Source organism: Leiobunum rupestre, chromosome 2, assembly GCF_980474605.1.
Source record: "Leiobunum rupestre chromosome 2, qqLeiRupe1.1.hap1, whole genome shotgun sequence".
In the NCBI taxonomy this organism is placed as follows: Eukaryota; Metazoa; Arthropoda; class Arachnida; order Opiliones; family Sclerosomatidae; genus Leiobunum; species Leiobunum rupestre.
In genome coordinates, this window is record NC_143385.1 from 56,417,765 (window position 1) to 56,706,122 (window position 288,358).

At 35.3% G+C, this 288,358-nt stretch overlaps 9 protein-coding genes, 4 long non-coding RNA genes and 1 pseudogene across 15 annotated transcripts; 5 read left to right on the top strand and 9 right to left on the bottom strand.

Moving 5' to 3' along the window:
* Nucleotides 1-19,297: 19,297 nt before the first annotated feature.
* LOC149958488 (ATP-binding cassette sub-family C member 1-like) lies at nucleotides 19,298-149,158 on the bottom strand. 2 transcript variants are annotated; one of them, XM_090165893.1, is made up of 26 exons: nucleotides 149,086-149,158; nucleotides 145,298-145,474; nucleotides 138,367-138,480; nucleotides 137,667-137,804; nucleotides 114,179-114,319; nucleotides 113,434-113,495; nucleotides 112,833-112,973; nucleotides 109,326-109,475; nucleotides 95,011-95,185; nucleotides 93,368-93,622; nucleotides 89,810-90,013; nucleotides 83,968-84,114; nucleotides 83,807-83,903; nucleotides 83,133-83,320; nucleotides 81,281-81,457; nucleotides 77,781-77,948; nucleotides 76,755-76,981; nucleotides 70,757-70,835; nucleotides 67,545-68,078; nucleotides 61,867-62,066; nucleotides 60,912-61,038; nucleotides 45,098-45,199; nucleotides 43,440-43,586; nucleotides 25,678-26,003; nucleotides 21,447-21,641; nucleotides 19,298-19,732 (listed from the first exon to the last, which is right to left on the bottom strand). In XM_090165893.1, exons 1-26 carry the CDS (start codon nucleotides 149,131-149,133, stop codon nucleotides 19,618-19,620), a joined length of 4,434 nt encoding a protein of 1,477 aa, XP_090022019.1. In that variant the 5' UTR covers nucleotides 149,134-149,158; the 3' UTR covers nucleotides 19,298-19,617. The 2 variants fall into 2 exon arrangements, with proteins under 2 accessions (XP_090022019.1, XP_090022021.1); XM_090165895.1 differs by lacking the exons at nucleotides 95,011-95,185; nucleotides 109,326-109,475; nucleotides 112,833-112,973; nucleotides 113,434-113,495; nucleotides 114,179-114,319.
* Nucleotides 35,217-36,063, bottom strand: LOC149958489 (uncharacterized). The gene is made up of 2 exons (XM_090165906.1): nucleotides 35,941-36,063; nucleotides 35,217-35,877 (listed from the first exon to the last, which is right to left on the bottom strand). The coding sequence occupies exons 1-2, from the start codon at nucleotides 35,954-35,956 to the stop codon at nucleotides 35,468-35,470; spliced, it is 426 nt and encodes a 141-aa protein (XP_090022032.1). The 5' UTR covers nucleotides 35,957-36,063; the 3' UTR covers nucleotides 35,217-35,467.
* On the top strand, nucleotides 38,556-40,541 carry LOC149958490 (uncharacterized; annotated as a pseudogene).
* Nucleotides 48,074-50,065, bottom strand: LOC149958491 (uncharacterized). Its single transcript, XM_090165255.1, has 4 exons — nucleotides 49,923-50,065; nucleotides 48,624-49,856; nucleotides 48,308-48,510; nucleotides 48,074-48,259 (listed from the first exon to the last, which is right to left on the bottom strand). Exons 1-4 carry the CDS (start codon nucleotides 50,008-50,010, stop codon nucleotides 48,074-48,076), a joined length of 1,710 nt encoding a protein of 569 aa, XP_090021381.1. The 5' UTR covers nucleotides 50,011-50,065.
* An 8,291-nt stretch (nucleotides 149,159-157,449) lies between the features above and the next one.
* Nucleotides 157,450-161,921, top strand: LOC149958492 (uncharacterized). The gene is made up of 3 exons (XM_090167198.1): nucleotides 157,450-158,982; nucleotides 159,041-160,492; nucleotides 160,542-161,921. The coding sequence occupies exons 1-3, from the start codon at nucleotides 157,450-157,452 to the stop codon at nucleotides 161,919-161,921; spliced, it is 4,365 nt and encodes a 1,454-aa protein (XP_090023324.1).
* A 96-nt stretch (nucleotides 161,922-162,017) lies between these two features.
* On the top strand, nucleotides 162,018-162,785 carry LOC149958493 (uncharacterized). The gene has a single exon (XM_090167199.1). The coding sequence runs from the start codon at nucleotides 162,018-162,020 to the stop codon at nucleotides 162,783-162,785; it is 768 nt and encodes a 255-aa protein (XP_090023325.1).
* A 33,407-nt stretch (nucleotides 162,786-196,192) lies between these two features.
* LOC149958494 (uncharacterized) lies at nucleotides 196,193-197,552 on the bottom strand. Its single transcript, XM_090167200.1, has 6 exons — nucleotides 197,537-197,552; nucleotides 197,361-197,472; nucleotides 197,048-197,298; nucleotides 196,818-196,989; nucleotides 196,603-196,758; nucleotides 196,193-196,319 (listed from the first exon to the last, which is right to left on the bottom strand). The coding sequence occupies exons 1-6, from the start codon at nucleotides 197,550-197,552 to the stop codon at nucleotides 196,193-196,195; spliced, it is 834 nt and encodes a 277-aa protein (XP_090023326.1).
* Nucleotides 197,553-213,836: 16,284 nt separating this feature from the next.
* LOC149958495 (uncharacterized) lies at nucleotides 213,837-214,602 on the top strand. The gene is made up of 3 exons (XM_090167201.1): nucleotides 213,837-213,943; nucleotides 214,021-214,371; nucleotides 214,425-214,602. The coding sequence occupies exons 1-3, from the start codon at nucleotides 213,837-213,839 to the stop codon at nucleotides 214,600-214,602; spliced, it is 636 nt and encodes a 211-aa protein (XP_090023327.1).
* Nucleotides 214,603-225,824: 11,222 nt separating this feature from the next.
* LOC149958496 (uncharacterized) lies at nucleotides 225,825-226,438 on the top strand. Its single transcript, XR_016478513.1, has 2 exons — nucleotides 225,825-225,874; nucleotides 225,943-226,438. It is a non-coding gene; the product is annotated as an uncharacterized LOC149958496 (long non-coding RNA).
* Nucleotides 226,439-249,008: 22,570 nt separating this feature from the next.
* LOC149958497 (uncharacterized) lies at nucleotides 249,009-249,882 on the bottom strand. Its single transcript, XM_090167202.1, has 3 exons — nucleotides 249,706-249,882; nucleotides 249,381-249,546; nucleotides 249,009-249,313 (listed from the first exon to the last, which is right to left on the bottom strand). Exons 1-3 carry the CDS (start codon nucleotides 249,880-249,882, stop codon nucleotides 249,009-249,011), a joined length of 648 nt encoding a protein of 215 aa, XP_090023328.1.
* LOC149958498 (uncharacterized) lies at nucleotides 249,830-254,011 on the bottom strand. The gene is made up of 6 exons (XM_090165901.1): nucleotides 251,100-254,011; nucleotides 250,988-251,037; nucleotides 250,736-250,930; nucleotides 250,558-250,639; nucleotides 250,067-250,283; nucleotides 249,830-249,912 (listed from the first exon to the last, which is right to left on the bottom strand). The coding sequence occupies exons 1-5, from the start codon at nucleotides 251,211-251,213 to the stop codon at nucleotides 250,134-250,136; spliced, it is 591 nt and encodes a 196-aa protein (XP_090022027.1). The 5' UTR covers nucleotides 251,214-254,011; the 3' UTR covers nucleotides 249,830-249,912; nucleotides 250,067-250,133.
* Nucleotides 254,012-257,473: 3,462 nt separating this feature from the next.
* LOC149958499 (uncharacterized) lies at nucleotides 257,474-260,323 on the bottom strand. Of its 2 annotated transcripts, none has more exons than XR_016478511.1 (3): nucleotides 258,019-260,323; nucleotides 257,867-257,941; nucleotides 257,474-257,807 (listed from the first exon to the last, which is right to left on the bottom strand). It is a non-coding gene; the product is annotated as an uncharacterized LOC149958499 (long non-coding RNA). The 2 variants fall into 2 exon arrangements; XR_016478510.1 differs by lacking the exon at nucleotides 257,474-257,807 and having other exon boundaries at nucleotides 258,019-258,071; nucleotides 258,257-260,323.
* A 12,220-nt stretch (nucleotides 260,324-272,543) lies between these two features.
* LOC149958500 (uncharacterized) lies at nucleotides 272,544-273,061 on the bottom strand. The gene is made up of 3 exons (XR_016478514.1): nucleotides 272,901-273,061; nucleotides 272,667-272,839; nucleotides 272,544-272,608 (listed from the first exon to the last, which is right to left on the bottom strand). It is a non-coding gene; the product is annotated as an uncharacterized LOC149958500 (long non-coding RNA).
* A 177-nt stretch (nucleotides 273,062-273,238) lies between these two features.
* LOC149958501 (uncharacterized) lies at nucleotides 273,239-273,556 on the bottom strand. Its single transcript, XR_016478515.1, has 3 exons — nucleotides 273,530-273,556; nucleotides 273,388-273,475; nucleotides 273,239-273,326 (listed from the first exon to the last, which is right to left on the bottom strand). It is a non-coding gene; the product is annotated as an uncharacterized LOC149958501 (long non-coding RNA).
* Between the last annotated feature and the right edge of the window lie 14,802 nt (nucleotides 273,557-288,358).

Consider the following 288,358-nt stretch of genomic DNA (forward strand, 5'->3'; position numbering starts at 1 on the left):
CCATCACTTAAAAACCACTTTGCCCAAGTCTGATAAGCTGAGTTTACTCGCTTCTTCAAATGTATTGAAATCCATATCGTTATAAATAATAAAACATAATTAATATAAAAAGTTCAGAAATGCTTATTTTATTTCGTTTAACAGCTTTCATTTTTAAAAATGTTATTGCTTGACTTAAATAAAGCGTGAAAAAACAATTGCTAAGACTAAATTTCTAACTCTAATAACTTGTAAATCAATTATACAATTATCTATTCATAAGTGTTAGAGACTTTATTACAGTGAAATAAAAACATGTAGAAATGTATATGAAATAAATTTAAGAAAACTCAAACATTTGACAGACATAACTTTTCTGTTTTAAATCAACAATTTTATTATTCTTTCTTTTCATTTTTTTATACAACCATTTGTTTTTATATAGCTAACCTGAGGACGGCTATTATATGAACATATACCAAAAAAATCGGGAATTAAACACAAACAACCTTAAGTTTACTATTTTTATATTCACACGTCCTCAATTATGCAAATTTTATATTAACATTTCTACTATACATATTTCATAATTAATATTTACATAAATAATTATTTTTTATATAAAATCGTACAATTCTATCAGAACTTAAACCGTAAGATTCAGGCATATAATTTCCAAACACACAAACTACATTTGGAGTACTAATTACACAATTATATTTCGTACTAACAATTTCACCATCTTTTAAACTTTCAAATACTGCCAAGTGTTCGTCGCATATTTTTATACTTCTCAAGGTGTTAATGAAAAAGTGGTTCACACCAGAGCAAACTTTTTTCGATTGAAAAAGCATTTCACTCCCCGAAACTGTCACTTGCTGACAACGCACAAAGTCGGGCTTACGGGATTTCAAGTAATTTAACATCCACGATTTTCCTTCATTTCCATCTTTTCCTATTACAAATATTATTTTTCTGTCTGAGAGAATTAAATGTTCCAATAAACTTTTCTGCCATGGTCTAAGTTCTATATCTTTGTTTATTCGTTTAGGGGTTTTCATTTGTTCCACCCAAGCACTTGTCAAATTTCCAAAAAGATGCGATGGTAGTCCCGATCGAGCAACGGCTTCTGCGCGGACTCGTTGTTTATCAATTTCCGCTTCTACTTTACCTAAGTTTACTTTGTGAGGGCTTAGACTGCACCGTCTAATATGCCGACTCAGTTGTGATTTAAACGATTTATCGCATGTTGTACACGATGTACGTTTACATTTATGGGTTCTTAATCTATAGCCACGAATTCGTTTCTCGCAACTTGGACACTGAATATATTTGTTTCGACCCATTTGGATTATATTCGAAAAAGACAAACACATACGTTTTACTCGAACCGAGTCTATTCATAAACTGTTCTCGATTTTTGAAGGATCTCCGTATATAAAGTATGAAATGTGGGTTCTGAGGGTAGAAATAATATCAGACCTATTTTGATTTTCTTCCAAGTTAAGTGTTTCAGATAACGTTTACTTATTCAGCACCTTCATTTGATATAACCCTGTATCTTCCAACAATTCAGTTTTATGTTATGTATAATTCCCTTATTCATTACATCATTCCAAATTTAGCCCAATTCATTCACTGACGTTGGTCTTCTGAAATGGATATTCCAATAAAAACCTTTTCTTATATCTTCGCTTCTGTTTAATCTGAATGTTGTCAATATAAAAAACATCATATGCTTTATTTAAATATAAAGAATAAACACTGGTTGGGTTAAGGCTAGAGTGAAATGGAATAATTAAGTAAATAAACAGAAATTTTAGATCGCCTTTCCTCCAAAATATCTAATAGCGCTAGTACATTCACGATAAATATACAAGTTCTTGTGAATAAGAGACGTTTTTTATCAAATAATCATAGACAAAAAACTTTGCTCAACGAAAAAACTAAATAACGATAAATAATGTACAATTAATTTATTAAATAACGAGAAAATGTCTTAAGGTAATAAAAAAATAAAACAAGCGATTAATTAGTCATTAAATATATAATATTATCAATTTGATGATTGTTTAAGGATATCGATTATGATCAATGTTTGTACTACAGTGATCATAGCCAAAATGAGGTTAAATGAAATAATTAAGTAAACAAGTATAAATTTTAGATCGCCTTTCATCCAAAATATCTAATAGCTCTAGTACATTCTAGATAATTATACAAGTTCTTGGAAATAAGAGACTTTTTTTCAAAGATAAGCAAATTTTAAAGCTTATTGTCATTGGTTCCATAACAAAAACCGCATTGTAACGTATTAATGGTTACATCTATCTGTAAACTTATCAAGATAAGAAATGGTATATCACTATGTAACGATCATTGATAATAAATTTCTAATCGTAAAACGCTAAACAAGGTTATTTTTTTTACTGTTTTGGTATTTATATTGTCAATACACACCATCAAATTTGCTATATTATATTTATGGTATGTACTTGAGCCAATAATGGTATATAAAATAGCTTAATATAGAAGTAAACGCATTACGTAAAGCATATAAAGCATAATTATTTATATATCTTATTAATTAACTATTAATAAGGTTATTTTTTTACTTTATAAAAATTAATTATGCAGAGAGTTCTTAGTTAAAGAAGATTCGAATGCGACTGTGGGGTTGTGGTGGGGGTGGGAAGTTTCTGTCCCTCGTATGTCAGACGATACTGCGGCTAGACCCTACAAATACGTGAGTTAGAAATTTTAATTAAATTATTTATACAAGTTGCAGAAGTTAGTTCGTTTCAACCCTTTAAAATGTCGAATTAATTACAATTATATAGATAAATTACGATTTAAACGGATTATATATCTAATCGGATTAGTCGTAATCATGTAAACAAAAGTTCTAAATTAAATTTAAATAACTTGTCCTTATTAATTATATTCTAGGGTTCGCCAGCGATAAATAAATTATAGTAATAAATTTAAGGAGTTTAGGGATGGGTGGAACAAATTACGGCTCTTCGTTTTTCCAACTGCAATTCGCATGTACCCAAAAATGGACCCAAATGGACCAAATGTACCCTAAAAACGATCAAAGTCACCATTTTCGCCCCTATGTACCCCATTTCGGACCAAATGTACCCCAAACTGGACCTTTTAGCTTTATTGTAATGTTAAACGCCCATAGAGATCCCCCTAAAAAGAATAATAAACTGGCGGTCCAATTTTGGGTACATTAATTATTTCGGAGATATAAAACTAATTCTGGCAAACTGAATGGGAAAAAAAGCCAATTTCTAGCGATTGGGAGCAATAATAAAACCCCATAATTTGTATACACTCGGCTCTTTTTTTTTACCCAACACTTTTAGCGAAGACGCCCGCTGTGGCTATTTTACAGGCAAGCTACCCTTTACCCCTTAGGGCCGTAAGACATGTTGTCAGAATTTATAGCCCGCTGTACCGGTAAAATCAAGAAACCACACCAGCGGAGGCCTATCATCAGAATGCCCTACGCCAGCGTCCACAAACCAGGACAGGTGACAAAACCAGCATGGGTAGCAGAACCCCACTACTGATGGTCGCACCCTCGACGCAAGCCGCTCAACCCAGCAGAAGGTGCAACAATGGAACGACCAACCCGCCACTTCGCACACAGCAGTGGGATAGAGAACGGATGCTCTAGCAACTCCGGCCGACACCCCACCTACAAAGGCCGGGAGCCAAGCCCTTTGAAGAGAGCGCCTAAAGGGGAACGGCAGGCACGCAGCAGCCCGCATAACCCGGCACAGCTGGCACCGGAGATCCCGGTGTGATCCAAAAGGCCGGGAGATGGGTCCGCCGCGCCCTCATACGGAGGCCCGCCGCCCCACAGCAGGCAACCCAATCCGCCGAGGCGGCCAGTTTGCCGGCCCCTCTCCATTAGCCTGGGCCGAAGCCCAGTATCCAGCCCACACCTGACCGAAGTCGGAGGTAGGAGATAGGACCATTTGGACGGAGCTAACATCTCCCAGTGCGCCACCGCCCTTACGGGTTACAAGAGCCGGACCCCGACTCCCCGGTAAAGCCACCAGTTATTGCACACTCCGACCCCTTGAGGGCCGGGCCGTAAGACATCAGATTGTTGTATTTATATACCCCGTGCACCGCCAAAGCATTACACTTTTAACGATGACCGCCCGCTATTTTACGGTACCCTTTTACAACCCTTACGGGCCGTAAGACAGCGAAAGTGTTTGAAAATAATGGGGAAAGTGTTTGTTGGCGAAAACCCAATCGAAATATTTATTACCGCCACGCGCACGAAAAGTGTTTGACAGATGCCCTAGGGGGGACAGCTTAAAAGGCGTATTTTCAATGTAAATCGTATTATACAACCTGTACTTGAAAAATATCTTAATAAAACCATATAATCTGTATACACTCGGCTCGTTTTTTCCAAAACACTTTTAGCGATGACCGGCCGCTATATTTGAAAGTGTTTGTCGGCGGAAACCCTTTGAACTATTTATTACCCACTCGAAAGACAGGTGCCCTAGGCCAGACATTCACTATGACGGATAGGTTTTGACGGACCTATTTAACGGTTTATAGCTGTTTGCATAACATTGTGTCAGTCCACACCACCTGCCGAATAGCGACATCATCTAACCTATTGACCTAAAATGGGGGGGGGTTACCACCTAGGTTTTATGAGGGGTTATAACATCGTAAATCAGCTAACCTTTTGACCCCGCCGAAAAGGTACGCAAAATGGGGGGAATGCTTACCCCCACAGGGGCCTGTTTCACCCCCGTTTCCCCCTTCGTAGGGACCCCTATCGGTACACGCACTCACTTTTCTCTAGCGTGAAAAATAACAAATCGTCGGCAAACAAGTTAACCGCCTGAGCTAGCAGAGCGTGGTTTCGATCCACGGACCTCTGGGTTATGGGCTCAGCACGCTCCTACTGCGCCACTCTGCTTGACGGATGCCATGTTTAAGAAGTTTCATTAACGAAAAATAACAAATCGTTGGCAAACAATTAATTCGCCAAAGCTAGTAGGACTCGGTTTCGATCCACGGACCTCTGGGTTATGGGATCAGCATCCTCCCACTGCGCCACCCTGCTTGACGGATGCCATGTTTAAGAAGTTTTATTTATGAAAAATAACAAATTGTCAGCAAACAAGTAATCTGCCTGAGCTAGCAGAGCGTGGTTTCGATCCACGGACCTCTGGGTTACGGGTCCAGCACGCTCCCACTACGCCACTTAGCTTGACGGATGCCAATTTTAAGAAGTTTCATTTCTGAAAAAAAAATCCTCGGCAAAGAAGGGATCCGCTGGAGCTAGCAGAACGTGGTTTCGATCCACGGACCTATGGGTTAGGGGCCCAGCACGCTCCCATTGCGCCACTCTGCTTGATGGATGCCACGTTTAAGAAGTTTCATTTAAGAAAAAAATATCCTCGGAAAACAAGTAATCCGCCTGAGCTAGCAGAGCGTGTATTCGATCCACGGACTTCTGGGTTATGTGCCTAGCACGGTCCTACCGCGCCACTTTGCTTTACGGAAGCCATGTTTAAGAAGTTACATCATTGGCAAACCAGTAATGCACCTAAGCTAACAGAGCGTGGTTTCAATCCACGGACCTCTGGGTTATGGGCCCAGCACACTCCCACTGCGCCACTCTGCTTTAGAGATGCCATGTTTAAGAAGTTTCATTTATGAAAATAAAAAATTCTGGGAAAACAAGAATATCGCTTTAGTTAGCAGAGCGAGGTTTCGGACAATGGACTTGTGGGCTATGGGTTCAGCTCGCTCGCACTGCGACATTCTGCTTGACGGGTGCCATGTTTAAGAAGTTTCGTTTATAACATATAAAAAATCCTCTGCAAACAAGTAACCTGTCTTAGCTAGCAGAACGTGGTTTCGATACACGGACCTCTGGGTTGTGCAACTAAGGAATGATTCCCAATGTTTGACGTCATAATTTTGCCCACTTGAATATTTAGGGGGAAAAACCCACGGTTTGACGTCATTAATAGATATTTACATCAAATTCCGATTAAAAATTTTAAATTATTCAAATGCTATAGTTAGAGTGCAAAAAATACGCAAATATAAAAGAACAATTTTGAGGTAACAAAATTTTCAAAATATAGAAACATTTACTGTAAGAAGGAAATTGTAAAAAATATTATATCTAATTTTTAATGGTTGTTTAAGGATAGAGTGAAATGGTAAATTTTCGTAAATAATCATAAATGTTAGTGCGGCTTACCACCAATAGATCTAATTGCGCTAGCACATTCTCGAAAAATAAACCAGTTCTTGGGAATAAGAGACGTTTTTTTATCAAAGATAAGCCAAGTTTATAGTTTATTGTAATTGGAACCATAACAAAAACCACGTTGTAACGTGATATTTTTTGGTGCTATGAAATTCTGTGTCTGGTCTTGACTTACAGAAATTTTAAATACCGTGAAACGTAAACTTATCAAGGTAAAAAAGGGTAGATAATGATATTGTATTACTAGTAGATAAAGTTCATTGATTATAAAATCCTAATCCTAAACCTTTATACTTGTAAATCTTACAAATATTTTTTCCTTATAATAAAAAATATTTAAGAAACACTAGTATCAATTCCATGACAAACTCTTTCAGTTTCTTTTATTTTATTTTTAATTACAAAATAGTTTATTAGATAATGTTTCAATTTATTTCAAGTGAAAGGGCAGTTAAACTTAATACGCATTTCCTTAACACGTAAGTTGGTGCAAAGACGATTGATAGTTTCACTTATTTTTTCTCTATTTTCCATAATGAGCTATATCAATTTAATATAATTTATGTTAAATTCTTTATTTTTAATAGAAAGATTGTTAATTCTAGTCAGGTTGAGGTAGATTATATAAATTTTACTTCTTAAAAAGCACGCGAGACTCTTTGGCGACGTGAATAATGTGACAAAGTGAGCTCTGTTAATGAGATTGTTATTCCTATTAAAGCAATTCTTTGACACTTATTAAATTTTTCGAGGAAGATAGTTTTCATAGCGTAGGGATTTTTTTATTCGTAAGTCCGTCGGAGAATCGTTATTTTATTATCTGAGATCCAGCTCTCGAGATTAAACAGATTAAATTATTATAATAATAATGCAATGATAAATCGTTCGTAGCTTTCCGATTCGTCTCTTGTGTTAACCATGTTGACAAGGAATACAAAAATTCAACGAATCATTATCTCTATTTTATATACATTTAATTAAGATTTACATTTTTGAACTTCAAATATAAACAATCTTAAAAATCATATTTTTATTAACTATAGGATGAAATGTTTTTTAACTAAATCTAAGCGAATTATTTTTTCGGAATTAAATGGTTAGTTAAAATACAAATTTTATCCGTAGTACAAAACTTGTCCGTGAATAATCCGGAATTAGAAACTGGTAATTAATAAAAAATGAATTTGTATATTTAAGGCAAAATGGGAATTTAAAATACTGTGAAAACTAGGCTTATCATGCTCGATAAGAGAGAGGGTAGAAACTCAACTTTACTACAAGGAGATAACGATCATGGAAATAAATTTTATTGTGGGGATATTTTTCCCCCAAAGTGCGTTTATGTTACCAGTCCTAAAGACTACCGTACAAGTTATCCAATGATATCTAAAAATCCCCACAAATTAGAAACCTATTAATATTATTGAATTATTAGGAACCTTCTCACCTTATAGAATTATTTGACACCTTATAAGTAAACTTTTTCAAACAAAAAAATTCAAACAAATTTTAAGTAGGTTATTTTCCCCCCATTATAAATGAACGGTTAGCATAGAGGCTTCAGCAAAAGAGAGCGACGACACATTAAATTGAGAAAGTAGTTTCAAACTTAAACTATGTTCTTTAAATATACGTAAACTTTCTTTATCTATAAATGGATCTAACCAGTATATTTTACCCGGCGAAGAATTGTATATTAACTCATATACAAATAAAGACGCTAAACAAAATAACAATTTGTAAATATTGTAAATTTTTTAAGACAATAAAGAAATTATTAGATGTTTTAATTAAAATCCCTTTTATTTTCTACAATAGTCACCTTTTATTACTATAAATATTTCAATATTAAAATTTATATAAATTATTATTTTTAATCAAAATCGCACAATTTAAAATGGACTAAATTTTTTCAAATTATTAAGGATATATTTAATCATAGACTAAAAACTTGATAGAAATGTTTGTTCATTTAATACAAAAAATATTTGGCCTTTTATCAAATTTTTTCTTAATTAATTATGATCTTTTAATTTTAGTTGGTCAACTATTATGTAATGATAAACTTATATTTTTCTTAAAAATATTGGAAATTTATTTAATATTAAATTATTATCAATATCACATATAGCGTAAAATTTAACTTGTTTTATTTTGCAAATTCATCAAACATATTATAATTTCTAGAAGCATACAATTTTTAAATTCATATATAAGAAAAACCATTTAAAATGTAAAGTATCATAAATGAAAGGTTAATTAAGCTTAAAAGGTTGCGGTAATGACACGTAGAAACATTTATTTATTTATTTATTTATGTATTTATATAATAAAGAAATCGGTCACTAAGCTAGTGTTAGCTTATATGTGGCCGTACAGTATATCAAAATAGTTACAGGTGATTAATTAAACAACAAAACTTACAATGCAAATAAAAGGGGTGCAATAAGGTACAACGAGTTAAAAGGGTCATTTGAGACTAGAGTAAAACAGAAGTCACAGATAATAGTATAAATGGTATAGTTGGGGAAAAGGTAAAAGGGGAGTAAAATAAAAGTTAAAAATAAAAGTTAAGCCAGTTGGTCAAGTTTAGGACGCACAATCTCGCGAACAGAGCGTCGGAGAGCAGAACGAGTGCCACAAGAGAGAACATCAGCTGGTAAAGAATTCCATAGATCAATTGTTCGGTGGGAGAAATGCCATTGGCGCAGGGATGTTCTAGTTCTAGGTTTAAAGATTTTTGCGTCGTGTCTTATTCTTGTACTAACCTGAGAATTATATGAAGAGTTCCACCCAGAAGTAAATTTCAACAAGAAGAGAGCTCCGTTAGTGAGAGAGAGAGGGAGTTCCTCTCACGAAAAAGACTAAGAAATAGTACGAGCTTAAGACCCCAAGTTCACTTCCTGTTATACCCTATCTATAGTTGATTCCATTTTTGGGTTCACTTACTGCATCTCGCAAACAAGAATACACTCAACACTGTTATCAATACTATAATTAGGGGGTTTTTTTATAGTTAAATCCCAAAAGTGCTTGCTATTAGTTTATCGAATAATCTCACAAGTACATAAATAAATTTCCAATGTTTTTAAGAAAAATATAAGTTTATCATTACATAATAGTTGACCAACTAAAATTAAAAGATCATAATTAATTAAGAAAAAATTTGATAAAAGGCCAAATATTTTTTGTATTAAATGAACAAACATTTCTATCAAGTTTTTAGTCTATGATTAAATATATCCTTAATAATTTGAAAAAATTTAGTCCATTTTAAATTGTGCGATTTTGATTAAAAATAATAATTTATATAAATTTTAATATTGAAATATTTATAGTAATAAAAGGTGACTATTGTAGAAAATAAAAGGGATTTTAATTAAAACATCTAATAATTTCTTTATTGTCTTAAAAAATTTACAATATTTACAAATTGTTATTTTGTTTAGCGTCTTTATTTGTATATGAGTTAATATACAATTCTTCGCCGGGTAAAATATACTGGTTAGATCCATTTATAGATAAAGAAAGTTTACGTATATTTAAAGAACATAGTTTAAGTTTGAAACTACTTTCTCAATTTAATGTGTCGTCGCTCTCTTTTGCTGAAGCCTCTATGCTAACCGTTCATTTATAATGGGGGGAAAATAACCTACTTAAAATTTGTTTGAATTTTTTTGTTTGAAAAAGTTTACTTATAAGGTGTCAAATAATTCTATAAGGTGAGAAGGTTTCTAATAATTCAATAATATTAATAGGTTTCTAATTTGTGGGGATTTTTAGATATCATTGGATAACTTGTACGGTAGTCTTTAGGACTGGTAACATAAACGCACTTTGGGGGAAAAATATCCCCACAATAAAGTTTATTTCCATGATCGTTATCTCCTTATAGTATAGTCTTAGTTTCTACCCTCTCTCTTATCGAGCATGATAAGCCTACTTTTCACAGTATTTTAAATTCCCATTTTGCCTTAAATATACAAATTCAATTTTTTATTAATTACCAGTTTCGAAATCCAGATTATTCACGGACAAGTTTTGTACTACGGATAAGTTTGGTATTTTAACTATAACCATTTAATTCCGAAAAAATAATTAGCTTAGATTTAGTTAAAAAACATTTCATCCTTTAGTTAATAAAAAATAATTTTTAAGATTGTTTATATTTGAAGTTCAAAAATGTAAATCTTAATTAAATGTATATAAAATAGAGATATTGTTTCGTTGAATTTTTGTATTCCTTGTCAACATGGTTAACACAAGAGACGAATCGGAATGCTACGAACGATTTATCATTGCATTATTATTATAATAATTTAATCTGTTTAATCTCGAGAGCTGGATCACAGATAATAAGATAACGATTCTCCGACGGACATACGAATAAAAAAATCCCTACGCTATGAAAACTCTCTCGAAAAATTTATAAGTGTCAAAGAATTGCTTTAATAAGAATAACAATCTCATTAACAGAGCTCACTTTGTCACATTATTCACGTCGCCAAAGAGTCTCGCGTGCTTTTTAAGAAGTAAAATTTATATAATCTACCTCAACCTGACAAGAATTAACAATCTTTCTATTAAAAATAAAGAATTTAACATAAATTATATTAAATTGATATAGCTCATTATTGAAAGTAGAGATAAAATAAGTGAAACTATCAATCGTCTTTGCACCAACTTACGTGTTAAGGAAATGCGTGGTAAGTTTAACTACCTTTTCACTTGAAATAAATTTAAACATTATCTAATAAACTATTTTGTAATTTAAAATAAAAGAAAAGAAACTGAAAGAGTTTGTCATGGAATTGATACTAGTGTTTAACAAAAAATAGCATGTTTCTTAAATATTTTTATTACTAGGAAAAAATATTTGTAAGATTTACAGGTATAAAGTTTTAGGATTAGGATTTTATAATCCTTTTTTATCTTGATAAGTTTACGTTTCACGGTATTTAAAATTTCTGTAAGTCAAGACCAGACACTGAATTTCATAGCACCAAAATTTACCACTTTACAACGGGGTTTTGTTATGGTTCCAATTACAATAAACTATAAACTAGGCTTATCTTTGATAAAAAAACGTCTCTTATTCCCAAGAACTGGTTTATTTTTCGAGAATGTGCTAGCGCAATTAGATCTATTGGTGGTAAGCCGCACTAACATTTATGATTATTTACGAAAATTTACCATTTCACTCTATCCTTAAACAACCATTAAAAATTAGTTATAATGTTTATTACAATTTCCTTCTTATAGTAAATGTTTCTGTATTTTGAAAATGTTGTTACCTCAAAATTGTTCTTTTATATTTGCGTATTTTTTTGATAACGAGACGGTCAAGTGTGCAGACAACCAATATAATTTGAGGTTATGATCACGGAATATATTAATCTCGACCAATAGGAAACAACCTTCAGTTCCTGTTTAAGACTAGTTGATCTCAAGAGCCTTATCTTCACGTCATATAGCGTTCTTTCAGTACTAGGGAATTATCGTGGAAGGTCACGCAGCTTTTTGCTCCGCTTTTATAGTCAGGTCGCAAATTGTAAGATTTTAATGAAATCGTGCGTTTAGTGATAAAAGCATGAACATTTGTATACATACATTTTTTTATATGCTAAATCGATTTAAGACGGAGGCCATCCGTAACTATTACGTAACGGCCGTAAAAAGCGATTAAGACGCGACGTAAAGTGCAATCGTCCTACTCTAACGACCCCCGAAAAAGCGCCTGTCCACGTGACCCGTTCTTATGAGAGGGAGAGGGTTTTGTTTAAGGGGGCATATGTAAAAGAAATTTCTTATATTTTCTCTACTTGGTCGGTTATTAGTATAACACACGTAAAGTAAAACGTATATTTATAATTCTATTTTTCAAATCGGAAATAAAACAAAATTGCAAAGAAGAATATATATTCTTAAATTATCGAACCTTTATACATTATTTATCGAGGTTAGAAATTTCTCAATTATCATAAATTTTTACGTAATTTACGTTATATATTTCAATTCCAGATATTTGTATATGCTACATATTAATCTAAAAATTATCTTTAGGGTGGCTCGATTTGCTCTGACCAGGCTTTTTGATCAAAAACTAATTGAGATATAATTTTGAAATTTTCAGGGTGTGCGTATTTAGTTAATAAGGAACGCTTTGAATTGCAAATCGCAGAAAACTCGAATACGTTTTCACGTTTTCTTTTTATTTATTTTTTGACCGCTAGGTGCTAGGAAACAATTTTCAACGATAAAGTTGTAAAACATAGTTGAAAACCCACAAATAACGTTTGTTCGATGACAAACGAACAATTTTTCCCTTAGATAATGAGGTCAGCAAAATATCAAGTACGTTATAGCAGGCCAAAAGGTTGTTTTACAAAGCTTAGTTAAATTAATTGTTTTTGAGAATAAAATGTCAATGTACGTAAGTTAACCATTTATTTGGTACAAACAAGTGAGAGAAAGATAAACAAGTACTTTCCAATCAACCTAAAGAAAACATTTTAAATCGACGTAACGAAAGGGTGTCAGAATTTATAGCCTGGTGTACCGGTAAGATTTAAACCACACCACCGGAGGTCTATCATCATAATGCCCTACTCCAGCGTCCACAAGCCCGGACAGGTGACAAAATCGAACATGGGTAGTATAACCCTACTACCGATAGTCTCACCTCAGACGCAAGCCACTCAACCCAGCAGAAGGTGCAACAATGGGACAGCCAACCCCTCACTTCACACACAGCAGTGGGAATAAGAGCGGATGCTCTAGCAACTCCAGCCGACACCCTACCTACATAGGGAACGACAGGCACACAGCGGTCCGCATAACCTCGCCCTGGACTCCAAAAGACCGGGAAACGGGACCACTGCGCTTCATACGGAGACACGCCGTCCCCACAGCAGGCTACCCAATTCTCCGAAGCGGCCAGTTTGCCTGGAACCTCTCCGTTAGCCTGTACCGAAGCTCAGTTTCCAGCCCAAACCTGACCGAAGTCGGAGGTGGAGATAGGACCATTTGATCAGAGCTAACATCTCCCAGTGCACCACCGCCCTTATAGGTTACAAGAGCTGGACCCCAACTCACCAGTTAAGCCACCAGTTATTGCACACTCTAACCCATTTAGGGCCAGTAACGAAAGGGTTGCGACGTTAACGGTATGGTTCGATGATTGCTCCGTCTGACGCGATACATGTTTTTGCGCGATGAAGCATACTTTGGAATGCACGCTGGATCATGTCGGGAGTGACCAATTGAAAAGCATCGATGATACGCTAACTTAATTCGACCAGGCTCGTAACAGGCGTCACATAGACATGATCTTTAATGAAACCCCACAGTAAGAAGTACGTCGGTGTGAGTTCAGGTGACCTTGGAGGTCTTTGGATTGCTCAATTTCATCCTATCCATCATTGTTGTAATTCAGCGTAAAGGTGAGCTACTACAGCTCGAGGTTGATGTGGAGCCGCACCGTCATGTTGGTACCAGAGTCGTCCGTAGTTGGCAAGAGGAGTTTCTTCTAATGCGCTCACGACTTCATTCTGTTACAAAGATATAACTTTGTCGATTTAGACGGTTTGGCAGGAAAAAATGAGCTATGACCCCATCTCCGACCGAACCCACTCAAACGTTTAACGAATATTGTTGTTGTTGGTGGTGGTGGGGAAATCCCCATCGTGGATTCACATCACTCCACATGCGATTGTTTTGAGGTTAAATGGTCACCAAGAGCAGATCTCCCCCCCAAACCCTTTTACGAGGCTAATCAAAATACCCAAGCCCAAACAACCTTCACAAACAACAACAAAAAGATATAAAAAGAGGACTAAGCTATCTAACAATATGTAACCAACTCTATTGACACCTAGAAGATAACCACTTAATATTAGAAACTCCAATCTTAAAATTATGGATAACAGGTGGGAACGGCTTAAGACCAAGCTTATAAAACCCCCCAAAAAAACTAAGTAAACAAAAAAATTGAGATTTTCCATAATTCTGCTTTAGTAGTTTATTAAAAACACTGGTATTGTAAACCAAAATAGGAAATTGGCCCTTTAGCTAAACTCAGAAAAATCTAAAATTACTTCAATCCCCAAAACTGATATTATAAATTAACTATTTTCTGGTTTTAATTACCCTCCTTATCACCTTTACCCTACTATTAATTACGTTTTAAAACCATCCTATTACACTAATTGTGGCATTAATTCTTAACCAGTTACAAAGTCAAACCCACGAACGATATCTCCGTCATGGAGAGCTTAATAAAGTGTTGCTCGATAAGGATGGAAATTGTGCTCGTAAAGAATACTCCAAAAACAGATTCTGGGCAAACCCAATTTTACGTTTGCCCTTCGAATGCTTGCTTTAGGAAATGCCACGAAGTACGCTAAAAGTAGCTCTTCTTCGTCGATGTTTTGACAACCAGCTCCTCAGTATCTTGGATTGACATCTCCATGGTTCTGGAAATCTCGAACAGCTCCGAGAACGGTGTTGTGACTGCGAAATCTGTCAGGATACCGCATTCTGAAAAGTTGACATACCCTACGAGCGTTTCGATGGGCTGCACCAAAACTAATTCGATCATTTAAGTACGCTGTTCAGCGGACTGCACAGGCATAGTTGAACTTGCAAGACTCAGACTGCGCTACATTTTCGGTTATTTTGGTTTAAATACTAAAACTAAATTAAACCTTTGTACAAATCAACTAAGAAAAAACAAACTTAGTAAGTCTAATTAGACCAGCTTATCTTTATCTCACTTGTTTGTTGACGTATTATTCTCAAAAACAATTAATTTAACTAACCTTTGTAAAACTACCCTTTGGCTTGCTATATGGCGTACTTGATATTTTGCTGACCTCATTATCTAAGGGAAAAATTGTACGTTTGTGATCGAACAAACGTTATTGGTAGGTTTTCAAGTATGTTCTACAACTTTATCGTTGAAAATTGTTACCGAGCACCAAGCGGTCAAAAAATAAAAAAACGTGAAAACGTATTCGAGTTTTCTGCGATTTTCAATTCAAAGCGTTCCTAACTAAATACGCACACCCTGAAAATTTCAAAATTATATCTCAATTAATTTTTGATCAAAAATCCAGGTCAGAGCAAATCGAGCCACCATAAAGATATTTTTTAGATTAATATGTAGCATATACAAATATCTGGAATTCAAATATATAAAGTAATTTAAGCAATAACTGTTATATTTGTGAAATTTCTAACCTCCATAAATAATGTATAAAGGTTCGATAATTTAAGAATATATATTCTTCTTTCCAATTTTGATTTATTTCCGATTTGAAAAATTGAATTATAAATTTACGTTTAACTTTACTACGTGTTTTATACTAAAAACCGACCAAGTAAAGAAAATGTAAGAAATTTCTTTTACGGATGCCCCCTTAAACAAACCCCTCTCCCTCTCATACGAACGAGTCACGTGGACAGGCGCTTTTTCGGGGGTCGTTACGATTGCACTTTACGGCGCGTTTTAATCGCTTTTTACGGCCGTTACGTAATAGTTACGGATGGCCTCCGGCTTAAATCGATTTAGCATAAAAAAATGTATGTATACAAATTTTCATGCTTTTATCACAAAACGCATGATTTTTTCAACTTGCGAACTGACTATTAGCCGTTCGTCGACTCTATTTTACGGCATAAGCTTAAGGATTTCCGACCGTAGAAGAGAAAAAGTAAGTACAAAAACGTCCCATTGGCAAGCTCTTCTTTAATATTTTTTACTAATTTTATATTTTAGGTAGTCTATAGCGTATCCAACCGCAAGGCGCAAGAAAGACGTATCAATATAAAATCACACTAGGAGACACAGTGGACATCTCTTTCGGTTTCGACGGATTTTTTCCATTTACAGGATTAATATATTAATCAGCTAGGCTTATATCCAAGGCACCACCTTAGGCCCACGTCATCTAGCGATTTATAAAGCCTTAAACATTGCGTAGGAGGGTGGTGGCAAGTCCTTCGTGCCACGCGAGCCAACAGCTCCCTACACTAACTATTACCGTTAACCTCTACAAGCTATTGAGGGAAGATGAATTCAAAGAACTCGGGAGAAAACCCCTATAGCCAGTAGGGAGATAACTTGTAAACTCTACGCAGGAGTGGATATAATAATGATAATCAGCTAGGCTTATACCCAAGGCACCACCTTAGGCCTAAGTGATCAAGTGACTTTTGAAGCCAATAATTCAGGTGGCCGGGTTACAATGCGTAGGAGGGTGGTGGCAAGCCCTGCATGCCACGCGAGCCAAAAGCTCCCTACACTGACTATTACCTTTAGCCTCAACAAGTTCTTATGGAAGGGGAATCCGAAGAGCTCAGAGGAAAACCCCTTAAACCAGTGTGGAGAGAACTTGCAAACTCTACGCAGAAGGAGTGGTTCCGAGTTTTCACACAGTGCAACAACCTGGAATCGAACCCGGCTCCCCTTGCTGCGACGTGAAAGTGCCAACCACTCCTCCACCCCACCTAGAGTAGTCTTACGAATGGAAATACAGAACACGATCACAGTTTATGGCTATGTCTGTCGTCTAATAAGATAAAATATAACTTATTTAATTAAATACAAGTATTACAGTTAATTTATATGATTAAATTAAGATGTCAAATATATTTTATGGTATATTTTAAACGTTCTTACCAAAGCTCGCTATGCGTGTTAATCGGGCTAAGGAGGGTGCTGTTAAAAATAGTGTTGACGGTATTTGATAATTGGAACTTAAAACGTTCCATTTCCCGCTGATAAATGTGTTAATATCACCAAGGTTCCGTTCTCTTAAGAACGTCTTTAAGGTCGCCTATTTTGTACATTAAAGCGTGCTTCGCCGTTTTTCTTCGAACAATCTTACGAGTGAAAATATTGAACAAGATCAAAGTCGATGGTGTTATTTTACAATCAAACTTGTAGAAGTTTTAGAATACCCAGAGATATTCTTAGATGAACAGAGACAAGTTCGAATTGAACGAGCTGTTCTGCATAGAACATTTAGAACCTCTGAGAACAATTGGTTGATCTAGGATTGCGTATTTCGATAACTACCTGAGCAGGGGTGGCGGAGTGGTTGTTAAGAAACTGTTAAAACTATCATCTATGTGGAATGTTAAAAATAAGAATTAAAAGTTTCAAAACTAAATGTCAAAAAGATAAAAATTAAAGGTTTTCTTAAAAAGTATTTTGTATTTTTAAACTTGTCTTTCTGTCGTTAATGATATATTCGTACACGTGTTCGAGTTCGACTAGCCCTTGTAATAGCTGCCAGATGGGACCGGGGACCCCCGCATTGTTCGCGGATGCTCCTTTTCTAGAAGGCCCAAGACACGTGGTAAGTGTCATCTCTTGGGGGGAGCGGAAAGCGAACGAACGGGGCTTAAACGGTATCTTCTGGCATTCAGTGAAAAAGAACCACTGTAAATCGGAGAAAACTAAAGCATTGACTTTTCGGACGCCAAAGCGTTCACCTTGTAAAAAATAAAAGTCCTAAAAAATAAAGCGATATTTCTCGGTTTTAAATAGACTCTGTTTCACTAGTTATTTCACCAATTCGATCAAACGATAGTTTAGTGGATTGTTTCAGTCCGATTCGCTAAAATCAAACGCTCTCCTAAATGAAAATTGTTACGGGAAGAAATAAACCGAAATTTTTCAGTGGTTAGCACTTTCTCCTTGTGGCACTAGGGTGAAAACTCCGAACAACTCCTTCCGCGTTGCAAGTTCTCTCCTCAATGGTTTTAGGGGTTTTCCCCCGACCTCTTCGGTTTCCTCTTCCATAAAAACTTGTTGAGGTTAACGGTAATAGTTAGTGTAGGGAGCGGTTGGCTCGATCGTGTGGCATGCAGGGCTTGCCACCACCCTCCTACGCAAGGTAACCCGGCCACCTGAATTAAAGGCTTCAAAAGTCGCTTGATGACTTAGGCCTCAGGTGGTGCCTTGGATATTAGCTAGAGATTAGTCTTGGGCCCGCTAAAGGCGGGCTTACCCGACCCGACCCGAGCCCCCCTTAGGGCGGGCCGGGTTTTGGATATTGAAGTTTTTGGCGGGTCGGGTCGGGTCGGGTTTCATTTTATATATTTTTTTTCGGGCCGGGCCGGGTCGGTCTTTTTTTTAACGGGTCTGGTCGGGTCGGGCTTTTTACATGAAATTGAGTAGGTCGGGTCGATCTTTTATATATTAATGATCGGGCCTTCCGAGTTTCTATTCTATTCGCAACCGCTAATCTCTTCATGCAGAAAGCGAATTATTTCATTATTGCTTGTTAACAAAAGCGACATGATAAGACTCAAAAACGTTTAAACGCTAGCTTTGCCATCACAATTTTTTTTACTGAGAGCTAGACAGCTAGTTTCACAACAGAGTACAGACTACATAGTCTATTAATTGGAAAAAATACCTAATATTTGGTCTATATACCCTGGCGCCTTTTCACTCTTAGATTTACTCGCCCGTAGAGAGACATACGCCTCACTGGGCGGCGCTGAAGTGGACCAACATTTTAATTTTCTTTAGTATGATTCCCTCCTCTCCCGATTCTCCCACGTGACTCTATCTTTTCACTTCGTGACAAGCGTTGTTGTTTGAAACTGAGAGGTTCACAGTTCATGCGGTATTCAAATTTCTGACTTCAAGTTCATCGGGTCGGGTCGGGTTTCAATTTTATCGGGCCTTGGCGGGTCGGGTTTAAAATTTTACAAATTTTATCGGGCCGGCCGGGTCGGTTTGAGTTTCAGTTTTAAAGAATTTTGGCGGGTCGGGGCGGGTCATGTTTTCGAAATAAATAATTTTGGCGGGTCGGGTCGGGTTTCAGTGTTAATGTATTTTGGCGGGTCGGGTCGGGTCAAGTCGGGTCGGGTCACGTTTTAGAAATAGCTGGCCCGACTCATCTCTAGTATTAGCCTAGCTGATCTCACACAAAAAGAGCTGATATCCAAAGGAATATATCTCTATACATGTAACTTTTTATTTTTGTTAACCAATTTTTATATTAATAACAATAAAATATGCCCTACTAATAATTTTATTTGATTTTAAAAATGCATACATAAGCATTATACAGAATTTTGAAATGAATATTCTTCGTTAGAATCTAAGGTAGTTGTTAAGAATACTTTAGAAGGTATCATGGATTAATGTTTAAGATAAAAGACTCAACTGATATTTTAAATTGATTCTTACGATGATACATATTTCAAGAAGTGTTTTATAGAGGTTTCGATGATTTTTTTAAATTAGAAAAATAACATAATCCAAAACACCCAATTATTAATCATTGGGCTTTAGTTATTGATATTCGAAGTATTAATGATAGAATTATACAGTTTTATAGACTTTAGCTTTGAAGTGCCGCATGTTTTGATAGTTCAGAAAACCACGACTTGCTATCTCTTTTAAGATCACGAGGAGCGCCGAATTCTACGATTTTCCCTTGAGAGAGAACCAACACCCTGAAAATAAATTCATATCTAAATCAAAGATTAAAATATAAATGGAATACATCAAAATGTCTTAAATGTCGAGTTGACTGGTTCTGAACCTTTTTTAAACAGATAGTGGTTTCGGTTTTTGGAATAATTTTTTTGCCCCAACTCTACCTCCAGCAGAAACTAAAACCTAAATATTTTCAAAAAGAAAAGCGGCAGTTATATCAAATAATACATTTGATCTAAAAAAAATGCACGATTCAACTGTAAAATATAATTCTAACAGTCAAATAGTCAGATATTATAACATAACCATCTGATTTGGTTTTGTATTTTTTTTTCATATTGGCTCACTATTCACGGAGGAAGCGGGTGAAATTAATTCACATGGAAATATCATGTAACTGCAATAATTGCCCTACTTGACATTTGGTATTTTATTATTATTTATTTTGGCCTTTAATTAGTGAAAATTAAAATTACTTAAACGTGCTTGGTTTCAAAACCTTGTCGATGTATTTTGCAGTTCATGTGATTAATATGTTTGAATGGGTAATTTTGGAGGTAAAGGAGACAAAGTCTAAAAACCTTTAAATTAAATTTTCAATAACCATTTATTGAATATATCATTTCTAACCCATTCAAACTTAAAATTTTTAATTTCATAGACTATAAAAATACTTCCACTTGGAAGAGACATATGAAAATACATTAATTTTTCTCTGAAAAATCACAAATTAAAACCTTAAAATTTCGATATACTTAATATCTGAAACCCCTCAAAAAATGAAATCGGCCCTTTTGGGGTAAGTAGCCAGCACTTAGCTAGGTGACGCAAAATTGAAAAGCTATCGGCGATAGTCGCAGTTCAAACCATTATATCGCATTTGGCGCTGGGAGAAAAGCTCCTTTCTATAATAGTTTCATTTAGAAATGTGGTAATTTATTTTTTAAAGACTGTCTCCAAGCTACTCCAGAAAATTGATTTGATTTGGCAAATTGTGAAAATACTGAAAGCGCGTTGAACTGTGGAAATACTTTTGCCTTCTCTCAGAATGCGGCTGAACTGCAGGTTTTGGAAATGCAGAATGTCATTAAGAAGTGGGTTCCTCAAACCGCCGAAAAACTTTCGCTCTGGTATCAGTATCGCCAGCACCAGAAAGATTTAGCTAGGGCCGTGCTTTAACTGGAGCCGCTTGACGACGCCGAGCATTCCGCGAACCAATATCGGCATTTAGTTCACCTGACCAACTAAGATAACGGCGATAAACGCTTCTAGGTGACTTTGGCCCAGAGTGGTGGCTCGAATAGTTATCAAGCTGATGATGATGATTATTATTCATAATAGTTAGGGTGGTTGGTTTGGCGATATGATAAATTAATTTTTACCTTATAGGCGGAGAGGAATGTCGTTTTTATGAAACGTTAATTTACGGCTTTTAAAATTCAATTTGCGCGTGAAAATACCTCTACATGTTATGTCAAAAAAGCACGCCAAGAAGGCTGTGCCCAAGACATGTACCTGTAGTGTCGCGCGCTAAAACGTCATTTTAAAATCCGTCAATTTTGCTAATTGTGGAGCCTTGCCCCTTATCCCCGTTCATTCTCTGGAGGTGCTGTGAGATCCCTTTTGCTGATTCAAGAAATCTTTGAGATTGTATTTTTTTAAATAAAGTGTATGTCTTTGTTTTAAGGATAATCAAGAACATATTAATAAGACAATTGCGTGTATTTTTACCTGTCGTAGTCCATGATAGTGTTAATTCTATGCGCAATAGTGATAATTGTGCAAGATTTAAATTGGTCGCGTATTGTGGCTTGAATTAAATCGTCCGTTTCCATGTCCACAGAAGCCGTCGCTTCATCCATCACCAAAATCTTCGTCTTCCTTACAAGCGCTCTTGCCAAACAGACCAGTTGACGCTGGCCAACGCTAAACAAACAAATAAAACTATCCTTATTAATAAGAACTATTTCGATGTTCCCAATATAGCTAAAACATTCTTCATACAAGTCATTATTAATTCATGACGTGATGCATCATGTGACAAACGATTTCATAAAATGAGAAACAGAAGAGTTTATCATGATTTTTTTAATTTAATTAAATATTTGAAAGTTTATGTTCTTCAGAAAAGTAGCTTTATGTTAAAATAAAATGAAGACATTAAGACGAAACTCAATGAAACGGAACAAAATGCTTTATTTGAAAAAAGCGTTCTTGTAACGAATCGAAACGCAGTCTCGGTTTCCCTAGGTGCCGCGGGCCAATCTGTCTAAAGCCGAGCCGACTCAGTAACGAATCGAAACGCAGTCTCGGTTTCCCTCGGTGCCGCGGGCCAATCTGTCTAAAGCCGAGCCGACTCAGTAACGAATCGAAACGCAGTCTCGGTTTCCCTCGGTGCTGCGGGCCAATCTGTCTAAAGCCGAGCCGACTCAGTAACGAATCGAAACGCAGTCTTTGTTTCCCTCGGTGCCGCGGGCCAATCTGTCTAAAGCCGAGCCGACTCAGTAACGAATCGAAACGCAGTCTCGGTTTCCCTCGGTGCCGCGGGCCAATCTGTCTAAAGCCGAGCCGACTCAGTAACGAATCGAAACGCAGTCTCTGTTTCCCTCGGTGCCGCGGGCCAATCTGTCTAAAGCCGAGCCGACTCAGTAACGAATCGAAACGCAGTCTCGGTTTCCCTCGGTGCCGCGGGCCAATCTGTCTACAGCCGAGCCGACTCAGTAACGAATCGAAACGCAGTCTCGGTTTCCCTCGGGGCCGCGGGCCAATCTGTCTAAAGCCGAGCCGACTCAGTAACGAAGCGAAACGCAGTCTCGGTTTCCCTCGGGGCCGCGGGCCAATCTGTCTAAAGCCGAGCCGACTCAGTAACGAAGCGAAAGGCAGTCTCGGTCCTGCGGGCCACGTTGTCTAAAGCCGAGCCACCTTATTAACGAAGCGAAAGGCAGACTCGTTTTCCTTCTGTCCGCGTTGTCGTTGTCGGCTCGTTCCGTTGGCTGTGTTTTCGCTATTTCTCCCCCTCTTCCAAATTTCTCTGCAAAACTACCCCGTCTTTCCAACACCCCCGGTATGTATTTTTACGGTACGGGGGTATATAAATCCATTAATCTATGTCCCTATGTCCGTGTACCACGCAAATCCTAAGTGGACACGGTAAATTCCCACTTTACCTGTTCAACTTGGGTCATATTGCATCGCCCAAATGCATATGCGGTGCTCTGGAAGCAGACTCAGAGCACTATGTTCGTAATTGTCCTAGAACGAACCATTTGTTAAAGAGACCAATCCGCGAGAATGGTCTCCACAATCTGGATAACGAAACGATCAACGATCTTGAACGCGTAATGCGTTATATCGTTGTGAATTTTGACGAACTCACGAGTGAGTCGTGAGTAGGAGTTTCAGGTATACGGGTGTATACCTTTGTGTGTATGTGATTTAGGAAGCATTTCCTATCTTTGTATACAGGTCGACGGCTCGACCGGGACAGATGATGAGTGACCCCTGTAATGCTTTGGCGGTGCACGGGGTATATAAATACAACAATCTGATGTCAGTGTACCACGCTCTCTAAAGCCGAGAGGGCCACTTCTCTTTGCCGCCTCATTTTCGGCTTCCTTTCTGCCTAAAATCAAGCTGGAACGAACGACCAACGTAACAAGCGCTCCTTATTATGAAGATAATTTAAATTAACTGTGTATCATCAAGGACAATAGACGACTTCAGACATAGCCACACCAACTAAGCCTCTTGAGCCAAATTCTATTTTTACCTCTCCGAGGGGACATAGTCCCCTAGGAGGGGTATAACAATCACCGTGTCTGTCGGTGGGTGTGTCTATGGGTGTGTATGTGGGTGTGTGTGTGTGGGTGTGGGTGTGTCTGTCTGTGGGTGTGGGTGTGGGTGTCTGTGGGTGTGTCTGTCTGTCTGGGCTGCGAATGCGTTCGCATTTTCGGAGCAAAATGTAATCGCTGCGTACGCAGTTTCTTAGAATTAGGGAAAAGGTTTTTCCAAAAGCGCCCTCTTTTTGTCATTTGGGTGAATTATAATTTTCTTTTGCGAATTGCGATTGCAAGTGAAGAATCTTCGACGTTTGGGATGGACGTCCAAATGGCAGGGTTTCCACCAAATGTTCACGGTGTACGTCTTTTAATCATTTTACGATCGCATCGGGCGGGTTTCGAAACCGAGCCCTCCTGCATGTCAGGCGAGTGTTCTACCACAGAACCACCGATACATGTTACACTTCACTAAAATTATAAACTCAGCTCAAACGGAAGAGTATATTAATAGTTTTTAAAGTCTTACATTTTTTACGTAATAAATTATAAAGGTCAAATCTTGTTTTAGCGCAGTCAGCAGAGATAAGGGGGTTAAAGGGTAGGACCTGTGGGTGGTTCACTTACAAGGAGACATCCCGAAGTGTAACCCACCGATTTTGTTCAAACTCAAGGGATTGGTAGACCTTCATATATCATGAAAAATCCTAAAGGGAATTTATTCAATGGGAAACCGTTTTCCCATAGCAACGAAAAATGTTTTTGACAACACAAAATATTAAATTTTCCCATTGAAAATAACATGGGATTTTGACCTCAAATTGATCAAAAGTTGATCAATTATGATGTTTTTTGTCAATTTTTATCTATTTGTTCTATTTTTGGCATGTTCGAAATTTTGAAATTTGTTAAAATTTTTCACAATGGGAAAATTTCCATTTGTTGTTGTCAAAAACATTTTTAGTTGCCACGGCAAAACGGTTGCCCATTATGGGGCGCCAAACCGGAAAAAACTAAACAAGATAGTTCTAGATATATTTCAGTTTTCTAGGAATATTTCAAGCGTTCTAGACACATTTCAAGCGTTCTAGACCTATTTCAGTTTTCTAGACCCATTTCAGTTTTCTAGACACATTTCAGTTTTCTAGACCTATTTCAGTTTTCTAGACCCATTTCAGTTTTCTAGACCCATTTCAGTTTTATAGCCCCATTTCAGTTTTCTAGACCTATTTCAGTTTTCTAGACCTATTTCAGTTTTCTAGACCCATTTCAGTTTTCTAGACACATTTCAGTTTTCTAGACCTATTTCAGTTTTCTAGACCCATTTCAGTTTTCTAGACCCATTTCAGTTTTATAGCCCCATTTCAGTTTTCTAGACCTATTTCAGTTTTCTAGACCCATTTCAGTTTTCTAGACCCATTTCAGTTTTATAGCCCCATTTCAGTTTTCTAGACCCATTTCAGTTTTCTAGACCCATTTCAGTTTTCTAGACCCATTTCAGTTTTCTAGACCCATTTCGGTTTTCTAGACTCATTTCGGTTTTCTAGACACATTTCAGTTTTCTAGACACATTTCAGTTTTCTAGACCTATTTCAGTTTTCTAGACCCATTTCAGTTTTCTAGACCCATTTCAGTTTTATAGCCCCATTTCAGTTTTCTAGACCTATTTCAGTTTTCTAGACCCATTTCAGTTTTCTAGACCCATTTCAGTTTTATAGCCCCATTTCAGTTTTCTAGACCCATTTCAGTTTTCTAGACCCATTTCAGTTTTCTAGACCCATTTCAGTTTTCTAGACCCATTTCGGTTTTCTAGACTCATTTCGGTTTTCTAGACACATTTCAGTTTTCTAGACCTATTTCAGTTTTATAGACCCAGTTCAGTTTTATAGACCCATTTCAGTTTTCTAGACCCATTTCAGTTTTCTAGACCCATTTCAGTTTTATAGACCCATTTCGGTTTTCTAGATACATTTCAGTTTTCTAGAACTGTACATTGTGGTTGTCAGAACGAAACAAAGCATTAAAAGAATACAATAATAAAATTAATATAATTTCTGGTAAGATTTAGTGAAATTTCGCTGGATGAGTTCCAACGCCGTAATACCCTTTTTTAAAAGGATTCCAAAACTGCAGACCCGTACAGAAATTGAAATTCACACAATTTATAAATCTTAATAAAATCTGACCTTAAGTTCTGTCCACCTTCCATCATTTCGTGATTTAACCCATTTTTGTACGTCTTCACGAGAGTTTTTAAATGAGCTAATTCTAGAGCTGTCCAAAGTTCGTCGTCACTGTTTAAGTTGAAAGGGTCCAAGTTGAATCTGAGGGTTCCGGAGTAGAGAACAGGATCCTGCGGAATGATGGTGATCCTGGATCTCAGATCGTGTAGACCCAATTGGCTGATGTCTTGTCCGTCGATAATGATTTCTCCGTTTGCTGGCTCAATCATCCGAAACAGAGCCAATGCCAAAGAAGATTTTCCGGCACCTGTTCTACCTACCACACCAACCTATATAATTAAAATATCAATTACTTTTCCTATCTTGAAAATGCTTACCATCTTTGTAATTTATATAACAAAGACGACAACAAAGTAAACAAGACGCACGACGGTCAGAATACGCACAATCCTTGTAATGTGTTAAGTTTGTTTGAGCTAGTCAAAGCAACCTGAAACGCCGGTATCACAATCAATATATATCCACGGCCACACATAATTGTGTTTACACTCATTTGTTACTTCTAGTCATACTTTGAAAGAATCGAAGATTCCTTCGATCAGTGTCACTCTTATTTTTTGCTTCTGATCACACTTTTTGGTTACTACTAGTCAGCCGTTGAGTGTCACACATATTTCTTCTGGTTATACGACAAAGACTGGTTCGATCGGTTTCATACTTATTTGTTACTTCTGATCACATTTATTTGTTACGTTGAGTGTCACACTTATTACTTCTGGTCATACGCCGAAGACTAGATCAGTGTCATACTTAATTGTTACTTCTGGTCGTACGTCGAAAGCGCGGCGCACTCTGAACTAGAGACAAGTCGGGCCCACTTTTTTTTTTAATTTTGCCCGACCCGACCCGACCCGAACTAATTAAAATAAAATTTTGCCCGACCCGACCCGAAATTTTTAAAATTAAATTTTGCCCGACCTGACCCGACCCGACCCGTAAAAAATTAAAAAATTGATTTTGCCCGGCCCGGAAACCCGATAAGACCCGAAGAACCGCCGCAACCCATAGAATGAAGCTCTTTTATTTTATTATATAGTGTAGATGCGAGGGGCAGGTCACTTCCTTGATTAACGACGCACCCCTCAAAAGATTAAATCTGATTTAATCGTAATTATTTTGATTACATTCAATTTAATCACGTTTAATCATGATTAAAATGATTAAATCTAATTAAAATGATTAAATCTAATTAATATGATTAAATCTAATTAAAATGATTAAATCTAATTAAAATGATTAAATCTAATTAATATGATTAAATCTAATTAAAATGATTAAATCTAATTAAAATGATTAAAACTAATTAAAATGGTTAAATCTAATTAAAATGATTAAATCTAATTAAAATGATTAAATCTAATTAAAATGATTAAATCTAATTAAAATGATTAAATCTAATTAAAATGATTAAATCTAATTAAAATGATTAAATCTAATTAAAACGATTAAATCTAATTAAAATGATTAAATCTAATTAAAACGATTAAATCTAATTAAAACGATTAAATCTAATTAAAATGATTAAATCTAATTAAAACGATTAAATCTAATTAAAATGATTAAATCTAATTAAAATGATTAAATCTAATTAAAATGATTAAATCTAATTAAAATGATTAAATCTAATTAAAATGATTAAATATAATTAAAATGATTAAATATAATTAAAATGATTAAATATAATTAAAATGATTAAATCTAATTAAAATGATTAAATGTAATTAAAATGATTAAATCTAATTAAAATGATTAAATCTAATTAAAATGATTAAATCTAATTAAAATGATTAAATCTAATTAAAATGATTAAATCTAATTAAAATGATTAAATCTAATTAAAATGATTAAATCTAATTAAAATGGTCAAATCATGATTAAAATGATTAAATCTAATTAAAATGGTCAAATCATGATTAGAATTATTAAATTTCGTTTAAATCGTGATTAGATTTTTTAATCTTGATTACCCTGATTTCATAACGATTACCCTGATTTATTCATTTTACTATGATTAAGACGCACCCAAAATGGAAGTGACCTGCCCCTCGTGTAGATGTAGATATGCAATACAAAATATAACAAGAGGCATTTATTTATTTAAACAATTTTTGTAAAGAACAGTTAGTTGCGAAAGAGTTGAACCTTTTAAGTTCGTTCTTCGAGGACCAAGTGTCAGTCTCGTGCTGGAAAATATACGTTCGTCACTCGTTAGTCGTTTGTTACGCGGGAATATCTAGAATTATTTTAGCTATATTTTTTCGAAGTACGCCGAGACACAATTTAACCCCGTGAAATCGAAAGTAAAACCAAAACGAAACGTAAGAGAAGTTTAGGCGAATCGGACGACTGAGACGATCTTGAAATAGACGCTAGTCGCGCTGCTCGCAGAACTCTTTACGTCTATCTCTCTCCCACCCCCTCTTTCTTCGTACAACACCCGAAGGGCCGAAACATTTCACACGACCTACGCAGTACGCAGTCGCGGGTAAGGGTCGGGTCGGGTCACGTCAGGTCGGGTCGGGTCGGGTCAGGTCGGGTCGGGTCGGGTCGGGTCGGGTCGGGTCTTTTTTAAAAGCCCGGCCCTTTTGAAAATTGGCCCGGCCGACCCGGTCCATTTAGTTTAAAAGTATAAAAACCCGGCCCGACCCGGACCCGATTGAAAATTAGCCCGACCCGGCCCGACCCGAAATTTTAAAAAATTAAATTTGCCCGACCCGACCCGTAAAAATTAAAAAAAAAATTCTGCCCGACGCGGCCCGAAGCGGGCTCGGACCGGGTCGGGCATAAAAAGCCCGACTCGTCTCTATTCTGAACGACCTTGAAAAACGATAGAGGGAAACCGGCGTGTAGCTATAAACACACGGATTTACAATGTTGGAAATTGCGGGGGCCCGTATACGCTGCCCAAAAAACCTTACTTAGAATTAAAATTAAGGAACGTATTTGCAAATCTAGGTTATATGTAAACCACAGCTATTAAAAAATATTACTTTCATGAAAATCGGACTTATAATAAGGAACAGTATGTAGATTTTTAGGCGAAAATTTAAAACCACGAAAATTGGGTTCCCGTAAATTACCCTGAAAACTATACATAAATTTAATATTTACTGATATAACCGAAGTTGTAGGTCCGCTGAATCCTAACCTATCCAATATTATTTTTTTAACGTTATCGGACTTAATTTTAAATAAAATATCTACCACACAAAAAGCGAAACCACCGAAAATAGTAACTTTTCTAATTTGAAAACTTTAAAAAAGGTTATCAATGGCGATGTATGTACAGTCTTTTAAATAAGTCTTCGGCCGTTGAGAATTTTGCAGTTTTTTCAAAATATCTCGAAACCTTTTAGAGCCAAATAGATGAGACCATTGGCGAATGTTATTCTTTTACCAATCTCTATCCTATGTGATGGTTACCTTTAACCGAAATTCCTAGGTTTCACCGGAAATGGCAAAAATCATTTTTAACAAGTTTTCAAACACGGGTGCTACGCCACTGCGACTTGCATTTTCGGATTCACCATGGTCGATTCATATTTAGAAAGTGTCAATTTTATCTCTCTACGACCAATCGTTGAGGAGATAGCGCCTTTCAAACGTTCCAGCTGAATTCGGCTGATGCTAAAATGCAATCCACATTTGATTCCACATCGTTCGAACAACCATCAACATTAACTATAGTAAGAGCGGGATACAGAGGGATTAGATAAATTCATGAAACGAATTTAATGGTCCACTCTTTAAAGGCCGTTATAGGTCAGTTCAATATTTGGAGCCTCTCTAAGCTATACCACCCATGGGAATATTATCTTTATCGGGCTCCATTAGCTCTATGTGAACCTAGGCTTAAATCCTACTTACAACTGTTAGTGTAGTAGTTATTCCACCTCTGAATTATCTTTATTCGCGACCGAAAACTACAGACGACCTCTTTAAGCGGCAGACAAAAATAGTAAAAAGCCGCGCATTAGCAGACGATACTGACAATCAAAGTTTTAAAGCCGACGCGGAAATGCATGAAACGTAATTTTTCCCTTTAGAAGTTACTTGCTTTATTATTACAATGCAACACGGAACAGGATTGACTACGAGATTTGCGCATATTCAATTCTAGCAGACGCTACAAACGCAAGAAGTGGCGTTAAACATTCGGCGCCGTTGCGCCACCTAGAACCCTTTCGGTCGCGAATAAACGCAATATTTCGCTTTAGGATGGTTTACATTTTGTAGAAAGGGAAAAGGAAAGTTTTAACGCCAAATTATCTGTTAGGCCTAGACATAAGTATGAGCACAGAGCAATTCAATGTCAAAACATTTGTAATAGCCACGGTTGTTGCTAGATTAACCTGCGGCATTATAAAATTGAACAGTCGGAACATTTTAATCCTAGCGAACTTGATATTGGGCTAAAACTGAAGACTAATCACTTTCACCCAGATGGCTAATATACTACTCAGCTCAGTTTAAACGTATTTGCTGAAGCAGGGATATAATGTCAATATCGACTAAAGGCGTTGCCTGAAAATACGCATTTTAACATCAATTGGACAATGTCATACTTATATTATTATGTTACTTATGGCCAGAAGTATAATTTTTCTTTAATGCGCTCTCCTTCGAACATTTATTAACCAGCCTTAATGAGTCGGATTAAGCCTATAGCGATCGGTTGTCTTACCTGATACGAATTTTTAGAGCCAATTCTATCTGCGAGTTCGTTTGAAACGTTTCCTAACGTGTGTTAACTGAAGATTTTCCTTTCAGTGTCCACTATAGTTTAGCCATTAGTAATGGTAAAAAGCTTAGCTACACAGTGGCGTAGTCCCGAGCTTTAAGGCGCCCCACTAACCTTAAAAATTTAACAAAGGGGGCGCCATTGAGAATTGGTTGCGGGAGGGGGCTCTGAGTTGTCTGCTACGTCACTGTCGCTACATAAGGCGCGAGAATGATCAACGAAAATAATTCGTAGTAGTACTGAGCAGTTAGACGTCCTACTATCGGTCGCAAAATCCCAGTTTCCCCATCTCCTAGGCAACACCAAACATTGACAGAAAATCTGCCACTCCTACGAGTTCGAGTCATAAATCGTGAGTAGTTCCTTTGTCGGCACGGTAACTCTAACCCCTTCTAGACCCCACCAATCCTTTAAATTGTTCAATATCTGGAGCCAAATACCGATATGCGCAGTTTCTTCGACACGGCACGATCAGGGTAATCAATATAAAAAATCAAATTTGTGTTTTTAATGTCTTTGGTAAAGAATAAACGTTAGTCGTATTTGTAATTATAATAAAACTATTTTTAATTAGAATCTTCCCAGAAGTGGTCGTCCGAGAACGACAACCCCAGCGCAAGATAAACACCTCTTTAGGGAACCCGTCGCAAACCTTCGTAATTTAAAGGATCGGTGGGGTCTAGAAGCGGTTAGAGTTACCGTGCCGGCGGTGTGGGCGAGGGTGAAAAAGCACGGATTACGACGCCGTCGTTCGCTGTGTAAGCCACTACTAACACCGCGTCACAGACGACTACGTCTTCAATTTTGTCGGCAACTACTAAGATGGCCCAGAGACGTTCTTTCGCGTCTTATTTTGTGGTCGGACGAAAAGGTTAAATTTGTTGTAATACGTCTTGAAATAGCGTGTATAATGGTGTTTCTTGGTTTTAGTGTTTTCAGAGCTCGGCTAGCTCACCGGCCGTGTGGGTCACCAGGCGAAGGAGACAAAGGAATTACTCACGATTTATGACTCGCCGTATTCCCCATACTTGAATCCCATGGAAAACCTTTGGGCCAAGATCGTTTTTAATATGGAAAGACGAATTCCAAATACTTCGCTAGAATTAAAAGACATGGTGGTGACCGCATTTCATAGTTTGACTGCAAGATTCAAACGAAACTTGACGAATTCTTTTCGTCAAAGACTTAGGGAATGCATACTAAGAAGGAGAGACGCTACACCCTATTAGAATTAGCTGTTTGCTTTCCTAGCTATTAACATGTTTCATTTGGCAATAAAAGTAATTATTGTTAACTCCTTTCGCAACTACTGCCCTTTTTGCTATAAGACTGTTTACAGATTTTGGTATACTTGAGGTTTTCGTTAAGAAAAGTTAGAAAAGTTTATAATGCTAAGCAAATTATAGTTGAAGAATAAAATAACGTCCAAGATACTAAACGCATTAGCTTTGAGTTATACTAGTTAATTAATTCGTAGGGAAAACATGGTTGCACCTATGTCCAAACGGTATGCTAGACAGGGAGACGCACTGGGTTACTCGCGAGACTCAATTATTCGGTTTTCAAGCAAATACACGAAACGTCAGTTACGTGGTTTAGCTTTTAGTAAGTGATTAATGTTCCTCGATATAATCCTATAACTGCGGCGAAACCGGTAATATTTTACCTAGCACTATACGTTAAATAATAGCCTTGAAGTGTGCCGCTTCGTAAATTCTCGAAGCCAATCTCTAATTATAAATGTTTCTCCAATAACTATATAATCTATTATAACAAAAACAGTTCTTCGAACTGAAAAAAACAGTTTAGAGCTCGTTAAATGTGCAGCCTTAAAGGGACATATATTATTTTTTATTGTTGATTAATATGTCAAATTCATTTGAAGTATTAAAAAATATTCCTGTGAACAACAGAATGACGTCATTCCGCCTTTCAAATCACAGTCCACTGCTCCTCCAATTTTTAACACAAAATCTTTGATCCAATTTTGCCCACAAAGGTATCCATATGTATATTTATTTTCTTCCCTACACATTTAACATAAAAATTTAAAAATTTATTCTTATTATTATTTTATTTTTGTTGCAGATTATTGCAATAAATAAATAATAAATAATAATAAATTTTAAAATTTTTATATTAAATGTGTAGGGAAGAAAATAAATATAAATATGGATACCTTTGTGGGCAAAATTGGATCAAAGATTTTGTGCTAAAAATTGGAGGAGCAGTGGACTGTGATTTGAAAGGCGGAATGACGTCATTCTGTTGTTCACAGGAATATTTTTTAATACTTCAAATGAATTTGACATATAAATCAACAATAAAAAATAATATATGTCCCTTTAAGGCTGCACATTTAACGAGCTCTAAACTGTTTTTTTCAGTTCGAAGAACTGTTTTTGTTATAATATATGCCCATTTATGAGACGTGGTGCTTTACAAGAATTACATCCCAATTTTATAATTTGTTAAAAAATTAGTGCTTTCTAAAATTAAAAATTAAATGTTTGTAGTGTCTCTTATAAAAGTGCCGAACTAAGGCCTGCATAGAAAAATAATTTAAAACTCAAAAAATATTCTTATATTAGTTCAACCACATAAAACTCAGCAAATACTCAGCCCGTCGTGTTGCCTCCTTGGCATTTCAAATTTTAAAGCTCGAAAATTATTAGTTGTCAAACTTAACAGCCGTCAAAAAATTGAACATTCAAAAATACTGATAGTTTAGTTCAACCAAAGATAATACGTATCCTGTATTCGATATCTCGGTGCTTTTACATTGACTATAGAGATATTTCAGTTGGGGAAAGGGGACGGAACTTTTGTCGACTGCTTATTGAAACCAAGGAGAATACCATAATAGATAGTATAGTCTCTGGTATTCATCCTTCTTGTTAAAAAAATACTCTTTCTCGGTCGCCATTTTGTGAGGGTTTTTATTTAGCTTAGGCTATTCGTTAGCATACTCTTTAAACATCATGGCTAAGTCCTTAAATTATTTTGAAAATTTTACGGAAAAAAATGTTAAAGAGCGGTATAAAGAAAAGATTGGGGCAATTAATAACGTTAATCCGTACCTTTTAAAATCAAAAGACTTCCAAAACGTTGATCCAACAGAATTGAAAACGTTTGAAGTACTACCACCAACGTCTTTCCCAGATATATATATCATGGACTAATTAATTAGTCCATGTATATATGTACCTTGTCGAGGGTATTTCACCTTTTACAAAAGAAAACTTCAAAAACTACAAGTGCATGTACTCATATAACATATTTGTGTGCGGCTTTGTTAGAGACGTGTTAGTGAAAACAATTGGACTTAAAATTCTCGTTTTAGCCACTGTAAGTACTAAGTAATTTACAATAATTAAATTTGGTTAAATAGTCTAATATTCAAATTCTCATAGGTAATGCATTCGCAGAGACTAAGGGAAACCCCCCTTAAACCATGGATTAATGCAAATGATGATGGCTCAATTGTTTCTGCGCATTGCATATACATGGCTGGCCTTGCGGAGTCATGCTCACATGTAGGTGCGTAACTTTTTTACATTGAGTATGCTGTTCGCTTTAGAGAAGTGAAAACTGTCACTGGTATTGCAGCATACTGGTCTGTGCCTGTGACAAAACAAGTTTCATATTCTGAAATTTCCAAAATGAACCTCAGTGCTGCGTCCGTAAAAAAAAACCAACTAGATGGCATATTAGAAGATGCCATTAATGTTCCTAAAAATTCATGCGTGTTACAATATATTTTATTGCCTGTCAAACAGGTTTGCCATACAGACAATTTATATCACCGGAAATGGTGCTACTGCGAAGGAGATGAAGATGGGGAAATGATTTTTTGTGAAGGGGAAAATTGCAGAATTGGTTTCACACGAGTGTTTGAAAATTAAAAGAATCCCAAAAGGGAGATGGTTTTGCCCAGACTGTGCCAAAATTAACAGAGAAGTGAAAAGAAAAAACTAAAAACTGCACCAAAAACTTAAACGACTTAGATTTTAATGACAATTTTTATTACTAAGAACTCACGAGACAAATAAAAAAAATTCTGGAATAGTAATTGACTCTCATAATTATTCTATACATTTAGTACTAAAAAAATAATTTATCAGCTAGTGGGTATTTGATATTAGTTAAGTAACAAAAATTGAATAAAACAATCTAATCAAAAGGAACAACTGATGGGGTGAGATTTGTCAGGGCAGCGCAGACTACGGCAATTTTGTCAAGAGTAGCCATTTCTTCTTCTGGGGCTACGTGTAGTAAATCAATTGGAAGTTTGGTAAACAATATTGTGTATTTCTGGCGGAGATGACCTATTACCCTCTCAACATGAATTCTGACGTTGGCAAGTTTTCTAGTAGATTCGACATCTTGCGTGGATAACTGGCTCTTTCCTTTCGTAAAGGTTGGGTATTTTATAGTCGCATAATAGAAGCCTACAGAATCATCAATGTTAAATCCCCTATCAGCTAAAACAAGGTCCCCAGGTAACAACTTATTTAAAAGCCCAGAATTTTCTGTTAGATGCTTGTCACTAACTCTTCCTCCCCATCCTTTAGAAATGAAGCTTATCGATCCTTGCGGAGTTACACCAAAGAGGAATTTTACTGTGTTAGAACTTTTATAGTTGGAGTAAGTTTCAGCCCGACATTTAACGTTAAAATGACTTGCTGAAAATTGGTCAACTTTGAATTTTGAAATAAGTATGGTGAAACTTCTTTAACTAAAACCAGTAAAACTTCCAATGTCTCAAGGCCAGTGAAGTACTTTACTTTTAAATTACCTCTATCTCCTCTAAAATAAAATTCAGTGTATTTATGTTGGCCTAACTCGTCTTCTAGTGTGCCAAGCTCGGATACCAATTGCTTTATGTTTTCACTACAAGAGTAAAGCAAACTATTGGCTTCTTCTAATTTGACCAGAAGTTTCGAAACTTCTTCGGAAGATTCTCTATTTTTAATTTCTGCACATTCTAGCTCAAACCTTTCGCAAACCCGCTTGAGTAGAGCTGTGTATCATTTCTTTATTTATTTTATTAATAATTTCGGTTAAAGCCTTTTGGTCTAATTCAGTTTGTGTACTAATTTCCCCATATTCTGGGCCTATTTGGGTGCTTTTATCTATAGAACTAGAAAATGTTTGCATGGCGACGCTGATTTTCAAATTTTCACCTTTGGGAACTGAACTGCTGTAGTTTTTTGGGGAGTCTAATGAACCTATGCCTTCATCGGAAATTAACACAGAGTCAAGTGTAGAGGTAGCACCTTCCCAAATTAACGAATCTCCAACTTCATCAGAGATAGAAGAAATACCAACTTCTTGGGAAATTTGAAAATCTGTAGCTTCTTCTGAGAATGTGGATGTGGATTTTGAAATGGTGCTATGATCTAAGAAAAATCAAATAATTGAATCTACGAGACTAGGGAGTTTATAAGCAAAGGCGTCCTTACTAAGTGAGTCCTCCATTTGAAGCACACGCGCTAAGGGTGTTGATATGGCATTTGGATTAAATAATGGTAGCTTTTGTTTGGAAGAAACTGGTGTTACGCATTGAAAACGATTAATTCTTCTATTGTGCCTCTGAAGTTTTGCATTCCTATCCGCAACATCGTTGTATGATTGATTGAGTTTATAACCCAAATTCAAGTTTGGTACCCAATCTGGATGGATTTTATCATATAGCTTTGAGGGTTTACCTACAATCAATATATATATGTATTTCTAGGATCAAAAATTATAATTTTTGAAGAATATAGTTAACATACCTGAGTAAAAATGTCTTGAACATATTTTCACTTGGTCCAAATCTTTAATAGAGTTAAGCCTTAGCTTTCTCAACCACACGCTTTGTCTATTAGCAGACAATTCTTCCGTTTGTACACCCTGGTTTTTTATAATGGCTGGTATTTTAAAAAAACCCTACATATTCTTCTTTTCCTTATATTTGTTTTCCCCCTTGACAACTAGCCACATAACAACGACGATGAGTTTTACCCATTTCCTATGATCTAAGATACAAAAATTCCTCACAAAATGGCGAACTAACAACTGAGAAAAAAGTAGCGTAGATTTTTGACCCCCCCCACCAAGTGTGACGTTTCAAAAATCCGCGTTGAAATATCTCTATACGCCATGAAGCTGTTATCGAATTCCAGCCGAAATTCTGAAAAGTCGGGCTGCTAAATTATGGCAGTGATAATACCCAAGGCCCAAAATTTTAACCTAACTTTTATTTAAATCGATTTAGAATTACCAAAGTGACAAAACTTAGGTTGAAATGAAAGCCAACTATATTATTTACCTTTTATCATCGAAGATTTGTTCGTTTTAAATCATTATGTTTAAACATGTTAGAATATGAAAATTAACATTTCACGCGGGCAGCCGGGCACGCGGCATTAAAACCGCCGTCAAAACGAAGCCGTGTCGGCAAGTTGGCAATTTTTTCCGTCTTCCACCTGTTCCCGTTGCGCATGCGCGCCAATCTGAAACTTAAGAGGGAAAATGGATGCCTCGAAACCGTAATTTCCTGGCTTCAAAAACGTATAATTTCTCGGCGTTATTGATTAAATTATAAATCGTGAAAAGACGGGCCTATGAAGTGAAACACGCTGATTTTAAATCCGTTTACAGAATTAAAATACGAGAAGTGGTTTTAATTGTGCATATATTTAATTATAGATATTCCATGTTAAGCAAAGTAATTTTTTTTTAAGTTTTGATTACTTGTAATATGAAACAATTCTAAAATATTCCAGTTTCTGTACCTTTTATGCATTCTAATCTGATGTATTTGGAAAATTACAGGTTTAATTAGATCAAAATGGTAAAATGTATCGTGCCAACCTGTAATGAAAATAACAGGAAGAAGAAAAAAAGAGCTTTTAATGAAGATGGTTACGTTAGTTTCCACTCTTTTCCTAAAAAAAATAAGTTGAGAGAAAGGTGGATTTGTTCAATTTTTGGAATAACGTTGAAAGATGATATAGGGTTTTACGAGGACCAAATAGTTGATAATGAAACAAGAATCTGCAGCAAACGTTTTAACAGCACAGATTTCAGTGTATCTTGCTCCAATATCAAGAGGCTATTACCGTTTGCCATTCCTGTTATTTTGAATGAAAATGAAGGATCTCCAGCCTTGACAGGGAAGAAACAAAATATTATTCACTCAACACCATTATCACCAATTGAAAATGCACAATTGAATTATGCTAGGAGAAATTTAACTAAATCTCTGATGATAAATTCTAAGAATGAAATACCTCCAAAACCTCAGAGGCAATCTGAAATTTCTAACCCTTTTACCATGTTCTCTACTCGTGCTCGTATTAGATTATTTGGAAGTCCTAGCCAAGATGATAGCGTACCTAGTAGAAATGAGAGCGTACCTAGTCGAAATGAGAGCGTGCCTAGTCGAAATGAGAGCGTGCCTAGTCGAAATGAGAGCGTACCTAGTCGAGATGAGAGCGTACCTAGTCGAGATGAGAGCATACCTAGTGAGAACGTACCTAGTCAAGATAAAAGCGTTTGTAGTCAAGATCAAAGCGTTTGTAGTCAAGATCAAAGCGTTTGTAGTCAAGATCAAAGCGTTTGTAGTCAAGATCAAAGCGTTTGTAGTCAAGATCAAAGCGTTTGTAGTCAAGATCAAAGCGTTTGTATATAGTCAAGATAAAAGCGTTTGTAGTCAAACTTGGACCTACAGTGAAAATAATTCAAGTAATTTTAAAGACTTATCTACCACTAAGTCTTATACAGATGCATCCACCCAAGCAAGTCCTTGTGTTAGAGTAAGACCCTGTAAGATATCTGTTCGGAAGGTAGGGAAAACAAATTACAAACTCCGGAAAAAAATAGAAGCCTTAGAGAAGAAGTTGGAAAATCTCAATGTGGCAATAAAGATATATAAGAAAGAGCAGCATGAGAAAGAATTTATGCCGTTTAAAAAAGTCAAAGAAGCATGCTATTCCAAAGATAATACTCGTGCCAATTTTTTGATGGAACAGATTCTGGCATATGGAAAAAAAAGCCTTCCCTATGAAGAATCTACGCTTGATTCTTTTAAAAATCACCAAGTGCTTATTGCTTTATGAGAGAACTTGATATATTGCATTTGCCACATCGTGTAACTTTAAAGAGATTTCTCGGCCATGCCACAGGTGAAGAGGGAATAACGTCGTTGGTCAAGGAGATACTTTTGGCTGAAGCAGCTAAGCTAAAGAATGATCATGAGCGTCTAGGCTCGTTTATTCCAGATGAAATGGCTATAAAAGCAAAACTAGTTTACGACAAAACACTTGGCGAAACTACACTAACTGCGAATGAAGGCATTGGTTCAAAATTGGCCACCCATCTACTTTTCTTTGTATTTCAAGGATTATCTACAAGTTTCAAGTTACCGGTTGCATATTTTTTTCACTGCTAACCTGGATGGAGATCAGCTGTACCAAATTACACTTAAGGTAATTCAAACCGTAGAGGAATGTGGGTTTAAAGTTTTGAGGATAGTTTCAGACAATGCCAAAACAAACACTAAAGCTTTTGTTAAATTTGGGAATTGACAACTTTCTCACGAGATTCCTCATCCACTATAGATTCTAATAGGAAAATGTTTCTGGCATTTGATCAGAGCCATGAAGCTAAAAATATAAGAAGCCAATTTTTATCAAGGGAGTTTGTGTATTGTGGAATGGTAATCAGCTCTATTTACATCAAGAAACTGTATGATATGCAAAAATGTCGTTTCCAACCAACTTTGAGAAAATGAATGTGTTCCGTGCCATTGTGATTTTCTCATTGCCAGTTACAGCTGCTCTAAGCACTTTGTTGCGACTTAACATGGTAGACAAAGAAGACAAAGAAAATTTGGAATGCACTATCTATTTTTTTTAGAAATGGTGGGAAATCCACGATATTTGTAATACCACACATGGAATCTACTCTAGAAATCAGAATAAACTGCCTTTCTATGACATGAATGACGAACGTTTAAATTGGTTAACTGAGGACTTTATCCCTTTTCTTGAAACAATGCAAATAAATGCAACATTGAAAAATGAAAAACTAACAGATGAAACATTTGAAGCTGTTAAACTAACTTATAAATCAACTGTGGCTTTGGTGAAATATTTGCTTGATGGAGGATTTCATTTTGTTCTAACCCGTAAACTCTCAAGTGACGCGGTAGAGCAATCATTTGCCCACATTAGAGGATCTTCTGGATTTAATGACCAAATGGATGTGCGCTCCTGTGTATTAAACATTGAGCATACTTTAAAAATTGGTATTCTTAAAGCTTCGAGCGCTTCGAATTGCAACAGGGGACCAGACTCTTCTGAAAAATCAACTATAACTGGACATATAGTATCGAAAATAGCCAGCAAACCAATTTCACCAACTGGCTCTTTGTTTGATCCCACAAGCGTCAATCTTTCACCTTGTCTGCGGTCATTATTAACTCAAATGGAAAGGCTGATGCCAAATGTTAATATTGATTTTTTTTGCCAAAAAATTGTTACTAAACTAATATTTTTATTTATTAAATTTCAGACCACACCGCTGTGTCAGTTAAAAATTTAAGTGTTGCTCAAGTCGGAGGATATATCTTGAAGTTGCAGAAGAAAATACCCAATGCTCTGATTGCCTCGAAAAAATTAGTGGAACTTTATCTAACTCACCAATATACAGTTTGGTAAAAGCTCAAGACCGAATTGGACTAAAGTATCCCAATCGTTATTTCATAAATTTATTAGCATTAGTGTTAGATTTTATCAGTGCAGCGCTTCATCTTATTCCTAGGGCTAAACCGTTAAATACGTTTATGTCTTTAATACTTCCACATTTCAAAATTGCACTATCTTGCAAATGTGGTGATATTGCGTTACCTGAAATTATGTTGACTAAATTTATACGTCCTCTCCTAACTAATCAGGCCAGTGACGCAACTGACCAAAATCAAAAAAGAAAATTTTTAAACAAAAAACCTTTATCGAGAAAAGTCCTTAAACTTAAGTTTTCTTTTCAAATATTTCAGGTTATGATAGTTTTCTAATTCCATAATATTTGTGATATATTGTGATAATATTCTAAACTAAATGATAGTTTGTCATTGCGATAATATTCTAAACTAAATGATAGTTTGTCATTGTGATAATATTCTAAACTAAATGATAGTTGGTCATTGTGATAATATTCTAAACTAAATGATAGTTTGTCATTGTGATAATATTCTAAACTAAATGATAGTTTGTTATTGTGATAATATTTTATACTAAATGATAGTTTGTTATTGTGGTAATATTCAATTTAGTATTTTATATGATAGTGATATTGTAATATTACATAAAAATGTAAGGTAACGAATGAAAATGTTTTTTTTTTAGATTTTTATTTGCTTCTGACTTTCAAACTTCGGCGCGTTACTTTTTATATTTGAAAAAAACCAATGCATAGGAAAGCGCCATCTATCACCGTTTTTGTGCGAAAACAAGCTGGCCAAAATGTCAAATGTCCCCGGGTATGAAGGTAGCGTGCACAGGCCTTCTAAAAATAACGTAGGCACCGGTTGAGGTTAGAGCGCGACCCAAAAAAGGCCTAAAAGTAACTCAAGCTGAGTTGACGTCTTCCACGATCAAACCGGTAAATTGCCAATATACGCGCAGCAGAGGCGGAAATGGGGAAAAAAGCTGAGCTCTAAATATACTTCGCGGCCGCGGAGTATAATACGATCGGCACCCCTGCCGAGGTGGTTCATATTATTACGTGTCACTGATACTAACATCTTGTTTCGGTAGTCTTAGAGAAAAACTCTGTGTTGCCATTCAGTGATTTCGTAACAGTTTCCAATATGTATCTTGACAAGGACTTGGTAGGGCGCACCGTTGAATTATTTTCGTTGATCATTCTCGTGCCTCATGTGGCGACAGTGACGTAGCAGACAACTCAGAGCCCCCCCCCCGCAACCAATTCTCAATGGCGCCCCCTTTGTTACATTTTTAAGGTTAGTGGGGCCCCTTAAAGCTCGGGACTACGCCACTGTGTAGCTAAGCTTTTTACCATTACTAATGGCTAAACTATAGTGGACACTGAAAGGAAAATCTTCAGTTAACACACGTTAGGAAACGTTTCAAACGAACTCGCAGATAGAATTGGCTCTAAAAATTCGTATCAGGTAAGACAACCGATCGCTATAGGCCTAATCCGACTCATTAAGGCTGGTTAATAAATGTTAGAAGGAGAGCGCATTAAAGAAAAATTATACTTCTGGCCATAAGTAACATAATAATATAAGTATGACATTGTCCAATTGATGTTAAAATGCTTATTTTCAGGCAACGCCTTTAGTCGATATTGACATTTTATCCCTGCTTCAGCAAAGACGTTTAAACTGAGCTGAGTAGTATATTAGCCATCTGGGTGAAAGTGATTAGTCTTCAGTTTTAGCCCAATATCAAGTTCGCTAGGATTAAAATGTTCCGACTGTTCAATTTTATAATGCCGCAGGTTAATCTAGCAACAACCGTGGCTATTACAATGTTTTGACATTGAATTGCTCTGTGCTCATACTTATGTCTAGGCCTAACAGATAATTTGGCGTTAAAACTTTCCTTTTCCCTTTCTACAAAATGTAAACCATCCTAAAGCGAAATATTGCGTTTATTCGCGACCGAAAGGGTTCTAGGTGGCGCAACGGCGCCGAATGATTAACGCCACTTCTTGCGTTTGTAGCGTCTGCTTGAATGGAATATGCGCAAATCTCGTAGTCAATCCTGTTCCGTGTTGCATTGTAATAATAAAGCAAGTAACTTCTAAAGGGAAAAATTACGTTTCATGCATTTCCGCGTCGGCTTTAAAACTTTGATTGTCAGTATCGTCTCCTAATGCGCGGCTTCTTACTATTTTTGTCTGCCGCTTAAAGAGGTCGTCTGTAGTTTTCGGTCGCGAATAAAGATAATTCAGAGGTGGAATAACTACTACACTAACAGTTGTAAGTAGGATTTAAGCCTAGGTTCACATAGAGCTAATGGAGCCCGATAAAGATAATATTCCCATGGGTGGTATAGCTTAGAGAGGCTCCAAATATTGAACTGACCTATAACGGCCTTTAAAGAGTGGACCATTAAATTCGTTTCATGAATTTATCTAATCCCTCTGTATCCCGCTCTTACTATAGTTAATGTTGATGGTTGTTCGAACGATGTGGAATCAAATGTGGATTGCTTTTTAGCATCAGCCGAATTCAGCTGGAACTTTTGAAAGGCGCTATCTCCTCAACGATTGGTCGTAGAGAGATAAAATTGACACTTTCTAAATATGAATCGACCATGGTGAATCCGAAAATGCAAGTCGCAGTGGCGTAGCACCCGTGTTTGAAAACTTGTTAAAAATGATTTTTGCCATTTCCGGTGAAACCTAGGAATTTCGGTTAAAGGTAACCATCACATAGGATAGAGATTGGTAAAAGAATAACATTCGCCAATGGTCTCATCTATCTGGCTCTAAAAGGTTTCGAGAAAAAACTGCAAAATTCTCAACGGCCGAAGAGTTATTTAAAAGAGTGTACACTCGAATGAGATATCATTGACTCTTCTAGCCCTAACCGTTGAAGAGATATGCGCGACACGGCGGCATCGGCTACACTGTACGTGAGACTAATACACCCAAATCCTTAGGATTGTGTGTAAAAACAAATATGAAATTATACAGCAAAATCAACCATTTATATTTCAAAAATTTTGGGTTAACTATAACTTTATATTTATAGTTGTGTAAGGTTATAATTAGCAACTTCATAAAAAAGGACCGAAGACAGTTATTTTTGAAAGTTTGACGGAATATGTAAATTGTTTGTTTCAACAAAAATTAATTCCAACATTACCGGCTTTCAGTGGTTCTGTAGACCATGAATATTAAAACGAAAATATATTTATAAAACTACATAAATTCTTACTTTTTCCATTGGATTTACAACGAAAGATATGTTATTTAAAACCAGGTCCAATCCTTCCCGGTAGCGAGTTGAATAATTCCGAAATATAATTTGACCCTTTTCAGGCCATTGCTTCGGCAGATGTGCTTCTGGTCTATTCCAATCTGCCTGTTTGGGAGCAAAATGTTCATTTATTGATACAGGCATTAATACACTTTGTGCGCAAGATTTATTCTTTTTTAGTACTAAACTTCTTGTTTTCTAACGAACAAATTTTTCCTTTCAAATCACGCGCATTTTTAACATTAGTGATGAACCATCAAAATGTACAATTTGTTTGATGTGCTAGTACGAAATTTTTCCCAGGCCTTTCAATTGTTGTTAATAGAGATAAACATAAAACCAATTCGAAATACAATACCCTGAACAGTTTTCGCATTAAATATAAAAAGAAATGGAGTGCTCCTTGCTTAAGTATTTTGCCCACTGTTCAAGAGTTCGGTTACCTTATCCAAAGATGAAAAACTTTGTGCTTTTTTTAATTTAAGAGACCAATTATGCGGATTAATAAGGGAGCATTTCCATTAATGTAAATAAAAAACGATTAATTTCTTGAAGACGATGACCACCTTTTTACAGTTCGAATTATTATAGAGTAAAATTTCACGAGTAAATATTATCTAGTCTGTATTTATTTTATGAAATGAAAATAAATGATCAAGAGACTGCAATTGCTATTTTTTATCAGTTGGCCAATTAAATTAAATACCAATTACCTTCGTTACACACCCTAGTCTAAATTTAGCATCGATACAGACCGTTTTCTTCATTTGGTGTTGTTACCCGTTCTAATCATTATCTAGCACCATTACATCTAATTCCGTTGCGGGCCCGAGTAACATCTAATTTGGTTAGGAACCCTAAAACAAATGAAGCTAGCAAAGGGCCACTCGAATTATAAAGAATCGTACCGGGCCCTAGACATCATCTTATTCCGTTACGGAGCTAAAAAACTATCAAATCGTCTCATTGCTCTAGACAACATTGAACTCGGAATTTCGCGGGTGTCTGAGCCATCGTGAAGTTTAGTTTGTCATTCTTGGTCGTCACAAGGTGATCAAAAATTTTAGGCCCATCAAAAGTGCGAATCCTTCGATTTTTATTTACGGTACAGGCACCAATAACGGTTTGCCTTGAAGCAAAGTCTCTTTTCGGGAGAGTGAATTTATTTTAAAATAATAAGATTGATTATTTTCCGAAACAAAATCTCTTAGATTTATACGTTTTTTTTAAATAATCAGCTAGGCTAACTAGGTTTAGCTCGTATTTTCAGAAACATAAAAAACAACATGGGCTAATTCATTTAATGATTAACTTCAGTTCTCTTCACATTTGAAAAATATTTTAGCCGCATAGCTTAATTTCCAGTTTATTTCAGAAACTACTTAAAGTCGATGTATTTTTCAGAGTGCTGGATTTTTTAGGAATTTTTTTTGAAGTATAATCAATCGAGGTAAATTTGTAAATTAAAATATATACAAAATTTATAAACCGTACAATATTAACATAGCATCAAAATTAACTTTAAATCATTCGTTTAAGTAAAGGAGCTCAAAATAAATAACGTTGAATTATAATTTAAAAAAAATGAAAAATGTGTCGATTTAAACTTAGCTCACTTCTGGATTTAGATTAAAGTATTCAAATATCCTCTCCAGACTCACGAAAGAAGCCTCAACAAGTGTTCCGTTAAATAATATGAGCCACACAAAAGGTGCAATCTGCAAAAGTTGGAAAAATGAACGATTACAAAAAATAACATTTGAAGTTTTACATTAAAAGTCATTGAGATCTTAAATTCAAGATTGATCGATATAAACTCGCGAAAAACGAACAATGGCGCAGAAAAAACAGATTATTGTAATTGTGGTACTTAATTATAATCGTTATATTTAATTATGATCGTGATATTTAATGATATTCGTGATATTTAATTATAATAGACTTATATAATTATAATCGTCATATTTAATTATAATTTTCATATTTAATTATAATCGATATATTTAATTATGATCGAGATGTTTAATTATAATGGTCGTATTTCATTATACTTGTGATACTTAATTTTATTCGAGATATTTAATTATAATCGTCATATTAAATTATATTCGTTATATTTAATTATAATCGTCATATTAAATTATATTCGTTATATTTAATTATAATCGTCATATTAAATTATATTCGTTATATTTAATTATAATCGTCATATCTAATTATAATGCTAATAATTAATTAAAATAGTGATATTTAATATTATCTATTATCTATTATTTATTTTCCATCTTGATATTTCATTAAAATCGTGATATTTAATATTATCTATTATCTATTATTTATTTTCCATCGTGATATTTCATTAAAATCGTGATATTTAAAAACAATCATGATATTAAATTATGTCAGTAATAAACATACTGCGCACACTGCTCGCGCACTAGCCACGAGTTTCATCACTGATAAACTACGCCATGTCGACGAAAACGCGTAAATGGACGAACTCTTATCTATACTAGGGCGTCAAAAAACCCCAACGGGTATTTTTGACAAAAACTTGAGCGGAGCAGCAAGCTAGCGACAATACATAAATGAGAGAATGGGGCCGGAATTTACAGGGCGCCATATTGAAGTTTTAAGCGACTTCCGATTTTAGAAATTTGTCTGGCAAACCTGACATCCGGTCAAATTGAAGATGGCGACGCACGGGTCCACGAACGTTAGCTGCATTTCTAATGGCAAAGGCTTAAATGTTTTAAATGAAATATCACCATCTAAAGATAATAGGTTAATTTTTCCTATTGTTGGATATACTAATTCGTTAGAAAATATACCCAAAATTAGCCATGAAAATATTTTAGAATATTATCAAAAAAACTCTAAAGCTAAAAGGCAGTTTGAACGTAGTTACAAGTTCACTTTAGAAAACTACATAAACAGTGGAACTATCCAAACCTCATTCAACAGGTGTGTATTTGTTTTATAGAACTCAGTTTATTGTTTGTCTTTAAATTTAATGGTGTTTTATTATTTTAAGTGGAACGAGAGTTGTATATGTCAAAGGAAAGTGTTTCCGAAGCCAGCGGAAAACACTAGAGCCATATACTCCCTTGGTTGCCATTACAACAACGCAGCCAATTAGAATAACTGATGGACACTGTGAGTGCAAAGCAGGGAAAAAAGGGACATATAATCATGTTATAGCGTTGTTAAGGCTTTTATGTCTTTTAAAAGAAAACAACTATAACTATGCACCACCAACTCTTGCATGTACCGAGTTGCCGCAGAAATGGAACCGCCCGAGAGGGAAAAGTGTAAAACCACTGAAACTGCATGATATTAACTGGGGAGCTCCGAAAGAAAACGGCTCTACTCCTAATGTAACAAGTAGGCTATACGAAGCTCGTAGGTATGGAGAACGCACCGAGTCGGAGTTAAATGAAGCTGTGAAAAAGCTCCAAGCTGATTTACGCTCAACTGGAGATGGGTCGTTTGCTGACATTTTAGAGCAAATTATACGAATATAGAATGGGGGAAAACACAGTTTGGTCGAGCTCCTAACTCTTCCACTCTAAATTTGCAAATTCCATTAGTAGAATATGATTTTCTTTTAAGTTCTCAGTAGATGTTAATCCTAATTTATATGAAAGAAAGGTCAATTTTAACATTCCTAGTCGGACAAATAGTTCAGATTGGGATCTGTTAAGCTGTTACCTGCCACTACCAGAAGAGCAATACAAAATATTAAAGGTAATATTTTAATTTTGTGAAAAAGTTAAAATGTTATACATACTTTCTATTATTTTAGATAAATCAAGTAAATGGAGTTCAGGCTGCCTCCATTGAAAGGGACACAAGAAGCCAAAGTGCATGTCACTTGTGGAAAAAGGAAAGACTTACTAGGTTAAGCGCGTCCAAATTTGGATTAGTGTATAAGCGTGTGCAGGCATGGACGGAGAAAAGTGTTGCTAATATAGTGGAAAGTAAGAACTTAAGTAAAATAGCGAGTGTGAAATATGGACTAACTAATGAACCCATAGCAGTGGATAAATATATAAGTTGTATGAAAAACATTGGACATGATGTAGAAGTGACCTCTTGTGGGTTTATTATTAACCCAAGCTTTCCACATCTTGGAGCGTAGCCAGATAGAATTGTTTACGATCCTTCCGAAACTCCAAGTGTAGGTATAATATAAGTAAAATGTGCATACTCTTTTAAAGATGGAACTGTAGAGCAAGCTCTTGTTGATAAAGATTTTTACATGGAAGAAATTGATGGATAACCAAGTCTTAAAAAAACCATATGCATTACAGTCAAGTGCTCGGACAGTTGGCTGCGGCAAATATGCAGTGGTGCGATTTTGTGGTATATCTGCCAAATGGCCTAATAGTAGAAAGAATTCGTTTTAACAAATTAGCGTGGAATGAATTGAGATTTAAATTAGATAGGTTTTATTTTGAACAAATGCTTCCTTATATCGCAAAAAAAATTAGCTTTTAATAAAAAATTATTTCATACTGGAAAATAATTATTGAATAGTCCTAAACTACTTCAGGTACCATAATAATTATTATACATCTGGCAGCACTGAATCAGAAATCACACTCTTCTAAGCTACTATAACTAATGTCATTTTCAACCTCCGATACAATTTCATCAAAAGAACCTGACGAATCTTCATATTTTACAGATATTTCGAGCGGAGCTACTACTTCTTCTAAATCATTTTCAGGCGACAAATGGCTACAATTATTGCTATTACTTTTTACTAAGGGTCCCTGAAAATTTGTTAAAATTGTGCATACAGTCCATATTTCATTAATTACCGGAGACAATGTATGCGGTATGGCCCGGTCAAAAATATGGTAACCTTTAATTCTTTTTATCCTCCTCTCAACATGAATCCTTAATGAGGCTATTTTTTGCGTCTCTTCAAGTTCATTTTCATCGAGTTGATCTTTATTGCGAAGAAATGCGGGAAGATTAAGATTTATGCCTTTTTCTTTTAACATGTCCTGTATGGTGAAACCTGAAAATAATTATGCAATATATTTCATTTGCTGTGGATAAAATTTAGTGAAGCTCAGCTTCAGAAGGGGTAGCCGGAACATGTTCCGTTCCCCGTTTGTAATTTTATTATACCTTTATCTGCCATAATGACATCTGATGGGTCGAATTGTAATTTAAGCAGCCCACTTCTCGCTGTAAGTTCCCTATCCGAAATACAACCAGTGTATAGTGCTGAGACAAAAGTTACTAAACCATCTGGACTTATTCCGATCAATCCTTTGAAAGTAGTTGTAGATTTATAGTTTGAGTAGGTCCCTGATTGTAAATACAAAGATTTTGACGTTTCACACTTGATTTCCGTCGCATCGAGGATCAATCTAGTATTTGGATAATACATTTTAAAATCTTCCGGCATATTGCGCTGAATAACTTCTTTAGTAGGCCAAATACTTAGTTGGCCCAGCTGTAGGTACATATAACTTATCCATGTTATGGTTATCCTTGATACGGTGTTGGCAGAAATACCAAAACGGTGAGAAAGGTCTCTGGTAAACAAACCGAGTCTTAGTCTCATTAAAACTAAAAATAACTGATTTTCAGGGGATAATTTCCGGGGTCTCCCGAGACCACTATCAGTGGGTTGGTTTCTCTTTTTAGCATACCATAGTGTAATGTTATCCCCATTTTCACCAGGATTCAGAAATGTAAACAAGCTTTCAAAACGACCGTAGTTTGGCAAACCGGTATAAAAATTAATATCTTGGTCACTATTTTTTATGGACTCGATGCTTAAAACTTTACTATTTAGTTCTTCAGAGAGCTGTTGGTTTCTCGCCTGCTCCTTTTTAAAGGTTTCTAGAATGGTACTTATCTCTTCTTGCTTTAATCTTAATTGTTCTTCGAGGTAATTATTTTTAATTATAAGAGTTTCTATTTTCTCTTCGAGAGATTGACATTTAGAGCAGTTTGTAGTTTCTGTACCGGAATTCAAGTGTCTTTTCCCAGGAAACCTAGTTACTAACTTCAATGTTGTAATTGGTGTTGATGTTATTTTATAGCTTTTATCACCATTTAAATTGTCGTTGCTAGTTGTATTTAAACCTAAATCAAGTTGATCTTCATTATCAATAATAATGTCACTTGTTTCATTGGAAACATTTGTGGCTGGAATAGTAGAGATGTTTGCGGGGGGATCTGATTCCCAAGATTCAAAACTGGTACCTAGATTAGATATATGAGGCTGAAAACTACGGTTTGAGGATTGATCACATTTAGAAGGCTCTGAACTAGATGACAAACTAACAGAACTATCCCAATCAAAAACTGTTGGAATAGCCTTCGGTTTCAAACGTGGTCTTTCACTGTCTAATGATATAAAATCAGAGGTTTTAAAATGCCTTGAACAAACTTTTGTAGATTTAGTTATTTTACAATATTTCAAATCGCGGTGAATATTTATCAGCCACTTCGCTCTTATGTTCTCTTCTCTGGGTAAACTATGAAACGTGACCTGAAACATTACCAAGGGTTAAGTCAAAATATGAATTTTTATAATGCAAATTTATATTATTTTTACCAAAAGACTTACTTTTTGACCATTATCATAAAAACTGGATTTCTGTTGACAACGCGCTACAAAACACGCTCTTGACATTTTCTTTAAAAGATTTAATGAATATGGTAAACAACAGACCGAAATAAAAATGCGAAAATGTTTCTTAGGTTAGGTTGCCGCCAAAATAAACCAAAGACCAAGAAATACACTACGGATTGGTAAATTATGTATACCGGAAATACCAGCCGGAAGCACGTTCAAACTTTAATACGGCTCCGATACTTCATGCCCCCCCTAAATCTCATTCGTGTATATAAATAATTCAAATATTGATCACACATTTACAGAAATTAAGTAGTATCATAGTAGTTTCAGCCTCTCCAGTTCTTTTTTTTAAGCTAGTCGGGTCGTACCATATATATATATATATATATATATATATATATATATATATATATATATATATTTTAATATTTCCATTATAAAATTTCCGTTTGCCATAATAAAATTTCCATCATAAAATTACGTTTGTCATTATAAAATTTCCATCATAAAATTACGTTTGTCATTATAAAATTCCCATCATAAAACGGACAAAATTTCCACCAGCTCTCGCTCTGTCTCTCTTCTGCTAACGCTATACGTTGGCCTCTGACACCTACTCTAGCGCCCCCTACCATCCCCCTCCACTTCTCTACAAAACGTTTCCGTACAACTCGCTCCTATCCCCGTCTAGCACCCCCCTACCCTCTCACTCTCACTCTCTCTCTCTCTCTCTCTCTCTCTCTCTCGCAACTTGTGCCTCATACCATTCCTCTTTCTCCTACCGTCTTACGCCCCCTCCTTTGAAACTTACTTACTAACGGACGGACGGACAAAACTTCCCATAAAACTGCTGAAAATCTTTCGCCCCTGAGAGTTGGGCCGTGTTTGTACCAACACGCAATACACCCGATATATTCTCTTTCCGCCTCGAATTTTGGAAGGGCTGGGGGTGGGGGATCGCATGGGGTACTTTCAGAAGGCCTGTGAGTTTCGGAAACGGGGAGGTGGGAGGGGATGGGGGTTTCGGGGTCCTTCCGATTTGAAAGTCCCGTGGCTTTCTCCTTTCTCGGCGTACGTTAGTCCCGTTGCCTTTATGCATCAGCAATTGGATACAGGGGTTTTGAAAGGGTACAGGGAGGTTTGGTACGACTGCGAGTTTGAGTTATTATTGCGGGGAGAAGGGTACCACGGAAATTCTCGCATTGGAAAGGGGGAGGGGAGTACTACGGAAATTATCACATGGGGAAAGGGGGAGGGGTACCATGGTAATTATCACATGGGGAAAAGGGGGAGGAAGGCCTTACTGGGGTGGTTCTACTATAGGGAAAAGGGTACCACGGTAATTACACATGGGAAAAAGGTGGAGGAACGGTAATTATCACATGGGAAAAATGAGGAGGGGGTACCCCGGTAATTATCACATGGGGAAAAGGGGGAGGAAGGGCCTTACTGGGGGTACCCCGGTGATTATCAAATGGGAAAAAAGGGGAGGAAGGCCTTACTGAGGTGGTTCGACTAAGGGGTAAAGGGTGCCACGGAAATTATCCCATGGGAAAAAGGGGTTAGGGGCGTACTGGGGTGGAGTGCCTCGAAACACACAACTAGCCTCACAGGCGCGCTTCTCGGCTAGTGCTACCAAAGCGTTACTAAGCTAACGCCACGTTACTGGCGCGAAAGCTATGCTCCAAAGAATACAATTAGTTGGAGCACCTCTAAAGTTTTCAGCGGTGAAGTTTGCATTTTCAAAATGTCCTTCCCTTCTTTTCTTTCAAGGTTAAAACCGTTTGGAGAAGTCGATAGCTTAATATAACTTAGGTTTGAAGGTCCGTACAAAACTCAAATTAATTGAGTATAAAAAGGCCATAATAATAATAATCAGCTAGGCTAATACCCAAGGCACCACCTTAGGCCTAAGTCATCAAGCGTCTTTTGAAGCCATTAATTCAGGTGGCCGGGTTACAATGCGTAGGAGGGTGGTGGCAAGCCCTGCATGCCACGCGATCGAGCCAACAGCTCCCTACACTAACTATTACCGTTAACCTCAACAAGTTTTTATGGAAGGGGAAACCGAAGAGCTCGGGGGAAAACCCCTTAAACCAGTGGGGAGAGAACTTGCAAACTCAACGCAGAAGGAGTTGTTCCGAGTTTTCACCCAGTGCCACAAGCTGGGATCGAACCCGGCTCCTCTTGCTGCGAGGCGAAAGTGCTAACCACTCCGCCACCCCACCATGTACACTGTGGTTTACATCATTGTGGTAATTAGCGTTAAAATAATTCCACAATATTATACCAGAGCAGATCGTACGCAACTTATTGCTTTTTACTACGGAGAAGGTGGAAGAAATCTTAGACGAGTGAGTGAGATCTTCGAACAACGACACCCGGATAGAAGACCGTCTATAAATACAGTGAGGCGAGCTGTGAATGACTTTCGGCAGTATGGTAATGTAGAAAATGTGGGAAATATTACGTATACATAAGTACCATCCTTTAAGAGCAACACTTCACCAAGGTTTAGTAGATGGAGACGCTGACAGACGGCTGAACTTCCGCGACTGGCTGCTGAATTCGGTGGCTGAGGACCCTCAAATTATCCGCAACGTGCTATTCTCGAATGAATCTTCCTTTTCTAGAGACGGGCCTAAGAATTACTTTTCGCCAGACGAAAACCCACACTGGGGTTTTGATCACCGCCACCGATTTCAATTTGGGCGCTTAAACGTATGGATTGGTCTCGTAGGAAACCGTCTAATTAGGCCAGTATTTTTCGCTTAAAATCAGAATGGCCAGAATTATTTAGATTTCTTGCGAAAAGAACTGGCAGATCAACTTTACGAACTGCCGTTAGTCAACGAGCCAGACTGTGGTTTCATGAAGACTGTGCCCCGCCTCATTACCACAGCGACGTCCAAATTATCGTGGACAATGAATTTCCACAGCGATGGCTAGGGATAAACTATCCGGTACACTGGCCACCAAGGTGACTAGATCTGACGCCGTTGGACCTTTTTCTTTGGGGCTTCATTAAAGACAGAGTATCAGCAACTCCCGTTGAAAAACTCTAAGAACTTCGTCAACGAATTCTTAACGCTTGCCGGGAAGTAACCCCGGAAAAGGTTCAACGTGCTTTCAACATTACTGTTCGCGCCCAAGACAGCATCGCAGTCGGTGGTGGGGTTTTCAATTTTGTTTGTAATAAGTTAAATAAAAGTTGGCGTTTTCATGAAAATTCTGATATTTTTCTAACATACAGAATTTAAATCATGTTAGCTTAATACCTTCTTTCGCCATTGTCTCCTCGATTTTACCGTGGTGTCACAAAGTTTTCCTATTTTACTTATGGAAATTGAGAAAACTCATTTTAACTTATAGTGGAGCTAATTTTGGTCATGGTGGAGATAAATGTATAGAAGAATTTAATAAAATTAGGGAATACTCATGATGAATTGAAAAATGTATTAAAATTTTTTTTACAATTAAAAATTTAAGCCTAGACACAACGTTTCAAACCTGATGAGGTTCTTTGTCAAGTGTTGAATATATTATTTTAATTCGTCATGAGTATTCCTTAATTTTATTAAATTCTTCTATACATTCATTATAGCTTGCTAAACTTGTCACTTTTTCGAGTCGTGTTTTTTCGGTGAAAAATTCGTATTGTTTTCGTGCCAACGATATTTCTACGTTTATGATGACGTTCTACAAGTTTATAATTGACAATTTTAATGTTAAACCTAGTGTTAAAAAATAAAATTAAAAAAATGGGTAAACGTTTTACGGTTTCTATGCAATTTTCGCTAACGAGTGTCCCCCGGTATGGATAACGTTCACTAAAATTTTCTATATTTTAGATAACATAGAATTGAAAACAAACCACTTTTCCGAGCTAAAAACCACCCTATATATAAACAAAGCTGTTGGAAATCAGATACATTTATAAATTAGATGACTGGTGGTGCTTTGGGTATTAGCCTAGCTGATAATTACTTTATTTTTTAAAAATTTCGCTCAATATAAAATACCTTAAATGCTACTGGTTCTAATGCTAAAATATGGGAAATTTTCAAGATCATTGCCCTACCCCGCAATTTTTATCAATTTACCCCAAATGACTTATGAATTATGTATTGATACATTGGAACAAACTTAGACGGTATGGCATCAACATTAAAGAAGTAATTAAATAAGGACTACCTCAATAATTTTCGACTAAATGTTTTTGGATTTTTTAACGTATTCATTGACTGCCTGCACATTTCAGACAATAAAATAATTAAATAAAATATGTGTATATCATGGATTAAACACTAAAGGATGTTCCACAAGCTAGCATCTCAGTGCAAAGCTTGCGTTGGGTCGATGTAATTTATTTTTCATTTCCCCACTCCTTCTACCCCCTCTCTAGCCAGGGGCAACCGGATATGAGCGCCATCTATTTTTGGTTCAAATTATCTACCGCCTTTTGTCGTATTCGTCTGTTGTTTTAGATAAAAGCTACATGTGCTAGTGATGCTACGCAGCATTTAATGAATCTTTCGCGATTGTATTTAAAATTAATTACTTCAAAATAATTACAAATATTAAACAATAGTTTGATTCTTCCAAGTTCCAATTGCTAAACAACATAGGTAAGTGTCTTAAGTTATTTTCCGTTGAATTTGAAATTCTGGGAAATGCAGATTGAAGTTAATAAAATTAAGTTATGATATTATATTTTTTAAGAGCCTAAAACCGGAAAATGGGGAAGAAGTATTGCATATTTAAAGGCTGTAAAAGCGATTCACGCTATAGTTACAAGGAATACATGGAAAATATAAGATTCATACCATTTCCAAAGCCAACAAGACATTTAGAGAAGTGCCAAAGATGGCTACAGTTGCTTGCAAGAGACGATTATCCTATTGAGAGAGTGAATACATCCACCTATTTATGTTCAAAACACATTGTGGGTGGAAATGGGCCTACGGAGCTATACCCAGATCCGATAAATAGTCAAAAAGTAAGCAAATATGGATATGTTTCTGTTTCCGTTGTTACAATATATTTTATTTACTCAGGAATATGTGTCAATTTTGAAACCAAAAGTTAAAGGTCTTCCGCTACATGACGTTTCGAATAACATCGAGCAAGAACAGACAACAATTGAATCAAATACTGACAATTTTATGGAAATGGTAAATCACGTTAGATAATTTGATTATATTATTCTATAACAATACATATTAAATTAGGATTGTAGAAATGATGACTTAGCGTTGCAATTTGAAGAGTATCTTGACAAGTCCATGGAAATTCCCAACACTCAAGACAATCTACCTGAATTGGCAACGAACTTCAACTGCCTAAATGAAAATCTAAAAGTACAGAAGTGCCAAGATTTTACTGCTAATAATTCCATTGGAAGCTCAACCCATATTGAGATGTTACCTAAGCCTCCTGAGAATTCCCCTGAAATGCCATCTAACTTGAATGTAATGGAAATTTGCCAAAAGACTAATGAAAATCTAAAAGTGCAGGAGTGCCAAGATTTTACTGCTAATAATTCCATTGGAAGCTCAACCCATATTGAGATGTTACCTAAGCCTCCTGAGAATTCCCCTGAAATGCCAATGTAACAATGCATTCAGACTCTTTCAAAGTTAGACTGTTAGAGGAAGAAACAGGGGTCGTACTTTTAGGTGTAAGCGTTTAAAATAATGGTAAAGCCGAATACAGCGAGTATAGTCGTATAATAAGCGACTCTATAGTACTGTCCAAATTCCCAATACTTATTAGCACTCATCAAGAGCACAGCGACGCTGTGCAAATGTTGTTACATATGAAGGTTTGTTCGGGAAATACAGAGGAACAATATGTAAATATTTTCAAACACAGCATCAAACCATCTTTATTTTTAAGCTCCTGGGGGCAGTCCATGCTGAGAGGTGTATCCTTTTTCTGCTGGATAAGACTAAAACAAGATGTTTTTATTGCTTAAAGTTAAGAGGGAATCTAAGAGTTGCCTGACATAGAAAGAAGCGATAAAACAAAACAAGTTTGTCCCCATTTAAAAAGCTATCAAGAACGCAACTAGTAGAGCGACTGAGAAATTCAAAGAATACAGAATAAAAAATAAATGCCAAAATTAGAAGGCTTAGAAGGAAATGTGAAAAAATAATTAGTAAAAAGGGAACTTCTTTGCATGACGAGAACCATCACAATTTTTTCCTAGACATTCTAGAAAGAAATGTTGTCAAAGACCATAGGACTGAATTCAGCACACCAACAACCAATGTAGGAGAGTCACGGAATAAAAATAATCAAGATTTTGGGCATTTATTTTTAACAACTCAACTAAAAATGTTGGAAAAAAAACCGGGAAGAATAGACGTTGGCACCCATTGGTTATTCAATGGTGCCTATTCATGTACGAAAAATCACCAGCGTTATATTATGTGCTTGAAGAATCTGGTGTGTTGCAATTACCGTCAAGATCAACTTTACGCAGGCATGCTTCTAATATTGGTGAAAAGCCTGGCTTCGACCCAGATGTCTTTAGGAAAATGAAGGATGACTTTAAAAAAATCAGAAAATTCAATCACAATGATTACTTCGGTTTAGTTTTAGATGAAATTAAAATACAAGAAGATCTTGTGTATCGTCAGGAGAGTGGAGACATTATTATATATGTCGAGCCGTCTAATGTCGATGAGAAAATATCTCAACTTAATAACGGCCTGTATGTGCTACAGTTCATGTTGAGAGGTTTAACTTCTGGATACAAAATGCCTTTTGCATATTTTCCGACAAATGCATTAACAGCGGAGAAGTTGGATAAACTGCTATGGGAAGGGATTCGCAAACTGGAACTATGTGGCTTTAAAATTATCTGTGTGGTAGGTGATGGGGCGGCCACAAATAGGAAGTGTTTCAATATGAATGCTGGTGAATTTTCATATAATTGCAAAAATTCCTTCTCTGGTACAGAGGAACGCTCTGTATACTTTTTATTTGATGTACCGCACTTGCTAAAACAGTTCGAAGTTGCTTAGGAAATAGCAGCGCAAATAGTACATGCCGTCGAATGGAGATTAATGGTGAAAAACTGGTGTGGGACACAATTAAAAAACTTTACCAGGCTGAGCAGAAGAAGATTGGTAACTTAAAGAAGTTATACAAATTGACGGACGACCATATTTCTTTGCGAAATCGAATGAAGGTGAAATACGCCGCACAAGTTTTGTCCCAGAGTGTTGCAAATGCATTAAAAACCGAATCTGTTGGTAAATGTCAAGAACTGGTGCGATTTATTGAAACGTTTAATAAATGGTTCGATTTAATGAACGTGGGAAATTGTGTGGATGGGTCCCACAAAAGAAATCCAAATCTTAAACCATTTCGATTCCAGAATGATTCTCGTTTCAAGTTAATTTTTAACTAAATCTACCCTGACGAATAGGTATAATTTTCTTCACATGTTTACTTGCAGTGGCTTGAAGAAGTATTTTCGGCCTACCTGGATGAGTGGGAAACCTACGCTCTATCCCAACCAGGCAAGCTCTCAGACCAGAAAAAAAATTATGCTTAGCCAAGAGACTTTGTCCGGCTTGCGCCAAACTAGTAAGAACTATTTTAACATTTGAAAGGAGTATTATTTGAAATGTTTTTTTTGGTTGGAATTAGCAAAGTGTATCTTGGAATTGATCCCGTTTTTGCTGGAAAAAGAAGCCAAATTCGTATTAAGCGACCACTTCAATCAGGATCCTCTGGAACAACTATTCTCGAGGCATCGACAAGCATGTATGGCTGGCTCAAATACGAACTTAAACCAGTATGCTAGAAATAGTAGGAAATTAAAGCGATTAGAAGAGGGAAAAATAAAACTTAAAATAACGGGTGGCAACACTAACTCAAAGTAACGTGCAAAAATATTCCATTGGTAATTTTTTTAATAAAATTTGAGTATAGTACAATCACAAACGCTTTCTCACTAAATAGATGATTTGATATTAATCATTAATATTAAATCATTAATTTGCATTGCTTTATTATTTCTTGCGTGACTGCTTCCTTCAATTTAAGTTTTTTCTTCTCTTCTGTCTTTGTCTTAGTGGCCATTTGTTTTACTCTTTCATTCATTTTGAAATTATTTCTTAATTTGTTTGTGTGTCCTTTTCCCACAGTATTTAAATATTTCCTCAATATGATGTTCAAAACCATATTTACAGACTTCCATTACGCCAGCACCGGAACACATGCCTTTCCATTTGTTTTGCCTCAACTGCTTCAATGGCCTTTATTTTCTTATTTTTAACCAACGTTGGGCCGTAGAACATTCCAACATGGTTTTGAATTAAAAGAAATAGTTCCATGGCTTCTCTTGTAGGGTACTTTAAGGCTCCCCTGTCTTGTAAATCAGTCCATTTTTAAAACCATTGGGAACATTTGCCAAATTTGTTTCAGAGAGAAACTTTCCTAGTTCGTTGTAGCTTGTGTTTTTATGAATTTGCAACTTATGCAGTATATATCCTACGACATAGTACATGGTTTCATTATCTTCAATAGTTGGCTGAACAGTATTGCTATTTAGTAATATTTCTTCTGTGTAATTGGTTCCGCAGGTAAAAAGTTCAGGTAGCAGGTAATTCAACCCCAGAACCACTTCATCTTGGGATATTGCTTCATTCTAAAACATAATGATATATAATTGAATACACTTTCTTAACTACTTTAATATTTCTTTATAGTCATTAGGCTTACTTTCGTGAGTAGCAATATTTGTTTGAAGTCCTGTGCAGCTAAAGTTTTTAATTTAGAAGTCCATTCAACGCTTTTAATCAAGTTTTCTTTACATGGAAATTCTATAACTTTTGCCAGAAGGGAGGTTGCCATGTTCCAAGTGCTTTCAAAGATACTATCATAGTCTTTTAATTAATCAACACAATAAAAGTTAATTTCATTCTCAGATATTTATAAATAAACTATTTTACCTTCAGAAACTATTCCTTTAACCTTTCCCAATGGACGTTTTTTAATTTCTTTTTATGTAGACTAGTCTTGCAAATATTCCTGGGGGTTTGAAATCGTTGATTAGAATTACTTATTGAACACTTTATTTCAAATTGATACTTAGAGATCAGAAGTAGTTCGTAACGATAGTACAGGCTTGCGAACATTGTGGAATGCTGGAGCTCTATCTATTTCAAAATAATGATCCAAATCACTACCACGGTTTTCGTCTAAAACATCTTCCTTTCTCTGATCATCCTCTATTTAAACATAAAATTAATTAATCCAAAAAAAACCATAAAAGCAGTAACTAAAGAGACCAGTTTTACTAAGCCTTAGTAAAATTTCCAATTGTTAAATAAAGCACTCACCAGAAGAAAACGATATCAGCTTTGGATAATTGGAAAAGCTTGGTTCAGATATTCCCAATGTCTCATATGTTTGAGAAGAAAATGCCGAATTCATTATTAATATATCGAAGTAATTTAAATACTGCGTGGGAGTTTCACAAGCACGCCGGTTTGTTTGGCCCCGAATAGGACTGAAAAAAAAAACTTCCGGTTTGCAAGTAGAGGCCGCCAGATGGCTACTTTACTAGTTATTTTTGTGTTTTTTTCGCGAATGCAACATCCTCTACTATTTAATCCATGTGTATATTAAGTACCAGGTTTTCCCTCAATGCCACCCCCTCCAACCCACTGAACCCGTAGTACAAATTTGCCTAAGGAACCCCAAAAACCGACCCTATATTTTTACAACCCCCCATATTTCCTAGCTGTTACTTAAATAAAAACAATTGTTGTACTTTTGTCGAATAATTCGTGTCGCATCACAACTTGAAAGCGACTACTTGGGGAAGACTGGTCCAAAAATATGATTTTGGTACATTTGTTCGAATTTCATTCGTCCGAACGGTGGTACAAATGTCCGAATGATCATTTGTCCGAATGCCGGATAACAGGATCGTATATCCGAAAACGTATTTCATTTGACCGAAAAATATATCACAACGTTTGTTGGTGATTTAGTCGTTCAATTTATGTTAACTTTACTGGCGAATTTCATATGTTCGAATAATCGTTTGTCCGTTTTTTCGAACATTAGGAATTGGTGTTTTTTTAAATATTGTTAATATAAGAAAATAGTAACATTAACGTGAACCTAACTTTACTTAACCTAACCTAAAATATCCACAACATCAACGCAATTCCCACAAAAAACAGCAATATGAAATACTAATTTAGCGACAGAATTTGGACAAGTGATGCTACCGATTCGGAAGAATGAAACAAACAAGATGTCCAATTTGAACAATTGAAACATTTGTTATTTCGGCGGTTCGGACGATTGAAATTCGATCAAATGTACATACCCCAAAAATATATGGTAATTTAAAAAATGTTAAAGCTTAAAGAAAATGTCAGGAAAATTTGGCATCGACAGAAATATTTTACATAAAGTTCAGACATTTGGTCCTATTTTGCATAAATATCACTTTAGAATATATTGCTTGGATTAATATTAATTTTTTCATATTTCCTAATTTACTATTTTTATTTGTCACGTTTTGAACATATCTGTAATTGATATATCTGAACTAAAAATTGTCTTGCGTAATTGTAATAGGTTCCATGAGGAATAAATTAACTAAAGTAACATTGAGTAAAGTCATATTGAGTGAAGTCCCATGTTCTTAGGAATTTTCTATGTGGTCATGTTCTTAAATGTATTCAATCCTTTTCCATATAATTACTGATAAAACATTTCTTAAGGCGCGAGGGTAAAAATGAACTTGGCTCGTTTTACTGAGGTGATAATTAAATACAACAAACCGTGTTCAAGTTGTTAAGAATGTATCCAACTATTCCAGGTGAGAGGAAATCTTTTGACAGTATTGTCCAAAGATATGCGATGAGTAACAGCACACTAAGTAACAAATTTACGCGGAAGGACATCCATCTGGAAATAAAGTTAATTTAGTTTCGGAGTCTTTACTAAACAGATTAATTGTTATCTCTAAAACTTATATGGGATACTTGTGGAAATGTATGAATATTTATGGTGTACGATCTACTCTCCTAGAAGAGGGGTGTAAGCTATCCCAGCCCTATTAATACGTTTGATGTAAAAGATGCATTAGTAATAAAAGCTATATAAAGGAAAAACTAAGATTTATTAGTAAAAGTTACTTTTTATCCAATTAATGTACTTGGAAATTTTTGCAATCATGAAACATTAACGGAATTTCCATTTAAATACGAAATATCTTTGATTAATTAAAAAAAAAATAATTATACATTATTATTATAGCGAGGAAAAAAGTATTTAAAATATAACTAGAAAATAAGTATATCAGTGTTTTGAAATGTACCGGATTTCACAAAACAATGATATCTAACTAATATCAACCTGGATATTTTGTCTTGAAAACAATTTCGTATTTGTGTTTCCTGGTTCAATAACTGTAGAAAGGAACATCTTTATTATCGGTATCGTTACAACATAAATTGAAACGCAAAAGCTTTAAACTAGCATGAGCAACTTCGCTGGGCATTACGCAAAACACGACATTAATTTTAATAATATACTTTTATGTTTCCGAATTCAAGCGCCAAAAAAAGAAAATTAAAATTATTGAACGCACCCAGAACATTTCTAATAAAAAAAATCGTAAAGAGGCTTAAAGTTAAATATAATTGAGATAAGTAAAATAAATAAAACGTATTGTAAACTACTCGCGATAATTTCGATAACACTTTGTTTAATTAAATAATGACAGTTTCTAACCTCACACTCATTGACCATGAATAATATTTCGCCTCGTTATCCTCAATGAGCGAAAATGCTTTCTCGGTGAATATGTCTGTAGCTTTCAGGGATCTGATGACGCTGGCACCGCACAAAGAATCAGAGAAGTGAGTGAACAGAGGAGAGTTTGATTTGACGTAAAGGTTCTTCAACTGTCGATGAGCTTTCGAGTAAAACACCTAAAAGCATTAAGTTTCCTCGAAGTTTAGTTTTACAATAAAATATATTTTAAAATAAGAGTTTCAGATTGAACACAGATAATTTGTCTGAGTAATATCCGTATTCATATTCTTTATAATTCTACGATGTATCAAGAATTAAATAATAATAAGCTAGGTTTATACCCAAGGCACCACCCAAGGCCCAAGTCATCTAGCGACTTTTAATGCCTTTATCCCAGGTGAACGGGAAGGTGCTGGAAACACCCAAAAGTTCTTACGCACCGCTTTCTTGATAACTTTGCTTTTTAATATGCAAAGACGATAGAACTTTTATCCCAAATATAATATTGTTGGTGTATATTCTTTATAGGTTATGCTAAACAATATAAATATCATCTAGAATAGCACCAACCTAGCCATTTTTGATTCAGGCTTTCAACTTGAATAACATTTTATTCTCAAAGTCCTATAGGTCCGAGAATTTCATAAGTTTTATGATTACTTTAAATTTGTTAGGGCTTAGCTTTTTTGCCCTTCTTATTATGGACTTTTTCACCTTTCCACGTAAGCTAACATAGAAGGGGTTGTATTCATTTACCACCTGAAAACCTTAATCAAGTAACTTGAACTTTTCTGTGGCCTTCAATATATAATTAAAGAATTCTGATATCAGTGGTGGACAAACTAGTCGGTTATCTCAAATATTCGGAAAGATATCAATTTTCTATAATGCAAGTGCTTAAACTATCCTATACTCTTTTAAAAATTTAAAACAATATTTCCAATACAACCGCAAAAATGTTAAATGGGCTTCGTTAATCGACGATATCGAACAGGTGTTTCTGTAAATTAAAATAATTAAAAATTAAAAGTATAAAATGTTTTTATTCGAGTCACGCAAGTTATTTACGGGCTATACTTGCATGTAAGTTTAGAACGTGGTTTTCAGATTCCGAAGAATCTCGCGACTTCAAAAGCTAAGTGACGTTGACAACACATTTTCACATGACCTCCATTATTGAATAGAAACACCTTTTGTAAAAAATTGAGTTTCGTTTAACAGCCGGGACTGCGGGAGCTCGAGTTATAATCAGACCTTTCCTTTGTTTGGACTTAATTAAATTATTATTTTGTCCTCGATCAATTTTGAAACCGTACGTAGTCTGCAGTTTCTTGACGAATAGTTATTTTTATAAAGTTACGTGACCTTCTTGTTTAAATGTGACTCTTACTGTTACTAGACTATGAGCGCGCACTACTGACGACGTGAGTGCAAATCGCTCGTGAGAAAAATGTACTAATTAAGTTGTGTCATGTGACGTAAGAGCAACATTTTATCAAGTTTGGCAAGACCACTTTTTTATTTGATAAAATAAATTATATCTGGCTACACGCTATACTGATCAAATTGCTTCTTTTGTTTGAAGCTGAAGGGTAAAAGAACTTTCGAGTTGGTCCAAAAACGAAATAGACTCGTTTTTCCCAGAATACTGAGAGGCCCATCTAGCTGGTTTAGAAAACCAAGTTTGTTTTACTTAGTTAGGCCTAGGAGCAACAAACACAAGGAGAACGCAGCTAGCCTTTAAACACGCTAACGAAGGGTTGTGTACGAATTTCATTGGACGAGCGTCAGGAGCCTTTACGCTGAACGTTTTACGGGCGGGGAGAAGACAATTTCCGAATTTTTCCTTTCCGACGGCAGCAGGCGCTAAAGCGTCTAGCCAATGAAAAACGTATACAAGAAAATCCACGACTTTTGACGGGTTGCGTTCTCCTTGTGTGGGGTGTTGTGTTTGTTGCTCCTAGGTTAGGCCATGTTTAAAAAGTATAAACCTAAAAAAATTAGCAAATATATAGAACTGGGGGTTGGGAGACAACGATGTAGATATAACAATAAGTTATTTGAGCACTCCATCAATTTAAATATCAATCGAAAATAAGTAATTTTTTAAATTCCATGGAAAATCAATTTAAATTCCAAATTAAATGTAATTGCTAAAATAGCCAAATTATAAAAATATTTTCAATTTTTTTCCTGCCTAACACCCAAACGGAAAAATAATCTTCATTTTGTATTCTAAAAACCAATGATACCGTAGAAAAAGACCACCCGAGGTGTTTCTCACTGATGTGTATTCAACTCAAGGATTGAGTAGACCTTAACGTATAATCCACTGCATTTCAGTAAGTGCGAATTTATACATAAAATTAAGTTAACAGTTTAAAGTTAAAAAACTTGGGTATAGATCGAATGAGGGGCGGAAAATAAAGTTATTTAGAAAAATTATAATAAAATTTAATTTTAATTAGAAATTAATTGGATAAAAAGTTTGAATCTTAATTTTGATTTCTGCGAAATTATACACATGCTAAAAATTCAAATGATTAATTACCATGGTATAATATAAATATAAAAATGAAACTGGAGAAACTCTCATGGTATAAACAATTTTTTGTTACTGGAGACGTTCCGAGCCGAAACCCTATATCAATCCATTGTTTTATGACTACTAATATAAGGTTAAAAGCACGATACAGTGTATGCGTCAATAAGGGAAACAAAACCAAACAAAGGTATTCATTATAAAAGCTTAACGTTCCGATTTTCACGCACATGTCTCTCGCGACATAATTTGAAATCTCGTGCTTTTAAATTTACGTAAGAAGTCTTAAAAAAACGGTATGATAACTGGCGTCACCTTGAAATAGGGTTAATGATTATATAATTTGCAAATAAGGCTAAACCCTAAACAAATTAATAGCTCGTACCGATAGGTCTTCGAGCGAACAAAAAGACGTGAAACTCGGACCAAATACATCTTCGTGTGAAAATATTAATTACTTTAAATATAATAGCCAGAAATTCCAACGGTAGATCAGTTTCGTCCTATTTGGTACTCGTCAGTACCGTGCGGGAAATCTGGCTTGCGACGATAACACCGAATAGAGAAACTAAGCCTAAATATTAAAAATATCAAAACGAGTAATTATATAATATATAATATATAATATATAATATATAATATATAATATATAATATATAATATATAATATATAATATATAATATATAATATATAATATATAATATATAATATATAATATATAATATATAATATATAATATATAATATATAATATATAATATATAATATATAATATATAATATATAATATATAATATATAAGTAATCGGCAAGCGAAGCACCAGGGGGGAACGAGTTTAGAACTGATTCTGCGTTCCCTCTTTGAACCACAATAGCAATTCTTTGCGTGAGAAATTCCACCGATCGCGGCTCGCCGGTAACCTCACGAATTCGACGCCCGATGGCATGTATCAACGCCAAACCGTCCCGACCGAAGGAGCCGAGGGTTTCGATGGCGACGGCCTTAAACATGTATCGACTCTCGAGGCCCTCGTATTTGACTTTCTTTTTTTGTTCAGCCTGGGTAGCAGCCCAGAGGGGGGCTGAGAAAGAAGAGGCCAAATAAGAGGACGCTAGAGGGTCGTTACAGGTGAATGTTATTTTGGGACAAGTTTTAAGACGTAAAGATAACGTATGACCCTTCACAAAATCATTAACATTTATAGAAAAATAAGAATTTATCAACTGATTCTATTTAAATTTATAATTTAACACTACTATATATATATATATATATAAGTTACATTTTTATAGATAAATTGTCCTTGTAAAGTTAACTCGATATAACGTATCACCTAAAACATTTTTGATAAACGAAGGATTTAAAATATATTATAAACTGATTAAAATAAAAACTTAAATATTACAGAGGGTTACTAGATTATATATTTCACTGTTCAGCTCCAATTAAACCTAATTTTTTTCGATTGTACCCTAATGTAACTCCTGAAATTGGATACATTTGTAAAAAAGGTGGTAAGAACTTGTCTTCAATTTCTTCAGCCAGATTGACGTATAACCAGGAATTCTCACCACAACTATGGGGAGTCTCCTGTTTAAAACTAAAGCCGGCTGCTCACATTAAGCTCGCAAGCGAATTTTGAGCGCGGGCGCAGGCAAACCGTGTACGAAATTAGGATTTTTAAAATTTCGCGTCACTTCACTCTCTCGGGGTTTCATTGGTGCAGCCGGCTTAAAGGCCGATTCAAAGAAAAACAATTTAAGTTTAAAACGTTTTCGTAAATAAATATATCCCATTTTACTGGACTCAAATTATGCACCCTTACTAGCTTTTTTAATCTTACTTAAAGTAACTAAAATTAAATAACTTTACTCAAATAAAACGCTATTTTTATAAATTAACCTTATTTTATTAATCCCTACCTTATTAAACACATGTTAACCTAAATTACTTAACTTCACCCATTTTTTCACCAAATGAAATATATTTAACTTTAACTAGTTAACTTCATTTTTAACTATTTAAATTCACAGTAACTCAAATGCATTGGCAATAACCAATTTTTTGCCTGTAACTTATTTCGCTTCTATTTACGAAACTTTATTTGATACTACCTTAGTTTTCTCGAATTTATTTCCATTAACTCTTATTAATCTTACATTAGCAGGGGTACCCAGTATCTCCCGGATAACTATGCCTATTTGTATTACCAAGGACAAAGTACCAGTGACGAAACTCCGTCACATCCAACACGAAACTAGAACGCTGCAATAGGTGTCTCCACGCATGACACCGTACCCAATATAACCAACTGCTTAATGACAATATTAACCAATTATACGTTGATTACATGCCTTTTATTATACGGCCTTCTTCTATAGACTCTAGGCCGTTTTATAAATTTTAATTAACTTAGTCCAATTTAGTAAAATTTACCTCAATGAACTTATATGTATATAATTTTAATTTTTGCACCTTTACTCGAGCTTACCTTAATTTGCTCGTATTTACCAAAAATTAGGGGAATCCACCCAAAAAAGTCTAGAAAAGAAATATTTCCATTTATTTCTATTTTTTCCCGTTTAAGTCACTGATTTCCCATTTTAAATCACAAGTTTGTGTTTGTGTGTTTTAAAAATACTGTCCGTTCTCATTTGGGCATTTTTAAATTATATTAAGATAAATTGAATCCTTGAGTTTTTTCTCCAATCGGTGAGAAACACCTCGACTCGTCGTATGGTCTGGGTTTGGCATTTAACTTTAAAAAAACGTTCACCAAAATTCAGTCTTTGGTCAGCAGATGTCGTTACGTTATTCTAACTGTCATTGTAAGTACTAAGAAGTAACAATGATGATGATTTAATAAAGATTATTTTCCCAAGAAGCGCTGAGCAAAATTAGGTAGACATTCTATTACATCCGACATCATCTATTATTAAAATGAACCATTTAAAAGCAACCTTATTATAACTAAAGAACTGGTTTAGAAAATGAACTATTATGCCTCAAAACTACTTTTCTTGTAATATTCATGGCCAAAAACTACTCTTATAATGGGGTGAAGGTTACGGGTCAAATTTTTGGTATTAATTAGATTTAAATTGGTTCTTACTTTAATAAGCATAAAAGGCACTAGGCAAAACACAATGGCCAACGCAAAGAATGGAATTTCAGCCATTACAGCTATTAATAAAGATACTGTCTGAAATACAAATGCGATACTCATCAGCAAATTCATGTTCATTCCTTGATCGGCTTCCTGGATGTCAGATGTAAAGCGATTGAGGATACGTCCAACTGGAGTGGTGTCGAAGAAGGCTAACGGTGATCGAAGAACTGACTCTAGTAGTTTTCGATTCATTTTAACGGCGGCGTTTAACATAAAAATCAGTAAAAAGATTCCTGATACTAAGGTCATACTAATATGCCCCAGATTAATTGCTCCAAATATTGAGAGTCTCTTAATTTTGGACATAGTGGCATTGCTCTGATCCGCATTTGAAGACTGACTGTCTGCAGTCCAAAGCACCAACCAGTAATTTGAAACCACAGATAAAGTATAAGCGCAAGAAAAACCAAAGAAAATGGCCAAACAGCTCTTTAAACCAATGAGTTGAAAATATTGCCATGCCACCGAAAATAATCCCTGAAAAACAATAGGAAAAAATAATTTATACCTGAAAACGTTGAGATAAAGTCGATTATTTTGTGTTTTTAAACATAGGACACATTTGATATCTGTAAGATGAAAAGAAAAAGCACTGATGCACCGTTGAAAACTTTATTTACAACGCTACGTACGTGTTTACCGATCACGCGTTTGAGTTTAAACGTTCAAATCCTTGTAAATAACGATTTAACTTGCAACGGTGGTCTTACTTACATCTAATTTATCTATATGCAAAATTTTCGGCAAAATTCTATTTATGGATATACTAAATTTTTAATACTATAATATATTTTAGTTATTTGTACCAAGAATTTATTTATTTATACTCAGGGAGAATGAATATGTCGAGATTATTTTTAGCGTTTCTCCAATTCCACCCGTTGGGGCCCCCCCGTATGCTCCTCCGCTTCAATAAAAACAAATAATACTGCAATCTCATTGGTTCTTAAAAATGACGTTTTTCGACGCGATTACGCTGCTGCGAGGACGCAAAAAATAAGACCTCCTCCTCCCCCCCCCCCCTTAGCGGGACGGGGTTAGGGGCTCAACGTGTCCGCCGATAGTCTCGACATATTCATTCTCCCTAAGTATAAATAAATACATTCTTGTTTGTACACATTAAAAATAATACAAAATGCTAGTGTAGGCAAGTAACTTTAGACTGCTAGAGATTAAAAAGCAGATGAATAAAATTTTGAAAGATCCACTTGGTTTTTGTTACCGTTACGACCAGAAAATTTACTGACTTTGTAATCAATCGTTTTCGTTATAAAAATGTGCGAACGCCGGTTTACACACGTCTTTCACAACCCCAAAATCAAAAATATCTATTCTTGCGCAACGTTGAACCCCATTTAAAGGAAAATTACACCCTAATTTAATGTTAGGTTCCTTGAAAAGGCCGTTCAAATAGCAATATACTAGTATATTCGAAAAAAATTATAAATCATTCATAATTTTAAAATTAATTATTTTCGAATCGAAAATTGAGAACTAGGGTAGCGCCATTTTTTGAAAGCGCTCGTAGCTTCATGCGTGCTGACGGACGGACGTTATGGCGACGCCATCTCATGGCTAAGAGAGAGACTCGTGAGAGAGGAATATTTTTTAGTTGAAATTTATTTACGTGAGACGTAGATGATGGAAGAGCGGGGGTCGCTTGACCTCCGCTAGTAGTGTCAGGCAAAGTTTTTTTATATCGCAGTCGGCTCTCTGAGCAGACGAACCTTCAAATGTAAACAGCCAGAGACGTGCATGATACTTGTTGGAAATGAACTGCGCTCGAGTAATAGTTCGAACCAGAATACTCCCAGGCCGAATTAAATAATAGGCAAGTTGATCAAACTAATCGTTTAGAAATAAATTTGGATGTTGACGATTTAAAAAGGCACTGTAACTGCAACAATTGTGTAGCGCCGTGGCTAAGCCTCGGCTTAGAAGCAGAAGAATTAAGGGGCCTAATTGTTCAAAATGACTTAGAATCTTGTCTTGTTTGTTGTCAAACTATACGTTTTAGTGTTTGTTTATATTAAATGTAATGTTGTTTACTACACTAAATTTCAGAACAAAAAAGTTATAATTTCAAATATTCCTATACTGTAGATCTCCCAAAACGTTTGGCTCGAATTTCTTAAAAATTTTAAATTTTGGCTTGGCAAACAGCGCAATCTACCATTATAAAATTACGGGTAAGGGGGGGATGTGTCGCCTGCTACCGAGAAAGCGCGCATCGGCCTCTATAAATAACGTAGGCATTGGTTGATCCTGTGTTTCTAATTTGTGTATTAACCGAAAAACGTTTATAGGAATTCCTTTAGCTCCAATATGACGCTCGCTAATAGCAATAAAAAACGTCCACATCTTTAGCTGCTGTTTACGAGCATGAATATATTATTTCCAACTAGAACTGTAGCAGTGAATTTCTAATTTAGCGTGTATGCCAAGAGGATTCTGAAAATATTGGTTTAAAACTTATCGACAAAGAAAATAGCAACTTCAGCAACAGAAGCAGAATATTAGTATTTTTACCGAGTTATCAGTAAAGGAGATTTAATAAATAAAACCTCACCCAGTCAAAATAAAAATTATATTCCCTTCTGTATTTAGGATACACAGATACAAAACCCGCTCCTTTAATAGTTTCTATTCCTGAGCTCCGAAATTGTGCCATAAATCAAAGGTAATATAGACATCGTACCCTAAATAAGAAATTACTGCCTTGAGCGAGGTCAACAGCATTTACCCACTTCCAACCGGAATTCCGAAAACTTTAGCTCCATAGTTACCATTTTCACCATCCTTTGAACGCGCACTACAGCAACCGATGGAGCCCGGATTTTCGGAGGTCTCATGCCGGAAGTGGATAATGGCTTTGTTAGTAAAAAACCATTCCAAAGAAAACTGTTTTTGAAGCTAGATGACCAGTTCTTTTTTCTTTTCAGATTTTAAAGATTGGTGAATTGATCTGCACAGAAGGCTATCAAGTTTGTTGTTTCAAAAGAGGTTTAGCGATTGGCTTAACTAACCTAATTGATAGTCATCATTAGACAATCATTCTGCTCAAATACGTTTCAAGATTATTTAAATGTAGTAGGAAACTTCCGAAGAGACAGAAGAGATAAATAATGGATGAATAATGTTTACTAAATACTTACCCTACTTTGAGTATTTTTTTCCTCTGAAATTAACTTTTTTCCAACGATTTCCTCACCATTTTTTCCAAAAGATTCTTCCCTGAATTTTCCAATAATTTTTATTTTTTAAAATCAGGTTAGTATAAAATATATATAAAGCAATCAAAATTATATGTCCGAGTGGACATCAACGTGTTGCGGTCTACGGATCAATGTCCTTGATTAACCCTATTTATCACTCTACCAGTTACCTTTTGTTTTTATTGTTTCTTAGTAACAATAGCGACTAATAAGCCAGTTCATATCCACACAAATCATCTAAATCACGCTGATAGAAAATCTAAGCAATTATCTTTAAGATAAATTGCAAAATTAAGATTGTGAGACAACGAAAATTATGAATCTAAAATGAAAATGTTTCTTAACATTTGTGATACATAACAACAATTGTACTGTTTTAAAAAATACGTAAAAAAACGCGACAGTAGGGTCTTTGTGCCGGACCCAGTCAGCGCAGTGGAATCCCACACCTCGTGGTGCTGAAGGGTGAACTGCAAAGGCTCCACCACTGGGTGAAGATCGAGTGGCCGGTCCCAGCCAGCGCAGTGGAAGTCCACCACCCGGTAGTAAACTACCAAGCTACACCACCGGGTCGTGCTGGGTGGTGAACATACAAAGCTAGATCTCCACTGGTGGTAAATTTATACGCTTGTAGAAAGCAGCCGCCTTTCTATGTATGAATGGTTGACTGTTGACTTTTTCCACCTGCAGAATAATCCTGATTGACAGTCCCCGCTTTTCGTTGGGTGGTGAACTAGCAAAGCTAAACCATCACTGGTGGTGAACGTATTAAGTTAGTGGTGAAAAGATACAAACGGTAATCCGCTCAATGAAAGGCTTATCGAAGGCAGCAGCCTTTCTCCGTATTAATGATATGTCAGTTTTTCCCTTACCTGCAGAAATGAAAAGTTATAACCCTGATTGACAGTCCCAGCTTTATCCTAATCTGCTGTACACGTTATACCGTACGAAGACCGTGTAAATTACGAATTAAGAAATGAACAACATTGTAATATGCAAATTAGATTTAAATTTGAAGCACTGATTTCCCTGGTATTATTTAAGTGGCGAATAGGGAGGACAATGTTACAGCGATGGGGCAAAAACCGTGCGTCAGGGATTTACGTCATACACCAAACTGTAAGCATGCGTGAAAAAGGCTACCCGAGGCTACGAAAACGTTTTTGTAAAGGAAAGGAGAAAGGTATATTTTTATTGGCACTTTTACAACGCGAAGTTATTGACTTAAATGGAGTGGGATGCCCCTAAACGGCTGAACTAGATGACGATGGACCCATGTTTTCGTTCCTTATACCGCATATGTGCCGAGTGGTTATATAACAATATCAATCTTGTAAATGCACAATTGAATGAATAAAGAGCAATGTTTAGAATATTCAAATTATTTTTTCATTCAAAGGCGATAGAATAACGTACAAGTGCTTGGAGCGGACGGTCGCGGACATGAAACCGATTGTCAGTAATAAACATATTGTGACAAATGTGCGTCAGATCAAATTGTGTTAACCCTTGCGATGACAAACGTAATATTTTCGACGCTCGCCCATGAGCATTATCGTAATAAAGCAAAATAATTTTTTTAGACAAATTTATTGAATATTTTTATACATGAATTCGGATATCATACAGTCGTTTACATTTTGGTTATCAGAAAATCTTTCCAATATTATAAACAATTTTATCCTCCAACACAATTTAAAAGCAAAATATACGCAATAGCCACCGCAAGTCTTACTAGAATTTCCTTGCAATTGAACATAAATATACGACACAGTTAAGCTGTTTCGCTCTATAAGATAATTAAATTTAAACAAACCAGGCTAGTTCCCGAAACTTTCGAAGAATGTACAATGGAAGATAAATCATACACTAATGTACTCCTTCCCCTTTGGACGTATTAGTGTACACGATGTAAACCGTAGGATACGTTTTCACATTATTTGGAAGTTTATTCGCAGATATTTTGTGTACGGGTCGTTCTTGGATATTTTTACAAGCTGCTGTGAGTCCATTAAAAGCTGTGATCGAATAAAACTGCTTGCATCTGGTCGATTTCAACCAAAGATTGGTATTTGGAATAGTAAATCACGCTAATTGTAGACGGCAATGATGCTCCGAATATTTTATTCGAGACGAACGCTCCCGTTCTTTTCACAATTCGCAAGGTCCTCTGTCCAACACTATGTCCTAATGTCTCAGCCCAGGAACGTAGTGAAATCAAACCATGGACAAGGTCTAACATTAGAAAAATGGAGTAGTTCTATATGGGCCTGTTCATAACACTCTTGGTAAAGAAAAGACCGCATATCACGCTACTTGGCATCAAATACGCTAGACCTTGCGTGGCTTTTTTTTAATGATTTGCAAGATCTATTTTAATAATGAGAAAAAAAGGTGGTCGCCAATTTTTATGCAAATCGGATAAGTCGTTTTTGCTGTAGAGCGGTGTGCAAGAAGAAGAAAGTAGAAGAAGAAGACGATGAAATTGTTTTTGACATTTTGTCTATCTTTGAACTACGTCGCATTATTAGCATAACAACCCTAGATTTTTAGTTTTATTGTATGTTTGTCGTATGCGCCTGGTCGTTCCAATGGTATATTGCTTGTCTCGTTACTCTGAGTGGTTGAGGAGATACAAGGGGCTGAAATCAGCCCTTAGTCAAGAGTTTGAATCATGCTCTTGTAAGGGTACTGTTGAGGACATGACGTAACTGATGGGTCACCTTATGATACTTGGATTTTGCTAAAGAGACTGGTTAATAATAAGTTTTCTTTAGCATATTTTGTCATGAATATTGGGTTTTGGTAAAGTCCCATCTAGTTTCAAAATTTGCACTTGAACTTGAAGTAGGGTGCTTTTAAGATCAATGTACCTGAGTTTTCGGTGATAAAGGAGATAATGGCTTGGTTTTCATTGATGTTCGATGTTGGATTATTATACCAGTTTGAGTGTAAGGTTCCAAGCTGATGCTATTCTGCGAACTGGGATGACTTCGAGAATATATCAGACTCTAGCAGATAATGTATTTTCTTCTTCCTCGTTCGAACTTAACTCATGATGGGAGACTTTTTACGTTTCCTTTTACAACCATTTCCAGTCAGCTAAGTCACTGCTTCAGCAGCTCTTCTTAATGTTTCTTTCGCCGCTTCTTTTCCCCGAGATTTTAACGCGTCTTTAATGGACACACCACTCGAAACGTCGGAAGCAATTTTAGCTCCGGTATTTAAAACTATTTAACCAAGGAATGTGGCTCATTTTTTTAGTAAAGGCACGGTAGACCGAAATGCCTAGGTCAATATATTTTAAAGACCGTATCTTCTTTGCACCGCTACACTGTTAATGAAAAAGGTTTAAAATAAAGTCTTTTGAGGTTCAAACTTACGCATCCCATTAATGACCTTATTTGGTTCTAATATGAACCATTACAAATGGTTTTACTTTGAACAGTTTCAAATGGTGCAATATTGAACCTTTTCAAATTGTGCAATATTGAACCTTTTCAAATTGTGCAATATTGAACCTTTTCAAATTGTGCAATATTGAACCTTTTCAAATTGTGCAATATTGAACCTTATCAAATTGTGCAATATGGAACCTTTTCAAATGGTGCAATATGGAACCTTTTCAAATGGTGCAATATGGAACCTTTTCAAATGGTGCAATATGGGACCTTTTCCAATGGTGCAATATTGAATCTTTTCAAATGGTGCAACATGGAACCTTTTCAAATTGTGCAATATGGAACCTTTTCAAATGGTGCAATATGAGACCTTTTGGTTAAATTTAGAACCAATAAAAATGGGTTCAAAAGCTAACCTGCTATGTTTCAAGAAGGGACCGTAAAGGAGTTCAATGCTGTACCTGCGAAAGGTAAAAACCCATGCCGCGAGTGAACCCACTGCCACTTCCTTAACTATTTTCTACGGTCTCTCATCTTTCGTCTGCCAGTCAAAGAATTCAAAATAAACGACTCTCGATTTCTTATACCTGTAATTCAAAAGTAAAATAAATACATTGTCCCCAGAGAAAAAGGACTAGAAAACTAAACAGGGATTATTCTTACAAAGTTCCTGTTGGGTTATTCTTTTTGACTTGAATCTTCTTCGAATTCGAATGGTTATCCACTGTTGTCGCTCGGCCATTGCATTTTACGTCACCACAGCACTGTACGTTCAAACTGGGTAAAAGCAGGGTTTTGCATCACCGCTCTAACATCTCACAACCCCACTTTATAATACCGGGGAAATCAGTGGTTTAAATTTAAGTCTAATTTGCATATTAAAACGATGTGTTTTTCTTATTTCTTAATCGATTCAGTCTTTTTACGGTATAAGGAGTACATAAGTACGCATTGTAACCCGGCCACCTGAATTAAAGGCTTTAAAAGTCGCTCTATGACTAAGGCCTAGGGTGGTGCCTTGGGTATTAGGCTAGTTGATTATTATAAGTATCGGAGAAGCGTACGCGTTTCGAGCAGGTAGTGAATAAGCGGTGATTGTCAATCAGGATTATAATTCCTTATTTCTGCAGGTGGTGGGGAAAAGCTGAATTTATATCATTAATGCAAAGAAAGGCTGCTGCCTTCCATAAGCCTTTAATTAAGGGGATTATAGTTTGTATCTTGTCACCACTAACTTAACACGTTTTCCACCAGTGATGGCCTAGCTTTGATAGTTCACCACCCAACGAAAAGCGGGGACTGTCAGAAAGGATTATTCTGCAGGTGGGAAAGAGTTGACTGCCAAACATTAATACACAAAAAGACTGCTGCCTTCTACAAGTCTTTAAATTCACCAGCAGAAGTGGTCCAGCTTTGAGAATTCCCCACTCTGCATGCCTGCACCAGCCTTGATAGCTCACTACCGGGTGGTGGCCTTCAAATGCGCTTGCTTGGACCGGCTACTCGTTCACCACCCGGTGGGGCAGTCTTGGCAGTTCACCATCCAGCACCAAATGGTGGTGTCACCTTGGTAGCTAGCATGTCGGGCTGTGGCCTTCTACTTCGCTGGCTGGGACCTGCACGGAGACCCTACTAAGTCGGCCCAACAACACGAAAGAGTCAGGTCAAAGATCCATTGGACATTCAAGATCGGTCAACCGAATAGTTCACCCTTGGCCCTTATTTGCTGCAGGGGACGAGGTCAACGACCATTTTCTTAGTTTTTTTTTAATTAGAAAATGTGTTTAATCGATAACAAAGTTGGTAAAATCAGTTTTTGAAAAAAATTATCAGTATTAGGTAAATTGTCAGTTTACAAAAAAATGTCTAGATGCTTCCCTGAGCTAGCAAGGGCATCACCTGACCTTTATCCCTATAAACCTTCAAAAGGAATGACAATCGTTCATCTGGTATCACCTCAGAATTTTGAATCATTCATATGTTAAACCTTTACTTTATGAACAGTGTATGTTTTAAAATGTTTTTACTTTTAACTAAAAGAATATAGGTTATTTAATGACTATAGGATTAGATTCATAGTCTAACCGAATTCTTTAAGAAAGTTCAATTTCGTGTCAACATATTTAAACATTAAATAGCATTAACATTTCATTCGTGTTTATCTTATTAATATTAAAAAACTTAACTTTGAATTGGACTGATCAGTGTCCAATCAAATTAAATTAAGTTTAAATACTTTATTTAGTTATCTATTTATTTTGTAAGAATTAAAAATCTTCTTACTTACTAGCATTAAAGCGCTTAAACGAGGGTAAAAACGTAATGGAGTTTTTCTTTGCTGTAGCATAGTATTTCAAACCAATTGATATCGGGTCTGTGCGTTTCTTGATCATCTATGCTTTGTTCGGTGTTTCTAACAGTATTGAAGCAAATAATTCATTGAAAAATGTAGCAGAACGCCTACTTTTAAGGAAGTTGCTGGAAAACGTTGACGCTCGCCGTAGTCTTTTAAGAACAGAAAAGAACATTGGAATTACCTTTTCGACGTATATTTAGTTATGTCTGCTTTCGATTTTTCTTTCTGAAGTACCCCTTGGTTTTTAATTCCTTCTTTCTTTAACTCGTTTAAGAGATCTTTGAATGGACCCTCTTTCTCGAGCAATTCTTCGTATGTCCCTTTGCCTACAATTTTACCATTTTCCATCACGTACACAACATCGAAATGTGGAAGAAGTGACAAATTGTGGGTTACGACTATTCTCGTCTGAAACCAGTTTTAAAATTAAGTTATTCCATGAAAGCTTAAGCACTCTTGTTATCATAATGAAATTTTACACAAAAATTGTCGTTTTACTTTGGTGCTATTTTTTTATTGTTGCACATAAATACACTTATGTTATTTGACCCAAATAAGAAAACTTGTATATGGTCGTATCGTTATTGGAAAAAAATCAAATCAAACCTTTATGACGAAACAATCATATAACATATAAAGAAAAAAAGAAGTGAAATACAATACTAGTTCCCTATCAGTTATCAAACAACCAATTTTTAACATTGTCTTGTATATTTTCAATACAGGTTCATTTCTGACGGTGTCTATTAACTTATTATACAAATATATACCTTGTGAAAATGCGTGATTGCGTGCGTGACAACTTGCCACTTTTGGTGGAATTATTTTATTCCCAAATTTAAAACGTGTTGAATAATTATGACCACTATTTCTGTAACTATTCTTATTTTTAAAAACATATAAAAGGCTAGCTTTATTCTAAATCTTGCTCAGTTTCGGGTACTTAGAAATTACCCCTCTCGTATGAGGTCTTCGACTATAGGCATTATTCTAAGCTTTAAATCATTTTCTGGGCTTGGGCTAATTTGATGAAAATATTAATTGTAAAGTTGCTTTTCACTTTGACAAAAACAGTGTGCGTGAAAATAGTTTTAGTTAAACATTTTTGCCCTCAGGTGTATCCGGGATTAAAACTAATTGAATGCATAAACGGTGTCTGCAATATGAATCTAAACGTAGCATCATAACTGAAAAATGTGTAACCTACTTTATTTTTAAGTAGTCCATTGGATCCAATCACCTTCTCGAATAAATGGTTTGCGGTGTTTGTGTCTACCGCGCCCAAAGGATCATCCAACAAGTAGATGCCTCGATCCAAGTAAACGGCTCTGGCTAAGCTCACTCGTTGCTTTTGCCCCCCACTTAGGTTAATTCCCTGCAGAAATATTTAAAGGTTAACAATCATTTTAAGCGATTTCTGTAGAGTTAGGCTGTAAGGTTTTGAACCATGTTATTATAAAGATATTACCAAAATTCACATACTTTAAATTAAAGATATTTTGCCGATATTATTAGTACAGTTAATTATATAATTGATTTTGATAAGCTTCAAATTTTGCATTTAAATTAACAGAATATTTTAAAAAAGTCAATACAAAATTTTTCTGCACATAATTTTAAAGGATTTGGCGGTCGCTGTAAATTAAAAGGCTATACTTTGCTCCTTTTAACGTTCAACTTAATAGATTCCTTTCGTAACAAAGATATATATTTATACATATATACGATTTCATTTTGAACCTACCAATTCAAAATTTACACCCTATAATGATTCAAATTCGCACGTTTCATCTACGATATTAGCAAAACATTTATTGATGTCATTGACGTTAACGCCATTTATTAGAATGGAGCAAATATATACAAATTGCTTATGTTATACGGTTCTATTCAAAGGCCGTGGTCAAAATTGTTTTACACAGAAACTGTCAGATATCATTGAACGTTATTTCAACTTTCTCCAAATTTCGATTTCGGAAATTTCTCTTGTTTACTTTAAACAATTCAGTAACCTCAAAAACTTACTTAGACCTTTTTGTATTTTCGAAAAATAATCCATTTATGTATAAAATTTCCCTAAACATAACATGATCAAAACATTTGCCATGATGTAATATTTTGAATAAACTCTGAAATCTAAACCTTTATGATAAAAATTATATTATAAAAACAATTTTACACTATTTTTAAAGTCTTAATGCATAATTAATGGAGTTGTTTTTTAATCACAGTTTTATGTACACTATTAAATTGTTTTTTGTTATTTTACTATACAGGGTGTAGCAAACTTCCTGATTACCCCTAATGAACTAAAAGGTAACCAGCCTAGTGAAGTTCGCTGACGGTTTTCTAACTAAGTTAATTGCTAAAAGTATGGGAATTGATAACGAAGGATTTCGATAAACATATTCAAATACATTTAATACACTGGTTGTTAAAAATATACAAGGTAAAATACGAGTTATACTAATTAAATGGATAGGCCTGAAGAGTTAAAGCTAAATTACTGTTTGATAATTGGGCCTAAATCTATAAATGGTATTACAACCCTACGGTTACGTAACCTTAATCTGTTACCTAGAGCTCTGGTTCGCTAAATTATAAAATTGAGTTACAGAGAGTAAGATGGTTTATTGATTAATTAAATAATGTCCTAATTTATCCTTAATCGTACGAAACGATATTGTTTCAGTATATACGATACCGACGGAACCCACCGCACTTAGTGAGACTATAATGCACCTTAGCGGAACGAATCCGTGCTTCTCTCGCGAGTGGGTTTTAATTAATTTAAGTACTTATCTCATGACTTGTTGACGTTGCGACGGGTCGAGGCAATCACGGCACGGGTCTGGTTCTCTCGGCATGTTGGCGCTGCAGTCGCGTACACAAGTCCGCACTATTATATTCCGGACCAACCGATAGCACTTAATTATTAGCATAGCCCATGACTGTGGGCAACCGCTTATATCGTTTAGTTTAAGTTGTTAACATAACTTCGCGGTCAGCACTTTGAGCTGAGATGAGTTGCTCTCTCTCGATCAGGAACAATCACTGTTTTTCAAGAGTCTCGAGTTTCTTGGTTTTGAACACACCGGATATTAGTTAGCGTACGTCACTGGTTTTTACCATCTGTACAATCTGTATCGGACACATGGAAAGTTTTCGGGGAAACACGCGAGTTTTCAAATATGCCTACGAATACAATAGGGTACACTTGTACCCAAGAAAACCTAACCTTCGAGATCCTTCGACGATAATATTTACAATGGGGATTACAAATTGGGAAAGCCCGAGTGGCGACCACTAGGCTGGTGACAATTTCCATCGAAATAAACAAATTGGCCTAGACCCAAAGCTAACTACACTATCATTCTAATAATGTATATGAATGTATTATTTATTTCGTCACAAGGGTGTTAACTTTAAAGAGGACCAGGGCTATGATCTCAAAATGTGTTTTAGCTACGATTTTGATATTTTATGGTGTTATAGAGCGCTCAGGGGGTCAACCGACTATGCAAATTTTAATTTCCTTGAACCATGTCTTCAATTTCATTCAAAAATTATCTTGAGAACCGTAAGAGTTACGAAGTTGGTTCCCATTCGCAAAGTATTCCCCGTCACATTTTATGGCTGACAAGCTTTGATCCGATCTGATTTGCGAAATAGGAAGTCGAGATCAAAGACAAATAGCCCTAAAATGAAATGCGTCAGAGACCAGGTGGAAATAAACTAAATGATTTTGCGTTTTCGATGCTTACGTACAATTTCCATTAAATAGAATTGATCGTAGAAATTTTTATTTTTAACTATTTTATTTTTTTAAATAAGTTAGATACAAAACGAACGCATTGAAATAAATAATTTGAAATTAAAAAAGTGCTTCAAGATCATTTTAAAAACTGTTCAAAAACTCCACCGTCGGCCACTACGCAAACTTGAGCTCTTGTAACTATCGACTTCATTGTGTTATCCAACATTTCTACAGTCAGCTCGCGAATTGCACGTTCTTTTTTTTCACGTAGAATCGCAACGTTATGTGCTGGATTGTAGTAAACTTTGTCCGTTATAAAACCTCCCAAAAAAAAATCTAAAGAAGTTAAATCCGGTCGATATCGTCATTTTGGCCACCCTGGTTACGTTCTTCAATGTTTCCATTGACATTTCCGGTTAGTTGAAATAGCTTAACAACTCTTAAATTTTTTGCGTGATTTGGTCGAAGTTTTGGATGACGTAGCTGAAACGTTCTTGCAGCAACTCATGCCTTATTACCATTCTCGTAATAATGTCGAACCATTTCAACCTTTTCTTGGGAGAATACATTTCTGAATATTGCGAATACCTAACCTAATTGGTTTTTAACAACTATTCAACATAAAAACTAATGCCGTTAGGACTAAGTGAATTTTAGATTTTACCAAATCGTAACTCTAACGGTTACCAAGATAATTTTCGAATGACCTTGAAGAAATGGATCAATTTCATTGAAATTTTCATAGTCGGTTGGACCCTGAGCGCCCTTTAAAACCCTTAAATTGCAAAATCTTAGCTAAAACACATTTTGAGATATTCGCCCTGGTCCATTTTTTTAGTTAGCACCCTGTATAATTATTTATTATTATTATTTTATTATTATGGTTAAATTAAATTGCTCAATGCAATGTTGAAAATAATTTTTAATGAACCCAAATGGAATTAAATTACTTTTTCGCCAATTTCTGTTTCGTCGAAAGCTGGAAGAATGTTAATGTCTTCTTCTAAAGCGCACGCCTCAAGAATTGTCTCGTACTTTTCTCGGTCCATTTCGCGGTGAAACAAAATGTTGTTCTTCAAAGATGCATTCTGAATCCAAGCTTGTTGAGGACAATATGCCACAGTTCCCTTCGGTGAATAAATTCAACCAGTAATTATACAATGGAAAGTGAAACCTAAGACCATTTACACCTGGACTGCAATGAAGGTAGGCGTTGTTGTTAGGCTAGTGTCGCCGCTACCCCAACGCCACCATCGTTATTTAGAGGCAACTCTAGTCCACAAGGGAATTCGGGCTGAAAAAAACGCGTTCAATTCGCCCTCCTCTCCCGACATTTTACTCGGTCGCCCCGTGAGTCGTGACCAATTTTCGCCCGTTACTTACGGCGTCAAGGCTTAAGTGGAAACCACATGGCCAAGTTTATTGAAATTCCACGTAAAACGTTTTGGAAACTTGTTGAAGGTATGTTTAATTATGAATTTTCTAATTTTTTAAGGAAATATTTTTAATAATTTTTATCATGGTGTAAGATACTCGTCCACCCGCTAGAAATGAAGAGGAGCCCCGAGTCCGAGAAAAACTGCGGAAGAGAGCGCAAACCGTTTAGAGGTCGGGGACGATTAATCATTATCCATGATTAAATGATTTTTTTTCGGTAAAAAATGTAACAAAGAAATTAACAGGGTTAATATTTCGGAAAATGATTAAAAAACATGTATTATTCGTAAAATGTTAGCTTTTTATCGAAAAAAAAACGTCGTTTTTCCGATTAATTTTACAAATTTATCAAAACATTAATCGGCTAATGCAGAAATATAAATTACTTGATCAAAACGTTTTACGAATAATTTTGAGAGCTTTATCTATTGAATAAAAGTTAACCATCCCCGACCTCTAGAACCGTTCGCCTCCTAAAGAAGGGGGATAAAAAGGGGGGGGGGGTTGCTGCATGTTTGTGGATTACTTTCGCGGATTTTCTCCACTTGGTGGTGTTTTGTAGCGGACACTCTGAAATCGGAGTTATAACGTTGGCATTGTAGTCCAGGTGTAAATGGTCTTAGGTGAAAACTAGTATAATCACCAATTTTCACTATTTTAAAACATTTCTATAATATAATATAATATAATATAATATAAATAAAAAAGGTGACTGGAAACTCTACGTGATGAGTTAAAGGACTGAATTAAAATAGCCTATGGATTAACCATTTAACTGTTTCCGTTCGGGAGCTGCACACAAAGTGGTTTAACTTAAATAGCTTAATAACTAAGCCTTCGTCGTGGTTAACCAGCATATGAACCTTAATTTGATTTCAGCTCTATTATATATTGCAAAGATTTTGTTTAAATAGACCTAATTACCGAAAGAGAGTCTATATTATTTCAACAAAATTAGACGTAGTGATGGTGCCAAAATTTAAAGTTATTTTTTTAAGATATCTCGTGTATACCGCTTGTAGACTCTCTTTAATTTTATTAAAGGTAAATTGCCTTGTCTCCCCAAAAATTAAGAAACTCTTTTACAGGATTTCTAAGGAAAACAAAACGTAGCAATGTTGCATTAGTATATTTCTGTTAACTGGCATGATGCCACTTTGGGACACACTGAAGTAGCTAGTCCATAGCCGGAAAATAAATGGTCGTGATCAAATTGCGCTGTTGATAGAGGCGTTCGAATAAGGAAAGACGCGTCATAGAATAAAACAATTCTCAATAAAATCTAATGAGATTGGGGTGACCCTGTGCGGTATTCTGTCCGGGAATGACCATAAGGTAAAAAAGAATTGAATTTTTGAATCTTACGTTCACTGTGATCTCTCCGCGCCATTTTTCCGTTTCACCGAGAACAGACGACAACAGAGAGGATTTCCCAGATCCCACTTTTCCCACAACAGCAGCCAAAATTCCTTTTTCAATTTTCAGACTTATTCCGTGGACAACGGGCTCGTACGAAGAATCCCAAGTGAAATATCCGTCAATAAATTCGATTGCTTCAAAAGAAAACACAAACCATTCATATTAAAAAAAACCCATACACCAAGTTGCATAGAATTTTGTATTTTTTAAAAGAATAAATCTTTATTATTGCCTTGTTATTGGTTTCGCCGTAAAATTACAAAAAAGTTATATTTATCAAAACAATAAAATAACCGCGTTAGGTTTTATCAAGAACATACGATATGATTATTTTTTTTCATTTTTAACAGTTTACAAATTATGGTATAATTTCAATAGGGCCACCTCCTTGCTTTTTCAAATATTATTTGATTGAATTACTTTAATTAACAAATTTACTAATTATGACAAACCACACATCTCAAATTTAGATTTTTGGCCTTAGTAAGGTTTTACCACTGGGCAACTGTATCTAGTATTACCGTTTGTAACATAACATATTATCTCACTATTTTCTGTAACCACGCTAGAATCTCTAGAAAGAAAAGCAATTATTAACGGAAAAATAAAAATGATCTTACCAGTGCTCTTTTTAAGTTTCGAATGGCCAGTTTGAACGTATGAATTTATTTCGCTGCTGTTCAGAATTCCGTTAATCCGTTTGAATGAAACTCTTAACTAAAAAGGAAGCAAATAAATTAATATTTTAAACATAATAAAATTACTCTAGAATTAGGTTTACCATTGATAGATCATTTATAAAACTTGGAAAACCAAAAGAATTTGCAGAGACTGCTCCTAATATCTGCAAAGTTGTAAACGCAATTGAAGGTGACAATACATTATCATTATCCAACAAAACGAACATCGTAAAAGATAGAAACGCTCCCTGCAAAATATGTTGTTTACAATTAGACAAAAATATAACTTTGTAAATAGTTTAATCGTTTTCATTCAAAGTTACTTTGGTCATAGATTAAATAACCTTACAGGGATAGTTCTCTAATACATTTTACTATACTACGAGTTGAAGATGTTTGTTTCAAACGAGGCTGCCAGATATTTTTACCGTCCCCTCCATTTTACCCCCTTTACCGATACAAATAAGGATCAAGATTTCTTGACACGTCGCCATCTCGCGGCGGCTTTTGGCGAATTTAATATTTCTCCAACGGTTTGTTTTAATACATTTGAAATTGAAATATTCAATCGTGGTCAGTGCCTCAGTGGCTCTTGAGCTTCCTGGTTAAATGTGGGAAATAATAAGTACCGTAAGCGACCTTTTTCATATTGGTTTTTAGCCATTTATGTATATCACCTAATTTTTCGTTAAATTGTTTATAGGCTTTCAAAATGTAAACAAGTTTTCAATAGATAGGCCTTGGCCTACAAAAATAATAATTTCATCAATCGCGATTGCACCCCCTTTGCAATTTTTCCCCCGTGTATCGGTAAAATCGCGACTTCCGGTCGTTGACAATTCTGGCCACCAGGGTACGTCTGGAGCAAATATTGTACCCCAGAGAACTATCCCTGTAAGGATATTTAATCCATGCTTTGGTACATCAATAAACATTTGTTGACGCATTTTTAGCTTCAACTCTCGATTAAAACTTAACTGTAGTACAAAAGGCCATCCGGGGTGTTATCTTTCAAGCATGCTGTTTTTTAAATATTGATTTAAAATTACCTATATTAACTTAACCGATAATTAACAAAGCTCACAAAATTAAATAATGTTGCTTAATGTTGGGGTTACAAACTTGTAAACTGATAAATTCATTAATTTCTTATTCATAGTATATTAAAAATTCACTTTTAGTTTTATGTTTTTCAACTATTGTGTTATAAACTTATCTTAACTTTGATCGATATCGTTTTTTTACCTTATACATGTTTGTATTTAAGGAGATATTAATTAATCTTATCGATAGTGTGTGTTTATTCAAGGTGGTTTGTTTCATACTTATTTCGATGCACCCATAGCTAAATTTGTATTAAACTTTGGGGGTCTATAAATTCTGGAATTGCGGCTAGATTTGAACATTTATGAGTTATATTATATCTGGTAAAAAACTTTTAGCTTAAAATTCGCAAGGTCCAACGCATTAAAACAAAAATGTGTCGTCCACCCAATAGCAACGTCTTAAATGAGAACGGCCAAGCTTTTCCAAATATGGCCTTATTTCCGTATCAAAAGATTAACAAGACGTTCAATATACTAACACGTACCTTTTTTTGAAAATTGAAACGAAAAGTAACGCGAGGTGTTTGGGTTTGAATTTTCGCCGCCATCTTAGGGGCAGCTGCCAGCGCCCCTAATCCCGTATGAGCGATTTGCGAACTATCCTAACTTTTAAAATTGTGCAATTTAGGCTTAGGTCTCTTATAACTGGAACGCGCCGCGCGTGCAAAACATATTTTTTGCGTCTCCAGCAGCGCGCGCTTTTACGTTGTTTTTCTGTCTCACTGTCTAAGTGTTTAAAGCTTGACCGTTCCCCTTTAATTTAGAAAAAAAAAACTTCAACAAACCAACTCAAAACAATATACTTTTTGATAATTTACCATATGTTAATAAACATTTTGCGTTTGTAAGTGTGACATCATTAGTAAATTGTTGAAAAACACAATCCAAACAAGTTTTTCAAGGTTGTAATGTAGTGGATAAATTCTACACGTGACGATAATTAAGGGGTGGGTTATAAAATCGGTTCTACAAGGTTGTAATGCAATGGAATGTTGAACCAGCTCTATCCTAGAGGTAATTATAATTTATGAAATTTAAGATATATTGACAATTATTTTTTCACGGTGTGTTTGATAAAAAATAGCTCACAAATCCGGCAAAATGTCATAGACCGTGTCTTCTACGATTGCTTTGCCTGTTTCTGGTAATTATCTTGCCCGATCGTATCCAAACTTGTCTGACTGATAGTCTTAGGGGTTGTGGTCAGGGGTCAACCATCAAGGTCAAAGGTCATCTTCAAGGTCAAATTTGAGATCAAACCAAAATATGTTTTTTGACCTTTTCCAAGGCTGTGGGTGGTTTTTGGAGATTTGTTTACGACATTTTGGCGGCCATTTTGGCGGCTATCTTGGAAAAAATCGGTTTAAATAGGATACATCTCTACTTATGTCCCTGTTTGTTTATTTTTAAAAATATGATGAAGCATGTTTTTCTTTAGAGACGACCCATACTTCCATATAAGCCATATAAGCCGACGCTACGAGCAGCCACAAATTAAAAAAAATATATATTTGTAAAAAACTGAAAAAATTTCCGTAATATGAAAGCGTATTTCTGCAATTTATTATTAAACTACAGGCCCGACTTTCGACGGAAAATAGCCGTGGCCGCGCGATTGAGACTATTTACCCCCGACTTTCGGTGGCAAATAGCATTGGCCGCACGGTGGCGCTATTTACCGCCGATTTTCGGTGGTAAATAGATATAGGCTATTTACCACCGAAAATAGGGGGTAAATAGACATGGCGATTGACTAGTGCTCGGTGATTTGAATAATGCATAATTATCCGAAGTCTATCACCTTATTTGTTTCAGTTTTTCTATTTGGATAAACAATTAAGTACGGTTAACCGATACATATTATTATCCGAATAAATAAATCTGTCAAATAATATTTTTTTATGTACCATAAATGTTCTTTGGTAACAAAGATATTTGAAAAAGAAAAATCAGCGATTATTTCATTTAATGAATAAAAAACATTCTTTATTCTCGCAAAAAAAAAGATATTTTTAAAGAATAAATTTTTGTATTTGTTGGTACGATTAATTTAAAGAGCAGCTAACCGATGAAGATTGTTCGTTTGTTTTAAATATACTTTTTCCTGAAATAATATTATTCGAAAAAAACATATTAGAAAAATAATATTTGCCGTAAATCTTTTACGAAAAATAATTAAATTGATTTGCTAATCTAAAAAAATTAGTATTTTTTAAAACAAAATAAATAACTTATATTCGGTTAATCTTTTCTCTAAAATATGTCATTAACCGAGCGAAAATTATCCTGTTAGGTATTACCCGGGAGTATAAATTTTTAAACTTATATAACATATAATATTGCCGACCACTAGCAACAATTAATATTGCATTGGAATATTGACATTTTTTATATGTTACATCGAAAAAATATTAAAAATCTTTCCAAATATATAAAAGGGATCTAAGTTTTTACATGACGAGTAAGCGAACAAAGCACAATTTAGAAAATTTAAGGCAGAAGTGTCGCCACCTACTGGCCGAGTTTGAAAATAACTATGTGAATGCAATACTACGATGTTATACGGAAAATTCAAAAGTCGTCTGCCAAATTCATAAGAATAGTTAACACAACTGAATGTAGAAGGCGCTTTCTTTTCTAAGCTTGAATTCTTCTTGTAAACCGTCTAATTTGCGGTTCTTATTCTGTTATATGGGAATTGGGTCGAATGATAGATAACACTCGTTACTGTCGTAATTGCTTAAATTATGAGCAACAATATAATTAGCCGATCACTTTATTATGGAAAAAAAAAGAACCGCATTGTAGATTAATAAGCGATGAATTTAAATTCTAACAAGTGTATTACTTCATGTTAACGTAACTTACATAAAATAAGTTTATTATGACTATTGAATTTATCCTAGTTTGCCCGTTTAGGGATTTTCTAAACTTAAATACATTTTTGAAAAAGAAATTGGAAAAACGAAAACTACTTTTATATTTATAGATAATTTATCAGAACTAATGATTTTTGAAACTTGCTTTTCAATAGATTGTCTTTTCTTAGTGAAAAATATATAATGGAAGAATAAAAATAACGTTTTTTTTTCAGTTATAATAGCTATTTTATAAGATCAATTTATTTTTAAAAGTTTATCTCTCAAAAACTATCTTTCCTTATTTCAAAAAATGAATAAAACGAAAAAAATAATTGATGGCTTTGCGTAACTAACTTATTTTATTCAATCAATTCTTATTTAAAGAATATCTGATATAAATTATCAATTGTAAAAAATAACAGGTAAACATTACTTAAAGATAAACGTCTTTTCGTCGTTTTCCTATAATTTATCTGACCCGCTTAATTTCTTAGCTTACGTTCAAATAAAATATATTTTCTATCTAAGTAAGCTAAAGTAATTAAAACAATATTTATAAATTTTTTTAGATTTAAAGTTATTTTAACGGATTTCATTTGTTTTTTGACTTTTCTGAATTAAATTATCTTTAGAATTAACTAGAAGCAGAAAAACGGATAAAAATAGCCGATTTTGGCGGTTATTTGAAAAATAACCGAAATTTCCTCGGATAATGGCTGGATAAAGCCAACCACTAGTATTGACTACACGAGTTCCAATTAGAGTTAAACGAGAAGCCGAAACAAGATTGAGTTATATACTCGATGCAGTTCAGGCTCGGGTTGGTCAAGTTGATACTATAATATACACGTTGGAAACGTTTTTGGCCAGATTATTTATTATTTGTAGTTCCAGAACTAGTAGCTGAATACTCGATAAAAGAGACTTTAATGAAATGGGGTATGTCAATTCGAAAAACAGCATTTAGTCACCACTCATTTGTAATGTCAAAACGAAGTGTAAGGATAGATTATAGATATATTTTTTTAAACATAAAATTTAACATTAATTAATAGTTTGGTTAGCAGTGCTATATGCGTAGTTAAATTGTAGGTTAAAATAAAAACTTCGTTATATTTGCATATATTTAAAACTTTGACTACTTCCCATTATTAGCATAATTAACCAAGAGTGAAAGATTCAAGTAATATTTACATTTGCGTGTGGCCTATTCAGTGGTATCAAATACGCGAATTTGTATGGTCAAGTAAAAATTTCCAATCACTTTTTCCTTTTTTTATTTAGTAGGCTTTTGACATACTTATCAACTCAGTCGTTCTCAAAAGCATGTAATAATTTGAATACAGATTATACAATCGTATAGACGAAAAAATGGTTGATTGAAACTTTTGTTTTTCAGTAAGATCATCGGAATGCCTCGTAAAAGCATCAATTAAAAAGGGAATGCTCAGTGATTAATAAATTCCAAACTTTGAATTTGGGTGAAATTGGTTATTGCTTCAAAATTGTAAATTTAGTTTGATTTAATTTAATTTGAGCGGAGATTTTGATAATAAATGTCTTGATGTAAAGAGAATGCTCACCAATAGCTATACAATAAGAGTATTGTATTATTGTTAATCTCCGTAAAATGTGAACGTTTTTTTTAACATTAGGTAGGAAAATTTCAAACTTAGAACGCAATGATGGAATTTGATCGACTGCCAGAAAAAGTGATTAAAATGTGTTATTTTGATCCTGGCTCATCTCAGCACGTGATATGCTAGTTACATGAACCAATCTTGTAAACGGTTTTACTTAGGTTAGGGATGTATGCGATCACGTGGATTGAAAGGCTTGCCACCAGCCTCCTACGCATTGTAACCCTGCCACTGGATTTAGACGCGATAAAAGTCGCTATGTGACTTGAGCCCAAGATGGTGTTTCAGGTATTCGCCTAGTTGATTATTGTTATCGTTAAGTCAAAATGTACTTACCAAGTAGGGAGTTATTAGAATAACGTGTAGACTTATAGCTTGTAAAATGGCTGCCTTTTTCATAAGTCTCACTTCTTGATCCCTGAGCGCATCAACTTTCGCCTGAAACGACTTCTCCCAAGCGTACATCTTCAGAACACGAGCTCCGTTCAAAATCTCGCTCATCAGTTTTATTCGTTTGTCTTTGCAATTTAGTACATGGCGCTAAACATAGAATAACCAAGGTTATTTGTATCTTTAATTATAACGTTCTTTTCTAAACTGTTCTAATAATTTCCATATTTCATATCTGCTTATTTTTTACCTTAATAACATCTTTTTTGTTCTCACTTATTACCTCTCCGAGAGTACTATGTAACTTAGGAGGGGTTTTACAATTACCGTGTCTGTGTGTCTGTCTGTCTGTATGTATGTGTGTCCTGCGAACGCGTACGCATTATCTCGAAATCCGCGTTCGCAATTGCTTGGAATTAGGGAACGAAGTCAAAAGGTTGGCAAAACCACCGCGTGACGGTGAGCGTTAATGGATGAATTTGCGGTTGGGTGTGGCTTTTGCTTTTCGTTAACGCGCATCGTCGCAGCGGGTTTAACTCAGTTTGATTAGATATTTTTTGTAATTTTTATGTGTTGGGTGGGAATGTTGAGTTTGTGTTATGACGGTTGTGTGTTGTGTTTTTCGTGTTTTTGTTTTGTATGTATGTATGTATGCGCGTTTTCTCTCCAACGTCTTCTTATTCTTGACCTTTGGGACGGATCGAATGCTGAGTGTTATGGCAACCTCTCAACATCCAATGGCAGGGTTTCCACCAATTTTTCACGATGTTTGTCTTAGTGTCAATTTGCGATCGTATCGAGCGGGATTTGAACCCAAAACCTCCTGTATGACAGGCGGACGTTCTACCGCAGAACCACTTATTACGCTTCTTCGGAAATTAGACTTTCAGATTTATCGGAAGTGTATATTACTAATTAATAGAGAATTAAATTTCGGTGTTTATTTATACAGAACGAAATTTCGTGTTCGATTTAAATTTTTGCATCGAAGATATTTTAATGTAGTGTCTTCTCTGTTGATTAAAAACGAATGCGCCGCCCAGGTTTCGAACCCGGGCCGTTCTGCTTGACAAGTAAATGCTTTACCACAGAACCACTGACAAGTACCAAACTAGTTAATTTTTTTAAAAACAGCTTTGGTGAAAGTCCGTTCTTTTTTACGCTATTATGAGTTAATTGATGTCAAATATTTCCATAATGTTGTTAACATGTATTCAATAACAGCTTTATCGAAAGTCTTTTAAGCAGTTTTAAAGTTGTTATCGTCAATTTATCCTGTACAATTTTATTTTTTAGATATGTATAAAATTTTCAAATGTGAAAATAAATTAATTTGAAGTTAAATTATTTTCAAATGTGAAAATAAAATAATATGAAGTTGAATTATTTTCAAATGTGAAAATAAATTAATTTAAGTTAAATTATTTTCAAATGTGAAAATAAATTAATTTGAAGTTAAATTATTTTCAAATGTGAAAATAAATTAATTTGAAGTTAAACCCGGGCCACATTGTTAAGACGCGGACGTTTTACCGATGAGCCATTGACATCTAATTCCCTAAATTTGAAATACCAGTAAAACCGAGATAAAAATAAATGTAATATTTGTTTGGGTGGGAAGATTATAAACACCCTACGAAGATGTTAATTTTGTTTTTTTATCTGATACTTTAATGTTTGACATTGCATTGGGTGTATTATAACGTTACTTCTGCGTATTTGAATGTGTGTGACGTTGAATATTTGTAACGGCCCGGGCGCTAATGGTTCCGTTACCTATTTTTAATTTTTATTATTCTTGGTTTTATGTGTCGGGAATTAAACCGAGATCGCGGTACGTGGACTTTGATATTCTGCGGTCAAGGCGTTGTTTCTTGTGAGACTGTTTACAAAAATCTCCATTATTTTAATAACTTTTTAATCATCAATATTTGAATTTGTTTTTCTAATAAGCTAATGTTTAAGTTGTTTAATTCAGGCAAAGGAAGGGACTTTTTGTACTTTTGTTGACCTTTGTTTAATGATCGAGATAACGATATGATTTATTTTCTATTCATGTTATTTGGTTTTGCACCCGTATATTTTAATCTATTAATTATTTTAATTTTGTTTCTTCCGCGAAATAGTTCATTTGTGAAGGCTGAAGGACCAGCTCAATTGTGTACGTCTTTAATTACCGGTTTTTGGTTTTTTTATCTATTGTTTCTTTAGCGCATTTACGTTTTAAGCGTAGTGGTTCAGTTATGAAGAAAGTTTTGAGCTGTATACGTGTTTGTTGGTCTGCGTAATTTATGTTAAACGTTTCCGTGACGGATTAAGATGTTTAATGCAGTTCATCAATTGGGTTTGTTTGTTTTTATTTATGAAGAACCCTAACTATTCCGTCTAGGGTCATTTATTGTAGGTTGTAAGCCGTGTATTGCTAACGGTAAGGTGTTTTTCGATTTTCTTTGCACATAAATTTTTCAACGTTCGTTGTTTAGGTATATTTATTTCTGATAACAAAGTATTTGAATTAATTTATTGCTTGACTGCTTAATAATATGTTTCAATGAGTTAATTTGATTGTGAAGTCTGATTGATTGGGATAGTATTATATATTTTTCTATTGGTTGTTATTGCTCTGAAGCCTGATCGATTGGGTTATTATTATATATTTTTCTATTGGTTATTTTTTCTTTGAAGCCTGATCGATTGGGTTATTATTATATATTTTTCTATTGGTTGTTATTGCTCTGAAGCCTGATCGATTGGGTTATTATTATATATTTTTCTATTGGTTATTTTTGCTTTGAAGCCTGATAGATTGGGTTGTTATTATATATTTTTCTATTGGTCGTTTTGGCTCCAAAGTTTGGTCGATTGGGTTTTTGTATTTTAATTTTTTGATTGTGTTGAGCTTTTGGGCGGTATTGTTGGCTTTTATTTATCATTTTTTCGTGTGAAGTGGTTTAAAGAAGGTTTTTGTGTTGTTATTTCGTAAGCGAGAAAAATACAAATAGCCTCTGTAGATATTTCTTTCATTAAAATTTGCTTCGTAATACATTTAACTGATAAACTTGTTCTGTAAATAGGGTTAAATTCAATTGTGCGTTGTTCTAGTTCGTCCAACTCACTGTTGTAATTATTTAATTTATAATATTCTGAATAAATTGAACTCGGTTGTTTCGTCTTAATATTTTAATTATAATTAAATGGTATACCGTGCGGGATTGAACCGGGATTACGTTTTTAATAAATAACTCTGAATTGCGGAGATATATCTTTAAGGGTTATCTCGAGAGATTAATACCACTAGGGACAATTCTTCCGAGGAGAGGTATATTTTGGCTTGCCAACTTGTAGTTTTAACTCGTCTTACGAAGGCATCACAGTTCGTAATACATAAAATAATTGTACACATTTGGTCAATAAAACAAATTAATTGGTAAACTTAGTAAGATTAATAGCTAATTCAATCGCTGATCTGAGTATTGTAGTGAAATTTATAGCCTATTTGATTACCTGGTATTCTTTGGAAGTATTCGCTAATAGTTGAAGGAATGGCAAAGATAAAATGACACTCATGATCCCTACTAACGCTGAAATTCCCAATAACGTCCACAGAAGATAGGTAGCGATTGCAATTGTAACGGGAAAACTGAGTATTAGATGGGAAGAAATAGCCATATACTGAAATCGTGCTGAGTCGACTGCCATGCAGTTAAGTATGGTACCACTGGCAAAATCATTTCGACCTTTATGAGACAGTCGCAGACACTATATATAAAAAAAAATAATAATAAAATTTCAATAGTGCTCCATTTTATTTAAATTGAATTTAATTATCCAAAAATCTAGTAATTAATTTCTGTTTAAAAAACCGTAAATATGCTGTAGGCGTACAGGCATTGTAAGTAAAGTAAAACTGTTGGCGATTTCTCAAAACTTGCGTTGATTAACATCGCATGAAAATGAAAATTTAACGTTGCAAAGTTTCTTGTTGCATAGTGTAATTGACTAGAGTTATTTATGAAACAAATAAATATCGTTTGCTGACTAGTTAGAGCTAAAACAACATATCATTGTCTCAACAATAAATTTCTCGATTTTTTCGGGACAAAAATGCTTTCAAAGATTTTTTATTCTGTGGGTTTTTATGCAACTTAATGTCCGAAGCATTTCCTGTTATGTTGACGGATGTGGTTTGTTAAATTTGAAATAATTGAATTACTTTCTTCACACTTAAATAAAACAAATTTGGAGTTTCATTGGTTAGCCTAAGAAGATTCAAACTAGGTGATAATGAAATCGGAACTGATTACAGTTTAATTTTGTCACCTTCTTGATTTTTCAATAAGAACTTGCGGAAGTTGAGAGAAATTAGAAATAAGGGAAAGTGATTACATCTACCCCAGGAAATGCACTAAAGTGGTGGTTGAAATGGTTTTCTATATTAAAAAAAATTATACTCTCAGTGGTTGGTTTGTTTCGGATATTCATTAAGATCGAATCTTAGGCGTAAAATTTCGGAATTTTTATAGATATAAAGCATCGTTTTTGGGTAAGTACAAGCAGAACCGACTTTGTTTTTTACGTCTGCTAGGTTTTCTTAGTCGCATGGAATTAACAGTTCTATGATTTAATGCTTCACAGTATGTTACTTGTTCTGTAGATATCCATTTTCGTCGTGGTTAATATAGTCTGCTAGATATTTTCAATAATTAACGAAATCTTGTTGTAATCGGCTCGATTTGGTTTCACATAAAGTAATTGTAATACCGCCAATGTGCCAGTCCAAAACATATTCCATGAAAATAGCAAAGCATTTAAAGTGTGGAAGAAGCGTAATCGAAAACTTTTCTAGTTTGGGTTTAGACCAATAGTTTCCCCTAAAAATCTCGCATTAAGTCGAAGCTTAATCTATCACATCGCCAGTTTGTTGGTAGAGCGCAATTTTTGGTATCGTCTTAAATAGGCTCATTAAGAACGGAAAATATATTTTTGGTTCGATGTTTTAGCAAATTTCCAAAACCAGGTCTGAGAAAGCCAGACAGTTGAGATCCTCCGTTAAGGCGCGTATTTGGTAAGTGCCTCTTTCTTTTCTGCCTCCCCCATTTGCTACCGCGGGCCGGTGCTTTTGGCTGCAAGGTGTAGGTTTGGCTTACCTTTTTATATAAACAACTGACAGTAGAAGATCGTAATGCGGATGATAATGTATTAGCAAGTTTCAATCTATATTCGGAGATTATAATTTTAATAAAAGATAAAACAGTAAGAAGAATGACGAAGAGTATCCCATGCCACATAGGCGAATCAGATGAGGCGAATTCAATGAGCCACCTAAAACATAAAACAATCTTATCATTTTCTTAAAATTTGCTCATAAAATATTTTGCATAAAAAATTAAAAATACCACAACAAGGAAAACTTTACCATGGTAGTTAGTGTTCAGAATATTTATTTTGCACTTAGAAGGAGACGACCCGAGGTGTAACCCACCGATTTTGCTGAAACTCGGTGAATTAGTTGACCTTAACGTAACTTCAAAATTCCAAAAGGGAAAAGTTACGCTTGGCTTTTGTTTTGCCATGACAAACGAAAAGGATTTTGTCAACACCAAATCCAAATTTTCTCTATGTGAAATAACATGGGAAAATCACATCCTTCAAGGGTCCCCCCCCCTTATGAAAAAACAAAGAAATTGCAAAAAAAAATAAAAAAAAATATGTAAATTGGGAATTTTTTTTGGGTAACACAGACTATTTTTGGGTGAATTGGTACGTCGTTGGGTAAAAGCGAGCGAGGTAGGGTAAATTGAGGTGAGTTCAAATATATGTTAATAATTGCTAATTAAATTAACAAAATAGAAATTTATTGAGATAAATTCGACTAAATTGGACCAATTTAAAAAAATTGGGTAAACCCGAAAAACACAATAAAATTTGATATATTTATGTTAAATACGATAAATATTCGGCAATATAAGTAATAACGTGTAAATTTTAATTCATTTGAGTGAATTTGTCTGTATTGGACCAAGTCGATTAAATTGGTTAAATACTGATAATTTAAGGTAATGTTAATTTATTACGGAAAATACGAGTTAAATTTGGAAAGAGATAGTCAAGTTCGGTAAGTTACGACTAATTTAAATAAATTTGTCTAAATTGGACAAAGACGATTAAATTGGGATAAGACTATGAAATTAAAAAATTTACTTTAGGTAAATGCGAGTTAAATACGATCAGATGAATAACTAAAAATATATAAATTGGGAACATTTTCGAATTTTTGGGTGAATAATTCTGTAGTTGGGTAAATGCGAGCGTGCTAGGGTAAATGCTCATAAATTGAGGTAAGTTGAAGTATTTGTGAATAAATGAACAAAATATAAGTTAATTCAGATATATTTGACTAAATTGAATCATTTCCAATAAATTGGGTGAAACCGAAATTTTTCGTAAAATTTTGTAATGTTGAGTGAAATACGATAAATATTCGACAATATAAGTAATAAAGAGTAAATTTTAATTAATTTGGTTTAAATCGTCTAAATTGGACAAAGTCAATTAATTTGGGTAAATACTGATAATTTAAGGTAAATTTTAATATATTACGGAAAATACGAGTGAAATTCGGTAAGATAAAGTAAAGTTCGGTAAGTTACGACTAATTTGAGTAAATTCATCTTAATTGAACCAAGTTGATTAAATTGGGTAAGTACTAATAAATTAAAAGAAATAATGTAAGTAAATGCAAGTTAAATACGATAAGATGAAATCCTAAGAATAAATAATTTGGGAATATTTTACTATTTTTGGGAGAATTCTTCTGTCATTGGGTAAATGCGAGGAATTTTCGCAAATACGAATAAAGTAAGGAAAATATTTAAACCTAAGATAAATGCAGGCAACATAGGAAAGACCAAGTAAAGTTGGGTGAAAGCTACCTAATTTGGGCACTTTACTAGTAGATCTGGATTATTGCGAATTATTTTTTGGAAAATTCATTGCATTTCAGAGCTGCCAATTTATAAAGATTAAATCTAATAATATGGTTAAAGTTTAATAATATGGGTAAATTTAAGTAATTTTGAGAAATGATTATTAAATATGGTAAGTAAGTGCTATATATAATTTTGGACCAAGGTATTGCGCGTTTCTTTGGGTATTAGTTTTTTTACATAAATGTAATTTTGCCGTCTGTTTAGTTTTAAATCTTGTAGATATTGTAATAAAATTTGTTTCGTTATTATTGCTTACTGGTGATTTATTTTTGAAATTGTTTTACAATATAATTTTATAAAATAAATACTTTAAAGGCAATACACTTAGTTCATCATATAAACGAGTAGTTAGGTAATGCCAAGGTTTTTTAAACATAGTTTTATCCATCGGTTTTGTAATACTTTTAAAATTTCTAGGGGGGAATCATATGCTCCACCCCAGCATATTAACCCGTAATTGATAATAGACTAAACTAAACTTAAGTAAACAGTTCGCGCATAATGGTAGTTTCTAGAAAATCTCGTAGTAAACGTAAGCGATTAAACTCGGAAGGTTTACGTCTGGCCAGTTTTTCGTATTTATTAATGCTACAGTGTGAACAGATATTTCACTATTGAGTAAATCATTTATATAATAGAGAATAATATAGGTCTTAATACCGTGCCCTGGGGTACACCAAATTTGTAAACTTCTTTATTACTACTTAACTGGTTATTAATTTTAACTCTAGCATTTCTATTCTTCAGATAGCTCTTAAACCACTGTCGAGTGGTACCATTTATACCAAAGTGGTCTAATTTTTCAAATAGTCTTCGGTGACATACTGTATCGAATGCCTTAGCGAGATCAAAGAATATGGTGAGAACTTTAGAATTTCTGTCGAGTGAGTTTACTATAAAATTAGTCGTAATTACCGAACTTTACTTTATCTTACCGAATTTCTCTCGTATTTTCCGTAAAATATTAGCATTTACTTTAATGTATCAGTATTTACCCAAATTAATCGACTTTGTCCAATACAGACGAATTAACTCAAATGAATTAAAATTTACTTATATTGCCTAAAATTTCTCGTATTTAACATAAATATACCAAATTTTATTGTGTTTTTCGGGTTTACCCAATTTTTTGAAATTGATCCAATTTAGTCGAGTTTATCTAAATAAATTTCTATTTTGTTAATTTAATTAGCAATTATTCACAAATATTTGAACTCACCTCAATTTACCCTACCTCGCTCGCTTTTACCCAACGACGTACCAATTCACCCAAAAATAGTCTCTGTTACCCAAAAATACAAAATATTTCCCAATAGGTCTTTCTATAAAATGTTCAACGATCGGTCTCCTGTTTTTTCGACGTCACGCAACGCCAACTTCACTAATAATTTTTTATTTTCTCTTGGCAGCCACATCCAGTAAAGAGCAAACTTTACGAGTTATTGTTAGGCCTAACAAGTGCAGACGGTGGATTAAGGTTTATTTTATCTTATAAAAATTTAATAAGGTAAGCTTTTCATGAAAACTTATAGGTAAATATATTTATTTTGTTGATTTCAATGCCTATTCTAAATATAGGCTTATCTGATACGTTTCTGTTATGTAACATTGATTCCTAGCATATACTTGTCAGGGCTTACTTAATGTGTCAAATTTAAATGAATGTAAAGCTAAGTATGACTTAAAAATATATTGGTTTTAGAAATTCATAACGGAACGAAACAGAAGACTGGTGGACGTAGGTGTTGTGTTCCGGGGTGCAAATCATCTACCTACAGAAACAGGAAGTTCTCATTTAGTCCATTTCCCCAAGATAAAACATTACGTGATGAATGGATTAACATCATAAACGCTAATGCCAAGGATGACGATCCGAGTAGAAAACCTTGGCACACACCATTGCGTAGAGTTATGGGGTCTAAACACCAATCAGTTTGTGGCTACCACTTCAACGTCACAGGACGTAAATCAAAAGGAGACAAGGTGCCTCGTTTTTTTGGCTCATTGTTTAATGAGACTTTTTGCGATGTTGCAAGCAACATTGTGATAGAGGAAATAGTTTATCATTATCAAGACGATTAGGCTACTTCACAACCTGTTAGTTGTCATGAGTCCTAATCATCGAGTGAATGCCAAGAAAATAAAACTGGTGATAAAATAGATCACTGCTACAGTTTAGATCAAAACTTTCAACATTTGTCTAGTAGAATAATATCACAACAAAAAACAATTCGTGTCCTAATATGTAGGGTGGAGAACTTAACGACTCTAACACTAGAAAGGAAAAGTTAAAATTAAAGAATGAAAGTTTTTATTTCCACTAATCCATATTGCTCAACAGTCTTGTCAAAAACCAGTCTATCGGGTGAGGTACCTAACATCGGCAATGCTGAATTTATGCATAGTCCACATTAAAAGGTTTTCAAATCTCCTTTTATTTCCTCGTATTTTATTACAGCTGTGTCCTCATTTACCAATCCTTCATTGCAATACTTATTTTTAGATAGGTCTGAACTTTGGACAAGTCTACTTAAAAAAATTTCATTGACCTCCTTTATTCTCTTGCATATATTTCCAAAAATGGATGCAGTTAATCGACCTTTCCGTTCGTTTTTCCACAGCTCGCAGTTAGATTGCGCTTTTGTTTCCAATTCCAAAGTTTGAGCTACATCTAATGTCATTTTTAAATGCGGAGGGGTTACAGACATTGCTTTTTCAATTATTTAAACTACAGTTACGAGCTACACGGTAGAGTTTCAAAAATCGAAATGGGTAAAGAGATTCTTTTTCCTTCTTGCGCTGGTTCTAAAGTTGCATCGTTTACAGCTTTAATGGTTTCACTGATAAAATTCCTTTCAAGAAGTATTTTAGATAAAAATAACCTTTTGGAAATAGCTTTACATCTATTATGAAGTTTCTCAAGCCTATTTCTCATATTATCATCATCTTCTTGTGAGCCACGGTTCTTAAGAGCAGAATATTTTTTCACTTTGTCTGCTTTTGGTATTAGGGCTTCACTCGATTTTGAAGGCTTATGTTTCATGAAATATTGATTTGAAAATTTGTTGGTTGAAATATTTCTTTTGGTTTTTGGTATACCCAGCCTCTGCTCTTTGAAGTTACAGCGGTGTCTTCGGGCAAAAATGTCTTGCCTTCTCGGACACAATCCAAGACATACCATAAAAGGGCAGCCACATGAATACACACACCGCCCCTTCCTGCTTTACACTCACATATGCCAGATAATACTTCTCCAGATATTTTTTTTAATTTTCACTGAGGTCAGATATTTCCGAGCCAAAGTAAAAAAAGCTAGAACTTTGCTTTTTAAATAGATGGAGTCAGGTGTGTTTTCATTTCCAATACTGAGTAAAACGTTACTCACTTTTCCAGACTTGAACATTCTGTATCCATTTTTTAAAGATTTGGTTGCCCTATCTTTTGTGAAATAGTCTTTTATGTGGTTTTCATTGTAATCCCTTGATAAATGCTTACTGGTAATGTAAATCTAACTGGTTCGACTCTGTCAAAATAAAATTAATAATAAATCATGAATTTGCTATTTTCATAGTATAAACAATAAATATATACCTGTTTGACGAAATAGTTGCCATTGTTTCAGAAGAAACATGCAGCCTTGGCGCACTTCAAAACATTTGTCTAAAAAATAATAAGCAGACGAAACAAGGAGAACAGCAGCGAGAGTAAAACCCAAGGAGAATAAATATCAAGGTTAAAGTAAATCATCCTTGAAAAAACAGTTTTATTTCTAAACAAGAAGGCCAATGTTAATTTATGGAAAGACCTATTAACATATTTTTTTTTATTTTACTTAATATGTGATTTTCCCATGTTATATCACATAGAGAAATTTGGATTTAGTGTTGTCAAAAACCTTTTCGGTTGCCATGGCAAAACGAAAGCCCAGCGTAACTTTCCCCTTTGGGAATTTACGTTAAGGTCTACTAATTCACCGAGTTTAAGCAAAATCGGTGGGTTACACCTCGGGTCGTCTCCTTGTTAGTTAGGGCGAATAAAAACCTTTGCATAATCTCGATATTCATATTCAATTGTAGTTTTAATATTATTTCATTACTTACGTTTTTCAAAATTGTTTTTAAATAACAATTGAATACTGAAATCAGAGTGGAAAAGAAAATATACTATAGATATATAATATAAGTCAACCTAATTGTTCAGAATTTGGAAATTTTCTCAGTAATTTACGATGACGGTAGGATTATTTAGCTTATTAAGTTTATTTAAAATTAAAATTAAAGTTTTAATCCTTCATTTTAGGATGGTATTTTATATATCTAACGATAGGTAATCACATGACCTCAACCGCTTTTGTATTGGTTTGCCCACCGGCGTATCCTGATGGTGGGCGGCATTCACTCTTTAACTTAGGATGGCAATTTATATATCAAACGATAGGAAATCACATGGCCTCAATAGCCATATTAGTTTGCCTACCTGTGTCTACTAAGGGTGTATGGGTTTGCCCACCCGAATACGCCGATGTGGAACTAATATTACGGCCTGGGCCGACTTGTTGTCAACCTGAAACGCTTTCAAGGTGGATAAAAGCTGTGAACAGTGATGATTAGCATCCAAACAACACTGACTTTGTTTGTAGTGATCATTTTTTGGCCGAAAATATTCAGATTTTAAATGGCAAACATAAAACTTTTACAAGACACCATTCCAACTCATAATTTTGTTTATGAAATTGAAATAAGTGACACATTCTTTGGTCACAAAACTGTTCGTTTAGTTTTAAGCGTGTTTTTTAAACTATGTAAGCACTAAATTCCGTAGTAGAATCTCATGGTTCTATAGGAGATTTTTTGGTTTCGACCACGTAATCAATAGCATCATCATTTTATACGCAAGCGTAAACTCTCAGTTGGGGATAGTAACCAACGAGAAATAACGTGTAGTCAATGACGTCAATTACCATGCTAAAATTTGAAAACAATTTGGCGTTCTACTAATTATTTCCAATTTACTACTAAACAGAAAGTAACGAAACCTTATATTTGGGTATTTTAAACGTAAACGCTTCATTTAATAACAAAATCAAGGCGGTAACAAAAAATTTGCAATTTACTCTTTAAGAAGGCATGGAACTAGAAAAATGGTGTGAGCTTCAATGTTGCCATGGCAACCGAGAACGCTTTTGTTAATTCATAACTAACATTTCTTTCATTTTAAGGATCCCAATTTTCATATACGAAATTTCATTCTATTAACCAAAATATACCTAAACTTACCCATTGTTAGATTTTGTTTGAAATATTATAAATTTATCAGTATTTTGAAAAGTAAAATAACATTTTTTGTGTTTATTTATAAGGTAAACGTGTTCGGTTTCCACAGCAAAAAATTAAACTCATGGCAACATTTCCCTTAATCCCTTTAGGAATTTGAAAGTGCCATAAATATTTTCTTAACTCACGAGTTTAAAGATATTTTGTGAAAATATTTCCGGGATGTCTCCTTTTGAGATTTTTATTTAGAAAGTTATACTTTAAATCATCGTTTGAACATTAAATACGATAGACAGGTTTTAGAAATCGAAGCCCCTAGTGACGAAGCTTTGTCTCCTTCTCATAAATAAATGATAATGAATTTGTATTTGTCACGTCTAACCAGGTCCTATGAAATTGGAGAAGCACAAATTTCGAACTCCTCTGATATTATTTAAGAAATTTCGAACTGGATATTTACAATGAGAACTATTATATATTGTTTTCGAATTTCATTAATTAATTGTAAGGCCTTCTATTGATTCACTTTCCGATCCAATTGTGTCATTTTCGGATCCACAAGAGTCACTTTCGGATCCACTAGAGTCACTTTCGGATCCACTAGAGTCACTTTCGGATCCACTAGAGTCACTTTCAGGTCCACTAGAGTCACTTTCGGATCCTCTAGAGTTACTTTCGGGTCCACTAGAGTCACTTTCGGATCCTCTAGAGTTACTTTCGGGTCCACTAGAGTCACTTTCGGATCCACTAGAGTCACTTACGTTTCTGCTGGGCTCTTCCTGTGTATCCACTCCGCAGGAATCGCTTTCGAATGAAGAACTACGACTTTCCGTTTCATTTTGACTATCAATGAAGTTACCGTTTGTATGAAAGCTTTCTAGCGTATCACTGGAATCTTCTTTACTCTAATTGTTTCGGAAATTTCTATTTATTTAACTATCATTAGAACCGCTGTTACTACGCTTATCATTGGATGAACGTTTAGCGGAAACATGAACTCTTGAATAAAATCCCTTTTTTCCAATTTTCCTGTCCATACTTAAATCGCGTCCAAATTTTTAATGCACGTTTTCAAAATTAATTAATCGAGCAGCGCCAGAAAATTGAGTAACTTATTTCAGGGAAAAAGTATTTCTAAAAAAATCATTATACTTAAGCAGCTACATTAAGAAAATGGACACTCCTAGCATTTCGCGATGTAAAAAATGTATCCCCCTTATAAGCTATAGCAACGCTTTAAACGGCAGGTGGTGAAACTTCCAGCTTTTATCTCCACGGCCAATTTTAATATTTTCTTCTCTTTTTATGGGATGCCGGTTGTTTTTAATGTTGAAAAGTTAAATACGTTGTTTTCCTGATGGAGGATCGAGGGACGCCACCACCTCAGAGGATGTCACCATCGTGGAAAAGAGTGATGGTATTGATAGAAGCTACCTCAAAAAGCAAGCCACTATTGGAGAATCCACTGCCGAATGTACCCGATGTCAGTTTTTGGACAAAGGTAAATAAAAAAATACGGGGTTATTTACAAATTACGTAATGCAAAAAAAAAATCGCTTTTGCTAAACACCCTTCCCGGTCCACCCTTCGCAACGAAGAGTGAAAATTGAAAAAATCTTATCCCTTAAATTACGTAACAAACGTAACCCCCGTTTCCGTGTTACGTCACTTGTGAACTGCCTCCAAATAATAATTTTTGTTTAAAGTACAAGAAGCTGAATATTTATATTTCAGTAAACATGGAAACCCTATCAGAATTTAAAGATCTTTTAGATATGATTGATGATAGCAGTGAAACAAAATGGTTTCATGATTCGATGCGCAAAACTAACCGAAGTCAATGTACAGCAGATTGTTATCGAATCGACCACTATACGTAACCTAGAAATATACAACGGAAGAATTAAGCGCGTTAAATGCCAGGGGCCGTCAAGGGGCCAAAGGAGTGTCCCCAGTTATAAGATATACATGTACCATTAATAGTTAATTAATAAAAATCAAAATATCAAGGGTAAACATTTATGGTTATCGTATTACAATAATACACAAGATATTTTTAAAAAAAATTAAAAGCTTAAAAATCGTAAATGTTTTGCCTATCATACTAGAAACATTTGTTATTTTATTATATTTTTATTTACAGTTTACCTTGAGAAATATTTTACATAACCAAGGTTATCAACAATAAAATAACAGTAGCAAAACGCGAGATGAAGAGAAAAGCCAGCGAGGTGAGAGTTCTCAAAACCGGCGAACGTTTAAGCAATAAAACATCCACGGTAAGCGATTAGTAAATTTAAAACGGTATTAAATTTGTAATATTATCGGAAAATTTATGTTCTCAGTCTTTCAATAAAAATATAGTTTTTAAAATTGGAATTTTGTTTATTTATAAATATAATCATTGCAGCATGTCGTTTAGTTTCCATATAGTTTTTTGGGGTTTCTCTGTCAGGCATTTTGCCCCATTAAAACGCTTTTCGCCGCTCGACCGTCCGGTCACTCCTTCGTTGCCCTGCCATTCGGTCGCTCTTTCGTCTCCGACCATTCGGTCACTCTTTCGTCGCCCTGCCATACGGTCACTCTTTCGTCGCCCTGCCATACGGTTGCTCTTTCCTTGACTGACCATTCGGTCGCTCTTTCGTCACCCGGCCATCCGGTTGCTCTTTTCTTGACCGGCCATTCGGTCGCTCTTTCGTCGCCCGACCATCCGGTTGCTCTTTCGTCGCCCGACCATTCGGTCGCTCTTTCGTCACCCAACCATCCGCCTGCTCTTTCCTTGACCGGCCATTCGGTCGCTCTTTCGTCACCCGGCCATCTGGTTGCTCTTTTCTTGACCGGCCATTAAAATATTTTCGCTGGTCAAAATACAAGTTTTGGGTATTGAAACGGTACTTTCATCGCTTTGTCATTCGGTTTCTCTTTCCTTGACTGACAATTCGGTCGCTTTTTCGTCGCCCAACAATCGGGTTGCTCTTTCCTTGACTGACAATTCGGTCGCTTTTTCGTCGCCCGACAATCCGGTTGCTCTTTCGTCACCCGACCATCCGGTCGCTCTTACGTCGCCTTGTCATTCGGTTTCTCTTTCCTTGACTGACAATTCGGTCGCTCTTTCGTTGCCCGACAATCCGGTTGCTCTTTCGTCGCCCTGCCATTCGGTCGCTCTTTCGTCTCCGACCATTCGGTCGCTCTTTCGTCGCCCTGCCATACGGTTGCTCTTTCCTTGACTGACCATTCGGTCGCTCTTTCGTCTCCGACCATAGGGTTGCTCTTTCCTTGACTGACCATTCAGTCGGTCTTTCGTCACCCGACCACCCGGTTGCTCTTTCCTTGACCGGCCATTCGGTCGCTCTTTCGTCGCCCTGCCATTCGGTCGCTCTTTCGTCACCCGACCATCCGGTTGCTCTTTCGTTACCTGACCATCCGGTTGCTCTTTCCTTGACCGGCCATACGGTTGCTCTTTTCTTGACTGACCATTCGGTCGCTCTTTCGTCGCCCTGCCAAACGGTTGCTCTTTCCTTGACTGACAATTCGGTCGCTCTTTCGTCGCCTGACAATCCGGTTGCTCTTTCGTCACCCGACCATCTGGTCGCTCTTACGTCGCCTTGTCATTCGGTTTCTCTTTCATCACCGGCCAATTGGTTGCTCTTTCGTCGCCCTGCCATTCAGAAGTTCTTTTTTCTCTTGACATAAAAGTTGTTATTAAGTTAAGCAACTTTAAGTCTTCCGATCATCTGTTCGTTGTTTATTTGTTTGTTTTTCATTGGCAAAGCAATGATTTCTCTTAAATTGAACAGTTATTGATCTCATAAAAATTTATTTTAATATCAATCTATGAGCTACCGATTTTGCGGTAAGTGTAGAAAAATCTTAAAATATCCAACAACAATTTCGATTTGGGCCCATAAAACAACTGGTAAACAGTGTTTAAAAGAACTTTATTACCGTATTTTTTCTAATTACTTACGTTACTAAGGACTACCCAATGCAAATGAACAAATCGCTATTATTTTTGCTAACTATTAATTGATTAAATAAAATAAAATTAAATAAATTAACATTTAATTTGATCTCATTTTTGACAAATGTATGTAAATATATATTTATTCATTTGAAAGTTTGATAATATTTCAAATTTCATTCAAACTAGTTCAATGATAATGTTAGGTTCACAAAAAGGTTTTGAAGTTATTTATTGATAAAATCCCAAAATATTTTCGCTGGTCAAAATACAAGTTTTGGGTATTGAAACTGTACTTTATATTGCTGTATAAGTGTTTCTCGAAATTGTTCAGCATTTTCACAAACCCTTTTCAATTAATCTCAGATTTTAATTAACGTTTTTAAAAATGTTAAAACGTGATAGTGGCTTGCAAATTAAAATAAATTGTACTAACTAAAACTAGAACTTTAAGTTCAAAACAATTTATAATGAATATATTACATGGTGATTGAATATTAACAAACTGCTATTATGAATATGCTTTTGACTTGGAATATATACCCGGATTTTTAAGAAACGCCATAGCGTTAAAGCAAATAAATGAACATAATAAATTCCATTGAAATTTTAAAACATACAGGTTCGAAAAGGTCAGACCAACACTTAATTTGATTAAATCTCAAAATTGTGTATCTAAAAACATGTTGACGGAATAGTTCGATATACGAAACTACAATGTTATGTAAATCGATGTTTAATAAGAAATGAGCAAGATGCGTTTTTATTTCACTAATAGTTATTAATTATCATCTAATTGGATAATGTATAATTAGTGATAAGACCAAAGTTTCAATAAGGGGACAACTCTTTAATGTCACAAAATTTGTGCTGCTCGGAACGTAGGCCTTTTGTAAATAACAACCTTCGGTTAGAGGAAACATCAGCGTAAATGCTGAATGTGTCTACCTTCTTCGTGTCGGAACGGTTCAAGCTGACTTTAGATTTCTTGGCGTACAGTTTGAAGCATTCGAAGAGCTATTCTGGTCACGGTGGTTTGAATTCTGTCCTTCAAGTCATTTAAATATAACAGTTTCGTCTCGTTAGCCACGCTCTTCACAATAATTCACATAGCCCGGTACGAAAAAATCGATTGCGGTAAGATCAGGAGATTCCATGACGTACCATCGACAACATTTTCATCGACAGAATCTTCCTCGACGCCACGTGATCGACATGACCATTTCATCGACAACCATTACATTGACCCCCTTTCAACGACCAGGCATTTTCATCGACGACCATTTAATCGAATCGACAGCAAGACAAATAAATATACATATATAAAATCAAAATTTATGGATTAAATATAATTATAAATGGTCCATTTAATCAAAACCACTCTTCAAAATATATAATATATAATTAGAAATCGCCCATTTAATGCTATTGAATATCAAAACGGTGGGCAAGTCATGATTAAATACCCATTTCAATTATTTTTTAATTTTAAAATCTGTATTTAGTTCATATTTATTTCGTATATTTTTGAATTTTATTTTTAATTTTTTTATTTATTTTATTAGTATTTGCTGTAGCGTTTCATGAATAAATACCCATTTCATTTATTTTTATTTTTTAAATCTGTATTTATTTAATATTTAATATTTTGTTAGTTTATTTTTATTAAATTTATGTCGATTAAATGGTCGTCGATGAAAATAGCTTGTCGTTAAAAGGGTTGTTGATGTAATGGTTATCGATCAAATGTCCATGTCAATCAAGTGGCGTCAATGAATAGTCCGTCAATGAAATGGGTGTCGATGAAGTGACCTACTACCGATCAGGAGACCTTGGCAGCTACGGAATAGGTTGGCCATTAAAGATCCAGCACTTAGGATATTGGTGGTTGAGCCATTCACGAACATTGACTACAAGCGGAAGCACTTTATGCAAAACATTTCCCAGGCAGTAGGCATACAATTCGATACGTCATCTTATTGAAAACGACCAATTATTTTTAAGCCAGTTACCTTTCCTGACGAGGCTACATTTCCAAGGGATGGTACTGTAAACCGTCACCATTAACATACTGGTCCCAGCACGAATCCCATTGGTTAAGGCATAATTACCTTCAAAAAGGATACAGGACAAATATTATGGTTGGAATTATTGGAAACAGAATTATTGGACCTTTTTTCTTCGATTAAGCTGGACTATCTGAGTGACGCCTTTAGTGACGCCATAGAATAATTAATATTTTCAGTGGTTAGATATTGAATTTTCATCGAATTTGATGAAGGTTTCATTTTTAATGAGATGACGTATGTTACGACAGAAGTCTTGCGATCTAAAAAACCTTCATCGTTTAATGCCTGATAGAGGTGGATGTGGTAGTGGTGATATTGGTGCCGATGTTAATTGGTAAGAAAAGTCGAATGGCTTACTTCCAACTCTTCAGCAACCTATCTACCGCTCGAGTGAGGATTAGCTTTAAAATGTGCTAGAACAAGTAGGTTGTCTTTTTTGCCAGTGCTTCGAACTGTATGCCTACTGCCTGGGAACCGTTCGGCATAAAGCATTGCCGCTTGTAGTCAATGTTCGTGAATAGCTCAATCACCAATATCCTAAGCGCTGGATTGGTAGAGACCAACCAATTCCGCAGCTGCCAAGGTCTCCTGATCTTACCCCACTCGATTTTTCCTACAGGGCTATGAGAAGGGCGAGGCTTACGAGACGGAAGTTTTGCATTTAGATGACTTGAAGGACAGAATTCAAACCGCCATTGCCAGAATAGCTTCTCGAATGCCTCAAACTGTACGCCCAGAAATGGAAAGTCGACTTGAACCGTGCCGACACGAAGATGGTAGACACATTCAGCATTTACGCTGATGTTTCCTCTAACCGAAGGTTGTTTATTTACGTAAGGCCAAGTTTCTAGAAACACATAGTTTGTAACATTAAAGCGTTGTCCCCTTATTGATTTTTACGTCCTATCTCTAATTACTCCTTATCCAATTAGATGCTTCTTAATAACTACTAATTAGAGAAATCAAAAGACGTCTTTCTTATTTCTAATTTTATACCATGTTACATAAGTCTGTAGTTTCGTATACCGCTTTATTCCGTCGCCAGTTTTGAGATACACAATTTTGAGATTTTTAGTCAAATAAAGTGTAAATCTTATCTTTTCCACCCTGTTTAATGTTAATAAATTTATATAATAAAATATTATGTAATATAATAAAACGAAAACCTACTTGATAATTAATGGTAAGATGAAAGAAAGAATGTTAGCGCATATTTGTACCAAAGCAGTAAATATCAACGATGGCCCATATGCTTTCAATAGAGCGCTTTCTATATTGAAAGTTGATGTATTATTTTTTAATTCTTCTGTTTCATTTGCACTGTTAAAATAAAAAGCATTATCAGTCAAGCAGTTTTTAAAATATATTATTACGTTTCAATGCATATATAAATTTGACTGTGACCAGTTACCGTAATATTAAACGCGTTATCATAATTAAGTTATTCTAAGTTCCATAGAAAAAGCAGCCAGAAGTTGTGCAATTGATTTATTTCCCTTTAGGTGTGTCACCATAGTCTGATCGCAACAGCGATTAGATCAGATGATACATACAGGGTCTTTTTTTTTGCTCGGAAAAGTGTTTTTTTTCAAAAACTATTTATAGTACCGATTTCAAATTTGGAAGGTCAATTCTCTATACCGGGGGACATCAGTTTGAGAAATTTGAGCGTTTTCGGTAATGTTTTTCACCAATTTTGAAAAATTATTTTTCGACCACTAGGTGCGAGATAAAAAATTTCTATTATAAAGTTGTAGGCCGTCATCGAAAACCCTTAAAAATTGTTCACTCGACGAAAAACAACTTATTTATCAGTGAAAATTCGAGCTTGAAAAATTTACAAGTTGGTGAAGCCAAATTACGATTGTTTGAAACGATAATTGAAAAGGGAACAAGTCTAATACAAACGTAGTAGAGTTTTCACACTTGAAAAAATGTACACGTTTGGTTTTTAAATGCAGATATTTTATTCACATAAATTTTTACAAAACATTTTCAATAATATCACCATTGGCTGCAACACAGGTTTGTGCGCGGACAATTAAGTTCTCAAACGCTTTCTCTACCATTTCTGGTGTGACGTCTCAGCAAGCACTGATTATTCGTCTAATGAGTTCCTCCCTAGTTTCAATGGGCGTGGCGTATACCTTTGCTTTAACGAATCCCCAGAGAAAATAATCCAGCGGTGTTAGGTCAGGTGACCTTGCTGGCCAATGCACTGGACCATTTCTCCCTATCCACCTTTCAGGAAACTCGTTGTTGAGGTGCTCAGTTACTTGCCGGGAAAAATGCGGAGGGGCGCCATCTTGCTGAAACCACAACTGACGTCTTTCAGCCAATGGAAGGTCGTCGATTGCGTCACTCAGTTCGTTCTGTAGAAAATGTAAATACCTTTGGCCGTTGAGGTTCGTCGGCAGGAAAAAGGGACCAATCAAACGGTTTCCAACAAGTCCAACCCAAACATTGACCCGTTCAAATTGAACCTGGTGATGATATTCAAAACCCCAATGTGGGTTGATGTCAGACCAAAGATGGCTGTTTTGATGATTAAAGGGCCCATCTCTAGAAAATGACGCTTCGTCGGAGAACAAAACATGGCGCAAAAATTGTCTATCTTCTTGGACAGCATTTAGTAACCAGTTGCTAAATTCATAACGTCTTTGATGGTCTCCGTCAATTAGTCCTTGGTGGAGCGTAGCTCTGTATGGGTGATAGCGATTCTTATGAAGAATTTTCCACACACGATTTGCAGAACAACCCAAATCAGCAACGGCGTTAGCGCAACTGTGACGAGGATATGCCACAAAGTACGCGAGTACATTGTTCTCGAAGTCTAAATCCGGTTGACCCAATCCGCGAAACCTAGGTTGCAAGTTACCAAATTGATTGAAATCGTGAATTGCTCGTCTTACTGTATTTACAGATGGTGCTCCATTTGGATGTCTTTCTGCGAAGATTTCAGTCACTCTTCTAAGGTTTTGCGCTGCTTCTCCATAGTAAATGGCAACTATCTCGGTACGCTCAGCTACTGAATAACGAGGCATAGTTCGAAATATTATCAAACACTGATAATAATCTCCCAAAGTTTTCCTTTAAATACCCAATGCATGTTTAGGATTGACCTATAGCCTCGTGTTTTTTAAATCCGGTCGTTTTTTTAACCAAAGTTTCAACTGGATTAGGTAATTCGGTTTCAATTATCGTTTCAAACAATCGTAATTTGGCTTCACCAACTTGTAAATTTTTCAAGCTCGAATTTTCACTGATAAAAAAATTGTTTTTCGTCGTGTGAACAATTTTTAAGGGTTTTCGATGACGGCCTACAACTTTATAATAGAAATTTTTTATCTCGCACCTAGTGGTCGAAAAATAATTTTTCAAAATTGGTGAAAAACATTACCGAAAACGCTCAAATTTCTCAAACTGATGTCCCCCGGTATAGAGAATTGACCTTCCAAATTTGAAATCGGTACTATAAATAGTGTTTGAAAAAAAACACTTTTCCGAGCAAAAAAAAAGACCCTGTATACCCAGGAATAGGCATGGCGTCCAGGGGATGAAATACTTTCAATTGGATGGGTTAGTCGTATAAACAGTGTTAAGCTAGGTTTAGTATACCCAAGGTTGATTTTGAATATGATGTTATAACTGTTTAATTTCAAGGGTTATTATATAATAAATTCACGATGATGATCCGAGGCACAAAGTGATTTCTTTGTAAGCAACACGCGAGACCGTCTTTTTTCACTTTCAGTCTGTAGTTGATATAGTTCCAAGATTATATGTGCTATAGAAAATGAGGTGAATTATCGTACGCGAAAAAAACATATGTCAAACGCATCAGTCTTTTAACATTTCAAAATCCTTTTGCGGCAATAACAACGACCGCGTGACTTTTTTAGTGGCAACTGTTTCAAATAATTTAATTATTTTTCAAATAAAATTAAATTGATGGAAAACAGCGGGTTATTTCGCTTTTTTGAACAAACAAGAGCACTTTGCTGTATCTTCGGATAAAAATTGTCTAGATTATATAGCCATAAGGTCTTGTAACATTGTAAACTTCTACTTCATGATTAAACAATAAAATAAAAATTTTATTACGTCACAAAGCTAGATTTTTGTTAAACTTCTAGAATTTTCTATCATCAATGCAAACAGGGCCGGATTAACCAATAGGCCGAATAGGCCTGGGCCTAGGACAGCAAGCCTACAAGGGGCACCAAGAGGGTTCGAAAAAAGTAAAAGTACAAAACTTTAATCATTTGCTTTCCACAAAATATTTTCCGGAGTTATTTTAGTAAATGCGTCCACCCCTATGAACCAAAAACGTTTGATTGTCACATTCTCTGACGGACTGCCGTCTAGCCCATGACGTCTGACGACATACTAAATCTGGCACCAAAATGAATTTTCCTTCCATTTCTCAATTATAAATTGAGGAAGCGCCTAACTCGCTTCGCTCGCTATTGAAAGGGGGGCACCAAAATTAACTTGGGCCTAGGGCCCCATTAAGTCTTAATCCGGCCCTGAATGCAAACCGTTACGGCAAAACGATGAGTAGTCCAGTTGTGATCGTCCAAAAAGTATTAATCTTAGATGTGCGTAAATATAAAGCATAAACAAGGAACACTTTTCCGAATGAAATAATGGGAAAATGACATTAGTTGCTCTTACTTTTTTGTTTCTTTGCAAATGAGCGAATGCTTGGACATATGTTTCTCCAGTTGAAAATTGGTGTTCTTCACCTTTAGATTTCGTTGCAATCTGGGTATGTCGGAGCTTTTAATTTCTCTTCTATATCCGATATATATTAAACTAAATGGAAAATAATAAATTACTACTAAAGGGTTTCGCAAAAGGCAATATCTCCTTTAATTTCAAAATAGAAAATTTTGATTGATGTGCGATAAAAAAGTATTTCATGAACTTCGCTGAATTAAACTATTTATTTTATGGTAGGGTTTAATGGAAACATTTTGTGCTTGCTATTTTAATTTAATCATTACCAAGTTAAGAAATACAATTTGTTTATCAATTTTTATTTCTACCTAAAGATATGACATTTTATATAGCAATTTGGAGTCCAACACTAGCGATGTTTTTAAAATTTGACCTCGCTGATATAGGTTAAAAACCTCGCTTTTCGGAATGTATAGAACTATATTTAAATTATCACTACCAGTGGTCATCTCAAGCTCCTCACAGAAGTTATAAGCCTGCGGTTGGTATAAGAAAGCCTACTAGGTCTCTGCTAACTCAAAAACGGCACACATACTTGCTCATCCATGAAAAAGTCAACTGTGAAATTAATGAAGCGTGCTCTTCGGGTGATTCAGTCTGTTCCAAATAAATGAACCATTTTAATGACCTTGCTTTATATAAATCATTAAAAAATACAAACAAAACACCACACACAAAACCTTAAATAGTTCAATCACGAAGGTTTACTTGAAGCATCTGTTTATCCAATTGAATATAAGGCGTGCATTACGGAAACTTATGCGTTTTCGAAATTTATGAAATCGCTTTGCCCTTTATATGGATCGAAACTCTAAGGGGATTCTCTATGGCGATTTTGGACTCTCGAGGCTTGGCCTACATCGGAAGGCTTGTTTTAAACATTCTGTTCAACTAAGAAATATAACTTACTTAGAAATGGAAAAAGGAACCTATGTCCTCTTAGGTGTGACACGCATTTAAGATTTATATACTCCCGTACCGTAAATAAATACATACCTATATATTTTTACACGGACTAGGCTTTATTAAAAAAATATCTATTAAATTCTGTTTATATAATTGGGATAAGAGATGTGTATTTTATAACCATAACTTAACATTTAATGTTCAATGAAGTTACTGTCAACGCTTAAGCCCACAAAGTCCAAAAGACAGATCGTAGAGATTTTTAATAAGAGAATCGCCACAATTTTCATACGTATTTGAAGTAATGCGATGGCAGGAGTTGGTAAATGGAAAACAGCACAACATAAATCTATTACGAAGATTATTATACCTACCTCATCAGGAAGAAAGTCGGTGTTTGGCGTTTTTTCGTATTTAGGTTTTGCATCTAACAATGAAGACAGAAAAAATAGCAACGCTACGGAAGAAACTTCGCCAATAATTAGTGAAAATGTTATAACATTCTCTATATGCCCCTAAAAATAAACCAAATTCCAAATTAGGTTAAAGTGTCATTTACTTGGATATACACGTAATAATTAAAAAATTAAATATCTTTTTATGAAATAAAAATCTATAAGAAATTTAATTACAGTTATGTTTCTTCTTGCTCTTTTAAAGTTAGTTACTTCTTTAAATATATTTAAAACATTTAATTTTGGGAAATATTATCAGATTTAGCAATATTTAAAGTTAATTGAAGTGTACCCAAACAATTAAAATGTATGAATGAGGTCATAATAATAACATTAATACTAATCAGCTAAGCTAATACCTCAGGAACCACTACGATTAGAGACAAAAAATTATCGTTAAATAACGAGAAAGGGGCCTTATCTCGTAGAATAACGAGAGCTCTGGACTCTCGTAAACGCGTTCAAAAGCGAAAAGGTTAATATTTTGGGAAAACGGCGGCGGAGTTTCTTCGAGTTAACGTGATGAACCAAGGTGTAAACAATATCCAAACAATTGTCTCGCTAAAAATAATGTATCGTGAGTAAACCAATACTATGAATTGACTGAAAAAAGATTTGTAGCACTACTAATCTAACATTAACGGTAAACCGCGTTTAATGTGCTACGCAGGTAAAAATTCGTTTAGACTTACTATTACCTAATAATAAAACGAAAAGAAGAACGAAGATAGAAGGATCTTTTCGTTTTGATATATTTAAAATGTCCCTTTTGGAGCAATTGTTTTATAAAGTAATCCTATTGCAGATCCTTGAAATCATATACTGTATTTGTTTCGGAAAAAACGACGAAATATTATCGACAAAGAACTGTCAAGTTTAGTCAAATAATTTTTTGTATTATGTGCTCCACTATAATAAAAATTATGTAAATTCCTAAAATAGAAATATTTATTTATTATTATAGTTATCATTTAAAGAAAATGGGGGACTGTCTTCCTTTTGACCTGATACCAAATGATAAAAAACCTCCAAATATCTTTAATGCCATGTTTAGTGAACCCCAAACTGCTTTTATGGGTAAAACATTAATCACCTTTGAAAAATATCAAAATTAAATTAAAATTTACCACCAAACTGATATTAGGAGAAAAACAAGCATAAAGATGTAGACAGCTCCGTTGGAAAAAAATAAAAACTTTGTTCAACTGACAATATTAAAGAAATAGTTTCTGTTGTGGGAAGTTTTTACATCTGAAAGCTAGAGAAAAGGTAATTTGAAATACCCATTATATTTATTTTAAAGGAGTAGATATACTACCGGTAAATGTTCTTATGTTTCAGGGTTATTATTTATTCGCTGATAGAGGGAAGATCACGAAAAAAAATATTTCATTGTCCTTTTCAGCCCGAACAGGAGAGCTGTGTATGGCCACCAGAATTTTATTCGTTTTGTTCAAATGACTCGAAAAGACGAGATAAAATTGCGCATTTTGTTCTTTATGGGCTTCCATTTCGTTGAGAATAATTTCAAAAAGCCCATTCATGATAATTTACTACACAAAGGTCATAACTATAGTAGCAATAGGTTCGGAGGTCACAGGTTATGTATGATGTTTTCAATGGCTTCTTTTATCACCAAATAATTTTTTATATGTATATTTATGTCAATCTGTTTTTGAGGGAATCTAGCGAAAGAGCAACATTAACAATAGTGCTTTTGAATTTTTCTTCTACCTTGGGCCCCGGCGTAATTGAGCTTTATCTACTAAAAAGTAGTATATTTAAACCGAGTCTTACTAAATATAATATAATTGCATTTACAATATATTGCATTGTAAATCTTGGTTTTTTGGCCATTGTTTTGTCATCAATATGGGAAGCTAAACTAAGTTTTGATTAAATAATTTCACCCTCTTCTTCCTAGAAATAATTAACCATTACTCTTTTTAGCCAAATTAAGAGTGGAGTACTAATATGTAGAAGGTACGTGGTTTAGTTTATATATATTTGAAAATTCAAATTTTATATTTGAAGTAAATGAAGTACAGTTTGATGTATTTGGTTCTTCATTGCTCTAGTATCAATGCGATTGTCAACACCTGCTATACCCAGAATCACAGTTTCACTAATCAGCTTCACCACCCTAACCTCAAGTGGTGATAGCTCATCCTAAGTGACTGGATCATCCCCAGTCAATTTTTTAGACCTAATATTTTTTAAAGCCTTATTTGGTTCTTAGTTGATTGAGGGGCTGTTCTCATCCTTCGCAATTTCGTCCGAAGCTTTCGTTACGTCTTCGTAGCTCTCATATTTTTTTCCTTTCCCCTTTTCCCAGTTAACTAACCCTGATCTTGTCTTTAGTCCTGCTACAAGAGGTGAAGAGCTTCTATTTCCCTACCACTGAATTTATTTTGTCATTGCTCACTTTCTTGCCCAGCTTTACTTTTATTTCCCACCATTGTAAATAAGTCAATGTAAAAATTATATAAAAAATATATAATGTAATGTAATGGAAAATATGAAATATAATATAAAATATAAAATAACAAATATCAAATTTAATATATAATATAAAAAAACATATATAATTGAAAACTCGCTTTACATCGAAAATGTTAAACATGTTTCGCTCTGAAAATCAACTGCCAACTGCTTTCGACCACGAAAAGTTGAAATAACGAGAGCGGGAAATGACGAAGTCTCTTTAAAATCTATCTGGAACCCGTTTTGCTAACCCTAGGCTAGGTCTTATTAAATCAGTCTCGTTAAAATCGAGACTTTTGAAAATGTCTCTGGAACGAGCCTTAAGTAACTATATAGTGACTTGTGAAGCCAGTTACCGGTGGCCGTGTGAAATTGCCTATGAGGGTGGTGGCAAGCCCCCAAGACTAACCGCATTATTTTATGCATTTTACCGTGTAAAGTTTTTAGTGCAGTTTGCCGAATTAAAATGAGCAGTTTTAAGGAAGTTAAAGCAAACATTTTTCAAAAAAATCGAAGCCCAGATATGCTTTAAAGCTAATAAGAATAATTATCATCAGCTAGGCAAATACCCAAGGCAAAAACACGAGAACCACCAATGGTCTAGAGAGTGAGGAGTAAAAACGCGAACAAGTAAAGAGACCAAGAAGTGGGGGAGAAAACTAAGCTTTATTGGGGGAAAATATGCGGTACTTCGGCCGATAGGCCTTCAATTCGAAAAACTTTATTAGGACTAAATACCCAAGGCACCACCTTAGGCCCAAGTAATGGAGCTACTCTAAATGCCTTTATCCTAGGAGGCTGGGTTACAATGTGTAGGTGACATACCATTCTTCCCACGCGAGACAACAGCTCCCTTCACTTACTATTAATCTCAGACAGTTTTTATGGAAAGAGCAAAACCAAAGAGCTCGGTGGAAAACCTCTCTTACCAGCAGGGAGAGAACTTACAAACTCAAAGCAGAAGTAGTGGTTATTGTAATGTTTGGTGGTGGTGATTAACAACCCCAATTAGCAATTAATAATAAACTTTACAATTGCTGAATACAATTCAATAACATCCTGCCACTAACCAACGTATCTATCTAATAAAATACTCGCACGTGAGACTTAGCGGGCGGTACATTTTACATTATGAAAATAGTATAAACACGACATTTCCCTTTTCTTTAAGAAAATTTCTTCAGGTAAGGTACTAAATATTTATCACATAACAAAACCCTTTAAAATTTAACGATACAATTAAATAGTCTTTCATTGACGAGTCTGTGGAGTTACAGCAAGACATGGAATACAGGATCGGACTAATTGATCGACTCGAACATCCATATTTGGAAACCAAACTTTGGTTCGCGAAAGTTGCTCAGTTTTCACTAGGCCTAAGTGACATTCATGGGCTATTGCGATCACTTTGTCCTGTAGAGACGTAGGAACGTAAAATCGGTGCTCACGTACCAGAATTCCATCCATGACGGAAAGTTCATAATTGAAGTTTTCAAATCGTTGGAGAATATCTCTGCTTATGCTGGAGTCTGGAAGTTGCCTACGATTTGTTTGAAGACACTTAACTACTGATTTGACAATCTTTTCATTTACCGAAGCTTCCTTAACTTCTTCATAAGTAACTGCTTTTGGTATAGCATAGTGCACGATCATATTGACATGACTCTCAGTTTGCCGGAGATAAGCAACGCAGACGTTCGGTGATTTTATTCGGATGTCTGAATAGATAATCAGCTGGGTTCCATTTTCCAGGCTGATATACAAGCTTTAGGTCATATGGTGCTAATCGAAGGTTCCATCTCTCGATGCGAGCAGAGGTTTTCGCCTTCGGGTTTCTGAGCAAGGTTAATAGTGGAAGGTGATCAGTTACCACTGTAAACTAAGATCCATAAATATAAAGGTGAAAATGTTCACAACTACAAACTACTCTTCAGCTTCACTTTCAGTCTGAGAATAGCGAGTTAAAGCTTAACTGGCAAATGAGATAATCTCGATTTTGTCATTGGAGCCCTTTGAGTCAAAAATGCACCAAGTCCAGTAGGGCTGGAATCTACGTAGTTAATTGTAGTTATAGACGGATTAAAGTGAGATAGAAGGTGAGATTTTAGCGTTTGAAGAGCTGATTCATGATCCTTTCTTGGTTAAACTCCTCAATGGTAACATGAGGTCAAATTTTTTATGAAACGCGAACAATACGTAGACAGACCCAAAAAAACGTCTAATCTGATCAAGAGTGTTTGGTTGTTCGATGTTTTGCAATGCTTTGATTTTTGTTTGGTTAACAGATAGACCTGCTTTTCCAAACACATGTCCGAAAAACTTTAATTTCAGAACTTGTGTAAGGCTGTATTGTGGTCCACCATATCCTCTCCGAAGACTAAAATGTAGTCAGAAATATTAAGCGCATTCGAAATATCTTGTATAATTCAATTGATGGTGTGGTGAAAAATCTCAGCTGCTGAACTAATTCCAAAACTATGTAGCTTATATTGATAGAGACCTCGATGAGTGCTGAAGGTCGTAATTGCTCTTGACGATTCGTTCAGCTCAAGCTGGTGATATCCTTTATTAAGGTCTCGTTTCGAAAAAACGGTAGCTCCATTGAGCTTCTGAATTACGTAGATATAACGTGACGGATTCTAATTATAGCAGTGTTGGGAATTCTCATGTCTACACATAAACGAATTTTCTTCATTTCGTCAGTTAAAAGAACATCTTCAGGATTGATTATTGTATCATGTGAAGTTGAAATGTCCCGATAAGTAATTTTTCTTTATTATCTCCGATGAAAACATCCAGTAGGGGTAATTTACTAGATAGTTGATCAGAACAATGTGAGATGGTAATAAACAACTCAGACTCGTCATCCTTTACTGATGTATGAGCAGATTTAATAGCGTTGATTCGACCCTTTGATCGTGAAGTACCAGAGTGATTATTCGGTAATGATGGTTTATTATTATTGAAAGGCAAGGAAGTACTTGAACGGGAAACGTTACTGAAATGATTTTGCTTTCCACAACGTCGACATGTTTTGCCTTTCTCTGGGCACGGAGAGTTAGATGGATGTGGGTACGTACCCGCACACAGGCCACAGGTTTTGCGTGAAACTGTAGAAGCTTGTCGGTTTATGTCACGGGAATGTTGTGATTGATGAAATCTACTTGGTTTGTTTCTTAGATGGTTGGCAAATCCTTGAGTTGGAGTTCCGTTATGAGTGATTTTCTAAATTCTGGTTGTCTGTTTTTCTGACATCTCCATTAGACGTGCCTTTTGAAGTAATTCATCCAGAGTTAAAGATTGATTTTCCAAAGCTTCGTAGCTTCTTAGATTTGCTGGTTTACACGATATGTCGTTTTAGCCTAGCTGATTATTATTATTATTATTATTATTATTATTATTATTATTATTATTATTCATTCTAAATCCAGATCCGTAAAAGCGCAAAACGTTGCTAACGCTCTTAAACGAACGTGATTGTCATCCACATATTCATAATCGGTTTGTGTAGATTCTCAAAATTTTAATAATTCAAAATCTTCATTTTTTTCCGGCGCAATATGTTTAGTTAAAAGAGCCTTGGCTTCTGTGTAGTTGGCGGTTGCTTTATTTCCTGGGAAAGCGTCAAAAATATCTTGAACTTTATCTCCAGCGCAATGTAGCAAAAGTGCTTTCTGGCGAACGACGTCTTTTATATAAGATGCTAATAAATAATTTTCGAACTTGTTAGTACATCTTGTCCATGCCGCATTCAAATTCGCTGAATCGGTGTGAACATCAAAAAGTAGATCAGATGGTAGATACAGCACCATTGTTTTTAAAACAGAAAAATGTCAAAATCGCGTGACGTTTTTTTAAAAAGCGGACGTGGCAAAAAAACTAAGCCTCGATTTGTTAATATTTGATTATTACGGTTGTATTTGATATGATTGTTTCCCCCGAAGATTCGAACACTGCTCCGTCGCCAATGTAATGTTTGGTGGTGGTGATTAACTACTCCAATTAGCAATTAATAATAGTAGTATTTTAAATGAGAGAACGATTTATGGGGCACCTAATAAGGCCCCGGGCACCGGGCCCCATAGAATTAACATGGGGCACTATTTGACGGTGTCTAGAAAAAAGTACCGGCTCAACATCGATGCGTTTGCCAACCGTAAATGTACCCCGAGAACGTTCTATGGGGCACCAGACACCGTGCCCCATTGAATTAACCTGGGGTATTATTTTAACGGTATCCCACGGGCACCATTCCGCATAGAATTAACATGGGGAATTATATTGATGGTATTTGATGCGTTCACCGGTCGTAATTGTACTGCGAGAGAGCTGTGAGTACCGTATCTCATAGAAAATACATGGAGACGAGGATTTGAATATTGATCGTAAATTGTTTAAACACGTATTGCGTGGATATACCCTTAATTTACAAAGCCTGCTTAATCCGCTGTTTCGAACGTGGTGGTATAATCCTAATTGTTTAAGGCGTGGTACAAAGTGCAACAAATGAAAGCCAGAATTTTCCTTTAAAATATCATTCTGAATTAGGATCCCAGAGTCCCTTGCAAATTGGAATTCGAATTCTAATACGATGTAAGTATGGATGTAGCTAGTTATATAAACGGTTTCTAAAAATTATAAAACGTTTGAGGGAATCGTTTCTTACATTTTATAAATTAAAGGTTGGAAGAAAATTCGTGTATTATTGAAGTCAACTTTATGAGGTCCAACGATGAGTACGTCGTTAAAGAACTAGCGTTCTTGGTTGTGGAAACTGGGGATAATGCGGTTTACTCATGTAAACCACCTTTTCCTTACAACGAGCTAAGCGTGAAAGACAGGAGACTGTGCGGTTGGTCCTCTAGACATATTTGTGGGATGCTTTGGGACGAGGGTCAACATGAACTGGACCAGTTGGATGGGATAGTTACCAACATAAAATCCAAAGTAGCAACCTTTTACACAAAGGGGTTGGAAAAAGAATTGTACCTTTTCGAACTTTTTGGAAAAAGATTGGTGAACGTCGAAGATTTAGGGTGCCCTAATTACCAAGAACTTTCCAATACCTGTCCAATAGTGTGTAAATATCATTCTAATAATTTAAATTGCGCATTGTTCAAAGCGCAGAAAATAAAATTATGGAATATGTAATATTGTCATGAAAATAAAATATTTTGATTCAAACCATTTTACCATTTCTTAACTCAATAACAATAATTTAATTCAAACGCCTGTAGGATAAGTTAGTTTAAGCATCGTCTAAATCAATATGATATAAGAATATTTAATTTTCTTTTTAATCTGCTTTTTTCAGCGTAGTTTTTATTTTCTTAAAATTTGATTTAACATTTTTTCTAATGACTGTAAATGGGAAAAATATGTAGTTTTGGAAGCTGAATAGTTTGAAGGTACTGTATTTTCCGATTTCATTATCCCTTTAAAAAAATTCACTTAACGACGAAAAAAATTATCATAACGGTGATTTTGAAACTTTGCTGGCTATAGAAGAAGTCACAAAGCAAACTCTTGGAGAAGAGTTTCAAAATTTATAATTTTGAAAATAAATAAATACAAAAAAACAATGTTTTTTCTTACATATAAAAGACATATTATATTTTAGTTCTGAATAGATGTACCACTGAATAGTAATGGATATGTCGGTGAACACGAATGAAAAAAATTCAAAATAATACTGGAAATATTGGTTAACGTTATCATATTACAAAATCTACAGTGGGATACATAGAGAGTTTTTATAAATAAAAATATCTCACATATATGAAGTTCAGGGTCTAACACATATCAGATTTTAGGCATGAAAGCGGAGGGTATAAAAGTTCGGGTCAGTCCTCCGCTCTTTACTAGTTGCGATAAACAGCTAGACCATACAAATGTTTCCGTGTACAGTATGCGCGAAACAGTTTTCTAAAAAGTCAATTTTAAATCGCCACGTACGAGAACAACACGAAAATGTGAAATACGTTTGTTCAACCTGTAACATTAGTTTTGCGCGAAGATACAAATTAATTCAACATTCGCGAGTTCATCAGAGTAGCCCACTTTCCGCCACTCCAGACCACCGATATCAAGACAACCCCCAACCGCTTCAAGATCTCCTAAACGTCGGCGTATCCGAGCAATCGGCTGACGACTTTCTTCAAAACATCGAAGAAGTCTCCGTTCTTGAGGACGCTATCGTCAGTTCGCGGTATACTCCGAAAACGACCCAAACAGACTCCGAAATATTAATTTTAACATTAAAACCAGCATTAATGAAATATTTAAAAATCACTTAAATAAGAAGTGGGACGTAAAGTGAAACATTTTTATTCAAGTGAGATACGTACGCGAATTTCCGCATTTCAGGTGCAAAACTTTTACCAGATGTAATAACAGCACAAATAGACTCGTATGTGAAGCTTATAACACGCGATTGAGGAATTCCAAGATATGGGCAGTTTCTGAACCATAGACCGTATCTCGATTTTTCAAATCGATAATATAGCGTACATACCGCTGGTCGGGGGTACGTTTATAAATCTCCCCCCTGAGCTCAATAATACCGGCAAAGGAGTATTAAATATTAAAACCAAAGACCAAAAGTGTTTCTTGTGGTGTATCCTCGCTAAAATTAATCCACAACCTCCAAATTCCCATCGCAGTAATCAGAATAAATACGTGATGTTTGAAAAAGAATTAGACTGCAGTGACATTTCCTTTCCTTTCGAATTAAATCATTTTAAACTAAAAAAAAATAAAAAAAAATCTGTCTATCAACGTTTTCCGTTACGAAAAAGTAGTTTTTCCTCTTCGTGTAAGCGAAAACAGAGCCCCCGAAGATCGGCAAATAGATCTGCTTTATCTCAAGTCAAAAGGAAACCAACATTTTTGACTAATTACGGATATTAGTCGACTATTAAGTCATTTCACAAACCATAACGGGAAAATTCACGTGTGTTGTTATTGCTTACATCGCTTTTCAGGACAAAATAGTGCACAAAACCATACTGAACACGTGAAAAACTGCAACGTTCACGACCCCCACTTGTCAAAATGCCACACAAAAATCCCGTTTCAAAATTCGAAAAAATTGATTGGCTTCAAAAGGTAAGAAATAATTACGGAAATTCATGAATTAACGTGCTTAACACATTTATTTTTAGGTCCCCTATGTCATTTACGCGGATTTTGAATCTATAATTGACAGAATCCAGTCTTGTTTACCCGATTCTTCATTATAATCAACAACGAAACTTTCGGAGCACGTAGCTTGTGGTTTTAGTTACGTCGTAATAGGACCCGACGGTATTTATATTTGGTTTCATTAAAAAGTGTTTTTTCGCTACGACGTTTATCATTTTACAGGAAAGCCAAATGCCCCTGTTACGTATAGGGGAACCGACGCTATCGACATTTTTCTTGAAAGTTTGTTGATGGAACGGATCACCATCACCAAATTATTGAAGGAAAATATTCCAATTAATCTCACACCAGTCGAAGAAGAATTGTGCCGTACCGCGACACAATGTTACGTGTGTCAGAAAATTCTTACGCAAGATGATCCGGCAGTCAGAGATCATTGTCATTATACCGGTACGACTTACGTATTTGATTATTTTAGATATAAATAAGTTAACACGTAATTATAATTATTAGGACGTTTCCGGGGAGTCGCGCATAATTCTTGTAATCTAAAGCTGCGAGTGGGAAAGTTCACACCGGTCATCATGCATAATTTATCACGGTATTGTATTTTTTTAATTCCAATATTTATAAAATATAACGTGTTTATACAAAATTCCAGATACGATGCCCATCTTATCATGCAAAGGATTGGGTTGATAAAAAGGGTAAACATTTCCTGTATTCCATCTAACGCCGAAACGTATATCAGCTTCACTTTCGGTCGCCTCCGTTTCACCGACTCTATTCGCTTTATGCCCGCTAGTCTCGAAACTTTAATTTCAAATTTAGCCACTGGAGGTCAAGATAAATTCCCCATCTTGAGCTCTTTCTATCCAACTCATCAAATCTCGTATTTGCTCAAAATGTTAACGTATCCCTAAGACTACATGAGTGACGTAGACAAGTTTGAAGAGACAGCACTACCACCCAAAGAGACATTCTTCAACACCCTCACTGGCGAACATTTAACGGATGAGAGTTACGAAAATGTCCGCCAAGTGTGGAAAATTTTTTACATACATAATCTAGGTATTATTTATATTCTATTACTAAATTTAATAGTGATAGTGATAAAATTCTTCAACAGGTGAACTACACGATTTGTACGTACAGGCGGATACCCTCCAACTCGCTGACGTCTTCTAGTTTCCACGCTATGTGTGTAGAATACTACGGTCTAGATTGCGGGCACGCGTACACTGGACCTGGGTTCGCCTGTGAGTCAGCCCTCCACATGACCAAAGTGAAGTTGGAGCTACTCCTCGATATTGACATGCACTTGTTTATTGAACGTGGCATTCGGGGAGGAGTTTCGATGATTAGTCACCGCTACGCCGAAGCCAATAACCCATACATCACCGAAAGCTACGACCCCAATCAAGAGTGTAATTACATCATGTACCTCGACAAAAATAGTCTCTATGGATTCGCCATGGTGGATTACCTACCCACGAGTAGGTTCGCTTGGGTTCCCGTCGAAGACCTACTCGACTACACCCATAAACATGTGCTTACTTTATCGCAAGAGTCTCCCTGTGGCTTCATTTTGGAGGTCGACTTGGAATACCCCGCTTAGCTGCATCGTGAACACAACTGCTACCCCTCGCACCCAAAATCTCAAAGAATAACTACGGACCAATTTTCTTCCTATTACAAACTGATGCTTCAAAGATTAAACCTCCCCGCGAAAGACACTCTGCCTAAGCTCGTCCATAATCACAACAACAAAGAGCGATACGTAGTTCACTATCGTAATTTAAAATACTACGTATCGAAGGGACTTAAACTCACGAAAGTTCACAGAATACTCTCTTTCGATCAATCTCCCTTGGCTTCGCCCATTCATAAATTTTTCAATGCCGAAAAGAGGAAACTTGCCAGAAACAGTTTTGAAAAATATTTTTTCAAACTTTTAAACAACTCCTGTTTTGGTACGTTATTAATCAAAGTAAATGAAAAATAAGTATATAATTTTTTTACCAACGGTATTTATTGTGCGAAATAAATTCTTTCGGTTTAATAAATGTAATTTAATTTATACGCAAGTACCGACTTATAAAATTTATCGGTATAAAAAGTACTAATCTCATTTCGTTTCAATAATAGGTGAAACAATGGGGAACTTGAGAAATCGGGTAGATTTTCATATCGTATAAACACCTGAGCGGGCTATTAAGAGAGCGTCTTCTCCGGCATTTGAAAAATTAACGATTTTCCATAACGAACTCGTGGGTATTCATATGAAGAAGTCACTTACTTTGAATAGACCAATTTACACCGGTTTCACCGTTTTCATTACGAGTACACTCTGTTAAATAAGTCTTCAAAAACTATAAATGATAGCAAGTTGAAACCAATTTGATTTTTAATATTTTACTAATATCTTTCATGTCTTGATTCAAATGTAGCATTTTCATATCCGCCGGAAACGCCAAATATCGTTTTTGACAAATTTTTTAATAATGATGTTACGGCCCTGGAACCCGCATTTTTGGAATCAGAAGGGTCGATTCATACTAAGAAAAAGCCATTGTTATCCGGCTACGTCGAACGGCTGCTAAGATATGGCCTATCGAAAATTCGGGTCTCATTCGGAAAATTCTGATTTACTTGATATTTTTAATTTATCGTAAAAATGTAACTAACTTTGTAAATTTTAACTTTGATGTAATGTAGACTTTGGAGGTCACCAAAAAAACCCACTGGTGTTATTTTGAATGTAAAATGTAAATGAAAGACGTTTTACGAAGTTGTTAAAAATTTATTGAATACCTTGAATACATAAATTCTTTTATCATTTTATCATTTATATTTTTATTTTTAGAAAATCTAGTCACAATATCGAACATTTTTACACCCCTACATCTATTAAGAGCAAAATACACGCAAAAACCACCACACGGCACGCTTCTATTTCCTTGAAGTTGTAAAGAGTTAAATGTCACAGTTTTACTATTTCTTTCGACAAAGTCATTAAAGCGAAACATATCTGGTGGGTTACCGTAGGAGTCAAACATCTCGGTATATGTATTATTCTTCGAGAAATACAAAACTATCCAGTGCTGACCATCGTCATTCGACGTATCCGTGTTCACGATATACAGAGACGGAAACGTCGTCACGAACTTTGGTAGTTGGTCCGCGGCAAAATCACCTCTAATTAAGTCTCCGGTGAAATTATCTTTCTCCAAAATTATCGTTAGCTGCATTGTGTCCATTCTAGTCAAAGATTACGGTTCGGTTCTTAACAATTTCAATCAAACTCTGGAATTCAGCGTAAGCAACTACGACAATCGTTTTGGGTAACGCGGAAGCGAATTTCATTTCCAGCCTCAAATTGCCGTTTTTAACAAGATGAAAATGAGAGGCATTGTTCATTAAATCGGCGGTCAAATCGTAGACGAAAAGGCAATTTCTACCGGCATAATCTTCGCGACTTATTTGGTTTCCCTCGTCAATGTTCCACTGACCCGTTTGAAGAAGTAAATTGGTGTACGCTTGGATGTAGCTATGCTCCCCGAAGTTAGGTGTTAGGGCTTCATGTGGAACGCTACTGCCGTCGACCAACAAACCAATGTGGTTTAAATTGAAATGCTGGAAATTATATGGCGACGATTTAAGCTAACCCAGAAACGCGTTTTGCTCAAGCATCCCGATCAAGACTTTACTCGGAATTTGTCCGGTAAATAAATGATCTTGCACGACGCTCATGTTGCCTCTCGGAATCAAAAACGACATCACTTCCGTGCGGAAAATCGGGTACTTCGCTCTCGACATTTGTAACACTTTGGCGTGTGATAATGGGATTTCGGGAATTAACTTGACATTCCTCAAATACAACGAAGCCGATTTAATGTCCAATTTACATTTTACGTCAGAGTGTAAACAGAATTGGGTATTTGGTTTCCCAAAAACAAATATTCAATCCACCAAGTTCAAAAGGAAGCGTGGCTGTTGACAAATATCTAAATGAAGAGCGCCGATCATATCTATAGTTCCCTTTTGACCGAAGTTGGCTCTTTGTAAGAAACCTTTATTATTCACGAAATCGTTGAACTCGTACGCCGTGTCGCGATAGCATAGGCCGCTGGTAAGATGACTCGTTTTAGCAGAGTCTCCAAAGGTTAACATAGTTTGAATCATACTTTTGTACGGGTATTTCTGAGCGAAAGGAGTAACTAGTTTTTCGTTTAAAAATAAATGGACTTCTGGAAATTGGCTGTGCAAAAACAAATTGATGGAAGCTACATTATCCGCTGGGGTCGTAACCACCCCCGCCGGAGTAAGAACGGTTGCTTTAGGGTAAGATCCGTTTTCCATTTTTACATCCACCTGAACGCGAAGGAGAGTTTGTGATAGGTCTATGTACGCTTCGGAATTCCCACAAATGCAAAACGTTAACTTAACGCTGAATTGTTGCTAATGCTGGAAATGGGGTTGTATTCGACCCATTCGCCACCGATAATCCCCGTTTGCGTTAACGGGACTTCGAAAATGTCCAATTCGGAATTCACGCAACCACTAAAGTTCGGATGTATCAACGTCATTCTAAGACTTTATGAAAATATATCGGAGTAAGAACGGCACGATGCTTCCTTCTTGGTTTTAGCTCGAGTGACTTTGCGCTTTGCTCTACACCACTTTTTAATTCCAGATCTTGTCATTTGCGTAACGGCTTCCGCGGCTGATAACAATATATCTTTGCCAGCGCTCTTAGATCTCTTCGCTAGCGATGATTTAATTGGGACACCACTAGCGACGTCAGACACGACTTTCACCCCAGTATCGAGAAATGTTCTTCCTAGAAACTGGGCTCCGCGCTTCAAAAACGGCATGGCACGACGAAATGCCGAAGCGAGTATGTTACCCAATCCATAGCCTCTCTGGACACCCACACCACGATACACGGGGATTGATCCGTATCCAGCCTGATTTAAATATATTTAAATCAGCGATTACGAGAGGTACTATAGTACCTCTCGTAATCGCTTACGGAGAAAATGTATTGCTGACGTCTCATGATATTCGTCATTCGTTACTTTTCATTAAACTGAGGGATACTTATTCCCGACACTAGCTATTATAGAGTGAGCCAGGCCCTCCGTGGTCTAAAATCAAGAGAAACGTGCACCTTTCCGCGTTCAAATTGCTAGGAGTTCCCCAAGTCGTCCATAATATTAATTACGATAGTTCGTATGTTGGAAGAAGCGGCGGGTAGGTAATGTGAACGAGAAAATTCAGTATTCACAGTTCCCCCGTCTTTTCCTTTCACGTTAATAATTCTTAAAAGAGGGACGTTCCTGTCCCCCACGATCGTATTTTCAACGATGTCAGAATAGACAAACAATGAATGTATTCCTACGTCCATATCTAGGGTATAAGGGGCTAATTTTAGAAACCGATTCAATAATACATGAATTTTATTCCGACCTTTACTTTATAAAATGTAAGAAACGATTCCCTCAAACGTTTTATAATTTTTAGAAACCGATTATATAACTAGCTACATTTATACTTACATCGGTGCCTCCGAAATACATAAAGGCCAGCGCGCGCTTTTCAACCAAAATTATTCCCGGTCATTTTAGTACGCCACGGTCTGTCGTTAGAGGCGCTGCTTTCTGGATTCTGATTTTGAAATCGCCACTTTCGCGCCAAGATTTTATTTTTATATTTTTTGCATTCCATCATCGATAGTATCGGTTACGGTTTGGTCTGATCGACCCGATGTTTTTTTCGCAGCATTTTGGAATGACTTTGTTTATGGTAAGTTCAAATTAATTTATATTTAATTTTTGATAATGGATTAGTAATAATTAATAAATAAATCAAATATCAATTTAATTAGATTATAATGTTAATATTTTCAAATTCAATATTCAGGGTTAAGTTACCAAGGCTTACGTGGACACTGACTGTAAATATGGTCATTGTATTGTTCCAAATTGTTTCGAAAGTGAAAAAAATGCAAAAGGGAAGAAGCGGACCCTTGACGAAGAGAAAATCAGTTTTCATTTACTGCCTAACAATGCTGAATTAAGGAGAAAATGGATATGCTCAATTTTTGGAAAACAAATTGATAAAGACATTTCTGAATATGAACTTTTAATTGCAAATAAGGGAGATGCAAAAGTTTTTAGCCAGCATTTTTTGAAATCAGATTTTAGTGTGTCGACCAAGAGAAAGACTCTCCTAAAAAGTTCAATTCCATTTACAAATACAGAAAATGTTTGCAACAAAAGAAAAAAATGTAAATCTAGTCCTTCAAAACTTCAAAATAGAACAGTTCTCTCCCCAATTGGGAATATAACTGAGCAAATATCAATATTTTCAAAAGATGAAGTAAAGAAAAACCTTTTTGGGTTTGCAAGTGAAGAAAGTTTTAGAAGCACGCAGAACAATAAAAAAAGCACCGTTCAAAATATAATATTAAAAGACTGTGATTATGGTTATTTATCAAAAGACTGTGATGTAATTAACTTGTCCAAATAAGTTCCTAACTCATCAGAAGACTGACGTTCCTGACTCGTCCAAAGAAAGTGACGTTCCTGACTCATCCAAAGAAAGTGACGTTCCTGACTCTTCCAAAGAAAGTGACGTTCCTGACTCGTCCAAAAACGGTGATGTTCCTAACTATTCCAAAGACTGTGATGTTCCTAACTATTCCAAAGACTGTGATGTTCCTAACTATTCCAAAGACTGTGATGTTCCTAACTATTCCAAAGACTGTGATATACCTAACTCATTCAAAGACTGTGATATACCTAACTCATTCAAAGACTGTGATATACCTAACTCATTCAAAGACTGTGATATACCTAACTCATTCAAAGACTGTGATTTATCCAACTTATCCAAAGACAGTGTCACCCCATTGAATCAGTGGAAAGAGAAGGAGCAACTTTGTATTCAATATAAAAATAGGGTATTAGAATTATATACCACAACTATTTTACCATATTTTTCTGTGCCATTAAAATGTCACTGTGATAATGAGGGCCTCTTAAAAATTATCCTTGAAAAATATTTAAGAGCGCTTTTAAATAATCATGCCCGAGATGCTACGGATCGAAAAGAGCGTGTTAAAAAACTAAACAAAAAACCTTTATCCAGGAAAGTTTTGAAAATTTAAATGGTAAAATTTTACAATAGCTCCCGGTGGGTTTTTGTTTGTGCCAAAGTATGTAAAATGAGCTGCTGAACACGGTGCAATTTCTTGTTTAGGGGCAGAAATGTGTGTTTTGTTTTTTTTTAGTAAAAAAACTTATTTTAGACTTAGTAAGAAACAATTGGCCAGCTGGCAGTACTTGCCTTATAATATTAAAATTGATTTAATTTTTAATAATAATATTAATCATTTCCACCGTTTTTTACGCCACTATAAATTTTTATTTACATTTTAGTACCTATATATAAAATATTGGGCCAATGTATTACCGGCAGCTATTGTAAACTTTGGCCATTTAAATAACTAAACCGTTGTTTTTAATTGATTTTAATAAAATTTTATCAATAAAATAAATAAATTTTATTTATATAAACTTCATATTTATCTTCACGGAGGGCACCAATCTCGTTTTTCCGTATTTAAAAAAGCGCGCAAACTTGGAGCGAAAGATTTGAAAATTCGAAAAAAAGTCTGATAAACATCGCCACCTAGCGAAAGGGAGGCAAACAACTAGGGGGTGGTAGACCGTGTTACTGTCTACTACTGCTGATATAGCGCGCGCCGGCCTTTATGTATTTCGGAGGCACCGCTTACATCATATTAGAATTCGAATTCCAAGTGGCAAGGGACTCTGGGATCCTAATTCAGAATGATATTTTAAAGGAAAATTCTGGCTTTTATAGTAAACTTTGTTGCACTTTGTACCACGCCTTAAACAATTAGGATTATACCACCACATTCGAAACAGCAGATTAAACAGGCTTTGTAAATTAAGGGTATATCCACGCAATACGTGTTTAAACAATTCAGGTCAATATTCAAATACTCGTCTCCATGTATTTTCTATGAGATACGGTACTCACAGCTCTCTCGTTATACAATTACGACCGGTGAACGCATCAAATACCGTCAATATAATTCCCCATGTTAATTCTATGCGGAATGATGCCCGTGAGATACCGTTAAAATAATACCTTATGTTAATTCTAGGGGGCACGGTGTCTGGTGCCCCATAGAACGTTCTCGGGGTACATTTACGGTCGCTGAACGCATCGATGTTGAGCCGGTACTTTTTTTCTAGACACCGTCAAATAGTACCCGATGTTAATTCTATGGGGCATGGTGCCTGGTGCCCCGGTGCCTCATTAGGTGCCCCATAGAGCGTTATCTCATTTAAAATACTACTACCCCTGTAGCACAAGAGGGTCGCATATGGGTCGGGAAGTGGTCGGAGAGTCGGTTTTTGGTCGTCGACTAAACGCCGACTCTAAAGCGACCAAACTAACTTTGAGAGAAAACTCTGTAAATATCGTCTTGGTATTATTTCGAGTCGGTTTGCCGACCCTATATCCCCTGTAGCACAAGAGGGTCGCATATGGGTCGGGAAGTGGTCGTGGAGTCGGTTTTTGATCGTCGACTAAACGCCGACTCTAAAGCGACCAAACTAACTTTGAGAAAAAACTCTGTAAATATCGTCTTGGTATTATTTCGAGTCGGTGTGCCGACCCTATATCCCCTGTAGCACAAGAGGGTCGCATATGGGTCGGGAAGTGGTCGGGAAGTCGGTTTTTTATCGTCGACTAAACGCCGACTCTAAAGCGACCAAACTAACTTTGAGAAAAAAACTATGTAAATATCGTCTTGGTATTATTTCGAGTCGGTTTGCCGAACCTATATTATATGAACTGGCCATAATCATATCGACCGACCCAAACTTGTTTTATTTTAAGAATAAATGAATGAATTTATTAATCCTATATTTATTTTGTTTGTTTCTGTTCATCTTCATCATCTCCTTTACCCCTGTAGCACAAAGAGTCGATTTCAGGTCGGGCTTTGGTCGAAAAGTCGTCTTTCGGTCCTGGTTCCAATACGGACTGTAAAAGTCCTAAACCTTTTTGATAATTCCTCGTGAGTAGGTTTTCGGTCGCTTTTAAAGTTGGTATAGCGACCTAGAATTTTGAACCACTAGCCGACTCTAAGAGTCTTATCATTGGAACTATTTAGAGTCCAAACGCCGACTTTGAATTGTAATAGCTGTCATGACTTGCAAAAGATATGACACATTTATAGCCCGAGCAACGGTCGACTTCTATCCAACATTTATTTGCCAATTAATTGCTCAAAACTGTGAAACTTTGGCGATTTAATAAAACAAATTGAACTATTTTTAAAATAACTTCCTTTCTGTATTATATATTTTCGAAAAAGATTATATATTCAATCTAAGAATGTTTCCTTATTAAAAATCTCTCATTTCAAGTAGGTTACATTCGTATAGCTAAATATGTTAGGCTAAGATATTATTAAAGAAGATTTGATTATTACTTTTACTAAGCCTCAAGAAATTATAAAACTCTGTACTCTATAGATTCAAGAGCTTTCCGATTGATGGAAATAAACTCATGGTTTCACTCCCGTTCATGGGACTTCACCAACTACATACATGTATATAGCTATTTAAACAGCTATATTGACGGTTTTATTATGTCATTTTCAGTCACATAAAATATCAAAAAGTAAGTCGTTTCGACGTTATTATACAGTACATTCTAAGTCGGGCCGACGTTGTTTCGACGTTATTATACAGTACATTCTAAGTCGGGCCGACGTTGTTTCGACGTTATTATACAGTACATTCTAAGTCGGGCCAACGTCATTTCAGGGTCGGTTCTTAGGTCTATTAAATGATGGTAATGAGTCAACGTTTTGTAGGCGGCCGACTGTCGGCCGACCCTTTTACCCCTAGGACATTTCGACCAGAAATCCAAAGGTCGGCCGACCGTCGGCCGACTTTAGTGTTTAGCACCTTTTGCCGACGTCGGCCCGACTCTAATTTGCTACAGGGGTAATAATGAACGTTAATACATTTTGCGGAATGCAATTTAGTAACATCTTGCCACTAACCAATCTATCTAATGGTTTTTTCCTTTATAATAAAATCCTCGCAGGTGAGGCTTAGCGCGCCGTACATTTTAAATTATGAAAATAGTATAAACACGAGAGTAACGAGTTGTCACCCTGTGCCACAAAATGGGATCGAACCCGGCTTCTCTTGCTGTCACCCCAATTTTAGCGATAGGGTGTCCAATAGAAGAAAAACACGTCCGCAATATAAGAAGCTATCCCCATGTAGCACAAAGCAGTCGGCCCGAACGCTACGATTTTGGTAGGGACGACTAGTCGGGACTAAGTCGGTGGTGGTGTCTATACACTACTAGGCGATTAGTCGGGATGTCCTACCCGCGCCATGGTTGGCCCGACTAATAAAAGTAACACAAACTGGCCGACAGCACATTGACCTCTTTTCCGACTTATTATTTGTGGGTAGCTCAGCTGGTAGTTTTTTAGTCGGCCCTACTGTTGGCCTTTTCTAAATATACAAATTAACCGCCAGTAGATCTTTAGTTGGCCGACATCTAAATGTTTGTTTTCCCACCTAAGAATTCGATATTGGCCTACAGTATTATCTGATAGGTCATTTTATTGCCAAGCCTTCAGTATGATGGATACCACCCAAAATTGTCGGGATGTTCTATCCAAGAAAAGGTTGGCAAATTATCTCCCCTAAGAAACTGCAAACAATTTCAATTTAATTATAAAATTTATTTCTTGATTTTTATGAAAATTAATTTATTGCAAAACTAATTTTAGCACATAAAATAATATTCTTCTGAACTTTTATTTAGCTTAAGTCAAATATAATTTTTAATGAAAGTTTGGTTTAGATGCAAAGGTATAAGTTAAAGTTAATAGATGGTACAATTCCCAATATAACAAAAATAATCAAAAACTTAAGAGACTTCCAGTTCGTTATTTAAATAAATAAATAATCAGCTAGGCTAATACCCAAGGCACCACCCTAGGCCTAAGTCATCGAGCGACTTTTAAAGGCTTTTAATTCAGGTGGCCGGGTTCCAATGCTAGGAGCTAAATCGTTACCTGTGTATAAAAAAATGCTAGCATATGTCTTAAAAACTTTCAAAAATCAGGAATATACAGAAAAAATAATACAAACCTTTTTTTAACAATTTCGTCAAAAACATTCAAAATTTCAAATCAATTGAAGAAAACCGTAATAAAATTAAAAATTCTTAAGAATAATAATATTTTGATATTTCAGGACAGATCACCCACTTTTAAAATAAAATTGAAACTTTCAGTTGAAACACCATCTTATAACGATTACACGTTAACTGTCTTTCGCCGGCTCTTTTAGCTTATTACTAACATCATCAGCTGAACTAAATCCAGCTAAAAATATTACTTAAAAATATTTGGAATCAATTTTTGTTAGATAAATGAGTACACACCTGAATAATTATGATTAATTCGCTTAACTATATTACAAAGCATTGGTAAATGATCATTTGATAAAGCAAAGGCTTAAATTTACCAGTCACGGACACGTTTAATCGTTTACGACTGTCTTGTTTTCAAACAAATAATAGCTCTTTAAAGAAGATAATAACTCACTGTTATCTTTCAACTTCTTAAATTTCAAAAATTATCTAAATTATCATTACAAGTATTTACACCATAGAGATATAAATTTAACACGGTCGAATAAAGTAAAACTTAAACTTTTGACCACGACATGCAGCGAGCAGCTACCGGCTTTCCCCTTCTCTCTCAGAGTCCTGATTTCTGAGTATCACATGGTACGCACGGAAAGATAGTAGTATGGTAGAAGGCTAACGAACTTTAGTTCCCCCGTTTGAAATAGACGCTACCAACAGGTGGCAGGTCAAAACTGTTATAACTCGTAAATTAAAATATGATGAATATCAATTAAATTAATCACAGTTATTTATTATTTTAACTTATTTGAATAGATTGTTGTAATAAATTTTACTTTTTAAATATAGATGTCTCTTAAATGAGAAAATCTTGCGCAAATTTAAAATAAGGATATAATAAAGCCAACTATATAAACGTGTCTATTTATATGGGTGGCAAATTGTCGTTGACACTTACCCAAATAGCATATCCTCTATCTCATTTTAGCCACTCTCATTCTAGTCAGAATCTGATTACAGAGTCGGTAAAACCGTCAATAAATTGAGTCGAAAATTACCTATCGGCAAATCAGTTCATAATCAAAATTTTAGGTACATTTATTTTACGTCGGCAGATAGTTGTTTAACCCGACTGTAAAATGGCAAACCGAAACCGTGTTGGTAAACAGGCGGCACATACAACACATATATAACGGAAAGGTCGGTTAAAACGACCACAAGATCGGTCGTACATTAGTTAGCCGTATGTCAGTTAATTTCACCGACCTAAGACCGATTCACTTGAGGTCGGTCAATGGTTGGTTGAGCCGACTTCTCGTACTCTCAAATTTAGGGTTGCAAATGCCGACTTTAAAATGGTTATCTTAATCAGCGTTGGTAAATAGTCGGCACCTAAGAATACATTGAACTGGGAGTGTTGCAATGGCCGTCTGCTTAGTGCCCACTTTAACCGCCGATGGCAAAAAGTCAAAACATTGGACTGTAGTCGGTTTCAGTCGGCAAAACCAACCCAACCTTTAACCGACTCTCAGTCTCTTGACCGACTTCTAACCGACCACGCTGTGCTACATGGGTAACGACGTAAAACCTGGAAAATCTGGAAAAGCCAGGGAATTTGAAAATTACCCCAAAATATCAGGGGATTTGAAAATTATTTCAAAACATCAGGGAAAAGTCAGATAAATTGATATTGATTCCAAAAGGTAAGGGAAAAGTAAGGAATTTTAAAATGACCCCAAAAAAATCAGGCAAATAAATTTTTGAAAGATGAATTTAAAATAAATAATAAATATTTTTCAAGATTTTACCTCAAACTATTCATTTATTCTACGAAAATGGTAAAAGAAAATTTAAAAATTTGGTGTGGGAAAACCTGGAAGTGTCAGGAAATTTTCAACTAACCCTCTTTAACGCACTTGCTTTGATTTTGGGAAGTAAAATTACGAGGTTCTCTCAATAGGACCACTGGCGGGCTGTGATATTTGAAATGTGACCTTTTTTCTTTTGATTCGGGTGCATTGCTTAATTTGGCCATATTTTACCGGTGTACACGGGTTTCCTCTAAAGTTCTATTTGATTATTTTAAAATGTAACTTCCTCATTGTTCAAATGTCCCCCTAACTACGTCCTGTGGCAATAAGTTTTATTCAATTACGTGAATACAATTTCAAAGTATCTGTTTTAGATAAATTGGCTCCCAAAGCCTGTTGCTAAATCGTCTAAGCGAGCTTCTGCTTGGTCAGTGTCTCACCTTGAAAACATTTGATAACCCTTATATGGTAAGTGACTACGTATTGGAATTTAGGTTTTGTCACTGTTGCAGTTAATCGTGGTATTTATCAAAAGTTTAAATCTATTGTTGGAAAAATGTAAATGATTGAAGTTTCATTTTCTCTTAAAATTTTGTTAACAAAATATTGATTATGTTTTATTAATATTCACGAATTATAACCGTGAAAAAGTCAGCCAGATAAATATTTAAAATTTTTTAATATTTGGTTTGTTTTTCTGCAAAAACGGTCTTATGGTGCTAATAAGAAAGAAGCCATACCTCATTTAACGTGAATGAAATGATTGATCTGATTGAAACTATTCCGGTCACTGTTGAGAGGCACCAATATACAAATAGAAGTCCTGAGCGTCGAATGCCACGCGCACGCCCCGATAACATGAGAGACAATGCTAAACCCTAAAACGAAAAGAAAGTATAAGTGTCATACAATTCAAGATAATTAAAAGATATATTTCAACTGAAAGCAAATAGCTAAACAGGTTTACGGATTTTTCTGACCTCACACACCATCTGTAAGAACTTAAGGGTAAAAGGCAAACATGGAAACAAGTCAACTACAGAAAGACTCTTACTTAAAATTTGAAAGGTCAAAGGTAAATTTTCTTTATCCAATAATGAAAACCGACTATCTCACAATTTTTTCATATTATTTCAAATAGTAATAAATATTGTAGTAATTACGGTTTTAATCACGACAACAGGAGTTGATCAAAATTTGCTTTGGATCGAATAAAACAAATTCAGGCTTTGCAATTGGATGAACTACAACACATTTTGGAAAATATCACTTAGTATTTTAATTTCAAATAACTATTAATAATTTTCTGTAAAATGTCAGGAACTAAAAATGGGAAATTTCTAAAAGTTGTCTTGAGTTTTTATCCTACGCCAATGAACCATTGTTTTCTTTTTAATTTAATTATAACTACTTATTCAGAACAAAATAATAATAACTTACTTCTGTCAAAAGTTTGATTAATGAAGGAAGACTATGTATCAGGAAAGGTTGTTTCTGGTAAACGTGGTATGCTATTTTCAGTATATTGACGACTAAAAGTGCAACATTTGCAATCTAGATATAATAAAAAAGAAAATTACGAGAATGCCTAGAAGGATATTAAGAAAACCGTTCAACGATTCCTCGTCAATTATAAATGTATTGTTATTGTGTCATGAATAAACTTGTTACCCACCTAATGCGTGCTAAGTGGTATTTTTCGCCTAAAAGCATTTCGTCTAAGATACCACGTTTTTTTCTTTTTGACGTTAAAGGGCAACGCAAACTCTGTGGCAAAATAAAGATAAAGTAACGTGCTTTTTAACCCCCTACACTCTCCCTCAGTACTGGCGAGACCACGCAGAGTTTACCGTAAATTTCGAACTTTGCATACATATTCACACAAATGCCAGCTCACTTGCGTTGCCCTTTAACTAATTGTTCCGGCCAACGGTGGCCCTATTAGGAAGACCACTTCATGTGGAGCTGTTTGTCTTCCACAGTGAAGTACATCAATAGCCAAAGGTTAAAAATTCGTGTTGCATTGAGTTAATTACTGCTTTGCTAGCCAGATATTGTAGTAACGGACCAAGGGCTTGGTCTTTTAGTTTGACATGGGGTCCATTTGTTCGAAATGGATTTTTTAAATATATCTCACTAAAAATTATTCAATAAATACAGAAAAATATTATTTCGCGTTTGACCCCTCCTAACTAAGCACATTGTTTGTTTTTAGGAGGAATTTTATAACAAATGTTAATATATAATTTATAATTAAATCTAGTTATAGTGATCGGTAATAACATCACACGAGAAAGTCCATGGATTAGTTTCACTTTATACAATTAGATTTCCAATTACGTTCATGTATAGAGGAGACTTAAGAAGTTCGTTTGGAGCTGAAAGAAATTTTTCAAAAGTATCTAAGTTATTATATAGTGTTGGTCCTAAAAGTTCAGCATTTCTTTGGGGATTTGTTTTTTACAAACCGGAACTTTTCTTTTTAGCTGAGTCTTAAATCTTGTCGACCAGGCGTGAATAAAATTTGCATTTTGATTACTTTCGCTTACAGTTTTTTTAAAGTAAAATAATAGTTCGGATTTATAAATTAGTTGTTTCAAAGCTAATATTTTTAGTTCTTAATATAAAAGATCGGTTGGGTAGTTCCAAGGTTTATTTCAAGCGACAGTTGTAAGCACCCCCCCCCCCCAGCATATTAGAAAGCAACGGTATGATCAGATATGCCAGTTTCTAAAAAACCGTTTAGGTAAATCCTTAATTTTTTCCAGGTAATTTATCTTTAAATTTTATGCACCCACAATGCGATAAAAATGCGACAACGAAAAAAAGAGATGCGACTTAACCATTAACTAGATAAAATTAAATCTAAAGGGAGGCCTAAATTTAAGACAGCCCCCATAATTTAATTAAACAACCGGGACATATGTCCTAGCCAATACACGTCAATGCGAAGATATGCGACATGTTTAATTTTGAATGCGATAAATATTTTTTTGACAAAATAAGTCAAGAAAGTGAGGGGATAACTTAACGGTTAGTTCATAATTTTATACACCCTTACAATAATGCGAATGAATGCGACTCTCTTTTAAACCAATGCGACAAGTTTGGTAAGGAGATAAAAGACAAAAGGAAAAATGGGGCTAATTTAGTGGCTACCTTACAAATAAAAAAAATAAGTGATACAAAATTACGTCAGTTAACGCTGACTAATGCGACAATCATTCTTCCAAATGCGACATCAAGAGAAATGGTTCTAAGTAACCAGATTGGAATGTGTCTAGTAATAGATAAAATAAAAATGGTGGCTAATTTAATGGTAGCCTTAAAATCACGTTTCAAAATGCTACATGGATAGAAATATTTATTGGTGACCATATTAGAATGCGAAAAGTAAGATGTCTAAAAAATTTAAACTTAGTATAAAAAAGGAGGATATCCCACTCATCTTGTTCGAGCGTGAAAAAAACCAATTACAATGTTACGTCTATTTGATATAAGCTACACTATTATTATAGATTTATATATTAATAAATAATTTAAAAAACATATGGGGGATACGTTAACGGTAGCCCCCGTTTATTCTGATTGCGACATCAATATAAATGAATGCGACATCATTTTGATTGTTAAATGAATGCGACACCAATAAAATGAATGCGATATCATAATAAATTAGTGCGACGTGGATATAAAGAATGCGACCCCAATGTAAATGAATGCGACATCTTTTGATTGTTGAATGAATGCGACATTATTTTGATGGTTGAATGAATGCGACATCAATATCAATGAATGCGACATCAATATAAATAAATATGACATTAATATAAATGAATACGACCTCCATATAAATGAATCCGACATCAATATAAATATAAGTGACATTAATATAAAAGAATGCGACCCAAAATAAAAGAATGCTACAAAATTTTGATTGTTGAACAAATGCGACATCAATATAAATGAATTCGCGACATCATGTGATGTCGCAATCATTTATATTGTAAGCGCATTCAATTTAAACAATTGCCGTCATAGTGGCTTTTCAAATAACCATATTTTCCAGAATATAGCGGCGCTACCGTTAACGTATCCCCCAGATAATTGTTTTACTTTATATATCAAAATAAAAATTGACACATTCGGTAATAAAAGTGTTGCTTAAATCAAATAGACGTACCATTACAATTTGTTTTTTTTTGCGCTTGAATAAGATGAGTGGGATATCCTCAAATTTTACACTAAGTTTACATTTGTAAGTCATCTAAGTTTTCGCATTCCAAGATGGTTACGAAGAAGTTTTTCTACTCATGGCGCATTTTGAAGAATGATTGGCACATTGCTCCGCGTTTACGACGTAATTTCATTATTTTTATATTTTATTTTTTTATTCTTGGGGCTACAATTAAATTAGCCCTTTTTTATTTTATCTTTTACTGGTCACATTCCAATCTGGTTACTAAGGACTATTTCTCTTGATGTCGCATTTGGAAGAATGATTGTAGCATTAGTCCACGTTAACTGACGTTATATAATTTTTTAACACTTATTTATTTAAATATCGGGGAGCTGCCATTAAATTAGCCCCCTTTTTCTGTTATCTATTATCTCCTAAACAAACTTGTCACATTCGTTTGTAAAGGCTACCGTTAAGTTAGCCCCCCCCCGTTTCTCCACTAATTATCTCAAAAACTATATTTTCGCATTCAAAATTAAATGTGTCTCATTTCTTCGCATTGGCGTGTAGTGGCTTGTATAATGTGTCTTTGTTGTTAAACGAAATTATGGGGGCTGTCGTTAACTCAGCCGTCCCTTCAGATTTAATTTATTCTAGTTAATGGTTAAGTCGCATCTCTTTTTTTCGTTGTCGGATTTGGTCGCATTGTGGGTGTATAAGATTGAATCGTTTCCCCCGAGTTCTTCGGTTTCCCCTTTCCATAAAAACTTCTGGAGGTTTACGGTAATAGTGAGTGTAGGGAGCTGTTCTCTCGCGTCGCCAGAAGGGCTTGCCACCACCCTTCTACGCATTTTAACCCGGCGACCTGTTTAAGGCATTAAAAAGTTGCTGGATGACCTGGGCCTAAGATGGTGTATTGGGTATTAGCCTAGCTGATTATTATTATAATTATTAATTTTTAAATAGAAATTTTCCGGAAAAAAGAGGAGGCCAGCCTAATGAAGCCTAAGAAAATGCTAGACGGTTAAGTTAGAAGAAACCACCTATGGACTGTGAGAAGGATGATAAAATACGCGAAAAGGTAGATTAGTCCATAATATAGCTAAATCCTAAACAAATTTGAAGACATTAAAAAACTTAATAATACCTCGTAGGTCTTCGAGCAAACAAAAAACGCGAAACTCGGATCAAATAGATCTTCGAGTAATAAACTAAATTAAAAATAAATAAAATAGCCAGAAATTCCAAATGCTGTCGATTAAATGGTCCTCTTAAAAATGAGTAGATAAAATTAAACCAAGGTGCCGATGAAATGCACGTCGATCAAAAGGACCCCTTGTCGATCACTTAGAATTCGATCGAATGGACCAAATCCGGACCAATCTGGTTAATAGGGATAATACTGAACCAGTTTTAAACAAATTAAATCTGAAGACATGATCAAATGAGCTGTAAATCAAATTAACTTTATTAGATAATCTGTAAATGCAACCGATGAATACCAAATTTTATCAGTTATGTTCTCAACAGCCTAAGTCCGCTTTTATATCCACATTTTTCATCATTTTGAAGTTAAGCTTCAATGCCTTAGTGAGTATTAGCGTGCTTAAGCCTATTAAACGTGTTTCTCTTAAACGGCTTTTTACAATTTGAATGCCCTCTGTCGTCTAAATGATAAGACAGGCAATCAAATAACATTTTTCCAAAAATCAGTACTACATTTGGAGGGCTGTTTTGGGCCGACATTTTTATGTAGAAAGCGTAATATCGGACAACCGATGTAAGTTTTTGTATTTTGTAGTTTAACTTTTGGGGGTGCCAGAATTAATATTATGATTTATCTATTTGTGCGTCAAAATGTTTTGTGACTTTAACTGCATAAGTGTGGAAACAACATTTTTATAGCTGCTTTTTTTCATATTAAATTGAACGGTCCTATCACCATTGTTTTATTTATTACTATGAACTAGCCCTCAGCTAGTTGTGTGTTTCGAGGAACGGAACTCCACCCCAGTAAGCCCCCCAACCCCTTTTTCCCATGGGATAATTGTCGTGGCACCCTTTTCCCCATATTCGAACCCCCCCAGTAAGGCCTCCTCCCCCTTTTTCCCATGCGATAATTGACATGGTACACCTTTTCCCCAAAGTAGAACCACCGCAGTAAGGTCCTTCCTCCCCTTTTTTCCCATGTTATAATTACCGTGGTACCCCCTCCCCCTTTTTTACATGTGATAATTACCGTGATACCCCCTTCCCCCTTTTACCATGTGATAATTACCGACGTACCATTTTCCCCATAGTAGAACCACCCCAGTAAGGCCCTTCCTGTCCTTTTTCCCCATGTGATAATTACCGTGGTACTCCCTCCCCCTTTTTCTCCATGGGATAATTACCGTGGTACCCCCTCCCCCCTTTTCCCATGTGATAATTACTGTGGTACTCCCCTTCCCCTTTCTCCATGCGAGAATTTCCGTGGTACCCTATTCCTCTCGCTTTTCCCCGCAAAAATAATACAAAACTCGTCCGAAACCCCCCTGAGGGTATTTTCTAGCCAAAAGTGAATTTCAACGGCCACATTTAAGATTTCTGAGACAGTCAAGTTGGAGAACGCGAATCGTAGTTTTAGAAGAAAAAAAATCAAAAGGACTCTAGCTAGTCCCCAACGCCCTACGCGACGAACCCAAAACGACGGAAAAAAGTGACCGGCTCTTTCTTATTATATAGATGTCTAGACATCATTACCACTGATTGGCGAAGGTGTTGTGGAAAGATATTGGTATAAACTTGTAAGTCTATATTAACTTATTGTCCTAAACCATTTTTGTATTGTTTATTTTTGTAGGGCTACTTGTAAATTTGTTTGATGAGTTCGTGGCAAATACGAACTATGGCCTCACCCACAAAGGGCCTTACGACCCCAGGTAGCAAAAAGGCGATTATTAAACGTCGATAAACGATATATTTCAAACTTCTTTTCGAACGTATGAAAATCGTTCATGACTTCACTTCAAAAAACGGAATATTAAACGTTATGCCATTTCGTTTTTATGAAGTATTTTCAACGAAATATAAGCTATTATCTAAATTTTTATGGGTAAAATATGTAACGAATATTAGTTTGTAATTGGATTTCAACGTTATTTACAGATATATAAATCGTTTACTATTTTTTGTAATACAGGCTTCCCCTCGATACACTAATTGTAGGCTTCACCTCTATACATTAATTGTAGGCTTCACCTCTTTACACTAGTCGTACGCTTTCCCTCAATACAGTAGGCTCTACTTCTTTACACTAGGCATATGCTTTCCCTTCGTACATAAAATATAGGCTTCATCTCTCTTCACTAGGCATATTACACTCCCCCCCCTACAAATAATGTATGCTTCACCTTTTTAGACTAGGCGTCCGCTTTAACTTCCTACAAAAATTGTGGCTTTTCCCCTAATAGTTAAGGTAGCTAAGTTACAATTTTAAATATCGAACATTTTATTAAATTTGTTATGCCAAACACGTTACTAAATGCTAAAGCTAAATATGATTTAAATCAGGTTATGTTAAAAGTTTAAGATTCGTCATCTTTTATAAATAACCGTTACTGCCTTAAACGCTTTATATCTTAGCTTTAACTTTACCAAACGTGAACGTTTTTAAGACTCAAAAATAAAATGTAAGTCGTTATAGCCACGTCGTATACGGAAAATATACCAAACATAAACATCCGATTGCTACGTGGGACGCCACTTGAATTCACTTTCAAACAATTTACGCTTTATATGTCTTTTGGCTTTCACGGCTGCAGGCAACCCTTTAAAAAATCATATTATCTATTGAAATAAGCTAATTAGATTGAAAGCTTGACGCATTTTACACAATATGTCAATCTTTTTTACGGAAAAGCTGATCGGTTGAAATCGCTACCAATCCCAATTTTAGATAAGCGCGAAACTTTAAAACGAAAATATTTTATCGTGGTACCCTAGATAATCATCGCATTTTCTCTGGTTTATGGCGCAAAAGCAGATAGAGATTTGATTAAAATTTCTGAGCAGTTTTAACGAGTCATCTGCACCACTCTCAAATTAAATTTAATATTAAGACGTTAAACTATTAACACAAATCGGTACTTTTAACATCAGGAATTCTATGTAAAGTAGTTCAACCATACATAGGAAAAACGCACCACTTACCGTTTTAGTAATATTTAGAAATGTCCATGGAATATGAGTTCTTTTCGATCGCCTGAACGTTTGAATTTCCGGGAGAAGGAAAATCCACAGAAATGCGCAAGGAACCCAAACCAGAACGGTGCGTTGGAAACATGGCGTGAAATCCGGATTGGAAGTATACCAAGTCAAATTTGAATCCTGAAAAAATTAATTCGCGTTACTTTTCCGTCCAGTTCGAACTAGATGAAGCCGTATAATACCATGTTACAATACAATGTTATAATACAAAACGTTCACACTTCAAATTGGAAAACAAGTACAGATTCAATAATTAATCATCATTTACCAATAAACGTTATTTTAAGCTTAAAGCGCGTTTCAATTTTCAACAGGCATTGGTTTTAAGGAACAGCTTACGGAGAATTGTTTTAAATGGTCACGGGCATTACAAAAATTGCGTCGGCAGCAAACGGAGTATCATTCGTATTCTTAATGTTATTTATGCTCGTTCCTATATTGGTTATTTCCTTTAAAAGGCAGTCTCTACTCCATAAAATATTTTTCATTTTTATTTATTGAATAAATATTAAATAATAATTTGAATAAGAAGAAACGCAAAATTGGAAAAAAATATATTTTAATGTGAAATATGTTTCGTAATTAAACTTATATTAGCAGTGTAGATGAGTCACATTTTTAATCAAATGCTTAAAATCGCTGAGAAGGCTAAGGCTCAAGGTTTATTGCAGAGGTACATTTTTTACAGCACATACATGTATTTGTATTTAAAACGATATATACTTATGACACTTTATTTGAAGAATGAGATAAAACCTATATTATTAAGCTTTCATTTGCATGCATTGCTATTTAATATTGTTCCCAAAGTATATTCTTGCGAAAATGTTTCCCGCTTTCGGTGAGATTATAGGTTGAAATTCTTTCGTGTCGGCGGATTCTATTTTCAGGGAATTATTAATTCAGAGAATGTTGTTAAAGTTAGTATTTTCTATAACCTGAGTTAATTCTTGACTGTACTTCTTTAGGATTTCCCAATTTTATCGATAACCGTAACATTATTAAATCTTACTAAAAGTAGAATACTGGAATTTTTAGGCCACTCTTATTCCATAGGGATCTTATTCAATGACCTGTGACCTATTAACCATCAATTAATCGCCCTGTTTCCTTGTATATCCATTCCTCTTCATTGAACCACTGGCTCGTTCTCCCCTTCGTTCTGTGAGGCAGTGGCGTTGACAATGGGGTTCCGTGTCCCACTCTTCGCCGGGTGCGTAGTTTTGATTTAATTGAAATTTCAATTTCAATGAACCTTTACATTGGCTGCCCACCTTCTGGACGAAATTCGGACTTCGTCAAGGGTGGACATGCTTTTAGGCATCCCGAAAAAAAGGTTATGACATCTATATATCACAAGGTACATGTATATTAGATAAAAACCATAAAATCTTTAATCCCATAATCATCTTCATTTAATCGGTGTTATAAAATTGAATCTTTTCTATAAATGAAACCGAAATAAATCTAATCTGTTGCAGTGAAATCCTAGTGAAACCTTGTGAATCTCTTCTGTTGCAGTTAAATCTTAGTTAAACCTAGTTAAACCTTCTGAATCTCTTCTGTATCTCTTCTGTAGAAGCGAAATCCAGAGAAACTTAGTGAATCTCGACTGTAGCATTGTAATGCTACTGAATCTCCTCTGATGCAGTGTAATCCTTGTTTATCTCATCTGTAGTAATGTAGTCCTTCTAAAGCTTTTCTGCAGCAATTTTTGAGCCTATAGAATTTCGTCTGTAGCAGGTAACTCCTACTGAATCTTGCATAACAACAGAACAGGGTTGGCTAAAAGTAAAAATTTCACCCGGCAAGTTGGGCTTTTGGCGCCCTTTTGCCATTAGGCGCAGTGTCTAGGGCCTACGAAGAAGCTTTTAGGGCCTTATGACTAGGAATATTAATGACAGAACAGAAACTTTATTTTAAGAAATATAGGATAATAAATCTGAGATCGAAGATATAGATATATTAATATAATGCGATTCAATTCTTTCTAGAAGTATTTCTGTTAAAATTTATTTATCAGGCTAGCTGATAAATATTTCATATAAATACTGATAGAAAGAATTAAAAAGATCTTACTATACTAATATTTATATAATATAAATCTCTCTCTTCTTAGCCGTAATATTTTAAAAAATATTACATATTTGTACAGAAGTGTATTCATGAGAGATTTACCAGTTTAAAAAGCCGCATATTGCCGATTAAACTATATTTGATGAGACAATTTCCAAAACGAGCGCCCTAAACATGTTTAATCCTCAGCAATCCAATAAATGACATTTAAAGAGACTATTTATTGGCTGGTTGCCAATGATCATTTAAAGAAAAGAACAAAAAATATATTGAGTTTAAACTTACTATAAGAACCATTATGAAACTATTCACCAGGAGAGACTTCACGAGACATAAAAACCAAAATTAGACGCTCGTGTACAGATTTTAACAAAACACCGCTCACATAAATTATTATGGATCTTCGTTCCAAAATTAGAAACAAATTCCATTTCGGAGGGTTGTGTGCACTTTTGAACAATATGTTTGCACACTTTGTTTTGAGAGCGTAGAGGAATATCATCGAAATGCAAAAAGGTCATTTAAATGTTTAAATTTCGTCTTCGACAACTATTATTTGTTAATTTTAAAAACGGTGATCCCTCGTGTCATCTAGTATGTTTCTTTTGTGATCCTTTCATTTAAATTTTGAATTGAGCCAGTTGACTTTGATTTTGTATCTGCATTTTGATTTACATTTGATCTCACATTTCCAAAAAGAACCCACAAAGTTTGTTACTTTCATTTCCTTATATGTTCACAGCGACGCGAATTATGTCATTTCAATACAATTATTAAGGGGAGATATCATTTCAATATACCACACGTGTGTAAATTTACGAGATCCGCGAGATTTTAAGGTGGAGATATCATTTCAATATACCACACGTGTGTAAATTTACGAGATCCGCGAGATTTTAAGGTGGAGATATCATTTCAATATACCACACGTGTGTAAATTTACGAGATCCGCGAGATTTTAAGGTGGAGATATCATTTCAATATACCACACGTGTGTAAATTTACGAGATCCGCGAGATTTTAAGGTGGAGATATCATTTCAATATACCACACGTGTGTAAATTTACGAGATCCGCGAGATTTTAAGGTGGAGATATCATTTCAATATACCACACGTGTGTAAATTTACGAGATCCGCGAGATTTTAAGGTGGAGATATCATTTCAATATACCACACGTGTGTAAATTTACGAGATCCGCGAGATTTTAAGGTGGAGATATCATTTTCTAGGTCGAGATACATAGTTATTTTTTTGAAGGTCGAGATGGCCATTTTTGAGATCGATATTTCTCAAGATCTCTCAATTGGGCAACCCTATAATGAAACGTGTTACTCTCTAAACCTATTCCAGAATAAACCTTAGTGTTTCAAAAATATTTGATCTCATTTACTTCTTCGTTTTTTTTATATTTCGACGGTAGTTGTTGTCTGTTCTCTTAAACTTATTCAGCTCTTTTTAAATTGATCGTTAAATAATTTGGAAATAATTAAGGAGGCTAGGATCTGAGACATTTTAAATTTAAAATAAAACCGTATGAGTACCACCTGAACTCTTAAAATTTAAAATTGGTTTAAGGGATAAATTAACATACATTATATACTGAAATTAGTGATATACGAATAAAATGATCTTAGAAAAGCTTAAGGTACTTACCCAGAATACAGTTTCGCACAAACCATAGAAACCATTATCTTTCTCCATTTCAAGAAACTATAGGTTCAAATCCTTCCAGACATTTGTAAACTATATAATAACGAGGTAGTTACTGAAATATAAAGATAAATATTAGAGAGAGAGAGAGAGAGCTAGAAATGACCTCTTTTCGAATTATCTTTGTTGATAATTGTAAGATGATAGATTGAGATTTTTACGTTTACACATTTACTACTCCAATGTAGATGTAACTCCTTATCTTTGCAATTAAATTGGGACTCAAGCATTTTTAATGTTATAAATAACCCTGAAGATCTAAGCAGTTAAATCTTTAATATTATATAAAAGAAACAGAGGACGTTAAAATGGCGAATATTTACGTTTAGGTAGAGAGATAGGATTCTGATAGTGCCCTTGATTTCTTGTGAAATACCGCTTATGCTGCGGACCATTTAATCCCGAAGGTCACCTTGGTATGAAGGAGCAAATAAATTACAGGCAGACAGACGATATAATTTATGTTTACTATATTCAACCCTAGAAACCAACTAAACATTAAAACCAAGTTGTATTTACTTACGGTAAAACGAAGAAGAGATGTTTTTCGCTTCTAAAGCTCCACTGTACGCTGTACGCGTAAAAGAGAACGGCTAGAGTGTCGCGTATCTTTTTCCAAGCCATGTGGGGCTTCATGCTCGGTACCACTTGTGACAATAACAAAACGACATCACCAATGGCAGAAGTATGTAGTAGTTATACTTCAACCTATGACGCTTTTAGTATAAGGCGAACAATGTAAATGTAAAAAATGTGAATTTGTTTTTCCAATGCGGCTCTTTTATCGCTCATTGCTGGCAATATTAAGTGGATAGTAAAATTTCAAAATATAATTTTATTTCGTCAGTTAGTAGTCGTAGCGTGACTAACTAAAACGTAGCGAAGTGTCTAAAGGTATACCAAATTCCGGTCTTAAAACTTCCTTGTTTCGGTTTACCATGGAATGTAGGGTAAACAGAGGGAAACGACCCTCCCAAATAGTTGACTGGCAAGATGGCTATTATAAATCCACAAATTAATGGGATAAAGGTATTAAAGGCTTCCCCATTAGTACAAGCAATCCGTTTTTGGGTCGGATTTAGGTCGGACAGTCGGTTAAGAGTCAGAGTTCTATTTTTGGTGTCATACCGACTCACTGCCAACTCTCGCGATTTCTTCCTTTTCTGTAGCAGTCGATTTATTTAACATGTTTTTGCTTGAATAAAAGTTGTTTACAAAATTGGCCTTAATTAACGAAGCTCGAATTTTAAAATTCTTTGTTGCTTAAGATAGTTGGCCCAACTATCATTACTGTCGGGCCGACAAAGATTTTACTATAGAGTCTCCAATGCGAGATAATTAATTTGATTTACACTATAGTGAAATATAGCTTTGACATTGGTCGCCATTAACAGATAAATATTTTCCTCGAAAAATATGTCTGTGACGCCAGCGTCACGAGCTACGACTGCTGCCGCGCGCTCTTGCACGAGCATCTGGCGAAGTTGGATTGGGGACTTTAGAATTAAATATTCTAAATCTATAAATTCTTCAATAAAAACATAGATGCTGATAGAAAATTTCTATATCTACGATAATGAAATATCTCCTTAACACACATTCGTTGGCCCGACGATAATCGTAGGTGGTTCAACTGTCGGGCCGACCATAAAAGTAAAATTGGCGAACTTATCAAATTTCGTTGTATTTATGTAAGAAGAGGTGCGGTTGCCTTTTTGGATAAAATACAAGACTGGATCGAGCTCTGGGCCCCAAAAATTTGAAAAATCGCTTTAAAAAACTGTAATATATGCTACCAGTTTTTTCGACATATTTGACGTTTCTGCAATATTTTTTCAATTTCTGCTTCTGATTGTGTGAACGAGAAAGATACATATATAAAGTATTTATAATGCGATTTAGTGGTTAAAATTAGTACTTAGCTGTAAGCTATTTGTTATAAATAATAGTTTCACTTTTTTAAGATTTATTTTTGTCTCTTTTTTGGGTTTTTGGGCTAGCTAAGAGTAGAATTTTTCTTGAACCTCGACTAGATGCAAAGAGTAAACCACTCACATAGAGTGGAAGGCTATTAACGAAACTTGTTAACACATTTCGTACGCAACGTCTTGTTTTCGAGGCGTGAAATTAAGAAGTTGGCCTAAAGGTCATGTAAAATATTTGGATAAAAAAGTAAGTTTATATTCTAAAAAATGATAAAACAACAGCATCGCACTTCGGACTATATTTATTCACGCCTCGAAAACAAGTTGGCCCGTTAGGATTAATAATTGATGCTCTTCCATACGGCCTTCCACTCTATGTGAGTGGGTTACTCTATGACTAGATGCGTGGTTAAATTTACCAGCCACGAGCTTTTTAGAGGTCTTAAAGATGTTTTTCCTCAAGGTTTTAAAGTACATACCATATTCCTAAAGGTATTTATTACTTTTTACCTCTCCGAGGGGATTTTGTCACCGAAGAGGGTTTTTACAATCACCGTGTCTGTCTGTCGGTGCTGTGAACGCCTACGCATTTTTGGGGCAAAGTGTAATCACTGCGTTCGCAGTTTCTTGGAATTAGGTAAAAGCTTTTTCCAAAAGAGCCATCTTTTGGTCATTGGGTGTAATATTTTTTTTTCAATTTTCGTTAGTATCGGGCGGGATTCGAACACTAGCCCTCCTGCACGACAGGTGAGCGTTCTACCAGAGAACCACAGATACATGTTTCGTATCACTGAAAATTAGAAACTCTTCCGAGGAGAGGTATATTTTGGCTTGCAAACTTGTTTTATTTATAATTGTTTTGTTAAATATCTTTCTCACAAAGATAAGATTATCATTTAAATTATGAAGTTACATGTTTGTTAAGCCGACTATTTAAGGACTTCTTGGCTGCTTATATCTAAGCCTTGCACTTGTTTATAATATAACGACTTAGACTGTGATAGAGGTTCTATAACTGTTGAAGTACATGAGGAAGATTAAAATATAGGTTTATTAGAAAGGGAATTTAGAAGGGTAGAAAGTGAAGGGCTGGAAGGTGCAGAAAGTAAAGGGCTGGAAGGTGGAGAAAGTAAAGGGCTGGAAGGTGGAGAAAGTAAAGGGCAGGAAGGTGGAGAAAGTGAAGGGCGGGAAGGTGGAGAAAGTGAAGGGCTGGAAGGTGGAGAAAGTGAAGGGCTGGAAGGTGCAGAAAGTGAAGGGCTGGAAGGTGCAGAAAGTGAAGGGCAGGAAGGTGCAGAAAGTGAAGTACTGGAAGGTGCAGAAAGTGAAGGGCTGGAAGGTGCAGAAAGTGAAGGGCTGGAAGGTGGAGAAAGTGAAGGGCTGGAAGGTGGAGAAAGTGAAGGGCTGGAAGGTGGAGAAAGTGAAGGGCTGGAAGGTGGAGAAAGTGAAGGGCTGGAAGGTGCAGAAAGTGAAGGGCTGGAAGGTGGAGAAAGTAAAGGGCTGGAAGGTGGAGAAAGTAAAGGGCTGGAAGGTGGAGAAAGTAAAGGGCAGGAAGGTGGAGAAAGTGAAGGGCGGGAAGGTGGAGAAAGTGAAGGGCTGGAAGGTGGAGAAAGTGAAGGGCTGGAAGGTGCAGAAAGTGAAGGGCTGGAAGGTGCAGAAAGGGAAGGGCTGGAAGGTGCAGAAAGTGAAGGGCTGGAAGGTGGAGAAAGTGAAGGGCTGGAAGGTGCAGAAAGTGAAGGGCTGGAAGGTGCAGCAAGTGAAGGATTGGAAAGTGTAGGCAATGAGTTATTTGAAAGGTCAGAAGTGGTACACTGTAAGAAAAAATGGTGTACTCAAGATGTACAAAAGGTGTATAAACCATTTTTACACCTTCAATGCTCAATTTACACCCAATTTCTTTCGTCAATGAAAAGGATATCTTTTATACATAATTCACACCATTTAAGTCGTCAAAAATGGATCGAAATTAAAACACATGTACACTAAAACCAAATGTCGTATAAAAAGTGTTCCAAAGGTATAATAAAAAGGTGTGTTAGCCATTGTTACACCTTTACCATTATCAATTAACACTTAAATCTTTTTAAGTTAAAAGGATTATTTATCTTTAATATAGACCATTTAAGGAGTCGAAAAGGTGTATAATAAAACACAGCTTTATCGCATACCTTAAAATGTATTTATAATTATTAGGTGTTGTAACATTTTATTGTATACAATATTATGTTACAGCCCCTATTAATATAACTTCCGCGGAATCGTGCTGTATTGCCATCTTAAAGGGACGCTGAAAACGATATATGACTTACTCTTATTCGATTCCCTTTCTAAAATTAAGCCTATTTAAAGAGAAAGTGTCAGAATTTTTTACGTATATGAAGTTTTTCATCAATTATTTAAAAATATAGTAAAGAAAAAATAGCTATAAAACATTTGGTATAAATATAAATATTCACGATTATATTTAAATTTTAAAAATAGAAAGATAGCGTAACGTTTTTTTATCACATACTGTCTACGTCATAGATAGGTTGATTTTTATTGGTTGCTACTAAAGCGAGCTGGAGATAGAATTTTTAGGGGATTACAGGAGGAAATTTTACTCCCTTCGCTTTCTTTTGATCCGAGTTTCCCGCTTTCACACGCTTTAAGACCCTCATTCGATTTAAAGTAATGGAAAGATAAGCCACTTTTGTTGTTATTATTACTGCAGGAAGGAACTGCACAATACACGGTCTTCGGTGCTTTCGGTTGCATATTTCCGTAGAATATAAATATTGTTATAATGACTACGTATAAGAAATATTGATATAATTTATAAACAATTCCTTGTTATCGATTTTTTCTTCAATTTCTACTTTTAAAATAATATTTTTACACGTAGCCAACTCGTGAAGTCGTGACTCGAGAATCTCAAACCGCGTGGTCCGCGAGAAGAAAGTGAAAAAACGCGCTTACAAATCCTCTACACGATAGTAGAAAAAGACTACTGGAAATTCCCCGCCGCTCGAGCGCGCCGAAATCGACAAACTCATGACGTCAACAATCTGCGAATTTTTGCGCGGCTATTGAAATACCATTATTTTACATTAAAATATAAAACTAAATACTAATTGAAAGTGCTAATATGTATATATATTCGGATTCAGGACTTAAAATCTCTCATAACGTGTAAGCCAAAGAACAAAATTTTAAATTAATCTGAGTTGGCACTATCTCTTTAAATATATCATTCGTTAAAATACTTTAAATCTATTTAAAAAAAAATAAAAACTTTGAGAAATTAGGGCCTAACGCGTTGACCCTAAAAAGTTCTTGGAAATTTGTGTTTTTCGCCGCTGTACGAGCGTCCAATGAGAAGCCTCTTTCAACTTTAATAACACCAACCAATGAGAGAGAGAGAATTTAAGGGCACGCTCAGAGCCTCTGCGTTTCGAGATTTTTCGCCAAATGTCTGTTATGACATTTTTTTTCAGAAATAAATTCGGATAAATAATTTATATAAAAGTTTTGATCGGTTATTCTACTGTAGAAATATTTTTTTACCTCTATTCTTTAGGCCAGCGGTCAACGCATGCGATTATATAAGGTAAACAATCATTTTCAACACGATTTCCAATATATAAGGCCAAGACTTATTGTGTGGTTTTGGTTTTCAGGCTAGTAGGAACCGGCATTTAGGCCTGTTTATAGATTTTAATCTCCATAGAAGGGTTTTGATTGTGGTCAACGCACCCAATTTCATAAGGTAAACCACGATTTATAATATACAAGGCCAAGACTTATTTTGTTTTTTTTTTATCTATGAAATGTAGAGTTAAATTCAGAAATTCTCCTGACGGAAACTATGGCTTAAGAATTGGAGAATCTAGGGGCCGTTCTGTATAACTTTGAGCCTCTACTTGTTGACCACCCGGAGTATTTTGCAAATGAAGATGATAGTGAAGATGAAAATGAATAGCAAGTGCGGGAAATAATGAACGTATTATTATAATGAACAAAAATGGACTAGGTCCCACACAACTGAACTTGAAAATGAACCACGCCGTGGTCACTTTTGTCGAGGGCTGCCGATAACTTAACCAAATCCAGACTATTGTCCTTACAGTAAATACCACCGTACCGTGTAGGGGTATCAACAATTTTAGTTTTACTGAATTATCTACAACACAATCAAGATAGGATTTAGTATACCGACAGGCTTTTGGGGTGGTTAATAAAGATGGCCAAGATACACACGGGTTATTAAAATCACCGACTAGTAATAACGAAAGTTTACAACGTGCGCAATAGTCAATAATGGTTGAAATAAAGGTGCATAATAGTTCGTGATTATTATATTTAGGCTTATTAGACCGATATAAAACATCGGCAATAGTTACTGTTGGAGGAGGGCCATTGTTAGTCAGAGAACCGATTAAAATATCAAGGCACTGTGCACTAGGATTAAAGTGCTCTAGATTAATGTCCAATAACGATAAGGTACTCGCGTTGAAAGAGTTGTCGATATAAATAGCAACACCACCATACGCGCTAGAGCATCGATCCTGCCGGAAAAGATTGTAGCCTGAAATAAAATGCTCGGCGTCTAGATGATCCGGCGTCCAGTGTGTTTCTGTTGGGGGTGGCGGAGTGGTTAGCACTTTCGCCTCGAAGCAAGAGGAGCCGGGTTCGATCCCAGCTTGTGGCACTGGGTGAATACTCGGAACAACTCCTTCTGCGTTAAGTTTACAAGTTCTCTCCCCACTGGTTTAAGGGGTTTTCCCCCGAGCTCTTCTTCCCCTTCCAAAAAAACTTGTTGAGGTTAACGGCAATAGTTAGTTTAGGGAGTTGTTGGCTTGCAGGGCTTGCCACCACCCTCCTACTTATTGTAACCCGGCCACCTGAATTAAAGGCTTTAAAAGTCGCAAGATGACTTAGGCGTAAGGTGGTGCCTTAGGAATTAGCCTAGCTGATTATTATTATTATTATTGTTACAGCGCCGAAGGCCACCTCATGGACTCGAAGAATGTGCGTTTATTCAATATGTTTGTACACAGAGGTTAACCCTCGAGCATTGGTGAGTGGAGCTGACGATGACGAAATAGAAGGTCCACTCCATGACGATCGAGATATTGGCGGCGAACATGGCAGAATAGACTTTAAGCACTGGACGTAAAGAGAGGGTTCCAGCCGAAATGGAGAGGAGAGCGCACTTAGACGAGAAACGTTGTAAGAAAGGGGCGAGTTAGAGATGGTAGAGCATGACGGGTAAAGTACTGAAAGTTGGTGAATGGTGAAGTACCATCCCACGTTTTTTTGGAAGGGTAGGTGCGTTTTTAATAGAAAGCGGCAAAGAACGTTGCTGCGAAAGTTCGGTTCGAGACAAAACTGCGCCATCATGTATAACCAAATTAGTTTCACCATCGGCTTTGAGATGCTAGCGGTCAATTTAGCATGTGAGCGACGACTGCGGATCGGATGCGTAAAGCGACTTCATTCCTGAAAGGAATTTATGCTTAAGAGTCAGAGTAGGGAAGATCAACTTGACGAGACGCGGATTCGAAGGCTGAAGACTTCCCAGGCGTTCAACAATAACGTTAGAAAGTTCGGAGTGCAAAAATCCAATATCGGTGATGACTCCGGAAGGTTGCGGAGGATTGCGTAAAATTGGCGACTTTTCTATGCGAGCATCCAAATCAGTGGGATCCAGGGAGGAAGCCGCAAAAGTCTGCTCAAGTCTCCGCAAGTTTGTATAGCCGATTGAATCTCAGAACAAACAGAATGAATTGACGAAAATTCTGTTTGTAAATCAAGTTTCAATACTTGGAGATCGTTTTGGACGTCCAGAATCTCCTGACCTTGGGTAGCGATATCAGTATAAAGCAAATCGATCATGCCCTGGTGGTCCCAAAGGCGTAAATGATCAACGTCGCGATGAAAACTTAAAGAACCAGCTTTCCCCTCTAGTATAGTCAGGCGAGCCTCCATAATTAGCTCACACCGAGCAGGATGCGGGCAGCTGGCGTTAACCTGGTGTAACGAAATCATGTTTTTCTTATTTATACGCGTTTTTTATTTCTCTCTAATCACTAGCTGTATGTGTTTTATCACCCGTATTTCTCGTTAAAACACGATATCCCTTTCATATATTTTTTATCGTGTATATATAAACGAAACTTCACTACATTAAATCAGTCATCTCAAATGTGTAACTTGCGATTCAGTCGTTAAAATAAACTGTTGAATTTTTAAATGTTCTTGGTGTCAATATTTCGATTCCACCTTTAGTTATAAATTCAGTGCTAGCTAGAATACCCTTATCTGCTACGCTTCATGGTGCCGAAACCCGGGAGGAATTGAAATACAGAAGAATATCTATTTGTCCGTAATCACTTAAACGATCATGGATGGATTACAGAAGTTGACGAAGAAGCAAGCAACGTTGAGAGGTCTCGTTACCAAACTTGTGAACAAGATTAACAGAGCAATTGAAGAATCGCAGACAGAGTCAACCAAATCTGACTTGGCAAGATATCTACTTCAACTAGAAGACAAGGAAGGTAAGCTGAAAGAAGTAAACTCTTTAATTGAAGAGCTGATAACTAATGAAGATGAATACGAGGTTGAGATTCTTGAAGCGGAGGATTGGCAAGACAAGATAGTCAACGCTAAAGCTACGTGTCACGAAAGAATAAATGAGCTAAATGCGAGATCTACAGTTTCTGGTCGAAGCAGTTCAAGAGAGCAAGTATCTATCCCGTCTGTCAAACTTCCTCGAATCAATATAGAAAGGTTTACCGGAGAAGACGAATCCAAGTGGCCAGAATTCTGGATGCAGTACCACTCAACGATTCACGGCAACCGAAGTATATCTGAAGGCGACAAATTCAGTTACTTGAAAAGTTACCTTGGAGGAACCGCCCTAATGAGTATTGCCGGATTGCAGTTCACTGGCGAGAACTATCAAACCGCCATCGACCTTCTGGAGAAGAGATTCGGCAGCAGACATTCTCAGATCCAGTCGCACACGCAGAAAATCCGAGACTTGGAGCCAGTACGACGGTCTTCAGACGCGAAAGAGCTAAGAAGATTCTTCGACTCTTTGAACGTCAGCGTAAAGAGTCTCGAGTCTTTGGATTTGGATCCAGAAGCGTATGGAAGTTTCATAATACCAGTCGTCACTGAACTTCTACCAACAGATATTGTGTTTCGATACTCCCAAGCTACTGGAAAGGATGATGTCCTGAAAATCAGCGGCTTAATGGACTTTCTCCAAGACGAGGTTGAGAGTCGAGAGCGAATGTTGAAGTTGAAAAAGACTCCCCTACCTCCGGAAAGAGATTTTAAAGACAAAACCAAAAATTCATCAAGAGATTATCAACTAAAGAAGAACCCACTTCCATCTACATCCACTTTCAATACAGCGGTCCAACCGGTAAAAGGCTCAAATTACATGAAGTGCCTTTTCTGTCAAGACAGTCATTCTATAGAATCGTGTACAGCATTGACAGTATCACAAAGAAGAGAGATCCTGAAAACTGAATCAAGATGTTATGTTTGTCTTCGAAAGGGTCATAAAGCACGGTTCTGCCGAACGAAAGGGGGCACGTGCTCAAATTGTGGACAGAGGCACAGTCAAGTTCTATGCGAGAAGTTGTATCCTGAGACGGAAAAGGCAAAGCCTCCTGAGCCAGAAGATTCCTCCGGTAACACGTCTACCAATTTGATGTCCACTATATTTAACAAACGTCCGAGTAACGTCATCTATCTCCAAACCGCTTGGGCCAGAGTAATTCATAAGAACAAAGAAGTAGCGGTAAGGGTCCTACTGGACTCGGGAAGCCATCGCACCTTCCTTCTTGAAGACATTTCTTCGCAATTGGGTTTGCCATGTATGGGCAAAGAGAATCTTAACATTCAAGCATTTGGAGCTGATGTACATAGTCGAACGTCGAAGAGTTCAGTTCGAACTTGGAAACTTTCACAATTTCGAGACTACGACAATGGATGAATTAGAGACGCCCAAAATATCAGGAACTATTCTAAGTCTTCCCAGTCCAGAAGTGATCGAATTTGCAAACAACAAATGCCTAAAATTGGCTGATGTCCCTCCTGGAGTAAACGAGCCTAGTAAGGAAATATCTCTCTTGGTCGGAGCTGATTTTTATTGGATGATAGTAAGAGGAAAAATGGAACGGATAAATTCATCGCTGATGGTCATCGATACACGACTGGGCTGGTGTCTTCTTGGATCCTCTGACCCGAAAACTACAAAGGAGGAAAGTAACGCAGTTTATAATATCTCTATACATTCAAATTTCGTCCAGGAACCAGTTGAAGAAGAACGCATTTCCGAAAACCTGAAAGCGTTCTGGGACTTGGATACCTTGGGTATTGTGGAGAACTGCCACGACAAATCCGACCATTACGGCTGGCTGAAGGAGCAATTCAAATCGAAGATCACGTTTAATGGGCAACGCTACTCAGTTGGTCTGCCCTGGAAGGAAGACGCCGTACTGAAAAATAACAACTATAATGTCGCATTCCGAAGGTTTCAATACCAACTGAAGAAATTCCGCAAGGATCCAATTATGTTTTCTAAGTATAACGAAGTGATTGAATCTCACCTTTCCAATGGTATTGCAGAGCCTGCTCCGTATAGCGAGACTCCAGGAAGAACATTCTACCTTCCACACAGAGAAGTAGTCAAGCTCGAACGTTCAACAACCAAGATACGAGTCGTATTTGATGCTTCGGCTCACTCTACCGGATCGTTGTCACTCAACAGTTGCTTACATCCCGGACCCAGTCTCAACGTCGATCTGTTGGGTCTTCTCCTTAAATTCCGAAAATACAACGTCGTCTTCACTGCTGACGTGGAAAAGGCATTTCTCCAGGTGGGACTGAATAAAGAAGACATAGATGTAACGAGGTTTCTCTGGGTGAAGAATTGTCAGCTAGATCCAAGCAAAGAAGAAATCGTAGTATTACGTATGACCAGAGTCTTGTTTGGCATCAATGCAAGTCCATATCTATTGGCTCAAACCATCGACCATCACATGGAGAAATGTAAGGAACAATATCCTAAGGCCTACGATCTTTTAACTAACTCCTTGTACGTTGACGATGTACTTGGTGGAGCCAAAGACGAACCAGAAGCTTTGGATGTTGCCAAGGAAGCCATAATTGCGCTACAGAAAGCTGGGTTGCCTCTTCGAAAATTTCAGTCTAACTCTGAATGGCTTACTAAAGAGTTACGTGGAACTATCGACGAAAACATGAAAAGTCTAAAGGCCGAAGATGTCTCCTTGAAGGTCTTAGGTATCGCATGGCAACCCAACCGTGACGTATTTCGATTTGATGTCTCGACTTTATTGGAGTTCCTGTGTCAACGAAAAAACACCAAAAGGTTCATTCTTCAAGCGTCGTCCCGAGTTTTCGATCCAGTTGGGTTCCTGAGTCCCTTCATCATCAGAATTAAATGTCTTTTTTCAGGAACTTTGGCAAAGAACTAAACACTGGGAAGACATCATACCTGAAGATCTTAAAACCCGTTGGGACTCCTGGTGCCTGGAGTTGTCGAGACTATCGGAACTTAAAATTCCAAGAGCCTATGGGTTAGAAGGAATAGTAGAAAAGGTTGAACTCCACTGCTTTACTGACGCTAGTGAGCGAGCGTATGGTGCAGTAATCTATGTACGTATAGTCAAACCAAATGAACTGATAACTGTAACGTTGGTGTCTTCCAAGTGTCGAGTAGCTCCACTGAAAAAACAAACCATTCCTCGCCTGGAACTCCTGGGAGCTGTCGTTGGAACGAAGTTGATGTCTACAGTCAGAAAGTATTTCGAAAATGAAAATCCATCGCTGCACTTCTGGACCGATTCGACCATTGTATTGTCCTGGATAAAGGGCGTTACCAAGATCTGGAAGCCATTTATAAGTAACAGGACAAGTCAAATTCAAGAAGCATATGAGCCGAAACTCTGGAATCACGTACCAGGAAAGGTCAATCCAGCAGATCTTTTGACACGGGGACTATCAGTCAGCGATCTTACAGAGAGTCAACTATGGTGGAATGGACCCTCTTTCCTGAAGGAATCACGATCTTCATGGCCGAAGCAAGCTGATAAAGAATTATCACCCGAAGAGAAAAACCTATCTGACATTGAAAGGAGGACATCTACAGATCCTATTGACGTCTTTCACCTAAACACGGAAAACAGCGAGTCTCTACTGACGATTTCTAACTACAGTAAATTCAAGCGTCCTATCCGAGTTATAGCCTGGGTGTTGAGAGCTGTTCAGAACTTTAAAAACTATAAGCAACGAATCGTCAATATATTAACACCAGAGGAACTAGACGGAGGTGAAAATTATTGGATAAAGAAGACTCAAGGGGAGACATTTTGCAAAGAAATATCGGCTCTGAAAAACAAGGTAGCTCTTCCTAAAGACTCTTTAATTTTGGATCTCAAACCGTTTCTAGATGAAGAGGGAATTATGAGACTAGGAGGACGTCTTCAGTTTTCTGACCTCTCACTAGATGAGAAACACCCGATTATTCTTCCAGCGTCACATCCATTTACTCACCTAGTCATCACAAGAGCCCACCAAGACGTTATGCACATGAAAGTTTCAGCTACGATGGCCAACCTTCGTAACCGGTTCTGGATTCCTAAAGCGAGACAAACCATCAAGAAGCTGCTGTATCATTGCCGAACCTGTAAGAGAGAAAGATCGAAACCCATCGAACCACAAACGGCGCCGCTACCGCCAGAACGAATCAACCCTGGTGCTCCATTTGAAAGTACGGGCGTTGACTTTGCCGGACCAGTCCTGCTGAAAACGTACGATGTAACAAAGAAGTCTTAATTTCAAACAAAAGGGTATATCGCACTTTTTACCTGTACCACTACAAGAGCCGTACATTTAGAGTTGGTTTCGAGTCAAAGTACAGATAATTTTTTAATGGCACTACGAAGGTTCATAGCTCGACGGGGAGTGTGCTCTCTGTTCCTCTCGGACAACGCTAAAACCTTCAAGAAGGCTGATCAGGAGTTAGCGAAATTATGGAAATCTGTGGCAACTGAGGAACTCAAAAATTACTTCGGAGAAAAGGGAATCAAGTGGAGGTTTATCGTTGACCGAGCGCCATGGTGGGGTGGTATGTGGGAGAGAATGGTAAGAACTATGAAAAACTGTTTGAAGAAAATTTTAGGACGATCATTGCTGACCTACGAGGAAATGGAAACCGTAGTCATGGAAGCAGAGTCCGTAATTAACTCCCGTCCGATTACGTATGACTCCAATAGCCAAGATGATCTCTCACCGCTAACGCCATCCCACTTCCTGATTGGCAAACGACTCGACGCACTCCCGACCAAGAGATTCACCATACAAGAGCTTCAATCTACTCGAGAAAGCCTAACCAAGAGATGGAAATATCGCCAAACTCTGGCAAATCGGTTCTGGACAAGATGGCGAGAAGAATATCTTCTTGACTTGCGAACTGCACAGAAGGTCAAGAGGTTGAAAAACAATCAACCTCAACTTCAAATCGGCGATGTCGTAATCCTGAGTGAAAACAAGCTACCTCGACACCTATGGAAACTCGGCCGAGTGAGTGAGCTGCACCCCGGTAGAGACGAAGTCGTAAGATCATGTACCCTTCGAAATATTAATGGCAATTTTATCAAAAGACCATTACCCCTGTTATACCCTCTAGAAGTAAATTGAAAAATATTAATTTTTCGGGCGGAGGATGTAACGAAATCATGTTTTTCTTATTTATACGCGTTTTTTATTTCTCTCTAATCACTAGCTGTATGTGTTTTATCACCCGTATTTCTCGTTAAAACACGATATCCCTTTCATATATTTTTTATCGTGTATATATAAACGAAACTTCACTACATTAAATCAGTCATCTCAAATGTGTAACTTGCGATTCAGTCGTTAAAATAAACTGTTGAATTTTTAAATGTTCTTGGTGTCAATATTTCGATTCCACCTTTAGTTAGAAATTCAGTGCTAGCTAGAATACCCTTATCTGCTACGCTTCACCTGGTCAGCACAATTAGGAGGCACCAAACTGATGGTGGCAGACACGTTAAGTACTTCCCCAGAGGATGGCACAAGGGTATGATTATCGCCACTATCAACGAATTATTCAAAGTTGAAACCTCCAAAACTTCTGAAGAATCGCCATGAGGATTGCGTAGATCGTTAACGTCTCTGGCCTCTTGTTTTCCTGGTTGACGAACAGATACTGAAGAGGACTCCAAAGTGGCTTTACGTGAGCGAAGGTTCGGTAAAGCGGTGGAATTTGACATTTTGAAAAGCCGGTGCGAGGCCCGTGGCACGCGTATTAAAAAGTTCACCACCTTAATCCTTTTCTATCTTCATATCAACATGGATTTTTAAACAACAAATAGAACGTTTCTAACATGCTTTCTTGCTTGAATAAACATTTTTCGTTGCCATGGCAAAACCGTTGCCCATTGAATAAATTCCCTTTAGGATTTTTCAAGTTACATGAAGGTCTACCAATCCCCCGAGTTTGAACACAATCGGTGTGTAACACCTCGGGTCGTCTCCTTGTTAGTGATCCTCTTCCCGTCCTCAGCGGTGTTCCTCAGGGAAGTGTGCTGGGTCCTCTGCAGTTTCTAGTCTATATTAATGACATACCTAATGTAATCCTGTCTCCGCTTCGGCTGTATGCAGATGATCTCAAAATCTTCCGCTCTATCACCTCCTTTGAAGATGTGGAAGCCCTTCAAACTGATCTCAAGAACCTTGAAGAATGGTCTCGTCGTAATGGTTTAAAATTTAACGAAAACAAAACTGTCTTACTTAATATTGATCGTTCTGCCGTGGATTTCAATTAGCCCTCCCCTTATAACTTGTTTGGCAGAAATGTTACAAGAGTGGCTAACCATAGAGATCTTGGTATTATCATCACTTCAAATCTTAATTTTCATCAACATATGTTATCGTGCCAATAGTCTCCTTGCTGTAATTAAGTACAAACTTACAGGTCTCTCTCTAAACAATATTACCTTTTTACCTCTCCGAGGGGACAAAGTCCCCAAGGAGGGGTTATACAATCACCGTGTCTGTCTGTCTGTGGGTCTGTCTGTCAGGCCTGCGAACGCGTACGCATTTGTGTAGCAAAATGTAATCATTGCGTACGCATTATCTCGGAATCCGCGTTCGCAATTGCTTGGAATTAGGGAACGAAGTCAAAAGATTGGCAAAACCACCGTGTGACGGTGAGCATTAACGGATAAATTGGCGGTTGGGTTTGGTTGTTGCTTTTCGTTAACGCTCACCGTCGCGGCTGTTTTAACTCAGTTTGATTGGATATTTTTTTAATGTTTATGTGTTAGGTGGGAATGTTGAGTTTGTGTTATGACGGTTGTGTTTGTTGTGTTTGTATGCGCGTTTTTTCTTAAACTTCTTCTTATTCTTGACTTTTGGGACGGATCGTGAGCTGAGTGTTATGGCAACCTCTCAACGTCCAATGGCAGGGTTTCCACCAATTGTTCACGATATTCGTCTGAATGTCAATTTGCGATCGTATCGAGTGGGATTTGAACCCAAAACCTTCTGTATGACAGGCAGACGTTCTACCACAGAACCATCGATACTTAGATTAGATTTTCAGATTTATCGAAAGTGTATATTACTAATTAATAGAGAATTAAATTTCGGTGTTTATTTATATACATTTAGAACGAAATTTCGTGTTCGATTTAAATTTTTGCATCGAAGATATTTTAATGTAGCGTCTTCTCTGTTGATTAAAAACGAATGCGCCGCCCAGGTTTCGAACCCGGGCCGTTCTGCTTGACAAGAAAATGCTTTAACACAGAACCACTGTCAAGTACACAACTAGTCAATTTTTTTAAAAACAGCTTTGGCGAAAGTCCGTTCTTTTTTACGCTATTATGAGTTTATTGATGTCAAATATTTCCATAATGTTGTTAACATTTATTCAATAACAGCTTTATCGAAAGTCTTTTAAGCAGTTTTAAAGTTGTTATCGTCAATTTATCCTGTACAATTTTATTTTTTTAGATATGTATAAAATTTTCAAATGTGAAAATAAATTAATTTGATGTTAAATCGCCGTCAGGAATCGGACCCGGGCCACATTGTTAAGACGCGGACGTTTTACCGATGAGCCATTGACATCTACTTCCCTAATTTTGAAATACCAGTAAAAACGAGATAAAAATAAATGTAATATTTGTTTGGGGGGGGAAGAATATAAACACCCTACGAAGATGTTTATTTTGTTTTTTTTCGGAAGCGTATTTAATAGAGTACGAAATTTTGGTTTAATTGAAATAGAATTGAAATTGAAATTATTGCATCGAAGAAATTCTAATTTAGCGTTTTCTCTATTGATTAAAAACAAATGGCAGTCGAGCGCTCTATCACAGAACCACCGATAGCTGCTCAGCTTCACTGAAAATAAGACACTCATCGTAAGCATAATAGGTAATAAAGTCTTTAATTTTTTTATGAATGAATTTATGAAGGCCTAATCTGTTTTTTTTACGAATGAAATTATGTTGATTTAATCTTGTTCAAGTCTACATTTTTATACGTATGAAATTTTAAAGGTCAAATCTTGTTTTAAAATATAAAAAGTATCTGGGTTTTAGGCAAAGTAAGGGTTTTATGTTATTTTTACTGATCGAGATAACTTTGTTTTTTTTTGTGTCTATTCTTGGGTATTGTTGGTTTTTTAAGCTTATTTTTCGAAATAGTTCAGTTTTAGTGGAACCTTTAAAGTGGTTACATCGTGGCTTAAAGCTTATCCGGTTTCATTATAATAACGTCGAAAATTCGTATTTGTGAATGGTAAGGTGTTGCGCTTCTTGATTTTCTATTTTCTATTGCTTGGTTTTGAATTAATTTATTACTCGACTGCGTAATAATATTTTTCTAGGAGCTATTTTGATCCTGAAGTCTTATTGATTGGGATATAATTATAAATTTTTTCTATTCGTTATTTTAGCTCTGAAGCCTGATAATTTGGGTATTATTAAATATTTTTCTATTCGTTATTTTTGCTCTTAGCCTGATCGATTGGGTTGTTATTATATATTTTTCTATTAATTATTTTTGCTCTGCTCTGGTCTGATTGATTGGGTTGTTATTATATATTTTTCTAATGGGAATTAACGCGGTACTTCGGAACATATGCCTTCGAGGTGAGAAGAAAACTAGTATTGTTAGTTTTCTTCTCGCCTCGAAGGCATATGTGCCGAAGAACCGCGTTAATTCCCATTAAATAACGGTCTTTCATACCTTTGGAAAAACCACCAACGGTCAAGATATTGCAAATAAACCACGACAAAGGTATGAAAGACCGTTATTTAATGGGAATTAAAGTGGTACTTCGGTACATACCTTTGTCGTGATTTATTTGTAAACCGCTAAGGAACGATGTATTCAAGGTTATGTTTTGAGTAGTAAATATTTCTTCTGGGCAAAGTTTGTGAAGAAATTAACTAGGAGTACGTACTTAAAATTATCTATTTTAGTGGCCATCTTTATAACGGATATTAGTTGCCAAATTTCATCACTAAGTTTTTGAGCGGAAAATATGGTTTAGTATGTGGTTCATAGTCAATACGTTAATGGATCGATAAAAGACTTTTGAATGTAATTTTTGGAGCATATTTGTACGGGGTAAAGTTTGTTTAAATAAGGGTGAATTTTAATAACCTGTCAAGCATGGTCATCTTTGTCGCACCAGGGGTGTATTGTAAATGGTTCAATGAACTGTGCATTCAAGGTTATTTTGCGAGTAGTAAATATTTGTTCAGAGTAAAGTTTGTAGAGAGTTCGTACTTAAAATTTAAATGTACATTTTAATCACTTGACATTTCAGTGACCAACTTTATAACGGATATTTTTATTCGCATATTTCAATAACCATTCGAAAACTAAAATATGTTTCGGCATCGTCATTTTTAGTTTAAAGGAAAAGTCTAGGTTGGGTAAAACTTGGGTCCATTTGAAAGATCATGTTTAAATATACTCAAAAATATCAACCGTAAAATTGTATCTTTTTTAATGACGATAAATTAATTTTTAAACGAGCCAAATTTACCCGCCAAGATTTTAAAGTGTTGTAAGGTCAAAAAATTTACTCAGGTAGGGTTACATAATTCCTCACTCTGCCACGATGCCTATCTCATGCCAAGTAACCAAATAGCGAGATGACATCTGAATCATATCAAGAGTCACGTGACGCCAAGCGTCGATGATTATCAGGCGCAAGTCGTCAATAATGGTGACAGACTTTCGATATATATTATCTGAAGTGAAACTAAAAAGGAAGAAGTCGACACGGCTAATTTCTGGTGATCTTGCAGGATAAAGAACGGGTCATCACTGCACATGTGTTGGCTCTGCTGGTTAGAAGGGGCATCTTTTCAGAAAAAGCATTCATCAGATACTATTAGTAGACGAAGAGATTTCGGATATTCGTGGGCCATGTTCAACACCTAGTTGATAATGTTAAATCACGTGCCGTGTCTCCATCATACAGTGCTTTATAGGGGGTTGTTCGGTAAGGAAAGAAGTGGGGGTGGTTAAGTCGTTGGAAGGGGTCCTGATGTTAAATCGAGGGTTAGTAGCAAAGTTGGTCAGATTGATTTCTTCAATGTTGATGGGATTATAACTGGGTCCTAGGAACCTCTTATTGATATTTCCATAGATTTCAAAGTCGCGAACAACTCTGAGGATCATGTGGTGATTAATTTTGGTATAACGATAGCACTTTCTGAACAATTGGCTTACTCTGGTAGCAATTCGATTTACCGTACAAAATAACTCAAACGCTGTTCCAATTAATAATGAGGCGTACTTAACTTAAATGAATAACTAGTCAGAATAGTTTCCAAACCGTACTAAATAAAAAAACACTTTTGACAAAAAATTAAAATTCAACAAAAAGGCAGTTTTTTGTATAATGAACTTTACAGTGGGAAAAATAGAACAGCCAAGAAAGGAGTGTTTAAAGTCCGTCCGCTTAATAATTCACGCCGAAGGTTTAGAACTAGGAAAGCTAACAACATAAATTACTGCTGTCGACGGGATACAGAATAGAATTACATAACTTTAGTTGACCGTAAATTTAGGTCTATATATGATTATTTATTGTCAAAGTGTTACGTTTTTCACATGGAAGCCTTTAAACACGCTCCGGGACAGTAAGATACCAGCTCGCCCACAAAATAAAAAAATGCAATTTGATCCGATTCCACGATATCGCGTGAATCTTGTTTTTCGCAATTTCCAAAACAAAAAGACCATTGTATAAAGCAAATTTCTTTAAATTTCTATTACTATACCGGATGAAAGATTTTAAAATCAAACTTATTATCATTATTAACAATTTCAATCCATCTCAAACCTTTGAGCCTCTGCTTTCAGAAGAAACAATCAGCCCATAAAATTATTTTCATTTATTCAATCTAGTTTCACTGAGTCTACTCATTTAAAAATATATATATTTCTTGTAGGCATTCAGCTTACTGCAGGTTTATTGGTTAAAGATAATATAAGAGTGCTTATAACAAGGTTAATTACCTCTCTGAGTGATCTATGTTTATTTTAACCGTGTCTGTCTGTTTTATAGTATGTGTACGTGCGAATTCTGTATTATAATGTGACGTATGTTGGAGTGTTTTTAAGTTTTATTTGTGTGTATTATGGCGTATGTTGGTTTTTTTTGTATTTCTTCTCTCCGTCTGGTACAAGTTATTGACTTTTGGGACGGACCGAGCGCTAAGGGTAACGCTAAACGTCTTAGCATCCAAATGGCAGGGTTTCCATTAAATGTTCATGGTAAACGTGTAATTATCAATTTGCATTAACATTAGGTGAAATTTCATCTGGTACCCTCTTGTTTGATTGGCGAGTGTTCTACCACAGAACCACCGACAAATTTAAATTAATTATTTTAATATATTACGATCGTGGTCAGAAATTGAACCCGGCTAAAATTATCAAAAGGCGGATTGTTTACCACTGAGCCATTGACGTACAAGTCGCTAGATTTAAAATCAAAATTATATTACTGGTAAACTCTTACGAGGATAGGTATATTTTGATTTTGCCAACTTGTTTCGTATACGACGTTTGAAATTGCCGCTTTATGGAGCAGAATATAATGGCATCTCTGATCTTTCGACCGTATTTATAATCAACAGATTTTTTCATACAAAGAAAAATCTCAGCTGTTAATTATGATAAAAGAATCACCGTGGAAGATATAACAATTATTATTTTCCATGTATTTGTGTTTTAGGTTATTCCGTGTAAATCATTTTGAAAATTTTAGATACTGGGATGAAATATAGTAAATACAGGGTAAATTTTAATGTCAATAACGTTTTGGGCATTCAAGCGTAACATAGTACAGATTAAACGTTTTAGGGTTAATGACAATTATTTAATTTCAATGACTTAGTTCAATGTATTAAACAACTTATGGGCCAAGTTAGTGAAAAGATGCTATTCTTTAATCATAGTGAAATGATGGATAAATGATAAAACCTATATTCCTAATAATTTAAAAAAGTCTCATGCGTAAATTCACCTAACGAATTTTAGCATAGAAAGGTCTTTCAATTATAGTTTTGCCAAAATTTCAACCATTTGGGGTTTCTGTTTGCTTTCATTGTACACAATCTTGTTTAATTTAATATTTAAACAATTTACTATTACGGTTTCAAAGCAAATGAGTTTGAAATAAATACATTTTTAAACGATAAATATGTATATCAATATATGGAAAGTATTTATTTTTTATTCCCAAAAAATCTCAATTTCAAATATCATTAATATCTAATTCTTGATAGGCCCCATGCACATTCGATTTTTCCTTAGAATGCTATGGGCTAATTTCAAAGAGTAGCATCTTTTGGCCCAAAATTTGAATCGTAGATTCATGTAAATCATAATAAATAATTAAGAGCCGATAACCTTGAAAGCGTTAAAGACCGGAAAATTTACTACATTTTATTCCAAAATTAAAATTTTCATAATTATTTCTGTAGAATTACCTAAAAAACAAATGAAAAAAAAACAGTGTCAAATTAATCTAATTCAATTGGATTTGAAGGAAATTTGTCAACTGCGATGACAAGGTTTAACAATGAATGATATAAATTTAATTTCCAAACAAACCTTTTGTGGTCCATAATATATTTTTTGTCAATTTTCAAAATACACGTAGTATGAGTTGGAACCATCCCTAAAAGTTAAGAATTTTAGTGATATCTTACACAATGATTATTTGTTAACTCTTCATTAATTACCTTTAAAAATATCACCAATCTTATTTAATAGCTTCATCTCAATAACTGAAGTACCGAAAATTAATCCTATAAACATCTCAATAGTTATTAAATTGCAGATTTCAATCAACATCCGAGGTTTTTCTTTATGCAAAAATCTGTCGGTTAAAAATACTGCAAGAAGTTCAGAGTTGGCATTACATTCCGGCCCATGAAGTGGCAATCTCAATTTTCAAAATAAGCTTTTATTAAATCTCTTATATTAAATTATACCAATTAACCTCCAGTAATCTTTGTTATAGTACAAGAAATTATAAGTTTAAAAAAAGTAAATGTGTAGTCTTGTAGAGTCAGATTAACTAGAATGTATGAGCTGATAGAATTTTGTATGCTTATTGTTAAACGAAAGCACAGGCTTACATGTTTAACATGGATTAAAATTAAATTGTTAATGGTGATAATAATATTTATCTAAAAATATTTAATTGGGTATAATAAAAGTTATTTAAACAAAACGTTTCTATAACTAAAGGTTTTTTCCTTCTTAAAAGCGCGATAACCAGGTGCATATGTTAAAGAGGAATCGATCAAAATTGTATTTTTGCATTTTGCGGAAGAGTTGGTAACGAACTGCGCAGGCGCGAGCTCAAACCCTTCCCGGTCAAAAATGTTATGCTATAAGAATTTATTGTCAAAGGCGTTCTTTTACTGTCAACAAACCTTCATTAAATAATTTCCTTCTATAACGTTTCCTGTAGACATTAACAGCGGTTATTAAGTTTGTCGGCTTCCCTAGTTTTAAATCTTGAGCGTGCAAGTAAAAAGTGAAAAGATAAATTTTTTAGTGGTCCGACTATCAAAATATCCTGTCTTTAACTAAGCTAATTTTTGCTTAATTTCCCCATAGAAAAGTCTGTTGAGGTCTAATATAACTACTTCGTCACAATATGTTTTTCATTTGGAATTGAAAGTCGTGTCTTCTGTATTTAAAATCATTCTGAGAAGTAAATCATTGTAGTTAAGGGTGCTTCGTTTTATTCTAGAGTTATACTAGAGTGATTTTTTGGTAAATATAATTGTTCAGTTTTTGTCAATTCTAAATTCCTAATATCGATGATATTTGCTTAAATTTTGTTTTAAATTTCTGGAGAATTCTGATTTTAAAAATCTGAAATACTAGAAAACAAACATTTGATTGCATCGATCTTAAAAACAATTCTAGTTATGCAAGTAGGATTGATTTTTTCAGTATAAGCTTACGGGTACAAACACTGCCAGCCTACAAATTGTAGGTTCAAACCAATTTGAATATCATTGCGCTGTTTTCGCTTCACCTAGTGCATGGCAGTACTGCCCCTACTTTCAACGTAACCACTAATGGTGGTTTTTGTCCATAATGATTTTTTTTTCAACACACGCTTTGATTATAAAAGAACAGATATATAATACTTTTTGAGAAAATTTAAACAACCTGTATATTAAAGACCAAGAACAAAGAATAAGTTTAATCGTGGGTTTATTTAACCCTCCACCCACTCGCGTCACTTCTGGTGCGCTTGAGCAACAGCTTAAATTATTTCAGTGATATTTTTTAATGTTTATTGAGTCAAACTGCCCAATTTGTAGCTCATTAAAGAAATAACGTCAAATGCAGAGGTGGGTAAAGCGGGCATTAATGCCCGGAGGTGGGAGGGATGCATTGATCCAAAGCAGGGTTGGTAAGATTTAAACAAAATGATTCAAACAAGTGTTTAAAACAAATATTTAAACAAACACCAATTTGTTTTAAACGTTTTAAACTATCTGTTTTAAACATGTTTTTTATAAGGTAAATTTTCATTGTTTTTTGTAAGATTGTGGTTATTCAATACAAGGGAAAATGTAGAAAAAACCATTCCAAGGCTCTAAGAAAAGAGCGACTGAAAGGGCTCGATATGATTTCATAAATTTCCTACCAGTGCAAAAATCCTACGAACGCTTTGAATTTTGTCTTTTTGTTTAAATAGAATGTAAATAGCTGCCAATATACATCTATTTGGGACACTACCTATGCACGAGATAAAAGTAGAGTTGCTGTTTAGTGGGGTTGTGCCGGGTTTTAAGTAACAAGAAACACGGTCGGTCTGGACAGATCGGGTTAAAACCGACTAGGCGGCACTCCTAGATAAAAATCAAGGGATTTCGGTCCCCTTTCTCGATTTTTTTTAGAAATTTTATGACGTGATGGAAGTTTTAAGATTATAGAGGTATCTAAGTTCTTATTTTTTATAACATTGTTAATTTCTGATGATTTATGACTGCAGACGTGCACATTTCAATAAACCAAAACTAAAAACAATGTGTGGATAACTAGCTATTTTATCATTTCTTAGTACTATGCGACCGATAATTCCAGGATGATAGCTATATTAAAGACCCTACTACAGGTTAGGAAGTATTAGCATGGGGCATCGAAAGCCCTAAGGCTGTCAATGGTTTTCAACAACGCTAAGCGAAATTCTTGGCTCGTTTAAATTCACGTGTACTCTTTGGTTCTTCTCCCTGTGAGTTTATTTATAATACCATGTGGCATAATTACCCTAAGTGTGCCAATAGGAGCCTTTCCCACAGTAAATCTTCAATTTGAGCTTGTTCTAAACAGACCAAAGAAACGTAGGACCTCCGAATTCCGTTCAAGTACCCTATATGGTATTTTTAATGCTCGCGCCGCAGACGCCGCTTCGCAAACACATTACGTAAATTTCGTCACTGGAAAAAATGATGTAATTTACGTCACTTTCGTTAAACAAGGTATCATTGAAAGATTCAAACTTAGGGTAATTACGCCACTTATGATAATACGTTTAATGATACGTAATATTTCTTTAAATGAGTTTACTCGTGAGTCTGATTCATAAGTATAATGAATTGTTTAAAACGTGTTTTAAACATAGTTTTTTATTGTTTATTATGTTTTTTTTATTGTTTGATTTAAAAACAGTTAAAAACAATGAATCTTGTTTAAAACAATTAAAAACATTGTTTTTGTTCTTTTTGAAAAAACCAGGATTTTGCCATCCCTTGTGGAGGGTAGACATTTTGTCGATTTTCGTCATACATCATATTTTTCGTTAGTTTTACATTTAAACTTGGTGTAGTAACTTCTCTCAGCTTAATTTTAAAATTCTTCAATTTTCCAGTAACGTCAGATACAATAATATAAGAACAATTCGTTTACCAATGTTGATCAATTCTACGTTAAATTAATTTTCGAAAATTTGACTTGATTCTATTTATCAAATTACTTTGGTATAGGCGAGAATCTTTCTGTCTTTATTTTCTTGTCGCAAATTTTTTTCAATTTAAATTTTTTGTTTTTTTAAAAGGAATACGATTAATATGGAGCAGCTAATATACGATAAAACTGTTTCAAATTTTGATTTCATGTTAAATCAAATAACATGGAAGAAGACAATCCAACATGAGAAAACACTGAAGATGGAATACGTTGAAAGCGTTATAATAATATACGTTATCGGTAATTGCTTTGCAGTTGGAATTTTTGTCATTGAATTTATATTGAAAATCTGAGAACTTAATTAATAAAGGCTAAATAATATTTTTAAATTGTGTTGAAATTTGCATTTTAAAATAAAAGTCTAACTGTACATTTGAATTTCGTTTTCAAAATATTTAAATTTAACTTCAAGAACTATAAAAATATTTTGTACATCTTGATAAATACAAAAATTCCAATTATAAGTAACTCCTGCACATTTATCTCTAATAAATATAGAATAAATGTTTAGAACTATTAAACATTTTAAAAATGAAAGATGAAAAAGAAACCATTATTTTGTTCATTGTATCCCAGGTAGGAAAAATACGTTGAACTAACTTTATTTCTGATAGTTGATATAACGTCGTACGTTGTGATCGTAGAGACGTTGAAAATGTCACCCTGGGCAACGATTATTAAAAACCACTAAGCCTTTGTATGTTTAAGCATTATTTTATCGTAAAAAGTGGGAAACAGTATGCAGAAAACGGTGTATATATTCTAAAAATCGTAAGAATAACGTCTTATACAGAATTGTCAACGTTTAATTTTGGAAAATATGGCGTTGTTAGTCGGTTTAATTATGACTTTACATTTTGGTCACTAATTTACGTTATCGCCACGCGTTTAAATCGTTGACTCGACGTTAGGAAAACAACGATTATTGCGTTATTTTCTATGGCTTTTACAACGTTGAATATAAGTTAACAATAAACGCGGAAAAAACTTGTTAATTCACAAAACACGACGTCTTTTTAACTTAATCTAACTGCTTATCGGAATAGAAAAAATACGTTCAACAAATGATATTTCTTAACGTAAATAAACCGTCACACTTTTCGGTTGTAGGGACGTTGAAAATGTCACCCTGGGCAACGGTTGTGAAAACCACTAAACATATTCATGTTAAAGTATTATCTTACCCTATAATGTGGTAAACGTTATGCAACAAAAAGTATACATATCCTAAAAAATCGTACGAATACTCAGTTTTACAGTACTGTCAACGTATAATTTTGGAGAATATGACTTAGATAGTCGGTTTAAGAATGTCGTTATATTTTGGTTTTTAATTGATGTTATTGGCACTTGTTAAAATCGTTGAAATGACTAGAAAATCAGTGATAGAGACGGTATATTCAATTGCGTTTGCAACGTTGAATATAAGTTACAAATATAACTTAGCAAAAAACAGACGTCTGTTTTACTTCATTTAACTGCTAATCAGAGTAGAAAAATAAGTTGAACAAACGTTTATACAACGGTTCACGTGTAGTTTTGGTTGTAGGGACCATAATATCATTCTGGGCAAGGGTTTTTAAAAGAACTAAACCTATATATGTATAAACGTTGTTTAAAACTAAAAATTCGTAAACGTAATCACAAATATATCATAAGAATAACGAGTAAAACGGTAATGAAGACGTTTAATTTTGGATAATATGACGTTGATAGTCTCTTTAATATGACGTTATATTTTGATTACTAATGAACGTTATCGGAACCTTTATCAATAGTTGAAACGACGTTAGAAAATCAGTGATTACGACGTTATATTCTATTGCTTATGCAACGTTGAATATAAGGTACAATTAAACGATAATAAAACGGTTTAATCTAAAATAACCCAAATTGACTGCTGAAATTAATATAATTTTAGTATTCACGTGATTAAAAAAAACAATTTATGCAGCAATAAACACTTAATATTTAAGTCATTTCATTCACTATAGCAGTATCATTTTTCTCAACGTCTTTGTTGTTTAAAGTCGTTTGGCCATCTACGGACTTAGTTTTTCCGGATTTCTTTTTCCTTTGTGAAATTTTTTAACGTACTGTGGCACTTTACTAAAGAAAGTGTTTGTCCTTACAGCACCTAAATTAAACGAGAATTGTATACATGAATTCAACAAATAAATGCGTAAGTTTCCCATCTTGAAACATACTTATAACCAATATGTTTCTTTTAAGATTAGATCCCGAAAAGGAAATTTTTCATTTCCCACCTAGTTAATTGTCTGCGCCAGCAAATCGGTAAAAAATTCAAACATGATTCTTCTCGTGGCATATCCTACGCTTTTTCCTCCGAATCCCCCTAGAAATGAAACCTGAAAAAATATAGGTTTGATTAGGTTAATACTCGCTGTAACCAGGATGTTAACAACTTTGGACAAGCTGGAGGGATCAAAGTAACTGAAAACCTGAGTTCAGAGGAGAGAGGGAAGAACTCGGTGCCCTTCTTACTTTTAAAAAGTTAAAGACATTGTGTCAGTAAAATGTTTACATTGGTTTAACGTGAAAATTTACACAAATTTAAGATAAACCTTGATAAATGTCAAATATAATTTGATACAAAATGTTTTTATATTTAAAAGGTTGGGCAAAATTACAACTTATCAGTGAGGTCCAGATTTATAGTTGCGTATAAAGTTTTACGTCAGAAACTCGAAACAAAAGTTGGAGGGGTCAATTACATGTTTAAGCTTCCCTCTCCCTCTGAAATATATAGGAGGAGTATGGCCCACTGTTCCCCTCAATCCAACGTCCCTCGCTCTAACAACCTTCGTAAGGGTCATTTGGTTGTCCTTTTCAGATAAATATTCTTCAAATTCAGCTAATCTACTAGCGGAACCAACTGGTGCAGAGACATTTTAGCGATTCCTGTTAATTTTAACAGGATCGCAATTTAGCGATTCAGATTTAGCGAGCCGTTTATTTTGCGATCCTCGCAATCGAAATCGTGGTGCAGAGACGTTTTAGCGATTCCTGTTAATAGGCGACGCTTTTTTTTTTACGAATTTTTATACCCAAGTCACGGACCAATAGGAGAGCTCCATTTTTGACGCAAAAAGCTACCACGTGGTTATGGTTGGCTTGCATTTTGACGATGAAATCCTGGCTCTTCTAATTAATAATTTTCTAACTCTAATTATATTATTAGTTTTTATAATTTTAATAGTTAAATCCGTTATTTTAATAAAATATATTTATATAATATAGCCACGAAGGGAAAGCAAATCAGTTTCTGCTATAAAATAGTGCATGAAAATTGGTTCCTTCTGATTATATAATTTTCTTACTCTTATTATTTATTAGATTGGTTGCATTTATTGCACAGTTTAATTCTTTTGGTATTTTAAAAATATATTTTTATAATATGGTTGGTACACCAATAAAATAACGAATGAAAATAAGATTAATTACTATTATAAGCCAACATTTTCCGAAAATAATTATCTATTAGAAAATGAGCAGTATCATTTGCTTTTTAGGAAAATATTTATTTCAAAACTTGGCTGATAGCAATTAAAATAAATCTAGTTATAACATACATCAATAAATGAAAAAACAGCAATTTCAAGAGTGTACAAAAATTGGTAATTGTCTAAAGCAATTTCTAGCGAAATATCCTATATTGATCAAAGGTAAAACAATGGTCCTGCTTTTTGATATAAGTTGTTGTTCTACCTAATTGTCTGGCATTAACAAAGCCTAGTCTAGGTATAAATTGTAACAAATGATATAAGCGTGTACAATTAGCTGACAAACACTTTTAAGGTAATACCGAGGGGTCAGACATTCCCGTACGGAAATATTCTATAGAATTTTCGTAGAGGGACTCCATATATTATTTTAAGATGTTTGTATAGAATTCTTCTATAGAGTTTTTTATGTGTTTTTTACCAAGTTTTGGGCTAATTTTCTATATAACAATTTATAGAAATAACCAGTTTTTCTTATAATTTTTATAGAAATTTCGTTAATTTATTTTTAGAAATTTTATAATTTTTTTATAGAAATTTCATAATTTTCTTATAGAAATTTCGTAATACTTAAAAACGTTTTTTATATTCTTTGTAGGCTTAATTAGTATAGTATTAGAAATTACCAATAAACAATATTTAAAATAAAACAATTTATTTTTATTTTACACTTTTATACTCATTAAGTTCTTTGATTTTATTAGCAAGTGTTTCCTTGATTTGACGAGTTGTAGCCATAGCATATTTTTTTAAAGTAAAAGCTGGAATAAAAGTAAAGAAATATTCAAATAAATATTTATATTTCCCACGTTTATTTCAATGAGAGCATCACTTACCTATAATTGCGTTAACTCTTTCCGGATCAAGTTTCCTTTTTGGAAGATTCGATTTATGGGCATTACTTGTTTTCCACTTATTGAAGCTTTAATGTAATCTTCTTCAGAAAACAACAACATAAATAACCCTCAGGCGAATATTGTTGGGGTTCTGCTAGTTCGCAGGAGCAGAGATAGGTCAGACTTGTCAACAAAGACATTTCGTCCTATTTCTAGTTGATCACATTTCTAAGAAAATAGATGAAAATTATCTTTTTAACTACGTGACTTAATTTGTAAACACCACTTAATGTCCTATTTGAGAAAACAAACACTTTTGGTAACATTTAAACTCATTTTCACTTAAGTATTATGTGTGTTTAAAGTAATTCAATTACAAAATAAAGAACATTTAGAAATTTATATTTTAAATTTTAAATATTAAAACTTATTACTTTGCTCGTTTCATTTTCAGCTACAGATATTTCCAATTTTGATTGAGACCATTTTGCTGTAATGTTATTTTTTGTAAAAAAATATGAAAAGTAAATGAAATATCTTAATTGTAAGCTGTGTGTTACTAACCTTTAATGCTTCTTAATTTTTCATTTGATTTCAATAACTTCCTTTCTTGTTTTTCATACAATTCGTTCAATTCCTTGAAATAATTTTTTAAGTTCTCGTATTTCCTCTTATATTTGACGCACTTAGCACACTGTTCAAGCTGGACAGACGCATTAACTGCTTTCATTAAATCTAATTGACTATTTTCAATGGGATCAACCTATATATTAAAAAATTAAGGAATAAAAACCAAATTTCAATATTTATAAAAGAAAAAACAACTAACAAGGAGACTACCCGAGGTGCTTATCACCGATTTTGTTGGTTGACTTTAGGGTAGTATGAAATTTGGATAAAATAATTGCAAATTCAAGCTTTAGTACCTAACCCCCCAAGTTTCAACAAAATCGGTGGTAACCCACTTGGGCAGTCTACTTGTAAGGTTAGGAAAATGATAAAAATACGTACTGAGAAGGGGTCACACATAGTATCTAAAATGCTTTTATTTTCCGGAAGGACATCCTTTCCATTACGCCGGAAATGATCTTTCATTAGATTTGTTCTTTTTGTCTCCATTTCTTTTTCACTCCCTGAAAAACCAAAAAAATATTTTAATAAGTTGAAATTGAGTCACAGTTTTTTTTTCAATAGTTTTTAACATGGGGATAAAAATATGACCACAATGGCGGCCATGGCCAAAGCTACGGAGTGCCAAGTCTCTATTGTTTAATCGAAAGAATTTGCGAACAAAATTTTTGTACCGATTTTTTGAATGATAGAAAGGTATTTTTTACCATTTAAAACAGTTTTACCAAATTTTATATTTTTAATTATTGGCCTAAATAAAGGGGTACTAAAATGATAATTTAAGAAATTTCTTAGTTAATTAATTCATAAAATATTTTTCAACAATTTAATATAATTAAAATTAAAAACTTACCTTAAAAATTGGGAATTGGGATCCAAAGAGCTATTTATCTATATCCAGTATTCACGGACAAAGACTCTAACTGTTAGTAAAAACTACCTCCGCAACAATGCAATCACCAATAATTCACCACGCCGATGGCCACGCGGACTCCCACATTGTTGCCAGTGTGGGAGAGAAGACCACGGCCAACTTAAATACGCTCGTTCCTTCGCATTGATCTGAGCTGGAGGTGCTACAGGTTTATTTATTTGCCGTACAAAGTAAACCCTTTTGAATCGGGGCGGCTACAGTGGGAGCGCAGCATTAAAATTACAATATAATATTTACAAGGTAAAATAGCTTTTATCTGTCTTTATTTTCATTTTGTTTTACAAAAGTCGCGCCCGTTGATATTACGATAATTTGATTTTCGGGATCTGGCAACGCTTTTCTGCAGTCGATGCTTACGCTAGCTTACAATCAAAGACTATATAAGCTATCGCGTAGCTTTATATAGTCTTTGCTTACAAGTTACACCTTTTTAAAGCAAGTCTCGGCTCTATCAAAAAAAGTAAAAAAAAGTGAAAAACACATTCCTTGGCATGTGCTGCCACCTAGTAGAATAAATAAAAACTAACAAAAAGCTATAATATCGCCATCTGAATTTAAGATTCAGTACTAACTTTCTAAACATAACAAGTTGATTAAGCCTAATTTTGGTTGAGATTTATCGTTCTGCCAATTTATAAAAGCAAAAATAAATAGACATAAACAGGTAATGATAGGACCACAAGCTTATTTTTGGAAATTTACAATAAAAATAAAAATTGTTGAGACTTGTTCTATTAGTTTATTTCCTTTATTATGGATACAAAAAATATATTTATAATCATGAATGTAAATAATTATATCTGAAATAAAATAGCGCTTAAGTTATACAAGAAACCTAGTAACCTAATTTAGCGATAAAAAATAGTTTGATTGCAACATTGAACGCTGTCTGACATTTTTTTCGTATTGGCACTTGTTGAAACAATTTATTTATGCTAACGATAAAAGAATTGGTCTACATATACTGTTTATCATTGGGCTGCTATTTTATCTCTCATAACGTAGAAACATGGGTTGAAACCATTATCGGAGCACTTTGTGTGCATAGAGCACCCCGATGAAAAACGCCATTAGAAACTAAATAATTGGCTTTAGTTGAAAAAGAAATATTAGATTCGACATCCGTACACAGAAACACTTGTTAGTTTGTAGAAACAAGAATTTGCTTACGAACAAAAACTTATTCGCCACCACCAAATCTGTAATTTGATTTTCGAGGCTAGAAACTCAAGGGATAAAACTTCGTTTCCGTTGGAAAAGTATGGTGTTGTTGAGGTGTCTAAGGAATCGTTTGTAGAACATTACCTTGCTGACCGCTTAAGATTTAATTAACAACGTTCATTGGGAACATCATTCCAAAAACTACCAATTCCAGGGGGTAATACTCGGTTTCCATCTGAAAAATACGTCGTCTTGCAGATGTGTCTAAGATCGATTGGAGAAATGTTAGTTAGACTAACACGCCACCGGGTAATGGGGACTTCATTCCCAAGGCTAAGAGTGCCCATGAGAAAATACTAGATTTCCGTTGGAAAAAGTATCAAATTTCAGGTGAAAAATAAATCTCTTGTAGAAATTTTACTATTTTCTTACCGCTAAAGACCTACTAACCAGCGTCCAATAGGTACTTTGATCCAAATGCTAGGAACACTTATGGAATATTTATTTATATTAAAGATCACGAAGCAACAGGTGGTTTATTTGTGGTCCGCCATTGCATAAATGGTAGGAATAATATCACAGTAAAAAATGGAACAAATGTGATACATATATATAAAACATAATTAATTTTGAGACAAATTTGTTAAAGTTAGGGGACAATGAACTTAGGTATTGGGAACAATAACACAACCACGAAGAAGTCGATTAGCGAAAATACGTTTTGGATAGTGATTGTGATAATTCGGGTGGCATATTGTTCCAGTAGTTTATTACTCGACATGTCAAGTTCTGATAAAGTATGGACCTTTCAGTAAATTGGTTTATTGATTTGGCTTGATGTCCCCTTTTATAAGTGTTAGTCGTAAAAGAACGTGGTCTTGTAGGTGTCTGAGCAAATAGCTGGAAGAAAAGTTAGTTTTCTTTTCGAAAAAGACCTACTCGTCTCCGAATAATGGAGGCTACATGTAGAAGTGTCTATGAGAAAATACAAGATTTCCGTTGGAAAAGTATTGCCTTTCAGTTGTCTATGAAAATCTCTCGTAGAAAACTTTATTTTTTCTTACCACTAAAGATCTACAAACCAGCGTCCAATAGGTACTTTGATCTAAGTGCTAGGAACCCTTATGGAATACTTATATACATTAAAGACCACGAAGCCACAGGTGGTTTATTTGTGGTCAGCCATTGCATAAATGGTAGGAATAATATCACAGTAAAAAATGGAACAAATGTGATACTTATAAAACATAATTAATTTTGAGACCAATTTGTTAAAGTTAGTGGACAATGAACTTAGGTATTGGGAACAATAACACAACCACGAAGAAGTCGATTAGCGAAAATACATTTTGGATAGTGATTGTGATAATCTGGGTGGCATATTGTTCCAGTAGTTTATTACTCCACATGTAAAGTGCTGATAAAGTATGGACCTTTCAGTAAATTGCTTTATAAATTTGGCTTGATGTCCCCTTCTATAAGTGATAGTCGTAAAAGAACGTGGTCTTCTAGATTTCGAAGAAAATAGCTGAAAGAAAAGTTAGTTTTCTTATCGCTAAAGACCTACTCGTCTCCGGCCAATGGAAACCTCAACCCAAGGCTAGGAACATCGTGGAGAAATACTCGCTTAACGTCGGAAGAGTGCTTGATCTTCTTGGTGTCGAAGAAAATAGCTGGAAGAAAAGTTAGTTTTCTTATCGCTAAAGACCTACTCGTCTCCGGCCAATGGAAACCTCAACCCAAGGCTAGGAACATCGTGGAGAAATACTCGCTTAACGTCGGAAGAGTGCTTGATCTTCTTGGTGTCGAAGAAAATAGCGGGAAGAAAAGTTAGTTTTCTTATCGCTAAAGACCTACTCGTCTCCGGCCAATGGAAACCTCAACCCAAGGCTAGGAACATCGTGGAGAAATACTCGCTTAACGTCGGAAGAGTGCTTGATCTTCTTGGTGTCGAAGAAAATAGCTGGAAGAAAAGTTAGTTTTCTTATCGCTAAAGACCTACTCGTCTCCGGCCAATGGAAACCTCAACCCAAGGCTAGGAACATCGTGGAGAAATACTCGCTTAACGTCGGAAGAGTGCTTGATCTTCTTGGTGTCGAAGAAAATAGCGGGAAGAAAAGTTAGTTTTCTTATCGCTAAAGACCTACTCGTCTCCGGCCAATGGAAACCTCAACCCAAGGCTAGGAACATCGTGGAGAAATACTCGCTTAACGTCGGAAGAGTGCTTGATCTTCTTGGTGTCGAAGAAAATAGCTGGAAGAAAAGTTAGTTTTCTTATCGCTAAAGACCTACTCGTCTCCGGCCAATGGAAACCTCAACCCAAGGCTAGGAACATCGTGGAGAAATACTCGCTTAACGTCGGAAGAGTGCTTGATCTTCTTGGTGCCGAAGAAAATAGCTGGAAGAAAAGTTAGTTTTCTTATCGCTAAAGACCTACTCGTCTCCGGCCAATGGAAACCTCAACCCAAGGCTAGGAACATCGTGGAGAAATACTCGCTTAACGTCGGAAGAGTGCTTGATCTTCTTGGTGTCGAAGAAAATAGCGGGAAGAAAAGTTAGTTTTCTTATCGCTAAAGACCTACTCGTCTCCGGCCAATGGATAAATAGTTTGCACCTAACAAAATGTCTAACAAGTCAGTTAGGTTAACTCATTTCGAAGTTGCTTACAACATGGCGAACAATATCATGTTAACCGAGGCAAATATACACAATTTTCAATTTAAATATAACGAACATACATGAACCAAAAATGGCTTTAATTACAAAACTGTGCCAGCTTTCGGAGGCAAGCTCCCTTTTGAAATATACGAACTCGAAACAAATACTTACGGGGAGTGTACCCAAGGTGTTAATCACCGATTTTGATGAAACTCGGGGGTATGTAGACCTTGGGGGAACATGGATTTTAAACAAGGGAAAAGTTACGCTGGGCTTCCGTTTTGCTATATTTTTGACAACTTAAAATGAAAAAATCTACATTGAAAATCCCATTTCTCGAAAAATAAAAAAAAAAATTCAAATCTCAACTAAAATGCTAAATTTGAACTATTTTGGGTGAAATTCATCCAAATTTGTGTAAAATTGACACTGAATTTGATAAAGAACGGAATATTTGAAAACTTTACCTAAATAGGGTATTGTCAAATAATTTCTTTTGAAATCGTCAAAAATTGGATAAAAAGAGCAGTATTTACTTAAAATAAATAAGTTTCGACTACAATCGTCTTAAATCAATTGAAATTGACTAAAATAAATCTGTCAAACTACCAAAAGTGATGAAGGACCAAAAGTAGATAAACTGAAGAAAACCTTCAAAAGAAGGTAAAGTAAAAACTAAAAAGTTCTCGATTTCGTTGTAATTATCGGCGTCAATTTTCGAACCGATGATTAAAGGGCCCCACCGGCGTTTGAAATTCGTCAGTTTCCCGCGGGAATCGCGGACATAGGGAAAGCTACGACACGTCGTCTGCTACCTGATTTTCTGGGTTAATTTTTCAAACACCGGTGAGGCCCTTTAAATATTCCTGGTTCTCTTCTGGACTTTCTGACCAAAACCACTAATTTGCTCTGAAAGAGGCATGCTTCATTTTTCCCGTTACTGATTCACTTTCATGTAGTCGTCCTATTTGTTCTAAAATTTGCTTTGTTACTGCCGACAAAAGTTTTGTTTTCCATGTTATTACTACGTTTATCACATTCACTTTCAATGATTAAACGTCCTGTATTCAAACCTTTTCAGTAATATAACATGTTAGTTTATTATTAAAATTACTTATAACTTCATCTTCACATTCTGGACATTTTTCGTGAAATTTTAAAAATATAGAAAACAAATTTTAATTGAATTTGTATACGTCTGTTTCTAATTTAGTAAAACTCTGCAACTATATGTTACTTAATTTATTTTGAATATACTTGATATTTAAATCTGTAAATATTTGGTATAAATTATTCTATCTACCATATTTAATATAGTCGTTATGACTATACTAAATATTTTATTTTTATATCTTGGTTTTTTTAATTTGAGTTGTTTATGAAAAAGGTTTATTTTTAAGTATATTTTCAAAATTATACTTTACAAATAGCATTTATCGTCGACTTGATTAAATATAATGCTCTGATTTATATTATTTTTTAGTCATTAATAAAATAAACTCGGCGATATTTAAATAATATTTATTTACTAAATATTTAATTTATTTAAATAACAAATACTAAATGTCACTTTTATTCAACGAAATGCGTGGTTGTATAAAAAAACATTTACTTATATATATATATATATATAACATATATATATATATATATATATATATGTTAATTTTCAACAAATTTATTTATCGGAAAATTCGGAAATTATAAAAAAAAAAATTCCGAGTACTAATTTTAATATTCCTTGCGTCGCTTTATCCAATTTAATTCGTTTTCACCAATATCGTAAGCTAATAATTTTAATAAGATATACTCTCCCACAGAACTAATGTATTCAACGATTTCTTCCACGACAAATTCACCTTCGGTATAGAGTAATTCCAGTGTGACGTAGACCTACGTCACCCATGCTATAAACTATAGATATTGTAAAAAGGTCAAACACCGATGAGTAAATAAGCTACTTTCACCATGTAAATGGCGGAAAATTCCATTATAATACTTGATAAAAAATAAAATAATTAGCTTATTTATTCAATGGCGTTTGCCTTTTTAACAATATCTTCGTTTTGACAGTTTAGGAATATACCATTGATTTTGCAAATCTAAAAAGAATGACCCCTTTATGACAAATTTTGGTTAATAATTTTAGATTTATTGGTCGTTAACTAAAGGCGGCCATTTTCAAGTAGTATAATAATAAAATAATTAAATCATTCTATTCATGATGTCATCGATCTAATAACAATCATTGATGTAAGAAAAAATGCTTTTTTAAACAATGTACCAACAATATTAATGAAAATGACGTCTTGTCAAAGCCGCCTATATCTTTAGGTGTGAGAAATTTCATTTCAATAGGTGGGGTAGTTTCTGAGAAACAGCGTTACACTACAGACATACTGACGTTCGACTCGCTAGAGAGTGACAATTTTTTTGCAAGTTGTAATTAACCAAATTTCTTTCATTTTATTCAATTAAATCATTTTTAGCCACGTTTTTGGCAGTTTTATCCAAATTTTGTAGTTTTACCCAATTGTATCCGATATTAGTTGTTTTAACACAATTTTACCCAATTTTTTCATTTCGACGAATTTTTATCATAATACCCAATTTTAGTCTTTTTACCCAATTTTGGTCAATTTATCCAATTTTGGTCGATTTAAAAAAATTTATTTGTTCAGATATTTTACAAAAATTTAATTTTAACTGCAACACTAATATCCAGGAAGATTAACTCATTCTATACTAGCTGGGCCCCAGCTAGAACTAAAATCTCGTGAAGACTGAGTCATAAACAAAACCTTAATTCCCCCCCCCCCCCCCGTGCAGCCGCTAAATTGACTGAGGCAGAAAAATATTGGTGTATAGGTGTATGTAGGTTGCAGGATTCACGGCACCTTTCCAGGGGCAAAAATACATGGGCTGCGTTCAATAAGAGTAATCGGACCTGCAGCGGTATCTGAACCGTTGCATATCGTTTGCAGCGTTATTACGTCAAGAGCATTTTACATTCACCACTCTTTTTAACGCGGTCAATATTGGCTAATACAAATATTAATATAACGCATATTGACTCAACAATAAATGGTTGTTATAGAAAGTACTATAACTTTTGACTGTTTGTATGTGGATCAACTAGCTGATACTAATGTATTGTTTTGGGTCACAATAATAAACATTATATTCTAATCTATATATATACCTTCCACCCCCTACTTTCGTTGGGGGTTACAATGTACCCCTGCCCCCCCCCCCCGTCCCTGATCATAAGAGGCAGAGTAGCTTGAAATCCGAAATTATGACCTTGGGTAGCTGTGAACTTTAGTCTATCCGTGACACGGGGTGGGGCTATTACCTCCCAATCCACTGTCCTCTTCCAAAAGGGGAAAAAACAACAGATAGCTCGGGCGAAATTACACCTAGGCTCGGTCGGGTCAAATGTGTACCAAACACGCGTGACTAGGGGTTTCGGTTTCGCTTTCTGGAAACTCGAAAGACACCAATACTAAGATATCGAAATTCAGAATAGCGCTTCGCGATTGTGCGTCGTCGTTTCATATTCTTTTGTCTGCTAGCAAGATAGTTGGAGATATTTTTTTTTGCGTGAAGTGTGGAAGTTTAGATATCTGAAGAGAACCTATAATTTACGGAATCTAGTCGCAATTATAATTTTTCAATGGAACTACCATTGGCAGTTAAAAAAGGTCTAGAAGACCCGTGGTCGGGAAAGTGCGCTTGCAAACATGGTTGTAAAAATCCAACCGGAAGGGGATATTGTTTGTGCAAGAAAAATGGCAAATTATGCACTGATCAGTGCACATGCAACGAATATGGCACTAAGAAATTACCATGCCGTAACAGAGTTAGCCGGGAGGTCAAAGGAAAAAGGAAGAAAGGTGAAGCTACCTGTTCAACCGAAATGTTAGATTCAGATACTAGCGCCAGTTCTTCCGAAAATGAAAAATCACAGGATACGGAATCGGAACCACAAATGCCGATGTTTAATTGGAACGAAGATTTGTATTCAATGATGACAGTAAGATCGTAAAAATATTTTTATAATTAAAATAAAACCAATTCTAAATTTACACAAAATATTTAAAAACAAAGGGTACTACGACGCCTTTGTACAGAGATGAACGTACTAAAATCGGATTTCATGAAGAAAGTGGCGCAATTGAAAGATCTGGTCTAACTCAAGAGCCCTGTGCACCAATAGAATCAGTAAATAGTATTTAATATAATTTTATATAGCTACTACCAGAATTATACAACATACTTCTTGCGAGATAAGTATTCATTTTATAGTGTCATTAACTCGAAACCTACGCAGGATCCCGCCGATTTTTCGATAGAAAAATTGTGCTATGCAAAATGCCTCTAGTTTGTTAAATTATTACATCGAGAAAATATGGTTTTTAAACAGATCATTTTTAAATTTTACATCGTTTTGCATAATAATAATATACGCGTCAATTTTAAACCGTAACGGGGTTACACATCTGAGGTTTGGTTAGAAATTAGCATCCATTGGAATCTGGCCCGAGCCTAAGAATATGAATACTTTTCTTATAAGAGATATTTTATGAACGTCTGCTTCTATCGACTGTTAGTATACTAAGAAGCAAACTAATTAATATGGATACAAATGTAATTTTTAATTTAAGGATGATGATAAAGAGCCGTGGGAGCGAACTGGTGCTAAACCAAAGAAAAAGATAGCTCCTAAAAAAAGGGGCAGACAGTCTGGGGCGCAGAAAGCACCAAAACAGCATGGCCGAAAAATGACGGGCAATAGAGGAATCCGAGAGGCCATGGCTAAAGTTGATAAAAATTACGCCTCCATAATAAACAGTGGTTTAGATGAAAGAGAGATGGAGATGCAAGTTAGTCTTCCGAATTGTAGAATCATATTGAAGTTACGAAACCACTATTTACTATTCTAGAAGATCATACAGAAGATGTCCCAGGCAGGCAAAGATTCACTGCTGTTGAAATTGTCTAGAATTTTACCAGAATTTGCTTCACTAGCCAACGAAGCTGTTGCAGAAACCCTATCATCAGGGATGGCGGAAATGGACCTAAACGTTGAGAGAAGCGAAACGATGCATTCCAATTTAGCTGAGGGCGGCGCAGGACCAGAAGAGCCTATTCCAGACGATGCCCAACCAGAACCATTTTGCATCTGTAGGCATTGCCAACCAATGCCTACGGAACAAGAAAACAGATGCTGTAACAGTCCGGACTGTTTAACGAACGGACAAGAGTTTCGCATCTTGTGCCTTGAACCGTTCGTTCTAGTCTTAAACATGAGAATGAGAAACGAACTTATTCTCGATGCAAATATGTTGAATATTTCCAACGACCGATTGAGGTTCGCGGCCTATTCCAATTTGGCATTGTGGCTATACGGACGTCTGGGTGTCGGGAATCGATTGGTCCACCCTGCTTGCGCGGTGTTGAGAATAAGACAACGCTTTCCGAGCCCAGACGGAGTATATCGAGGTTTTAGGCCAGGTTACTACCCGGATTAATAGGTGTTCTCCAGACTCCAGGACGAGTCAAAATCTTTTCCTTAAAGGGAGTATAACCCCTCTTGTTTAGTAGGGTGCGCTTAGACTATGCCGAGTAGCTTCCACAAGCCTTTCTAGCGAGGGGAGGCAAAATGTTAGTTTGATCGGGTTTTACCCCCCAAACTTAGAAAACGTTTATAAACCCTAACTAAACTAACTCCTTGCCGCCCCTCGCTAGGAAGGCTTGTGGAAGCTACTCGGTATAGTCTAAGTGCACCCTACCAAAGCAGAAGGGTTATACTCCCTTTAAAGGAAAGATTTAACCTTAAAGTCGTTTTTTCCATTAGAAAAACATTAAAAAATTACAATAAATATAATTTTAATTTTGTTTATAACTTTATCTCTATAATAGCAATTTATAAGTATTAACCATTTTGTTTAAATTTAACTAGTTTAATTTTCATTTTTAGTATTGCATTAACTTTGTATATAAAACGTGTATATATGTTTATATTTCGATTAACGAAGGTGTTAAGTTAGTTATAACTTGTATCACGTTCACAGAATTAAGTGGTCTATTATAAGTACAAAAAATAGTCTGTCTCTTTTCTACTGATTTTATAATAAATTTGTGAGCCACAAAAAATAGATCTAATTTCTAGTAAAACTATAAATAAATGTACCGATGTACTAGTCATTTCAATAACTGTTTACCTGAGCATCACAAAGCTTCGGCACTGACTACAAAAGTAATAAACTAAAGCGGAAATTTTGAAATGAATATTCGCGCGTTATTCCGTGTTAAATTTAACTACTCTGATCGTCAAAAGTACTTTGATCTACTGGTGAAAAAAAAAAGATTAATGACACTTCGTTAAGGGTGTCTTCGAAGTTTTGTCTAGTGATCTTTTTACATTTCATGGTTCCGCTTCAGACTGTAAAAGAAATGGAGTCCGTCGATGGGTAAAACGTTTAATGACACTGTTCGACTATGAAGTTCTCAAGTTTCTTCGTGGATTTCATAATTCCACTTCTGATCGTCTAAGTACTTGAGATCGGCTTTTGGAAAAACATTTAATAACACTGTTCCTCTATGATGTCCTTGAGGCTTTCTTGAATGCTAATAGTACATTTTATGGTAACATCATTAAGTTCTAGAAGTTTCAACTTTCTTTTCGGAGGATATTTTATACACCCACACAACCAGCACGAGTAGGCCCATGAGAATCCCCATGCCACGTTTACACATGGTTTTCTGTTAACGTGGGCTGGAATAGTGGGAGATGTTTTGGTGGGTCCTTACACGCTACCGCCGAGATTGATGGGACAGCGTACCTGGTATTTCAGTAAAATGTCTTCTCTGGATGATGTATCATTACCAATTTTGCGACAAATGCGGTTTCAACACGACGGAGCTCCGGCTAAGTTTGCTTTACGGGTTCGTGATTTCCTTAACGAACATTTTCCACAGATGTATTGGCCGAGGAGGTCCAGTAGCATGGCCTGCAAGATCACCTGCCTCAATCCGCTAGACTTTTTCTTGTGGCTGCTGGATGAAAGAACTTGTTTACGAAACCCCAGTTGACTCGGAGTTAGATTTGGTGGAAAGAATACACGCCGCTGCGGAACACATACGAACCACGCCTGGAGTGTTAGAGTTGGAGGACGAAATGTTGAGCATTTGCTTGAATAAAAAACTAAAAACAGTTGAAAATGTGTTGTCGTTGTTTTAACTCATTTCCTACTACTAAAATTGATCTTTCTTCTACCCATGAAATCGGTTTTTCTAGCTGGGTGGTTGTGTTTGTGTGGCAGCCTACTTACTGGGGGTTTTAGGCCAAACTTCAAAACTCTCTAGTGCCCTAACAATTCGTCGCAGATGATCGCGACAAAGTCTCAATTCTTATAAGCCCTTAATATTTATATACTGAGTATGGATACACGCTGTATGTCGGTGAAGCCAAGAAGATCTTCCAGGTTCCAATAAAACTCTCACCAGTCTCAAATCTTCTCGAAGGCGTTTAGAGCCGGACATTCAAGAAGCACGCGTAGTAAGCTTTCCATTATTGCATCGCATTGCCAGCATCTAGGCGTGCAGTAAAATTGCTGACCACAGCGTTCGCTAGTTAGCAATGCGCCAGTTCGTGCTTGAAAGAGAAGCCAACCGCAAGCATATACCTTGTACAACACTGACGAATTCAGTTCATCCTCAGTTTGTCTTTGCCCTAGTGAATGAGCGTAACTCTCGCTCCGGTTCCATCAACAAGCAGCGTCTGGGCAGAGGAGCATCGATTTGAGACATGCCGCGTAAATTCCGTCAGTGTCCACTGCTTTACCCTACCAAGCAGGAGGGCCAGGGCTCAAAACTCACCCGACGGTTTCGCAAATTGATATTAAGCCGAATAACGTGAACAATTGGTAGAAACCTTGCCATTTAAAGTAACCCTTAGAGCTCGGTCCGTCCTAAAAATAGAAGTTGAAGAGTAGGTACCCCTTACATACACAACACTCACACACGTCGTAATATAAATAAAGCATTTGAATTCAGGCGCTTTGAAAACAATAACCCTTTCTACAACATTCGAGAAACTGCGAACATACACACCCCAATAGACACGGTGATTGTAAAACCCCACCCAGGGAGAGGTAAAAACAGCTTATTATAAACCACATAGCTTGCATTTTAGCTGAATTAAAAGAAAGAATAGTGAGTTATTTAAAAATTAATCGTTTCATTGGTGCTATTTTAAAAGAAACTTTCAATTGAAAAATTTAATTAGCCTTGTTTTGAATCATTACAAAATTGGCGGCAAACTTTTGTCCATGTTAAACTTATATTTTAAATTCCAATAGTAAAATTGTTAAATGAATGCAGCTAATGGCGGAGAGAACATCTATAAGATTTATGGCAGATCGCATAATTATAGAAATAGACAAATAAGATCGCATCACAGTAGGAATGAGATTCTACAACCACGTACAAATCGATTTCAACAGCGGAATTCAGCAGTACAAGATGTAATAATACTGATCATGATTCCACTGAATGTCCATACTTGAAATCCACATGCAGACATTGTCAAAGAAAGGATATTTAGAAGGTGCTTGATTTCAAACAGGAAACGCTAACGCTGGACGAGCAAGATCTCGAAGTACCAGACATCGTAGTTACCAAAGAAGAGTAACGCAGCCTGGAAATAGTCATGCTAGCACTCATCACATAGCACCGATTGAAGACATATTGTGTCTTATTACCAATTGTACCATATTATTGCACACAAGACAACTCCCGTAGTAGAAGAAACATTATCGCTAATAAACCAATTTTGGGTCGAAAACAACCCAACCTTTTTAAGTGTGTAGCTCTCTCACCCGCCACTATACCTTATCTATCTTTATTTAATTAGACGTATCTTCTTATCAATCAAGATTTTACAGTCGAGTTTAGCCTTCATGTTTTCGTCCAATTTCACTTTTACGATCAGGATATCCTCCTTTTGAAATATCGCTTTTCGGTGTGTTCTACACGCTTACTTTCGCTGGGAGATCGCCATCTTCACTTCACCATCCCAGAAAATTTTAAGGCAGTTTTCTTTACTGTTATGGTTACGTTTGCTTCGTCGACGGGGGATTGCCGCGTTCATCACGTCAACAAAGTCTGTGTAAGAGCACTCTTCTCCTGACAACAAATCCCATCTTTCCATTTCCTAGGTATAATTATCCATCATCTTTAAATCCGAAAAATCTCCCAAAAAGCGTGTGCTATTAGCGGAAGCTACATTTGTGCATTTCGCAATCAAGGATCTTGGCAACGCGAAATAAGTCGTGATAAGGCTATGACCACTATCCAGACTGTTAAAGCCATCTTCAACGACAGCGATCGAGATAATGCTAGGCACGAGGTCTCCACTTAGTAGTCAATAGTCGAACTTAAACCCTGCCTCTGCCACGTTGTTTTTCCATCACATACGTCCATTAGATTTCCAATTACCAGATTGTTAAGAGAACTAAACTCCTTTAGCATATGACCATTTGCATCGTTTCCTCCATCAAATTCAACAAAATGTCCATTCTGGTCTTCCAGTATAAACACCTTTTCCTACCCGGCTCCAGCTTCTAACTCTTAACATTCGTTCCTATTCCATTCCACCGAGGAAAGTGGCATAGTTTACGATTCCATAAGCTATTTCCAGATAGTCTTTAAATTCGACCGACATATGTTCGTGAATTTTTGTCATTAGGACAAGATCGTTTGTTTTAGATAATACACCAATACCACCGCCTTTTTCCGCGGCACTATCGCGGTTCAAGCTAAAAAAACAGAGAACGTACGTCTGTTGACGACCCTGAAGGCAATTGCTAAAAAAATTAACTCTTATTTTAAGTTTTGCAAAAATCCTATTTAATAATAAAAATTTTAATTTCCCCTAGGGGATGTATTTTGTATTCTAGGTTAAGGTAATACCAATGAATGAGTTTCAAGTTTATGGTGGTGTAATATTTTGAAACTAATAACAGGTGGACAAAATTATGAAGTATGAAAGAGATAGACCGTAGGGATGTGCAGATACTGTATTTTTGGTATCGGTATGGATATCGAATAACAGTTAAATTTCAAATTATAATTCGCTTCGGTTATCGGTTTATGGAAACTTGAAAATCGGTTATCGGCTTCAATTTTGATAAATTTCGGTTTAGTAATCGATTTCTTTTCAAATACAAATCGTGTAATCGTTTTCATTAGAATAATAAACGATTAACTATTAACCTAATTATCAGCTGAGGCTTCATTTGACATCATAAATAGCTTTCTTCAAACAAAGAAATGGGCATTAGCCTAAATTAAAGGTTTTACCGTTATAGGGAGATAGATTGATAAAAAGGCAGTTTCTGTCTGCACGGAACTGGTGAGAGTAAATTAGAGAGGCGAAAGTAAAACTGTAAAACTATAACTTATCTCAAACACGCGGCTTCCCCCCTAATCAGCCGCTTTTTTTCCTTCCAAAGGCCCAACGTGTTTTCAAAAAACCTCTGTCGTCACTTTTAGTGGGCTTCTTCTCTACCTGTTGGCTCCCCCTATCCCGTATCCCGCTCCTATTTTCAGTTAAAAATAGGCTTCGTGTGTTAAAATAACTCGGATACCCGATATTTATCTTTTTATTCAGATATTTATTATGAAAAATAATAATTAAAAAAAAATTGAAATTTATTAACCAAATTAAAAAAAAATCCGAGTAAATAAATCTCTAACCGAAATTATCGAATACTTTATAAGCCCCCAAAACGAATTTCGAACCGATAACGGTTTCTCAAAAAATTCTGAAAATTCGGTTAGATTAACCGAACCGAAAACCGTACTGATAACCCTTGGTAAAAGGTTATCCGCACATTCCCAGTAAAATGAGAAAATATGATAACATAATACTGGTGAGTAGGGTTAACTCTGAGACTCTGAGTCCCATTCGGTTTGTTAGCGCAAGAAGTCCCCTACCTGCTTCCCGAATGTCCAGTGAGTTTCGCAGGAAAAAAAGTCCAGACGCCAGGAAATCCAACTTTTAATCACCCTGTATGTTAAATGCCATCGTCGAATACTAGTTTTAACTCGCGTGTTCACGATTTTCGCTTTGTGGCCATGAGTTTTACGTTAGTAGTAAAAGTTTAAGAATGAAGTAGGCTCTTTGACAGCATGGCGGAACAGTGGGATGTTAATGTGAAGTCTAGCATTTCGCTGCTAACCTATAAGTGCGTCTAGGCCCACAGTGAGATTAGTAAATATATTATGCTTTAGTATGTGACGTTTGGTAACCAGACAGAGGGGCTCCAGACCCTTAAATCACCAATATTGTAAGATCCATAACATAAATACTATAGTCAACGCGCATATTGTTACGGTCACCGTAATTGAGACCGTACTTCGAAATGCTGAAGGTCATATCCTGTTCAAAAGCTCAGGCTGTCACAGTGGCGAGATATACGTTTTTCAATTTTTCTCAGTACAACCGGGCCCTAGGCGGTTATGCAACCCATACCGAGGGAACCAAAAAAATAAAGCCACTCCGCTGTCTCCTGTACTATCACTAGGCCATTGAGGCAACGCCACTGGACACAGAGCATGTTATTCAGTAAGTACTCGAAGAAAAAAAACATGTCTTACCAGTAATAGGTGTCTTTTCCAAAGAAAAATATTTTTGTGTGCCTCATAAGCAAAGCAATCTTGCCGTAGATATTTCCTGATAAAGGAATACAGCTTGCAATAGCTAAATTCCCAGAATATAGCCCATGAAACATGGGTTGACTTGCCCATTTTCCCTAAAAAAAATCAGTACAATTGTATAAATTTAAGTGGCAAGTAAATAGTCAAATGCTCACTTTGAGATGACGTTTGCCATCACTGCCAGGACCTGAACATTTAAAAGATACTAAAATGGCAGAACCAATTGGCTTTGTGTCATAGGCAACTGGTTCCGAACACCACTTGCATCTTACGCCGTATGCCATTTTGATTAAATTTAGGAGTGTTGGATAGTGCACTAATGCCATCGAGTCATTTACATGGTATTTGGTCGGATCGGAATGAGGCTGAAAATAATTATTTAACACAAAAATCATCATCTATAAATTGAAATCAATAATATAAAACTATACAAAAAAATGAAGTATAATTTACTGATTTATAATGAATATTTAAAGTTTTTAAAACAACCTGCAATCTTAAGTTACTAATTTATGAAATTTAGTTTTACGAATATAAAAATTGATATTCAGAAATTTTTAACAAAAATCACAAACATTATATAAATTGAAAAAGTAATTATTTATTTGCAATTTTTTTTAATAATTAGCTATAATTAGTAATTTTAGTATAAAGATGATTTAGTAATTTACTTTGTATATGGAATTTAGCAATAAAAATAATATACATTTTACTACTAGTGAATTAGTAATCTATACCAATTTTCATAATTAGAAAATGTCTTATTTCTTTGAAGGTAGTAATTTCAAAATTAATAAATCCATGAATAGTAAGAATAAACTTTCAACATTATTCTTGAAATGAGAGTATTGTTAAAAAACCTCTACAACATGGCTTTTGAGGTTGGGCCAAACTTACTTAAGGCCCCACAAAACCTAAAGGTTACTGAACCCTTATTTTAAGACATACAACCTGATTTTACATAAAACATTTGTGTAAAACTTACTATAAAACTTGGCTCTATCACCAAAGAACTTAAATCGGACTCAATTTCTTCCAAATCATCATGCTTTAAATCATCCTATTTAAAATTTAATTCAAATTAGTTATATGACTTTTGTAATTGTACAATGGTCTCATTACTACTTCAGGAGATAAATCTTCTTCAGTGAAAGTATGAGAAAAGTTCAATTCATTTTCTACAACATCTTCATCAATGCTAAATTATATAAAAAATACGTTGAACAAGGCATTTTTTAAATAGAAAGGCATCTAAATTTTGCATATCTTTTAATTGGAAGCCATTAGAATTATAATTAGAACAGCCTGGCAACCACCAGTAGCTCACCCAGAGAGAAACAAGGACCCCCCTAATCAAGTTTTCCCCCTCATATGAATAATTTTCTGGGTGCCCCACTAGCAACAGGTGGTAAAATAATTGCTAATACCAATTTAGAAAATATTGATAAATGTATTTACAGTTCTAATAATAAACCACATACTCAATTTTCTCAAAGCCACCAGCCACTTCATGTTCTTCTTGACTTGCAGTCTTATTTTCATCCGCTTTTAATGTCGATGACTCTTCCATATCATCATCTTCACTGTTAGACAAATCTTCATCTCCCTTGTATAAGAATTCATCATTGTGTTCCGAGCTATCAGTAATGATATATTAGACATGTGTATTGCAAAGTATATGTAATAATTAACACACATAGGAGATACATTCATTAGAGATCCAAATAAGTTTTGACTTCGTAGTGAAACTCTGGTCTTAATAGGAGTGGTTGGGGTGGATGTTAATGATTGAGACCTCTGTATAAGCTTCTCTGGTGTGCTTTCTGGAGACTCAGCAGCTAAACCGTAGGTTAAATGAGAGACTGGTCCTACATAAAAAAATTAATCAAACTAAATATATCAAATTAAGCATGAGTAACTTCGTACTAGCTTGTGGTATTCTTTCATAGTTCTTTAGTTTTGTAGCAAATATACTAAAGTCAGTTTGAGTTTCATAATCTCTGAATTGTTTCCCAACTGTCTGAGTTTGAATATCTCCAAAATATTTCCTATCTGTTTGAGTTGGTTTGTCTTGAACAGATGATAGTTCTTCGTCTCTTTTTTGGGACCCAACTGATTTAGTCTCCGGTGTTGCTTGTATTGCAACTGATATTTTGATTGGAGAGGGAGTCTCATTGCTTATTGAAAAGTTTAATATATGAAAGCTAAAAATAACATATTTAAATTTGAATTAACTTACAGTTTTTTCAACAGAAGTAGCACAAAAGCATCTAATGACATCCCTCTTTTATTTCTTTCCGTTTGGAAAGCGATAAATGCCTCATCATTCAAGCTAACTCTATGTTTTCCACCTATATTTAAAAATATCTTTATACCAATACAAACTTTTAAAAACAAAATATATATATGTTTTACCTGAACCTTTAGCCATACTAAACGTTGTAAACGCTAAACGAATTTGTAAGCCTAGGTAACAATTTGACTTTTTTTGACAAGCCGTTGCCGAAATGCACAAGCACAACTACCAAACAAATAATTTTTATTAAGACGGACTAGGTAATGGAAGGACTGTCATTTTCTCCATATTTTAGAATAAAAAAATAAGCTGAAAACTTAAGGATTTGTCAATTCAGAAATTAAGTAGTCTTTATAAGCATGTGACTTCAAAACGCCTATTAGCAACTTGGTAGCTGTTAGTTCACGCCTTTAGAGGCTTAATTGGCTTGAGCAACTTGTTTCTATCATTTTTTAATAACTACGCTAGCGACATCTATTGAACGGGAATGCTACTACACAGGGGTCGCCACTTGCTTTAAAGCAAGTGTCGGCATTGCAGTAAATGTTGAAAAACTCCAGTTAAAGTAAGTTAATAATAATCTATGGTTATTATTGAACCACTTAAGTTATCAATGACCACAAATTGCTCAATTTGAAATAATAATTATTATGATTATATAATACTACAGTTGATTTCATCATTTCATTAACCGGAATATCAGGAAATTAAGCCTTTACACTACTAAATGATAAAAATCATAAAATTTAAGACTACATAAACTCATAAAGAGACAGATATGCCTTATAAAAGATACTTATGGAAGCCTGATGATCGGAAAGGTGGAATTCCAAGGCGAACAGAATACAGATTGCGGCAGTACGAAAACTATATTATTCAAGACACAATAGAGACGTCATTAGAAGACTCATTATCGAGTTCTTGTGACGATTATGAAATTAGAAGACTCATGGGAAATGGAATAAAAAAGAGAAGAATTAATGCTCAGGAAAATAATCAACTGGCACAGGATGAGGAAAATGATGTATCTTCGAATGATTGCAATAACAGTAATACAGATGACGATAACGCAAATTTGCCAATGATCTCCTCCACATCAACTCATTCTAATGATCAACATATTTCAATTTGTGAAGAACAAAGTGTGAACTCCTATGAGTCAATTAATGTCAGTAATTTGTTTGATCTAAATTAAATAAACTTAATGAGAAAAACCAAACTAAAGTTAGGTTGTGTTCCCTAAATAAACTTTTATAATTTTTAGAATTATAATTCTTAGATAAAATGTTATGTTAGTTATATTAGTAATTAAAGTTTTCAATGTCAGTTTTTAGATTCTGAAAAAAATGAAGAAGATATTTTTTCTACAGAACTCGTAAGTTATCTTCTGAAATTAAAATAAGGTCTTAGGGATAAATTTATTTATTTTAATTACTATTGAGAATGGTAGAGGTGGGCATGACCGTTATGCAGATTTCATGAATATGGTTAATTGTTTAAAATTTATATCGCTTTTATCATAAGTAACGTTATATCATAAGTATCATATCACATAGAAATATTCAAGGATTCACAATTAGTATTTACAAATTAAAATTTATAGTTTATCACCGGATTTATTTTTCCAAAGTATTGCCATTTTTTAGTTTGTTAGGATAGTTAATAGAAATATTTAGATATTTTTGAGCAAATTCGTACAAATTATACAGAATTAATTGAATAAATATCTGTGAATACTTGTTAATTTTTGGATTGGAAATGAAATTATTTTATCTAATGATAAGTATTTATTAAGTAATGTTTTTACTTCAATTAGGATGAAGAAATTTATCCAAAGGCTGAAGTGAATTTAAAACAATTTTTGTTATTGGTGATGGCTCACATAATTCGCTTCAAGTTGTATAAAGAGTCTACAGCGTCCCTTCTGAAATTGATCTCGTTCCTCTTACCAGAAGAGTCAATAATTCCTCGTACTCTTTTTTTATTTTATAAACATTTTGAGGGAGCAAAGTCAAACTACACATTCCACGCATATTGCAAAAATAAAAAATGCAATTCTTATATTGGATTAGCTAGTGCATTCTGCAATTATTGTCAAACGTATTACTGCATAGACACTGGTTTGGAAAATGGATTTTTTTTTTAGTTTTTTCTGTAGAGGACCAATTAAGAACTTTACTTCAAGAACGTGATAAAGAAGCTGAAACCATAAAAACTAATAGTGCGCCATTATTTGAGTTAGGGGCCATGTATAAGCGTTTACCAACGGGAAAGCATGCTTTATCTACTACTTGGAACACTGATGGTGTGCCCGTATTCCATTCATCGGGATATTCAATTTGGCCATTGTTATATACTGTTAATGAATTGGAAAATAGGAGTGTTCAAATCGCTGCACTTTGGTTTGGTTCTGAAGCACCAGAGATGAACTGTTTTCTGAAACCGTTCATTGATGAAATGAACAGGTTATCAAAGATTGGTTTTACATACAGGGTGTCTGAAAATATTCGGCATGGACATTTTTCTCGAACATCACTCATACTAAAAATCTGAAATTTTCAGGATATGTTCCTTAGTAATGGACCTTTTTAATCTGTGAATTTCAGAAGAAACGGAAAATATTTCTCGGATTTGGAAAAATTATTTTTTCACCGGCAGGTGGTAGACAAAAATGTTCAATGACAAAGTTGAAGAGAATACTCTGAAACCTAAGAATACATTTTGTTCTGTGAATTTAGGGGTGTTTGGACCTAGATAATGGGGCCCGAAAAAAAACAAGTTGGTACTACCCAAATTCTGCTTTTTGTTTAAAAGTACTTACTTGTTAGTTTTTAACACATCAAAAATAATAAGAATGGTTATCAAATGTAAAAATTTATTAATTTACAAAAATGGTCCGATTATTCCCCCTTCTGCTGCTATGCAATTCAATCAGAACGCATCAAGTAAGCCTCGTTTTAATCATGAACAGCACGCGTTAATTGTCGAGTGGTGTTTTGGTGAAGGTGATCGAAACGCTGCTTTATTAGACGTTTATTTTGAAGGCCCTTTCCCAATAACACTCCAAATAATCATACTGTTCGTCGTGCTGTTTGTGAAAGTGGTGAAGATGATGGTCCACAGGGCCCGCGGAGTTAGGAGCGGGGCCCATTGAGCTTTTTGCGGGGAAGCCTCTTGAGTTTTCAGCTAAGCTACTGATTCGAGTCTCAATTTGTATGGAAGAGGTGAAGGAGAAGGTCCTAACAAAATCGACGTGGAAATTAATGTTCTCGCTTATTTAATAGGATTACCAAGGTCGAGCATAAGAATGGCAAGTAGTGAAAATGGAATTTCCTAGGTCACACCTGATATGGTCTGAAGAACTTTCCAAAATCTCGTTTATCGTAGCGAGACTTGCATAGCAGCAGAATAGAAGGGGGAATCATCGGAAAATTTTTGTAACTTTTAAACAAAAAGCATAATTTGGGTAGTACCAACTTGTTATTTTTCGGGCCCCATTATCTAGGTCCAAACACCCCTAAATTCACAGAACAAAATGTATTCTTAGGTTTCAGAGTATTCTCTTCAACTTTGTCATTGAACATTTTTGTCTACCACCTGCCGGTGCAAAAATAATTTTTCCAAATCCGAGAAATATTTTCCGATTCTTCTGAAATTCACAGACTAAAGAGAACCATTTCTAAGGAACATATCCTGAAAATTTAAGATTTTAAGTATGAGTGGTTTTTGAGAAAAATGTCCATGCCGAATATTTTCAGACACCCTGTATAACCAACATATAGTAAAAGTATTTCCAGGAGCTTGCACGTGCGATTCAGTTGCTCGTTGCAAGCTACAAAAAGTAACCCAATTTAATGGTAAAAATGGTTGTAATTGGTGTCTTCACGAAGGAGCAACTGTGAAAAGGTTTAATGGCCAAAGCCGAATTTATGAATTTAAATCTGATGTAATAAGTAGTAGTGCCCAACAAATGGCAAGTGATGCCAAAGATGCAGTTCAGTACGAGTAAATGGGGTTAGAGGGTTCTCAATTTTAATGCTACTGTCACATTTTGATATAGTGAAGGGTTTTTCGGTTGACTATATGCACTGTGTGTGCCAAGGCGTTGTAAAAGCTATAGCTAGCTTGTGGTTTGATAGTTCCAGTCACAACAACCCGTACTATATTGGTAGAGAAATTGCAATGTTAGATAAGAAACTTTTAAGCTTAAAGCCCCCGGATGAAATTAGTCGTTTGCCCAGATCAATTACAGAACGAAAACAATGGAAGGCAAATGAGTGGCGCTCTTGGCTACTCTTTTACTCCCCGCATGTATTGAAAGGATATTTACCTGAAAATTTTAAAATCATTGGCTTAACCTTGTTTTGGGAATAAATATTTTACTTTCTTCCAAATTGACATTAAATATGGTAGACGAAGTAAGTTTTTACTTAGAGCTTTTCGTTAAGAAAATTGCTAAACTCTATGGACGAGAAAATATGACTTACAATATACACTTGCTTTTACATTTACCTGAGACTGCCAGAAATTGGGGACCTCTTTTTTTAGTCTCGTGTTTCCAGTTTGAGAACATGAATGGAAAAATAATGACCCTCTTTCATGGAACTCAAAAGGTTCCTATTCAAATAGCGGAAAAATATGTAATTCTTAGAAAAATGAGAGAGCTTTCTGAGGACGCCTTTTCTAATGGCCGATCGTTCTTAGAAAGTTATTTTCGTGAACTTTTAAGAGGTTATCCATATCTTAAAAAGGTAACAAAGATTGCAAACAAGAGTTTCTCTCATTCACTGCCGAAGAGGTCAAACCTTAGTGAGAAGCAGAGATTCACAGTCGAGTCAGTTTTCAATAGCGATATTTCTTCTGCATAAACATTTAGCTATGATAAAATTACAATTAAGGGCTTTACTTTTTCAACAAAATGTACCTCAAATAGGAATAATTGTGGAGTTCGGTTAAATGATGACACGTATGGCTTAATTGATAGTTTTGTTAGTATTAAGCATTGTGGCTGTGATAGAGATAAAGATATATGTTTTTGTGATAAAGATCATTTAATTCTTATTAAAAAGCTTAAAAAACATGGCCAAATAACACGTACTTTAATTAAAATTTGTCAGAGGGTAAAAATCTCAAAAGAAATTATAGCGTATTATATAAATGATTTAATTGCTGAAAAACTTATTGTTTTAGATAATAATAATAATAGAAAGATGTATGTAACTAATTTTCCAAATTTAATAGAATGTGATTAATTTGTTTAAAACGTATTGGGAATATTCAGTATTTATAACGTACGTACCAAATGTATATAATTAAAATAAAACGAGTGTATAAATTAAAAAAAACATGTCTAATAAAATACGTAAAAAATTCATTACATATTAAGCGATAATTATAATACTAAGCAAACATTAATTGGTTTAAAAGGGACTTCAAAAGCTTGTAGCCTTTGTAGGTGAGGCAGTCCGCCAAAAATTAGCGATATCTCCTTTTATCTGAAACTTTCGTACACCCCTGTGCTTTTTATAAAGCACCATAAAACTTTTATCAAAATCTCAATATTCCAATAAAATCAAACGCATTAAACTTTGAAATTTTTGCAGAAAGTTTCTAAAGAAAAAGGATGGAATCTTTATCACAGTCTTACGGAACTCTTATAAAGTCAATTCCATTGAAACTACTCTATAAAAACTTATAAGAATATTGCATAGAGATTTTTGACTTTATAGAAATTTTATGGTGTTCTATACAGTTCTATACATTTTTATAGAAATTTTATAGAATATTTCCGTACGGGATTTTCCAAAATCCCGTACTTTGTCTAAAATCGCAAAATCTTTTAACTCTATCTATGGTAAATTAACATTGAAATCCCAAAATCACTTCAAAATGTAATGATAAAATCACCAAAATCTCTACAAAATCCCCTACAAAATAATGGAAAGTGTCCGACCCCTCGGGTTAAAGAGCTTAAATAATACAGGTTCGTAGCTTTAAATGATAATTTTACAATATTTTCATTTTAACGGTTTTCAAAAAGTTGTTCATCAAAGGTGTATTTATAAAGGTTCATATCTTCAAATAAACATTGTATACAATATGTACATTTTAAAGAAATCTGAAAATTTGCACGAAATAAATAATTGGTGTCCGAAAATAAGTTACAATTGTTTTTTAAGGGTAATAACGGAGACAAAATTCAAGTTTTTTACAATAGTTATTATACAGGTTAATATTTAAACAATGATTATAAGCAATATTTACATTTTAACGATATTTGAAAATTTGCATGAAATAATATCAAGTGTCCGAAAATAAATTACATGTATTTTGCATTCGCAACATAGGCGATAACACTTTAGTTTTTACATAAGAAATTTTTTTCGAGTGTTTTGAATTGGCTCGTGAAATATGAGGGAGTTAGTTAAATCGGAGCATTGCGATTGTACTATGGTTTTTTTTAAGAAATATCAGTTCACGCTTACATGAAAAAAATTTAATAGTATCCATGCCCAAGATGTCTAGCAAATATTCATGTATGTACGGCTCTTTTCGGAGGAAAGCTTGATGAATTTCCGTTGTACATTCTCGATTTCTTTAAAAAGATATTCGGCGCAACCTCCCCAGGACAGCATTGCGTAGGTTATCATAACTAAGGCAAAGTAAAGAGTTTTGAAGCAGGTGATCGATTTTAATGCCCTAGAAAGTGTTAGGACACCGAATAACAAGCTCTCGGAAGTTTAGGCCTTCATCGATAAGGATGCCTAGATCTTTTAGTGTTGACGTCCTCGGTATCCTTTCGCCATTTAACGAATATGGATAATAGACCTTATTAACCTTTCTCGTTAATGTTATGGCCAGGCTCTTATTTTCTTTAATAAGTAAGTTGTTCAAAGCGCACCAATTAGCGATGTTGGAGAGATCTTCCTGTAATTTCCAACAATCACTAACGCTCGTAACAATGCCATAAACTTTCGTGTCGTCCGCGAACCACTTCAGTTTGGACGACTTCACACAGTTGGGCAAGTCATTGGCGTATATATAATGATATAATATGTAATAATAATATAATACAATATATAATAATAATATAATATAATATAGTAATATTTTATAATAATTCATACATACTTGTTGTGTAGAATACTCTTATTAATTCCACACGACTTCCAATTGTCCGATGGAATCTCTGAGCTGCTTAAAGCTTTATCTATTTTATCTTGGCTTCGATATGGGGGCCAAAAGCAGGTTTTTTTTTCTTTTCATCGTACCACAGTTGGTTTATAATGCCACTTTCGCGATAGCCTTCTTGGTTCGCATCCTCAAATTCCACCACCATGTACATTGTTAATGTGAATATAAGGGTCCTAAAATTCATAATTTTACTAATTATTTCAGTCTCAAACCCTTTAAGAGCTTGCCCCCTTTTTTCATTATAAAATATATTTTTACAAGACTTATTTTGGTGCCAAAAAATATGAAAATATGTTAGATTCAGGAAATATATTAGTAGATTTTTAGTAAAAAATATTGAAAGTCCAATAATGTTGAATATTTGGGCCAAGCTTTTTGAAACCTGACCACATTGAATTCGATTAAAATTTCAACTCTTAAGAAGACACAAATCTAACTACTGTGCAGTAAAGGAACTGCTATTGCACAAGATTTTGACGTTGGCATAAAATAAAACTTTTTTGAAACAAGATCGCTTGACCATGCTTTTAGATTTGAAGCGTTGGACACTTAATCAATTCCCAATTTCTTTGAAGGGCAGGGGCATGTGTACGCATCTTCAGAAATTAGAAAATAATTCCCAACTAGAAATACGTATTCCCGATATTTTATAAATTTTTTAACTATGACTATTTCTCTAGTTTTCCACTTGCAACCATTATCGCCCGTCTTGATTGAAAGGAAAATGCATTGAAAAAATTCCTGTCTGCCATTTTATTAACTAACACAAACTATGTTCGTATTTAGTTCCTTAATTGACCTGTTTAATCTGAAAAGTCGCGGAATAACGATTCCGTTCATCAATTCTGTTTAGCACTTGTTGTAATGGCTTATTCGAACTTCGTACTATGTTCTTAAGTTGGCCTAGGTACGTTTCGAAAGAAAAAGCAGAAAAACTATCAAGGATTCCAAATATTTGAGCATGTCCGGATATATGTAATAAATTGTGTATATTGTACACGTATGTTCCCTTTACATAAATATCTTTTGCACTAGTTACAAACATTTTAAGAAGTTTAACAGCGTTGATAATATTTTCTTCAGACGGACTTTCGTCACATAGCAAGTAAACCAGGGGCGGATTAACCTTTTCGGCGCCTTAAGGCACAGAAAATTTGGCGCCCCTTGGCATTGGTCAGCTAAGGAGGGGCGCATCGGTTTTTAATAACTAAATAAATATGTTTTAGTTTCCCCAAACCTTTTCGGCGTTATTTTGAGTATGGGCAAGCCAGGTACATGGATCGTGGGGCTTTATCAGAGTTTTGGCGCCCCTAAAAAATGGCGCCCTAGGCACGTGCCCACTTTGCCTAATGGTTAATACGCCCCTGAAGTACATGAAAATGTTTAACTAAATAGTCTGACAGTTCCCCAATGACAGTTGGTTTTTGTTTGATTTTCGACTTCGGTTTCATAAGACTCACAATTACCCTTCGTAACTCACGTAAGTGGTCTAATGGAAAACCTGTAACAATATTTATGGGCAAATCGAGCAAGGGGGTTAACGTTGAGCCGGGGCCCTCGGCGATCGCCGACCAGCCGACCTGGTAGTTTGAATCTTAACCATGCATAATGTCTGCTAATTTTTAAAGCAAGTTCGCTAGCGTTACTTTTGTATGAAAAATATAGTATAAAAATACATGGACAATTTTCGAGGCAGCAAAATGAGGACACTATATATGGTGTAAGCCTCATACGTGGTACTTCTCCTAGTACACCAGAAATTTTATTTCTGTATTAACTCCTGAGAATCAATTTTTAAATGGTTTCCTCCCGGTTTCAAAAGGGGTTTGTAAAATCAAAAGGAAAATAAATATGTAGGTATGTATGAAGCTCTACCGACTGGAAAACGTCTCCATGAAATCTTTGGAAATGAAACCGCGTGCCTCTTATGTGGGGAACCCAATGAAGACCTGTGCCATATCATTCGTGAATGTCCAACGCTCGAGGAGGAAAGAGTTGTCGAACATTACTTGTTTCCCATGGTGACCCTATTTGCCTTCGAAAATGTGGGAGAACGCCATCTAATTGAAAACACGTAGTACCTCCTGAAGCGGTGGTGGTTTAAAATGACATCAAGCGGGCCAACTAACAAAACAATAAACCGTCATGTATAGAAACCTTTGTAAATAATTTGTATGTAATATGTATAATATATATAATTTTAACAATTTCAATATAAGATCTAAGATAAATATATAAATTTCCAACTTGTAATATATTATAGCCTGTGAGCTTTGTTCCTTCCTGCTCGAAAAGAAATTTGGCAAATAAAAATGCATTCATTCGTCCTGCGGGTGAAACAGTCACTGGTAGGCCAAAAATAGACCAATGGGAGAATTAAAACAAAATTCCACACTGCTCTCTTACACCAGCAATGGTTATTGACAAAGCGGCAGATGTGAAGAAGTAATTTTTGATCGTAGTTTGTAAATGTTTTACTTATTCTTCAGAACAAATTATAACTCAATACGTAGTAATGGTAAAATTATCGCGATATGGTTATTTTCCAAACTTTTTAAATTCAAAATAAGTAAAAAAAACCGTGAATCTGACCTTTCCAACTGAACACTCCTGGAACGAAACCTGGAGCTTCAGTTGCAAAAACAAACATATTTACACCTTTATCCAATCGCCCGAAAAAGCATTTGGAAGATGCGCTTCTAAACCTCCCATTAGTCTATTTTTGGCCTACCAGCGCCTGTAGAAGTGTTCTACCTGCAGCACTCAAGTTTATTTATTTTGGAAAAAAATCCTTCCTAAAAAAAAGGCCACCAAAAACTTCATTTTGGCAGAGTCAGCTTCGATTTTTCAACTTTACAAAAAACTTTTTGGGGGTTTCCACCTCCCATCTACTTAGAAGGGATGCCCCTGACCAGGGCTTAACCGTTTTCAATCACGAATTTTTCTAACAAAAATTACGCTTTTGCGTCAAAACCAACCGCGAGAAGCTTCTCTATCGGCTTTTTTGTCACGCGAAGCAGATATCTAAATGGATTTGATATAGGCTTATTTTGAAATAAAAGCGCGACAAAAAAGCAAAAGGGAAAAGCCTGAAATTTATCGTCATTGAAAACGGGGCTTATATGTCTTAAGCGCCACCAATTTAGAAAAACCTGGCGACGCTACTGCTGTACACGCCTGATGAAATTACAGAATGGCCGACGAAACTAGTGGTATAAAATATTTGGTTTTTATTCTTAGTGATTTTACTACAATACATAGGGTTACAATAACTGTATATGGTAGGGTTTCATTAGATTATTCTTTTATAGTCTATGGTCAGTGGTAGAGCTCAGCGGTTGGGATAAAAATTTACCACTTACTTTGTTTTTATCCATAACCTACAATTCTCCGAAAATATAAATTATTTTTTGCATGTTAAATCGTTGTTTATCCATGGATAATATCCATAAATAAACAGTTAACCAAAATATTTACGATTAATCGAAATTTTGTCAGTTAATTTATCTGTTACGCAGAGCTCTAGTCAGTGGCGTCCCACTCCCTGCCACTTAAAAATGTTGCGCTCTTTCATACATCAAATATAAAAATCCTCCCCAAAAAACTCTTGTGTCCAACCTTTAGTTGTGTACGCTGCAAGATGTATACATGACGATCACTGGCTCTACCAGCCCCATTTATTAAATTATATTAAACCAACAAAACAACCAGGGTTACAGTTAATTAGGTTTGCCAAAATTATCTTAGTTTGGTTTGAAAACTTCCTTATATTTCCAACTCATAATCTAACTAACTACCATTTGAATTTTAGTTGCTTTCTGTTATAGTGAAACAGTCTAGCTTTTACATGCATGCTATTAACCCTTGAAATAACTGGCAGCCTAATTAATAATTGCCAATTATGTCTCTAAACTTTGTACTTTAAGAATAGTAAAGTGATGTAGAAAAAAATGTTTTAATTAATAGTACACAGTTTTTATTACCTGTAACAATACAATAAGTCATCTCGTTTGTTTATTTATTTTCTTCAATAAAGGGATAGTAGCAATTGTGCTTGCTGATATTGCATGTTAGTCAAAGTTGATTTATTATATAGGCCTATATTTAAAATTTATTTTAACAATTCCCAATAAAAAATTACTCGCCTTAATCATAGAGACCGGAAAAATTCATCCCCCCCACGCATGTATGAAAGCGGAGATGGGCAGAATATGCAACGCCATCTATCCTTCCTTTGTTTACATCAAATGACAGTTGTTTTCCAAAAGGCCAAATGTATTTCATTTCACCGCGCAGCGATGGCGCCACGAAATCTGCCCATCTCATGACTTCCTACATTGGCGAAAAGGGGGTCGGCACTCGCGGTCAACTTCGCCAAATACAATAGTGCCTCTATTTCTTTTCTATCTCTATGGCCTTAATCGTGTGACAGACCTAGGCTGCGTTCAACAACTATCAACGGAGAAAATCCGTTTTGTTATCGTTGAGTTCTTTTAATCAACGCTAGGTCAGAAAAATCTAAAAGTTGTTGTACGATTTGTATAGTTCGCTGACTGAACGAACAAAATATCGTCTGCTACCCCTCCTTTAACTTTGTCGAATGACGTCACAACACCGATGAGCAACGGAAAAACCATCTCGCTCAGCCGATGTTTCCGCTGAGTCTCCGATGATCAACGTGACGTCAAAACCGGAAGTCAAAAAACCCGTTCAGCAAAAAACCGCTGACCGTTGGAGCTCAGCGCTGAGCTTTTTTAGAGTTGTTGAACGCAGCCCTTATAGTGGAAAGCCACCAGTGTGAGAAATAAGGCACTATCACAGGCCAATCTCCAGTTTAAAAATTAAATGCTTGGGGTGTTAGTGGCCCTGGTGACCAATTAATTAATTATAAGTTTTTCCTCTTCAAAATTTTAGTTAATTAAAAAAATTCTTAATTAATCCCTAAAATTGTTTGGGCTTTGCTTCTATGCTGTGTGCTTGGCCTTGTGTCAATTGTGTGTATGGGTGGGTGACTGGGTGTCGTGAGCAGGCTTGGAAATAAGTGGTGGTCACTGGGTCAAAGACCAGTTTATTAATTGCTCGTACCAGTTTTTTTATTCAAAAGCTAGGGGTTCACTGGTCCAGTGTCCAGTTTATTAATTTAAAATTATCTACCGTATTAAACGGTATTATTAACCAACTGGTTTACGTGACCACTTAAATAATTCAAGAGTTGGGAGTTACTGGCCAAATAGACCAGTTTAGAAATAAACCTTATTTCCAAGCCTGGTCGTGAGAATGTCTACTCTACACTCTACACACAGTATAGAAGAAGCGAATTTAGCAGTTACCATAAAGAAATATAAACAGTCTCTCTCTCAGTAGGCTGGTTCGGGTCGGGTTTATAGCACATATTGCCAAGAATAGATAATTTTACCATAAATTATGAAAGCCTGATTTTTAAGGTTAAAAATGGTGGGCTCTACTGGCCACAGGTCCAGTTTAAATAAAATCCTTATTTCTCACCCTGAAAGCCACACAAGAAAAAGATATAGAAATATTAGCAGACGACTTAAACTACCTCGAAAAATTAGATTTTAACAAGAATACATAATACATCCATCCTCGCTTCAGCTCCTATAAACACTTGGACGTAATTCGCATTATTGGTTAGCTTTTTTCGAATGACATGCCTCAGATTCTGGCCCTTGGAAATGTTGTCAGACCAAATTCACCCCGTTAAACCATAGAAATCTCATAGGTAACTAGAATGCTGCCGTGTAACCGGAAAATGGACCAAACGCCGTGGCAGACGATAGCCAGTTCTCAGCCAATCAGAGTTCAAAGAGTGGTTCTGCCCAGAATTTAATGTCACCAGAGAGAATGACGTCACCAATCTCCCGCGATAGTAACGGAAAAAAGGAGGATTATTATCCTCCTAGGCGGAACCACTCTACGGCCTCTCATTGGCTGAAGGTTCAAAACGAACTAGCGACAAGCTCGGCAGCATTCTAGTTACCTACGAGATTTCTATGCGTTAAACTAACAATTAAAAAAATTACATAATTTTCTCTAATTGTATTAAACATTTATTTGAGAATTAGATATTTTTGTACTACCATATATGTTAAATCATCTTCGTGGTTTTAGGTGAAATATCACTAAATGATTATTGAAGTCTTTAAAAGTCTTGTTCTTTTCATTAATAGATATTCGTTATTACTGCTGTGCTCGTATCCATAAATCTCTTAACATTTACAGGAGTCCTTAATTTAAGTAGCTCTTGTTACCTTTCAATATAATATTTCTGCTGTTTCATCTGTTCGCATCCATAACCAAATAAAAACTACTAGTGAGTCCTTTACATGAATAGTTCTTGTAATCTATAATATTTCAGAATTACATTCTGCTGTGTCGTCTGTTAGTATCCATAAACAACTTACCTAAGTATATAGGAGAGTCCTTCATATAACAAGTTTTTGTTACCTATAAAAATGGAATGCTTCTGCTAAGGCGACTGTTCGAAGGATGTTTAAAAGATAGAGAAATTAGCCATTGGTCTGTTTAAAAAGTGATATCAAAATTATTGGTTAGTTTAAAAGTGATATGTCAGCGATTGGTAGGTTGATTATGTCTAGTGGAAACGTCGCTTATGATATCAAATATCCACGGATATCTCGCAACGTCGAGAAATGTCTAGTTAAAAGTTGAATTGTGATACAAACGCCGTGACTTCATAATCTTTTTACACGACAAAATCTTCTAAAATACAATGACATCTCGCAACAACAGTGTAGTCAATGTCGAAATCTTTAAATTTCCGGGAATACTGATTGGGTGATTTAAAAAAGTGATATGCAAACGATTGGTCTGTTTGAAAAGTGATATCGATATTATTGGTTAGATGAAAATTGATATGTCAGCGATTGGTTGTTCGATTATGTCTATTAAAAATTAAAAATTTGTAGTCATAATGTCTTTTTTGCATTGTAATTTCAGGAGAAGGTGTGCCTTATAAGAATATTTTAAATTATATTTTTGAAGCTATCCAATGAAAAATTTCGAATAAGTTAGGGAACTAATCAAATTTGAGGATTATTAAAGGAACGATTCGAGGCGTTTACCAAATTTTGTTACTTGGGAGATGTTTACTACACAAAATCTTGTCTAGTCAAATTTATGTCGATGGTGACACAAACGGCGTTATGTCTAGTGAAATCTCAAAAAAATCGAGTCAGTGCAGCGTTGAAATAAGTGGGCTGAGACGTAAAAATGAATGGGCGGATAAAGGAAATTTCCGTTTCGTCCAATGAAATTTTCTAAATTTGGAAAAAAGCCAATGACAGTTCTTCAAAAAATTACTAGACACAGTGTGGAAAAATGTCGAGACAAATGTGTTGTGTCTTGTAATTTTCATTTTGTCTAGTAGAAAGTTAGTGTAAATTTTTATCGTGTAACGTCGTTTGATAGTTACGCCTCCGGTCCTCCCTTTCGATAATCGGGCGATTATTGGTTCACAATTGTGCATAAATAATGAGCCCAAAACCGCATCACCTTATTGGTGATTTCTTTTTTGCTCACGATGATGATTGGTGGAAAATTTGACTAGACATATTTAGAAATGACTACACACAAATTTCGACTAGACATTTTACAATGTGCCTCAAAAACGTCTAGTACTTTTTTACTACCTTCTGATTGGTGAGTTTAAATTTCTTTGAATTTTGATTGGTAGGAAGTTTTTACTAGACATAAATATAACTAGACAAAAAGGTGTCGATTGTGACATAAACGGCGTTCCATACCCGGCCACCGGTAAATAAGGCATTAAAAGTCGCAAGCTGACTTGGGCCTGTGGTGGTGCCTAGGGTATTAGCCTAGTTAATGATTATTATTAATATTATTATTTACATTACGGTAATTTTTGTAAGCTAACAACGTTTACTTGGAAGTTTTTCTCTAGTTATAGATTCTTTTACGCGGGTATTTCATGGGAGCTGCCACTACCATGCTACATGGGAGAGATTGGGTTTTGGGGGAAAGAAATTTCAACGGTAGAACTACGTGTAGTACAGTTATGGCAGCTTCTTGTGAAGGAAATTGTGGTATAAATCCTGGGTGGGTGGCAAACCTGGATAAAAGAGTGTATAGCCCAAACAAAAGTGGGACTAACTTTCTGGTTACAGAAAGAGCCCAAAATTTCCAAAAAAGTCATGGCTCTCCCAACCTAACTAGAGAGTTACTTCTCCTATTTTCTTAAGGCGTTTTCTAGTGTTAATAGCGAGGGGGTAATCACTTGCCAAAAATTGTACACCTGATAACGGATAATGATTATTTTCGATTGATTATATTCAAATATTTGGGATTAAAAATTAAACTAAGATTATTACATATTTCGCACGATTTTTTTTTCTAAACTAGGGATTATGGATTTTGTCTGGGATTATAGAAATTTGTGGTTGAATATATACAGAATTTTAGTCGATTATGCACATTTTTTAGGGTTTTCGATTAATAAAAATTTTTAAATTTAAATTTTTAAATTGTTATGGCAAAATTTTTCTAAGATAATTTTTTGAGATTAGTTGATTTTTTTGGGGATTATGGTGATTGTTTTATATATTTTTACGTAAATTTTAAACAATGGAATACGTTAAATTTGTAATTTAAAATTTTTTTTAAACGAGAGATTACCAAAAATAGCCAAGGATTGTAGCAAAATGTTTAAGGATTACTTCCAAATTTAAAGGGATTAAGCAGATTTTTTATGGATTTGACCATAATGTTTAATATTACGAAAAAAATTAAGGGATGATTAAATATTTTTCAGATGATGGGTAATTTTTGTGATTAGGTGGATTATTTTATTCGGTTTTCAAGGATTGCAATTATAGTTTGCTCCTGATTAAGCGAGTGACTACCACCTTGGTTAATAGCCTAATAGTTACTTATTTTTTTAAAATTAAGACATTGGCACACAAACGATAACGGACCATCTTTTTTACAAGAATCAATGTTTAAAAGATAAAATTCAAGAATACGAGGAGGTTTTACGTCTGAAGTCTTGGTCAGTAGAAAAGATTCAGCATGATGACAACGTAGTACGATTTTATACTGGAATGCCAACTTTTTCAGTTTTCCTGTGGTTGTTTAAGTAACTATTTTATTTTTAATTACTCTGACTCTCTGAGAAGTTGAAATTAAAAAAATATCTTTTACAGTTTTCTTAAAGATAAAGCAAGCAAGATGACGCATTATCGATCTTCAAATGTTGAGAAGAATGAACGCAAAAATGTTCGATTAATTAACGAGTTCTTAGCAGTGCTAATGATATTAAAACTGGGATTGCTTGTGCAAGATATAGCTGATCGTTTTGACATTAGAATATCCTCGTTCTCTGAAATTTTTACAACTTGGATTTGTTTACTAGACAAATAAACTGTGGTTTGTGCCCGTACCCGGACAAGGAGCTTGTGGAATATTATATGCCAAAGAAATTTCGTAAATATCCTGATACACGAATAATCTTGGATTGTACAGAGATATTTATTGAGAGATCATCAGACATGCTTACCCAGAACAAAACATTTTCATCATATCAACATCATAACACTGCTAAGTTCCTTATTGGAATTACACCTGGCGGTGTAATATCATTTATTTCGGACGCTTGGGGGGGTCGTGCACCTGACAAAGGGATTGTTGAAAAAAGTGGAATATTGGAATTGCTAGAAGTCGGTGACAATGTAATGGCTGACAAAGGATTTTTAATCAGCAAAATGTTGGAAGAGAAACAGTGTACAATAAATATTCCACCTTTAAAAAATCTAATAGAGAGCAATTTACGGAAGAGGAAGTAATTGAGACAAGGAGAATTGCTGAGTTACGAATTCATGTTGAAAGGTCTATAGGTCGAATCAGAAACTTTCATATATTAGACGGTGTCTTTCCAATCGCCCAAATCAAACTAATCAGTCAAATATTTAGTGTTTGCGCTAATTTGAAAACATAAACAAACCTATAATTAGTTAATTTTGCAAATTCTTTAAATTTAAAAATTTTTATCAATAAATTATGGTACTTTCCACTTATTTCCACTTCAATTCAAACACTATTAACATTTAAAAATATACAAAACGTTTCAACAGGCAAAACACAAAACTTAATTAACAAATCAGCGGGAGGGGGGGGGAAATAGTCTAATGTATCAAGGGCCGGGTTAGATAAAAATTACTCATCAACTAAATTAAACCATTTAAGTCATTTTTTAACAGAACACCAGGATTTAGATTCATTTTGGAATTTCTTTTTAATTATATTTTGTTTACAACTGAAGACGGTTTGGATATTTTTAAATGTTTTTAATATAAATAGTTTTTGCATTGAAGTGGAAAGGCGTTGTTTTCATAATTAAGAATTAATGATGAATGAAATATTGTAAATGACTTTTATTAATATAAAGGTGATAATTTTTAAGAAACATTTAGTCGTAAATTTTTTGTTATCAGTTTTATCACATAAGGCACTTATCACAAATGTTTAAAAAGCTGGTAAAACACAAGGTTCGTGCCGCACTATGTAAACAGGAACTTGAACCATCACTCATGTTAAAAAATATGTGGTACAATGTAGCTTTTGTAAAATTCTACCAGTTTTTTTTCTATCTCACTCCAAGCTTCAGGATCAAAACGAATTCTTTCTATGTAGACGTAGCTACATTCTTTGGTGCCCTTAAATATCACAAAGTCGGCCCAAGGTAGATTCTTAATCGCCATTTCACCTAAAACCTGATGATAATATATTGAGTTTCTCTTAAGGGAAAATTCACAATTTTTTCTATCTATATAAAAATCTTTGAATTCAGAAGCAACTTCTGATACAGGAATGTTACTTATGTCTATATTTTTGAAATATGATGGACATTTTATTTCCAAGACTCCTTTTGCGAATTCATTTGGGTCAATCACAATCCCATCAGAACCTGTTCCGAGAAATTTGTACTTCCTATACAGAGTAAGACCAGTCTTTTTTACCGTAAACCCAGTGAGATCCTTGCACCGTTCAATTGCTAATTCTTCTAAGTCTATTCCTCTCTGCATAGCTTAAGGCAGAGACAAATACTTGTCCAGCATTCGTGGATTAAGTATTTTTTCAATTATTGATTTTGGAACATTTTTGCATCTAGCCTTAGCTGCAAGTCCAAAGTTAGAACTAGTAATCCTTCCGATGCGTAAATCTTTCCACAAATCACAGTTAGCTTGAGGTTTGGTTTATTCTTCTATTAATTTGATCTGATCCCAGTCTATTTTTGATTTTCTACATACAAGAAACTTCCCTCATTGGTCAGGTGTTCCAACTTGTCATGTACCTTGAGTATGTGTTTCTTTGCTTCTGCTAAAACGTAACTTTCAATATTATGAATGTCCAAATTTATTTCGTCAGGAATTTCCAACCATTCTGCAGCCGAGATAGGAGCTTGAACTTCAATTAAACATTCTTCTGATCTGATATCAACTTCTATTGATGCATTAGGCACAGTTTCTTCTCTAGGTATTTTCCAAAAATGTTGTAAGCCAGAGGGAAAGAGCGTCATTAGCTCTTTTACAGCTTCCATGTTTTTAATGGGATCTATAACTCTATCACAAGCTCTACGACCGTCAAAATCAAACTTAATGTTGTTAGCCTCTTCGATTATGCGCTCTGTATCTTCAAACAAACGTGGTTTTTTAAACATCTTTGGCATAATGATACTCGGTTTAATATCTTGCGACCTTGGTTGATTCCATACACATGGCTTAGATGTACATGACAGTTTCCCCGAATTTTGACGCTCCCGATTAAAGTTTTCCAAACAAAGAAGCAAAGCTCCGATATGGCTACAGGATGCGGATAAGCCACGAGCACATTCACATCCTCCACCACAAATTTTACCATTGGATTTGATGCAAACCATTACATTACACTGTTAAAAAAAGTCGTTCAGAAGACGTTCAACTTCGAACACTCTGTTCAAAAATGAACGATAGCGTTCTAAAGGTATGTTACAGAGAACGGTGTGTTCAAGATATTATATTTCGTTCAAATCAGAACGAATGCTCTTTCGCCCTCTGGAGGAAGGCTTGTAAACTACACAATAGAATAGATTCGTTCCAATAGCTAGGAGATCGTTCCCCTTAGAACAGGTTTTACAAACAATCCTATATGGATTTCTTTGTATTGTCTTCATGTACATGTGCTTACATATAAGCGTGACACTTTCAACGTATGACCAAAAGTAACAAATAAGTGTGACACTATTTTGCGGAAAACTTCGTAGGGCCAAAAGTAACAAACAAGTATAACATCCATATAGTAATAAATGAGTGGTTTAGAGTGCGCTTTGTTATAGGTAGTTTTTTCGTACATTATTATGTTGTTTTAAGTTAGTGTACTGGTTGATTAAACTATTACTCGTAGCTAATTTATTTACTGGGTGAGTAAGAACATGTTGTAATGAAGTTGTTTTTGTAGTTGTATGTACAGTGTGTTTGGAAATTTACCGAATATTCAATTTCATTGTTAGAGCGTAGCTCCTTCACTAGCGACTCAAATGGAGTTAGGTCTGTAACGCTGTTTCTCAGAAACTTCCCCACCTATTGAAAAGAAACTTCACACAAATAACGATATAAATAACCTCCGTGTCTCAACGAAGTGGAAAACGAAAAAGGGTTGTGAAAGGTCCGAATTTATAGGACACGCACCGTTTTTTTAAGTATATTTTTATTTCATTGGCAAGGTACACGAAATTCGTTCGGAAATGTAATTGCCCAAGTTCCAGAATTAAAATTTACAGAAAATATTTCGTAATATACTGCAATTTGGTTTGACGTTTTCAGCATAGAAATAAATTCTAACATCGTTTGTTACCAGTTCTCGGCCTTAAGGCTAAGAATAGAATATAATAACTTTTGCGCTATGAAAAAGGTTTTATTAGTTAATGCATATCACATAAGTGGTAGATATTTTAAGCTTAATAAGATGGTTGTAATTGAGGAAACTTGAGGTTTGAACTAAATTCAAATAGTTTTAGGCCTGGTTTTCCTATTCGGTGGGCAATGAGTTAGGTTAGGTTATTTTTATTAATTTAGCATGATGAACTGCCGGCAGGAGACATGAGCTACAATTTAGAAAGCAATAACGATAAAGCATTCCAAGTCGAACGAGAAAATGATCCACGGCGAACGACAAAGTGTTCCACCACGAACGACAAAACGTTCTAATTTGAACAAAGAAAGTTTGTTCAATATAGAACATCTAAGTTCAATATTGAACCATAAACCATCGTTCTTTATCGAACGAATATTTTTTGTTCATATTAGAACAAAATGGCGTTCTGTTACAGGGACAACCTTCTGAACGGCGATTTGTTCAAATAAGAACAATTGTTTTTAACAGTGTATAAGCTAAACGCCTTTGTGACGCAAAACATTTGGATTTGATATAGACTAAGGTGGCTGTAATTTTCACAACCTGTAACGGTGACTGAATGTCACCCGCTTTCTTATGCGCTATGGCCCTGTCTAATCCTCTGTTATCCGTTCTTGCTTCGCCATCAATCACGTTGACATACATAAAATAATTAAATATTTTAGAAATATTAACCTCCGGGATTTGGGAGACATCATTGGAACACATTTTTGGTGGGATTTCTTCGGGATCTGGTAGAACATATTTTACCCTGTAGAATGGTAACGCTTCTGGATTTTTTTCTTCCAAGATTAATTCTTTATGACAAGAGGCTGACGAATTAAAAGTCACCCTTCTTCCAACGTAAACCTCGTCAATGTTTTTGCAGGTGCTGAGACTGACGACAGCTGGAGACACGCACATTTGTTTACTTTTTAAGTTTTCTTCCCCATCCTGCAGTCTGGTTCCTAAGACTTGGTCGTAAGGTTCAGTTTTATCACAGTAAAAATTTTCTAATGCTTCTACGTATTGTATTTTTTTCAAATTAGATTTTAATACTATTCCTTTTTCTTTCAACAACATTTTAAATTGCTTAATAGTGTAGTTATTGAAGTTTTTAGACATGACTAGGCTATACTACCACCTTCCTATTTGAAAATTAAGGAAAACCGCGCCAAACTCGGAAAAATAAGCCACATAGTCATTTCTACGCATGCGTGAATAAATTAGCGAAAAGGCTCATTATGCACTTAGGTTGTTAAAATGCGCTTATTATTTTAATGTACAGGGTGTTTAAGTCTGATTGATATTTAATGGACAGTGTGATCATGGATTTTTCTTTGAGGTAAATTTACTCCTAGGATGTTCCTAAAAGCACGCAAACGTACTAAGAGGTTGGCTCTTATAAGAACGGCGGGAAAGGAGATTTCCAAAGCCACACGAAAAGGGGGAAAGATAGCCGTGTCTCCCTAGTCGCTTGTGAGATAAACGAAACAAGACGCTGCGTGCAGAGGCATTGGTTAAAGCAACTGCGCCAGCGCAAACAAATAAAACCCGAAAATATCTGCCGTGCTTTCATATAACGTTTCAGCCACCCAATTTGGCTAATTATATGGCAAAATCACAAAATTTTATTTGCTCGATGAGATTTATTTCACTTATAGAAAAGTATTTATATTTGATTTACGTTTTTGAGAGTTCCGTTGATTTTTATGTTTTTTTTTGGTTTTAAAAGAGATAGTTGAGCAAATGGGAAAATATTTATATTTTATTTGATTGGGCGTTATTAGCTGAAGCGTACGCGGGCCGGTTGAGCCTAGTCGATTGGGCTTTCATCTACAACTTTCGTCGAACCACGTGGCTCAGTGGCTGTTCTATTTCAGCTTCATTAATTTATGTGTAAGAATTCATTTAATAGTTATTGTATTCACAATTACTAATATTTAATTACTAATTACTAATTATTAATACAGCCGTCTATGACTTGTCAGACATATCACAAGTTATGGCAGGCCTTGAAAATTCGCCTCAGACTGTAATGAGTTTTGAAAATTTACTTAAAACTGGATACAGCTTACCGAAGGATTTAAGAAATATTTGTAGCACCCAAAATTGGAAAGCTGTAACCTAGGATAAAACTTAACTAGGATAAAATCTCAAATAGAAAAAAAATTCTAAACTGAAAGATAAAATTCAAAGCTTTCGCTATAAATTAGCAGCTTCCGAAATACTAAATAAAACACTTCTAAAAGACGTAAAATGCTTGAAAATGGAAAACGCTAACCTTTTTAAACTTAACACTGAATATCAAAGTATTATGTCTAAGGTTTTAACATCTAAGCAGATAAAATGGATGCAGGGTAAAAATAAATTGGAATGGGGAGATGAGGACTTAGCTAATGCTTTTGCATTACGGTATTTAAGTAAGAGAGCCTACACTTACTTCAGAGATAAACTAAATTACCCTTTTCCACATATATCTGCTCTAAAAAGACATGCTGCTAAATTAGATTTCAGTGTATTACAATTAATGAAAGCTAATTCCAAAAATATGTCAGAGATAGAAAAACTAGTTTCGATCACATTTGATGAGGTAAAAGTCAGACCGTTATTAGAGTATGATGTTAAGAATGACCAAATTATAGGGGAGCACCAACAGTTGCAGGTAATAATGGCGCGTGGGTTGTTTAGTAGCTGGAAACAGATAATTTATTTAGGATTTGATAAGAGCATGACGAAGGAAATACTCTTTTCAGCTATTAATGAGCTACATCAGGCTGGTTTCCAAGTTGTAGCTTGTGTGAGTGACATGGGTGCAAGTAACCAGGGTTTATGGAGATCTTTCGGAATTTCTATAAATAAAACATTTATACAAAATCCAACAAATTCTAAATTAAAAATATTTTTTTTGCTGATACCCCTCCTCTTTTAAAACTAATCAGAAATTGGTTTTTCGATCATGGTTTTATAATAGAGGATTGTTTAATTAATAAGGAACCAATTTTAGATATTTTTAAAAAATGTGGGACTGAGCTTAAATCTTTACACCACAAGCTAACAAAACTTCATTTAGAATGTGAAAAGACCCAAAGGCAAAATGTTAGACTAGCAACAGAATTGCTGTCCCACAGTGTTGCTACTGCTGTCAGGAAAACTAACTCTGCCAGTGAAACCGCAGACTTTTTAGAATTAACCAATCATTGGTTTGACTGCATGACGCGCATTGATAAATCTGTTGCCAAGTGTGGGTTTCGGGTACATTTACATGATCAAGTCAATATATTGAAAGAAATGATTAGTTTTATAAAGTCTATGACTGTAGTTGGGAAAAAATCTATGCAGCAATTTCAAAAAGGCGTAATCCATGTTAGGGTTATTTTTTACTTAAGAGATAACTTTAAGATTAAATATATCCTAACTCATAGAGACAACCAAGATTGCTTGGAAATTTTTTCTCCCAGTTAAGAACTCGTGGTGGCTTGGATGACCATCCAACTCCCCACAACGCGATCTATCGAATTAAAGTGATATTTCTTGGGAAAAATCCAGGGATTGTTAAGTCAAACACAAATACAGTATCTCAGTCAAATGACGAGTATTTTATAACAAATATCTTAAAACAGGGCCACATTCTGTTGATATCGCTGACATTGAAAAGTTAGGTCAATTAGATACCGAATAGACGAGTAAAGAAATTGTTTGCCAGTTTTTCATTAATTTTCACGGGGAAGGTATTTTGAAACAGAGGGAAGAAAATGGGGGTTATCCAGCCTAGTCACGTAATATTTGTGATGGTAGCGGCATCTTACGGCTGATTCTTACAACTATAAACCTATTTTCATTGGTCTATGAACGTCGGCTGCTTATGTTGTCATTTTTTGATTACGATATACATGAAAGATCTCTTATAGTTTTACTATTATTATTAGTTTAAATTAGCTTTGTTAAATGAGTTTCCAGGGTGGTTCCCAGTTGTTGCCTTAAAGGTTGTAAAAGCTTTCCTTTTGGTAAACTGAAATCTTCATTTAAAATCACTTTCAAAGCAAACCTACATTGAAAGATGCATTAAGCCTTGTCCGAAAAATATTTTTAAATTTAGATTTTAATATTATCATACCATGTTTTTTTTAGTTGTTTAGTTCATCTCCAGAAACTACGTTTTTCTTTTTTCGAAACCGTATTAATCATTAACACTCAATATTTAAATAAATTAGTTTAAGATGTGGAACACTGAACCGCCACTTCGCCGGAACATTTTGTAAAAGTGTACAAGTAGGATAATTTACGTTCTGCGCAGACTCCCGTAATAGCCAATCAGGTTCTCCTTTCCTACCCACAATTCCCTCGGAAGTTCGTTAAAAATACTTCAAATGGAAAGCGGTTTTATTTACTCGTCTATTAGACAATTTTGAATTACCATTCGATGAAATGAATGAAAACTCTGACTAAACCCTAAAAAGTCCTTCAAGTTCCCCTTGTAAAAAGATTTCCAAGGTTAAACGAAGACCACCACTAGTAATTATTAAAAAAGAACCAGGTTCTCAGTCTCAGATTCCAATTCCACCACCCTCGCAATTGCCATTAAGTTTGCCATTTACAAGGTTTATGCAAAGTAAAGGAAACGAGCTGATCTTAACATCTTACGAAGAAGGTGGAATGCAGTATCTATGCTATGGACGGATTGTCGTTAAGCGTTGTATTTTTGTTTGTTTGTGGCGTCGGCGGCGGGGAAAAGCGACGACACGGTAGATGGAGCTACGAAAAATAATTTTTTTACAATTTACATTACTGGCGTCGCCGAGACTCGATCACAGAATAATACTGCTGGCCGCGTAAGCTCCAAAAACCGACGCCTCCTCCCCGAATTTCACGCTTGAACTTTTACCATTGAACACTTTTGGTTTTGTGCCCGCCCTATAGGGGGGCGCATTTCTTCCATGAGGGGGGGGGGGTGGAACGCAATTATGCGTTTACTCAATAGCGGTACAAGTAGATTGTTAGCTAGTAGTGGTATGGTCATAAGTTATAAATACGTGTGGCACTTTCTTATCGAAACCGTGTATGGTCAGAAGTAATAAATAAGTGTGGCACTTTCTTATCGAAACCGTGTATGGTCAGAAATAATAAATAAGTGTGGCACTTTCTTATCGAAACCGTGTATGGTCAGAAGTAATAAATAAGTGTGGCACTTTCTTATTAAAGGGAGAGTGACCGAAAAAACAGTTGGTCTCATTCGATAGAACTCTTTGACGCGCACGCAGTGCCGTTATTTCCGCCCCCACCGACAAACCCGCTTAAAGGGAGAGTTACCGGAAAAAAGTTGATCTCATTCGGTAGAGCAATAAAAGTAAAAGCTTGGAATCGTCTACGCTTGCGTCTACGTGAAAGAGTGAGACCAAAAAATCCAAAGCAGTCAAACTTAGGGCCTGTCGCAAAAGTCTGCTTTGCTAGAATCGCACATTAAAATCAATGGGCTAGTAATTTGGCTAGGGCTTTTGCAACAGGCCCTTAAGCTGCAAAGTATGCGACCATGGGGACAGAATCTCCGTCTTGTCATATTCTTAGTATATAAATACATTCTTGCAATAATATGATTCATGCAGTTGTTGATAATCCATGTTAAACATCAGCTCTAAGAAAATACCAATTTAGTCACCGAGATAATATAAAATTTTAGAATTACATATTCTATTAATTTCTGTTCTGCAAAATTACATTAATGGGTATATTTTTTTAATAATTTCCGAATTTACATGACTTTAGGCGCCTAAACTACCCAAATGTTTGATATAAATTTCCTAAAATAAACACATTTGAATCCCAGTTTAAGAATTTCTTTAAATCATATTTCTACTAATTTCAATAATTTAAAATAATTATGTTTGTTGTGTTTTGCTTACCTATTTCACCTTTGATATTTTCCATGTATCTAACGATAGGAAATCAAATAGCCTCAACAGCTTTTGTATTGGTTTGCCAACCCGGGTATCCTGAGGGTGGACTGGTGGCCACTCTTAAACATAGGATGGTGAATTTTATATCAAACAATAGGAAATCACTAGGGCTCAACACCTTTTTTATTAGTTTGCCCACCCGGGCCTGCTGATGGTGGGCGGCATCCACTCTTTAACTTAGGTTGGCAATTTATATATCAAACGATAAGAAATCACGTAGCCTGAACAGCTTTTGTATTGGTTTGCCCACCCGTGTATCCAGAGGGTGGGCGGTGCGCACTCTTTAACATAAGATTGGTAAATTATATATCAAACAATAGGAAATCACATGGGCTCAACAGCTTTTGAATTGCTTTGCCCACCCGGGTATCCTGAGGGTGGGCGGTGGCCACTCTTTAACATAGGATGGTATTTTATATATCAAACGATAGGAAATCACATGCCTCAACAGCTTTTGTATTGGTTTGCCCACCCGGGTATCCTGATGGTGGGCGGCATCCACTCTTTAACTTAGGATGACAATTTATATATCAAACGATAAGAAATCACGTAGCCTCAACAGCTTTTGCATTAGTTTGCCTACCTGTGTCTACTAAGGGTGTATGGGTTTGCCCACTCGAATACACTGATGTGGAACTAATATTAAGGCCTGGGCTGACTTGTTCTCTCTCCCTTTCGACTTTCTCTCCAAAACAATCAATAAGAGATGCGCCCCCGTTGTTTAATTTCTATTATGACAAGATAAGTGAGATTGAGTAAAAGCTCCTTTTCGAAATAAATGTTTAGGGTAATATAAGTGTTCTTATTAAGTTAATGTACATGGTGATGAAAATTTCATAAAATTTAAATATAATATGCAAAATATACGTAATATATCAGAAAGATTCTTTATACTCAAATATCGTCTTGATTTTCGAATTGCTTCTAGTCTAGTTTGGGTTAGAATAAGTAATGGCTGAGTAATAATGAGAGTAAAGGTGAATACTCTAGATTGTTTCGTAGACTTCATCTTTACTCCAGCAATTCAGAATTTGAAATAAACATCTATATTGAAACAGTTTTAAAGGTTTGATAAAGTTAATAAAATGGAAGATTTTTGAGGTAATAGAAGCAGATTTAAAAATATAACCAAAAAAGGAAATTAATTTGGTTAATTTAGAGAAAATATGCAATTAACCTTTCAAACCTATTATTATCTGCTCAATTGCCGATATGTTTTAATAAATATCTGACCGATATTTGTTTCTGATTGGAATAAGTTCATTGTTTAGTGTATTTTATTAACCACGCAAAGAAAAGCTAATCATTTTTGTAAATGGTATACACATTGATTATTTTACTGAAATACAATCTGAACCGAATGAACAAATACTACATAAATAGTTCATCATAATTATCAAGCAGATAGGTATTCTTCTAGTTGCATTTATTAAATGCTTAAAATATGTGATTTTAGTTTAAACACATACAAAGTGTCATTTTTGTTAAAGTAACAATAAGATCGTTTAAATCAATTCCAAGCGAAAATAATATCGTATTGTGAACTTGAAGCCGTTTCTGTAGGTAAATTAGCTTCTAGAAAATATTTAAGAGTAAATTTGTGTAAATTTAATTCGTGTTTATTTTATTTATTCGAAAACATATTACCATTATTGTTTACTAGGTTTACCGATAACTACAAAGATCAAACGCTTGATCTCTGTATTTATTATTTTGGTTAAACCGGTTGATTGAAAACACCAGCTTTAACTTAGGCACGAATGCATTATACAGGGTGTCTGAATTTTCTCGATCAGGCTTTTTTCTCAAAATGTATTTCTCCTAATCTTATGAAATTTTCAGGGTATATTTGTTAGGCATGAGAGGCTTTAGTTTTTAAATTTCAGAAAAATCGAACGATTGTTCGTGGTTTTGGACTTCATTTTTTACCGGTAGGTGTCACACAGAATGTTTAGAGAATAGTGGAAAATTTAAAAATAAATCTGGTTTGGTCGAGAAAGACCTATTTTTCACTGAGTTTGGTATTTTTAAAGAAATTGAAACGGACAAAGTAGGGTCCTCGAGCCGGTCCCAAAACATACAATGTAGGCCACCACGCGAGCGGTGAACTGTCAAGGCTGCACCGCAGGGCATTGTCGGCGGTGAAAAGTCAAAGCTTCTTGGCCGGGCGGTGAAATGTCAAGGCTGCACCGCAGGGGGGGGGTCGGTGGTGAACAGTCAAATCTACACGACCGGGCGTTGAACTGTCAAGGCTGCACCGCCGGGCGGTGAAGGTAGGGCGGTGAATTATTAAAGTGACACCTCCGAGCGGTGTGGGTGGTGAAGGCAGGGCGGTGAACTATAGCAATGTTACATCTCCACGGTAATGTCAAAGTATAAATATGGGTAAGAATATTTGTTTTTTTTACTCATTTAATATTTGGTTTATGTTCCTAACATATAAATTTTCATAGCATATTTGCCCAAGTTTTGTTCGCCGTCTCGTCAGAGAAATTCATCGAGGTTACGTCTACAATAGATGTTCGTCTAGGACTTGGAGATAGTGCTACGGGAATCACCTTAGATGAAGCCGATTTTCATGAGGTATTCAGAAAAAAGGATTAAATATTAGCTTTCTTCGAGAAGGATGACGCCGCAGGATCATCGTGCTTTTTCAGCGGTTCCGAGATGAAACGTATTGAACTAAGAACGTATCAGAATCGAAAAATTTAGGATATCCGTTAGATGGTTCTGGGGTACGGCAAATTGAACGGAATGTTTTTCCCAACCAAGAAGGGTTTCGCCATTGGTTACGCTCTCACCAAAGTGCTAATGGATATGTATAAAGACGTTGTAACTTACCTTAATAAAGCAAATATGATATATGACCTCTTAAAGGACAGTATTTTGGAACAGTTGCGTGTTAATTTCCGCAAGTGTTGCTGTGGTTGCACCGTGGACCATCAGCCACAGACTCAACCCAACTGTCTAGAAGATTGGGATATGCGTGTTGATATGAACTATAACACTGCGATAAAAGTTTTACTTTAAAGACCTTTTTAAATGATGAATTTTGTAAATGCATGGTTGCTAGAATATAATGTAACGCTAAACAACTTTTGTGAAGAAAAACTCGTTGATTTGGGAAAAATGTGTCATTCTTTAAATTTGATTTCAGGTTGCAACATCCTTTTAACGGTCTGATTGCGGGTGCGACTCAGTCTGGGAAATCCTTTTTGATGACTAGTCTTATCAAATATAAAGATACGTGTATTTCACCCCCTACAGAGATAATTATATGGTGCTATACGGAATATCAACCCAATCTTTAATTCGGTATTAGATGATACACCCACAGTTGAATTTCACGAAGGATTATTAGACGTGAAAATTTGAGACCCAAATTTCAAGAATTTTCTTATTTGTGAAATATCAAATAACAAGGATGTAACGAATTTGTTTATAAGAGGTTCTCATCATAAAAACACGTCGGTTTTTGTACTTATGCAAAATTTGTATTATGCTGGGAAGGAAATTAGAACGTTAAATTTAAAAGCGCACTATCTGATAATTTTCAAGACACCACGTGGCAAATCAGCGATATTTAATTTAGCTAGGCAGATTTCCCCAACTAATAGTAAATACGTCATCGACGCCTTTCATCAAGCAATTGGTAGAGAGTTTGGGTACTTATGGGTGGATTTGAAACCAACTACATCAGATGATCACATACTACGAACCGGACTTATACCAGGAGAAGAAGCTCCCGTTTTTATCCCAAAATGAAGAGAATTCACAATTTTTAAAAAATCTGTCTAAGTGTAATTCATGTCAGAGAAATGCTGCCATGAAATATGCTAATAACGACGCGATTCTAAAGCTATTGTGGAATGTTGTATAAATGTTCTGCGTGGTAATGTGAAACTGTCAGATGATCATAAAAAGCGATTGAAGCGACATAGTCAAATTTTGCGGAAGTAATCTAAATCTAATACAATCGCAATTACGGAAAATGATTCTAATACAGAAGGGAGGGTTTTTACCGTTACTTTTAGCACCTCTATAAGTAGAGCTATTAAAAATGGCTAGAAAGATGATATTAGTTCCCGAAGACGTTTATCGACGACTCAATTCACAACTTGGATACGAAAACGGTTTTAAATAATCAGAAATTTAATCAATCACAAAAAGTGGAGTTGTACAACCATTTATTACAACGTAACAAAAGAACTAAGAAGGCGAAAATCGTTGAAACACCGAAAATAAAGAAATATTGGTATTCGGAAATAGCTATCGCGATAGCAGATTCGCATCTTAAACCCGTCATGGCTTTGTACAAGTGGATTTGAAAGAAACCGTAAAATTGAATGGTCTACCAGTGGTGAACTTATTTATCGATATTCCAATGGTGGTGGAGTGGTGTGGGGCTAGTCAGAAGGTGGCCGAGTGATGAAGGGCTATTCCAATGGCGGTCGAGTGGTGTGGGGCTAGTCAGAAGGTGGCCAGGTGATTTAAGGATATTCCAATGGTGGTCAAATGGTGTGGGGCTAGTCAGAAGGTGGCCGGGTGACTTTGGGCTCTTACAATGGTACGAATTGTTAATTTACCTAGGTAATTCACGATTTTTTGTTAAAAAAATACGAAATTGGTAATTACCACAGAAATAACCACGGTAATTTACGGAATACTGAAATATTTAATTTTTCCCGTTGTTAAGAAAATGCACTGAAAAAGAGCCTAAAGTATGTCAAAATCTAGGTTTTTTGGTTTATACTGACTTCAAGGGTTGCCGCTTAGCGCCCTAGCGCCAGCCATCCCCTTTCGTCTAAGATCAAAGTGCGTGGCAGCGTGTTTCTGTAGGAAAATAAACTTTATCATGAATTTTTTTAAGCTTTTATGTTTTGAAATACTTAGACCATGCCACAAAAGATTTTGAGAAATCTCTTTTAGTGACAAAACGAGATTATAAACATTTGGGAATTAATTTTTAATTACCGTGTAACGGTGAATTACGCGGTTATTTATCGCTTGATTTAACGATTTCTAAAATTATGGTAAATTCGTTTCCCTAGCTGTGGGGGTCAGAGGGTGGCCGAATGCTGTTGGGCTATTTAGATGGTGCCGAAGTAGTGTAGGGCTAGTCATTAGGGCCTTGTGGTATGGGGCTAGTTAGGACGCAGTCGAGTGCTATAGGGCTAGACAGAGGGCGGCCGAGTGCTATAGGGCTAGTCAGAGGGCGGCGGAGTGCTATAGGGGCTAGTCAGAGGGCGGAGCAGTAGCCCCGCCAGGATTTTTTCGCGAGTAGGCACTGCGTGATTAAGAGGCCCCCATAAAAAACTCCTTTGTAATTTTTGTTGTTCTTTAACTAGCCAAATTTTATATAATTATTTAAAAATTTTATTATTATTAAATCAATAAAAATTTTATTATTATTAAATTAATAAAAATTTTATCATTATTAAATTAATAAAAATTTTATCATTATTAAATTAATAAAAATGTTATTATTATTAAATTAATAAAAGTTTTATTATTATTAAATTAATAATTTTTTATTATTAAGTATATTATTTACAAATAAATATTACCAACTTTACTTTTAATCGAAGAATTCCACCCTACGATTACCTCTTTACCCAAATTCATCAACTACTTATTTAGGCTTGTCTCCCCCATTGTTAAGGGGGAAGACTACAGTGGCCATTGTCTAGTTTCGCGCTATTTCAAGCTGAACTGTTTTATTGTTGTGTTTTTACTTATTAAATTAATATTGATGTGTAAAACAGCCTCTTAATTGTTTAGTGCTTAAAATAATTTGACAATTTTAAATTTCAAAGTAATCTAATTATTACGTTTTAATTCGGACCCCCGGAGCTAAACACGTTGGGCAAGTGCCCAAACTACCCTACACTCTTAAAAAAAGGGTGTTTTAATGGTATATTAAGGGTGTAATATCTGTAAAAAACTACTCTTTAATGTAAATTTAAACGCCCTAAAGGGATTTTTACTGTCCCAAATTAAAAACCTGTAAGGTGTATATAGGGTGTTATATTACCCCGTAAATTGAGTGATTTAACACCTGGTAAGGGTGTAGCTCCCTTAAGGCAGTAGTTTAGTACCCTAAAAGGAGTATTTTAACACTTTAAAGGGAGTATTGTAGCACCCTTAAGGCAGTAGTTTAGAACCTTAAAGGGAGTAGTTATAAAACTTTAAAGGGAGTATTATAGAATCCTTAAGGGAGTATTGTAGAACCCTGAAGGGGGTAGTGTAACACCGTGAAGGGAGTCGTTTGGTACCCTAAAAGGAGTAGCCTTGTACCCTAGAGGGAGTAGATAATAACCCTGAAGGGAATAGTTTTATACCACAAACTGTTAACAAAGGAACCAAAACGGAGGACATAGCACTCCAAACAGTGTAAATAAACACCCTAGCAGGAAAACTGCTTCTTAAGGTGTAGAATAACATCCTTTATAAACCTGTTAAGGTGTTAAATATGGGACAAGAAAACACCCTTAAAGGTTTGAAAATAAACCCTTTTTTTAAGAGTGTATAGTAGTTGACCTCTTGAACAATAATTTTTCTTACTAAACTTGCTTTTAATCCATGACATTTTTTTTAAATATCTAATATTGCAATAAAGTTTCCCCTATTCCCAATATTGTCGGCGGATGTGTAAGTGTTCCCCTGAAGTGCTAAATCTTGTTGGGCACATAAAATAATCACTTCCACGTGTGTAGATAGGACCTCTCTGTTTCTAATAACGTCTAGTCTATGGTGGTCGTTAACCTGGCAAACTATTGATCCACGGGATTTGGATTCCATGTAGTCTAATTACATTTTGTAGGCTAGTTGGTGAGAAGATTTGTTGGAAGTGAAGTGTTCTTCGAATTGTGTCCCCATGTTTTTCCAATCCGAAAATCCCTTTAGAAATGCAGTGTTTCTACTGCCTAAAAAATGACGGCAACAAAAACAATACACTGCATTCTTTGCAACTGAATATTCAATCATTTGATATTTGTCATACCAAGAAGAATTGAAACCTCGATTTTTACCGCCAATTAATCTTTTAGGAAAAGGATTTAGTTTAGGCTGAACTGGAAGGCAATCTTTATCTAGACTAATATCCAAGTTATTCAACGCGTGTAAGCCCATTTATTTTGAATTGGACACGTTGTTTGATGTATTTTGTGCATGGTTAGAGTTGGGGTTTGCAATTACTTCTGCAATTTCTCCTTCATGAGTCAGTTCCATTTCCATATCAGTACTGACGTTTGGAAGAACTTCAGCAGTATTACTAAAACAGTGACTGTTATCAGTCTCCAAGGATTCTAAACCCTTTCCCAATTCTTTGACTAGGTTTTTCTCAGAACTATAGTTATGGCTTTGCGCCGACGATTTCAAAAAACGTGCCATTGCACGTTTCTGATTACTAACGAAACTATCTTCCCTTTTCCATTTTTCTCATTTTTGGGACCCGGATAAAAATTTTCTGGTACTCATATTTGAAAATGCTACTAGTATATACTAATAGCGGAATAACCTTAAAAAGGTTTAAGAAAATAAAGCTTAGTTAAAGCTATGTAGTCTTCAACCAGACTTTTTAATAATACCAGCTGTATCCAAGCCCTGAAAAAAGCGGTTTGAATATTTTTTCTAGAATAGCTAATTATCCTTGAAAAAGGCTTTTTGAATAATTTAGCTAGAATAGCTAATTAGCCTTGAAAAGGGCTTTTTGAATAATTTAGCTAGAATAGCTAATTAGCCTTGAAAAAGGCTGTTTTAAAATTAGCTTAAAACAGCTAAATAGCCTTTAAAAAGGCTGTATTGGCAAAGTTAGTCTAGGAAGAGACTTGGAAAAAATTTGACTGAGAGAGAATCGAAATTGAGAACTACCTGTTTGTTCAGGAGCAGAAAACGAAATGAAGAAACGCGCGTTATCTGGGACAAGTCCGACCACCGAAGGTCTAGGTCCTTTCTCTACGATCAGTGGTCACTGATATCATGTGATTTCGCAAAAGGGACAAGGAGTAAAAAAGAAAAAACCCTAATCCCCAGGACGCTCTCTATTCAAAGTAGTGACTGGTACGATGCTTTACGCTTCGACTTCAGCTCCGCTGGGATTTCCCTTCGTTTAAGCGTTGCAACGGTTTAAGTCGTATTAAAGAAATCCAGTTTCTCACTTTACGCCCCCTTTTGTAGAATTTCTAGAAACTAAGCTTATGTTTATTGTGTTGGTTGGAGCTAAGTTATCACTGAGGCGAACAGGTGGTTTTTTTTTCTGCTTTCCTTGCACGACGGACTTCCCCGTCCCGGGCCAGTCTGTTGTCATATACTCTATATCAATGTTAACAGAGTACACTACCAAAAGCAGAAACCACAGAGTTCGCTGCCTTTGTTTGTGTACTCAAGTAATATTGATTTCGAGTATAGGTGGTTCAAAAGGGAACGTTTTGTTAGGGCCATTTAGGACTCTTGGAAATTGGAATTGAATGGGAGTTCTTTTTTTTATGGGGCTAGATGACCAATTTTTAAAAATAAATAAAATTTAAAAATCACATTTGGAGGCCCCAGAGGCAATTTTTTTAAACTTTTAGAGGCCCCTAAAATAGGCTTAAAATTTTTGAACATAGGCACGTGTCTACTTGTGCCTACTGCTGGCGGGGGCACTGGGGCGGAGGAGTGCTGTGGGGGCTAGTCAGAGGGTGGAGTAGTGCTGTGGGGGCTATTCAAAGGACGGCTGAGACCGCTGAGTGCTGTGCGGGCTAGTCAGAGGGTTTTGTTAAATATTAGTAGCTCAAAGTTAGTAATTACACAACATTTTGCAACTGGAAGTTATTTGAAAGAATCCTAAATAAATAAACTTGGTATTTTTAAGGTGTTAGCAGTGTTAGTCGTCATTGTGATAGGGAGCTTATTCATTTTTTTCTACCTTTTCCCCAACCAAAATACAAGTTACTAAAGCCCCTCCGCTAGTTGAAAAGTTTTAATCGAGATGATTTGGATGTTTAAAGTATTTCATATTACACATTTGTAAGTTCGAAACACTTCTTTAGATTATCCAGACCATATTAGTGCCTTTGATGGAAATAAATTTCAGTACTTTAAATATTCCTTATACACTGCAAATCTTTATGACGCCTACAACACGTTTAAAAAACACCTAAAGAGCGTAACATGTTAAACACTTGCATATATGGACTTTTAGTGTTCATCAGATGAAATTATGTGTACGGTAGATGTACTCCTGATGTGCTCTAAATGCCTTTTAGGTGCTCTGCCGGTGTCATATTGTAACATCTATAGAACGAGACCGTAACAAAATTAGAGCACCTGACACCTGTTGAACACATGAACATATGCACTTTTAGTGTTCAGCAGATGCAATTATGTGTAACATATATGTACTCCAGATGCACTCTAAGTGCAATTTACATGCTTCTGCAGATGTTCTATTGTAACATCTATGGAACGAGATCGTAACAAAATTAGAGCATATGTTACGCCTAAATAACATCTGGCATCGACCGAAAAATTTGAAGACACATCAAATGAACATATAGAAAACACTTGCTCAAATTTCTCTATAGTCGTCCAGATATTTAACGACAAAACAGGGCTCACAGATAGTAGTAAACAAAAATACACAGAAAAAAGTTCTGTTAAAATTACAGAAAATTTCTGGAAGCACTGCATACCAGAATATTTCTGTAAATTTTACCATTTCTTTTGTTTTTTTTTGGATAAGAGTAAAAGGGTTGTATTTTTTACAGTAAAAACTAATAGTACTTTTCACAGAACATGTGTAGTAAATTTTTCAAACGTTTTGTTTTTTCTGCAGAGCAACATCTGTTAAAATTACCAATGCAAAGTTGTAATTTTTAAAACAACTTGATTTATTGTACAGATATTTTTCTGTAATTTTTACAGAATCAAAAGTAAATTTTACAACACCTTAGTTCATTTAACAGATTAACTTAAGTAAAAAGTACAAAAAAAGTTGGTAAATATTACAAAAAAAGTTGGTAAATATTACAACAACTTTATCCAAAAGCTTTGCTTCTGTAAAATTTACAGAAAAGGTTTTTAAAATAAAATAAAATTACGTAATAAAAAGACTGGATACTTCATGGCTAAAATTTATATATTTTTATTTACATGGGCGAGCTTTCGGACCGTGGTCCCTTTTCAAGCCGAGGATTACAAAGGGACCACGGTCCGAAAGCTCGCCCATGTAAATAAAAATATATAAATTTTAGCCATGAAGTATCCAGTCTTTTTATTATGTAATTTTATTTTATTTTAAATTCTAAAGCCATGGCTGGTAAAACCTTTCAAATTTTAAATTACAGAAAAGGTGTAAAGGTTGCAGAAATGCAAACATAGAAGTTGTAAATGTTACAAAACTTTTATATTGTAAACATTGAATCTGTGTTAATTACAGTAAACAAGTTGTTAATTGTACAGTATATAAATATATAAAAGTAAATTATTGAATGAACTAATTTATTTCAAAGACGTGGTACAGCTATATAGAATTAAAACAGCTCAAGTTAACAAAATTTACTAAAAATAGATTCACAATTTTTACAGTGGCTATATTACAATGCTGCCCATATTGGTTAACATCAATCACATTTACTTTTTTTTAATTTAAACAAAATGTAACTTTCCTGACTATTTAAAATTAAGTAGTTCATATAAAATTACACAAATTCTACCAGTCTAACATTTTTCAATCTCGATTTTAATAAATACTGCCAAAATGTTTTATAATTGAAACTCTTCAATGTCTTCTTTGAGTGTACTGCAGCTAAACAATATTTTTTTTATTAATTTACCTTAAGCATTAGGGTTTAAGGCGGTTTTTTTTGTCTTCAAACAGTTATGCAATTGCAAAAAATAGAGAAAATATTTAAATAACTGCTAAAATTTCAAAATAAAAAAACTCCTAATTATTTTTATTTAAATGGTGCCTTACACAATAGGTGATCACAGACTAATAAAGAACTATATTTAAAGGCAATTTCCCTTAAATTGCAGGCTATAAACACTGAAGCTTATATAGTTGCGTTGGTTAAAAAAAAGTGGTTAAATATGTTTTGGGTTCAATAATTGCGATTCTGGGTTCAAATTTGCATATTTAAAGTTATCACATAGAAGAAAGCTTCAATGAAAATTTTCCATCTCCTACCATAAACAATGGGTGAACACAGAATAACAATGCCTATTTTCTACTACATTTTAAGGCAACTTCCCTTACATTTAATTCTGTAAACACTGAATCTACGTTCAACACAAAACTTTAATTAATGCAAATTTTTCACCAAAAATATGTTACCGCTTTATTTTTTAACCTACACAGACTAGTCAGACTTGGGTAAGGTTGTTTTTAATGAGGGTTCAATTACAATTGGCAAAAAAAGCTTGAGCTTTGTTGAGATATTAATCCTCTGCACCCTATATCACTTATTTAAAAGCTCAAGAATTTTTTTTTTCAAATGTGATTGAACCCTCACTAAACACAACCTTTCCCAAGTCTGAATAGCTGTGTAGGTTAAAATGAAAATGCTGAAATTGTTTTTGAGTTCAATAATTCTGCTTCGGTGTGAAAAATTTGCATAAATTAACGTTAATGTGTAGAAAAATCTTCAGTGTTTTCAGAATTAAACGTAATGGAAATTGGATTTAAGTATAGTTAAAAAATAATAATTAACAGTCGGTGTTCACTTATTGATTCTGCTAGAAAAGTAAAAATATTGATCAGGGTTGCCACAAAATTTTCATATTCAAATTCCCTGACTATCCCCTGTTTTCCCTGACCATTTTAAGAGATTTTCCCTGACTTATTAAGGGGGAAATTTTTTTTTATATTTTACTTTTATCAGAAGTTAATAAATTTGGATGGCCTTATATTTTAGTAAAAAGGTTATTGCAATGTTGAAAAAATTAGCCAAACATTCAAGGAAATAAATGATAATCGTGGAATTTGTCATACATCAAGAGTTAAATTACCTTCAAAAAGTGCCCAGATAAAATTAAATTCCCTGACTTTTCCCTGAATCTTTACAAATTCTTAAAATTACCTGACATTTCCCTTACCTTTTAGGCCCATTTTTAAATTCCCTGACTTTTCCCTGATTTCCCTGACGTGTGGCAACCCTGTTGATGTAGACAACTTTTTAATATTTTAATTTGATATTTTGGTAGCAAAGTACCTATATCACTTATCTAAAAGCTCAAGCTATTTTCCCCCATTCTATTTAAACCATTACTTAAAACAACCTTCCCCAAGTCTGACAGGCTGTGTAGGTTAAAAATTAAGTGGCTAAATATTTTTGGCTTCAATAGTTGTATTTCTAGGTAAAACATTTTTGCATTTATTAAAGGTATCGTGTTGAACGGAGCTTCAGTGTTTTCAGAATTCAAAGTAAGGGAAGTTGCCATTAAATATAGTTGAAAATAGGCATTGTTATTCTGTGTTCACCCACCGATTAAGGTAAGAAATGGGAATTTCCATTTAGACAACTTTTTCAAATTTGAGTTTTAAATAAATGATAATGGTGCAGAGTATCAAAATTTCACAATTCAAATTTCAAAAAGTTGTCTAAATGAAAATTTTCCATCTCCTACCATAATCAATCGGTGAACACAGATTAAAAATGCCTATTTTCAACTATATTTAATAACAACTACCTTTTCATTTAATTCTGGAAACTATGAATCTGCAAGTTCAACACAAAACTTTAATTAATGCAAATTTTTCACCAAATATATGTTACCACTTTATTTTTTAACCTACACAGCTAGTCAGACTTAGAGAAGGTTGTTTTTAATGAGGGTTCAATCGTGGGATTATTCACTGTTGCAAAATTTTGTACACCTGATTTCAGATTTCACGTGATTTCACTTTTGATTTAACGTTATGAAAGCTACTGATTTGAAGTGATTTCACTGCTGATTTGTACACCTGATTTCAAAAGTGGTTAACCCCTCAGGTTCAATTACAATTGAAAAAAAAAAGGCTTGAGCTTTGTTGAGATTTTAACACTCTGCACCCTATATAACTTATTTTAAAGCTCAAGTAATTTTATTACAAATGTGATTGAACCCTCACTAAAAACAACCTTCTCCAAGTCTGAATCGCTGTGTAGGTTAAAATGAAAATAGTGAAATTGTTTTTGAGTTCAATAATTCTGCTTCGGTGTTAAAAATTTGCATAAATTAACGGTTATGCGTTGAACAATCAGAATTAAACCTTATGTAAATTAACTTTAAATATATTTAAAACTAATCATTATCAGTCTGTGTTAACTTATTGATAATGGTAGGAGATGAGAAATTTTCATTTATGTAGTTTTTTTAAATTTGAGTTTGAAATTTTAATACCCTGCATCCTATACCATTTATTTAAATTTCAAGCATTTTTTTTTCAAATGTAATTGAACCCTCACTAAAACCAACCTCCCCCAAGTCTTACAGGCTGTGTAGGTTAAAAATAAAGTGGCTAAATATTTTTGGCTTCAATGGTTGTATTTCTTGGTAAAAATTTGCATTTATTAAAAGGTATCGTGTTGAACGGAGCTTCAGTGTTTTGAGAATTAAATGTAAGGGAAGTTGCCTTTAAATATAGTTGAAAATGGGAATTGTTAGACTGTGTTCACCAATTGGTTATGGTAAAAAATGGAAAATTTTCATTTAGACCACTTTTGCAAATTTGAGATTTAATAAATGATAATATATTGTGCAGAGTACCAAAATTTAAAACTCAAATTTTAAAAAGTTGCCTAAATGAAAATTTTCTATATCCTACCATAGTCTATGGGTGAACACAGATTAGCAATGCCTATTTTCAACTATATTTAACGGCAACTTCCCTTACATTTAATTCTGAAAACACTGAAGGTCCGTTCAACACGATAACTTTTTTTAACCTACAAAGCGTTTCAGACTTCAGGTGCAGGGCATCAAAATTTCAAATTCAAATTTGAAAAAACTACCTAAATGAAAATTTTCATCCTCTACCATCATAATCAATGAGTGAAAACATTTTAACAATGCCTATTTTCAACTAATTTTAAAGCAACTTGAAAACACTGTACCTCTTATTACGACACTATAACTTTCAGGGGGGTTTTAGGGGAGTCGTGGAGATTGGAAGGGAGGGAAGATTCAAAAAGTTCCAATTGTAACCTTGAGAATCTGACCCACGCGCTAAACTCGAGGGAAATTTAAATACTATTTCCCCGTGCCGTATGTATCGAATTTATTTGTTCGGGATCCTTAGAGTCGGTATTGTCACAGGGTAGGTAAATGAAATCAATAGTAGTTATGCAAAACAGTAACTCTTTTATTTGTACTTGGAATTATCAATGGTAACCGTATACAAATTTAAATGGTACTTCTTACCTAACTGTTAAAGGATTAACAGTTCGCGGCTATGGTGGGCCTTGGGGTTGTGACGAATAATATATATATCCAAAAAAAATACTTTGGTTGGTAGTTTTACAAAAATAAATATAAAGAAACTGGCTTTGGCTAGCCTGACATAAATTAAAAATAGTTAACTATCACCACTTTCATATTTAGTTTCGGATGTGGAGGATTTGACAGACTAGATAATAAAGGAGTATGGCTGCTCTGACAGTTGAACAAAAGAACTAAATCTACGGGGTTTCTGGTCTAACAAAAGGGGTGGCATATAATCGTCTGCTAAACTCGCAGGAAATTAGGTCGGGACATAAGAGTTTCAGTTTACACAATACATTTAAACGAAATAAAGAAAAATTATAAAGGAAATGTTCAAAAGTACTTATCGCTCTTCAAGTAACCTTCCAAGGAAGAACCGCACATAACTTCTACACCAAAGTCATCGCGCACAACCACGAATTCGACCGAAATACCCGCACAAGTACCGTGCACTTTTAACCTTCCTGTCGAACCGCGTCACCGAATGCTGTACACCACATTCTGATCCCCCTTGAAGAAACGATTAAAACAAAACTAAACAAAAAAAAAACTGAATGTCTCTCAAAATTGTCTTGGCTTTATATACAAGATAAATAGATGACCCCTTATCTTATCGGGGTGTGTAAAAAACGAAAAAGCTACGGGGCTGCCAGAATAGGCCAGAGAAATGAGATGAAACAAAAACAATATATGAATGGTCCCTAGAGAGCTATACTGAGGGGAAAAAATGATAAAAAGTAGAAAAATAACAAGATGATCACTCCCGAAAGTTAAAGGGTCGTGATACTCTGTTCAACGCGATTACTTTATTTTATGAAAATTTTTCACACATAAATAAAACTATTTAATCCAAAATTTTTAACCACCCTTATTATTGCTCTAAGTATAATTAGTCAGTATTGGGTAATGTTGTTTATAAGTGAGGGTGAAAATACCATTAGGTGTGCTATTTTTTTTAAACTTTTCCCGTATTTAGTTAAGCCTAGGCCATTTGTTTATATGCAAAATACAATGCATATATTTACTCATCTTTAATGACTTCATTATTTACTTAAGTATTACTTAATTATTACGAAATTCTACTTACTTATTTGTTGTGATGATAATTTTATCTGCATGGCAATTTCTGGCAAAGTCCGATAGAGTGAACCACGACCTAACCGAGTAACCGTTACTCTTCAAGAGGGCAAGACATAGGTCATTTGGTAATTGGTATTAATATGTAACACAGGCGCTCCTTAGAGCAAGTGTCGGCTCTATCGTTGCCCTCTGTATTTTTGATTGGGTCTATGTAACGAAGATGGCTATGATTGCTTAGATCGCCGGGAAGGTGCTTCCATCTATTATCGACTTTCAAAAACTTATTGTCATTTATTTGAAAGTCGAAGATTACGTGATTGAAACACGTGGTTGTGGAAAAGCCAATCCAAGCTAAGTTAACTGCGCACGTGATTACGCAAAGCCAATTAAAGGAAGAGGTACGTCGAGGCACCTACTTTTGAGGGAATAATTTGCTTGCTCAACTTGTTTCAATTTCCACTAAACTCTACGTTAGTGACATCTTTCGCTCGCCAATGATACTAACCTTAAAATAGTAGCCGACACTTGCTTTAAAGGGGCTCCAAAGTTCGGTGGCAAAAAAAAAAGAAAATTGAGCATGCTTTTCATTCCCCCAGCCCCTCACTCGGCCTTGGCAGAGGCGGGCAGAGTCAACCGTAAATTTTGCACTTTACTGACTTTACACACATTTTGCCACCGAACTTTGAAGCCCCTTTAAACGACCCTTCAGATGCAACATAGATCTTCCATGTTCAACAGATGTCCTATGGACATATAGAGTACGGATTAGACCACTTAGAGTACACGTTGAACATCTGTATTGCATTTGTAAATAAGTAAATAGCATCTAAGTCATACATAAGGAACATCTGTAAGACATATGAAGGCATTTTATGTGTTCAACCGATGTTTTTAGGCGCTCTTTAGATGTCATAAAGATTTGCAGTGTAGTAGTGGTGATAGTGATTTTTTTCACCAAGTTCTCCGAAATCTTGAATCAAGAAAAATTTGACTAGGGTGCCAAGATAAAGAGTGTGTCATCCTAGTGAAAAAAAAAACGATTAGTTAAATCAATATTCTACTGTTGTTTAACAAGAGCAATTCGCAGTGACAGTTGTCAATTGTTTTCATTTTCTTAAAAAAATTATTTTCTGCGAAAATGGCATATCTGCGAAAGAAGTACTGCTAGCTTTTAAAAATAGGGAAAAAGGGTCAATTCATGCTCTGCACCTTTCAGTGGAGTCAGAAAAAGGTGTACCAACCATACAAAATACGAATTAATTGAGAAGATTAAGAAGCAAAAAAAGTTTAACTTAGCTTACATAAAAAAAATTGTTCACTGAGAAATAAATAAAGCCAATTTAATTTTAAAAAAAGAGTGTGTTATTCCAAATAAAGGTGGAAATGACCAATTGTTGAACGTCTTAGAGCAGAAAGTTAAGGCAAGAGAGAAAAATTACTCAACTGGAGACCTTATAAGAACCAAACCCAAAGCAACAAATCCTCACGAAGTTCAGTAATTCTTGATAGCTGGTCGAGCAAGAATGGGGGTTTAAAAATTGTCAGGTGCGGTAGGCGTCAGTGATCAAGGCTCTTCCCGTCAATCTTCTTTTGGGCTTTTCCTGGGTTTTGCGAGGCTCTGTGTTTGCAGCGTTACTATTTCCGCCTCTTCTCCTTGCCTACTTGTATCTATTATATTAATTGAGATGCTCAGAAGAGTTTTGCCACCACCGTCCCTTTCTAATTTAAGCTATTGATGATGTTATTGTGTGCGCGTTTCGCGATTGATTATCATGCGGTACGATAGGGCACTTAACGGGTTTCCCAATATTTGGAAACATGGGTAGGACGCGCCTATGGCACCAACTTGGCGTAAGGGTGATGGGTCCGAAAGGTCAGTGGAAATTCCCCACTGCCCCAAAAAACTAAAAGAAAGTTGTGACGTGGCACTTTTTTGGCCCAGGGTTGAACTATGGAAAACGAGAAAAGTCTTCAAAGCAGAAAAAACAGACAGAAACTGAAGATTAGTGGAGTGAGACTGACCTCGAAGCTCCGCTCTTCACCACTCTCCAAACGCATGAATTAACAAAAAGGTCGCGGTGAAGAACTTAAAAGTGTCGGCTCGGGCCTGTGACGTTCAACCATCAACATAGTTGTCCGCGTAATACTTTCACGGCGACACGATCGCCCCAGAGCGGCATGGTCGATCGACCAGCGAGGAGTCCTTCAACCAAACAGTGCTTAGACTCGACAGCCATCGTGCCCAACGCGCACCACGTCATCGAAATGTCATCCGATGACCCTCACCAGAAACTATAAGTACGGATTATCTTAACTTGATCAAGAGTTTATTTGCAATTGCATAATTTCCTCTTTGTATTATTGTTTATTTTTATGTCGCGTAGTGTCTATTTGATTAATTCAGTTAGTGTTCTCCTTATAAGCAGCTTATTTTTCTGTTCTAATGGTTTTGTAACTTTAAAGTAACTAATTTCCCGGTTCTGATTATTTTAAGTGTTGTTATTTCTCGTGTTTATTGTTAATTGCGTATTCTTAGTGTGCATTAAATATCTTTAGTTACCTGGCAATCTGATTAATCTCGAGTATTTCTTAAAATTCCCCTAGACAATCTTTTATGTTTTTAATTTTAGGTTTCGTATGTAATTACCTTAGACCAGTTGCTAACTTCGGGTCCTCGCCATCGACGGCTCAAGTTAAGTCATATTCCCGGGCTTAGCTTAGGTGTGTTCGGACGTTGCAGCAGATTCTTCCGCCAAGCGGTACGTCTCTCTACAAAATGTTATCGGATATTCAGAGAAACTGACACTTTAAAGCTGGCCTCACTTAGCACTTTGCTTAGAAATGCATCAACCATTGGACATTTTCCAGGTTTTTAGAATGAAGCAGTAGCCACAATTAAGCCGGCCGCTTGGGATCACAGCGTTAATTCCGGTGCCAGCTGTGCCGGGTTACATGGGCTGCTGTATGCCCGTCGTTCCCCTTTAGGAGCTCTCTCCAAAGGGTTTGACTCCTTACCTACGTAGGTAGGGTGTCGGCTGGAGTTGCTATAGCATCCACTCTTAATTCCGCTGCTGTGTACGAAGTGGGAATTGGTCCGCCCATTGTTGTACCTTCTGCTGGATTGAGTGGCTTGCGTCAAAGGTGCGACCATCAGTAGTAGGGTTCTGCTACCCATGCTGGATGTGTCACCTGTCCGGGCTGGGTGCCTGCTAGCATAGGGCACTATGATGATAGACCTCCGTTGGTATCGTCTTTGTTACTAGGTACACCAGGCTATAATTTCTGACACACTGCAAGCCTATCAGAACATGACAAGTATTTCGGACTTTTGGTTGACGAAAGAAAAATTAAAGAGGATATTGTACATAAGAAAAGCTCTGGTGATATCATAGGGTATACTGAGCTAATGATAATAGCTAGAAAGAGCTAGCAAGCCATGACTTTTTCTTAATGTTGAGCGCTATATGCCATAGTGTTGCACTTCCTATAGCTAATTGTGCCACACATTCCCTTACCAGTGATAAGATGGGAGTATCATATTTGAAGCTGTACATCGTTTTTAGATGTGTGGTTTCAAAATTTGATTATTGTTATAGATGGTGCGTTAATTAACAGAAGTGTTTTTACATGTAATGGCACCAAAGATGTGCATTATATGTGCAGAAATAGGTTTTGACGTGCCACTCGTATTAAAAACGGCAAGGAACTGTTTCGCAAATAGAACGGATGATTGCCAAATACGCAGGTTATTCAAGGATGGACAATTAATTCTATTAGCGGACATATTAAACATATTTCTCATTGAACAAAATATGCCTGGCACCTTGGGGGAACTTCATTAACCGACCCATGACCATGTTAGGCTTGTATCTTACAGTAAAATGAAAGTGAGTAAATCGTCTAACGTTATGAGTCTTTCTGTGGCAAATGCACTACATGTACATCAGGAATATGGTGAAATGGTTCGTGAAACTGTTACATTTCTCACAATTATAAATGACAGGTTTGACTGTTTAAAAACCAAAAGTTTTGAAGATGCGGCCAGGACTCGGAAAAATAATCGTAAACCCTTCGGATCACCCGATGACAACCGATTAAAAGTAATCTGGAAAAGCATTCTTGTTGGTTTTAATAATCGTTGTAATTGTTTCTTAATTTTAGATGACTTTCTAAACTATTTATAAGAATGGGAAAATGAATTTCAGAATTTAGAAGGAGATTTCACAGTGTAGCAAAGAAAAAAATCCTGCTAAGAACACGAAACCATGGCAGGATTGAAACAAACAAGAACATTGGATATTAATATTAAATTTGTTTTTGTGAGAAGGATTTCAATTTTTTTTTCTAATTTTAGCTCGGTGTAAGGTAGAAATTATACCATTTATGCTGTCTTAACGTGCTGAAATCATTATCAAGAGGCATTTTAACCAGGACTTTGTTAAGAACGAATTTTCTCATTACAGGAGGTCATGTGGGATTGCGGATAAACCAAATCTTTACCAAGTTTCAACAGTTATAAAAAATTTAAACAGTGTAAGAGGTGTTAAGGAATTTTTTTTTAATATGTGGTGCAAATGTAGAATCATCGTAATTAAATTTCATTTATAGTACCAGTTTAAAATAAATACAATACATTTTTAAACGACTACATGATGGAATTCATTTTCTAGTTGTATCCTCAGTCTTGTTTTAACTTTAACATTAGCTTTTTTTTTCGACTTCCATAATTTTTGTCTAGCCTGTTCTTTATGGTAGTTTTTCAATTTGTTTTGTTCACCATTTCCTTGAGTATTTAGTTTTTGCCAACTTCAGTAGTCCGCTGTCTTGACTTGTAGGTATTTCAAATTCACTAGAAAATCTGTGTCAAGTGCTTCAGCTTTGGTTTTGTTATTTTTCAAGCATTTTGATTATAAATTAGGGCAGCTAGGTTTAAAATAGTATAAATTAAATCTTGGGCTTCATTGGTAGGGTGCAGTAACCCCTCTTTATCTTGCGTATCAGTCCAATGTGAATGGCGCGAGTGTGTTGCATCCTTTTTTAAAAATGCTACCAGCGTAGAACCATATTACGAATCGTCTCTGCTCAAGGCATCTTAGCAGACTACCAAAGACATAGTATATAGCTTCAGGAAGCCCTTGATGTGATTTCTCGATGTCTTCTGTACCTTTTGTATTACAGTTGTGAGTTAAGAAACATTCAAACTTTGTATCCATAATTAGCTAAACACACTAAAATAATTGGATACGTTTGATATCTTTGGAGCCCTATGTGTAATATCTTAAAATGTGCGTCTGGGAACTAAACTACTGATCCATTTGGTAACATATAGCTCTTTAATTTCAAAAGAGTGGAAGTCTATTATACGTCTCTTATTTTAGTGATTGTTTCTTCAATTAGATTTTCTAAACATATCAAAAAGACACTTTTGGTCACGGTTTTGCGAAAAGAACCTTTTTTTTCTACGGATATTCTCTGGACCTTAAAAAAAATTAATACTTACTGTGTTTTGATTAGAGATGTAGGATTAACATTAGTAACATTTGATAATGGAGAATTAGGTACAATATTGTCTAAGTTTATTATTTAAAAACCATTTAAAATATTTCATTTACATACGAAAAAGGTTTATTGTTTTAAAAACCGACCATTTAATAAATCTTTAAACTGCAGCAATTAATTGACAGATCTAAAGGTTGATCCATTTTTACAAATTAATTTACTAGGCCAAAATAAAATTACAAAAATACCGAATCCTGCGTATTTCAACACGTGGAGCAGCACTTAGGAATTCTGGCGTCACGGGACATTTGGTTGGCCCCTGAAGTCGAACCCAATGCGCCCTTGCGTGAGAATCGCGAACCAGGAGTCTAGCACCGAAAAAAACCATGGTTAAAACCATTTTTTTTATAAAAAATAATATATTGAGAAAAGAATTAGAAATATTGAAAAAAATAAAACAATTATGGGATCTTAAATTTCATTTTGCGCGTAAAAATACGCCGATTGTGTAACGGTAAAAAAAACAGGTAAATAAATCTGCTATTCCTCACAATAAAAAGTTACTGTCACGCAAAAAAACGTAATTTCTAAATCGGGCAATTTGAGCATTTTCGAAGTTATGAGGACTAGATATAAGCAATTTGAGCATTTTATTTTTAATGGTTTTAACTGGTTTAAACTACCGGATACAACTGATTTTACCCATACGGGATTTTTAAATAATAGTAATTAGCCATACTAATACCGAAGGTACCACCTTAGCTCCGAGACATCTAACGAATTTTAATATCGGGTTCCACGCGTAGGAGGGTGGTGGCATGCCCTTCGAGCGATATTAATTCGTCAGTGACGATTTTAGCCTTAGTAGACGACACACCATATCATCAAGATAATTTTGGTCCTTGACACCCTATGCGGTTATTACATTGTCTTCTTTCTTAAGGCTGCTAATTAAAGAATTATTTACTTGTCTCTGATTGGTCATTCGCTATCACGTTCCTCGTTTTCCTATTCATACCCAAACTATTGAAATCGGTTGATAGGAGCCATCTTCATTGACATTTAAATAGATTCCTCGCAAACTCCGGAAAAACTCCTACCATATGATTTGCCAGATTTGCTATCACGAAAAAACAAAAGGAAGAAGTGACCTGATACTTCAAACGCTTGGACAAGAATTGCCATTTAATTTGCGTGACATTAATCATACACCGTCGCTCATTGATAGCTGAAATTTCATCGTTTTCTGAAAATATTTTAACAATTCTATAAATAATAATTTTCCAAAACGGGTGTTAGATCATTTTGGTCAATTGATAATTTGTAGAGCATCATCTGAAACCTAAGGATACCTTTGGTTTGATTGGAAAAGGCCAATTTTTCGTTCAAATTATTTTTTAAAATTGACAAGTTGGGCAAGCCTAAATAAACTTGTTTGATCCGGGGAAGAGATAGTAAATACGCGTACGCATTCACGTATTATGGGAATCGACGGAAACCTAAAATTACGGAATACCTGTACTAGTTTAAAAAATGTAAGTGCCAAACACGCGGAATATTTTGCACGTTCAAAAACTTATCGGGTTTCATTAAGTACAATAATTGTTTACAAAGTGGGTTCAATTATACGCGAGCTAGAGCTCGATCAATCATACCATCAAATGCAGGCTCTATCATTTCTGGTGTTATTTCTTGACCAGCAATTTCTATTCTCCGGCGAGGTTCGGCTCTCGTTTCAATAAGAGTTGCGTAAACCCTTTCTTTGATATATCTCCACGGGGTTATTTGGTTAGGGTCTCATAGCGGCTTATTATAGTCAATAAGTCGTCATTTGGCATTTTAACTCCATACAAAAAGAAATACAGATTGCGGAGTAAATGTTTAGAAATCCAAAAGGTTTCTCTGTTAAATTCTAATTGTTAGTTGGGCACACGCAGTATGAAAACCATCTCTTAGATTTCAGTTTTTGGCCTGGAGAATAGCAGAAAGATTTGACGCCTTCGGCGCATTTCATGTGAATGGTCGGGCATATCGTTTGCGGATTGCCGTTGATCGGATCACATTCTGAAAATGCATGGAATAATGAGATTTTTGCTTGCATTGATAATTTTAATAAAATTTATTCAAATTCTTTACACCATCTGCTTGTTCCGACGCAGCTAGATCCGGTTAGCCCGAGGGGTCGGACATTTACCAAAATCCCGTACACTTTGTCTAAAATCGCGAAATCTTTAAACTCTCTCTATGGTAAATTAACATTGAAATCCCAAAATCACTTCAAAAAGTAATGATAAAATCGCCAAAATCTCTACGAAATCCCGAAATCCCGTACAAAATAATGGCAAGTGTCCGACCCCTCGGTTTAGCCCAGCTTGATTGTAAAATAAATAAACTCGTACTCTCTTTCAAAGAACGAAGACTTTTGATAACTGCAGCTAATAAGCTAGATGGCGAACCTCCTTTCACATTGTCACGCAGATGGAAGTTTATTTTCAGAAATTAGGTCTAGCCCATAAGTTGGGTGTGACTATCTTTCATCAAATACAAAAACCTTTCTAGCGGCTATGAGACTCTTCTATGGTCAAGCGGCACCACGATTCCCTCTTGTCTATTGCATTTCACCGATCACTTAGCGTGATGCTGCCAAGGTGCTTCGATCGAATAGCATTGGCTGTAAAGGGAGGAAGTAAGAAAACACGCAACTATACTTACGGACATTAACGAATTTCAGAGATTGTGATTTGTCCATGGCAGCCATAATTAAGAGCAGGCAAAAGAGACTGCGCAAGAAACTGATGGTCATTTCGTTCAATATAACGGGAATTCCGATTTACTACAAAATAGAGTTATACACTCTCAGAAATAAGGGAATACATTTAGACCTTTAGAGCTGATATTTGATTTCTCCAAAAACGAAACCCTATAAGTGATATTTTTAAACCTTTAAGGTGTCATTTGTAAACCCTTTCTGTTTGAAATTGTATACTTAACTAATTATACTCCTTCAGGGAGCTAGTAATATTCCCTTTATGCACTATTAATATTCTATTTATGCTCTAATATCATTCCCTTTATGCGTAAGTAATATTCAATTTATGCGTAAGTAATATTCCCTTTATGCGTAAGTAATATTCCCTTTATGCGTAAGTAATATTCCCTTTATGCGTAAGTAATATTCCCTTTATGCGTAAGTAATATTCCCTTTATTCGCTATTAATATTCTATTTATGCGCTAATATTATTCCCTTTATTCGCTATTAATATTCTATTTATGCGCTAATATCATTCCCTTTATGCGCTAATATTATTCCCTTTATGTGATAGTAATATTCCCTTTAAGCGTAAGTAATATTCCCTTTATGTGCTAGTTTTATTCCCTTTATGCGCTTATATCATTCCCTTTATGCGCTTATATCATTCCCTTTATGCGCTAGCAATATTCTATTTATGCGCTAATATCATTCCCATTATGTGCTATTAATATTCTATTTATGCGCTTATATCATTCCCTTTATGCGCTAATATTATTCCCTTTATGTGCTAGTAATATTCCCTTTATGCGCTAATATCATTCCCTTTATGCGCTAATATCATTCCCTTTATGCGCTATTAATATTCTATTTATGCGCTTATATCATTCCCTTTATGCGCTAATATTATTCCCTTTATGTGCTAATATCATTCCCTTTATGTGCTAATATTATTCCCTTTTTGTGCTAGTAATATTCTAATTGTGTGCTAGTAATATTCCTTTTATGCGCTAATATCATTCCCTTTATGCGCTAATATCATTCCCTTTATGCGATAGGACTATTCCCTTTATGCGCTATTAATATTCTATTTATGCGCTAATATTATTCCCTTTATGCGCTAATATTATTCCCTTTATGTGCTAGTAGTATTCTAATTATGTGCTAGTAATATTCTAATTATGCGCTAATATTATTCCTTTCATGCGGCAATATTATTCCCTTTATGCGCTAATATTATTCCCTTTATGCGCTAATAGTATTCCCTTTATGCGCTATTAATATTCTATTTACGCGCTAATATCATTCCCTTTATGCGCTTATATTAATCCCTTTATGTGCTAGTAATATTCTAATTATGTTCTAATAATATTCCCTTTATGCGCTTATATCATTCCCTTTATGCGCTAATATCATGACCTTTATGCGCTAATTTTATTCCCTTTATGCGCTAATATTATTCCCTTTATGCGCTAATAGTATTCCCTTTATGCGCTAATATTATTCTAATTATGTGCTAGTAATATTCCCTTTATGCGCTAATATCATTCCCTTTATGCGCTAAAAATAATCCCTTTATGCACTAGCAATATTCCCTTTGTGCGCTAAAAATATTCCCTTTCGTATTTTATAGAAAGAGCTATTCAAGTTCAACGAAGCGGGTTATTTAAATATTTTAAGTAAATTAAAGAAATTCTTAAATTGCATCAGTAATATTTATTCATTAGAATATGTGTTTTCAATTTTCATTTTAACTTATCTATTAAGTGTTTAACAATCTTTGCACAATTGTTTTTCAAGGGCTGTCCAATTAAGTAACATTCTATAAACGTGAGAGTTTTAGATAGCACTTTAAAGTTACATGCTACAGTCACTTCTATACCATCTAAATATATTGTATATTCTTGACTGGAAAAAATAACTTTCCCTTTGCCCACAATTACAGGCCCTTTGCCTATCGACTCCTTTTTCGCTTCAGGACAGAAAAAGTTTTGATGTGCTTCCTTTAAAAGTGCTGGTATCAACAGAATTGAAAAAAATTGTTTCACCGCTAAATTAATGAAAATTTATATTTTACAGCGGAATTTGTTGGAAAATAAGTTAATATAAATTCTTACCAATTTTTTGATTGTCATATTTTAAAACCTCGCTCATTATTTCTGCACGGAGATCTTTCGTACTTTTAGTACATAAATTCCAAATTTTATCTGCACAAGTATTCAACGACTCTACAATTTTTTCACCTAGTTTTATTTTCGTAATTCGAAAGAACTCCATTTTTATCTGAAAATATAATGAAGCCATTTTAATTAATCTTTTAACAAAGTACTCAATTTATTTTCTGTAGGAATCTTAACCAGCTATGTGATATTAAAAAGATTACCCCAAAAAATAAATAATAAATACTAACAATACTAGTGTAAAAGGGTCATTGTAACTTACTTGTCTAGCAGAAGTCAAAGCCGGATATATTTTGAGAACTTCGCTGATGCCTAGGCTTTTTGTTAATGTAGAACGGTCATGAAATGTCTTTTCCATTTTTGAATCTATCAACAAAATATTTGGTTCATTCTTCTCCATTTCAATCTCCATTGCTTTTCGATGAGCTGCAATGCTCATTTCGTCTATAAACTCATCACAGTCTTGTTCCTTAAAAAATACCCGAATAAACATTTAGAATCAAATTTAATTCAGAAACAAACTACATTCTTTTGATAAACACAATTTTATCTTTGATTGAAAATTAGCCATTAAATAGGTTTAGTCACCACCAGAAAATTATTACGGAAAATAAAATATTTACTTCGATTCTTTGAGTTTTGCTTGAACAGCTGGCGGAAGTGTCGTCAGATTTGTCGCTTTCAACTGTTTCAGATTGAAATTCGTCGATTTTTTCTTTTTCTCCCGAATACGATTCTTGCATCTTTGACAGCTTGAGAATCTGGGTCATTTTCATCTTCGTCATCGACGCTTTGGCGCCAATTTTTAAATTTGGTTCTAAGCTTCTTATAAAATATCTCCTAAAATGTTTTCATAACTTATGAATATATTTAAAAATGTACCGGCAAAGGGGGTATTATTATAAGCCTTTATTAAAATACGGGTAAAACTTTCGACCCACTAAATTCGTAATGTAGACAAATTTGTCTTTAAAATTATTTAGTCTGCATTGCAGACGATTTCATCTGAAAAACAGACGCCTGAAATTGGTCTTCAACTGTCCATATCACTTTAGGGGGTCGAAACTTTTACCCATCTTTTAATAAAGATCTACAAACTTAAATCTGTCCTTACGTATCCTTCTCCTGGGGTCTGACGCAAATGCGGGTATTCCTGCACCAATCTTTTGGAGACAATCATGTGTGAACTAGGGTACCTGTTTAGAAAAATAATATAAATACAGATTTCAAATAAAATCGTTTCTTGAAACAAAACAATATATGTATTTAAAACTATACACTATTAAACTTACAATGAAAATCGTTTTAAAATATCATGGAACAAAATAGATACTAGTTCAGTGATCTTCCCTGGCATAGCTTTGGCAGAAAGTTTGGAAAATTCATCTGGATTTTTAAATTCTTCTGCTAAAACAGGCAAAGTATATGCCGCCACAAAGTTCGTTGTTGAACCAGTCCCAGTGTGTCGTTTTCGTTTCTCTTCAATACTAAATGTACATATATTTTAGTGAAATGAAAAATGAAACATTTTTGGTTTCACTTACACAGTACTTTTCTCTGACGGCATTGTTTTCTCTTGCAGCACTGCATCTACCTGATACAGTCTTGATATACAAATAATCTTTATTATTATTGATATTATTATAAGTAACATACGTTATGAAGACTGCTATTAGCTGAACTGACATCAACATGAATCAGAGAAATTTCAGATTTGGATTCTTCATTTTGAATATTAGATTTCAATATTTTTACTACTTTCACTTTCATGTAATTTTCAAACAATGTAGATTCATCCACATCGATGTAAGTTTCATAAGTAGGAGGCCACCAACGGTCAATATATAAGAATTAAACGACAAAATTGGTAAAAAAGACCGTATATTTAATAAAAATAAATCGCAGTACTTCGGCAAAATATGCCTTCAAGGCGGTACAAGATTTAAAAGAAGACTAATATTTGAAAATTTAAAAGCACGCGCGGTGGAATGCCTAATGAACGCGAGCCATAAAAAGAGAGCTAGAAATAACTACACTGAAAAACTAAAGGGGGAAAATATTACATAAAATTTCATAATTCTTATTGAAAACCTGTGCAGGATAATGGACACTTCTTTTAATATTATGTACATAGAGTAGTACAAAATGATGTCACACAACGTCACCCATGCTTTCTCCCATAGTTTAAAAAACGCGCCTAAAATGGCGGCCATATTCAAAGCTGGAGTGCCAAGTGATATTACTCTATACTTCTGAAATTTTCCTGCAAATGCTTTCTCTGACATCTCACAATGTATAGCGATAGATCCGCCACCCCCTTAATTTTCGCCAACAAATCCGGTTGCAAATTTCGACTTTCCCAAAAATAACCTCACGCGTTCAGCGGACCTCACCGGTGAGTCCGCCGAATCACCGCTCTCACTGGATTTTATTATAGTCCACGGTGACGTCACGAAACTCAGTGGTAAGCCACTGACCCGACTCACCGAATGAATTAGTTGGTTTTTTTGTTTGTCACCGGCAGGGGCGTAGGAACGTTCAAGAAGTTGGAGGGGGCAAAGAGAAACCAAAAGGGGTCTGGAGAATGGTTTTGAATTTTTAATGGAGTGTAGCTTCTCCGAATGCATGTGTACATTTTACTACTATGTACATTGGCGGGAAAAGACTGAAATTTAAATACAATTGAGGTTATATAAGCTTTTTATGTTTTTAAAATAATAATTTGAGCCTTGTGAAAATTTCAACTGACCAAAAAGTTGTAGGGGGCAATAACATTTGTTGCCCCTCCCAGGTTCCTACACCGCTGGTCACCGGTGTCGTGACGTCATTCTACAAAGGTAAAGGCGTGAAAGCAGACGAAGATGCAGTAGCAGACAACAGTTTTAGAAACACCGATAATGATAAACAAAAATGCCACAATAGTGCTACGTCAGTATGACGTCCAGGCTCAGCGATTACATATTTAAGAAAACATCGGTATTTAGCCGATGAGCAATGCTGAACGCAGCCGAACCCCCCCCCCCCCCCGTTTTTTAGGGTTATGAAAATGGTTAAAATATTACAATATTTGTTTTTCTAGAATTAAAGCAACCGCGTTAGCAACATTTTTGTCACTAACCGCGATAACACTGTAAAATAAAAAAATAATTTCCGGTAACCGCCGTCTCATAAAAACGGAAAGGCCGCTCTATCCAAACGTTAATTACGTCATGGGCGAAGACGCTCAACATTTGATTTTATATAAGGGTCTTTTCGCTTGCCCAGCTTGATGAAAAGTTGCCCTGGAGTAGTTCAGCCAATGCTTAAGAATAAGTTCATAAACGCTTTAGATTAGGTCTGGTCCGTTAAAGTCTTTAAGTGAGCAGTCATTGTCTATGCACGATTTGAAACTTTCAAAGGAAGATCCAGTTAATGTAACTTGTTTCCTTCTATCACCGTAACACAACAAAATCTTCACTTCACTAGTCATCCTTCTATTATTGTCGTAATAATAGTTTTCTAACTAGTATTCAAAAACTATTTTTCTTAATTCCAACGAAAACTTGGGCCGAAATCAGGTACTCTTAACTGGTTCAAGACTAGGCTAATAGAAGAACGTAGACCAGGAAAATTTCAGAAAGAAAAAACAACAGTTTTGCCAGCTGACCAGGGGGTGTTAGTCATGGAAATTTGGATTGACTTGTAAATAGTGTAAATTTTTAAGAGAGTCCACTAGACCCGGACCCCTCGACCGATCTATTTTTTCGACGAGTCCGAGACTCTTCCCCCTTTTTTCGCCCCCCTCGTTTAAATTTATATGTTCTTTAATCTCCCTTTATTCCTCCATTTTATATTCGAAAATAAATGTTACCTAACCAGGCTAAGCCTATAAAATTTTTATTGTAATTATAAAATAGACAGTCAGAAATCGAACTGCAGCATTATTTCATTATATATTCCCAACAACAAAGTTTACGTTATTTTCATATATAATCGTGATCGGGTAAATTAAAATGCACGTAAATATTATCACATTTAATTTAACAATTAAAGTCTTCATTTCAAATCCATCGGACTTAAATGTTTTTCTAACTTAATTAATTTTAATAAAACTAAATTTTGATATTCAATGACACTGTTACAATTACTGTACCTAATGGAATACAGAGTAACAGAGCAAGACTAACGAAGTATGAAATTTTTTCCCCACACCGGCCACACCTGTTTAAGTTAAAAGAGGTTTTTCCCTGGTAGGCCCAAGTTTTCCAAATTTTTCATTGGTCATTGTCAGTTTCTATAGGCCTAACTGATAAGTAGATAGGGGAGATCTAGCTCCGTGGGGAGCCCGACTAATTTACGGATAGCTGAAATAGTGGCGGTCAGTATACACTATACAGGTGTCTCAAAGAGAAAATAATTCTACTTTATATTAAATTCTCGAAATTTTCCCTCTTTTTACACAGCTAACGATATAATTTGAGGGAATCCCGTGGACTCTTTATCCCCTTCTAAAAACATATTTTTAGGAGTCCCGTTTTTTTTTCAGGGGTTTTTGACGCGTGGACTGCCGCTATTTACAAGTCTGGATTTTACCCTTCTCTGGACGTTTTTCCTATTTCCCCTAAGCGGTGGATTTTGGAAGCTGGTGAAGAGAATCATGAAGGAATTTAACCGAGCTACCAGACTATTGAAATCAGAAGCTTTGGCTTCACTAAAACTTGGCGGAATCAGCCAGTAGCGGCCTCTCCCGCTAGTTTACGAATAAAGGATATTGTTAACAGACGGCGTTACTGACAAATCTGCCAGTTTCAAATCGGCGCGTGGTCTACCATTGTAAAAAATCGTTCTAGTTACATTCTGATTTCTATGGTGTTAGTAGGTTATATACGGTCAAAGATAATTTAAACTCGTACCCAATATTCGAATACTGAGAGCTTTCCCATTGACGGTTTTGTTACGAAGCGTTTACTCTTTTCCGGCACGTGACCTCAGAAAAATCGGGCTCCATCGGTTGCGGTAAGGCGCAAACCACGGAGCGAATTTTTCCTGAGTTCCGGCGGGAAGTTGGTAAACGCTATCGGCAACGCGCGAGAGAGTGATTTCGAATCTAGGGTACTAGTTTAAATTATCTTTGATACGGTAGTAGGTCAAATTATCGTACAAAACGATATAATTATCGTACAGGTTGGCAATGCTGTACCGCATCCATAAAAATAGCTTCGTTTTCTGACGTTGCCAACCTGTACGATAATTATCGTTTTGAAAGTTAATTTGACCTTCCGTGCGATTTACGATATCCCACCATACGAGATTGACAATTGTACGATAATTCAGTAATTTAATTATAATTAAAAGTTAAATCATAAGTTTAAGTTGCTTTAAACTCTCCAAGCCTTACACATGGAAAACTAAACGTTACAAATCGTCCAATATTTCTGACTCAAATCAGACTGACATTTTCGGTGGCTGGTACGATAATTCTTTTCAATCAGGCTGGCAACGCTGATGCGGTATATATTTCTATAAGCTCTTTTTATTACAAGCCAAGAAGGTCAACTTCTGGTCAAGGTGGAACAAGTCGGCCCAGTCCGTAATATTAGTTCCACATCAGTGTATTCGAATGGGCAAAGCCATACACCCTTAGTAGACAAAGGTAGGCAAACTAATACAAAGCTTTTGAGGCTTTGTGATTTCTTATCGTTGGATATATAAATTGCCACCCTAAGTGAAAGGGTGGATGCCGCCCACCATCAGGAGACCCGGGTGGGCAAACTAATATAAAAACTGCTGAGCCCATGTGATTTCCTATAGTTAGATATACTATTTACCATCCTATGTTAAAGAGAGGCCACCGCCCACCCTCAGGATACATGGGTGGGCAAACCAATTCATAAGCTGTTGAGGTCATTTATTGACTTAACTTGCAAGGTAATTTGACAAAAAGCTATATTTTAAATTTCGATCTATTTGTGGTAGAGCTATAAACGGGTAGTCTTTACGTGAACTTGTAAGTTAATATACCTAAGTTTTGCGAATGGTATACGGCAAAGATTATCGTAATAAAAATTTACCTTCATAGATATAAAACTACATATGCCCGAATGCCCCTAGTTTTTGGATGAGTATGGGAGTCCAATAATTAATAATGGCGGTACGTAAGTGTGTGAAGGGAAATAGAGTCTTCAATGCTTTAACTTTTTAAGCGTACGCGTGTTCTTAATAATATAATACCTTCTCCCGATAGTGACTTCAATGTATAATTGTTTCTCTATGGTTCTATTGCTTTTATTACCCAAAAGGAAGTTCGTCAGTGTGGATTGAACTCGTAGTTTGTCTTGAACCTTATGTTTGGTGTAACGAGTGATGAAGTTTTTTAATGTCTCTTGTTGATTTATTTAAATAAGAAAATAAGTATCTCATTGTGGGGCTTTTAGAGCATTTATAAGTACATATGGGGAAGAGGGCATTTAAAATTTTCGAGCTCGTTTATTCCAGTACTCACTTTCGAGCGAGGCATCTTAAGCGAGTATGACCACCTACCACTGCTCACCACCCGAACATTTAAAATTTTCGAGCTCGTTTATTCGAGTACTCACTTTCGAGCGAGGCATCTTAAGCGAGTGTGCCCACCTACCACTGCTCACCACCCGAACATTTAAAATTTTCGAGCTCGTTTATTCGAGTACTCACTTTCGAGCGAGGCATCTTAAGCGAGTATGCCCACCTACCACTGCTCACCACCCGAACATTTAAAATTTTCGAGCTCGTTTATTCGAGTACTCACTTTCGAGCGAGGCATCTTAAGCGAGTGTGCCCACCACCCACCACCCGACGCGAAGTTTGAGGTTCATTTGACCTTAAATTTCGGAAAATATACGTAAAATAAGGCGTAAAAACGGACGAGAATTTCGACAACTTAACTAGCCAACTCCCCCCACGCCGCTAAAACTAACGAGAATACAGTAGAAGTTCCGAACTAACTTTGGAAAGCTTACAGTAGCCAAGAGCGTAAAGGCGTCTTAATTCGGAGTTTTTGACTGTGAGTTCGAATCCCGGTTTCGCCAAAATTTCGAATTATTTTCGCAGCGCCATCTGCCGTGTCGTTGCTTTCCACACCAAACAAACAAACACACAAACAAACACACAAACACACAAACAAACACACAACACTTAACGACTGTCCGTCCATAGCAATAGTCCCACTTCGATATATATATATCTCGATGTGGAACTAAAAAGGCTTAGGCAAATTGGCTTGGCTTAGCTCAAGGGGGGCGCATTCAACGAACGAGTTTTGGAGATTTTCCGAAACGGCTCGGAGAGAGAGAGAGAGAGTGTGACGTCATACGTGGTCAACCCATATTCTTGGGTAGCTAACTCTTATATATGGGTGTCTGTCAGAAACCAAATAATCAGGTATTAAAACCATTTTTCCTAATAATGGTTATAAATTATATATATAATTATAAATTATATAATTATAATATACAATTACGTTTGTAATATAATTTATAACTAGTTCATTAATTAATATAAGTTATATTAGTTAATTACGTACGTAATATAAATTATAATTTCGTATGTAATATAAATTATATAATTAGTTAATTATGTATGTAATATAAATTATATAATTAGTTAATTATGTATGTAATATAAATTATATAATTAGTTAATTACGTAAATAATAAAAATTATAATTACGTATGTAATATAATTATATAATTAGTTAATTACGTACGTAGTATAAATTATATAATTGGTTAATTACGTACGTAATATAAATTATATTAGTTAATTACGTACGTAATATGAATTAGTTAATTACGTAAGTAATATAAATTACAATTACGTATGTAATGCATATTTATATAATAAACTAATTATATGGGTGTGTAAAAATTTAATATAGCTATAATTATCAAACCTTAGATAATTAGTTTAAAATTTTTTAGGCTTATCAAAATTTTGCAAAAGTAAAACTTTAAGAGTTTAAATCATTTTATTTAAGTACAACAATAATTTGAACAACTAGATAAAATTCACTTGAAATCAAATTACATAAAAGAGAAACCGCGATAACAACATTTTTATCAGAACTCGCTCATTTTAAAAATCGTTTTGACTTTTGACTAATTTTTATCAGAACTCGCAAAACATAAAACCATTAAATGCGCTTTTTAATTTATAAGATATAAAATGACTAAAGACTAAACGTTTTGACCCAACTTGACTCTTTTTGTCGGGTCGAAAAGTTGTCTCGTGTGAAAACACCTAAAGATTTTTTATAAATTTAAGGTAATCTATTTTAACCAACGAAAATGAAAGCTTTGCGATCTTTTCCGTATCTTTGGCAATGCTCTTCATTTCGGGCACAAATTTTTTCTATATGAAAAAGCATGAGTTACGTTACGTGATGTGGTTACTTTCTTAATTTTGATTACTTCTGGCTTGCTTATTCCCTTCGCTTCTCGTGGTACAGCTGATTCAAATAGTTCATTTGTATTATTGTCCTCACCCTAACAAAAATAGATATCTGATTGATTCCTCGCTGAGGTTAATGATAATAGTTAAGAGTAGCGAGATGTTGACTTACTTGTGTGGAACGAAAGGCTTGTCACCACCATCATACGCATTGTAACCTGGCCACTGGTAAATAAGGCATTAAATGTCGCAAGCTGACTTCGGCCTAGGGTATTAGCCTAGCTAATTTTTATAATTATTCAACATCTCAAAGAATACTTTTAACAAAATATTTTACAATTCATCTTTCATTAGTTAGACACTTATTGGTCATGTCATTAGTATGAGTCTTGATTAAAAATGACTCGTACATTTTTGTAACGAACATTAAGATCCTTAGGGCCGAAGAGCTTGTAAATTTTCATCTTTTCGGAAACCATGATATGATGTCCCTTTATTTTTCGTTTTCCCAATTCCATTTTTACACAGCAGCATATTTCAGGCGGGTTATCACAGTAGCTATGAAAAACACAATACTATATTGAACATTCCAAATATGAACAAAACGAAATTCAAGCATAAATTTATATTCATACATATTAAACTAAACAGGGTTCTTTAAAACTAAATTAGAGGTGATAGTTATATGGAATTAGGATCGTGCATAATAGATAAATAATGTAATTTCACTATTTCATTTATTTCTAAACCGTTGAAGGAAATTAAAATTTCACAAAGTGATTTCACACTAAAGGCTAAACTAACAAAAGTTTTATATCATTGATCAACACACCTTAATTCTTAAAATCATAATGACAGTTTAGAATAATATTATTATATTAATATAATATTATTACTTAATCCATAAATTGTAACAAATAAAATCCAAAGATGTACTTACCGCTAACAAACCAGAAAAACAATACAAAGAACGGCTTTTGAAGCTACAGCAGGCCGCGGCGGCAACCACGGTGCTTCTACGCGACTCGTGTAGAGCGCCCACGTATGACGTCAAAATTCAAGAAAAAAATACTTTCTACCGCCCACTTCGAAAACCCGGCTTCTGGCGTTTTTAGACAAGCGGGAATGCTCCAACCTAATAGTGTATTTTTCTCTACGAACCTTGGGCTTAGCTATCGTCACGGAGTCGGGTTAAGAAACGGTTCTGTTTTTATAAATTAACTTCGCAATGAGATATAAATAATAAGTTTAATTAATCAATATTACACAATATGCCTAATTTCTATAGTTGTGCTATCTGCACCAAGTTCACTAAAAAGTTTTCTTTGCTTCTAACTCATATGCAAAAAAAAAGCACGAAAACGACCCGGGATTGGTTTTGACGTGCGGTTTGGATGGTTGTGGAAGATCATTTAAAAATTTTTAAGAAATATAGAAACCACTTTAAATACTCTCATAAACATCACTTGAAAAAAGAATCGAATGAGGATGCCAAAGGACCATCGATTCGCCAAAATATACTTCAAGAGGAAAATCTAGAGAACGAGAACGAAGGGGTAACGAATACAGCGTTCAGTGAAATTGTTTCGGACGTTGCACCTGACCTTTTGACAGAAGAGGATGTTCGATTACGACCTATCGAAATGCGTGAACTTTTAATGAAGTTAATTCTAAAATACAGAGAACAACACAACCTTCCAAAATGTGTAATGGAGTCGCTCGTAAATGATCTTTTAGATGTTGTCAACCAGGTAGTGTCTACAAATAATGCGCTGGCCATTGATATAATGAAGAATACTAATGATATTGAACAAATTGAACGTCTTTTAGCAAAAGAAAAAGAGAGTATGGAACAGGCTTTTGTCAGTTTAAACAGCAATTACAAAATACAATCTTATTGCAAAACCAAACTTGGGATGATTGAACCAACTCAATATACATTTTCGGAAACGCTTAATTTTCAGAAAAAGAAAAACTTTCATTACGTTCCTTTAATTAAAGTCCTTGAGAAACTTTATGCGTCTGAAAATCAACTAGAAATGCATGTGGATTTAAATAGTTTATCAAATAATACCATTGGCCATTTTTTCCAAGGGGTTATTGGAACAAATTTAATTAGAAATTCTTTCTCGCTAAATAAAACTATTTTACTTCAAATCTATATGGATGAGTTTGAAGTAGCAAATCCACTTGGATCGAAAAGAGGGAAAAATAAGGTACTCGGATGTTATTTTTCCATTCTTAATTTGGATGGAGTTCACAAATCAAAGCTAAGCAACATTCATTTAATATTTTTGGCAAGGTCAGAGGACGTAGACAATTACGGATTTTACGAAGTAATGCAGCCGTTACTCTACGATTTAAAAGTTCTAGCGTAAACTGGAATATTTATACAGAGTGAAAACGACAATTGGCAAGTAGTTGCTGCCCTTTTTTCCGGAGATAACCTCGGTCTCCACAAATTAGCTGGTTTTAACGCTAACAATTGCCACCAGACCCAATGCTTGATTTAAAAGAAGGAATAATGCCCTCTCTTTTAAAGCGCATTATTTCTTACTTAATTTCAAATAGCGCACTAACATTAGAATTATTCAACCAATTAATTGCAGATTTCTATTATGGGAAAACCGAGACTAATAGACCACAAAAACAAATAAAAAACTCTATATTTGGTGACGGCCATTTAAAATGCTCAGCTAGCGAAATGTTTTGTTTGTTTCGTCTTCTTCCCTTTATATGTTTTGAATACATACCTTCTCCTGAAACTAGTGATATATGGAACATATATTTATTGTTTAGAGAAATTGTTGAATATATTTACGCGCCTGAATTTTTAAAAACAGATTTTCCTATTTTAGAAAATCTCATAGATGACTTCCTAAAATGTGTTAAAAATATTTTGGGACCAGATATTATGACGCCCAAATATCATTACTTGGTGCATTATGTTTCAGCATTTAGAAACTGTGGTCCTTTAAAATCAATATCGTGTATTAGATTTGAGAGCAAACATAATTACTTTAAAAAAATTGCTTATGCCTCAAAAAACTTCTCGAATATTACCAAAACCTTGTCGTATCGACATCAGTTTTACCAATGCTACATGCAATTGGCTGAAAACAACAGCTACATTCAGTCTACTTCATTAGGATCAATTGTTACTAAAGAAGAATTGCCCCTAGTGATATTATGAATGATTTCCCAAACTCATTTTATTCATTAAAAAAAGCAACTGTAAATAGCACCAATTACGTATTAGGTTGTGTCGTGGCCTATGACAAATTAAAATACGATATTAAAAGTTTTTTGCAAATTAAATATATATTTTATGTAAATGGAATTATATTTTTGCCAGGAAAAATACTAAATGTTAAGCTGTTCTGTAAAAATGTTTACGCTTATGAAATTGAATTATTTTCAAATGTTTGGAAGGTGATGAAAATTGATTCCAAGAAATATAATGAAATAATGGATGTGTATAAACTCTGTAATAAATATTATGTAACAGTAAGATCGAAGGTTTTCAGTATTCATTAAAATTAGAATTAATAAACATTTTTTTAAATTAATTTAACTGTATTTTTCCATTATTTATTTTAATTCTTTAATTTTATTTTTTATGTATTTCTCGTAGAAAGAATATACATGTGATTCGTTTAAAACCGTGATATAACATTTAAAGGGGAATATGCGCTTAAATAAAACATATTCCCAGAAATTGCCAAGAAGTAATGTTTACAACAGCCAGGACCCATAAGTTATTATTTATATAGTGCTTGTTGAAATATTAAAAAGTTGGAAACTTTCTCGAACGTAACATCGGTTTTTTGCTAAGCCTTAACATGCCAAAAAAGTTACCTGGTTATAAGGAAACACTTGTTGCATACCGTACTGCAAAAGTAATATGTTTAGTTCTAAATGAATGAGTTTTCATCATTTTCCAAAAGATAATTTTATGCGAAATGAATTAACTCTGCCTCCACGAGAAGCTTTAAAATTGCCCAATATTATAAACATATTACATATAATTTTAATTATTTATACCATAAGAGGATGATAATAATAATAATATTATCTTCTTATACTTAGTTTTAGTAACATTATATATTTTACCTTAAAATATATTATCGAAAATTAACAATAGTATGTTCCTTATACACGTGAGCCGACGCGTTTGTTATCTGACGCAAAATTATCATGACGAGGGCAAAAACGCGTCTCCATTGGCTTAAATATGACTTTTTGGCTAGCCATTCTAACCGCTTAACCGAGCGACCGGAAATATCTCCTTCCCAGATGAATTTGGAGAGGGGAGTAGAAACCGAGTATCTTTTATTGAAGCGTCCATTGTCACCAAAACAAAAATTTACGATGTTTTTTTACAGAATGATAGAAAATATATCAATGATCATGTCCTTAAAATTTTAAAGTTATTGTAAAAGTTTAAAAAGTTATGCTAATTTTGCTGCAACCTATATCAATCTGGACCAAAAATGTCAGAAATTGCGGTTGAACCTACGTGCAGCGCCAAACGAGTGAAGCAGCAAACGGCAGCTAATTCTCGTTTCCGGCAAAGAAACGGAACTTATTTTAAAAACACTATAAACTAAAATCTACGAATATAACTCGAAGAACGTCGTAGCAGACGACAATTCCGATCGAAAACGATAAAACTGGGGGAAAATAATAATTCGGTCACTAGATGGCGAGCGGTTGTGAGATTCTCGAGTCAGGGGGATAAAACTTGAACTTTGGTTGCTAATAATAAATCAAATACTGAAAATATTTACGTGAAAGTATTAGTATGACCATTAGTATCAATTTAAATGGTTTTTAACCAATTTTAGGGTGGTGATAATTCTCCTTTAAATCTTAATGGATGTTATTCCTATTTCCTCCAAGCGAGGGATTTTGAAAGCTGATTAAGGGAATTGGAGAAGCAGACGATATTCCAACAGGGTTTCCAGGCATTATTTTGCTCTAATATATTTATTTTGCATTAAAAATGTATGACAGTCTTGCTTTTCAGTCGTTGAAAAACAAGGTTGTCATACATTTTTCTATTTAAAACACATGTCTGGTACATAGAAATCAGAAGGTAACTTTAGAACGATTTTTGTTATGGTAGACCACGCGCCGATTTGAAACTGGCGGGTTTGTCAGTAACGCCGTCTTTTAACAATATCCTTTATTCGTAACGAAGGTAGACTTTTTAGTTACCAAACTAGCGATAGAGGACGCCACAGACGGATTCCGCCAAGTTTTAGTAAAGCCAAAGCTTCCGTTCTAATTGGTGGGCATTCCACCATTGAAAAAATCGTTCTAGTTACCTTCTGATTTCTATAGTCTGGTAGCTCATATAAATTATCGTCTGATTCCCCAATTAGCCTTCTCAGTTTACATAGAGCCACGTAGTGGCAAATGCAAGAAGCTCATGAACTGCTATCTAAGCAGCCGAGAATCCAGCAGTTCATGAGCTTCTCGCATTTGCCACTACGTGGCTCTATGTAAACTGAAAAGGCTAATTCCCTTCACCAGCTTCCAAAATCCACCGCTCAGGGAAAATAGGAATAACGTCCAGAGAAGGGTAAAATCCAAATTTCCGTGCTCGCGCTCTTCACTTTCTTAACTAGTGATAGAGCTCCCGCTCGCGCTCTTCTCGTTTTTGCTCAGAGGCTGAAGCTCACGCTCGCGCTCTTCTCGTTTTTGCTCAGAGGCTGAAGCTCACGCTCGCGCTCTTCTCGTTTTTGCTCAGAGGCTGAAGCTCCCGCTCGCGCTCTTCTCGTTTTTGCTCAGAGGCTGAAGCTCACGCTCGCGCTCTTCTCGTTTTTGCTCAGAGGCTGAAGCTCACGCTCGCGCTCTTCTCGTTTTTGCTCAGAGGCTGAAGCTCACGCTCGCGCTCTTCTCGTTTTTGCTCCGAGGCTGAAGCTCACGCTCGCGCTCTTCTCTCTTCATTCAAACATAAAATTATACCTTGCGAAAAAATAAAGCAGCGTCAAATAAATATACCAAATTGTTTTGTTCATTTGTCTTAAATTGTATCGCCGACGTACCGCGTTTTTATCCCATTAAATCAGTTTACTGTCCCAATTTTGTTGATCATTCTTTATTCTTTCGCATTTGTTATCTCTTATCTCTTGACTAACGGTGGCTTTCGTCATTATTGTTCTAAATATACCCAGTCGAGTTTAGAACTCTACGGGTATTTTTATTTTAAATTAGAACCTTAAGGTAATATAATAAATAAATACTAATCCCGTATGGGAATGTAAAAAAATGCTACCATTTACTAAACCTGTAAGTTGTACGTTATATACCCTTAATGTCCTGCAATATACCCTTAATGTACTAAAATATTTCATATCACCTATTTAAACCCTTTTAGGATTTCTTTTAAGCTCTTTATAGAACACTATTTTTTAGAGTGTAGTGCGCTATTATTAAATCACTGACTTAGAAGACGAACTGTTTGTGATAAACATAGGTATTTATATCCTCGATCTCTTATATTCGAGGCAGAAGTTTGTAAGACGCGATGGGAACCTACGACTGTGTGAAGAAACAATTAATTAGGTAGCTCAGTCAGTGCTCGTTGTAACTTTTGAACCAGTTAGAGTCGCTTCAGACAAGGTAGTTCAAAATAAAGGATACAGTTTCGTCGTTAATTTTTGTTTTAACTAAAGTCAAATTTGCAAACAATCCAAAATGTAACTAACAATTACATTTTATTTTGTCTATTTCTTCCGCCTTTGAAGCTCCGGGAAAAAATGGATTACTTTTCACTTTCCCAAAATATTTGTAGACATATCGCTTTAAAAGGCTTCAATCACACTTTTTCATAAAGTTACTCGACTTTCTTGATGCTTGACGCGGTTGTTGCTAGTTTCAGAGCTTCTTCGACGTCTTTTCCTCCGCTTAGGAAATCATCGACGTAGAAATCTTCGTTGAGTGCCTTTGCTGCTTCCGGTTCTTTTTCGAAGTAGCCTTCCACGTGTTTTTTTATAGTGGCGGCGAGAAGGAATGGACTGGAAGTCATCCCAAAGGGCGCTCGAGTCGTGCGCATGACCTTGAAATGGTCTTCGTCGATTTTTCCGTTGATATCGTTGACCCATAGGAATCAAACACTGTCCTTATCTTCAGGTGACAAGGCGACTTGCAGGAAGGCTTTTTCAATGTCCGAAGTGATGGCTACTTGATGTTTGCGGAACTTGAGAAGAAGTAGCAGCAATTCCGGATTCAAGTTGGGCCCGCTGGCGAGACACGCGTTGAGTGACGGTTCTCCGCGAACGCTAGATGAGGCGTCGTACACGATACGCAGTTTTGTGGTGAGACTGGCTTCCAGGCGGACCGCTTGGTGTGGAATGTAGTAGGTTCCAACCTTGTTGCTGTCGTGGCTCGGAATTTCTCCGATGATTCCGTTTGCTTGTTGGTCCTTGAGGATTTTTCGATAGTCTTGATAAAGGATTTTATCCAGTTTGAATTTTCGGATGAGTGATTTTAGTCGCTTGACGGCGACGCTGTGGTTATTTGGTAGGATTTCCTTTGATGTCGCCCAAGGTACACCGAGAGAAAAAATTCTGCTAAAATTACAGAAAATTTCTGGCAGCACGTGATGCCAAAAAACTTCTGTAAATTTTACTGTTAAGACGGCTAGTAGGATTTTCAGAAAAGTACTGTAAAATAAGCCGATGTGCCGTTTTTCCAAATTATAGAAAATGTTCTGTAGATTTTACTGTGGGCTTCTGTTTTTCAAACCTGTATTTCTTACAATATCAACTGCAGATTTTACTGTGGGCTTCTGTTTTTCAAAACTGTATTACTTACAGTATCAACTGCAGATTTTACTGTGGGCTTCTGTTTTTCAAACCTGTATTTTTTACAGTATCAACTGTAAATTGTGCTATTTATATTTTGTAGGTATTCTGTAACAAAATATAAAGTATATAAATATTATTACCAGATATAAAAACTAAAAACAAACTAAATTTCCAAACTTTCATCCCCCCACTCCCTTTCTTCCTGGGTCTTAAAATTCCCTGATTTTTAGAACTATTTCCCTGATTAATCCCAGTAGTGTGGTAACCCTGTATAATATACTTCTGGTGATACGAAAATTGCAATAGACCCATGAGAATAGTGAGGGGTCGCAAATTAACATTTTTAACTGGCAGCTTAGCATTTGGACGGAACATCCGTTTCCTCACTTCCGCCTGTGTATTTCAATGGCAGTCTCCCTTTTCTCATGGGCTTATTGTTAGAAGTAGCATTCGAGGTTTGCCAAGATATAACAAATGTACATGTACCCACACTATTTAAAAAGGTATTTGCACCCACTTATTACTTTAAAAGCTCGAGATAATGGAACACAAAACGACTTAGGGGGGTGTGTCTTCACTTCATAAAGGGGATACATATTTCACCCACTATAGCTACATGCCTTTATAACTAAATTTAGAAACATTTAACACTCTTTTATAACCCGTCGTACAAAACTTTCTATGAAATCGTATAGAATTCTAAAGACCATTTGGTATATTTTTGTGAAATAATATCAGGTTTTGCTTGGCGGTGAATGTAAAAACATAATCTGAGCTAATCGGCACTATAGGTCTTATTCTTACATAATAAAATTTAAATTTTTGTTATATATATCATGTACTAACGTAGTATATCCAAGCCAGCCGTAAATTTAGATAATTGCTTTTGATGTATAAAAATCTTCGATACCGGCACGCGATGTTTTTAAAATTTATTTAGGAATACAAAGAAAAACCAAAGTTAATTTGTTATAGTAGATTATATAATTTATATTCGTATTCATATGAACTAAAGGGACTAATAGAATAATAAATTACTTACCGTTTTATCAGCCATGATTAAATTAGAACTTTTTATCGTCCGAATGGAACTTCTCAGTGCGTGTTCAACCCATTGAGTTGGGAATATTAATCTAGAGGTCCAATCGAAACGTCGGATTTCAGTATTTCGCGAAACAAGTTTTTAAAAATAAGAATACTGTCGTCTGCTTCCATCGGCGTCCCAAATGACGAGAAAACGTTATCATTCTACCCGTGGCGCCGTCTATCTCTCAATGATTCGTTCAATTAAGACGCGTTTTCAAGCAAAAAGATTTTTTTTCTTCAAAATAATGGATGGCGCCACGGGTCATATGATTACGTTTGCTCGTCATTTTAGAGCAGACGGCACATTCGTATTTTTCAAAAACTTGTTTCGCGAGGAGCAGATTTGATTGGATCTCTAGAATAATATTCCCAACTCAATGGTTCAACCGACCGAAGGAGATTTTTTTTAGATACACACACATCGGTGTCGACTCCAGGCCTTAGACACCAGCCCACACACAATAACTGATTAATCAGGGCGAGATATGTGTAACGGCCACGCCAACGGGGGAATATGTGGGGACAGGGGTGGAAACACCCGTGGCGGAAGTATTCCGACCACCCGTTGGGGGATTGGTGGTCGTCCTCACACGGCCATCCACAAATACTGCCTCCCGGACGCCTGGGATAACAGGAGTGAGCCACTACTCGCGGCGACCGAAGGAGATGCTCAGTGTTGCCATTGTTTGAAGAGTGAAAATCTCACAGTCCGGTTAACAAATTTTCAGCCAAACCCCCAAAACGTTTTTAGCCACGCCCCCTCCCAAATCTCAGCGGAAAACATAAAATATTTTCTACTTTCGTAGGCTAGCGCGGAATAAAAAATTATATTAAAAAAAATATTATAAAATACAAAAATCTTAAGGCGATATAAAATACACAAATAGGTAAAATTTATATTTTTTTTCGGAAATAGTGCTTTTTCTCAAATAATTTAACGCAAAATGTTTAAGGTAAAAAATCCCACAAAATCAATGATTTTCTCTTAAAAATCCCTTTACCCCACAAAGCCCAATAAATCGCCAAAAATCCCATAATATGGGAATTATCCCACACTGGCTTATACTATGTTACCGTTTTACCGAGAAAATATTTTAAAATACGTATAACCCCACCGAACTTGCGGCCAAAAAGACTGGTAAAAACCCAGAATTTGAGATTTAAACCAGTCTCTCAATTTGCTGTCGCCAAGCATTGTTCATCCTTCACACAGCTGCAGTAGGCTTGGTAGTAGCACCCCCAGCGTGTCGACGCTTAGGCTATAGCTGACCTGGCTTGAGTTTGTGAGTTATATGAGACTTGTGAACGCGGGGAGGGAGCGGTCTCATACCCTTTACAAATATACTTACAGGTAAGCTGAGTAGGATGTGCTACCATCTTTGAGGGTTTTCAATGTACAGGTAGAAAGGGGGTCGGCACCGGAAGTCCCCACTTCCTTGCCCCCTGTGTGTAAACTAGGTCACTTCCGGCAGGTGGCGACATTGTGGGCGTGGCCACGGGTGTCAGGTTACTCCCGCCAGGTGACGCGCGTACTTCGCGCTGATTGGCTGGCGCGGGGACCACGTGTTAACTACGCCGCGCGGAGACCACGTGGTTTTTACGCGACGCGGGTACTGCGCGCTTATTGGCTGTCGCGAAATTATTCAAAATGGCGCTGATTGGTTGGCGTTTTGGCGCGAAAAGGGGTCAGTACTCCTTTAAAGGAATTCCCAGGCTCGCTATACTCGGTCCCCGTTTTCCATTGTTAAAGTGGTGACAGGTTTGATTGATTGAGCAGGTTAAGAATGTACGAGGAATGCGCCGTTGCTAGGTTACCCCGCTCGCTGTTAGAGTATCAACAAATAAAATACGTTTAGTGACAATACCGAGAGAATCTCATACACATATTAATTATGTCATATTTCTCGAATTATTACGTCGAAAATTCACGTGATTTGGCCTCCATCTTTAATGTTTCATATTCAAACGGGTTCTGTAGGGTGACCATCTTTATATTTTTAGGAAATTTACCTTATTTACGTCAATTTTTTTAACGCTTTTAAACAAGTTATTCCTAACGGATTTTTTATATCGTTACGTACCTAGATGACTTGGTTATTATTATGACATATGCATCATATATTACCGTGAAGTAATTAGGGAGTGGATATTTCAAGTTTTTTAAACATAGTCAATACGTTAATAACGGGGTAAAGATATTTGATAGGGATTAATCAACAAGTGGTCTTAAAAAGGAAATATTAATCAGTTTTATAAGCTGTGTTTTATTAACCGTTAGGAAGCCCGATAAAATGACAAAGGCTTAACATAAGTTTGTAACTCTCTTTTAACGGTTATTATATGAACTCTTAGTAATTTGTAAAATTCACGTGATTTGGCCGCCATCTTTAATGTCGCATATTCAAACGGGTTCTGTAGGGTGGCCATCTTTGTTATTTTTTAGGAAATTTACCATATTTACGTCAATTTCTTTACGTATTTTAAACAAGTTGTTCCTAACGGATTTTTATATCGTTACGTACCTAGATGGCTTGAACTTGATTATTATGACATATGCATCATATATTACCGTCACTTAACCTTTAATAACGACGCAAGGGAAAGCTTTCTAATTTATATTCAATACATTGCCAATATACGAAATATTTACATAAATTAAACAAGGTCGGTTCGCGCTCATGAAATTTAAATAAACGTAATAAGTAATTACATTGGTATAATAACAAACAAAACGGGTTTTAGTTCTTTAACAATTAATCTAGTTTACATCTAAAAAAAAACCAACTTATACCGTCAATGCGTTTCTTATTTGAATTGATAATAAACCTTTTTTACAAAACTCAAAAATGAATAATACAATGTTATAAAATAATTTTCAACTCTGAACCTGAAATTAAATATGTTTGTCAAATTGTTGCCATTTTTAAATTATCTTACATCCTTCTATGTTTAAAATAAAAAACTCTGATTTAAATTTAAACTTTATTAATATTTTACAACATTTTTTGGTGACACAAAGGAACTATCGTTAATAACATTTAACACGCTATCAATAAAAACCACTAACTCGCCTATCGCCTTTAAGAATCCAGTTTTTGGGGGTCGTTCCAAATGCATTTCGTGAGAATTATGCTCTTTTTGAAAATATCTCCTTCTTTGTGCAATCAATTCCATTTCAAGTTGACGATTCATTTTTTTCAATTCTTTATTTATATGTTTAATCAGTTCATAGTCCTTGTTTTCTTTATAAGTCATTATTCCGAAACAAAAACAAAGCGAAACTAGTTTGTATAAAACGCGATGTGGTTAGTTTTTCTCTTACAGGTCGGACACAAAGGAATCTGATTACTGATCTGTCTCTACACGCCGTTAGCGCTCCTTTAAAGGAATGCTTTTCTCCGTGTTTATCTCCATTGTTGATTGATTAAGAGCAGGTGTTGAGCGGAGAATCCCCGTTGCTATGGTGACCTCGGCGCGAAGTTTATTTGAGTATCAACAAACTTAGCAAATAACCTCGCAGTCTTTAATGTTCTCCACTTAAATATACGAAGTTTGAGAAAAAACTTTGACCAATTTTGTGTTTATTCACAATCAATTAACATATCATTAGATGTTATTATACTAACTGAAACTTCAAATTATGGAAAATAATGAGTTCTACATAAATGGTTATAATTACTGTTTTACAAAAATGTGTTAAAACCGAAACGGTGGCATAGTTATTTCCGTAATAAATGATTTAAGTTTAGTTGAGAATGTATTTACGATAGCCGAAGCAACTATCAAAAGTATCGACGTCAAATTACCTAATAATAAAATTTACAGGATTATAGGATGTTACCGATCCCCTAGTAACAGTGCTCTAGATTTTATTAGTGATATGAATTCCAAATTGTCTTATTATACGAATATTGAAAATGTAATTTGGGCTGGAGATATAAATATAGATCTTTTATTGCCACGCGAGAAAATAGTTACTGAGTACTTAAACGTACTACACGAAAACGGCTTTTTTCATGTATAAATAACCCTACTCGAGTAACTTCCACTTCTAAAACGAGTATTGACCACTTTTTCATTAAGCAAAACGTAAAAAATGAAGTGTTATCCACTACTCATATAGTTAATATTACAGACGACTACCCAATTTATATTAGTGTCCCTAACATACGCGAAACAAATAAACTGAATAATTCAAAAGAAGTTATCGAAATTGATTATGAAATTTTAACCAAAAATATCGGAAAAGAAACGTGGAACTCAGTTTTTGAAGAAAACGACCCTAATGAAGCCTCGAAACTATTTGTTGATGTATTAAAAAACATATTGATCTAACGTCATATTTCTTTATCTCATAAAAAAATAAAACCTTGGATAACAAATCCAATAATTGTATCGATAAGGAAAAGAGATGCATTAGCTAAGCGTATTAAAAAAGAACCATTTAACGTTGCATTAAAAAATTATTATATAATTGCCCTTCTTAGTAACATTTCTAAAATATTTGAAAAAGTTATAAAAAATCGGTTGATTAACTTCCTGGAAAGCTCAAAATATTTATCGAAAAATCAATACGGTTTTAGAAAAGGTCTATTTTTGAGATAACAGAAATGCTATATAAAACTATTGATCAAAATGTAAAATCTATTGGCGTGTTTTTGGACTTAAAAAAAACATTCGATACCGTCTCCCACCCTATATTAATACAGAAATTAGAAAAATCTGGTATACCTGGAATTGTATTAGATTGGTTTAGAAGTTATTTACTCGAGAGATATACAATAGTTAAAATAAATAATACCATAAGTAACTCACTATTAATGAAATTTGGTATACCTCAAGGTACAATGATTGGCCCGATATTGTTTTTAATATACATAAATAATTTATGTAACATCGAAATTGATGAGAAACTCGTATCGTTTGCGGATGATACTGCGGACACAAAGAGCTCTAAATATAGTTTATATGAAACTTAAGGAAAATTTATTAACACTCAACATAAATAAAACTAATTACATTTGTTTCTCCTCGAGAACGACTATAGATTTGTTACATTAATTAAAAATTCACGAAAATAATAATTGTAAAAACTGCACTGGAAAATGTTTAAAGTTAGAAAGAGTTAATAAACTAAAATATCTGGGGGTAATAATAGACAGTAATCTAAAGTGGAATGAATATGTGACCTATATTACTAATAAAATTCGACTATGTATAAATTCCGTGAAATTAAAAACTTTCTAGAAATACCGTGGTTAAAAATTGTATATTACGCCATAATTCAATCAATTATATCATACGGAATAATCGGCTGGGGTGGTACTTATGATACTACAATCGTACCATTAGAAATATTACAAAGAAAAATTCTACGCATATGTACGAAATTATTATTATTAACCTCGCAGTTTGAAACAAGTCGCCCCTATATGAACTTTTAAACGGTTATTAGTGTTAAACGTGTACATTGCTTAACATTAACGACAACATATAAAAAACAGCAGTCGATAAGTATGACATTCTAATTACCGTCAAATACAAAGCTAGAAGTTACTTGGTTAACCATTTTTAGGTTATTTTTATGCTTAGTTATTGAGCGTTTCACTCCTATACGGTTCAATGGGGATTATTATTGATCGCTATTGTCAGTTATAATAAGAATGAAAATAGAGTTGCAAGATAGGAAGAAATTTTGATACAGCTTTATTTATTTATACAATTTTCATACAACTTTATTACGTGTTATAATATAATTTTTAACTCGGAAACTAGAAATGAAAAATGCTATTAGAATCGTAATTATTTTTTCGGAACCAATTGTTTTACATCCTTCTACGACAATAGTGATTCCCGGAGCTGTAATTAAAATTAAAAATTAAAAATGAGAAACATGATAGTTTGATTTTATATTTACCATTTCGGAGATCAAGCGCTCTTGGTTTGTTCGCTGGAGGTTCCGGGTTTGTTGGGGATGTGGCTGTTGTAGACGGGTCGTCCTCTTCCCCTGGGTACAATTCTAGGGGATTACCCTCTATACTTTGAACATAGGCAGCCACTTGCCTTGCCTTTTCATAGGCGCACACATTTCTGTTAAATAAGAAATACTATATAATTTCCCCACCAAAAGATGGTGATCATTGATTCATACCGCGTATGGTCGTTGTTAAAATGATGGTGAAAGTCACCCGGCTGTAGTTCTAAATCTGGAAAATTGGGGCACACAAACCGCGTGGCGACGATTATTCGATCTAGATCGATAAAGTTTCCCAGGTACTCTTTCGTTTGCCTTTCTTTGACAATAACGTATTGGGCCAGTTGCGTTATATTTAAGACATGGCGCTCGACGGCCTCAATATCGTATTGTCCCTGATCCCTGGGAAGCTTATTGACATACTAGGCGATCGAGTCGATTTGGCGGTTTTTTTTTTTTTTTTTTTTTTTTTTTTTTTTTTTTTGAGAGGCACACGGTATGGTGTCGGTCGATTTGGCGGTTTGTATCCCCCGAATAATTATTAGCAGCCGGGGTACGAAAAACAATTAGGTCTTCGCAACCATCTGAGCTTTTGTAGCCAATCTGTAACATTTATATTTAACTTAAAATATAAAATTTTAAATATAAAACTTTTAAAAATTACCTCTTTTACCAAAAACCGTTTAGAAGAAGAATATTTAGTTTTTGGCCAAATTATGGCGAAAAGAATGTGTATAGCTACAAACGATTCCCTAGAAACAAAAACAACTAAGTATTTGTTACATTAAAAACACCTGGAAACTTACATTTTTTTTTGCTTCGGGAAGATTCACTAGTGTCAGGATTTCTAGATTCGTGTGACTAAAGGGTATATATATTTTCTTCTCAACCCCCGTGTTCTGTCGTTGAGTTTGGGAAGGTAGATCGGCTCGGGGATATGGTGGAAGAAAAACCCACGATGCGACCCGGGATGTATATTCGGCCGAGCAAGCTGACGCTTCTTTCACTATTGTCTCATCTTTGGTCCGCCCATCAAAGAATTCAAAATCAATGACTATTGATTTCTTATGCCTATAATTCAAAGGTAAATAGATTACCTTCCGAGAAAGAGGTCTAAAATAAGATAATACTTACATAGTTTTGACTTGAATCTTCTTCGAGTTTGAATGGTTATCCACTGATCGGTCGATTTAATATAGTCAGTTATTGCGTCATTGTATTTACATCAGCACAGTAGAAAAACCCCTCGATTTCGCTCCACCGATATAACATTCACCACCACTTAGATTTTACATTTTGATCAATAGTTTTATATAGCATTTCTGTAAGCTCAAAAATAGACCTTTTCTAAAACCGTATTGATTTTTCGATAAATATTTTGAGCTCTCCAGGAGGTTTATTAACTGATTTTTTATAACTTTTTCAAATATTTTAGAAATGTTACTAAGAAGGGCAATTATATAATAATTTTTTAATGCAACGTTGAATGGTTCTTTTTTAATACGCTTAGCTAATGCATCTCTTTTCCTTATCGATACAATTATTGAATTTGTTATCCAAGGTTTTATTTTTTTTTATGAGAGAAAGAAATATGACGTTAGATCAATATGTTTTTTAATACATCAACAAATAGTTTCGAGGCTTCATTAGGGTCGTTTTCTTCAAAAACTGAGTTCCACGTTTCTTTTCCGATATTTTTGGTTAAAATTTCATAATCAATTTCGATAACTTCTTTTGAATTATTCAGTTTATTTGTTTCGCGTATGTTAGGGACACCAATATAAATTGGGTAGTCGTCTGTAATATTAACTACATGAGTAGTGGATAACACTTCATTTTTTACGTTTTGCTTAATGAAAAAGTGGTCAAAACTCGTTTTAGTAGTGGAAGTTACTCGAGTAGGGTTATTTATACATGAAAAAAAAAGCCGTTTTCGTGTAGTACGTTTAAGTACTCAGTAACTATTTTCTCGCGTGGCAATGAAAGATCTATATTTATATCTCCAGCCCAAATTACATTTTCAATATTCGTATAATAAGACAATTTGGAATTCATATCACTAATCAAATCTAGAGCACTGTTACTAGGGGATCGGTAACATCCTATAATCCTGTAAATTTTATTATTAGGTAATTTGACGTCGATACTTTTGATAGTTGATTCGGCTATCGTAAATACATTCTCAACTAAACTTAAATCATTTATTACGGAAATAACTATGCCACCGTTTCGGTTTTAACACATTTTTGTAAAACAGTAATTATAACCATTTATGTAGAACTCATTATTTTCCATAATTTGAAGTTTCAGTTAGTATAATAACATCTAATGATATGTTAATTGATTGTGAATAAACACAAAATTGGTCAAAGTTTTTTCTCAAACTTCGTATATTTAAGTGGAGAACATTAAAACCATGCGAGGTTATTTGCTAAGTTTGTTGATACTCAAATAAACTTCGCGCCGAGGTCACCATAGCAACGGGGATTCTCCGCTCAACACCTGCTCTTAATCAATCAACAATGGAGATAAACACGGAGAAAAGCATTCCTTTAAAGGAGCGCTAACAGCGTGTAGAGACAGATCAGTAATCAGATTCCTTTGTGTCCGACCTGTAAGAGAAAAACTAACCACATCGCGTTTTATACAAACTAGTTTCGCTTTGTTTTTGTTGCGGAATAATGACTTATAAAGAAAACAAGGACTATGAACTGATTAAACATATAAATAAAGAATTGTAAAAAAATGAATCGTCAACTTGAAATGGATTTGATTGCACAAAGAATGATATATTTTCAAAAAGAGCATAATTCTCACGAAATGCATTTGGAACGACCCCCAAAAACTGGATTCTTAAAGGCGATAGACGAGTTAGTGGTTTTTATTGATAGCGTGTTAAATGTTATTAACGATAGTTCCTTTGTGTCAACAAAAAATGTTGTAAAATATTAATAAAGTTTAAATTTAAATCAGAGTTTTTTATTTTAAACATAGAAGGATGTAAGATAATTTAAAAAAATGGTAACAATTTGACAAACATATTTAATTTCAGGTTCAGAGTTGAAAATTATTATTATAACATTGTATTATTCATTTTTGAGTTTTGTAAAAAAGGTTTATTATCAATTCAAAGAAGCAACGCATTGACGGTATAAGTTTGTTTTTTTAGATGTAAACTAGATTAATTGTTAAAGAACTAAAACCCGTTTTGTTTGTTATTATACCAATGTAATTACTTATTACGTTTATTTAAATTTCATGAGCGCGAACCGACCTTGTTTAATTTATGTAAATATTTCGTATAGTGGCAATGTATTGAATATAAATTAGAAAGCTTTCCCTTGCGTCGTTATTAAAGGTTAAGTGACTCTAATATATGATGCATATGTCATAATAATCAAGTTCAAGCCATCTAGGTACGTAACGATATAAAAATCCGTTAGGAACAACTTGTTTAAAAAGCGTAAAAAAATTGACGTAAATATGGTAAATTTCCTAAAAAAATAACAAAGATGGCCACCCTACAGAACCCGTTTGAATATGCGACATTAAAGATGGCGGCCAAATCACGTGAATTTTACAAATTACTAAGAGTTCATATAATAACCGTTAAAAGAGATTTACAAACTTATGTTAAGCCTTTGTCATTTTTATCGGGCTTCCTAACGGTTAATAAAACACAGCTTATAAAACTGATTAATATTTCCTTTTTAAGACCACTTGTTGATTAACCCCTATCAAATATCTTTACCCCGTTATTAACGTATTGACTATGTTTAAAAAACTTGAAATATCCACTCCCTAATTACTTCACGGTAATATATGATGCATATGTCATAATAATAACCAATTCCAAGTTATCTAGGTACGTAACGATATAAAAAATCCGTTAGGAATAACTTGTTTAAAAGCGTAAAAAAAAAATTGACGTAACTATGGTAAATTTCCTAAAAATATAAAGATGGTCACCCTACAGAACCCGTTTGAATATGAAACATTAAAGATGGAGGCCAAATCACGTGAATTTTTGACGTAATAATTCGAGAAATATGACATAATTAATATGTGTATGAGATTCTCTCGGTATTGTCACTAAAGGTATTTTATTTGTTGATACTCTAACAGCGAGCGGGGTAACCTAGCAACGGCGCATTCCTCGTACATTCTACACCTGCTCAATCAATCAAACCTGTCACCACTTTAACAATGGAAAACGGGGACCGAGTATAGCGAGCCTGGGAATTCCTTTAAAGGAGTACTGACCCCTTTTCGCGCCAAAACGCCAACCAATCAGCGCCATTTTGAATAATTTCCCGACAGCCAATAAGCGCGCAGTACCCGCGTCGCGTAGTAACCACGTGGTCCCCGCGCGGCGTATTTAACACGTGGTCCCCGCGCCAGCCAATCAGCGCGAAGTACGCGCGCCACCTGGCGGGAGTAACCTGACACCCGTGGCCACGCCCACAATGTCGCCACCTGCCGGAAGTGACCTAGTTTACACACAGGGGGGAAGGAAGCGGGGACTTCCTGTGCCGACCCCCTTTCTACCTGTACATTGAAAACCCTCAAAGATGGTAGCACATCCTACTAAGCTGACAGTGACTGCGAGTATTGGTCAAGAATGAAATTGGGTTGAACAACGAGTACCATTTTTTTTAAAAACATTGCTTCATTTATTAACAAACATTGCATGCAATTGTATGTAAAATTGGCCGATTTCCCACTGTAAAATTACGGATAAATACTTTTTGAATGGTATACTATAAAACGTCTGTTTATTTAATTATTATTGACAGACTAAGCAAACTTTCCAGGAAGCTCGGACGTACGACGACCAATTACGTACCAAGCGCTCCTTATAATATAGATAGCCATAACTTCCTAATAAGTTCGAAATCATTTTATTTCAAAAGTCAAAGAAATAAACACAAGTAATTAGTGCCTGCAATGTTTCCGTAAAATCTACAGAAAAAAAAGCTTTGACGACGAAAAAAGTACAGTACTTATCTAGTAAACAATACAGTCCATCTGTAAAATATTTATGTGATATTAACAGTATAAAACTGTGGATTAGAGATTACAGAAAAAGTTCTGTAATTCTTACACAATTTAGTGAAAATAACAGTCCCATTGGTAAAATTTACTGACGTTCATTGTATTACGGTAAAAACGACTTTCCTGTTTTTCTTTCTTACAGAAAAACACTGTAAAAGTTATTTACAATTCAAAACTGTAAAAAAACCACTGTAAAAACTACAGGAATTTATCTCAGTGTATGCAGACTTGGTAACGACCGTCCTTGAATATGGCTTGTTTTCTGAAGTTATCCATGACTTCGGGATCCAATGGGGTTTGATCATCATCTTGGTTGATCCCTATAGCTTCGAGCTCCCAGAAGGATTTAAGGGTACGGTCAATATCTGTTTCTGTCACGCTGATTTTATTGATGGTGATGTGGTTCACTGAGAGAAAAATATGCTGTCGAATTTACAGGTATATTTTGGACCCACGGGTGTCCATGTCGTTACTATAGATTGAACTGGACCTTTTCGTGAAATTTATGTACATAAACAAAATGTAGATTTTACATTTAAAAGTTCACGGTAGAGGTTTTTGATGTTACAGGACAATATGTAAACATAACAGTAGGTAACTCTATACATTTTACATACACTATAGTACAGTTTCTAGCTAAAAATGTTTAAACTACAGTTCGCCCCTCAGTATATTTTACAGTTATTTGTATTTAATGGAAAAATATGTGAAATATACAGTCTGAAGTACTGTATATTTAACCGTAAGGTATGTTTATTATATTGATGAATTTGTAAAATATACAGCTCAAATTACCGTATATTGTACAGGAAGATATATTTAATATATTGAGGAATATGTGAAATATACAGTCTGAGGTACTGTATATTTTACGGGTACGTATGTGTATTATATTGAAGAATGTGTAAAATATACAGTTTGAAGTATTGTATAATTTACGGGTAGTCACGTTTATTACATTGAAGAATATGTAAAATAAACAGTTTGAAGTACTGCATATTTGACGGGTAGTCATGTTTATTACATTGCAGAATGTGTGAAATATACAGTTTTAAGTATTGTATAATTTACGGGTTCGTATGTGTATTGTATTGAAAAATGTGTAAAATATACAGTTGGAAGTGCTGTATAATTTACGGGTAGTCACGTTTAATACATAGAAGAATATGTAAAATATACAGTTTGAAGTACTGCATATTTGACGGGTAGTCACGTTTATTACATTGCAGAATATTGTTAAGAAATTATGAGATGGTGTCTAAGTTTAACTGTGAAGAACCCTGTGATCTTGTTAGCAACCGCATTCGTACCCGTGAAACTAATCAACCCTAGGCATGGACATCAAGCCCTGTCTCTAGGGATTGAATCGTTTGAGCAAGAAGGCGTCGGTACTCTCCGCCCTATCGCCATTTACACTGGCTATTTATATCGAGTGAGAGCGCAGCGGGAGGGGGTCAGAACAGGGCACACAATTTATTAAAAAATATATTTACAAAGGTTATTTATATTTAAAGGTAAAAGGTCTAAATGTTATTTTTATCTTAACAATATATAAAATATACAGTTGGAAGTACTGCATATTTGACGGGTAGTCATGTTTATTATATTGGAGAATGTGTAAAATATACAGTTGGAAGTACTGTTTTAGTAAAGACAAAGCTACGGTTCTAATCGGCGGGCATTCCGCCTTTGCAAAAATCGTTCTACATGTAGTTACTTTCTGATTTCTATGGTTATAGTTTGACTTATACTTCGTACGCAAGGTTGCCAACCCTGTTCGCACGGCCTCGTAGCGACATTAAAGCCCAACTTAAATAGGATAAATTATAGTAAAATCCCAATTTGTAACGTTTACGAAAGGAAAATCCTACGGATAATATAAGATCTTTGGGTCAAAAAAAACCCCTTAGGTGAAATGCCAAAGCGTTGAAAATATATACCCTGGTGGCAAAATCGACCTCAAAATGCCAAGATCCTGGATAAATGCCAAGGAGTGGCAACATTGTTCGAGAGTTTGAAGAAACGAAGTTCTACGATCTAAGAATCTACATTTTTCCTGCAAAGACTATTAATACGCTTCGCTAACTAGACAGACGTCGCCCTACAAAAAAATTGTTACCCCATTAGAAACACGGGAGAAGCTTCTGACCAGCCGTTAGAGGCGCCAGTAGTAGCACTGCTGAAGTGCAGAACAAACGTCGACCATCGTATGCGGTAGAGTCCGACGCCGAAAATAAAATAAAATTAATCGTTATGTCGATCAGTACAAAAAGGTCAACAAAGTACAATAAGTTCCTTCTTTTGCCTGGAATTCAGCAACTTAAAACATTAGCGTATCACAGCAATAATTCAAATATTGATGATTAAAGAGTGACGAAAACGTCATTGAATAATATATTAGAGATTTTTTTATACTGCGTAACAGGAATGTACCCTCGGAGAGATAAAAATTAGTACCTTAAAGGGAGTACGTAGTTCCATGTTTATGGTGGCTCAACGAGTTTCGCATTTCTACCACCAGGTTTAACAAAGCTAGGAGTGTTTGGTGCTAGTTACCTAAGAACGAGTTGTAGCAGACGATTTTGGGATTTAAGTGAGCGCTTATAATAATAAATGGAACGTTCCAAAAAGTAGCGTAGCCGGGATTTAATTTCGGAGGGGGCACACAATGGAAACAAATAAAATACATAAATTGTATATACACGTGCCACCTATGCCCCCCTAACTACGGCACTGGTTCCAACTGAATAGTTTATTATTATTTGGTAAAAGTAAGAGTATACTTTTACCTTTAAAATATATTTTTATTAAAAAAACATACTGTCATTAAAAAATAGCGTTGCGAAAATAAACTTGGTGTTATGTAATAAATGTGGTCTAAAATATTTAAAATTGATTTTTCATTAAAAGTTCTAATGAATTTTTCCCTTCAAACATGTATATTTTAGCTTCCCATATATGTAAAACATACAGTTTTCAATTACATAAAACGTATTTACGACATCAAACTGTACTTTTAACGTAAGCTAACTTACTTAGCGAAAGCATTATATTTATGTTAATTTTGCAATGTGCACTGACTATTTCACAGACATTTTCCCTGTAATTTATACAGATTTAAAGTGTGCTAAAGGTTTTTACGTACCTCTTCGGTACTTTTTACAGTAAATACCTTTCTTAAAGAATACACGTTATTCCTGCAAATATTCTCTTTAAAAAATACCAAAAACCGGTAATATTTACAGGACTATTCTGTCAACGTGTTGCATCATATTTTCATGTAAAAATGTCCTGTTAAAACTACGGTTTTTTCTCTCAGTGTTGGCTTGAATTCCACTGGCATGGTGTTCGACGGGTCCTTGGATTGCCCATCCAAACAGAGTTTCCAAAGCCACTAGTTTTGACCGAATTTTCCCATTCCATCCCCGATGATGTCCCAGTAGTAGTCTCCACCTACAAGTAGGCCGATGTCAGTGCTGCTTGCGCTGGTTTTGCAGGCTTCGTCGGCAAGGCGAATTCCTCTCTTTTGCGTGAATTCTTCGATTTCCTGGCTATTAACCATGGTAACGGCTCTACAGACGTATGGAACTTCTAGGGCTACGATCTCTATTATCTTGGTCGGATCGTGGGTGTTTTGGAGCGTTACTCGAACCTTTCTTCGAATGGAGTCCTTTGGAAACTGGTTGCCGAATTCGCCGATCTGAATTTGTTGTTGTCCAACGACCGGGAGTCTTAATTGACGCGAGACTTCCTCTTTTACGAAGCTCGCCTGGCTCCCGCTGTCCATTAGACATCTGATTGTCGCGATGTTATTGGGTTTTTCGGGGTTGTTCAGGTAGATTTTGGCCATTTGCAGGATAATCGTTTTACCGCATTCGACTGGTGTTGCCATGACCTTGACTTCGGTGGCTGACAAATCTTGATTCGATTCTCTTGATCTCGATTGCGTTCGATTTACTCGATTTTCTTCGCACACTACCTAGTTATGATTTTTGTGGCACCTTTTGCACGATTTAAATTTCGACAGACAGAGTGGTTTTGACGTAAACAGTTACGACATCTGTTTGAGTCGATTAGATTTTTTTTTTTCTAAGCTGAACCTCTTGCAGTGAAAGCTAGTGTGGATGTGGTCTTCACAAAAAAATGCAGTACTCAGCCCTCGATTCCAACGGTTTTACGGTCGTAGAGAGCGCGGAGGTGGACGCGACGGATTGATTGGAGAAGCGCGGCCTGTCAGGTTTGACGTTTGATTTTGGCACGTGATTTTGATATTTTTCCGGGCAAGAAGGTAGCAAGTTTCGCGCCCCTCTACCCCTTTACGTAAGAATTCGACTAAGGCGGTCAAGTTCCAGTCTCCGTCCTTGTTATGCGCGCGACTATAATCTAGGCGTATGTCAGGTGGCAAACATTCTATCAGCACTGGACAAATAAAATTACCACTTAGAGTGGCGTCTACCTTTAACGTTTTTAAACAACGGATACTGATTTGAATAGTGTCATACAATTTACGCAAGCTCTTAACATCATTAGAATCAGATACTTGTTTAACTCTCATTAATTTTTTTACTATGAGCGAGAATAACCAAATCGGTTCTATCGTATTTTTCCTTTAAAATTTTTACCGCTTCATCGTAATTTTCGAGAGAAGCCTTCATGCCAGCTATTGATTCTTTCCCCTGTAGCACATGAAGCCGTTTTAGGGTCGGGGTACAGTCGAAAAGTCGCTTTATATTCGACGACCAAATGCCGACCTAAAAACGTCCGAACGTTTTTCGACAATAAAACCGTAAATCCTTTTTTGGAACTATTTATGGTCGGTATGCCGACCATTATCCGACTTAAAATAGACATTACATTTAATTATTACCCCTGTAGCACAAAGAGTCGGTTTAAGGTCGGGCTTTGGTCGAAAAGTCGCCTTTTGGTCCTGGTTCTAACACGGACTCTAAAAGTCCTAAACGTTTTTGATAGTTCCTCGTGAGTACGTTTTCGGTCGCTTTTAAAGTTGGTATAGCGACCTCGCAATTTGAACCACTAGCCGACTCTAAGAGTCTTATCATTGGAACTATTAAGAGTCCAAACGCCGACCTTGAATTGTAATAGCTGTCGTGACTTGCAAAAGACATGACAAATTTATAGCCCGAGCAACGGTCGACTTATATATCCAACATTTATTTGCCAATAAGGCGCTCAAAACTGTGAAACTTTGGTGATTTTATAAAACAAATTGAAATATTTTTAAAATAACAGTCGGTTTTTTGGTTAGAGGTTCGGCAATTCGGGCGTGTGTAAAGTCGGGCCAACGTTGTTTCTAAGTCGGTTTTGTAGCCAGTTTCAGTTGGTTTACAGTCGTATGGGATGAAACCTTTAGGGTCGGCCGACTCATTTACCCCTAGGACATTTGGACCTTCAAAAGTCTATCTCGCCGACGGTCGGCCGACTTTGCCATTTAAATACAAAATCCTACGTCGGCCCGACTCTGATTTGCTACAGGGGTTGGCTTCGCCCTCAATACATTTAAAAAGATAATTGCCTTTTCGTACTTAACCCAAACTTTCTTTGGAATCCACCGCTGACTCGAATTGTGACCAAAAACCGGCCCACTCGGTGATATCACCACTAAATTTAGGTAGTTGCATCGCGGGCAGTTTTAGTTCATCACTATCACGTATGATGGTTACGTTGTTCGTTGTTCCATCGGTGTTCGTGATGATGGTTGATTGCGAAAATTCTGGTTTTTCCTGGCGATGAAACGTGCGGCTTTCTTTTTGGACAAGGCGATTTCGTCCTGGTACTTCATGGTATCCGTGATTTCTTTTTCAATTTCGGTTCCAGCGACAGAGTGAGAGATGACGTCGGCGTCCACTCTGTTGAGCAAAACCGCCTTCTGCTCTAGTAGAATAAGTTGATCCTCAACGCTGTCCACGGTTGAGTTTTTATCCAGAACTAATGCGTCGAGATGATTTCTTACGTTAGTGACGCTGGTTCGGGCACTCTTTCTAACGGACTTGTCTTTTAGTAGCTCGTTGAGGCGTACGACTTCTGCTGCCTCGGCGAGCGTCATCTTGATTGTTCTTTAGATGTTGAAATTTCCTGATCGGTTAGTCCGGCGTGCAGATTTTGGCGTAGTTTCCGGCGGGAAGGTTTCGGATTTTAGTCCGGCGCACTTGGCGTAGATTCCGGCGGGAAGTTTTAGGATTTTAGTCCGGCGCACTTGGCGTAGTTTCCGGCGGGAAGTTTTCGGATTTTAGTCCGGCGCACTTGGCATAGATTCCGGCGAAATGTTTTACCTCCGGCGCACTGAGTTCGGCGTAGTTTCCGGCAGGAAGATTTCATGAATTTTGTCGGCGCAATGAGTTTGGCGTCAATTTCTAAAATATGGTTAAGTCCCGGGTTTCGGCCCCATGTCGCGAAACACTGCTCGGGAGTTGATATTAGTTTGATTTAAATATTTGGGAGAGCTAAATGGCTCGTGGGAGTTGCCCAACTGAAAAAGCTATCCTACGTTAACTTGATTATTTAGTTACACTGAGAAAAAAAAAGTAGTTCCAACAGTAATCAATAATGTAAAATATACAAATCCTTTTGTATTATATAGTTTCCTCCACATTACTGTGGTTATTACAAGTCCATCCCTTACTTCTTAAAACAAGCAGTTGTAATTGGTTTTTAACTTTCACTAACTGTAAATAAAAAATGAGAATTCGTATTTTTTAATGTAAATAATAGTAATTTTACATGGGCATGGTTAGTTAAGTTAAAACAACCAAAGACTAAATCTTACAATTTTCATTTTGATTTTACATAAGATCTGTAATACATTATTACAGATTATTACTGTTTTTTTCAACGACTAATTCTTGTTTTTGTAACTGGGATAGCATTATTTAGATATTAAAGTATATTCACACTAAATATTACCTCATAGTACGTATTTTATACTAACTGAGTACTAGTAAAATGGGTATATTACTTTTTAAAAAACAAACCAAAATTATTTTTAAATTTGTAAACGGTAAAGCTTATTTTAAATTAAGTTTGTAGACAGTGGTGTAACTAAGGACCCGCAGAGCCCGCGACCGCCCGGGGGCCTATGACAAATAGGAGGCCCTTTCGTTTTAAGGGCCCACCGAAGAAGGTCAAGGGAGCGGGGGGGGCGTGCTAATCTAAACGATTGATAACGCTTTGAATAAGCTCGAGGGGAAGGGATCGCAAATGCTTCATATAAAATAAAAGGGCAAGAAACAAATCCCTTTTGTAACAGGGAGGAATTCACATTACAATGAATCCGCATGTTTTAGACCAAAAATCATCAAAATGAACAGGAAGTAAATCATATGTTTAGAATGAAAATAGACTTAATAATACACATAATTAAAAATTAATATCTTGATATCTTGTGTCGGGGGGGGGGGATTTTGTTACGCCACGGTCTGTAGACCTTAAATTGTGTGTAGTATCATGGTATTACGTATTTCTTAATATTCATATTATTATTAAAATAGTGATAATAAGAATATATTATTAATTTAATAAAAACACTATGGCTTGTTTATATTATTGCACAATATTATTTATTAATTAAGACAAAATAAACTTAAATATAACCATTAAAATTTAATTAGTTTATTTGCTTAAAATCGGTTTAAATAAATAATATTGTGTAAGAGCAAGAGTCAAGTAAGTCGAGATACGTAACTTTTGAAAACCTTTCAAAATAAGAATCCTCGAGGGTTTTCAAATTAAGGTGACTTGGTACAAAATTTTCATTATATATTTTCACTTTATTTTAATTAATTTTAATTATTATATTACGCTAGATTTCGAACTTAAAACTGGTTTATCTCAAATAGGGGTTTTCAGACTTGATTTAAAAAATACGTTTTGTACGTCCGTATAAAATTTTCAGAAAACCTTATGATATAACATTTCAGTGTAAATTTTACGCGAGGAAACATAAAAATTATTTTTTTCAACATTACTTTTACTGATCCTCTTGTAAAAATTACTTCGAGATAATTTAAAATTTTAATAAATGTTATTGATAAATTTTACCGCCAACCTGTATATTTTACATTATATAGATTTTTATATTAACAGGGTTTATATTTAAAAGTACAAGCAAGTTCTTTTTAAATCGACAAAATATAGACTGAGGAAAAATAGTTTAAACAGTTATCAATAATGTCAAATATAGGCTACATATCCTTTGATATTATATATTTTACTCTACATTATTGTGGTTTTTACAATTTCATCCCTTACTTTTTAAAACAAGCTGTTGTTTTTTTACAATTAATTACTAGTAATGTTTACATCAGTATGGTTAGTAAGTTAACACAGCAAAAGACTAAATTTTACAACTTAAATTTTTATTAATTAATTAATTAATGCATATTATTACAGATTATTACTTTTTTTTCAACGATTAATTCTTGTTTATGTAACAGAAAACGATTAAATTTCCGCTATCAATGAGCGACGGTGTATGCTTTATGTCATGCAAATTAAATGGCAATTCTTTTATGTAAAATGTTGTTGGTGATCACCAATCAATTTTCAATGATAAGTTCACATTTTATGACACTTTGAAATGGTTTATATTGCAAAAACAATTTAATTTCGAAGCACTTATTGCCTCCGTTAAATGATTTTCGTATTAATTTTAATACCAAAACTAGTGGATCACAAAAAATATAATACCAAAGAACAAATTTTTGTATTTTAAAAGTTCGTTTAAGGTATTATTCGCAATCAAAATAACAGCCAACATATCGAAGTTTAATGCTGTTATTAGTTTTACTTTAGTTTCACTAATATTCAACTTAGAAGAGTTTGCTGAGGCCTTAAATAATATCTCTCTTAATATCTCTAAATTTAATTACTCAATTATATTTTCTATATTTCGGCGACTTGCTTCTTTATTATGTTTTAATTATTTTATATATAGTTGGAAGTTCGAGCTGAAAGAATTGTCTTCTATGACGCTCTAGAGTTGCAACGTTTAGTCGAAATTTAAAATGATGTTTAATGAAGACAAAATCATAACATCGTATTTTATAGATAAACTAGTTGGAAATTAATAGCTATTTTTAATTAGTTTATGTAAATTTAAAAACTGATTTTCTAAAAGACCGTAAAACTAACCCTTTACTGTAGCAGCTAAATTATCCTTTCGAATCTCCCGAAATCGCCCACTCAAGCTTGTTGACCAAAATGAAACTTAACTGTAAACTTCGTCAACGATGAATTTTGGAAATGCATCAATTTTCCGTTTTTCAATGTTCAAGGTGAGCTATTAGAGTGGAATAACATTAAAAGACTTACTACCACATAAAACACAAATGGTAGAAATCAATCACAATCACCATTTTTAATGGATTATATCAAATTGATTACCTTGTAAGAGCTTTTAACGTGAGCACGGACAAACAATATCGTTTTTCAGAGTGTTTGTTGATAACTTAACAAAATGTGTAGAATTAGTTCCGGTACCTAGAGGAACAACTGAGATTTGTTGTGAAAAATTTAACAATTTGGTTTTACGTTGGGTATCACCGAACAGATCTTCAGTGGCCGGGGAAAAAAGTTTGTTTGTTACTCTATGAAAACCCTTGTCGACTTCATCAGGTGTAAACCAAACACAGAAGAATTTATTATTTTCAAACCAAATCCCTGATATTACGAGAAGCGCGAAAGGCTATAAAGTCTCCGACTCGCGGCAGCGTAGGCAGTCGCGTTTTTTTGATTTTACACAGCCATTCCGAACTTTTAGAAAATCGATAATGCAACATGTTAGTTCTTAAATTATCGAAACTGAAACTGGCCACCAACTAGTAGTTGGCGTTAGTATTTGTGTTTTAGGCTTAGCCACTGCCGCGCAGTGGACTAGTAAGAATGAAATGGAAATACCAAAAGTAAATATTGAGATAAAGTCTAATAGTGCCTTCAGATTTTACCTTCCACTATGCTTGACATTAAAGAGCTATCGATCACGTGTTTTGTCCACCAATAGAAAAGCACTTTATTCGATATTTTGGAATACATTGTTTTGGTCCTCGCTTTCGACGGGGTCGATTAAGTTGGCCCCCCTTTTTTGATTTCCCAGAAAATTTCTCTATCAATTTTATACACCCACAATGCGACCAAATGCGACAACTAGAAAAAGAGATGCGACTTAACCATTATCGAGATATAATTAAAATTAAAAGGGGGCTAAATTAACGTCTGCCCCCATAATTTCGTTATTCAACCAGGATACATTACATAGCCACTAGAGGCTTGCGCCGCCGCTAAACGCTGCCGCCGCCGATAATTTTGAACGCGCCGATCGCGCCGCCGCCGATTGTTCGAAAATCGGCGCACGCCGCCGCCGCCGCCGCCGATACAAAGAACTGCGCGCCGCCGTTTCTTTTTTCTTTATAGACTTTTTTGGGTATATTAAGCTTGGTTTTCATTTACGCGAAAATAACTACTACTACCGTCAAATTTTGGTTTTCGGATTTCGGTCGACGCAGAGTAATAGCATTTTCACTTAGCGTCAATAGATTGCAGCATTGCTATCTTGGCTATAGAGAGAG

Excerpts from the sequence above, each read along its gene's own strand:
- LOC149958492 (XM_090167198.1), top strand. The coding sequence starts at position 157,450 with ATGGATGGATTACAGAAGTTGACGAAGAAGCAAGCAACGTTGAGAGGT. Across the intron at positions 158,983-159,040 it reads TTCAAGCATTTGGAGCTGAT|ACTACGACAATGGATGAATT; the intron begins GTACATAGTCGA and ends CACAATTTCGAG. Across the intron at positions 160,493-160,541 it reads CGTCCCGAGTTTTCGATCCA|GAACTTTGGCAAAGAACTAA; the intron begins GTTGGGTTCCTG and ends GTCTTTTTTCAG.
- LOC149958488 (XM_090165893.1), bottom strand. The coding sequence starts at position 149,133 with ATGGAGAAAGATAATGGTTTCTATGGTTTGTGCGAAACTGTATTCTGG. Across the intron at positions 84,115-89,809 it reads TTCTAATAACTCCCTACTTG|GGAGCGTTTCTATCTTTTAC; the intron begins GTAAGTACATTT and ends CATATTTTGCAG. Across the intron at positions 26,004-43,439 it reads TTGTAAATCCAATGGAAAAA|GTTGGTGTGGTAGGTAGAAC; the intron begins GTAAGAATTTAT and ends TTAATTATATAG.
- LOC149958497 (XM_090167202.1), bottom strand. The coding sequence starts at position 249,882 with ATGAGCATTGCAGCTCATCGAAAAGCAATGGAGATTGAAATGGAGAAG. Across the intron at positions 249,547-249,705 it reads CTTTGACTTCTGCTAGACAA|ATAAAAATGGAGTTCTTTCG; the intron begins GTAAGTTACAAT and ends TTATATTTTCAG. Across the intron at positions 249,314-249,380 it reads ATATGACAATCAAAAAATTG|CGGTGAAACAATTTTTTTCA; the intron begins GTAAGAATTTAT and ends TCATTAATTTAG.
- LOC149958491 (XM_090165255.1), bottom strand. The coding sequence starts at position 50,010 with ATGTTTCAGGTCACGTTTCATAGTTTACCCAGAGAAGAGAACATAAGA. Across the intron at positions 48,511-48,623 it reads TGTCATTATGGCAGATAAAG|GTTTCACCATACAGGACATG; the intron begins GTATAATAAAAT and ends AATTATTTTCAG. Across the intron at positions 48,260-48,307 it reads TACCGCATACATTGTCTCCG|GGACCCTTAGTAAAAAGTAA; the intron begins GTAATTAATGAA and ends ACAAATTTTCAG.
- LOC149958495 (XM_090167201.1), top strand. The coding sequence starts at position 213,837 with ATGACGCATTATCGATCTTCAAATGTTGAGAAGAATGAACGCAAAAAT. Across the intron at positions 213,944-214,020 it reads TTAAAACTGGGATTGCTTGT|ACAAATAAACTGTGGTTTGT; the intron begins GCAAGATATAGC and ends TTTGTTTACTAG. Across the intron at positions 214,372-214,424 it reads GGATTTTTAATCAGCAAAAT|AGAGCAATTTACGGAAGAGG; the intron begins GTTGGAAGAGAA and ends AAAATCTAATAG.
- LOC149958493 (XM_090167199.1), top strand. The coding sequence starts at position 162,018 with ATGGCACTACGAAGGTTCATAGCTCGACGGGGAGTGTGCTCTCTGTTC.
- LOC149958494 (XM_090167200.1), bottom strand. Across the intron at positions 196,990-197,047 it reads TGAAAGAATACCACAAGCTA|GACCAGTCTCTCATTTAACC; the intron begins GTACGAAGTTAC and ends TTTTTTATGTAG. Across the intron at positions 196,759-196,817 it reads CTAATGAATGTATCTCCTAT|CTCGGAACACAATGATGAAT; the intron begins GTGTGTTAATTA and ends CATTACTGATAG.
- LOC149958498 (XM_090165901.1), bottom strand. The coding sequence starts at position 251,213 with ATGAAAGTGAAAGTAGTAAAAATATTGAAATCTAATATTCAAAATGAA. Across the intron at positions 250,640-250,735 it reads ATTTTAAAACGATTTTCATT|GTACCCTAGTTCACACATGA; the intron begins GTAAGTTTAATA and ends TTTTCTAAACAG. Across the intron at positions 250,284-250,557 it reads AGACCCCAGGAGAAGGATAC|GAGATATTTTATAAGAAGCT; the intron begins GTAAGGACAGAT and ends AAAACATTTTAG.